General features: G+C 42.3%; 2 protein-coding genes across 5 annotated transcripts; both read left to right on the top strand.

The window, feature by feature from the left end:
- The first annotated feature begins 9,432 nt into the window (after window positions 1-9,432).
- Window positions 9,433-205,662, top strand: EPB41L4B (erythrocyte membrane protein band 4.1 like 4B). Of its 4 annotated transcripts, XM_075744687.1 has the most exons (25): window positions 9,433-10,374; window positions 64,508-64,612; window positions 95,374-95,416; window positions 97,623-97,701; window positions 101,117-101,161; window positions 101,964-102,016; window positions 106,817-106,937; window positions 107,565-107,652; window positions 108,671-108,759; window positions 109,054-109,123; window positions 109,297-109,466; window positions 109,569-109,678; window positions 111,679-111,709; window positions 112,213-112,246; window positions 113,342-113,409; window positions 131,438-131,619; window positions 137,092-137,207; window positions 146,477-146,602; window positions 158,348-158,415; window positions 173,085-173,189; window positions 177,516-177,654; window positions 178,106-178,183; window positions 199,477-199,545; window positions 203,578-203,741; window positions 205,365-205,662. In XM_075744687.1, exons 1-25 carry the CDS (start codon window positions 10,078-10,080, stop codon window positions 205,432-205,434), a joined length of 2,520 nt encoding a protein of 839 aa, XP_075600802.1. In that variant the 5' UTR covers window positions 9,433-10,077; the 3' UTR covers window positions 205,435-205,662. The 4 variants fall into 4 exon arrangements, with proteins under 4 accessions (XP_075600802.1, XP_075600803.1, XP_075600804.1 ...); XM_075744688.1 differs by lacking the exon at window positions 199,477-199,545; XM_075744689.1 differs by lacking the exons at window positions 203,578-203,741; window positions 205,365-205,662 and adding an exon at window positions 201,157-201,251.
- A 29,579-nt stretch (window positions 205,663-235,241) lies between these two features.
- Window positions 235,242-250,731, top strand: FRRS1L (ferric chelate reductase 1 like). The gene is made up of 5 exons (XM_075744692.1): window positions 235,242-235,565; window positions 237,385-237,469; window positions 237,960-238,098; window positions 241,104-241,350; window positions 241,813-250,731. The coding sequence occupies exons 1-5, from the start codon at window positions 235,358-235,360 to the stop codon at window positions 241,983-241,985; spliced, it is 852 nt and encodes a 283-aa protein (XP_075600807.1). The 5' UTR covers window positions 235,242-235,357; the 3' UTR covers window positions 241,986-250,731.
- The last annotated feature ends 3,797 nt before the right edge of the window (window positions 250,732-254,528 follow it).

Below are 254,528 nucleotides of genomic sequence, written 5' to 3' on the forward strand. Positions count from 1 at the left end.
CCTTTTCATACTGTGATGTACCATGTTAGACAACCCTGCTGCTTGATGGGTGGAGAGCCAGGTTTGTGCTGGCAGTGAGGTTCTCATCAGCTGCTGATTGAGATTTGTAAAAATTCTACATTAGCCGATAGCCGAGATCCATAATTGTGCTATTAACTATGCCTGCCAAGGGAGGCAGTAGAAAGATTCAAGCCAGAAAGCCAAATGCAGACGGTCGTTCTTGTTAGTATGATCATTAGCTCCGTCCTGCAGCAGCATTTAGGATCCACTTTACCTGGGACTGGACTTCAAGGCCACCCACAGACACCAGCAACCTGACTACCCGTCTGCATGATGTACTCCCACTGTGGAAAACTCTGCTTTGGTGTCTCACAGGTTGCAGTGTCTGCTCAACCGGTGGTTTTACTCTCTAGTAATGTTATTTTACTCTCTAGTAATGTGGCTACCTCCTTGCTCACCCTTTTCCCCCACCAGAAACAGCCGAGGAGCTCTTTTCACCCCTCCTGACACTTGCTCTGTATCTCAGAGTGGGAGGTATTACCCCTGGACGTCTCCCAGCTCTCCCAGTTGGCCGGGCAGAGCTCCAGTTTGGGAATGCTGCCAGGCTTATCTTATCTGCAGAGTTTTTTTCCCTGAAGCCAGGCCTGAAGGGTTTTCAGTCCTCATGAGCAAGTAGGATGTTTTGGCCTGACTTTTTAGCAGAGGACGCAATATCTCTCCAGGTTCCCTTTCTTGTTTTTATGTAAACAACTCTGTAGTCTGCATAGATGTGCCTCCAGGCGGTATAGGTACACTTTAGGAACTGAATAAATACCTCAGCTACACATTTGATCTTGGCAAGGAGGGAGTTACTTCACCATGCAAGATGGAGACGACCCTTGTTATGTAGGTAGATAGGAGGTAGTTTTCCAGAGCTACATCTCAATTCTAGCTTATACCTGGCAATGTTCCTATCTGAGTTATCTGAAGCCTCTAAAGTAAGATCTTTCTGTTCAACGTGCTTGAAAAATTCAGAGCTTTCATCCTTACGAAAAACTCAAATTTTCATGATTGGGCCAGAGAAAAAATAAAAGGCATGCTTAGTTTCAGTGTTTGAGGGAAGAGTGATGTGCGAGAGGCTGTGGCACAACGTTCAGAGAGAGCACACGGTGACAGAGTGATCCGGGCAGTATGTAAGGCTATGCACAGTCTCATTTCTTCTGTTGCCCTTGGAAAATAAAATGAGATCACCTTTTCTCCCCATGCCTAAGCGTGTTTTTCTCAGACACTGTCTGACTGGCCAAGGGGGCTGGGCGCATTCATTCAAAACAATTTTCTGAGAAGCTGGTCTTTCAAAGAGCTTGTGCATCAACAAGTAAACACTCCTCTCGTTCCTACTTACATTTTTTTTAACCTCAGAGGTGAATCTTCCTCCCACAGTGAAGGAACCCTTGGTAAACTCCTGCTTGGGAGGCCAGCCTCTCCTAATATTAGCTTGCACCATTCTGCAAATGCAGCTCTGGTGTTCACACACTGTGGGGAGGGACTCGATCCCAGCTTCCTACTGCATCCAACGGCTGCCTACAGCCCGTGCTCTGACACCACGGAAGACTGGATCACTGTGATCAGCTTTTGTCTCTACTTCAGTTCTGGGTTTTGCTAGCTTCTGTCACTGGATGGACTTGTTGCAGCTCTCTAAGAGTCTCTCTGCTTCAGTTTTCAAATGCAATAAAACAACATCAGCTGCAAACATTTAAGAGAGATTTTAATCTTAATGCTTTATCTCAATGTCTACATGTAAACCTAATTCACTAACTTTCTGTTTACCTTTTCGAATAACTGTATAAACCTGCTCAGCAGTTTCAAGAGACATTGAAAAACCACAGAATCCTCACTTTTTTCATTTTTTTAATTTAATCTCCCAGCAAACCCTGAGAAGGCATTAGAGCTCCTGACAAAAAGTAAGCAGTCCGTTCCTCCACATTCAAGAGGCATACCAGTAGCACGCTGAAACTCTTTTTCCCTCAGGCCAAATAAAATATATTGGCTCCAGTTCTCCACTAAATAAGATCCCAGTCCGAACACACTGGAGCTTGGACGTTACGGGGTTCCAGGTCGGTAGCCCCTAATGTGTGGCTTGATGGTCCTGCGATAGGTTTTGTACAAGTAGTGCCCTGGCTGAGAAGGTAACATGGTCCTATACCCCTGTGCAGGACCAAGTCTAGCAGAGCTGAGATCTCCCTTTTCTTCCCACCTCTTTTTGAAAGCTCCCCTCACCTCCCCGGAGCACAGGAGGGGAGCAGCCGGTAACCCTTGCTGCTGGCCATAGGGCCAGTTTCAGTGAAGCAGCTGAAAATCTTTCCCACCTCTCACTGACCTTCTGCATTGCTCCATGCAGGGCAACTGCAATGGACAAATGTTTACGCCCAGTCTATTTTCCCATTTCATGTTCCTCATCTATGATGGTGAGAATACTTAAATATCCAAACAGAGAATACTTACGGTTGTCCGCCTGTTAGCACAATTTTTTACGCCTGCCTCCAAAACTGTAAACATGGGAATCAAACATCTGTTGTGCTTTCAGCAGGAGAAGGGATTACAGTGAGGTACAACTACAAGCATTTTCTTTATTTCTGGCTTGGATTATTTTTTTTTTTTAATTGCTAAGTGTTTTAACACAATGATCTTACACACAGTATAAAAGAACTTACATTTAAATAGGCTTACAATTATTTTCACTATATATTAATAATTTGGATAACACATGCCTTACTCTTTCATGAACTGCCAGGGTAAAAAAATCCCGTCTAGCCCAGCAAACTTCTCTCTGCATGGCTTCACACCGGTGAATAAGAAAGGAATGCTCCCTGAATCTCCAAGCTTCACCTAAAGCCACCCAGTGACTTTGCCATGTCTGCAAGTGGTCCCATCAATTAGGGTTTAAGACAGATGTTTTCTGTGCTGCAGCTGTTAGAAGAGTTCAAACTTGTAAAGGAGTCAGGCCACTGCATTTGAAATATATCTGCACCCAGTCAACTGAGTCAGGTGTGGCTGAAAGCATGCCAAGTATTTCGGAGAAAATACCTATGGGGATTATTGTTCTTATAAAAAATGACGGTGTGTAAATGGATTTGTTCATATCAGGCAGAATTCTCTTTATCAGCCATGTCTGGTTTTAGAGTGCCTTAATTTTTAGACAGATTTCTTGTGTGCTGCAACTTGGACTACACTTGAGGGAAATTTAGGTAAGCAAAGAAATAGTTGTTTCTGTCTCTTCAGCAATGTGTTATAATATTGCCAAACCTATCAAGCCTGCTTATGAAAATATCATAAAAACATTTATTTATACTTAAGTATTGGAATACATATAAGGGGTACGCATTACATTAATCATCCTTTTTTTTTTTTTTTTAAACTTGCTGTGATCAAGATGTGATACCCAGCACTTTCTTGTATGTCATTATGCAGCCATGCCTTGTGAGCAGAAGCAATCCTTCATCAAATGCCCTTTGATGTTTTGGGGTTTTTTTAAGAGAAAACATGTCTTTCTGTATCACTGTCTGACTTTAGAAAGATGAGAAAAATAAATTAATTTCTCTGCATGCTTGGGACTCACCACCTTTCCTCCTGATGAAATTCATAGGATGCAGATTTCCTTCCAGTGATGGAAGCATCCTTCTGATCTCTCTGCATGCTCCAGCCAGTCTACATCACTTTATTTTTCATTTTGGGGAAGGGCTTCTGCCAACCTGCCAGAAGTTTTTCGAGGTGACTCCAACTGGTAGATTGCCATAAGCATGGAAATATCTCAAGAGAAAGATGAGGTGAACCCTTTTCTACCCTCAGCAGCATCATGGCCCTTTCTGTGACCTAAATATCTCCTCAACTTATGCTGCCATCATCTGACAGAGGGTCTAGAAAGAATAAAAATACTTTTAAACAGAAATGCATTTATGTGACAAGAGAAAGAAAACAGCTTCAGAAGATCATTAGAGTGTTCTGATACCGTCATTGCAAGACGGCATAGGACAGTGTGCATAGCACGTGCAGGGCAATAAGAAGAGGAAAATGTTGAGCAAGGAGGAATCTCTGTTGACAGTCTATGTACATATTAATATTTGATGGAGGAGCGGAAGGAGAGAAGGATTCAGAAAAGATTTCCTTCCTCTGGTTCTGTACTTCTTGTGAAACAAAACCCCTCACAAACTCAGTAGGAAAGCAGCATGTCAGAAAATTTAAGTGATCAAGTAGCTGTTAAGTCATTTAACATCTTTAAAATATTTTTCCTCTACAGGTCATATATTACACAGAGATACTGCTCTCCAATCCTACCACAGATATTTTTTTTTACTGTAAAATAAACTTAGATTTGTGTCCGACAATCAATCTTGGAAGCTAAAGTCCACATAGACACAAGAGAGGACTGTACACTTCCCCATCGACATGCCATACAACAGCAATGAAAAGCCATGCTGTGGGGTGAATAAGTGATTCAGTCCTCCTTCAATTTTCCTCATTGAACATCAATGCAGGTTCCACTTGTGTGGCAGATTCTTGTTCAGTGGGTAGTAGATGGTATTATTTCATTTTATACTCAGGTTATCAGACACATAGATTATATTTTAATTAATATATATTTTATATTCTAAAATAATCTGTTTGCTGTCTAGGAAAATGCAGTTTCTAAAAAATAACAGTTACAGAACATTTCTATTTTATGAAGCATCTTTGTAATAATTCAACAGTTTGGTTCCACATCCCTCAGGTTTCAGCTAGATAACATAAGTTTACAAATTGGAAGTAGAGATTGTATTCTTTTTTAAAAATTATTTTTATTTAAACAATTGGCCCTGATGGTTCAGTCTTTCAGTCTTCATTTGTTGACTAGTTTGTCTCCAACAAGTTCCTCCTCTTTCAAGTACAGCACCCTGTCCTTCTTCTGTCCCTTGTTCTCGGACTCTGGAACAGCCCAAGAGATGAAGAGTCCAAGTCTCCACGTGAGGAGAGGATCTCCTTTTTGCTGCCGGCTTAACATCCTGGCAGTGGAGTAAAAATTCTCAAGCATCACAGTTAAGCTTCTTTTGATTATCCAAATCTAACGTGATGTTTATTCATTACAACTTTCACCTTTGTTTTGTTTCTAAGCTGATTTTTCAATACATGTTGAAGGTTTCCAGCAGTTTTCACAACCAGTTCATCGCCCACGTACAAGGTACCATCCAGCATTGCTGTGTCAGTCAAAGGGATCTTTGCTGCAAAGCTCAGATTTTATTAATTCCTGCACAGCACAAGAAGCCATGGATATCTCTTTTCAGTGGAGATACAATTAAAGGACACATAATTACTGTAAGAAATATTTCAAGGAAATATTAGTGTGATGTTTGTTTATAGGTAATATGCTGAGCAGTCTTCTAGGCTCCCTTAAGATTAAAATCAAAACAGTGGAAAGATGCCTCAATTTTTCAGCTGAGCATCTGATACCTTTGCAATTTAACACAGCATTGAAAACTCGTTAATGCTTTAAACCTAATCACAGGTTTGAATATAAATAATTTCAATGCATTGAGGTCAGTACAAACCTGATAAAATGCTCACTAAAGGAAACAACATCCAATTAAGTCGCATTAAACCTGCTTATTAGATGGACGGGAAGCACTGCAAAGAAGTGTTCACTCGGAAACATTTTCCTTTGTAGATTTTCTAGTGGAAAGAGTTGTGCTCTTACATCTTTATCAACAAACCTCTCTGGATATACTAGAACACTTCTTCGAGTGGACACACTTATTCTGGAATGAGTTACGTTTTTAATTATTCTGACAGAAAAAAGAAATTTCTTTTCCAGAATATAAGGATTAACGTGAACAGCAATAGCTGCCAGAATTCATGTCTACTGTAACACTGGTATTATTCCAAATGGAGAAGTATTAAATTTCTTTCCTAATGCAGTTCTTTTGTAACACTTGGAGGAGATAGTTGATGTATTATTATAAAGGAAAGCCCCGACTACCTACGATCCTGGGGTACCTTTTGCAGGAACACATCCACCAGCCCCAGCATCATGGCCGCATGATTTGCATAACGACTCTCTGCCTATCCCAATTCAAATTTCCATTACAATTGTGTAAGAGAGAATCGTAGTATTTTTCTCTGCTGTTAAACAGCTGCTGCATTTCAGTGTTGATGAAATAATTCTAGATATAATTTTCTTTTTTTTTTCTTTTTAATGAAAGTGCTTTGGGATCTCTCTAGCTGAAAGATGGCATAGATATGCAAATTATCCTTAGCTGTGTAACTGAAAATTAGCTTTCCATTTTATTCTTGATCTGTATCTGTATATAAAGCAATCCTGAAAAATAGTGACATTAGGCCTGCTCATATAACTGACATGCTTTTGGGCAAAATAAAGATAGGACTGCAAACTGCTACAGGAACATTGTAATCCAATGAATGTTCACGCTGAAAAGTGTCTCCTTTAATGAATTTTTTAATAAAACCATTTAATTTCATTTGTAAGTTTAGAAAACAAACCCCAGCAAATTCATATTTGAAAACCTGAGCAAATGTATGTATGTCATAAATTCAAGTTTTTTTTTTCCCCCTAGTTTTAACACAGACATTTGGGTTCACACCAGTACTAGCTCTTTGAATCCTTTTATAGAAGTTTCCTTTAGTAATGACTGTAAAAACCCATATCCCAGCAGAAGCTTTCAAAATATAAGCCTGTTTAAGTTACTCAGTAAAGATAACATTTCTTCAAAAGTGCAGAAAAAGAAACTCTAGCTGCACACAAATTAAATTTAGATCACTCCTTTGCAGACAGTGAAAGCCTGGCAGGCCAGGAAAAATCCATAAACGTGACTGCAGCAACAGAAAGTAAAACAAGGAAGAGGTCTCTGATGTCCAGGCAGCGTGTGCTAGTACCCAGCGTGGGAGAAATGTCTTTACGGCACTCTCAGTGGTTCGTTCTCCATCCCCATTAGGTGACTGCCTCCATTACGAAGCTTTCAAAAAGCAATCAGAGAAGATTTGAATAAAACCAAAACTCTGAATGAAAGGGCAAGAATAAAATGCTTATCACACTTTTATTTAGTTATTTAGCCATGACCAGCAATAGTGTCTCCAATGGTTACAGATCTCCCATCTTGCTGCTACTGCACAAATCTCAGTAAGGGTTTTGATAAATACCCTCCCATTTACACACCACTTAGCATTATAGCAAAACCACTGATAAAGCTGGTTACTTGCAGGGATTGCTACCAGAACTGTGATATGGGTTAGTACAAATGGTTCACCTAGGTCACCACCTTTCCTGTGGCAGTGATCAAATCATGAGTCCCAGGGGAGACTGGAGTACTCCATGGGAGGTCGATGTTACAGTGGAGGGCTATTTTGATAAAGAGTTAAAAGTAATGCCCTTAACTACAGCACAGATGAGGACTCCAGCAGTTTCTGCTTGTGCCTCTCATTGGAAAGCATGCAAGTAGCAGGCACTCTGAGAAGGGACTGTAAATCAGAGGTACCAGCACACTGAATCACTTTAGGGCTTGCCTACCTGAAAATGAAGAGAGGATGTAGATGGGTGGAATGTAAAAGTACAAACCCAAATGTAAATACTAGTTTAAATACCCCTCATCTGGCAATAAATGTATCATGGCACCCTCAGTACCCATGATTGCTCAAGGCTCTTGTTTCAGGGCTCAAAATAGCTCTGCTGGTAACATGAGACAAAATAATGGTGGAATTGTTTTACTCCAAGAGGGGCTGGGTACCAAGGAACCACCTTTATTTGCTCCCACCAGCAGCTCCTTCCAGAAGATCCTTTACTATGAGCGTTATCTCATATTGCTTAATACGAGATGGAATGGGACCTCAGCATCTCTATGGCGGTTCTGTAAATACAGCACTGCCTCTAGGGTATGGCCACTGGCCTGTATCCTGTTGTGCTGCTAATGCAAGTCAAGCAAGCCTAGGTTTACGTATTTTAAAACATCAGACTCCTGTTTTCATGACAAAAGCTGAAAGAGACAAAGGGCTGAAGTCTCACAGCTGAGTAAAGAAGCTTTTCAGCACTGCAAAAGACTTGCTCGGTTTTATGCCAGGCAAGTCCTGAGTGATGCCAGACCTCCCTTCCACCCTGCTCTCCTCTGCGCCAGAATTTGCTGTAGCTACCTCAAGAGACAACAGATGCAAAAGAGCTTGATGGGACTGTGATATCTTCACACGGTTCAACGCAGTGAAAGAACCCCAAGGTATGCTGCACCATTCAGGATCTGAAAGAAAACTCGAATTCTGCTCCTAATGCAAAAAAAAAATCGGGGAAAAAAAGCACATCTATAATAAATGCTTACTTTTGAACATCAGCAGGCAAAGATTAGCACCTTTCTATTCTGTTTCTATAAAAACTCTTTTATGCAGCTATACAGTGCAGAAGGTTTGTGGACACATCCCTGCCAAAGATCATGCAGTTTAGTGACAGTCTTGGCTGATAAGATGCTTCAAGACTTGATCCAGTGCATTGAAGAAACATGGAAAAGGTTGCAGAAGCAGCAGGCAGTTACCTAATACTATCAAGTCTCAATAAAAAATGAGAAGCTGAGACATTTTGGCAGGCTCTCCGAATACCTAATAGGACAACGCTTGTGTAAACCGGCCTGGAAGCAAGGTTAAGGGAAATAAATCCACAGCAGAAAAAAAATTCAGAAGCAGCAAATTCAGTTCAAAGCCCCTTAGATCACATCTGACCATTGGTGACAGAACTAGTCCCACTGATTGTTTCCACAAGACATGATTCACATCCAGTATTTTATACATGGCAATTGAGCAAAAGTGCTCCCACCTGAGCCAGAATACATAAATATTTAACTTATTGGCACAGTGGCTGTGTGTGAGAGTATTTGTATCTATAGTTTTGCTATGACACTTAAATAAAGCCGTACTCCCCCCTCGCTTACGGCTGCAGAAACGAAAGGGAGCGAAACCCCCGGCAGGTCTGCAGGGTCTGCTTTTTCCACGGGACCACGTTCTCCTATCTCGTTCCTTAAACTACCAGACCACGGCGATCGCAAAGGCAAATGCGGGAGCATTTTCACCCACCGGGCAGACGCGTTTGTGCACAAGGGAGGCAGGAGGCGGCGGGAGAGGCGGTGAGGTGCCCTCCTCCTCGTCCTCCTCCTCCTCTTCCCCGCGGGACGCGCCGCTTCGGCCTCCCTCAGCACAGGCGAGACGCATCCCTCTGGCTGCGCCCGGGCTCGTTAGTTCTCCATCCCCCCCGTTGTTGTTTTTTAATTCGCTATTAACTTCCCCGATCCCCTCTCCCGCCCGTCCGAAGGGGCGGATGCTGCAGACCGGGGGAAGACGCGGGGGGGGGGGGGGGGGGGGGCGGGGGCAAGGCAGCGAGCTCGCCGCGAAGCACGGGCTGCCCCCGGCTCTCGGGTGCGTGGCCAGGCAGCGGGTCCCTGTTAGCCGTCCCCCCGGTGCGGAGCGCGGCGCCCGTAGGCGGCGGGCCCGGCTGCGGGCTGCAGGGCCCGCTGGGGGAGGCCCCCGCAGGTGAGACCGGGAGCGCCCCCGCCCCGCCGCTCCTATCCCCTCCCCGGCCCGGGGGCGGTGGCGAGGGGCAGCCACCGCGCAGACGCCGCCCCAACGGCCGGCGGGAGCGTTCCAACCGTAGTGGAGCCGGGGCACTTGGTGGAAGAGCGGCGCTACTCGGCGCTTCCCCCCGCCGCGCTGCGGGGCCGCGACCGGCGGCGAGCGGGGCTGAAGGGCAGGGAGCCGACGGGCCGGGGCCGAGCACCTCGGCCGCACCACCACCGCGGCCGCCGCCACAGGTCTCCTCCCGTCGCCCACCTCAGCAGCTCCCCCTACCCGCCGCTCGGGTTCCCCCACCTCAGCGGCGGCAGGAGGGGCCGCGGTGCGGCCCGCCCCGCCGGTGGCGGGCGGTGCTGCAGAGGGCGGAGCGGGCGGTAGGGGCGGGCTGGCCGGCACCCGGCGCGGGCTGGCTCCCGGCGGGCGGCGCTGCTGCGTTGCTCTGGGAGGCGCCGTGGGGCCGGGCGCGGAGCTGCGGGCTCGGGGGTGTGAGCGGCCGGGCAGGGCGCCTCCAGGATGCTGCGGTTCCTGCGCAGGACCTTTGGCCGGCGGTCGATGCAGCGCTACGGGCGAGGAGCCGGGCGCGGAGCCGGGCGAGGTGGGCTCGGCGGCGAGGGGGACGAGCGGGACGGGGGTCTGCGAGGAGCCGCCGCCGCCGTCGGCTCGGGAGGCTTCCCCTCCTCACCGCACCCTGGAGGGGTAGTGCACAGCACCGGAGCCCCCGTCCACATCCCGGCGGCCGGCGGCAGTAAGCCGGTGCTGCAGTGCCGCGTTCTCCTCCTGGACGGGACCGAAGTCAACGTAGAGCTGCCGGTGAGTAACGTGCGCTTGCTTCCCCTGCCTGCAAAACAGCGCTTGCATCTGCTCTCTTCCCCTCCTCCGCATCGTCCCCTCCTTCCTGGTAACGGGCACCTGCGTGTGTGTGTCCCCCCCCGGCTGTGCAACATGCGCCGTTCTCCGGGCAAGCTTCGCTAGTTTCTTCCTCCTCTCCGCGGGCGCCCTCGCCGCCGTCCCCGCCTGCATGCACCTGCTGCCAGGTGCGCGGCGTGCCTCCCCGCCATGACCGCCGCTCCGCTAGCCCCCCGCTGCCCGCCTCCTTCCTGCCGGCTGAAGCCGTCTGCGTCCCTCTTCCCTTTCCCCGGAGCGCGCGTGGAGGCGGGGACCTGCTCTTCCCCCCCCCCCCCGCTGCCAAAAAACCAGCCCCCCGCAGCGATGTCTTCAGCAGTGCCTCTCCCAGGAGGGGCCGCCCCTGTGGTGCGGGGCGCTATTCGTGTGTCAGCCCGGCTGGGGAGGGGGGCTGCCCGCTGACCCCGCCCGACGGCACCACCGGCCTTGTGGGGCACCACGACGTGCCGCGCAGCGGGCGGGAGCTGAGCCTCTGCGGGGGAGCGGTGCCTTTGGCTTTGCTGCCCTCCGGCTTGCAGCCGGCCCGGGCTGCCCCTCGCCCCTCAGGCAGCACCTGTGGCGCCGGCGAGGGGGGAACGGGGCGAGGCCGGCCATGAGGCGAGGCCGCGCTGCGCCCCCCGCGGCTGGGGTCTGCGGATACGCCGCCTGTTTATTTATTGTTTTCTGACGCCCCCACCACCCCTCTGCCGACGGGAGGGGAGCGGGGCTGGCTGAAGGGCTGCGGGGGCTTCGCTCCGCCGCGCGACTCGAAGCCGCGCACAGCCGGTGTTGCCCTCCGCCCGGGGATGTCTGAGGCGTTAGCCGCGTCCCGGACAAGTGCCTGCCCCGTGCGGGGAGGGACGCCAGGGTGCAGGGCCGCCGGCCCAGGTAACCCCCCCGCGGTCCCGGGGCACGCCCGGCCCGGCCCCCCATGGTTCCGTCCGCCCTCCAGCCGCGGGCCGTGAGGAGCAGCCGGGCCGTTAGGGACCGTTGGGCCGGCAGCGCTGCAGGCGGCGGCGGGGGACCGAGGTCGCCCCTCGGGCGGGTGCGTGGACGGTGCCGGCGCTGAACTTTCCCTCCTGCCGCCGTGCTGGAGGAATGAGGAAGGGACGGTGCCGGCCTGCGGAGCTCTGTGTGTGTTTGTGTTTGCCTACTTGGTGAAGTTGGGCCGCGTTTGTAGGTGTTTCGGCATCCCCAGAGCCTGCTGTGTGCCCTTTTATCTCTCTTAAAGGAAGTTGCATGGTGTGTATTACTAATTTACAGAGTTTGGGTTTTGCCAGATGTTCATTCCCCGCAGCTGCTAAATGGTCGACACCCATCCTTTTTTGCTGATCTTCTCCCTCCCTCTTGAAAACCGAATTTCCCATGAAATAGTATGAAGTTTATCGTATTTGAAAAACATTTAATCATCTTTCCATTTCAAACCAAATCATCACCAGCTATTAAGCCTGGTCTACAAAAACAGGTGGGGGGACTTACTAATAATTAGTGTAACAGCCTGATAAATTGTGCACTACTTAATCTCCAGTAGTGTAAAAAAGGGAGTGTTTTTTTCAGAGAACCTTTTGAATCTTGTTAGGTGCCTTTCATATTACTAATTGTCTGTATACATTGGCGTTGTTTCACTAAAACATGGAATTTGGCAACCCTATGGTTTCTGCTTAAAAGAAACTGAAGAGATGGAGTAAGACTCTTACAAGTGAATATAGAAGTATGTGAATGGAGCCACCTAGAGATATTTGCTGCAGCATTATCAGGCCTCCTTTGCCTTACAGACTAGACCATGCATTTTTAGATAGTGGAAATGCTAATATGTTTCCTCTCCTCACATCTCCTTCACAACTTGCTGCAGTTCTTCTGACATCTCAGCACAAATCTTTTCTAAAGAAGCCTTGATGAATGTTATCAGCATGCTAAGGATTTACTTATAGAGGTCTGTGTTGATAAGCTCAGTAAATATTTTGCTTAAGGTTATACTCCCTCTGATTCATCAGAGTTCAGCTTTTGCTGTAGAGTCTGCTTAAGACAGTCTGATTTTGAAGCATCAGAAAATGAGGTAATGGCACTCTTCTTAGTCCTTGAGTGTTGAAAGTATATGGAAGTATCTGCTTGGTCTGGTAAAGAAGCTGTGGAGTGCTCTTGCTTGAACTTGACCTCCAAACGAAGCCTAGATTGCCATTGTTTTCAGAACATGAGCTGCACATGTGGTGGTTGTAGTTCATTTGTCCGAAGACAGGGTAAGAAATTGATATTTATTTCCACTGAAATCCCTAGACTGGTGAAGGACTCTGGAGCACATAATAGCTGTCAATGTTTTGAGGATTAAAATGTTCTGTTGAATTACATATCTGCTCATGCTTTTTTCCCTTTCTTTCACAGAAAGTAACACCCACAGATAGAAAAACTGAAAGAGGCGTTGCGCCATTTATAGAAGTTGATCAGTAAAGTTTCTGTGAGCTTTGCAGCTCTAGATTTTATGGGATTAGGGCCTGAAACAGAACATGCTTTAATACTCAGAAGCTGTGGTATGGGACTGATTAAGCTGAATGAATTGAGTAGCATCTCTTCTGTTTAAAAAAAAAAAAAAAAGTGTATCGTGATTTCTCTCCATTTCAGCTCAAATGGTATGAAAAGGGAGGGATTGCGGGCTTCATCACCACTGAGCAGCTTATCCATGAAGTCAAATACGTAGATAATTGCAGAAGACTTTACTGTGCTGCTGATTGTGTTCACAAGCACTTATTTCAGGAGATACTGGCATCTGTAAAATGTGCTCTTTTTACTACTTCCTAACATTACACCCCAGTTGTCTTTCCAGTGGAAAAAGAAACTCGTTGATATTAGGACATGATACTGTTGCAACTATAGCTTTTTAGGCTGCTGTCTGAGACTTAGAAGTAATTGAAAGGTTTATTAGACTTGAAAGGCCACAGGGTCTATTTGTTTGTGTGGAGGAATGACAGAAAAGGCAGGATGGAGGGGGAAATTTTAGCTATATGTGTAGAAAAAAGTTTCAGGGGTTTTTGTTGACTTACTGTTTTGGGGTTTTTCTTGATATTCAAGTAAAGCTAAAACCTTGAAACTTCTGTCCAAGTTAAATGTATCAGTTTCTGCCATAGTGTTTTCTCATATGTGGGAGCTGATGGTGGTGGTGGAGAAGTAAATCCTACATCAGTAGATGGATAACTATCTTTGGCGTTAATGTTCTCCTTTATGTGATAGAAACTGCGCATCGGGTAAGCTCTTGTCATGGTGGTAACAGGAGAGATCTACCCTGATGTGAGAGTCCTTCCTTAGCTTGTCCTCTTCTAGGCTGTACAGCAATACTGTGACCAGAGTCACCATTCTTTTTATCTGCATTTCCACACCCACTTCCTTCTGGGACATTTGCACTTTATTCTTTCTACTGCATGTCCTCTGCCCTCAGACTACCCCATCTGCTAGCCTGCTGTCCTATGGTGCTGTGTAATCTTTCACTTGGAGGTGTTCTCTGGCTTTCCTGAACTTGTTTCCTATCTAGCTGTTGGCATATGAATGTAAATATAAAATTATTCTGAGCACTGTAGATACCCCTGGATAATGGTTTCTATACTCAGTTTCTTGCATGAAATTTGAAGGATTGCTTAATGATGCTGGCTTTTCTGTTCACTCTTAAGGAAGAATCATGTACTTTAAAAGTATTCTTTCTAAATAGAATAATGCACTGGATGGCTTTTTAAACCCTTGAACTCCTTAGGGCCCTGATGCTGTTAAGGTTGGATCTATTGTATAGGAGTGGCAGTCGATCAGTTCTGTTGCTGTGGGGTGATTTCCCATGGGAAGGAGGAGCATAAATGGTGTCATTACTTCTTCTTGACCTGACAACACACGTCTGTACATCTGAAAAATGCGAATTGATGCAAGGAGAAAAATACTTGCATTAGAACCCATCCTTTCCTCCTTCTCACATAGGTATCCGTGTATTTCTCTTTATCATTGAGTACCTGTTTAGTATCTCTTATGTTGCATCTTCGCTTACATTGGAGGCTGTTACTTTAGAGTTTGTAACTCAGCTGTAGGTAAATGGAAGGCCATTTGCTTGCTGCTGTCAAAACAGTCTTGCTTCTGTTTTTCTGGAGGACTCATGACTTCAGTGAAAGAAAAACTGGTTATGGATCATGCTGTATTCTTACTTAAAGAGTGCAGGGAAAGAGCATTGACATTTACGCAGTGGTGAGGATGCCTGCTAGTTAATACGTAAACAGAACAGTCTATACATGGCTCTCAGATGAAACAAAAAAGACAAATTTTTGTTGACTTTTAAGACATGGTTGCTGGCATTCCTAAAAACTGAGTCTCTGATTTTTAATTCAGTGCATCTTAAGAAAGCTTATAAGGAGGATATGAAAGATGGATATTCAGTGGGACTGTCAAGAATAGCAGGAATTACTGTCCCTTTTCTTAATGCTACTGAAAAAGTATTCTGTTATAAGTTGGAGGAGAGCAGGAGGGGAGTGGACACATCTAGGCTGTTCTTGGTTTTGGGTTTTTTTTTGGTCTAAGTGGGATAAAAGAGAACAAATGGTAAGCTTATTTGACTATGGAAGTCCTCATCCTGCAAAGCAGATATAGGATACCTTACATTTTCAGTGACGAGAAGCCACAGCAGTCAATGTGTTGTCTGTCATAAATATTCCTTTCTAAAAATCTCCTTGCTCTAATAAATTTCTGTACTGCTATGAATGTCGTTACGAAGACCTGTGTGATGTATGAGAAGGTAGGCGATGTTTAATGATTAAATTAATGAACAAGTAAAATATAACTCTTCAAATTCTATGAGTTGTTTTCAGATGGATAGCTTTTGTATTATTTCTTTGCCTTCCTTTTGGTGTATCTCTTTTAATAATTGTTTCGGCTGCTATGGAAACACTTCAGGATAGGGATAGTTAATGTTCTTCAATACCCTTTTCTAATCTCTAGTCTTCTATGTGTTGTATCCTTTTCTTGTCAGAGTAACATGAACATAACAAAATTTGCTATCTGGCTTCTATGCTTACACCAAGCGTGAATGTTAAATTAACTCTTGAGTAGTCATCTCAATCTTATAATTATTGGTTAGTGTATTTGACTTTATCAGGTTATAAATATCAGAAGTACAACTCTTGTTTTCTTTCTTGTACATCACACATGATTTCCTAATGACATTTCAGGAACATTAACTCTAGAGAAATGCAATAATATGCATGTAGACACTTATGTTCAAGTCATTCCCCTCACCGAGGAGTTACCGCCCACCCAAATAGTTATATTACATCAGGTAGGGAACAGAATTTTTTATTAATTCTTTAAAGCTTTTATCACTTATGAAATTGATAATATGCCTTCTTTATGCAGCAGTTACCTTTCAACAACATAAAATTAGAGTACTTGCTGGAAAATGTTAAAAGCATATTTGCAGCACAGGAAAGGCCTCTTATGTTTATGAACTCCTGTGGGCACCGGCACCTGTAATCCCCTTCCTAAACTGATCAAGCTCCATTTTTAAAAGGGATTGGTTTTTTTCTTCTGCAGCACATGTTCAGATGCCTCTTAATTACCTTACAGCTCTGATCAAGTAACTGTAGCCAGAGCTCAATGTGTTGTCTTCTGGCAGTAGCCTCTAATTATGTTATGCATGTACCTTATACTTCAGTGCCTTGCTGTGTATACTGAAGATGTGTGAAAAGCATACGTAGTAGAATCACATACTAAAAGGCAGGGACATACGCAGCCCCAGAGAAATAAGAATTGAGATGGGGTATGCATATGTGACTGTAGCTGTGCTTCAGAAATGCACAATGTGTTAGGTTCTTTGAGAGAGAAGAGGCGATTTTAGGCTCTTGACGTGCTCATCAAACATCTCCACTAAATCTACAGCAGGTGAAAGACATTTCAACAGTACACAGTAAAAGAGGGAGACAATGAACAGTGTTTTGTTTTGGCATCTGTTAGATAAATTCTGCTTGTGAGTGCCATCAGTTATTTATGGAAGCCAATACCATTTTTCAATGCAATACATATAGACAGGGTAACAGGATCACTGCTGCAAAGAGCTGACAACCAGTGAGGGGGAGAAAGCCAATGATGAGACTAGTATACTGCAAAGACAAAAGTAGGACCACCTGGTACTAATTCTCTGGAGAGCTTATGTGTTTGAAGAGATGGGGAGAGGATAAGGTGGTCATACACGTTCTTTCAGAATCCTTTTTTCAATGGAATAGAACACAGCTATGCTTAGGAAAGTAACCATGTGAAATGTCTGTGGCTGGGCCTCCTGTTAGCACAAAAATATATTTCAGTAGCAGCTGTTTGCACTGGACTTAACTACGTGATCACGAGCACTGGAGAGACTCTGAAGGCCACCATGGATTTGAATGGAGATGGTCAATAAGAAAGAAATTTTCAGAACAGTTAGAAAAAACATGTTTATTTGTTAACAGTGTACATCTAGTATGTTTGGGGGTTTTTTTGCCCCAGTGGTTGTGTTCCAGACTAGATTGCTGGGTAGCAAACCTGTAGCTTCAGGTACTTAGTAATGGTCCTGAAGAGGAAAAAGAACACCTGGGGTGTAAAAAGTTCTTAGGAGGGAGAAAATAAGAGCAAAGAGACTTGGGAAGAGCAGCCCATATAGAAGAGCAAGCAGAAGACTAGTTTTATTTGGGTTGCAGAAGGTAGTACAGGAAGAGACAGGCTGAACTGGTGAAGAAACTAGAAATGGTATATAAAGTATGGGATGTATTGTCTATCCAGTTATTTCCTGAAACAGAGGGGACAGATATCTCTACCCGTGCTTCTCTGTGCATGCTTTTCTTCCTCATGTGCTTCCTTGTACTTCTACTTGTAGCCCCTCTGAAAATGTCTTTTTTTTCCTGTAACTTTCTCTGAGAGGCCGGCTTCATTTAGTGTCTCCTTCTCCAAGCATAGGTCCATTTTCTTATTCAGGGTTTCTGTTTCTAAATTTCCCACCATTTCTACCCACCCTTCTTCTTTGCAGTCTCTTCCCTGAACAATTCTGTGTACTTTTTCAGTGTGGATATCATGTGTATTTCTAGCATGATACCTACTGAATTTTCTTTTCAATAAGAGCAGACTTCTTTTAGTTGTGGTGGTGGTTTTGTTTTTTTTTTTTTCTTTTTTTTTCCCCCCCAATCTATAAAAGCAGTTTTCTTTGCATCCCAGGAGCAGCTACACAAGCTGTGAAGCAGTTCACCATGGAGGATCTCTTCTGGGAGGCGCTTTAAAGAGCACTAGAGGTCTGCTTCCTCCTGGTTTGGGCCTCGAGTGTAGTTCTCTGTCCCATTTCCTCCTACCAGTTTAGATCGCTTCTGTGGTTCTCTGCAGTTGTCAGAAATTTGAAACACTCCTCAGTCCTGTTCCTTCCCCATGAAAATGCAGTTTCCCAGTTGTGGCCAGGGGTCTGAACCGGAGAAGGTCTGTGGCTGGCTCAGCAGCTCATTCAGCCAACCTGACTAGTAAAGTGCTCTGTCTGTCCAGGGGCAGGGGACCGCTTGTCCTGAGCATTCCCAGTTGCAGAGCAGACATTAGGGGAATGTTGGTGGCAACTGGTGAAATAGTTAATTCAGAGGTTAAACCTCCTCGCTTTACAAATGAATGGTTTCATATGAGACTACAAAAATGGACCTGAAAACTCAAGTGATGTGGGAAGGAGGTTGAGAGAAGAAGGGAGAACATATACGTCATTGAATTTGTAGTCACTTTGCAAAATAAAATAGAAGGATAAGTAATTTCTTTTGTTTTTTGCTGGAATGATGCAGTTGACAGCTGTTAAAGTATTGCTGGGTTAGTATTTTAAATTACTTGAGAAACACATGGGGTTTTTTAGTATTTGTTTTCCAATGCGGACTATGGTAAATGTTCTTTTTTTCTTTCTGCATTAGAAATAAAAGGGTTGGAGGGTAATGAAGTGTTTAGAGTGACCATCTGCTCTTCGTTTGACTTGCTATTTTCATTTATTTCTATGCTTCAGTTTAAAAATGTCCTGGACCATTAGCTATATTGTGATGAGATTATTTTGAAATATTTGTTGAAGTTCCAGATTCAGGCTCCAGCTATAGAGTAAAAAGAATATTAAGAGTTAATTTATATTGGCTGTTTATTTTTTTGATCTATACAGATTTAGATTATTTTCCTTCCTTGTTATGGAACCACAGATAGTTTATCCAAACAAATACCAAATGTCGTCTTTTTTTTTTTTTAGTATACTGACAAATGTATTGAGATGTTACTGTATTTCATGTTTTTAATACATGTGGTATAGTTATATGACGAATAGAGACTGGAAAACCTAAGGAATGATGCAATTTAATGTTTGTGAAATACAGCAAATAACTCTACACAAATGTGTGGAGTCCTTTTTTTTTCTAAAACCTGGACTCATATGAACATACTAGTATCAAATACACAGTTAGAAAAGCATAGTGTTATAACTTAGGGATTGTAACCTGTAATTAAATTATTGTAGGCTGCAACATTATTTTGAAGGATAACTTACCCATTATTTTGTGGCTGTTTGAAAATTATTTTGTGGCTGTTTGAAAATTATTTTGTGGCTGTTTGAAAATAATGCTTTTCACAGTAGTTCTTCATAGTACTAGTAATTGATTGTGTTATTTTTGTTGGTGTGGGGTTTATATGTGTGTGTGTGTATATATATGTATGTAGTGGACTTGAGAGGAATTCTGTAGCTTAGCAGCCTTGGCTGGGAGAACACCTGTTTCTTGTTTCTTTTTCTGCCTAAATTGAGACTAAACAAGGAAACCACTTCCCATTTTTAAGTTTAAAGTTTCTTACTGTGGACATTTCACTATGTGAGGTCTTGTAGGTTATGTATTAGATGATAAGCAATTTCGGTTGGATGTGTTAAGCTTTAATATTATCCTAGACTGTGAACAAATTCTCATTTTAATATTCATGGATAAAATAAACATGCTACCTGCATCACATCTTTTTTGTTGGTGTTAAGTCTGAACAAAATTACTTAATGTCGAAATGTTGCCTACTTTAACTGTGCAAGTGAATGTTTTCCACATTTTCTGAGACAAGGAGCAGTTCTGCTAAGTTTTTCCTTCTTTTCCCTTGTTCCTATCCAGAATTGGTCAAGGCTGTTTTCTGTCACTTAAATAACTCTCTTTCATACCTTGTTAGTGGTTCCCAGAGCTGTGATATGGTGTGATTTTAAATTGAGGCTTGCATTTATGTAAAAAGACCGAACCCAAGAAATTCCATTTTTATGAGGAGATCTGAAAATGCCAGCGCTGTGTACAATCATGTTACAACAAAGATCACTATTCAGTAGAGATGCAAAGCCTCAGTATTAGGTTTTATATTCAGGCTACTTACTGAGTAGAAATTCTTCCTGAATAATGAACCTTCCATGAGTGCTTTGCTTTGAGACATGATGAATGATGAGTCTGTTATCTCTTTGAATTAAGCAAATAAGTGAAGAGTGGTGGTATTCTTCAAAATAGGTCATATCACTACTTTACACTGGAAATGTAAAGTCCAGTGGGCAGTATCCACTTATCTTCTCTCACATTGTGATCTGTGGATGCTGATATATACCTATGTGAATTCAGATGTCCTGCCGTAGCTCTGTGGAGGGAAGAGCTGGTTTAATAGAGCAGCAATATAACGGTTTTTATGCAAAAGGCTGTTTCTTTTCCTTCCTGTCCTTGCTATTTTGTGTATTTGGCTTGATTTAGTTTCTTTCTAATACTTTCCCTGCGGTTCAGCAATGAAGAGAGGGCGGCAGGTTATTTCCTTGTTACTGACATGCCCTTCCTCCGAGGAGGAGCGTTCCCAGTGCTGCTCCTTGACCACTCCTGAGCCCAAGTCTCATCTGTCAAGGCCACGTTGTGAGCTGCAGCTTGGAACACCTTGCAGCTGGGTGGCTCTAAGTGTGCCCAGTGTCTGCCTTGCACAATTAATTCTGCGTGTGGTGCTCAGCAGTGCGCTGGAGTTCTGTTCTTGACTTCCAGTTAATTAGATGATGTTAATTTTGATGGATTTTCTTTTTAATCGGGGGACCTGCTCACTAAGATAGCAGAGATCTCTGATTCCTTTTACAGAGGCCAGTGAAGCCATTAAATGTAGCACTTTTCCTTTTCTCCTTTAAATTGATTGCTTAAGCTATCATCTGCCTGTCTTTCTGCTCTGTCTCCATTCCCTCCCCTCCTCTCATAAAATATTTCACAGTTGGCTTTTCTCTTTTGGATGAACTGTTGCAAAACTTGTAAAATAGGGAATCAAACCCTTGGTTTTAGATGTGAAAGTGGGGGAGTCTTTGGTGCATCAAAACATTTGCCACAGTACTCAAATTGTTTGTTGCAAACAGTAGGCACTTGGAGGGAAAATATTTTTAACTGATGGATTTTGGTAGTTCATGAGAGGTGCTTAATATGTTTTAGGATATCAGTCTATGAGGAAATATCTGCACAACAAATATTTTTATAGTATTCTTAAATTTAGAATTGGAAACAAGCTGAGGTTACTCACCGTCTTCACTTCATTTTCCTCTTGAATCCTGTGAGCCATCCCTTCTTTTGTTGGTATTGTTTACAATTGCTTTTTTCCTGTGTAGCATGTTGATGCACGATTTGCATTATAAATTTATCCTGTAGCAAAGCCTCTCTGATGCGTCATTTCTGGGTTCAAAAAGTAAAGATCTTTGTGAACTACGGGGAAAATGAGGAGAGCGTTCGAGCATTTGTCTGTATATTAGCAAAAATAGACTGAAGTTGATTACTGCATTTCTCAAAGGGGAGTGGGAATAGAAAAATACAGCGCTGTAAAACAAAAACAAGTGGGTTTTGTTTGCTGCTGTTGAAATTTGCCAGCAGCTATTCTCATTTTACAGCTTGGGTGGTTGGATTTTTATGTATTTTCATATTAAACACCCAGCCTATTTTGGTTTATAATTTGATCGTAAAGTGTATTTTAAAAAAAAAATCAGCTGTTTTCAGCAAAGATTTTGCTTTAAGAATATGAATATGGCCAGGAAAGGGGACCTTGATTCCTGCCCCCCACGTGTTATGGTATTCGATACTGATAGAAGAATTTTATCTTACTTTGACAGAGAGAAATGGATCATCTGATAACATTTCCAGCATATACATAATCTGAAAAATTGTCAGACAAAAAAGATGTGGTCTTTCATAAAAAGAAAGTATTGTTAATCAAAAGTTTGTTTCAGAAAGCAGATTTTCCTCTGTTACAGCTGTCAGTTTCTCAGCATTTGTGTAATGCCGGGAGTGGAGAACTTTCCTGGCTGTCTCTGTAAGCTGAGTGCTGGAAGCTTTCTAGTAAGAGAGAATAGTGTGAAGAACCTCTCTGGCTTCACTGTGACTTTCAGTAGCTGTTGAAAGTGGGCGAGCTGAAGTGCAGGTGCTATCTTGAAGGATAGCCCTTCAAAATGAACTTTGTCTCTTTTGCTTTCAGGATTTCCAAGGCATCTTACTGTTTACTGAAATCAAAAGTTATTTCTTAATCTAAGGCAGAGACAGCTTTTAAGTAATACCAAAATCTTCAGCAAGGTGTTCAGAAAAGCTTTTTTTTGCAAGCTATGGGGCAAATGGATGGTTAGGTTGCAAGGAAGATAGGGCAATATTTAAAGAGTACAAATTCTTCTTTATTGCATATGCACTAACCTCATTAACAGGATAGTGCTGCCCTAGTCTTGACAGCCCTAAGTGACGTGTGGGAGCTACCAAATATAGATCCCATGAAAAGTCTCAGGCCCAGGGAGCTCTCCCTACAGAGAGGAGCTCTCCCTACAGTGCCACCTGCTTTCCTGCAGGAGTTTTGAGTCAGATTCCAAGTGCCAGTATGTATCTGGGAAGAAAGTTTTTCTCCCGCTTTTTCTTTTGGGAGTCTTAGAAAACTGCAGACTTTTTGTACTAGTTTGTAAAATGGTGCAATAGTCTGTCTGCATTGCAGAGCTGATACAGGTGAGATGGAGAACCAAGTTCTTTTGTTTCTGTGGTCTCATACATAAAGTGAAAGCACTCACTGGAAATAAACAGCTAGACAGTTGACTGACCCTGTGCAATCCAATAGTAGTTTGTGGTGCTGAAAAAATGTCCTTGAAGGCAAAATATGAATTCAGTTCCAGAGGGCAAGATGTGACCACTTTGTCTACTTCCAAGACTGTCGCCTGCTTTGCTTGAAAAGTATGCTCTGTGAAATTCCAAACTCAGGTAACCTCTGCCTCTGCACAGATGGTAGTAGAAGCTCTTCGAGACATGAACCAGGGAGTGGGAGACTGGGTGCAGGGATGATGAGGAAATGTGTGCTCTGGAGTATACTTCTGTTTCTGTCCTATACGTGGACATAACCTGCAGTGCTAATAAACTTGGAATGGGTTTGTAGCCAAAGGATAGGTTATGAATGCAGACACAGGCACTATAATGCTAGGAGGCAAGCATACAGTTTTGATTTCAGAGCTAAATTAATTTATGGTATTATTCAAAGCAACTTTTGTATCTCAAAAGCCCTTGTGAGACTGCTGGTTGCTGGTGGCAGTAAGGAATGGAATTGATGTTTGAGATAGCTAGGATTTATGCCGCACAGTTTGATTTTTTTGTACTTTTGTGCTTGAGTAGATAGGGAGGGAGACAGTTTTCTGATGGCCTGACTAAATGAATACAAACTTATACATACTAACAAGACTTTCTGTTTTTACAAGCAATTATTTTTCAAAGGGAATTGTTAGAATGAAGGATTTACAGAAAATCACTAACATGAAGATTGTCACCTGTTTGTATCTTTCTTTTTCCCCTCTTTCTGAAGCCCTGGCAGTTTCATCGTCACTTGCAATAGAGCTACCTCATTTGCTAACTAAGAAAATTTGCTTGGGGTAAGTGGCTAGCAGAGGTTCCAGCTGTCTCTGTTCCCATTTGTTCTTCCTTTAAACATCTTTTGTTAAGGCAGTTATGATTATGTTAAATGGAAGTCAAATGACTGTTCTCCCTAGATATCATTTGGACTATCGCTCTTTAAATTATATTGGAGAGTTAGCCATATGGATGGCTTGTAAAGTAATAAGTTCTGAACTGTAAATTTGTTTCAGGTCAGAAAAGGATCATTGTGAACACTTAATCTGTTCTCCTTCCCTGATCTGTCTCTAGAACTTCTTCCAAGAATGTGTTTTAAACCTGTCACACCTTAGCATCAGCTTTCTCCTTCGATCGGATTAGTTTGTCAGCCTTAGAGTCTTTAATGAGAAACAGTTACTTATTCAGGTTGTACGTGGACTCTTCAGAGTAGAGACAGGTCTTTTATTGTATCTGATATTTTTGTGGTCCCTCTTATCCTCTGTCTTGATACCTGAACAGACATACGACAAAAAGTCCTGGGACTATGGGGAAAAATATTCTTGACGTAAAGGTACATGAAATTCGTATGCAAGCCACTTCTTATCTTATCTTTGCTTATCAAAACAGATTAAAAACAAAATTTATTTCCAGTTGCTTTTCAGACTCAGAATTATTCTTTGTAGCTTTTTTCTGACTTTGTACATAACGTGCTAGACCTTTGAGCTGGGCACAGCAATGTTGTTATAATGGTTTGCTGAATATTATGCGAAATGGCATTGCTCCTGACTTAATGTTCCCTTGTTATGCGTTCAAGGCTCACGTTTGCTTTCTTGACCATAGCTTTACACTCAGAGCTCATGGTCAGTTGTTTTTCTGTTGTTACATCTGAGTTACTACAGCGCTGCTGAAATCCAGGGCACTGTCTTTGAGCTAGTGAGTGTGAGTGAAACTTTTGTTCCTGTGTGTGTGACCTGTGGTTTCACTGAATTCACCTACAGTTTGTTGATGCAATTCTGCATCCCCAAGAGAAGCAAATCGGTATGTACAACCACAAGACCCATCATCTCCTGCTACTGTGCCAGTTTTGTGAAATTCAACATGAGTGATTTTATTAGTTCCCTTCAAGGCAAAACTGTCTTGTGGTTGACTGTGAGCAGAACACTTCAGGATTGCACTGAAAGTGCTGCTGGCTGTGTTCCTCCTTTCCCTTCATGATTTTTTTTTTTTAAGATCTGTCTGTTATGGACTATACACATCTATTTTAGGAATGCTTATGGTTGCTTTTGTTGGACTGTCTCATAGGCTGTGTTTTGAGAGTACAGGTGTTTCGTGGTCAATATGAGTTCAAAGAGTTCTTGTCTTCTCCTTCCCATCCTGGTGCTGCAGGCAAATACCTGCCTTTTCATCTGTCTGTGGGGCTGTGCTGAAAGCCAGGTCAGATCCAGGGATGTTTCATGCTAAAAAATGCTTTTGCAGCATTGAATGTCAAAAATTTGTTAAAGGTATGGCATAAGTAAAGGGCCAAGCAGTAGGGAAAAACAGAGGGCACAGGAACTCTTTAAGGCAAAAGTGCTGTAAAAGCCCCTTTGTGGTTGAGCTGGGCCTTGAGGGTATAAATAGTCACTTTAGGAATGGTTTGATTCAGTGTACTGAGTGCTCTCATAGCTTGATCATGTGAATGCTCCTTGTCTGCCCCACTAAAGTCAGGCAGATTAGTATGAAGTGGAGAAGAAATGCTTCAGTGCTGCAGCAATGTGGTTCAATAGCAGAAATTGTGGCAAGTAGCTCAAGCTAGATCTGCAAGAGCTCGTCTGTGCTGAAGTCAGATATCTTGCAGAAACATATTCTAAGGTTCCTTGTTGCAATCAAATACATGTGTAGTCTTATGGAGGAAGAAGTTAGACTTGTTTTATGAGACTTAATTTTCTTGAAATCATGAAGAGTGGTATAAATTATGCTGCTATTTAATTTAGTGCTCACTGAACCCACTTGTCTCTGGTTTTTATTTTCAGAATCTAACAGGGAGTCAGAATTGATAAGAATAACCAAGCTGATACGGAAATTAGAACGATTCTAGGAATTTTAGAGAAGGTCACCTTTTTCTAGGTTCTACCTGTGAAGTTTCAAGTAGAAACAGGGCTGAAAAGATGTTACGATCATTACTTGATGCAGATATCCTGTGATGGAGTACTTCTACACTAGTCAGCCCTTTGAGCCTGGCTGCAAGTGAGGTGAAAGACGACTATGCTGTTGAGGGAAAATGACATTGCATTGAGCAGAGCCTGGATTCCTAACCTGTCAGGGATCCATAAAATTCAAGTAGTCATAGTTTAATTGTAAATCTTTATTTGTAGATATTCCAAATATGAGTCTTGTTAGTATAAATTCAGTAATTCTTGATTCTGAGTAAAATGGAAAGATAAAAAATTCAAACTGAAATTTCTAATTCCTCAATTTTTTTTAGTTTAGTCTCTCACTTGCAAACTGAACTGTGGATGAGTTTCACTTCATGTTGCATTTTCCAAATTAACCTTACTACATTTATGGGAAGAAGCTTTGTTTAAGAACACGATCTAAGCCAACACTTTTTAAAAAGTGAGCGTAAGCTTATTTGTGTCTTGAAAGCACAAATGGACAGTTCTGAATCATGCTGAAAACATTCCAGTGGAAAATATGCTTTTAGCCCCAAATCCACAAGTTACATTAGAAAGACAAGTTTCAACTAGAATGACAACTATTTTAAACATTTGAGTAAACATAGTTGGGTTTGGTTGTTGGGGTTTTTTTGAGGGGAAAACCGGGGAAACAAAGTGTTGCTCCAGGATTTTCTTTCTTATGATCAACTAGTTGTGTTCTTCTGATGGCTTGTGGAATAAATCCAATTTTCAAAATGCCTGAGAAAACAGAGTTCCCAGGCCATCTGATGCTTCTCTGTGTACATGCCTGCCTGCATCCATGTGCAGTCAGGGCGTTGTGCTGCAACTGCAAGGTCAGGGAGATCAACTTGAGTTCCTGGTTTGGGAAACTAAAGAGTGAATGCACGCTGACCAGACAGCTGAGAGGTGTTGGTTTTGATCTTCATGGGTGAAGGTTTTCAATTTAAGATTTGATAATTTTTTATTATTTTTGTTTATTTATTTTAAGCCACAGGCATTTGCTGCTCCTCTTGTGATGCTCCCAAAGCATCTTTGGAGCTGTTTTACTGTCTGGGTAGTAAGGTGACAAAGTCTGTAATCCCCTTCTGGAAGAAAGACTTGAGGCTTTGTTAAACTTCTGCAAAAAAGATTACTGGAGGGTACCTAAGATGTTACTGCCTTCAGCTGTCTTGCTCTGTGACTGAACCAGCAGAAGGATGTGTGTGCCTTGTATCTTAGCCTGTCTGTTGAAAAGCCAGATATGAGATACTGCACTGCAGCGACTGAAATAGAAGTACATGTTTTGTGTTGTGGAGGAAATGGTGATCTCTAGCAGAGTCATGGGAGCATGCGCTTTGTAGAGAGTACTGATCTATGCAACAGCTGCAGCAAGATGGCCAATTTGGGCCTCCATCATAATAGAGAAGTCTACTCTTTTAGTGTGCTTCACCAGCAAAGAGTTAACAAATCCTTTGCTCTTGTTTTACTGTGATCTCGCTGGTTTAGTTCAGCAGCTCTATGCCTGTAATGTGACAGATGTCATGGGAGAGGAGCACTGTTGTGGTCCTCAGAGGAGCTGGAAGCAGCAGTTGCTTGCCCTGTCAGGCTTCTTGATATGATTCTGGACTGCTCTTCTTCAATCCACAGTATTCCCCCATAGGGATTTTTGTCTGGGACACCCCTGGAAACTACTACAAAGGTACTTCTGGAACAAATTTTGAGGGTTTGGGGTTGTTGTTGTGTTGGTTTGGTTTGTTTTTTTTACTGGCCAAAATGGGATCTGAAGCACTGTCTGCAAGAGAAATGGGCTCTTCATTGGACTGGTGAACTATGAAAACATAAGACATACTGTATAGACGCAAAGCCTCTTGACTAGTGTGAGACTGAGAAAGTTAGTTTAGCCTTAGTGCCTTTTTATCTGAACTTTGTTCTAGAAGCAGAATTTCACCTTACACAAATACTGGAAGTTGACTAAAGATATTGCAGTGTTACAGTACAAAGTTCCTTTCGTTTTGACATTCTTTATCGGATTGAAGCAACTGTCTTGCGATAATCTTGTGGGGTGGAAAAGATGAGCTTTCCTTGTGGTACACCCCATAAGCCTAAATTAAAAACTTGAAGCTTTTTATGTGAAGCTGTCCATGAAGAATTTGGTTAATGGTAGTGCTAAAGCACAGACAAAGCTGATAATTTACTAAAATAAGATTCAATCTGTACTACAACTAAACTAGACAGGTTATAGATATTATGTGTTAGTGACTTCTTACACACTTGTAATCACTGAAAACCAAACATTTGTCATGAACTTTTCAAACTGGTGGATAAAATTTGGTTTGCTATTCCCCCAAGCCCAAATACTTTAAGTTAACAGGGTGGAGGGCTGGGCTTGGGGAGGCAATACCAAATTAATGAAGTTAAGCCCTCTGATTGCTTTGAGACTTTTGTTAAACATTTCTGATCATTCTGAGAGGGGGAGGAGAGAAAGTCTTCATCTGAATTTGTGTAAGTTTATGACTTGTCTAAACACACCAATTACTAGTTCATTCTGTCAGTGTAAAATAAATCAAAATAGTCAAAGTTTAAACGCAATACTAGTGTCTTGTACATATGTACATTTAATATACAAAGTATATTAAAGCATTTTAGATGATGCACAGCTTTATCAGTCTCAGTGAAGTAGGTGGGTGCTTGTAAATTGGCAGATTTCTGTCAAATTGGTTTCACTGTAACTGCTAGGTTCAGAGTGTGCAGTCCAGATAAGCTAGTAGCATGAGGGCTGTCTGCAATTGATAGAGTGGATCACTCCACTGTGCTATTTGTGTGTTATGTATGTGCTTTGCTTATATATGTGTGTATATTTGTATAAGCTTGTATATGGTTTGTAATAACCACATGTTTAAGGATAGGGAACTGAGCTAAGTAAATTTCAATGTACTTTTTGGTAGAGCCACATTGGCCTTAAGGACTAAGCTCCTTCCTTTCCTCTAGAAAGAAAAGGAAAGCTTTCTCTACTTACTGCTGATTGCTTATTAAGCTGCTTTTTAAGCTTCTGCATTTAAATACGAAAGTCTATTGCCTTTACTTGGGTGTGCTAGACCCCCAGAGTAAAAGCTTTATAGTACTTCCTGCATTGGGTAACTAGTTATAGAGTAGAAAATGGTAACGTTAGTGTTGCTTCCAGTATTTTAATTTACTGTCTTTACATGCTTTTTCAAGGATAGTCTTGATTTGAGGAGTGCCATTCCTGTAGTGCTGTGGAGTTGAGTGTTGTTAATTGAATCTTATGTCAAGGAATACAAGGAGAAGAACAACCACCTCTTCTTTTCCTTTCTTCTATTCCTCCTCCTGTCTCTAAACTGATCGGCCTTCAAATTCAACCTGGTGTCTTAGTCAAACTAGATATTTTCCTTTTTTTTTTGATACTTTTAGTATGAAGTTGTCACAGTAAATTATAATCAAGATTTCAGCTATCATCTGAGTCTTAAATTTGCTATCAGCGTGACATGTGTAACCTGAATTGTTAGTGGCTTTGTATGTTGGTAACAGGTTGAACAGAACTTAAAGAATGTGCTCAAAAGAAGGAAATCAGATCATGTCCTTTCTCAAAGATACTATTTAAATAGAGCTGATTTCAGGCTGGTCCACCATTTTTATTTTTTTTTTTCTCCTCAGTGGTAAGGATGGGGGAGGGGTATCACCACTTTTTATTTTTCTTAGTGTCATCTCTAGTTTGTTCTTTTTCTGCATGCTCCCAAGCAGTATTTAAGACATCAATGTTCCACTCTTTTGATGTGTAAACCTCTAAGAATCTGCCAAGTGATCACTGCAGCCGCCTTCAAATCTCATGCTGCTGACACAGGAGATAGCTATTTTCCTGTGCTAATCCTTTCCCATCAGATTCAACTGCATTGGCCAATATATTCAAGACTTTGCATTAATATGACTGGTGCTGCAGGTGGATTTTTGTCTTAGTATGCCTCTAACAGAGCTAACCTGTCTTCCCCAGTGATCGTCCTTCTCGCACCAGTTCCACGTGCTTTGTGTTTCATTCTCTGAATCTGTAATACTCCTTGTTCTGGTGGGCCAAACTCATAGCATATTGTTTTCCAGCCGAGTGGACAGAATGTATACTTGCATAAGTACTGTGGGGAATGAGTCAGTCAACTGGTAGTTACCTTCTCCTGTCTCCAGAAGCACATTCTTTTCTCTTGAAGTTTTGCGTTGATCTTTATCTTTTGTTAGAAATGTTTCAAGGCTAGAACTTGTGTGTTTTATTATATCAAGCATGTTTTTGAGACTTGATGACAGTGTGTGGAAGAAGTGTTTACTGCCCATGTCTTAACTTTATCTGGAATCTTGTTTTTGAGGAATCTGGCTCCTTCAAAAACTAAACCTGTGGAGGAAATTTCATTTCTGAGGAAGGCATACCTTATGACTATCATCTATGAAGTGTCATTTAAGAATAACAGCAGGAGAATGATGGTTGGCTGATAATGTAATTTTAAACAATACTTTAAGTGAAGTAGGACTATTGTATTTGTTTTGATTAGATGAGAAGAAATGTTGTCGATTGGCTTCTATGGAGACTTGGCAAATAAAGTATTACTCAGGCAGTCGAGTAGTAGAGACCATTATGATGCTCTGAAGTTTGGTGCTTTGGTGTGCAGTTTGTTTAACTTGGGGGAAAAGATTTGACAAGCTGTTCTGCTTAGGCCTTCTAGTGACTAAGACCATGTCTTGAAGCTCAGTAAAAAAAAAAAAAAAAATAGTTAAAAGGTGGGTTAAACTGGTTTTTATAACCTGAGTGATATTTGGATTTAGTTAAATGGAATGTTAAGCATTAACACATGAAAAGATTAATGGCAAAATACCGAAGTTAGAAACTGAACAGCTTATAGCAATCCATTCGAAGTGCATTTTTCTAAACAAAGATGAACTCCTATATTTTTGTATTAAAGGCAGAGATTACATTAACTCTACCGGAAGCCTGTGTAATTTATCATAATTCGTTTATAATAGTAAGAAAGAATGTTACAAACCATGCAACTCAGCATAGTCATTCTTCTTGTTGACACGTTGAATTTGCATACTTACGTAGCAGTCTTGACAAAAAAATAACGTGTCTTCAATTTGCTTCATGCTTTTAAGGAAAAAAAAATCAACCTGAGATTGTCAAGTGTGTGTGTTTCCCCCACCCTGAAGTATTTGAATGTGTTTGCTAACTCACTTAAAAGTAGGTGCAAATGTGAGATGATGTGAGTTGGGAAAGGTGTTTTTTTTAAAATACATAAACACTTGGTAAATTTGAATAAAATCTACTGCATTCCTGAGTGATCATATGCTCACAGACTGCAGTAACTTGGTGTTTTTATTCTAATAATGCTAAAGTGCACCTGTTGTTCAAATACAACTTCATTATATATGCTTTGTGACTATCTAATAATCTCTGTTCTGAGTTACCATGACTCATTTGTGGATGGGCTGTGATGACAAACCAAACTCATGACACGTAACAATTTTTGGTTTTTACATTCCCTTCCCGAAGCTGTTGTGCTCTTCATATGAATTTTTAATGACTGTTTCCTGACTTTCTATCTTAATTGTATGTTGGTGCATTCCGTGCTTGCTTTGGGCAAAGGAAACTCAGAGTGCAGCTCTGGGACCTAAAGATCTACAGAGTGATAAAAAACTTCTAAATCAGTAGATAAATAAACTGGCACCAGTACTTACCACAGTGTTGGGAAAACTGTCTTTGATGTAAAAGCAAACCTGAACTTGGGAAGATAAACAATGCGTTTATTTAAAAAAAAAATAAATTGTTGCCTTTGTTATTCCACTGTTGAGGATGTACTTGTTTAGTGTGGAGGAAGAACGAAAAGGTTTGTGGTCCAAGCCAGACTTGCATTCCTGAAAGAAAAAGATTCTTTGATAGGGGAAAACTTGACTGCTGTCATCAGATAATCATCTCCTATGGTCACGTAGTAGTCAAATAATTTCTGGTTGCCTTATTACAGGGATTCTGTTATAGACAGCCAGAGGATCTTTTCTTTATATAAGTTAAGTTGAAGTGTCTTGCTTGCATTTTCTAATGTTGGATTTTTTTTCTTAAAAATTTTACACTAACATTAGTTTTTAGAATCAGGGTTGATGTAAGGTTTCTGGAAACTAATGAGACCACAGCCTCTGCTGTGGAAGGTGTGGTGCAAAGGTTGGGAACCTTATGTTAATTTAAATGTCACATGAATAAAAGAGCAGTAGAAGTGAGAGGAAGGGCAAAGGCAGTAAGAATGTGACTTTGGCTGGCTGGCTGCAGCATGTGCGCACCTTTAATGGCTCCAGATCACAAGCTGGCTTTGTTGATAGTCATCACCTCAGTGCACTTCTGCCACTATCATAGAACGAAGCAGGACTTGTGCTTCCTGGCTAGTAGCACTAAATGTTACACTTTGCTAATAACAAATGCAGGCAAGGTACGCACACATACTCCAATCCTGATTCTCCTACCAGCCCCCTCCTGCAGTAATTGTGACATCCAGTAATAAAGGTTTTCACAAGCACTTTGTACAATTTAAAAGTCCAGTAAAGATAAAGTACAGATTATGATACTATTTCGTTGAGGAACTGGGATGACTGTGCCACCTTTCTGCTGAAATGAAGAATTCTGGCAGCCCAAAATGAGCAAAAAGGAAAGTATTTAGTAGGGTGCAATATCTCAATAAGATCATTACTTTAACAAATACAGTTCTCCTAGGGTGATTTGGAAAAGTAGAGGCAGCTTATCCAGAAAATACCGGTCATTAAATGCTGTTATTTATATTGTCCATCTAGCGTGAGTGCCAGTTTTCAGATAAAGGAAGTTGATGGGAACAGATTCAGGTCAACAGAGTTGGGTTTAGTCCTCATGTTTAAGGGATTATGTTCTTTTAGTTAATGTTGTTAGAAGCGTTTTGCCAGGAAAATGCATCAAAGATGAAACGAATCAACAATATGAACTCTATTCAATAGCCAAAACATCCTTCTTGGCTGTAATATTTATGTATTAAAGTTGAATGCTTGTCTACTTTGCACAGGTCTTCCAATCCAAAGTAATTAACGTGTATATATTGTTACATAGTAATTAAAACATCAGCAATTTAAAAGGCTCTATTAAACCTAAAAATGCCAGGCTCAAGGAAGCCATGTGTTTGTGTGGTTGCTGGAGCAATTTGTCATTTGAATTAAGAATGAAGCCCCTGTTGAAAGCAAATGAACTCGTAAAGAACTGATCCATCTGTATTGTAAGTGGACCTTAGAAATGAGTATAAGGATAGTGTTCATTCTTACTGAAAACGTAAAATAGCTGCTTGTGATGCTGGAAGGATGTTTAACTGTTCCATGATGATTTTATTTTCCCAGAGGGTGTGAGGTAAGGAAGTGGGAGGCGAAGGGGGAAAAGACACTTAAGGAAAAGTTGTATTGTGTCCCTTTAAGAGATCTAAGCAAGTTGATCTGGTGGCATACTATGTCTTGATACTAAATATGAGTTGTCTTAGGATTGCTATTTAAATAGGGGCTTGTGGTGCAAGTATGTTATTGCTAATGTCCATGAATTGTAGTAGTTTGTAATTGGGTGTTTTTACCTGCATGGATCTATTTTTTGGATGATGTACACTTTGGGCATACTGAAATTCTGTTCTTTTTGACCAGTAGCATAATGTATATAGTCTATATGCTCTTGCATTCCCCTCCTTGAAATCATCTTTCCGGTCCTGTTTCAATCTAGTTCTTGGTCCCAGAGAGCTGTTTGACTCCACAACGCTGTACTAGAAACTCAGGAAAACACAACTAAAATTTCTGGACAGAACCAGAGTAAGATGAGTATTTCTGAGCTTACTGTGGTGCCAACAAGCTGAGACCTGCTTATTCCAGTGCTCCACCCTTGTCAGGAGGCAAGCAGGCAGTGCAAACAGTAATATCTCAATAGGCCTTTCACCTGCCTAGAACAAACACAAATCTGGTAGACTATCTTGGCAGATGATATGCAGCCAACCGTGATGAATTTCTCTTCAGTAGTTCAGATTTCATGTAGATCTGTTTCTCTGTACAGAAAATATCATGCTTTGTGCTCTGAAGCAGGTGTGTCAACCTTCAGGCTGCCTTTTTTTGTCTCAGTCTCCTCTATGCCTGCTTTTTAAATTTTGTTTGGGGGGTAGGGATTTGAGAAATTTGTGAGTCAGTGCAAGTCTAGCAGTCAACAGCATTTAGATGCCCTTCAGATTCACCATCTTCCATTTTGGAAACTGGTTTGTTAAGAGAATAGACCAAGACTGGTCCACCATGCAATAGAAATGTTTTGCAAGATTGCATTGCTGATAAAAGTAGATGTTTTTCACCTGAACTCATCCCTTACATTTCACTATTTAAAAAATTGTAGGAGGGGTGTGTTAGGCCAGCTCCAGTTCCTGTGTCTTCAGCAATTTTTGTCTTGCCATTATTATAGCCTATATGGTAAGCCATTTTTGAGCCCTTCTAATGTACTGTCTTCGGTTGCTCATGCTTGAAGCTTACTCCCTGAAATCAATTCAGTCTGAAGAGGTAGGTGTAAGCCACTCTCTGCTTTATTTAACTTGGATTAAGGTGCTGCTGTGATCCTTCTGCCTCCTTTTCCTACACTTTCTAGTTGCTTAGCATGTTGGTTTTGTTTCAGTTAAACCAGAATGTTAGTTGTACTTTTAGGTCACTTTTACGCCTGGGAGATCTTCAGGTCCATTAGCTTTGTTGGTAGGGACAAGCATGAGCAAATGAGGACTTTGTTCCTGGTTTGTCCAAGGAGACTGCTAGCTAACAGAGGTGCTCTTTTCCACTTCAAAAAGAAGCCATGGCAGCTTCTGCCTGCATAAAAAAGTGTTTGTGTACTGGATGTCTGCAGGGTTACTGCTTCATCCTGTGTGTTCTTTCCCCAAAATAATTCAGCAGGAGTCCCGTTCTTTTGTTGTTATTTAGGTGGCTAAAGGTAGCTTAGACTCAACCGATTCTTATCTTGCAGACTTTGAGATTTACTATTTGTTGCCACAAGTGGGATGAGAGTAGGCAGAATGTGAGGGAACAGATCTTACACAACCTGTGGTTGGTCGGACTCTGTGTGAGTCTTACTTAGCTTGCATTCCTCCTCTGTCCCCATTTCTTCAGCACAGTTGATGCTGAGATGAGGCATTAGCAAGGGAAGTGGGACAGCAGAGACTAAGCTACGTTTATGTAGAAGCCACACACATCTGGGGTGACTGAGAAGTTGTAGAGTCTATGCTCTGCACAGATGAGCTGTCTCCGTGGACAATGCCAGTTGGATACTGTCTGAAAAGTCTGAGGTGCTCTCCTGGGAAACGTGGAATCCACAGAAACATGTTTTCTTTATAGACACCCAGTTATGGAAGAGAGGTAATGGTGAGAGCTTTCTTCCTGTGTACAAAATGGCACCATATTCTGCTCTTTCCAAGAGTGAGAGAGGGCATAGAAGCTGCTGTGGTGAGCACAGGTTCAGAACAGAGGAATGTTGCTGAGCATTGAAACCAAAATGAGGTTTTGATTCCCTTATCTCCTGTCCACCTTCTGATAAACATGGAAACTGCAGCTAAATTTCACAGTTCTAAGCTTTGGTATATGCCTTTTCATGTCATAATGTAATCTATTGTATGATAATTAGCCATCCAGAACATAACAAAAGTGTATAATGATTTTTATGCTAATTGTGCTGTGGACTTCATTTTATTTCATGGCTAAATGTTTGTGTATGGAGGGGGAAAATAAAATCACAGCACTATCTACACAAAATTGATAGATCAGTTGCAGATAGCTTTATAACCTTGTCTGGTCATCACAAATGGCCTTTGGCAAGAAATTTTTTAATTTGCACAGGTACCATTCTTGCCTGTGGTAAGGAGATGGGGTTTCAGAACCTGCATGTGTACTTACGGTTTCAAGCTAATGCACAGATTTCTAGTGGTGTTCTACTTCTGTTGTACTCTGACAAATCTCCAGCATGTTCACTGTGAGCTTGTGCTATTATCTACTGTAAAGGAGCTAGTAGTACAAACACCTCCATCTCTTTATAATCTCTTGGTGTATAAATAAAATTTTGCTGAAAGCATCCAAAAAGACTTTTATTTTTTTGAGTGCATGCCTCAATCCTGTTATGTAATACAGGTATGTATGACTTGTTGTTCAGTTGCTGAATGAAAAGATAGGAGAATTAACATACCCTTTGAAAGATAATCAGTTTTCTTGGAACAGCTGCTTAAATAGAGATTGTCTCTTCCCCCCTCCTCCCCTCAAAAAAAGGCTGTATTAATGGATGCTTTCATACCAGCCCTTAGGTATTCTGAATCTTAATTTAAACTTGAATGAGGCTGGAATGTTTTTTGTTCTTGTGCGTGTGTGTGCAATTTGAAAAAGACATTTACGCTACAGCTCTTACTAGTGACACCTGTTTTGTTTGATTCCTGATTGTTCTCTTTCTCTACTCCTAAATGACACACATACCAGGAGGGGGGTGCTTAATTTTTATCTAATTTTGAAGCAAACTCATTTTGGTGAGTTTCTTGATGTGCTTACTTTAAGATGTTAAGGAGTTACGTTCTCAGAATAAAGGACCCTTAATCTTATTCCACATAAATATTTACATGTTGGTTTGATTTTTCTAAATACAGTAAGTGTTTTCCTGAAAGCTAATAGCATTTAAGAAAAAAACCAAAAAAACCAAAAACCAAAAACAGTGGTTTGGGTTTTTTTGCTTTCATGTATGAAAACAAATTACTGAGACAATTAGAACCATAGGAACAATGACATAGCTAGCACAGATAAATATATTTTTTCCCAAACAAACCGAAAGGGTATGGAATACTTTCCTGCCAGTAAAGGTGCTAAAATTCCAGATAGCCGAGAGGTTAGAAATTTCAGTCAATTAGAGCATTTTGAGTACGTAGAAACTGGTCTGATTACTTGTAATAAAGCAGCAGTGCTTCAGCTGAAAGCTGAACCCACATTCCAGGATTATCTGATGTGTATTATCAAGAAATGTTCCTCATATGTTGGAGGAAATATAAACTCAGTGCTATTAAATAACTTGGAATAAAGCAGGCTTGTACCAGTCACAGCTTGCTTGTAGTACACCAGAGAAACTAACATAGAAAGAACCATTACAAACCTGAATTTCTCCATCTGAGTTTTGGGTGTTGAAACAACAGTGATAACTGAGAATTTGCTTCCATACTTGGAAGCAGACAGACATGCACAGTGACCCAGAAAAAAGAACACTACTACTAGCAATATTATTGGGAACAAATACAGCTTTTTATAAATTACGTTCCCAATGGAATTTTGTGGACTTTGTGCAAGCTTAATTGAAAGCAATATAGACTTCTGCCTGTGTTCTACATTGTTTACATCTCAGAACTTCACAGACAGCTGTTTAACAAATTAGAAAAATAAGGGACTGAAGAATAGTAAAATCTAGGGTTTAGAATTAGAAGTCTGCCTCCTGGCGCCAAGTTATTTCTGTAGGTTGTTGCCTTGATTTTTTTATGTATTTGTTCTTCATTTGAACCTGAAGTATAGCTGAAGGTTATGTGCCTTGGGGGGGGGTTGGGGGGTGGTGTGTGCCTGGATTTCACTTCATTTCAGTTGGGTGCACACTCCTTTGGGCTGCCTTGTAAATACCAATCTCTGTGTATTTCTTTTTAATCTTGATAGCATTTGTTTTGTTATATTTTATCTTGGCATCCATGTGTATTAGCTCCCTCGTAGAGATGAGTCACGTCTCAGACACTGTACAAGTGCAGTGCTGTTTATAAAGTGGTAATTTCAGACTTCATTTAAATATATTTAATTTAGCTTGAAGGTGTGTGCACATTGAAGAACAGGCCTGACAAGATCTTGAAGTGTAAGTTGTAGCAAGGCACACGTGTAAGGAGTTTATAGCTCTGAAGAGCAGTCTTGAGATTTGTTGAAATGATGTAAAGAAAAGAATAAAGATTTGCTAGAAGATGAAAAATATGGAAGAAAATAGAGAATGGTTAAAGTATGAAATAAGACAGTTGGGAAACAGATTGCTCAAATCAGTCTTGAAAAGAATCTAACTTACAGAAGCAAAGTTCTGATGTTTACTTTAAAGCTAAGCTACTGAAAAGGATGAAAAAGAATAAAAATGTTGAGATAGAAATTAAGAGGAGGAATAAACGAGAAGAAAAGAGTGTTTCAGTCTTTTCTCCTTTTAAAATACGCCTAAATGCTGTGTGGCATTGTCTGTTCTAATGTATGTGTGAGTGAGACTTTAGTGGTTTGAACTGATTGGTCAGGACCTTCTTTGCATTTTATGACTCCTAACTCTTGCACTAAAGCACGGAACAGAGCGCCTGTCCTCTCTCTCAAGTTCTTACAGCAGTGATAGAGAAACAGAATCTAGAAACTGTTTAATCTTTTATCTTTGTTAGGAGTCATAGACTGGCTCATCCTTTTGGTTATTTGGTAGGAAGTCTTACCTCCTTGTTCTGTCCCTTAGCAAAGGCAAGTGCCAAGTCCTGCACCTAGGAAGGACTAACCCCAGGCACCAGTACGTGCTGAGGGATGGCTGGCTGGAAAGCAGCTTTGCAGGAAAGAACCTGGGGGTCCTGGTGGACACCAAGTGGAACATGAGCTGGAAATGTGTCCTTGCTGCAAAAAAGGCTGATGATATCCTAGGCTGTTTTGGGCAAAGCAGGGCCAGCAGGTCAAGGAAGGTGATCCTTCCCCTTTATTCAGCACTGGTGAGGCCACAGCTGGAGTGCTGGGTCTAGTTCTGAACTCCCCAGCACTACAGAGGTACAAAAATACCAGAGAGAGTCAAGTGAAGGGGTGCTGAGATGATTAAAGGACTGGAGTATCTGTCATAGGAGGAAAGGCTGAGAGAGCTGGGAGTGTTTAGCCTAGAGAAGAGAAGGCTCAGGGGGAGATCTTATCAGTGTCAGATACAAGTGATGGTGTTCATTTACCCATGATACTGGGGCAGAATCAAATCTCATTGGACTATTTGTCAGTCTTGTTCTTGCAAATCATCAAAGGCAAAGAGATCCCACATCATCCTTGGGTATCTTATTCCTGTGGTTTAGTGTTCTGTTAAAAAAGTATTATTTTAGTGTTCTAAATATTAAAACTTTATGATCAGCTGCAAGTTTAAACTTTCCTGTTCTATCCAGAACCTCACTGTATTGAAAGAGTATATGTTTAGATTGTTGTGGTTGGGCTGTGGGTTCGTATGTGGTAAGCAGGATAGCCTTTTGCATTTTTGAGACAAATATCCAAGCAACCTTGTTACTTGGTTTTAGCAAATGTGGCTTATAAAGAATATTATCCTTGCAGTCCTCTCTTGGGTGCTTTCTCTTTATCTGTCAGCAGTTTAAACCATGGAGCCCCAAACTGAGTATGGGATTCCAACTGTGACGTATTTTTAGCACCAAGGAACCATAATTGCTTACTCCTCTGCTGTACTGCTTCACTGATTTATCTCCTTTGTATAGTGTTTTATATTTGGTGGGGGGATTTTGTGTCTAAACCTCTTTTGGTTGATACTTTACTAATATCACTTTGACTTTTTAGTGTAATCTTTAAAAAAAAATATTGGTACAGAATTGTTTATTTTGGACACTTTTGCCTAAGTTATTTGAGCTACGGTCTGTCTTGATGCCATCTATAAATGTTTAAAAGCCTACCCATGCTGTCATCTAAACCACTAATTAAACTGTTGGAGAGAATCAGATCTAGAAAATAAATGCCCTTCTGTTGGTTATATAGCTTCTGTCTCGTGAGTGCAGTTGATTAACCAGATGAGTTCCCACATCATTGTGTATTAGATCATATTTCTGTAACTTGTTTATGAGAGTATTTAGGGAAATTTATGTTGGGAGCCTATTAAGATTGAACTATACGTCACCTTTAACTTTCCTTTCAACCTTTGGGTTAATTGCTCTGTTGGAATAGAAAGAACAGGCTTTGAGATAAGGTAACATCCTTCTTAATCGTCCTCTCAGATGTATCTTCTGCGTTGTGGTCATTTGGACTCTTAAGTGGGAGACCTGGATCCCTGTGGAAACCTTGTAAGTAATGTGTCCTGTGGAAATACTTGAAATGCCCTTGTCTGAGGGGAAGAAAAGAAAAGTAACATCTGTTGTGTACTTCTCTTCCTGTGAAGAGAAGCTAAGTATTTTACAGTGAAACCTGAAATACTGAGAAATTGCAGAAATAACCCATTCTAACTACAGAAGGAGGGCAGTCATCTTCTACTCTGATAGAGGCTACAAGCTGGAGAAAGTAGCAGTTGAAGAGTTTTGGCTTTTTATTTAAGTAGCAGGATGGGACAAATAGTATATCATTAGGCTCCTGGCTTGTAAATGCAGTTTTCTTAATACTGTTTGCTATAACATTTCCTAGACAAATCAACCCTCCTCTAAAGTAGATTGAGAATAAATAAATAAATAAATTTAAAAATATTTGTCCAGGATCTTTTTTCTAAGGGAACATAGTACATGATTTGTATATCAGAGGGGTTTTTTTCTTTGTTCTTTTCAGTGTGGATATTGCTTGCTAGTAATGGGTAGGGATAGGATCCAGTAGTGTGGAAGAGCTTACTTAAACTGCCTTCTTGGAGTGGACGATTTTATATTTTGGGAGCTTTTCCCTTTGTATTTATCTCACTGAAGTGCCGCTATGTTGTTATGAGGATTTACTTTAGAAATTGCTGTATTCCTCTTAAGAGGTAACTTTTCTCATAGAAGAATTAGTTATGGAAGCAGCTTTCCTGTTCTGGTATCTTAGGTTGATAAAGGAAAAGAAATAGATGATTTTTTTTCCTTTTTAATAGTAGGAACTCTTGAAAAGTGGCATATGGAAGATTGGTTGGCATTAACAGTGCAAATCTTCTAACTGCTGATTTCGAAGCTATTCAGACACCCATGGACTATCCTCTGCCCCGCTTGATGGTGAGCCTGTGCAGGTGCAGGGTCCTGAAGTACTCTGCATCTCTGGAAGAGGCAAGTCAACAGGTATTTTTGAGGCTCATGTTGCTGAGATATAATTGCATGTGGACCCCCCCTACCCCCCATCTGTAATAGAGCAGAAAGATTTCCTCCTTGGCCCCTTCTGGGCAAAACTATAAACCCAGTAAAGCAGATGCTTCATGGAGTATCTACAAATCAAGAGATACCTCACAGAGTTGTTCATTGTTATTTTGAAATCAGTTATTCCAGCCTTCTGCAGAAAACACTATTTTTTCTTTCCAGCAGAAAATGTCATCTACTGCAGAGATGTCTGAGCATACATTAAGTATTGTTCTGTTGACTGCTGGTCAGCACAGTATTTTTATTGGCCTTTCTACTCTTGTCAAAAAGGATCAGGAATTGAAAGAATGACCCTCCTCTATTGGGGGGGCGCAGGGAATGCTGTGGTGTATGTTCTCAAGTGTCTTATGTTGCAATGCATTGACTGTTGTTTCTGTACTTCTCAATATAGAAGTGCTTTTAAAATATTGGAAGTATCTTCAAGTTCCTCCTTCTATGAGTAGATGGAGATACGCGTTCTGATCTGCTTTTTGTCACAAAATGACCTTGAACTATTTTGATGTAGAGAGGTGTTTTTCCTCTATCTTTTGAATTCAGATTTTTTCTTTGGTGTAATTTAAGTTTAGAGTCCATAATAAAGTGTCATAAGGTGATACTGTATAAGCTACTGAACTGTAAAATCCTGAAGTTGTAAAACCAAATGGCTGCCTCCAGTGGAAGAAAAAAAATGATGTGATATGTAAAGAGGTAAAGTTGCTGTCCAAAACTGTCTCTTCAGAGGAACTTAAACAGGAAAATACTTAGAATATTCTTGTTATCAGAGACCTTTCTAGATGCCTTCAGTTCATAGTGGTGTGGGTTGGAATGATAGTCCAAACTCTTATTCAAAGCAGAGTCAGAACTGAATTTAGACCAGGTTTTTGTTTGAATTCAGATTGAGGGCTTTGTCCTTTCTTGGAAACTTAGAAGGATGGAGATCCTACAACCTCTCTGGGCAGCCTAGTGAGATTTTTTTTTTTTAGTAGTATATCTAGTTGGAACCTCCTATTTCAATTTGTGTCTCATTCTCTTACTGTGCATCTCGGTGAAGAGCCTGACTCTCTCTGTCTTTGCAGTTACTTCTCTTAGATATCACAAGATTGCTCTTCTGTCCTGCAAATCCTCCTTTTCTCTAGGGTAAACAAGCCTAGTTCCTTCAGCCTTTCTTCACAGGGAAAGTGCTGCATTCCCCTTATGGCTGGCGGCCCTTTGCAGAACCTACTCCAGTTATCAATGTCATTCTTGTACTTGTCCCAAAACTGGATGCAGTCTCCCAGATATGATCCAACAAGCACCGAGTAAAGAGAAATAGTTCCCTCAATCTGCCTACTATGGTGATACAGTCAGTTCAGTATGCTTGTTGGCCTTCATTGTTGCCAGGGCACACTTCTGGTTTGGGTTCAGCTTGCTGTCTGCTGGGAGCCTCAGGTCCTTTTCAGTAGAGCTGATCCCCAGCTAATTGGACCCCAGCCTGGTCCACTGCAGAGGGTTAGCCTGTCCCAAGAGCAGAACTTAGTTTGAATTTCATGTGATTCCTCTTGGCCCACTCTGCCAGCCGATCTAGGTGCTTTGAATGGCAGCCCTGCCCTTGAGGATGTTAGCTACACCCCTCCAGCTTGATGTCTTCCAAAAGCTCAATGAGTTGTGGAACTCTACTTGTAACTAGCCTCTAGGAAGAGTGTGAATTGATAACTCCTGCCTTTTGAGCCCGATCATCCAACCTGTGTTTTATCCACTTGGTAGTTAACCCATCTAGACTCTAATATACCAACTGGAAGGATTGGAAAATCAGACCTGTGATTGTGGCTTATCTGAGGATTTGCCAAATTAGAATCCCTAGGGAGATAGTCAATAAGGGGCTTAAAAAGAAAATTTGAAGTTTTGGGGTATTTTTAAAAAAATAAATGCATGGACAGCTCAAGAGCAGACCATCTCATTTTCCAGGAAGATCAGGACTTGGAGCAGAAAACCTACTTGACCAAGCAAGAGGCTTCTTGATGAACAAAACCACAGAAAAAAGCATATAAGAAGTAGAAACATGGACCAGCAACAGGAGAGGAGAATAAAAGCATTACTCAGGTATTTAAGGATGAAAACTGGAAGGCCAAAGCCCAGCCAGAGTTAGGGCTAATGAAGATTAACAAGAAGGGCTTCTACAGGTATGCTAGTAGAAAAACAAAGTACAAGGAGAATGCAGATCCACTGATGGGGTGAGGGAGACAATCTAGTGACAGTGTGAGAAAGATCGGTGTATTCAATGCCTTTCTTACCTTGGTCTTTGCAGGTGAGAGCCAGTTCTCATACCTTTGTGTGTACTGGTACAGACTGGGAAGAAGATGGGCAGATCGCATTAGGGAGCAACAGGGACTATTTAAAGCAATTGGATATACTGACATCCATGGTGCTGGATCAAATTCGCCTTAGGAAGCTGAAAGAATTGATAATGTGACTGCAAGGTGAAAAATCATGGAAGAAAGCTAATGCTACACGCATCTGCAAGCAAGTCAAGAAAAACTTGACAGTCTCATTTCAGTCCCTGGAAGGGATCCATGGCTTGTCTCTGCTTGGGTTCCATTTCCTAATATGTGGTCAAGAAATTAATACTTAATAGCCAATGTGCATTTAACAAGAGTATGCTTATCCAATCTCTTTGCCTTCTGTGGCAAAATGGTTGGCTGTGTGAATGACAGAACAACAGTGATTATATTACTTTCTCAGTTTACTAAGGCTTTGGACACTGTCTGCAACTACATTCTCATTTAGAAGTTGAGGGAAGTATGGGCTGGATGAACAATCTGCTTAATGGGTTGAAAATCAGCTGGACCATTATCAGTAGCTCAACATCCAGCTGGCAGCTGAGTGCAGTATGCAAGGGTTGATTCTGGAGTCCGTATTTTTCAATACCTAGTGATTTGCATGATGACATGTATTTGCAAATGACACTAAATTAGTAGGAGAAGCTGACATGATGTATGGCAAAGCATAAATCCCAAGAGATCTTGAAGGACTTAAGGACCGGGCCATCAGAGGCTTCATGAAGTTGAACATAAACTGCAAAGTTGTGCACCTGAGGCATAACAATACCATGAATCAGTACAGGCTGGGAACTGATGAGCTAAGTGGCAGCTTTGCTCAAAAGAATCTAGGTTGAATATGAACCAGTAGTGAGCTGTCACTGTCAATAAATCACACATTAGGAGTGTGGCCAGCAGATCAAGGGAATTTATTGTTCTTCTGTACTTGTATGGTGGGTTGACCCTGGCTGGCTGCCAGGTGCCCACCAAAGCTGCTCTGTCACTCTCCTCAGCTGGACAGGGGAGACAAAATACACTGAAAGGCTCAGAGGTCGAGATAAGGACAGGGAGAGATCACTCACCAATTACTGTCTCGGGCAAAACAGACTCAGGAAAATTAATATATTATGCATCACATCAGAGTTGAGAAATGAGAAATAAAGCCAAATCTTAAAATCTTCCCCCCACCCCTCCCTTTTTCCTGGGCTCAACTTCATTCCTGATTTCTCTACGTCCTCCCCCCGAACAGTGCAGGGGGACAGGGAATGGGAGTTGTGGTCAGTTCATCACACATTGTCTCTGCTGCTCCTTCCTCCTCAGAGGGAGGACTACTCACACTCTGCCCCTGCTCCAGCATGGGGTCCCTCTCATGGGAGACAGTCCTCCATGAATTTCTCCAACATGAGTCCTTCCCACAGGCTGCAGTTCTTCACGAACTGCTCCAGCGTGGGTCTCTCCTATGGGGTGCAGACCTTCAGAACCAGACTGCTCCAGTGCGGGTACCTCATGGGGTCACAAGTCCTGCCAGCAAATCTGCTCCAGCATTGGCTACTCTCTCCATGGGGCCACAAGTCCTGCCGGGAGCCTGCTCCAGTGTGGGCTTCCCATGGGGTCACAGCCTCCTTCGAGTGCATCGATGTGCTCTACGAGCTGCAGGTGGGTATCTGTTCCACCGTTAACCTCCATGGGCTGCAGGGGGACAGCCTGCCTCACCATGATCTTCTCCACAGGCTTCAGGGGAATCTCTGCTCTGGTGTCTGAAGCACCTCCTCCCCCTCCTTCTTCACTGACCTTGGTGTCTGCAGAATTGTTTATCTCACATATTCTCACTCCTCACTCTGGCTGCAATTGTTCTTGGTGTTTTTTCTCCTTCTCTCTTATCCCAGAGGCGCTACCACCTTTGCTGATGAACTCAGCCTTGGCCAGGAGCGTGTCTGTCTTGGAGCCGGCTGGCATTGGCTCTGTCAGACACAGGGGAAGCTTCTGGCATCTTCTCACAGAAGCCACCCTTGTAGCCCCTCTGCTACCAAAACCTTGCCATGCAAACCCAATACAACTTGGCACTGATGAGTTTCCGCCAGGAACACTCCTTTTGGGCCCACTAGTTTAAAATAAATGTCAAAAAACTGCATATGTTTCAGTGGATGATTACCAGAGTGGTCCATGTGATCTGCAAGGGGAAGCTGAGGGAGTGGGCTTTGTCTGATGTAGAGTAGGCTAAGGGATGATCCAATAACAGCCTGCAACTATTTAGAGGGCAGTTACAAAGATGATGGAGCCAAGCATGTCTTGGTACTGGCAGATTATGTAACAAGACAAAGACTTGTTTTCAGCTTGAGAGATTCACGTTGGACATTATGAAAAATTTCCTCGCTGGGAAGATAGTGTAGCACTGGAGCAGGTTATTCAGAGAAACCATGAGAATCTCTACCCTTAAAGGTTTTCAGGAGTTGGCTGTACTATCTATCCATCCATCCACCCTTATTGTGTCTGGATCTGCAAGACAAAGGATACATTGGAGCCTCCCGTCCTTTGATAATTTTACATTATTTTGTTTGGGTTTTTTTAGTTATTTTGCTTGGGAGCATGTGTGTACAGATGTGAAACCTCTCAGAATTCAGTGGACATGTTTTCACATCCTCTAGCAGCATACTTTGCAGTTAATTACCTCCAGTGTGTAGGGGGAAAGAAAAAAAGACAGTTGTGTCCCTTTGAACAAGAATGCTTTGTTCAGCGTTGGCACCAGTAGTCTTTTGGGCTTTGTCCTAGGGGAGCACAGTAACCTTTCTGGCTTCAGGATTGCAGTCTGGTTTTTCCTATCAAGGGACCGGAGTTGAGGCAGTGTTCTGCCAGGCAGGGGGTTTTTTTTATTATTTTTTTTTAATCTTCCCCATAATGATGAGAAATTTCCTTCTAGTAATGGAATTCTAATGGGGGGGGGGGGGGATCCTTAGTACCCTTGTAGGCTTCACTGCTTCGAATCAGCCTGACTGAAATGGGGCTGAGAGAGTGGGATCTTAAGTGTGCGTAGGTATCTTCACATGTGCACCCATGCACACATTTGACTACTTTGGGGAGCTGGGAATTCCTCAGATGCAGTTTTGTCTTAAAGTCCTTGTATTTCACTAAATCAGCACCTCTGTCACTGATGGATGGCAATTCAAGTTCAGAATATTAGGAAGCAAGAAACTTAAAAGCAGTAGAGACCTCGTGAATTCTTAGAGTATGTTTAGTAATCCCTGTCTGTGGCTTCAAGTGTTCGTATATGACTTCAAGACTATGTATATTCACACCAGAAGACTTGAGTTTATTGTTTGAGGATAAACATTGGCTTGCTGCAGCAGCATAGTCCAAATCTCTGTGCTTACTATGTCTAGTATGAAATAATTCTCTGTTCTGACTAGTACACCACTGATTATCCCCACCTTCATCTTAGTTGCTGCTTAATTATTATCTTTTGGCAGTAGTACGGCATGCCTCTACACCTGCTATTTTTGTCTGGAACTGATAGTCATTTTATTAGTCCAGCTACTCTGTAGTGGACATGTGTTGTGAACCTGAAGCACAAAACCCGAGTTGCTCATGAGTTTGCGTTTGAAAGCCATAGCAGAGGAGTGGGTTTTGAGAGCTGTACTTCCTTTCTCTTTAATTTGAGGCAGTGGCACTTCAGAGTTTGTTGCACAATTTTCTGGAGCTGTTTGGGCAATGTGTTGCTTGGGCAATCCTTTGAGTATGAGCTGTTGATTCAGGGCCTTCTGCCAACTGATTGCCCAATTCATTCCCCTCCTGTACCTTGATTCTTGTCTTCCAATCTGTTCTCTAGTACTATTATTTACACATGCATAATTTGTTAGTTTTGGAAAATTTTTATCAGTTTTAATAAATTTGTCCGTAAATATTGTGTCTACTTTATTTTTTCTAATGCCATCTACTTCCCCCTTCTGGAGCCTCCAGATTTGGCTTTTACATATGTTTTTGTAGTTAAAAAAGTTCTTAAGTAGCTTGAAATAATTGTGTTTAGACAAAAGTTAGAGTATCTCCTCTCAAGTCTTACAGCTGCGCAAGGCCTGTAGTACGAGCATCTAGATCATGCTTAACCAAGCACCATTAAGGCTTAGTGTACTGGGCACTGCAGGATCAGGCAGTGACATAAATTCATGGCGTTAAACAGATCTTGTAAGACTCGGTAAAGGCTGTATACCATCGAACAGAGAAGGGTGTTTGTTGTATTAATACTAGTGATCCCTGTGGGTCCTAGACTAGTAGAAGACGACCGGCTGGTTTCTTGTCTTTCTCCACATTGTCTCTTCCCCAAGTTGTATTCCTCAGTTGTTCCTTGTATATGTCAAAATTTATATCTGCTTCTGTGGTTCCTGTTCCCTTCTCAGTTTTATTGCTCTCTTCTCTTGACTCTTAAATGCTCCACATAGTTGTAGCCTTCACTTCTTTCAGTTAAAGTCTTTCTCTACTTCATAGCAGTGACTTTCTCATTCTTCAGTTTCTGGATCAGTAGGGTATGATATGTTAGAAGCATACTCCTGGTATTGCATATTTTCTTTGCCAGGTAGCTGATCTGCCTACTATGTTTAATACAGGCAAAAATACTCCTTTTGTATTAATACCATAACACTACGTTAACAAAAGATTATTTGGCTTTACTAGCCCCCACCTTGTCTGGGGGCTAACTAAGATTTAATCCATCAAGATGCTGAAAAAAGAATAGGGAATGAAAAGCTGAGCTGCTACAAACTGTAGAAAATACAGATGCCATCTACAGTTGTTGAAGAAAAAAAAAGTGGTTTTAGTGCATGATAAAAATACAGTATGTGATGTCTGCTCCATTACATAGTGTTACATTTGCACCAGCTTGTTCTAACACATAAATAAGGCAGTTCTTATTTCCTTATGAAGCTTTGTAAATAGTGCAGCATACCTGCTGATATCTTCCAAAGTGAGGAAGATGTTTGCAATTTGCATAAATTCTCATCTCTAAGTATGATGTAATCATCACTAGTGAAAAACACCACTGAGTACATAGTACACTCAGTTTTTGTTCGTCTTGATAAGTTAGATTCAGGACTGTTTGTTAGGGATGTCCTTATTTTGAGCAGTGTCTTTGGTATGCCCTTTGAATCCTTTTTAATCTTTGGTGAGCCAGTCTCATTATGCAGTGGGCAATTATATGCATTTAACCTAGTTTATAGTATTTAAGGCTTAATGGCATAAGGAACTTAGCCATAGCAGTTCTAGCAGAGATGTTCTGCTGTGGTTACCTTGCAGACCTCCTATTCTGCCATGCATGCTCAACTTCCTGGGAACTTCCTCTTTCCAAGGTGCAGAAGTTACTCCAGAATAAATCACTTGTAGCATAACCTCTCCATGAGGGAAGTGGAATGTCAGTTATCTTAGAGGGGTGCTTTCCCAGGCTTTTGTGATCCATATCCAAAAGGTAAACAAGCCATAACTCATTCCTTCATCGTGTATCCCTTCCAGGGTCTTGAAGACAACTGGTGGCTCTCCAGAAGATGTTTTAAGCATTGACAGTGTTGGGTTGAAACAAATTGGTTAGACATGCACCTTTCTGAAAATTGTTATTTGATCTTGTGTGTCCTGGGAACCAGAGGTATTACACCAATGGATTTTTTAATTATTTTTTTTAAATGCTTGTTTTTTGTAGTTAGGCTTCCATTTTTTATGCACTTATGCTTGACTAAATAGATGTTTTGGAGTAGAGTAGCAGGGATGATTAAGTTAGAGTTTGATGTCTGCCATTATCCTCGTGTTTCAGCAAATTCCTTCAATTTAATACTCACCCAAGTTTATGGTTAATCCTGAAAATTCAAAGCAACCAGCATCTTTAACAGTGATGAAAGCTAGAACATAACATGGGAAAATGCTTTGTTTCTAAATGTTGCGTTGTAAACAAAACTGCCTTAGTTCAATATGAGCTAACACAAAGTCAGGGAAGGCTTGTTACCAACAAACTGTCAATCTTATGTCTGTTCACTTGCAGGAAGCTTGAATTATGAGGTGAGGGAAAGTGGGAGAGTTTATGACTCTCATGGTTTGGGAGGTAATAAATCTAAACCTACGTTTACATTTAAAGCAACATAAAGCTTTAAAAATGCTTTTGAAGTGTTAAATATTTGTCATATTGTAGTTTGTAAATTTTGTACTTTCATGATTCACTGGGGAAAATGGATTCACAGGGAATGAGAGAATAACGCAGGCTGGGGAAGGACAATTTCAAATACATGAGATTTTGCAGCCCCTGGATGTTGTGAAATGAGGTTGGAAAGCACTTGGGGTTGCTTGCAGGCATGTATGCGCTCCTCACTGATTGTCTGTGCCCCATGGAGTCTTGGTCCTTCACTTTGTGTGGAATCTGAGCAAGGAGGAGGAAGTGCTCTCATATCAGAATAACCTATATTTTGGTGGGTTGATTGTGTCAGTACATATATTAAAAAAAAATTCTCTTTTAATTGAATGCCCACGGTTACAGAATAACAGAGTACAGTTGTTTCCTTCTCTCAGTGTTGGGGGTGGGGATGGAGGATGAGAGACAGACAAAGGAGCCATCCTGTTTCTCAGAAAGTGAAAGTGTTTTTCTCACTTATTTGAGGACATGAGTTCAGCGCTCTGTATTGTGAGTAGGGAGTACTGTCTTTCCGTAACGATGAGTATGGCAGATGTAAGATAACCTTGTCTTCAGCTAGGACAGTAAGAGTGACTACGGTGATTCCCTGCTCTCCACCTTCCCCCTGAACACTGGCTATTTTGAATCTCTTACTGAAGGCCTAGTAATCTGTACGTGATGTATGAGAAGCCTAGACTGTGGAGTCTGCGAGGGAGGGTAGGCATTTGTACTGGGTTTACATGGCAAGGTTTTGGTAGTGGGGGGGCTGCAGGGATGGCTTCTGTGAGGAGATGCCAGAAGCTGTCCCCATGTCAGATGGAGCCAGTTCCAGCTGGCTCCAAGATGGACCCATTGCTGGCCAAAACTGAGCCCATCAGTGACATTTGTAGCACCTCTATGATAACATATTTAAGAAGGCGTAAAAAACCACTGCACAGCAGCTGTGAGAGAGGAGCAAGAAAAGTGTGAAAGAAACAGCCCTGCAGACACCAAGGTCAGTGAAGGAGGAGGGAGAGAAGGAGGGTGCCCAAGCAGAGATTCCCCTGCAGCAGCCTGTGGAGAAGACCATGAAGAGGTAGGCTGTCCCCCTGCAGCCCATGGAGGTTAATGGTGGAGCAGATATCCACCTGCAGCCTGCAGAGGACCCCATGCTGGAGCTGGTGGATGTGCTGTGAAGGAAGCTGCAGCCTGTGGAAAGCCTACATTGGATCAGGCTCCTGGAAGGAGTTGTGGCCTGTGGGGAACACACACTGGAGCAGTCTGTTCCTGAAGGACTGTGCCCCATGGGAAGGACCCACACTGGAGAAATTCCTGAAGGACTGTATCCTGTGGGAGGAATCCCATGCTGGAGCAGGGAGACAGCGTGAGGAGGAAGGAGAAGCAGAAATGAAGTGTTATGAACTGACTGCTACCCCCATTCCCCAGTGCCCCATGGGGAGGAGGAGGTAGAAGAGTCAGGAGTGAAGCTGAGCCTAGGAAGAAGGGGGGAGGGGTGGGGAGGAGGTGATTTTAGTTTTGTTTTTATTTCTCACTATCTTACTCTGTTATTAATTGGCAGTAAATTAATCTTTGCCAAGTCGAGTCTGTTTTGCCTGTCATGGTAGTTGTTAAGTACAGGAAAAACACTCATCTCGACCCATGAGCTTTTCATCTTATTTTCTCCCCCTGTCTTGCTGAGGCAAAGGAGTGAGAGAGTGGCTTGGTAGGCACTTGATGGCTCTGTGATCTGGTTGACCCACCACAGCATCCAAGAATTAGGCACAGAGATGAAGCAGCATGCTTCCAAACCTTGACCCTTGTCAGGGTCAAGCAGTCTGCTTCTTTTCTTCTTGAGCATTAGTTTTAACTCTTGTTACAACAGATGAATTGTTCTTGTTGGGAGTTGAGAATCAAGCCTTGGAGACATTTGTGAAACAATTCAACAGTGGTTTTGTTTGGAATTTAGAAAGATTCATCATGCCCCCCCCCACCCCCCACCTTCAAATGAAAGGATGCAGATTCCAAGCTAGTTCAAAATAGGTAGAAAAGTATTATTTAAAATGTAGGTAGCATTAGAGCATATGTTAGATTTGATATGTCGAATCTATTTGATAAATGCGTACAAGGTGCAAGACTGTTAGAAATTCTAGCATGTTATAGGTAAAACTGAAGGGGAAACTGTAAGGTCAGTCAAATCAGAGTCACAGAATTACGTAGGTTGGCAGGGACCTAAGGAGGCTATCCAGTCCATCCTCCTGCTCAAGGGAGGGCCATCACTGAAGTCAGATATGGTTGTTCAAGGCTTTATCCAGTCAGGTCTTGTAAACCTCCAAGCATGGAGATTACATGGGCAACCTGCTCCAATGTTTAATTATCCTTGTAGTGTAACTTTTTTCCACTTACCAGTTGGAACCTTTGCTATTTCAGTTGATATTCACAGTCGCTTCTCTTCAAGAGCCTGGCTCTGACTTTTCAGTGACAGCACAATAGGTATTGAAAGGCTGTTCTTGGGTATGCTTAGCCTTCTGCCCTACAGACTAAAGTGAGCCCAGTTCCCTGAGCCTCTCCTGGTGGGGCATATAGTCCAGTCGCTGAAGACCACAGCAGCCTTTTGCTGGACTCTAGTTTGTCAGCATCCTTGTGTACTGCCTTCACACAAGTCGACTACACGCCCCAAGTTGGTGTCTTCAAAGAAGTCAATGAAGATATGTTCCATCTCTTCCTCCATATGGTAGATGGTGTTAAACAAGATAGGTTCCTGGATAGATCCCTGAGGAAATCCACTTATAACTGGCTTTCAGGTCGTCCAGTGATCCAGCTGGTTTTCACCCACAGTAATCCACCCATCTAGACTCTAATGTCCCAGTGTGGATGCAAGGACATTGTGGGAAACCATGTTACAAAGCCAACGGTTGAGATAAACAACTTTTGCTGATCTTTCATCCAGGATTTAAAAAGTGGGTATAATTTAAGATCTTAAGTGTGCATGATGGGCGACAGTGATTGAGCACTCAGCTTATCACTCTATTCATCCAAATTGCTTGTTTTCCCCCAACATATGGTATTTTCTATACAGTGAGATGAAAAACTGAGTCTCTCTTAATCTACAGACTCTCTGGCTGTATCAACAGTCATATGAGCTTTGTTGCTCAGTCTGAATAAACTTCATCACATGCTGTCTTTCTGAATCGACGCAGGTGAACACGTGAGGTGACACTTGTCTTTCCTGTGTCATTGGTACAGTGTTGTATTCCATTACAGTTACAGGCTCTGCTCAAAGTCATATGTGTGTATGACTTTGAAGTCAACTGAGTTGTTGGTGTCATTTAAAAGCCATTAGGCAGCAAAATTGTCGCTACAGTCAGAGTTTGGCTGGCATAACTTTGCTCCAACAGAAGAACCAGAGTTTGCACTTGACTGTTGTCCCACTGTGCAAGTCTGGAAATGAGAAACGTTGTTTCTGTTAGTGATAGAGTAGGGAATTAGGACAGCAAAATCTGATCCTCTGGTGATTAGGCGCCTTTCAGATGGTCAGAACACTTGGTATTAAAGCTGGTGGTTTAAGTTTAGTTAAATATTGATTGAATATTTAGTTGAAGTATTGCAAGTTTGTGGGAATTCTCTGCTCCTGTATTCACTGTCATTGTGAAATAAAATTCTTCTGAGACAAAGAGCCCCTTGCTGATTTTGTTTGTCTGATTTATAAACAAAGCAGACAAATGTTAATATTTGTGTGGAGGCTGTCTTGCAACTGCAAAGAACTGGTGGTACAGCCTTGCTGGGGCCATTATAGAGTGATTTCATTTCTAACTAGTTCATTATCCCTCCAACTAAAAGCTAGGCTGTGAAGTGGCTTCATGTTACAGTGGCTTTTGGATAGGAACTTGACTATGCTAGCATGGTTCTGATATATTCATACTGTAAGGAATCAGTGCTTTTCTTGCCATTTGTTTCCCTGAATTAAAAAAAGCCAAACCACAAAAAAACCCCCCAAAACCCAAAACAATATTTGACTGAAAGACCAAGTTACCATTTTAAACTGAGACGGTAGCAGTTCAGCCATGTGTGACCAGCCAGTTCAGGGTGTTTGATCTGATCTGTCTTGAGGTCCAGACTCTGAGAAAAAAATTTTTGCAAAAGTTGTCAAGCACAGAAAACTTCTGTTGAAAGTTAAATGCCTAGGTGGAAGGAGCCAGCCACGAGGAATGCCTCATTAAGCCATCACAGCAAACTGGGAGCATCACTAGCTTAAGTTCTGCTGAATCTCTGGCAATCACTGTGGCAATGGTGAATTTTTCCTATGTTTGTGTAGTGGTCTGAATCAAGAGTGTAAACTCCTGTTAAGGTGTTGTTAATGCCCAGGTAAAAGAAGCAAGCTGAAAAGCTGATACGTTATTTTTTTTAACTCCTTTATGGTGCTTGGGTTTAATTTCCACTGTAGTCTTTTGGATTCTATTTTATTTCATTTGACAGGTAAAGTCAGAATCCATTTCATGGCATGGAGACAAACAGGGCAGCCAAACCTCAAAGTGAGAGACAAGACTCAAACCTTCCTGCAAATTACCAAAAAAGATGCAGCCTGCTGCAAATGGATTTTCAAATCAAACCATATACAGGGTAGCCTTCTAACTATTGCTAATCTATCTGTACTCTCTGGAATGTATGTACATGTAACATGTACCTTTGATCGTGTATTTTCCTTTTCATCTGTTTTTTTGCCTAACCAATTCTGAAGGCAGTCTTTCAAAGTACATCCAAAGGAAGTGCTGGCATATGATATTCCCTCCAAGTAGGCAGCAAAAATTGCAGCTTGCAGGGAACCTGCCAGGGGAAGTCTGACACTTGTGTGGATTTGTGGTTCTGCTTTTCTCTTTTTTGAAAAATGTCACTTTTCTAGATTCCGATCAATACTGTGTTTTTCTGCGTACTAACTATGGGGTCAGAGGTTCTGTTATAATAATCACTACTTTTGTCTTCTAAGCCTCTTAACTTGATTGGATCATCTGTTGGTTGCCATAAAATATAAGAAATCAAATTTTAGCTATAACCTAGTCTTTCTGCTCCTCATGTTGACACTCAGAACTTCTAACTTAAATGTGTTTTTTCTTTAATTAAAAAACCCAGACACATCAGTCTTTGTTCATTCTTCTGAATGAAGATAAGCAGAACCTTGGGCTGCCATGCTTCTTTCAGTGCTGTAAGGTGTCCATTTCTTCTTCAGATCTGAATATTTATAACAGAGCAAGAAGTTAAATTTTTTAGCATGAGGAGAATTTATCTTGCCTCATATAGTTCCTTTGCAGCAATGAGATTAGAGTGCTGGACTTCTTTTCAATACAATAAACCTAAGTCTGGCATTAGTTTTTTTCACTGAGCAGTAGCATCATCTGAGAGATGATTTCTATAAGCTTGAGGTATTCTTTATTCTAACTTTTAAAAAATTATACTAGTGAGGGTTTTTTTTTTTTTAAAAAAAAAAAAAAACACATGCCTGTTCCTATTGCTTCTTTTGTCTTTCTACAAAGAAATGTAATTTGCAGTGATCTTCCTTAATTGCATATCTTGGCTAATTACGTTTGTGTTTAAAAAGAATTATGTCTTCCCGGTTGCCCACTAAATAAAATATTTTTAGTGGCAAACTTCCCTGGTCTTTCTCTCGTTTTTAAACTACTGGTTATAAACCTGCAGTTTAAGAGGTTTTACTGACTTTTCTGAATCTCTGGATTGCTGGTTCTCTTCAGAGAAAAGCAAATAATTGGAGTTGATTCTTTGGATAGCTCCTGTGGCTTAGTGTATGAAAGAACAGAGATAGAAGAGTGCTGAAGTCTGTTGGCTGTCTGAATAAATAGGTAACTTCTAAAACAGTTCGTGTTTTAAATCTGTAGAGTTTCTGAGGAAGGACCACCTTAGAACTTTATCCTCAAGTTCTAAACTCCCTTTGTAGTCACTGCTTCTATGTTTCACAGCTTTGAACTTTGTTTAGGGACTGTAACTATCAGGGTGATCAATAGTTAATATGATTCATGTGGAAGGTTTAGGACATTATAAGACTTTGTGCCAGATAAGGGAATAGGTAATTAATGCTAATGTTAGCATGTATGTGGAATTAATTCTCTGCTAAGTGCCACGAATAGTACGTATTATTTAAGTTAAAAAAATATACATGGAAACAATTGAATGTGAATTATGTAAGCATGAACAGTATGCAATATTTATGCCGTAGGAGAGGAGTGATTCTAAGAAACTTACAGTTTTATCGAGACATAGATAAAAAGTGAATTCCTGCAGCATACGTGAAGTTCTAAAGGAATCTGCACCTTTTTGCTTTTACAGGTCCTGTTCCATACACTAAAAGCAATGATCAGATCTATAAGGCATTGTGTAAGATGTCCGTTCTTAGAGCAGCCCTTCTAGGTTTCGCTCCAAGCCACAACGTGGCTTTGTGGCTTCCTCCTCGCCCCGTTACCCAGCGTGCAAGAAACAGCTTTTGGCATGACAGACCCCATACCAGGCTGTACAGTGTGGCCCCTAAGTGAATGTTTATGTGGCGAGGGGGTTTGAAAGCACTATTAGCTTAAATCAGTAGCGATGGTATACTGATGTAGCTTCCCCCTGTAGGCACTTCTTTACTAGGCACATAGCTATACGGCTGCACTGACAAACCTTTTGGGAAGAGCTGGAAACAGAACCTGTGGCTGGGCTGGCTAGGACAGCAGGAACCCTGCAGGTTTCCTTTATATAAAGTACTTCTGGCTTATATTGTATGTATGCCTGACGGGGCATACCTGCTGGTCTTGGCTGCTTCTATGCCAGAGGAAGGTTGCCAGTAGGGCCTTATCAGTAAACTCTTATTTTAGGCAGTTGTAAGTGTCCTATTAAAAAAAAAAGTTAAAAAAATTGGAAGGAGTTGAGTCAGGCACACATACATGCAAAATGTATATGAAAGACGTGTCCATTTGGAAAATTCTGTTTGTACAATTGCATCTATTGAAAACTGTTTCCACTCATGGAGCATTCTACAAGAAAGTAAAGACGTCTTTTGAAACTTTGGTTCTGCCATTAGCATAAGAAAGCAGAAAGTCTTTGCTAAACTCTCCTGGGATTCTCTTCTAGTAGCCTTTGTCTCTTTCTCCTTGTTCTCTTTTAGGTCGGCTTAGCTTATGCCGGTGTTCTGTGTGTTTTCTCAAATGCAAGTTAAAGTCATTACCTAGAATCTTCTCTAGCTCTCCACCAAAACGGCACCTATATTCCACCGTTATTTGTGTGGGAGGGCAATGAGCAAGTCACGCAAGGGAAGTGTAACGTTATATGTTGTGTGTGATGGTGTCGTCTCTTAGGGGTGGCTGCCACCTCAACACCCATACCTTAGCTTTATCAAGTTCTATCTCTTCCTTCAGGGATGCAGAACTGTAAATTATATCTCGAGTGGAATCATGCAGGTTAAGAAGTCTCAGCGTAAGTTTTTGTTCTCCTCATCGTAGCTACTTTGTGTTTCTTCAGCTGCGTGCTTGAACCTGAGATGCATGTAGTATTTCAAGCAGGTCAGGAGAGGGAGCTGGCAGTCTAGGGGTGAAAAAGAATCTTCCTTCCATATAAATAACTTTTTTTTTTTAATTGTGCTTCTGAGTGTAGAAATGTGATGAGGTAACCTGTCTGCATCTGAAATAACAGGAGTCTGGACCCACTTCTAGAGCATAAAGTTACAAGTAAGGATTTGTTTGCTACTTTGTTCTGTGGCTTATGGTAGTTTTCATCTGTTGCTTGAGGATACCATTTAGAAGTGTTGACAGTGATTTTCTCTTGGAAGAGGTCTGTGTTGCCAGTAGTACATGAAGGTGACAGGGACAGCAAACAGAAACTCTCACTTTCGAGTCCAATAAAATGAAAGTGTCAGTGCTGATATTAATGTTGCCAGTAGTAATTGCGCTTACAGGGCATCCATTGCAGTAGTATCTGGTTGGCCTTCATGTGGCTTTTGGAGAGATTAAAGGCTCTTCAAAGACAGCATGCCCTTCAGATGACCACTGCCTTGATCAAAATGTAAAATTTCCCTACTGCAGTGGGTTAGCCTTAGCCAACAGCCAGGCCCCCACCCAGCCCCTCGTTCAGTTCCCCCATCAGCAGGATGGGGAAAGAAAATATGGAGAAAAAACCAGGAACAAGAAAGCTCATGGGTCAGGATGAAGATAGCTCTTTCCCAGGCGCAAATCCACTCCACTCCTGGCTTTTGGACCCGCTTCCTTGCTACCACTACCAGCAGCCAGTGAGACCTTTGTGGAGATAGCCGGAACCAGCTGTGCCCAGCAGTGGGGCAGCACTGGTCTTCCCTGAAAAAAACTAAGAATGTGGTGAAATTCTGCCTTCCAGATAATGTAGGTCTTGAGATGTGATAGTTTTGAGCTCCTTTTTTCACCAGCAAAATGGGCTTCTGAGGCTTTAGGTATGCTACCTTAATTGGTTTTTGAAGGGATGTACTGTAAAGCTCAGTTAGTGAAAGTGTGTATGTTGAAAAAAACTGTTCAAAACCAGCTTTCAGAAAAAGTTAGCATTGTACAGATCATTTTACAAAGCTGGTCCACTTGTTGTTGTCCTGGCTCACTTGAGGAAGAGGCAGAGTGTTTTTCATGGGTGGGGAAGAACGTGACTGGAAGTAGGGATGGACAAACTGGCAAAGGCAAATGAAACCCTATCCTCACTCCTCAGATCTCTTTCTTGAGCCACAAGAAAGACAAACCTGACTTTCTTGAATCTGTTTCATGCTTTAAGTGTTGCTGTACATGCGACATCTTTCCAACAGGTTACTTGGCATGGTTTTGGGCTCTTTAGTGATTGTTCTGTAAGGTAATTCCCTCTCTGCTATACTTCCTGTATATTCTTTACAATACTGTGCTTCCGTTCCGATCTTTGATTCATCTCAGTTAGTTTGTACTTTATGAATAATTAAAAATCATCTCTTCATTCCTATTGCACAGCTTGAAAATAGCATATTATTATTATTCCCTACCCATAATTCTTTGTGGTTTGGGGGTTTTGGGTTTTGGTTTTTTGGGTTTTGTTTTGTTTTTTGAATTTTTGGGGTTTTAGTCACACAAGTGACAGCCTTTACATAGCAGGTAGAAAGCTTAGGCTGATATGAGAGACTTGACCAATGTCATGCTAGTGTGGTAAAGGCATCATGATGTGACTAGAAGCCCAATACCATTAGGGTTTATGTAGTGCCTTGCCTGGTATACATGTAAAATATGGTGATCTATTTATTTGTTCTTATTCAGGCTTCTCCTCTATATCAGTTCTATAGACTTTTTACCTTTAATCCTTGCTGTCCTGTGGAAAGGAGCAGAGGTGATACTTGTCTTTTGCAGTCATTAATCTCTATTTTCATCTTATTTAGCAGGGAGTGAACACTGATTCTTCTTGCCAATGATTGGTGGAGAGATGAGAGTTTGAGTGATGTTGAGAAATGCTGCTGTGCGGCAATAGTGAGGTTTACTATACCCCCCGTGGGGATTTTTTTTTTCTTACTTCTGTCTGCAAATTCTCATTGGCATCTGAGTCATAGAAACCCAGCTCCCTTGTACTGTTAGTACCAATCTACCAGCAGAGAGAATGTGCTTACATGTTAGGGTGCTGTTTCTTTATTTGAGGTTCCCCCTATCCCCTTGAAGGGATGTGACTTGTGAGAGTCCTAGTTTTATCATAGACTTTGAGAGCAATTTGAAGGAAATGCCTTGGTTTGTTGGTTGGGTTGTTTCATTTTTTTGTTTGGGGTTTTTTGTTAGTTTGGTTTGGTTTTTTGGTTTGCTCATAAGCTTCTTTTGCTCAGGAAATAGCAATTTTAGTTTGGGGTATTGACAAAAGTGACTGGGAGCAAAGTGTCTGTGCTTTCAAGGTTATAATAAATAAATGCCATTCAGGGGATTTTTTTTGTGTCCTGATGAAGGGCTGGGGTTTTGCTGGTGTGTGTGTATGTGTTTATATGTGTTTGATATTTTTTATTGTTTGGGTGTTGTTGGTTTTTTGCAGGGGGATGTTAAGGTGATTTTGGCTATTGTTTTTAGCTTATTTCTCAAAGGGATTAGAATGAATTTTGTTCTCCTTCAGCTAAAAGTTCATCAGTTGCATTTTCTTCTGTGCCTGTTCAGGAATGCTGCTTGTTTCTGTTGTCAGTGCTACATTTAAACATAATTGGCATCCAGTAGCAGGCTCTGAAGCAATGCTGCTGTTACTGCCATGAAGGGGTGAGAGGCTTAATGGTCATTTGAACAGTGGCATAGAAAGAGCTTGAGCAAGTCAGTTCACCCCATTTGAGATATGAAGTGTTAAGAAGTAACTTGCTTTTCTTTTAGTCTTAAGAGTGAATTTATTGTATATTGAAAGAAAGCAATATTTGCATAATTTTAAGCACAAAAATGCAACTCTCCATATTCTTAATGCATCTGTTCATTAGGTCCCCTGGGAGGAGGGTGCGACAGGCACCAAGGTCGTGGCTAATTTGCAGGGAGCAGCATGCCCTCTGTAGTGTGTCATCTCTGGATGGCAGCATGGAAACTGGAACTTGAAAAAGTGACAATAGTTTTTGACTATATTACTGCAGCAGCATTGCTGGGCTGGATAGCAGGGCTTTCAGTGCAACTCTTGCAAGCCCAGCCATGGCCTCAACTGTGGACTTGGCTGAAGCTGTTAGATATCATAGCAATTGTGCTGTATAACATGCAGCTCTTTTTAGTTATGAGCTAACTCTCACATGCCTACAAGAGTCATGATCCAAAGGATGACTTCACTGTAGTCACATACCCCCAGTGACCAGTCTTAGAGGGTGCAGTAAGTGGTGTCTGACTCATGCTCTTCCCGAGGAACCTAATTAACAGATTTATAAGAAAATAGAAAAAGTTGTATTGTTATACTTAAAATTATGCAAATACTACTTTCTTTTAGTACAGGTGAATGGGTTTGAGAAACTGAGGGCTTGACTATCTAGAAGAAAGCAAGTTAAAGGACAGATGATGACGAGCACCAGAAGTCAAGGCTAATTAGAAGCCCAGATCACTTTATGCACATTTAGCCTGCAATATGTCTGAAATGCTGGGAGACAACATTGCCAGTGACTGTTAAAAGGCAAAGCAAGTTCTCACTACTAAGCAGTATGGCCAACAGATACACCTTTAGTTGTAGGTTTGAAAAATGAGTTACAAATCAGGTGTAAGAAGACCAAGCAGAACATACTGAGCTACCCCGTTCCAGGAAATGGCAAGGAGAGGAAATGCTGATGCCGCTGGAATAGAGCAGTATCAGGCCTGCAGAGCAAAGGATTACTAGCTAAAAATGCTCCTTTACTAACTTACTAGAAGCTAAAACCTGGTATCCGTGACCGTGAGATCATGGCAGCCCACTCTGCAAAGATATTTGACTTATTGCAGAAAATGTAATCATGTGCTTTCTTTAGAAAAAAGAAACTAAATGTGCCCTACCCACTTATTTCTGCTACTGCTCAGTATTCAGTTTGGGACACAGTACAGTTAAATGGGTTTGGCTTTTTCTTGGCAGTAATTTATTTTCCTTTTTTTGTTATCATTTTGTCAACTTGCGGGCTACTTCATGTACTCCTGCCCTGTTTGATGGGTTGTTTTCCCAAGTACAACTTCAGCTATTTTTGAAATCTGTTAATAGTTTATTTGTAATGCTGTAATCTGAACTCTCCAGTATGACCAAACCATTCTAATCACTCCACTTTGGGTACCTGTAATGTACTGTGCTTGGTTGCTACATACTGTACTTCACTTTGGGGAAGGTGTGCACAGAAGCTTTCCAGCTTTGCTGGGTGTGCTCTGAGACTGATCAATGGCATTCTTGCACTGTATCTGCACGAAACTGGGACTTTTCTGGCTTCTGTGTCCCCTTTTCATGCCCTTTGGAAGAACCTTTCAAACAATTCTGCAATAGCTAAAATCAACACTGATCAGCCTGTTTGGACAGAGCCAGTTGGTGTAAAATATCCCTGGCTGATGCATTTGCCTTTTCCTTCATGCCCACCAAAAGCATGTTAAAACCTCTTGCCTATTCACATGTCAAGTCTGGAAGAGTTTCTAGTTAGAGAAGTTAATCTTTGTTTTGTCAGGTTTTAGCTGACAAGAATTTCCATAGATTCCCTGAGACTGGAAGTCTTTGGCAGCTAAAAATTTAGCCTACTTGAAATGTGGGTCATGGAGCTGTCGCTGTGTCTCTACGAGGTGCTTTATACCCATGCCAATTTGAGTCCTTGTAGGAGGACCCAGCAATAAGTCCTCATTAAAGGTAAGAATTTTCTTTGATGCCATGATTCATGGTCCCAAAGAAAATATAATGGGGGGATATTTGAGAAAGGCTTCCAGGATACAGAGTGGAAGAAACTGGCACGACTGTCAGGCAGGATGATGCGACTGACATGAGAAACACCTTTTCTTTCCTTTCTCTCAGTAGTTGCTCATTATCATGGACCTTCCCAACCTGCAAGTCTTTCTATTTCTTCAAGAACAAAGAGGCAGAAGGGAACACAAGTGACTGCCTCATGCTAGTTCAGTTTTACCTTGGCTTGTGGCTGTAGCTTTGTTCATAAGCTGGACACCTGAAATGTCCCCCACAGCGTTTGCCTATGAGGTCTCATGGTGCTTACACAAGTTCTGGCACTAGTTTAATTGTTGGGGTTTTAAAACAAAAACAAACAAAAACCCCTCCAAAACCCAAACAGGGTTTTGCAGCTTTCCTTACATCACTGTTTCCAATTATAGTAACTTTCATAACAACAAAGTAGTAACTGTATATAATAGTATGTGTATATTGTTTGTTGCCATATACTATATACTCCCTATATACTAGATACTCCCTTTCAGGAGATGGAAGGTATGCAGGCCTTTTACATCTGACAGTTCTGAACCATCTGTCTAGCAAGGTAGGACTGTAAAATATTCCTAGTTTAAGGTTGCTTTTTTTTTTTTTTACATATATCTTCCAAAAATATACACAAGTTGAGGATATGTAGAGAAAGCGTGATTTGTTAAATTCCAACTCAGATTAGGTCTGACATGAAAAGTTTCTTGTATGAAATCAGTTTCATATTCTTTATGTGGTACTAGGTTTTTATAGAGGAAGCATTTTTTTTAGCTTCTGTGTTATCTAGGAGGGGAGGAGAAAAAGACAGTGAAAATCAGAAGATTCTCATAATGTGGACATTTTTTCCATTAGAGACCACTTTTATGCGTGTAGGCATATGTAATTCCTGAGGAAAACCCCTTCTATTTTGCCTGTACCACCCATTTCATCCAATGCATAGGTACTAGCGTACCAGTCTGCAATCTGACTCCCTAGATTATCAGGCGGGAGAGCAGCCCATCCTTTGCTGTTAGCAGAGGAAAGGAGTAAGTCACTTTTATCTCCCCCTTTCATGTAACATCTCAAAGAAAGGTTTTTTGTCAGTAGTTTGTTGGCTGCAGCAGTTTTATTATCTAAGTGATAGGAGTTGCTGGGAAAGCTCATTTAGTGGCAAGTTAAATGTTATAATCTCCTGTAAACTGTGTATGTAACACTGCATTTTATAGTCCAGCCGTGCAGTGCAGAGCTATTCTCTGTGTAACACATATGTTGAACATTAACTACTATTTGGGTACAGAAGGTGGAGTGTGCTCTCTCTGGTTTCTATTGGGTGTGTGACAGTTGAAGATAAACATGGCATTATGATGCCATAAAACAAGCAACCAGAAATAGAGTGATCATAGGGCATCAAATCAGTTTTTCCTAGTTTTGCGAATTTCTCATGTCTTGCCTTTTTTTTTTTAATTGCTTTAGAGGGGTTTTTCCTCCCTGATTTGAGCAGAATCAGTTTAAATTCTTATGCTTCTTATAACAAATGCTGAATCTACTACATATGAGAAAACATGATCTGGATATATTTTAGCAAAGTTTTTGGTTTATAGCAATTATTGTACATCTAAAGATGATGGTTTCTTAGCAATGTACTGCTCTAAGAAGCTGTTGTATTCTCACCTGCTTTCAACAGCATGTTGAACTTTAAGAATGTCTATTATTCATCTCTTGCCCCCCAAACATAATAAAGCGGTATCTTACAATGATAATTTAATGCTTGTTTTAAGTTTCTATGCAGCTTATTTTAATGGAGCTCCTAATGCTGTTCCTGAAATTTGATAAGATTTGATTTTTGTGCTTCTGCTTTGTTAGTAAAAACCCCAACCAGCCAAAACCAAAAAACTCAAATAAAACTTGCTACCTACACCTAAGCTTGCTTTGACCTTCTTGGAAAAATAGAGATGAAATTCTTCATCTTGTCTTTTGCTGGAGAAGACAGACTTTAGACAGCTTGGAATCCTGGACAGGAGTTCTACTTGTTACAATTGATTCTGATTTTGCACTCAAGGCCAAACTAAAGGAACTGAACGCTGTTTAGCGCTCCTTCAGCTGAAATCAATTAATTGTGCTACATTTTGGGATGAAGTGGGAATGCCTAATGTTAGAGCTTTATAAAATAAAAATTGGGAAAAAAATCCTCAAAGGTGTATGAGGGACAGCAGGCACAAAAATGGTTCCAGATCTGTACTTTCCTGTATAAAATACCACCTGTAGCTTCAGTCTTACTGAGATTTATGATCATCTAATGTATTTTTAGCAAGGGTTTGGGTTTGTTGTTTTGTTGTTGGTTTTTTTTTTTCTGAGGAATTTCAGAACATCCTTCCCTAAATAACACAACAGAGCTTGCATGGAAAAATTGGTTTGTTATTCCCTCCTCCTCCACACCTATAACCTCCAAGCTTTGCTTCTTCTAGTGTTTGAAATTGAAGGACTGGGTATGAAAATTCTTGGTTTAACCTCAGAACAAGTACACAGGCCAATGCAGCCTAGCTTTAAGATCAGCTGACTTTTCTACTAGTACCCGTAGTCCATGATTTGGGTTAGTTTTGTTCCCATGCCTGTGTTTCAGATGGCGTGCCAGGTAAGAATTGTAGCTTTTTTTGTTTCTTTTCTTTTTTTGTTTCTGCATTTAAAGGCTATAAATGTGACTGCAATTAGCAACATTATTGAAAGATTCTTATCAAATCCCATTAATTTTCCTCACAGTTCTCTTCAAGTATTCAAGCTGTCCAGAATTTATTTTGCAGCTGCATGACTGTAGTTGATATGTGGTAACAGCCAGCAGATTTCAGGCAATGTGTCAAGCAAGCTTTTACTGGAGAATTCCTGGGGTTTAAAAGGTTGGCTCTGTGACTTGGGACACTTACAGGACATAAGCTTTTCCTTTCTCTCCTATACTTTGAGTTACAGCAAACTTTGAAAGTTTTCTTCGAGAGCGAAATCTAACGCTGTTGGAATAGCTGCAGACATGGAACAACATGTCACTGTATCTTTCTTGAAGAAAATAAAAAGAAATGTCCATAAAATTCTTTAGAATAAATAGAATTACTATTTAAATATTATATTCCATAGTGCATCTCCTCTCACCCATTTGAACTTAAAAAGAAACCCACCCTAACAAACCCACACTCATCCACCAAAAAAACCCCCACTTTCTTTTCTGTTACAGAAAAATGCAAAGGGACAGGAACTGTTTGACCAGATTGTATATCATTTGGACCTTGTGGAAACTGATTACTTTGGCCTACAATTCATGGATGCTTCCCAGGTTACAGTGAGTATAACTTCAGTTAATTTTTATGTTCTGCAGTAGCTTGGGTTGCCTATTAGAGATGTGTTACTAGTGCAGTTTCACGGAGAGATGTAGACATTAGGGGATATACTGCTGAAACAAGTGATACCATGTTTGGTTCTTGCACATAAAGCCAAATCCTCTAAATGAGTTATGTGTCATTTTATATGATATGCACATGACTTGATCACAGATAAGTGAAAAAGCCATAAATGTGGGTAAAGAAAAATGTGCTTTATGTTTAGTAGGCTCATGGTATTAAAAATGGGTTAAATCTCTTGCAAGCAAGGGTTTCTTGTAACTCCTATCTTTGCTGTTCCATGCACAGATTATGTTGCTCTGTAGACTTAGTTTCATTTGTAATAGAGAAAAATTTTCCTTCGCTATCCAATGACCCCCAGCATCTACAAGCAAAAGAAAAGAAAAGAGGAAAAAAGGAATGTATTTACAAATGCAAGTAGATACGTGTATTAAGAAGATAGGGATAAAAGACTGCAACCTTGTGGTTAAACTGTATTGCTATATATTTAATCTTTTCCTTTGTTCACCTTATGTGCTGAGGTATTGGTATGACAGCAACCTGGGTTGTGGACAGAGAATATACAGACTTGGAAAATAATTGTTTGTTTTTAGGTTATCTGGTCAGCATGTAAATGTTTTTTCCATAAAGCAACAGAAGACAGATGCATTCTGTACTATTAGAATAAAATAATGGGAAAATGTAGCTGCAATATTGGCATCTTGTTGAAAAGTAGGTTTTAACTTTATCGTCTTGGAATTCTCAGCTTTATTCTCTACCAAGCATGGGTCAATGTGATTAGGTCAGATCATTGTTTTACCAGCTGCACTGTGGTCTGTATTTTAGCAATGACTTTAAACAACAAACAGGAAACCTGTGCAGATATTATAACAACTTGATATTGACAAAGGGTATCGTAAAATTTTGGGGGAAAGAATACTTGTATTATCTATTTAAATATTATCCTAATATCCCGGTTAATTTAAGTGTATGCATTTATCACTGGAAAATTATGTTTCAATGAAGTATGTCCATAATGGGTTTGGGGTTTTTATGAAGTTTAGTGTGTGACCCTGATAAAATTTATATTACGTAAATTGTGTGTCCTTTTGTGATGGACCTGACCATAAGGACACAGCTAATAGAGCAGAGACTGGTCATAATAGGAAAACCCGATGATACTGTCACTGATTGTCAAATCACCTAATTGGGAACTTGATAGCTAGGAATAGTTAACTAGCAAGGAGTTTTGTAATGTTTTGAAAGAAGGGAAGCAGGACGGGAGAGCGAAACATCCTTTCCTAGCAAGAAACAGGGCAGATCAGAAGCAGAAGACCTGGCTGAGGAAGCAGAGAATACTCATTTTCTTGTATATTTGCAAAACTGAAGGGCTCTTCTGAATGGTAAGAAAGATGAAGCACAGATGTGAGGCAAGTATGTTTTCCATAGCTAGCTCTGTCCCTGGTGTTCAGAGCAAAATGTGCCTGTATATGCAAGTGGTTTAGTTTGGTTTGTATGCTATTTCTTTCCTCTGTATTGGCAGGGAGTAAATCATGGCATCTACAGTTACAAGAGGGATAAGGGCTATGAACAGCTTCTGGGGGGCCTAAAAAAGCTAACACTGGTTGCAGGGCTTTGGTAGTAGGGTTATGGTTTCTTGGATTAAAGGAGTGTTGAGGGCAAAGTTCTTCACCTTCACGGGAGTGCAAGGCTAAAAGCTCTTACTTGGTTTGGGTTGTTTTTTTGTGTTTTTTTTTGTCTAGCTCAAGCTCGGCAGAGAGTAGAGCTGAGCGAGCTTCGAGGCACAAGCTTTTATCTTCTCCAGCACCCTGCGAAAAAAGGTTCCGTGCTTAAACAGCCTTATTTGGTCTGTTTTGAACTTGTGACCCACTCATTTAATTTGAATAGTAATTAATGCATAGCCTCCTGCTTCTGCTTAGTGCCAGCCCAGCCACACAGGGGCTATTGCGGGATAAAGTTCTGTAAACTCCCTGAGGCTCTAAGCCTTTGTCTTTATTATGTATTGTTAAGTGCTAAATATCTTTAAGCCACCATTACAAATAAGAGAGAACAGACTAGTCTTTGAATAATGGGGATTGCCTCTGTGTGCTCCAAGGCCAGCAGCTTTTGAGTACACTGTGTTTCTGGCAGTCCTGTAACTTTTTGCCTAAGAATCTGGACAAGCAGTGTTGATAACTGTGATTTAGAAAAGAAAATCACGATTAAAGCTTATCTGCTTTGATCAAGAAAAAAACTTTGTTTGAACGGCTTATTACCCCCCCAAAAAATAATTTTTGATACAACCAAAAAGGATAAAGTTGTGAAAGGCAAGATGTCAGCAGTAAGGCAGAAAATACTGTAAAGCCTATTCAGTGAACTCTGCATCAGTTTATATCTTGTGCTCTTTGAAGATATGATATACATATCATCTAGTAGTTTATTCTAAAGCAAAGTTTTGTGTACTGTTGTATTTTAAGTTATCAGGTATTAACTCCAGAACTAGAAATACTGAGGGGGAGAAGGGTTGTTAAATATTGTTAGTGTGTGGAAGAACTTGATCTAGTGGAAAACATTTATTCATAAGTGAGGTTTAAAAAGCAGCAGAGATACACTGCCTGCTGATGTTCAGCACCTTGACTGATTACAATTTATAGGTTATAGTGAGGAATAAAACTACATCTTACTATAGTTGCATTATTATGGCTTTGCACCAACTCTTTTTTCTGCCAGACTCGGTAACAAAACTCCTGAGACTTAGTATTCTGCAGCTGTTCTAGCGGTGGTTCTTTCATTGTTCTCATCCTTTTTTAATTCTATTTTTGTGTATGTTTTATTATGTACATAATATAGTAGTACACTGAGATGTATATAATTTATAAATAAATACGCATATATGGGAGGAGCATGCTCAAAAAGTTCTTCACTTTTTGCACCATCAAAAAAGGTTGGAGACCACTGCTCTAGGACAGCTCTAGTGAGTCTGGGAATATTGTAAGGCCATTCAAATGTTTCCATCGTTTTGTAATGAAAACCTTGCTCTGCTTTTCTGTTCCTCCTGTTTGTGAAAGAGAGGGAAGAAGGAAAGAGAGGGAAAGGAGGAGTGAAGGAAGGAAATGAGAATCAAATAATTTCTTGTTCAGCTAATTGTTACAGGACTTCAACACGGAAGTAGTGCCACTCTTATGTAGGAGGTCTCTGCAATAGGTCAGAGGAAATGTAAAGCTTACTGGGTTTCTAATTACTTTTACTATGATGTATGTGTTCTAGCAAAGCAGGAAGCCTTGAAAGCTGTAGTCGAGGTTCGAAATAGCAATAATAAAATCTTGTGAGACCATACTGTTGAAGTTGAGTTGCCATGAGGAAAGTATTTTATTGATCTTTGCAGAAACTGGTTGTGTGCAAGATATTCTATTGTTGGTTTGAGTACTTGACAGTTATTTTAGGCTGCTGGTAGCTAATGTTTACTCATCTTCTCTTCAGGCTTGTCCTTTTTTTGTCTCTCATTCCACATCATTGTAAGAAAAAGGTCTTCTGTGGTTTACAGCTCCTTATGAGCTGCAACATACTCTAGGATTCTTTCAGGATACAGATCTTGCCATTTCTACACTTGCATTCTTTGTTCCAGTTGTCTGTCCTGTGACAGCAAAACATGGATACCCTTCCAGTCTACTGCTGTTTCACAGAAATTCAAAACAGAAGGATTGCCCATGTTGATTAATTTGGAATTTGCTTCTGTTTCCCTCATGATTTTGTTTCTGATCACAAGAACAATTATAGAGTAAATGAAGGGGAAAAAGATGTAAGATAGATCTTGAAATATTTTTTGTTTGGTTTTGTTTTTTGCAAGTGAGCTGCTATAATCCTTGAAGTATGAAAATTTAGTTGGGAATGCATGGAAGCAAAAGAATTAAAATACCATTTTTCTTACATGTATCTCTTTCAGTGATCCTCTAAGTCCTTTATGTCTGATCTCTAGTGTCACAAAGGCCCCTTGGCTTGAAGAAGGTCCACATGGAACAGCCTTTCCCAACTGAGTAGATATATTGCTCTCCGCAGCCTGATGTATCTGCCACATTGGGAAACACTAGATTTACAGCGTGTATACAGCAAGACTTCTGTGGGAGGACAACCCATGCCTCCTGCAGGTGCCCATGGCTGCGATGGAGACCAGGGTTTCCTGGAGAGATGAGGACTGACCTGTAGTGAATTGTCCCGGCAAGCTGTGTTTTCATCTGAGCTTCTTAATAGTGACTGATTCCTAGCTTGGGTTTTGAATCATTTGCTGTGAGACATGAGAAGACAGTGGAAGGAGGAGATGGAGAAGCGTGTGTTGAAACTAAAACAGGCTTTTGTGAAAGCAGTGTTCCAAGTACACAAATAGAAGGGAAAAAATGAGGCAAGTACTGTGTTGCCCAGACTGGGCCTGAGCAGCAGCAATGTGTCAGGACCCACTGATGGGGACACTGAGATCCTCACCTGATGGAAGGTGGCCTCGTGGCCAGGTTTTTTTGGGAGAATCAGGATCATTAATGCTTCACAGCATAGATTTTCAACAACAATGCAGTGGGGGTGGGGGGGTGAAACAAGCTGGATGACGAAGAATAATACCTGAATGCCTTTGTTTTCTCTACACATCATGAACTAGACTCCTGGATGTTTCAGCAAGTATTGGGTCAGGGCCTTGGAGGGACTTCGTGCTTTGTGATTGCCTCTCCTGCATCTGAATTTTCTTTAAGGGCTCATTGTCATTCACATCAAGAGTTCTTTCTTTCAACTGCTTGCTTTTGATATTACTGCTATGATTTCTTAAGGGTGTGAGGGATGTGGAAAAATGACCAACTCAAACCAGTCAATTAGCCCTCATAGTCTGATATCTGTGAGTCTGTTTCCTTATGTACTGCTTAATACTGTAACAGCAGGTGCTCGTTAGGCAGAACAAAGTAGGGACAAGCCTTATTGTTCAATACATTGAATGTTGGGAGAAAGGGAGACTGGTAAGTATTTTGATAATGCAGGTTTGCTTTTCTGCTTCTGGTAGAAACATCCCATTTCCCCATGAATAAACTGTGAAATTAATCCATGACTGTTTCCTTCCCTGAATCTCTCTTGTTCCTCTGGATGATGAGCTGTTTGGGACTGTGGTTGTTGCAGGATGTGTGTCTGTGGATTGTAGCCCAGAGCAACAACTACCAGTCACAGCTGGAGGGTCCCAAGAGCTGTACAGGTAACCATATCCTGTAGTGCTTCAGTTACTAATAGTGGCAGTGATATGAATGCCAGTTTAGTAACTGGACAACAGCAACCTGGCTGATTCCACAGTGATGCAGAACACCTGACAAAGGACCACTTCCAGCTGCGGCTGACCAAGGCTGTATTGCAGTCTGTGAACACTTGGTGGGGGACTCCAAAACACTAAGAATTCCCAGAGCATCTCCAGTTTTTAGTCTTCCAGTAGCACTTGCTGTTTCCAGGAGGGCTGGACACCATTTCCCTGGCACAGACTTGAGAAGCAGCTGTACAAGGCAGGTGGTTGCAATACTGTCTATCAGTGATGCTTCTCCACCTCTCTTCTAAATGTAGAGAAGTCAAGTCTCCAGTCTTTCTGGGACAGTAAACAGTTTTTGCTGTTTTCTTTTATCTTTGTGCATGGTCAGAGCATAAGCTGAAGTTGTTTCCTTAGTTTTCTTCCACAGATTTAGTCACATTTGTCTCCTATTTGTTACAAATCCTATCAGTTTATTTTTTTGAGTGTTTGAGTACAGGCTTCAGAATTAAAGGTAACTTGCTTTTTATTGCTAGAATTGATCTGGAGTGGAATCCACTTTCATTGTCTGCATAATAAATCTAATGAGAATTACGCTACATGGGGCAAGTTTTTTTATATAATTTTGTGATTTACTCTCACCTCCCTGGAATATGAAGCTTCACTGCCACGCTGCCAACAAGAGAGTAATCTTGTATGTCCTGTTGTTTTGTGTGGTAGTGATTATCTGTGTTCATGTTCAATTACAAGTTCTGTTTCTGTCACCTCAGCTCTGCAAAGCAAAATATTGCTTGGGCTGAAGCAGGTTATCATATGTATATGAATTAAGATGGAATAATGGTCTTGAAGGATGTCCATATAGCTCTCCATTATTCATGTGTAGTCTATCTGACTGCAGATGAACTACATCATGTATCAGGATGCTTCTGAGATGGCTCTGTACAGACTCAGGCTGGGCAAGGCAAGGGTTTCATGAACACCACAGCTTGGTTATGTTGCATTCCAATATGTAGCTTTGTGTCCAGAAATAATACTGTAATTGGGATTTTTCTTTTTCAGGTCTATCTTTCAGTCTTAATATTCATGGTGATAATTAAAACGTTACCATGACAGAATTTGAAATACATGTGATATTAATTTTATGTTTAGTTTCTGTAAAGAGACATGAAAAATATGCCTTAAAGTAATCCATATGCCGTATGACCCTAAATGTATTTTGAGGAGTATCAAATGGGCAGGTGCAAGAGCTGTGTAGCAGCCTTTCCCTGTTGGGAGATTATACAGTTTTCTTTCATTAAAAACTGTTTGTTTAAGCAATTTGGAATAAAAATTACCAGGTATATTCTGAAAACAAGATAAATGTTCTGTGAAATCAAGATCAAAGGGCAGAGCTTGCGATGTTGGCAGAATGGGAAGGAGTTTCTGCAAATAAATTTTCCTGGTTTTTTGAACTGTAGGAGGCAAAACTTTATTCTGGCTAAAACCAGTTTGCTTTAAAAAATCCTTCTAGACTTTGTGGTGTGAAATCCAAATGAAATCATATGCCACAGATACATTTGAAAGAAATATTTGTTAATTAAACAAAACCTCTTTGTTGCAGTTGGAAATACTTGTGGCTCTCTGACCCTAGTAGGAACTGAAGGGGTGTAATCCTGCTGCCTTTCGTGTCACTGAGAGCTTTTTACTTTTGAATTCAGTGTATGTTGTCCTAACAGTTTGTCTCATTGAAATTGGTCATAAGGACACTTACAGTTTAAGACAACACAGGTATATTTCTGTTAGGGATGAACTGAAGTCTTACGCAATGCTACTGACACCTTTATGCTGTAGTCTTAAGTGAGTCCTTTCTGGAAAAAAACTAGCCTCCAATTGCTTGTGTTAGCTTTTTTGCAAATAAAATTTTATTTGCTGCTTCCTGCTAGCCCAAACTGTATTTTAATTCGTGGTCACTGCTGAGGGTGCTCTAGGGGTCAAAGCTTCTCCGAAGGTCAGTGAGTACATAGGGATGCGTTGCTCTCAGAGCCTTGCCAGAGCCTGGAGGTGTGAAGTGTGGCTTGAAGTATTGCAGTTCCACTCAGAAAGCTTGTTCTCAGGAAAATTCCAGTGTACATGGAGACACAAATGGCTTGGCTGGTTTTGAGCACGTCACTTAAAAGCCTTAGACCAGCTTTTGCTCTGCTCTGTACAGTAGTTACAGTTGGCTGAAAAATTAATTTTGTGGTTGAGGCTTAGTTCTTTCACAGAGTGGATGTCATAGAACATTTGTACTCCTTCAAGTATTGAAGGTTAGAAACAGAAGTAAGCGAGGTGAAGAAATGAAGGCATGGGGATCATAAAACTGTGGAGTCCACAAAAAACGGTGGCTGAACGTACCTGTGCTATGGCAAAGATGAGCTGATACTACACTTATTTGTTGGAAAAAGATGAATGCACTTGAGTGGTTTCACAAAAGCATGAAAGGGTCAGCAGAGTGTGTCCAGTAAAGATAAAGTGGGTTTTTCAGAACAGCAGTGTTTGCAACAGAAGAATAACGGACGGCGAGCCTCAGCACAGATGGGATGTTTGATTGATACATTTAGAAGACCCAGGAGAAAAGTACTCCTCCTTTGTTTAGAATGAATCAATTTGCTGGTCTCATCAAGAATTCTGGAAGGGCAGGAGATAAGAATAGCTGAAGCATTTGAGGGACTTTTCATGAAAAGAGGAACCTTTCACTGGAGTGCACACTAGAGCTGAGTCAGTCCAACTGCGGAGGTGAACAAAAAAGGACCTTACTGTCTCCTGCTAACAGTGGTCATGGTGTCTCTAGGGAGACAGGGTGAATTGCGGAGGTGACACAGGACAGCTGAGCACCTAGTACTGCTAGTTCATAGAAGCATATTTGCAATAGTCATGAACATTTTATAACTTGCAGTAGTATGTGTAGGGGTCCTTGATTGCAAAAGGTAGATGTGTGGAAGTGCATACAGTGAGATTTTTACAAGATCCAGCTGAAACTAGTAACTGCATTTAAGAGGTTGCTTACATCATGTAGTGATGGAATCTGGATGCTGCACACCAGACTTCTTGATTGAATGTGTCAGCTTATTTAAAAGAAAAAAACAAACCACAAAACCCAGTGCTGTGACAAGGCCAAAGCTTTTAGGAGCTGTTCTGTATTGAAACTGTGATAAGAGGTACCCTCGGCCACATTCTTTTATGCATTTATTCAGAGGCTGTTTGCATACTAGAAATGGTAAGAACTGGTTTCATGAAGGGTTCATGCAAAATATTGCATTACAAAATGTTCTCTTGCTTTGGAATTATTTCTGGCATCATGGTAATTGCACGTGTGACTCGCCTGTGCTTTTTGTGGTTCCCTCAACTGGCTATTTTGTAGGCCTTGAGCATTTTAACTTGATCTCATCCTGTGCTTTTCCTGTGGCCAGGTAGGGTTCTCTTCCTGGCTGCTTATTGCCTCTAGAAAAGCACCAAGAAAACATTCTGCATCTGGGCCTCAACAGACTGTGATTAGAAGACAAGACTCCTGCAATAGGGACTAATCTGTTGCTCAGGGGGTTTCTTGTGCTCTAAACAGGCATGAAACAGAGACATCTCTGTGGCCTTTGAGATACATGTAATCATTATGACTTTTGAGGTCCTTCCTGATTATTACATACTAGGGTACTTCTTCAGCCTACAGACCACAAGGTACCGTGGTCTGTTTGTAAGGTCTTTACAAAAGTAACCTCAGGAAAAACCAAAGTTACTGTCAGCAGCTTTCAATTTACTGTACACAAGTTTTCAACTCCAATGGAACATTTTTAGGAGCTTGCTTTGTGAAAGATTGAAAATTGCTGGCATACTGCTAGTACTTTTCTTGCATCTCAGGAACAGAACACCTTTTTCTTCCAAATACTGCTTGTGTTTAAATATTTTTCGTAGCGTACATGTGTAACATCAGTACTAGCAGCTGTTGCAGTATTTTGGGGTTTTAATTTCCAGGGAGGTTACCTCTATTCATGATACCAGCCAGATGTTAGTAGTATATTTGGGAACTTCCTACTCTAGGAATGTGACAGAAATTGTTTACAGCTGATGTCATCTTAATTACCTACAATTCTAATGTCATTATTAATGCCAGTAGCAATCCACTAGTGGACCCCAGAAACTTTCTTTCAGTGCAATTACAGATTTCTCCATAGTGAACATACTCCTGTGGAAAAGCCTTGTGTGCGTTTGTCATTTATGGAAACTTAGAAGTAGTTGTCAGATGAGGAAAAAAAAATGCTGTAAAACAAAATAAACTCCTTGTTAGATCATGAGGTTACCAACAATACTGGGAAGTGGGAGTAGTGTGAGTGGAGTAATGTCCTGGTTTTCGGCTAGGCCAGAGTTAATTTTCACAAGAAGCTGGGACGATGGGACAGAGCCAGGACAGGTGACCCAAAGCGGCCAAAGGAGTATTCCATACCATATGACATCATGGTCAGCAAATAAAGGGGGCTGTCCGGGGATGAGCAGCGGCTGGGGGATGGGCTGGGTGTCCGGTCATTGGGTGAGCAAATTGCATGGTGTGTCACCCGCTTTGTATATTCTTTTATAAGCATTCTAGTTGTTCATTTCCTTTTCCTTTGCTGTCCCAGTAAACTGTCCTGGTCCCAACCCACGAGTTCCACCTTTTTCTTCTGGTTCTCCTCCCCATCGCACCGGGCTGGGGCTAAACCAGGGCAGCTGTAAAGGCAGGACAGCTGATGGGGATGTCCCTTGGCATCTGGGGAAGGCAGCAGCTCGATGGAAGCCAGGCCCTCTCCTCTCCTCCCCTCTCCCTCGGGGCTTGGTGCAGAAGAGATGGCAGCTCTTCAGGAGGGGCGGTGGTGGGGGGATGGGGAAAGAAGGGCCCACGCAGCCCTTGACAATCAACAAAAGAACTGTTTATTAGTGGGAGATGTCGCAGGCAAGCCTGCGGGATGTCCGTAGAGTTTGTCTTCTCCCAGCTAACGTTGGGGTGCGGAGGCTGGGCTGTCGGTAGGGAGCCGGCCAGGCGCTCCTGCGTCACCGTTGGTGCGATCCCACGGAAGGAGCCAGGGTGCACTGGTTTAGGGCCAGGTCATCACTGGGCAGGTGGATCCACTTCCATTGGTTTGTCTTGGTCTTGAGGTGGATCCACCTCCATGGGCTCCACGCTGTTGTCTGGCAGATTGGCAGCCACTGTCCTCTTCAGTGGGCTGACATGCCGGGGCCTCCTACCATCCTCTTGCAGGTAGACACGCCTGGACTCCCCGCCGTTCCCTGCTGGGCCTACAGCCACGCGCAGCGTGCCCTTGATCCCAGAAGGAAGGTTGCTTGCGCTCGTGCCAGGAGGGCTGATGTTCCTCCTGGGCCTCCTACCATCCTCTCGCAGGTAGACACGCCTGGACTCCCCGCCGTTCCCTGCTGGGCCTACAGCCACGCGCAGCGTGCCCTTGATCCCAGAAGGAAGGTTGCTCGCGCTCGTGCCAGGAGGGCTGATGTTCCTCCTGGGCCTCCTACCATCCTCTCGCAGGTAGACACGCCTGGACTCCCCGCCGTTCCCTGCTGGGCCTACAGCCACGCGCAGCGTGCCCTTGGTCCCAGAAGGAAGGTTGCTCGCGCTCGTGCCGGGAGGGCTGATGTTCCTCCTCCTCGGCCGCCGCCTCCGCTGATGGCGCTTTCTCCTCCTGGGAGGCGCCTTCGTGGCCTGCGCTTGCAGGAACCGCTTCTGTGGCGTCCCACTGCAAGGTGGGCAGCCGCTCGCCTCGCTGCTCCGGCTCCTCTTCCCACCAAGCATGCTCGGCATCTGGGGGCCTCAAAGCTCAGCGAACTGTGGGCCAGCTGCAGGGGCCCCTGCTTTTATAGGTGGCTGCCACTGTGATGTCGATTGTTTGTGATGGTGGCTGATGCGTGTGGCCAAATATGGCGTTTGGGGGAGGGGGGGGCGCCTGTGGCCTGGAAGATACCCAAACGTAGGAGAAGGCGGAGGGTCGTGAGTGCTGAGGGCCCCTTTCTTGGGGCTGGCTCCCACCTGCCATATTGCTTGCCCAAGAGAAAGGCAGCCCCTTGGGCACAGGGACCGCCCTCCACCTCCCTTTGTGTGCCCGGAGATAGTGCTCTTCAAGGATGTCCACATAACTGTCCGTTATTCATGTGTAGTTTACCTGGAATATATATATGTATATCTCTTTCCATTGGTGTTGAGCAGTGCTTACACAGAGCCAAGGCCTTTCCTGCTTCTCACATCACCCCACCAGTGAGTAGGCCGGGGGTGCACAAGAAGCTGGGAGGGGACACAGGTGATCCACACTAGCCAAAGGGATATTCCATGCATTATGACATCATGGATCTCAGGTCCACTCCAACTGAAAGAGGGATACTGGCAACAGGTGAAGAGGTTCGAGAGAGTTGGTACTGAGGCACAGCTCCTCTTAGCATTCTGACTGCTGGTGCTGGGCTGGATGTTCAAAGGGAGCGTTCCTTCTACACATCATGCAACTGATGCTACGTGGAGTCAGTGGGTTGCACTGATCACACAACGGGCTAGAATAGGAAACCCTAATCACCCAGAAATTCTGGAAGTGGTCACGGTCTGGCCAGAAGGCAAAGATTTTGGGACATTGCCAGAGGAGGAGGTTGACATGTGCTGAAGAGGCCCCACCATGTAATAAACTGCCGGAAAATGAGAAGCCGTAGGCCCTGTTCACTGTCGGGTCCTGTCGCATTGTGTGAAAGCATGGGACGTGGAGTGCTGCTGTGTGGAGTCCTACAGGACGAGTTGCAGAAGCTGCTGAAGGAGAAGGTGAATCCAGCCAGTTTGTGGAAGTGAAAGCCATCCAGCTGGCTCCAGACATTGCTGATTGAGAAAAGTGGCCAATGCTCTACCTCTATACTGACTCATGGTTGGTGGCCAATGTCCTGTGGGGGTGGTTGCAGCAATGGAAGCAGAGCAACCGGCAGCGCAGAGGCAAACCCCTCTGGGCTGCGGAATTATGGGAAGACATTGCTGCCCGGCTAGAGAAGCTGGTTGTAAAAGTGAGTCACGTAGATGCCCACGTACCCCAGGGTCAGGCCATGGAGGAACATCCAAACCACCAGCAGGTGGATCAGGCTGCTCAGATTGAAGTGGCTCAGGTGGATTTGGACTGGCAGCTGAACTGGGTGAATTATTTATGACTGGGTAGGCCCATGACACCTGAAGCCATGAAGGAAGAGGTGCAACATGTAGATGGGCTCGTGATCAAGGGGTGGACTTGACCATGGGCGCGATCTCACAGGTTATTCATGAATGTGAAACATGCGCTGCAAAGCAGCAAGGCAAGTGGTTAAAGCCTCCGTGGTATGGAGGCTGATGGCTGACATATAAATGTGGGGAGGCCTGGCAGATTGATTACATCACACTCCCACAAACCGCCAAGGCAAGCGCTATGTACTTACAATGGTGGAAACAACCACCGGGTGGCTGGAAACGTATCCCGTGCCCCATGCCACTGCCCGGAACACTGTCCTGGGCCTTGAAGAGCAAGTCTTGTGGCAACGCAGCAGCCCAGAAAGAATTGACTCAGACAACGGGACTCATTTCCGAAACAACCTCATAGGCACCCGGGCCAAAGGGCGCGGCATTGAGCGGGTGCATCACATCCCCTGTCACGCACCAGTCTCTGGGAAAATCGAACGATACAACGGACTGTTAAAGACTACTCTGAGAGCAGTGGGTGGTGGGACCTTCAAACATTGCGACACACGTTTAGCAAAGGCCACCTGGTTAGTTAACAGTAGCGGGTCTACCAATCGAGCTGGCCCTGCCCAGTCAAAACTGCCATGTACTGTAGAAGGGGATAAAGTCCCTGTAGTGTGCGCGAAGAACACGTTGGGCAAGACAGTCTGGGTTACTCCTGCTTCAGGCAAAGGCAAACACATCTGTGGGATTGCTTTTGCTCAAGGACCTGGGGGCGCTTGGTGGGTGATGCGGAAGGATGGGGAAGTCCGATGTGTACCTCAAGGGGATTTGATTTTGGGTGAGAATAGCCACCAGTAAATTAAATTGCATGATGTTAAGCGCTGAATAGCCCTGCCATTGTATGTCACCACTACTACAATTGCTGTGTGCTGTATCAAGGGTATCACAGTAAGAATCACCCAGACTAATGAAGGATGAACTTTGATGAAACTGAGCAAAGCGCAGCGATGATGGAACTAGAACTGACTGCAGCAACTGGTGCCCAGCAGCTTCCTTGAAAATCAGCACCTTCAACCTGCAGACCACAAGCCCATACTTGTGCCAGATACACCAGCCGTGAGCCCCGGATGCAGCATGCGACAATCCCACACCACACGCCATTGCTCCTGCCCTGGGAGACTGTCATGACAGATGGAGCCTAATGTCATGGATTAAATGAACTCAATGGACATTGTAGAGGGATGGCCTATAGACTAATGATATCTGTGCACGTATACATAAATATAAAATGATAGGGAAAGTGGTGGTGATTAATTGGAAAGTGTAGGATCTGGGCATGACATAGCTGGTCTACGGTAAGGGGTGGGTAATGTCCTGGTTTTCGGCTGGGCTAGAGTTAATTTTCACAAGAAGCTGGGACGATGGGACAGAGCCAGGACAGGTGACCCAAAGCGGCCAAAGGAGTATTCCATACCATATGACATCATGGTCAGCAAATAAAGGGGGCTGTCCGGGGATGAGCAGCGGCTGGGGGATGGGCTGGGTGTCCGGTCATTGGGTGAGCAAATTGCATGGTGTGTCACCCGCTTTGTATATTCTTTTATAAGCATTCTAGTTGTTCATTTCCTTTTCCTTTGCTGTCCCAGTAAACTGTCCTGGTCCCAACCCACGAGTTCCACCTTTTTCTTCTGGTTCTCCTCCCCATCGCACCGGGCTGGGGCTAAACCAGGGCAGCTGTAAAGGCAGGACAGCTGATGGGGATGTCCCTTGGCATCTGGGGAAGGCAGCAGCTCGATGGAAGCCAGGCCCTCTCCTCTCCTCCCCTCTCCCTCGGGGCTTGGTGCAGAAGAGATGGCAGCTCTTCAGGAGGGGCGGTGGTGGGGGGATGGGGAAAGAAGGGCCCACGCAGCCCTTGACAATCAACAAAAGAACTGTTTATTAGTGGGAGATGTCGCAGGCAAGCCTGCGGGATGTCCGTAGAGTTTGTCTTCTCCCAGCTAACGTTGGGGTGCGGAGGCTGGGCTGTCGGTAGGGAGCCGGCCAGGCGCTCCTGCGTCACCGTTGGTGCGATCCCACGGAAGGAGCCAGGGTGCACTGGTTTAGGGCCAGGTCATCACTGGGCAGGTGGATCCACTTCCATTGGTTTGTCTTGGTCTTGAGGTGGATCCACCTCCATGGGCTCCACGCTGTTGTCTGGCAGATTGGCAGCCACTGTCCTCTTCAGTGGGCTGACATGCCGGGGCCTCCTACCATCCTCTTGCAGGTAGACACGCCTGGACTCCCCGCCGTTCCCTGCTGGGCCTACAGCCACGCGCAGCGTGCCCTTGATCCCAGAAGGAAGGTTGCTTGCGCTCGTGCCAGGAGGGCTGATGTTCCTCCTGGGCCTCCTACCATCCTCTCGCAGGTAGACACGCCTGGACTCCCCGCCGTTCCCTGCTGGGCCTACAGCCACGCGCAGCGTGCCCTTGATCCCAGAAGGAAGGTTGCTCGCGCTCGTGCCAGGAGGGCTGATGTTCCTCCTGGGCCTCCTACCATCCTCTCGCAGGTAGACACGCCTGGACTCCCCGCCGTTCCCTGCTGGGCCTACAGCCACGCGCAGCGTGCCCTTGATCCCAGAAGGAAGGTTGCTCGCGCTCGTGCCGGGAGGGCTGATGTTCCTCCTCCTCGGCCGCCGCCTCCGCTGATGGCGCTTTCTCCTCCTGGGAGGCGCCTTCGTGGCCTGCGCTTGCAGGAACCGCTTCTGTGGCGTCCCACTGCAAGGTGGGCAGCCGCTCGCCTCGCTGCTCCGGCTCCTCTTCCCACCAAGCATGCTCGGCATCTGGGGGCCTCAAAGCTCAGCGAACTGTGGGCCAGCTGCAGGGGCCCCTGCTTTTATAGGTGGCTGCCACTGTGATGTCGATTGTTTGTGATGGTGGCTGATGCGTGTGGCCAAATATGGCGTTTGGGGGAGGGGGGGGCGCCTGTGGCCTGGAAGATACCCAAACGTAGGAGAAGGCGGAGGGTCGTGAGTGCTGAGGGCCCCTTTCTTGGGGCTGGCTCCCACCTGCCATATTGCTTGCCCAAGAGAAAGGCAGCCCCTTGGGCACAGGGACCGCCCTCCACCTCCCTTTGTGTGCCCGGAGATAGTGCTCTTCAAGGATGTCCACATAACTGTCCGTTATTCATGTGTAGTTTACCTGGAATATATATATGTATATCTCTTTCCATTGGTGTTGAGCAGTGCTTACACAGAGCCAAGGCCTTTCCTGCTTCTCACATCACCCCACCAGTGAGTAGGCCGGGGGTGCACAAGAAGCTGGGAGGGGACACAGGTGATCCACACTAGCCAAAGGGATATTCCATGCATTATGACATCATGGATCTCAGGTCCACTCCAACTGAAAGAGGGATACTGGCAACAGGTGAAGAGGTTCGAGAGAGTTGGTACTGAGGCACAGCTCCTCTTAGCATTCTGACTGCTGGTGCTGGGCTGGATGTTCAAAGGGAGCGTTCCTTCTACACATCATGCAACTGATGCTACGTGGAGTCAGTGGGTTGCACTGATCACACAACGGGCTAGAATAGGAAACCCTAATCACCCAGAAATTCTGGAAGTGGTCACGGACTGGCCAGAAGGCAAAGATTTTGGGACATTGCCAGAGGAGGAGGTTGACATGTGCTGAAGAGGCCCCACCATGTAATAAACTGCCGGAAAATGAGAAGCCGTAGGCCCTGTTCACTGTCGGGTCCTGTTGCATTGTGTGAAAGCATGGGACGTGGAGTGCTGCTGTGTGGAGTCCTACAGGACGAGTTGCAGAAGCTGCTGAAGGAGAAGGTGAATCCAGCCAGTTTGTGGAAGTGAAAGCCATCCAGCTGGCTCCAGACATTGCTGATTGAGAAAAGTGGCCAATGCTCTACCTCTATACTGACTCATGGTTGGTGGCCAATGTCCTGTGGGGGTGGTTGCAGCAATGGAAGCAGAGCAACCGGCAGCGCAGAGGCAAACCCCTCTGGGCTGCGGAATTATGGGAAGACATTGCTGCCCGGCTAGAGAAGCTGGTTGTAAAAGTGAGTCACGTAGATGCCCACGTACCCCAGGGTCAGGCCATGGAGGAACATCCAAACCACCAGCAGGTGGATCAGGCTGCTCAGATTGAAGTGGCTCAGGTGGATTTGGACTGGCAGCTGAACTGGGTGAATTATTTATGACTGGGTAGGCCCATGACACCTGAAGCCATGAAGGAAGAGGTGCAACATGTAGATGGGCTCGTGATCAAGGGGTGGACTTGACCATGGGCGCGATCTCACAGGTTATTCATGAATGTGAAACATGCGCTGCAAAGCAGCAAGGCAAGTGGTTAAAGCCTCCGTGGTATGGAGGCTGATGGCTGACATATAAATGTGGGGAGGCCTGGCAGATTGATTACATCACACTCCCACAAACCGCCAAGGCAAGCGCTATGTACTTACAATGGTGGAAACAACCACCGGGTGGCTGGAAACGTATCCCGTGCCCCATGCCACTGCCCGGAACACTGTCCTGGGCCTTGAAGAGCAAGTCTTGTGGCAACGCAGCAGCCCAGAAAGAATTGACTCAGACAACGGGACTCATTTCCGAAACAACCTCATAGGCACCCGGGCCAAAGGGCGCGGCATTGAGCGGGTGCATCACATCCCCTGTCACGCACCAGTCTCTGGGAAAATCGAACGATACAACGGACTGTTAAAGACTACTCTGAGAGCAGTGGGTGGTGGGACCTTCAAACATTGCGACACACGTTTAGCAAAGGCCACCTGGTTAGTTAACAGTAGCGGGTCTACCAATCGAGCTGGCCCTGCCCAGTCAAAACTGCCATGTACTGTAGAAGGGGATAAAGTCCCTGTAGTGTGCGCGAAGAACACGTTGGGCAAGACAGTCTGGGTTACTCCTGCTTCAGGCAAAGGCAAACACATCTGTGGGATTGCTTTTGCTCAAGGACCTGGGGGCGCTTGGTGGGTGATGCGGAAGGATGGGGAAGTCCGATGTGTACCTCAAGGGGATTTGATTTTGGGTGAGAATAGCCACCAGTAAATTAAATTGCATGATGTTAAGCGCTGAATAGCCCTGCCATTGTATGTCACCACTACTACAATTGCTGTGTGCTGTATCAAGGGTATCACAGTAAGAATCACCCAGACTAATGAAGGATGAACTTTGATGAAACTGAGCAAAGCGCAGCGATGATGGAACTAGAACTGACTGCAGCAACTGGTGCCCAGCAGCTTCCTTGAAAATCAGCACCTTCAACCTGCAGACCACAAGCCCATACTTGTGCCAGATACACCAGCCGTGAGCCCCGGATGCAGCATGCGACAATCCCACACCACACGCCATTGCTCCTGCCCTGGGAGACTGTCATGACAGATGGAGCCTAATGTCATGGATTAAATGAACTCAATGGACATTGTAGAGGGATGGCCTATAGACTAATGATATCTGTGCACGTATACATAAATATAAAATGATAGGGAAAGTGGTGGTGATTAATTGGAAAGTGTAGGATCTGGGCATGACATAGCTGGTCTACGGTAAGGGGTGGGTAATGTCCTGGTTTTCGGCTGGGCTAGAGTTAATTTTCACAAGAAGCTGGGACGATGGGACAGAGCCAGGACAGGTGACCCAAAGCGGCCAAAGGAGTATTCCATACCATATGACATCATGGTCAGCAAATAAAGGGGGCTGTCCGGGGATGAGCAGCGGCTGGGGGATGGGCTGGGTGTCCGGTCATTGGGTGAGCAAATTGCATGGTGTGTCACCCGCTTTGTATATTCTTTTATAAGCATTCTAGTTGTTCATTTCCTTTTCCTTTGCTGTCCCAGTAAACTGTCCTGGTCCCAACCCACGAGTTCCACCTTTTTCTTCTGGTTCTCCTCCCCATCGCACCGGGCTGGGGCTAAACCAGGGCAGCTGTAAAGGCAGGACAGCTGATGGGGATGTCCCTTGGCATCTGGGGAAGGCAGCAGCTCGATGGAAGCCAGGCCCTCTCCTCTCCTCCCCTCTCCCTCGGGGCTTGGTGCAGAAGAGATGGCAGCTCTTCAGGAGGGGCGGTGGTGGGGGGATGGGGAAAGAAGGGCCCACGCAGCCCTTGACAATCAACAAAAGAACTGTTTATTAGTGGGAGATGTCGCAGGCAAGCCTGCGGGATGTCCGTAGAGTTTGTCTTCTCCCAGCTAACGTTGGGGTGCGGAGGCTGGGCTGTCGGTAGGGAGCCGGCCAGGCGCTCCTGCGTCACCGTTGGTGCGATCCCACGGAAGGAGCCAGGGTGCACTGGTTTAGGGCCAGGTCATCACTGGGCAGGTGGATCCACTTCCATTGGTTTGTCTTGGTCTTGAGGTGGATCCACCTCCATGGGCTCCACGCTGTTGTCTGGCAGATTGGCAGCCACTGTCCTCTTCAGTGGGCTGACATGCCGGGGCCTCCTACCATCCTCTTGCAGGTAGACACGCCTGGACTCCCCGCCGTTCCCTGCTGGGCCTACAGCCACGCGCAGCGTGCCCTTGATCCCAGAAGGAAGGTTGCTTGCGCTCGTGCCAGGAGGGCTGATGTTCCTCCTGGGCCTCCTACCATCCTCTCGCAGGTAGACACGCCTGGACTCCCCGCCGTTCCCTGCTGGGCCTACAGCCACGCGCAGCGTGCCCTTGGTCCCAGAAGGAAGGTTGCTCGCGCTCGTGCCGGGAGGGCTGATGTTCCTCCTCCTCGGCCGCCGCCTCCGCTGATGGCGCTTTCTCCTCCTGGGAGGCGCCTTCGTGGCCTGCGCTTGCAGGAACCGCTTCTGTGGCGTCCCACTGCAAGGTGGGCAGCCGCTCGCCTCGCTGCTCCGGCTCCTCTTCCCACCAAGCATGCTCGGCATCTGGGGGCCTCAAAGCTCAGCGAACTGTGGGCCAGCTGCAGGGGCCCCTGCTTTTATAGGTGGCTGCCACTGTGATGTCGATTGTTTGTGATGGTGGCTGATGCGTGTGGCCAAATATGGCGTTTGGGGGAGGGGGGGGCGCCTGTGGCCTGGAAGATACCCAAACGTAGGAGAAGGCGGAGGGTCGTGAGTGCTGAGGGCCCCTTTCTTGGGGCTGGCTCCCACCTGCCATATTGCTTGCCCAAGAGAAAGGCAGCCCCTTGGGCACAGGGACCGCCCTCCACCTCCCTTTGTGTGCCCGGAGATAGTGCTCTTCAAGGATGTCCACATAACTGTCCGTTATTCATGTGTAGTTTACCTGGAATATATATATGTATATCTCTTTCCATTGGTGTTGAGCAGTGCTTACACAGAGCCAAGGCCTTTCCTGCTTCTCACATCACCCCACCAGTGAGTAGGCCGGGGGTGCACAAGAAGCTGGGAGGGGACACAGGTGATCCACACTAGCCAAAGGGATATTCCATGCATTATGACATCATGGATCTCAGGTCCACTCCAACTGAAAGAGGGATACTGGCAACAGGTGAAGAGGTTCGAGAGAGTTGGTACTGAGGCACAGCTCCTCTTAGCATTCTGACTGCTGGTGCTGGGCTGGATGTTCAAAGGGAGCGTTCCTTCTACACATCATGCAACTGATGCTACGTGGAGTCAGTGGGTTGCACTGATCACACAACGGGCTAGAATAGGAAACCCTAATCACCCAGAAATTCTGGAAGTGGTCACGGACTGGCCAGAAGGCAAAGATTTTGGGACATTGCCAGAGGAGGAGGTTGACATGTGCTGAAGAGGCCCCACCATGTAATAAACTGCCGGAAAATGAGAAGCCGTAGGCCCTGTTCACTGTCGGGTCCTGTTGCATTGTGTGAAAGCATGGGACGTGGAGTGCTGCTGTGTGGAGTCCTACAGGACGAGTTGCAGAAGCTGCTGAAGGAGAAGGTGAATCCAGCCAGTTTGTGGAAGTGAAAGCCATCCAGCTGGCTCCAGACATTGCTGATTGAGAAAAGTGGCCAATGCTCTACCTCTATACTGACTCATGGTTGGTGGCCAATGTCCTGTGGGGGTGGTTGCAGCAATGGAAGCAGAGCAACCGGCAGCGCAGAGGCAAACCCCTCTGGGCTGCGGAATTATGGGAAGACATTGCTGCCCGGCTAGAGAAGCTGGTTGTAAAAGTGAGTCACGTAGATGCCCACGTACCCCAGGGTCAGGCCATGGAGGAACATCCAAACCACCAGCAGGTGGATCAGGCTGCTCAGATTGAAGTGGCTCAGGTGGATTTGGACTGGCAGCTGAACTGGGTGAATTATTTATGACTGGGTAGGCCCATGACACCTGAAGCCATGAAGGAAGAGGTGCAACATGTAGATGGGCTCGTGATCAAGGGGTGGACTTGACCATGGGCGCGATCTCACAGGTTATTCATGAATGTGAAACATGCGCTGCAAAGCAGCAAGGCAAGTGGTTAAAGCCTCCGTGGTATGGAGGCTGATGGCTGACATATAAATGTGGGGAGGCCTGGCAGATTGATTACATCACACTCCCACAAACCGCCAAGGCAAGCGCTATGTACTTACAATGGTGGAAACAACCACCGGGTGGCTGGAAACGTATCCCGTGCCCCATGCCACTGCCCGGAACACTGTCCTGGGCCTTGAAGAGCAAGTCTTGTGGCAACGCAGCAGCCCAGAAAGAATTGACTCAGACAACGGGACTCATTTCCGAAACAACCTCATAGGCACCCGGGCCAAAGGGCGCGGCATTGAGCGGGTGCATCACATCCCCTGTCACGCACCAGTCTCTGGGAAAATCGAACGATACAACGGACTGTTAAAGACTACTCTGAGAGCAGTGGGTGGTGGGACCTTCAAACATTGCGACACACGTTTAGCAAAGGCCACCTGGTTAGTTAACAGTAGCGGGTCTACCAATCGAGCTGGCCCTGCCCAGTCAAAACTGCCATGTACTGTAGAAGGGGATAAAGTCCCTGTAGTGTGCGCGAAGAACACGTTGGCCAAGACAGTCTGGGTTACTCCTGCTTCAGGCAAAGGCAAACACATCTGTGGGATTGCTTTTGCTCAAGGACCTGGGGGCGCTTGGTGGGTGATGCGGAAGGATGGGGAAGTCCGATGTGTACCTCAAGGGGATTTGATTTTGGGTGAGAATAGCCACCAGTAAATTAAATTGCATGATGTTAAGCGCTGAATAGCCCTGCCATTGTATGTCACCACTACTACAATTGCTGTGTGCTGTATCAAGGGTATCACAGTAAGAATCACCCAGACTAATGAAGGATGAACTTTGATGAAACTGAGCAAAGCGCAGCGATGATGGAACTAGAACTGACTGCAGCAACTGGTGCCCAGCAGCTTCCTTGAAAATCAGCACCTTCAACCTGCAGACCACAAGCCCATACTTGTGCCAGATACACCAGCCGTGAGCCCCGGATGCAGCATGCGACAATCCCACACCACACGCCATTGCTCCTGCCCTGGGAGACTGTCATGACAGATGGAGCCTAATGTCATGGATTAAATGAACTCAATGGACATTGTAGAGGGATGGCCTATAGACTAATGATATCTGTGCACGTATACATAAATATAAAATGATAGGGAAAGTGGTGGTGATTAATTGGAAAGTGTAGGATCTGGGCATGACATAGCTGGTCTACGGTAAGGGGTGGGTAATGTCCTGGTTTTCGGCTGGGCTAGAGTTAATTTTCACAAGAAGCTGGGACGATGGGACAGAGCCAGGACAGGTGACCCAAAGCGGCCAAAGGAGTATTCCATACCATATGACATCATGGTCAGCAAATAAAGGGGGCTGTCCGGGGATGAGCAGCGGCTGGGGGATGGGCTGGGTGTCCGGTCATTGGGTGAGCAAATTGCATGGTGTGTCACCCGCTTTGTATATTCTTTTATAAGCATTCTAGTTGTTCATTTCCTTTTCCTTTGCTGTCCCAGTAAACTGTCCTGGTCCCAACCCACGAGTTCCACCTTTTTCTTCTGGTTCTCCTCCCCATCGCACCGGGCTGGGGCTAAACCAGGGCAGCTGTAAAGGCAGGACAGCTGATGGGGATGTCCCTTGGCATCTGGGGAAGGCAGCAGCTCGATGGAAGCCAGGCCCTCTCCTCTCCTCCCCTCTCCCTCGGGGCTTGGTGCAGAAGAGATGGCAGCTCTTCAGGAGGGGCGGTGGTGGGGGGATGGGGAAAGAAGGGCCCACGCAGCCCTTGACAATCAACAAAAGAACTGTTTATTAGTGGGAGATGTCGCAGGCAAGCCTGCGGGATGTCCGTAGAGTTTGTCTTCTCCCAGCTAACGTTGGGGTGCGGAGGCTGGGCTGTCGGTAGGGAGCCGGCCAGGCGCTCCTGCGTCACCGTTGGTGCGATCCCACGGAAGGAGCCAGGGTGCACTGGTTTAGGGCCAGGTCATCACTGGGCAGGTGGATCCACTTCCATTGGTTTGTCTTGGTCTTGAGGTGGATCCACCTCCATGGGCTCCACGCTGTTGTCTGGCAGATTGGCAGCCACTGTCCTCTTCAGTGGGCTGACATGCCGGGGCCTCCTACCATCCTCTTGCAGGTAGACACGCCTGGACTCCCCGCCGTTCCCTGCTGGGCCTACAGCCACGCGCAGCGTGCCCTTGATCCCAGAAGGAAGGTTGCTTGCGCTCGTGCCAGGAGGGCTGATGTTCCTCCTGGGCCTCCTACCATCCTCTTGCAGGTAGACACGCCTGGACTCCCCGCCGTTCCCTGCTGGGCCTACAGCCACGCGCAGCGTGCCCTTGATCCCAGAAGGAAGGTTGCTCGCGCTCGTGCCAGGAGGGCTGATGTTCCTCCTGGGCCTCCTACCATCCTCTCGCAGGTAGACACGCCTGGACTCCCCGCCGTTCCCTGCTGGGCCTACAGCCACGCGCAGCGTGCCCTTGATCCCAGAAGGAAGGTTGCTCGCGCTCGTGCCGGGAGGGCTGATGTTCCTCCTCCTCGGCCGCCGCCTCCGCTGATGGCGCTTTCTCCTCCTGGGAGGCGCCTTCGTGGCCTGCGCTTGCAGGAACCGCTTCTGTGGCGTCCCACTGCAAGGTGGGCAGCCGCTCGCCTCGCTGCTCCGGCTCCTCTTCCCACCAAGCATGCTCGGCATCTGGGGGCCTCAAAGCTCAGCGAACTGTGGGCCAGCTGCAGGGGCCCCTGCTTTTATAGGTGGCTGCCACTGTGATGTCGATTGTTTGTGATGGTGGCTGATGCGTGTGGCCAAATATGGCGTTTGGGGGAGGGGGGGGCGCCTGTGGCCTGGAAGATACCCAAACGTAGGAGAAGGCGGAGGGTCGTGAGTGCTGAGGGCCCCTTTCTTGGGGCTGGCTCCCACCTGCCATATTGCTTGCCCAAGAGAAAGGCAGCCCCTTGGGCACAGGGACCGCCCTCCACCTCCCTTTGTGTGCCCGGAGATAGTGCTCTTCAAGGATGTCCACATAACTGTCCGTTATTGAGCAGTGCTTACACAGAGCCAAGGCCTTTTCTGCTTCTCACATCACCCCACCAGTGAGTAGGCCGGGGGTGCACAAGAAGCTGGGAGGGGACACAGGTGATCCACACTAGCCAAAGGGATATTCCATGCCTTATGACATCATGGATCTGAGGTCCACTCCACTCCAACTGAAAGAGAGATACTGGCAACAGATGAAGAGGTTCGAGATAGTTGGTACTGAGGCACAGCTCTTCTTAGCATTCTGACTGCTGGTGCTGGGCTGGATGTTCAAAGGGAGTGTTCCTTCTACACATCATGCAACTGATGCACACACCGTGCCTTGGTGGACTGACGCCCATGCGCTTCTTACATCACCCCACCAGCAAGTAGGCTGGTGGTGCGCAAGAAGCTGGGAGGGGACACAGCCAGGAGAGCTGACCCCAGCAGACCAAATGCCATGCCATATGACGTCATTATCAGCACATACAGCTGAGGGAAGAAGAATGAAGGAAGGGATGACGTTTGGAGTGACAGTTTTTGTCTTCCCAAGTAACCGTTATGTATGATTGGGCCCTTCTTTCCTGGAGATGGCTGAACACGTGCCTTCTCATAGGAAGTGTTTAATGAATTCCTTGTCTAGCTTTGCTAGTGCATGCACCTTTTGCTTTTCCTATTAAACTGTCTTTATCTTCAACCCACCTCTTTTCTCATTTTCACTCTTCCAGTTCCCTCCCTCATCCCACCGGGGGGGTCTGAGTGAGTGGCTGCTTGTGGCTCAGCTACTGGCTGGGGTTAAACCACAACTGAGACACAGAATTCCAGATCCAGTCACCAAAGGGCCAAATAAGAGAGGAAGAAAGCATTTTTACTAGGCTTTTTTTGTTAAGTTTATTGGTCCACGTTTTTGTTGTTGTTTATTGCCCACTCTTGAAAAAGACTCCCAATGAAGTAGCTAGAAGGAACCTTAAGTGTGAAATCCAGCACTTCTTCCTGGCAGAACTACTCCAAATGTATTGGGTTTGCTGCAAGGTTTTGATAGCAGTGGGCCTCTAGGAGTTGCTTCTAACAGAAGATGCCAGAAGCTGTGCCAGTGTTGGACAGAGCCAGTTCCAACCAGTTCTAAGACAGTACGTGGAGGACCCCATGCTGGAGCAGGCAGATGTGCCTGAAAGAGGCTGTGACTGTGGAGAACCCACACTGGAGTAAGATCCTCGCAGGACCTGTGACCCCTATGAGGGACCCACACTGGAGCAGTCTGTTCCTGAAGGACTGCACCCCGTGGAAGGGACGCACGCTGGAGCAGTTGTTGAAGAACTGCAGCCCGTGGGAAGGACTCACATTGGAGAAGTTGATGGAGGACTGTCTCCCATGGGAGGAACCCCACGCTGGAGCAGGGACAGAGAGTGAGGAGTCCTCCCTCTGAGGAGGAAGGAGCGGCAGAGACAACGTGTGATCAACTGACCACAACCCCCGTTCCCCATCCCCCTGTGCCGCTCGAGGGGAGGAGGTAGAGAAATCAGGAGTGAAGTTGAGCCCAGGAAGAAGGGTGGGATGGGGGGAGGTTTTTTAAGATTTGTTCTTATTTCTCATTATCCTACTCCAGTTTGATTGGTAGTAACTTAAATTAATTTTCCCAAGTTGAGTCTGTTTTGCCTGAGACAGTAATTGGTGAGTGATCTCTCCCTGTCCTTATCTCGACCCACGAGTCTGTCGCCATATTTACTCCCCCTGTCCATTTGAAGGAGGGGAGTGATAGAGCAGCTTGGTGGGCACCTGACGGACAGCCACGATCAAACCACCACACCAGAGCAAAAGCTGTCTCTCTAACTTCTTTGCTTGATATTTTGCTATTCATTGTCCACTACCGCAGAGGGTCTGGCTTCATCGTCAACCACCCCTTGGGTAGGTGTCTTGTCCTTGCACAGAAAAACTGCCACCTCCAGCCCTCCCCCCCCTCCCCACCCTTGGGGCTCAGCCTGTAATTTGGGAGTGCTCTAATCGTCCGTGTTGATCTTGCAGAATCCTTATTTAAATAATTTACCCAGCCAGTTTAGGAATACCTTTCTGTGTCTCAGCTCTGTCTCTGCAGTTTGCAGTCATTAGTAACCCTGCGGAGGTGCATTATGTCCCATCACCCTGCTTCCTATTGAAAATACTAACCCGTATCACTCCTGGTGTTCATTAAATCTTGAGTTGTATCTGAGCAGTTTATCTAAAAGCAGTTTTTCTCTGCATCTACATTTTCAAGAGGAATATAACTTTCTAGGATGGATCAACTTACAAGAAACTTACATGAGTGTAAATAACAATCTTACCGTTTTAAGCTGTGAACTCTTGGGAGCTTCTGTTGTTTCTAAGTATATGTTTGTGTAGTCCTTGAGTTTCTGCATGACCCCAATTCTCATTTTGTTTTCTGTTACTACCGTAATAATATTTAAAAGCTGACCTTCAGAAGAAAAGAGGAAAGGGCTTTTTCTCTTTTGTTGCTTTTTAACTTTATATAGAGAGAGAAGTCCCTAGACTGTGGTTTGGTGGGTAAGGGTTTAATTGACTTGATTCTGGTGATTCCTTCCTCCAGTTTTTCTCCTCTCTGCTTTAGAAGGCTGTGTGGCTGATGGCAGACAGCTTGGTAGGATTCAGGTGCCTAAGAAATCAGACAGCAAGAAGACAATTGAAGGGATAATTGACTTTCGGGTTTAAAGGTGCCAGCTTTTGTTTAGTACACCTTCTTTTCTTAACCTGAGCATTTGGCACAGTTTTCCCTCCTGTACCTCCAGGTAAGGCTTGAGAAAGCATTTAAGCATTATTTTTTAGAGAGCAAATAAAACTTCTAGTAAGAATGGGCTTTCTCTTGCTGATAGTTAAGTATATAAATAAGCATAAGGGAAAACAGTCTATGCAAGATGTTCTTTATGCATTTTAAACTAGCAAAGCAAGCCAACCAAAAAGAGTCAAATGCATTTTTTTTCCTTTTCAGGTCATATTTGGGGGCTGTATAGATCAAGATAGGGATTTTTCATTCTTTTAGGAAGCAAGTAGAGAGGCAGTGGAATTTGCAGAGTTCAGGTGTGTGATGGGTTTGTGTCAACCTGTGGTATTCTCCCTTTCGGTCTTCCTTTGGCAGTCACTGTGGTCCTAATGTAGACTGCTCCAGTAGCTATAGTTTATCTGCTGTATCTTGACATAAATACATCCTTCCCTTGCTGCATGACTGTTTTGAGCAAATATTGGTTGCTACCACTTATGAAGTGTTGAAGTACTTATTTTTTCCTGTTCGGTTAGATAAAGTGAGTGATCAACACGAGAGCATACTGAGATAAATATGAGTTTCTGGTATTTTAAGAAATCTTTTTAAAAAATGGGGTTTCTTTCATGTAGAATTGATTGGGGTGTGTTTTCAGCACATGAATCCCAATCAGTGACTACTGTTTTATGTCAGTTAATACCATAGAAAACCTTATTCATTTGGCAAAGCAGAGAAATTATACTGGGATTGAACAAGTTAATCCAGCATTTGAACTTCCAGTTTGCCTGACAGAATTAAAGGAGCGACCTCATGGCTCTCTGCAGCTTCCTGAGGAGGGGAAATGGAGAAAGGAGAAGCTGATCTCTTCTGCCTGGGATCCAGTGACAGGATGCGTGGGAATGGTTCAAAGCTGCACCAGGAGAGATTTAGACTGACCTTTAGGAAACATTTCTTTACTGAGAGTGTGGTCAAACAACGGAACAGGGTTCCTAGAGAGGTGGTCCATGCCTGGCCAAGCCTGTCAGTGTTTAAGAGGCATTTGGACAATGTCCTTGATAACATGAAGTGGTCATGCAGTTGGACTAGATGGCCATTGTAGGTCCCTTCCAACTGTTCTGTTCTGTTCTGTTCCATTCCATTCCATTCCATAGTAATCATAGAATCTTGATTACCTGCAGTTTGACCAGATTTGGGTTTTTTTTTTTCCCTTACTGTGGGCAAAGTAGCTTAGACACTGTCTTCCTATCGTAACACAGTCCTAAACTAATTAATCCATTTCCTCCTCTTTGCTCTGCACTGATACTTCTGAGACCAGACCGGATATGGGGGATGTGGCATTATATAGGTGAAATGACAAATGACTGTGGTAAGCCTCAGTCCTACACCGAGAGATCCACGGTTAAATTTCATTGGTGAGGTCAGATCCTGAAATGATGTACAGTTGTTTAGCCAGAGTGCAAGATAGGCAGAGCTACAGTCATAGGTGCTGAAAGAGCAAAAGTCCCCTCTGGTTTTATTCAGCTTCCTAGTGAAACTTCAGTATTCATTGCTTTCACTTTCCTGTTCTTGCATCATCAAGCAGTATGTAGCCAAGCCCAATCATTTTTTTTTTACTTTAGCTAGAATGCTATGAAATCTTCAACTCAGTTTTTGGAGGCTTTCTTCTCGTTCATTGACAAGAGTTTTTGATGTCACTTTCTACACCTTCAAGGTGTTCAAGACTTCAGAGTTCTCACTTGTAGCCTTCATTGCCCCACAAGACAAGACTAGCTTTTCTTGACACAAATGTTGTGTTCCTGCTTACAACAACTGTCTAGACAATTTAGGTGAAAGGGAGGAAGAGGATGGCAAAATGTTTTGAGCTCAGAGGGACATTTGGAAAGCTGGTGTGATTTCCAGTGGGAAGATGCCCTCCAACTTTATCTGAGGCAAAGGAGTGTGGAAATTCAGCCTGATTTTCACAGAAGTTGCACAAAATACCTGACTTTAAGATTGGTGTTTGTTCACAAATCTGCATGAAGACTGCCAGGCCTGGAAACTCTGGGCCAGTAATACTGCCAGTCCATGTACTACCTCTTCATTTTTATTTTGTGATCTGTGTGGCCACATCACACACAGCCATGAGGTGCAATGTGGGATGGAGGTAAAACAGCAGCTCATTCTTGCTTCTGAACAGAGATGAGTTTAATGCTTGCTGTGTTTTATCTCCTGGAGCAGTCTGCCTCTGGCTGCTTGGGTACGGAGAATGAGTGATAGTTTGCTGTCTAGGCCATGTTTAATGTTCTGTGCAAGCAGTTCCTTGTCTTGTTAGTTATTTTTAAACCTTCTTTAAAGTATTTACACTTACAAATAATCACTTTGAAACTCGCTGTTATTTGAGTTTTAATACACCCAGAACACCACATTCCAAGATTGGGACTATCAGCTGTTATTTCATTGGGAATTATTGTAGTTCAGGCTATGCGGTGCTTATTTCTGAACATGATACTAACATGAGCCACAGATGAAAAGTTATTGGAGGATTTTTGCCTGTAGTATAGATATTATTCATGTTTGATTTTATTAACCAGAAGCAAACCTTTTCTTTTAATGGAATCAATATGTTTGTGAGTGGTTTATCTTTAGCCAAAATAAATATTGAGGAGAAAGACATTTTTGTAACTAGGTATTTGAAGCATAAAAAATTAATCTGCCCTGGAGATGTAAAAGTTATAGACTTGTATAATTTCAGTAAAAAAAGAAAAGTTTCGATGTTGATATTTTTTCCATATCAAAAATTTGAAATTTCACAAAGCTTCTGTGAACTGCTGTGGTTTCTGGTGTAATTCTTCATAAGAGAGCAAAGTGGAGACAGAATATATTACTTGCAGCTCTAAGGAATGTACTTATATGAGCTGCTGTAATGTTTTATTTCCACTCTGGTAGCGATTTCTCAGATTGTAAGGGTGGATTCCTTGGCAGCCTCACCTAAGGGAATCTAGCACGTCTCATGCAAATAAAAGCACCTTCAGAATAATTGCTCCATTTCTCTCTCTCCTTTGTTCGTGAGATTTATTTACCTCAAGGGTTGTAAGTTGCCAGACTTTGAATCTATACGCTTCTATACCTGTGATAAATAAATTTTTGCCTTGGCTTAGGACATGCTTAGTAAATAAATACAAGCATTACTATCCAACAAATAATTTTTCACATTTATTTAGTCATGGTAACGCAGTGTTAGTGGAATGATAAGTAGTCATTCCATAAGTAGAGATTCTTCTTTTACTGAAAGCATGAATGCTTTAACAGGGAGGAAGGAAGAGGTTTTTTCTCCTAAGATTTTGTTCCATAGTACCTTGTTTATTATTTTAGAATAAATGTATACATAAAGATAGAAAAACATGTGTTTCAAGGAAGTCCAAATACTGTTTTATTACCTTGTGCAACTGGACCATTTACATGGGGTTGCTTCAAATCAGATTGCAGCCTTGTGTAGGACATTGCACAGAGACAGTCAAAGATTTAAGCTAAATTTACACCAGAGAGTGTTTATTGCTACTCTTCTGTAGGTGCAACTTGCACTGACGAGAGATTGCATAAACTTTGCTGGGAAGCATACTTTTTTGTGATCGTAGTCGCATCTATTCAAGATCTTTTGTCATTAGTTTAAAAAGGGGAGGGGGGCATGCATCAATGTTTCCCAGATGCTTTTGGTGAGCGTTAAGTCTTCATCCTTATCTTGAAAAAACTTGGCTGTGGAGCAATGGAAGGCAGGACAGTACAGGATCTGGAGAGTCTCCATCAAACAGAGGAGTTGAAATGAGAATGAAACCCAGGGGTTTGGCCTGCTTGTCCTCAGGGGCACTTGGGCAAAAGTTAAACCTGGGGACAAAAGGGTGTTTTCCTGACACAACACCGCTTTGTGGCTTTGGATTTTGAGGTTTCCTCTCTGGAAGAGTGAAACTTCCCAGGCAGTACTGATGCATTTATAAGTCAACCTTTCCCCCATGAAAGAAGGTAAGTTGGTAAATGTGCAAATAAACACTTTGGCAAATGTGTAGAAGTTTAGCAAATTAATATGGCAATATTTCCTTTTAAGATATTTTTATCTGTTAAATTTTACTGTCATTTCTTTTTGTGTCAACAAAATCTTGAAATGGAACTGCTTTTCTTTTTTTAGCACTGGTTGGACCATTCGAAATTCATTAAGAAGCAAATAAAAAGTAAGTACCATGTCTCTACCTGTTTATTTACCTGTTACTTCCTTAAGAATTTGAACTTGGAGTATTTGAACGTGAATGTGAATGTTTAAATATGGCCTTTAATGGAATACATATTTCTTAGGAAATAGATTTAATTTAATGGCTAATTGGCTGACTATATCATGTCTAAATGCAGGAGCACTTACAAGCAATACACCAGCCTTCAGTAGCCCTGGTTAAACATGGTTGTTTGGGGCAGAGGAGGTTGCCAGGTAGTTTCAGTCTGATCTGTGAAATCAGGTTGCCTGGACACAGATCGCAGTTTCTGTTGCTGCTCCTGATCTAGAACAGATTTCGTGGTGGGGTTTTGGGGTTAGTTTTTTTTCAGATTTCATTGTGTAATGGTTAACCTCTTTTTTTAATAAATAAAACTAGCAGAAATACCAGCTGGTTTATCAAATGGGAGTTTTGGGTAGAGGGGTTGGGTTTGGCCACTGAGTTTTTTGTGGAAATTGGCTAAGGCAGGCAAGTTGCTCCTGGATGTCCAAGAATCTGGTTGCAGGCTTAGGTACAGTACAGCATTGGCACTAATGTGTTTTGTTAATATACTGCAGTTGGCAACAGCCATAGGCCGACCAATAATACTGCTTCTGTGAGATTAAAATAAAGCATTTTGCAAGGAAATTGTTGACCCCCCCCTTGCAGGACCTCACAGAGATGGCTCTTGATTGCCTCAGTGGTGCTTTGCCTTTATTTCTGATAAGTATCCAAATATCTAGATGATTTTTGTAAATGGTGGAGTCTTCTTCAAAGGCCATTAGGACAGTTTGCTTTCACCCCCACGGAGTGTGGCTGTCAGCCTGCTAGAATAGATAGCTGCTATGGGTAAGGATAGCTGCTAGGTAAAGATAGCTGCTATGGGTAAGGTGTTGGTGGTTGGCTTTCTCTCACCTTTTCATCACATCACATCACATCACAGACTTGTTTTACCTTAAGTGACTAAGTGATTTGCAGGTGTGCTTTCTGTGACCTGTCTTAAAATGTGGAAAATCCATGATTCTGTAACACCTTCAAGCAGTGTAGTTGCACTGTTTTGTCCATGTTTAATCTTTGAAGGGCTTGCTTTAAAAAGAAATTGGCCAAGCCCTGCCCTGAGGAACTCCGAAGAGGGAAGCAATTTGATGAGTGTTGTAAAGGTGTGTCTCACAACAGGATACTTATCTTTACCTTGCATTCAGCAGGTGCTTTGAGAAAAGTTCCTCTTTCATAATGGATGTAGCTCACTGCTCTTTTTTTTTCCCAGCAGTGGGCAGGTAAGAGTCATTATCTCACTGATGCAGACCTTGCCCAACTATAACCTGTCTTCTAGGAGCTATTGCTGGAGACAACGTTAAAGCTCTAATTATTAGAGTTTTGGCTGCATGTCATTTAGTAGATCAGATCATTAATAGACCCAGATATACTGCCTTGATGTGGTGTTAAAGAAGGCCTTAGAATGGTGTGAAAAAGAGTCTTTTTCCAGCACTTAATATACTAGCAGGCTGTTGGTCTGAAAGATGAAGCTTAAGCAGATAAGGATGCATTGGTCAGAGTCTAGTGGTAGCTGGGTAACATTTTATTGTCTGTGTTACATAGAATGTCAGACCTAGCATTCGCCTTCTGGCATTAGAAAACACCAATTCTTGCAACTCCACTGCGTGGAATTTGTTTGCTTTCTGTGTTCAGGGGTGCCTTCCAGAGTCCTCTCCAGCACTTTTCACCTTATATATCTTACCTTGTCTCATTCACGACAAATGAAAACTGATCTGTTGGGTGGGGTTTTTTTGGAGTTGCGTTTGTGCCTGGTAACAAGAAGCATCACCCTCTCCCTCCTCCCTTCCATCTCCCCCTGCACCCAGAAACAGGCAGTGTACCTGGAACTTGCTGTCATTCACAGCATGCTGCGGGGCACACCTCTTGGAATAAAAATGTGCTTGCTAAATGGACTGTTGCTTGATTAGTCTAATGATTAGAGTATCATAAAGTATGGCAATCATGTAATTTATTTTTTTATTGTGTGCAGTTTTAAATTTAAAAACATGAAATATGTGCTGCTTTGAAGAATTCAAAAAAAAATACTTCATTTCGGGTTTCTTGGGTTGTGGGGTGATGGCTGTTGTTCTGCCCTAGCAGAACCACAACTAGTGTAAACTCTTTTTTTCCCCATTTAAAATCTCTGCGTATACAGTTGGACCTCCGTACACGTTGCATTTTCGAATTAAGTACTATTCATCGGAACCGAACAACCTTCATGAGGAGTTTACAAGGTAGGAACTATGCATGGTTAACTAAGTGACTGGCAGAAGGGTAAATAAGACATCTAAGGTACGTGGGGGTACTGTAAGCAGCTGATTTGACCTTACTTACTAAGAGTGGTCCTTTTGTCTGTCTTCTTAGGTGTTTTCCTACTGTCAGAGAAACATCATATTTTTTTATTTTGTGCCAAAAACCATTCATGGGCCTCTTCCAAGTGTTTTAGTCTGTAGGAGATGCTGTGTTCTGGTGCTTTGAAGTTAGCAAAGAAAGGCAGTGTTGGGGGGGAGAGATGCAGCTGGGAGACAGCTGGTCTTGACACCAGTGACACCTGCCACACCTCTGAGAGGTTTTTCCATTGTGTCCTGCTAAAATGCCAGTGCTCTGCTTTGTCCCCCTTGCTCTGAGACTTGAGGGTGATTTCATAATGGTACAAAAGCCACAGAATTGTGGGAATAGACAGCTTGAGTTCTTGGTTAACGGTTGGTTGATTGAATCTCTTCCACTTCCCCACGAGTTCTCTCTGGTACAAAAGGAGTAAAGACTGTGTTGTATAAAGTCACCTTAGACTCCCTGGAGGTCTTCTGTTTCAATATGGGGGGCTGTTTTCTGGGCTGTGAGAACTATACCACGCTAGGTTCGTAGCACCCTGGTGTGATCTAGAGAATATTCCGAAAACTGGGAAAGGAGCAGCTGGAGGGAAAGCATTTACTTACCTTTTATATCTGCCAACTTTGTGTCTTCTTTGTATAGTAATCATGCATCTTAATGTTATTTTATCTTTTTTTTTCTTTGTGCTGTTTCTCACCGTAGGGCACTTTCTGTGTCTTCTAATTTGCTTGGCAATAATCAGTGTACTCCAAATCAGCCTGAGGTGTTTAAAGACTGTTGATTGTTGTAGTTCATGTGCATGTGATGTTTACATTCAACTTATGCCTACAGGCATATGTTTAGTTTCTCCTCTCATATCTGCTGTGTTGACCATGTATTTTTTTTTCACTGCCTGAGACGAGATCAAAGAGCGAATTGTCACCACCTTATGAGTCTGACATGAAGGCTTTAATATCCATTATGAATTTAGTGCAGCAGTGTTAATTTAATAAAAGGACATATTCCTATACAACATGTAATTAACCTGTAGAACTCCCTGCCATTTATGTAATTGAGTATAAGATCTTAGCGAATCCAAAAACCTGGATGATTTTTGGGCATGTCTAATGAGAAAATGCAGTTATATTAATAGGAATAATATATATTTTCTGAAAATTGATGTATCGGGGTTTATGTCTGACAAGTATTACATTTCCCCTGTGGTCAAATTATTCCATTACTGTCTACCAAAATATTTCTTGCTTCATCCTCTGAAGCATATGATCCTAGTCACTGAGAGATGGGTGTTTCTGAGTTATGTGATCATTGCTGTGATCAAGTAAGACATTTCCTCTGAAAGTATTAACCTCTGATGCTTTGTGATCTATTTATCGCTGAAAGGTGGCATTTCAGAAGACTATTTTAATTTGAAAAACACTTTAGTCAGCTAAATATTCAGTGTTATGAACAATTTTTTTTAATTATAAGCTTGACGGAAGAGCACAGTGAAACTGAGGAAGGAAAATGAAAATGAGCTGGAAGTTGATTTTACAGTGAGCAAATAGTTTCTTTTTTCTTTTTTGTTAGGGAAAGTACTTTCGAATGTTGCTGTTTTTTTAAGAAACCTTATGCTGACTGGATCGTATTTTCTGTGTAGCGTGTTGAGTAAAAAGTGAAGTTTAGCCACTATATACTCAGAATTATTCCAAGTGGAAATAGAATGGGAGTAAGACGAGGAAGAAAAATGATCATTAACAGTAACCATGAACTGGCCTGGTGAGGAGACCTGTTTTCTAGTAGACTCCAGTTTCTAGTGAAGCTGTAAACATCACATTCTCGTAATTAACACAGTAATGGAGAAGTGTTGAAACCCTTTACCCACTCTGTCTTTTTCCAATTTAAAAACACGATTGAAATCCAGTGCATTTTGGAAGACATCTGTCAGTTTTATGGGACCTGATTAGTTAGCTTAGTTAGAAAAACAACAGAAGAATTTGTCTGTATATGTGTGTTGTGGAGAATTTTCCACAGTATATTGCTGATTTGGAGAATATCAACAATTGAGATGCCAATGCTTGTCTGCACGCTGAAAAGGAGCAGGAGTGAGCCATGCCAACCAGAGCAGAGCTGCAGTGCTGTACAGGCCAGCTGACACCGATAGAAACACTGCCCGGATTTTTCTTGCAAATTTAGAAGAGTTTATGGGGTTGTGAATCATCAGGGAAAAACAATAAGAGCAGAAAATATACTTGTCTACCCTTAATCTATGTGTGCAGATACCCAGGTTTGATTGGCAAGTCAGGTATTAGCCAAGCATGTGAATCAGAGCTGTGACACAGAGCTAACATGGATATAAATCTGATTCTGCTTTAGCATATCATGAGAAATCTTTCTAATCTCCCTTTTCATTTCTGTTTTCCTGTCTAACTATTCATCCTTCACCACGTTCATTGCACATCCTCTGTGATGAAAAACACTTTGTCTTTCTAACATCCTTTGTAAAGAGAGGAGAGGTTCACGTTCGCGTTTGATGGGTTGTCCCTCAGTAGTGCTTCATGCTTTCTTCTCAAGTCACTCATCATTGCAAGCCTCACCCCGCAGTGTCCGTAGCAGTGCAGAGCCTGCCTGTGCCATCCTGTCCTGTCCAGAGCTCTTGCATGGCCTGGGGCACTTCTGCGTGCCTCAGACCCCAACTCTGAGGGGCTGTAAAGCATGCAGCATGCCTACAACTGAAGATTAGCAAAAGGTTAAAATACTGCTACAGTTTGAAGGCTGTAAATTCCTACTTGGCCTCCTAAATAAATGTGTAGGCTCTATGGAATTCAGGTTTCTTTTATTCAGAACATTTCTGCTATTTTAAGTGAAAATTCAGTCTGAGCTTTTCCTTTTGCACTTTTCTTTGAACTTTTTGTATGTTCTGTATTTCTGTTTGAGAGGGGGCGCTGAAGTCTTCACCCCTTTATCTGTGTTTTGTCCCTAGATCCTATAGTTCAATTCTTGCTTTAATTGAACAAGATCAAGTTCAGAACACTGGAGTGTCAGTAACATTTAGGTTGCTGTGGTGTATGCTCAGAGTAGAGCACGTCCCTAAACAGCAAGGCTTTGGACAATGTCCTGAACACAGCCAGTAGGTGAAAAATGTTCTTTTTGATTTTAGTGAAAGCTATGGGAACTTCGAAGATTGCAGGGTGCATCTGAGTAATCCCAAAGGCCCTTTTTTTAAGACCAAGTTAATGAAAATGTTGTGACTACTCAATGAATTGGAATCTTTTTCCATCCATTGGGGCTGGAAAGATGACATTATATATACTTTTGATTTTCTGAATTTTTATTTGTCAGGTACCTGTTTGTATTACAGCTCCGGCAAGACATTCTTTCAGGGAAGTAAGTATCTCTCTGCTCTTGCAGCTGTAATTTAAAGTATTTATAATAGTTAATCTCTTAGTGATTTAAAATTTTACTTTAAATGCATGATCATTTTAATTCTTTATGGTATTCGTGCACACATTATAAGCATGGTTTACAGTTCCACATGCATTTTTTTTTCCTTTAGAATAGAGATGTATATGGCTTTGTGTACATCACAACTGTATTATTGGCAAATGGAATGGGGAAATACCTTTGATGGATTGAACATGTGATGGAAATGTATAAAGAGAGCAAAGACTGTCCTGATTTTTGTGAATGATTTTGAAAATGTAACATGAACTTGCCATATTTTTCAGTATCATAGGTAAAATAGAGGAGGAAAAGATGAGGAAGTGCAACACTTTCTGTACAGGTCAACCCTGCAAAAATATTTTGTTTATAGTCTTACCCTGGCCAATAATTTCACACCTGCTCTATTTTTTTTTAATTACAAAACCAAAAAGACTCAAAGTCACATGTCCAACAATATAGTGTTGGAGCAAAAATGGTTTCTTAGTTGATTTAATGTTGTCGCTATTAGTTCAAGCTTGCTTTATGGTGGAACATATCATGTGTTTAGTGCTAATTAGAATGTACCAAATTAGGAAATAGTCATATTGAAGTAAAAATTAATTATAGATGTTTCGTATCATTAATAGTTTGTGGAAGTTAATGTTTCCATGTCACATATCAGACTACTTTTTAGCTTTATTGCAAGAGGAACTCACTGAGAAAAAAGACATGATTTTTATACCTTGGGGTTTTTTTTCTTTTTAAGACTGAAATGCCCGTATGAAACTGCTGTTGAACTAGCAGCTCTGTGTCTTCAAGGTATGGAATCTTTTGGAAGTGGTTTGTCTTAATGTATTAAAAAACTCGCCTACTAGTTTCTTTTCACTCTTTGATACTAATGATTTCTCATTGTTCATATGTAAATGGCATTTCTTACCTGAGAAGAATTTTAGGGAAATCACATTCCTGCCTTCCCTCCATTCATAACTTCTGAACTACATTAGCCAATGTGAACACACTTGCCAAGGAGAAGGAGCCTCAAAGGTGTGGATGGAAACCAGGGGCTGACCAGGGAGGAAAGACCCCAGGCAGTTGTTTGCTGAGGGAGATGCTGTTGGTGTGTGCAGTGTTACCTCTTCGGCCTGAAGAGCCAGCTGGCCCTTCAGCACAGGCTTTGTGGCAGGCAGGTCCCTGCGCCTCTAGTTTTGAACGTGGGCTACCTGCTGCCTGGCCAGCGCTTGGGAGAGCAAACCTCCGTGGGCTGTGACACAGGAGGTGGTTACAGGGCAGAAGGGAGGGTATGGCAGGTACTGGGGAGCAGCAAATTACATGGAAAGGTAAGAACTAAGATTACTTCTGTGTCAGGAGCAAGGGTTACCAGATTTTTTTTTAAAAAAAAGGGGGGGAGACAAAACCAGAATACTATGTTTCATTAGGTTATTGTAGGAAAAAATATTTTTTTTATTGCTGCAAACACATTAATACAAATATTCATTCCGTATCAGGCGGTTTGTTTTGCAGATGGGAAGGCAACTTGTGTAATGAAGCTCTAATTAGGTTCATTTTTTTCTAAAAGAAAGTGCAGTGATCTGGACCCTTCTAGCAGCAGAATGAATTGAAATGAAAAATACTCTTCCTGTTCTGCTGGTGCTTGGCAGTGGCACATGGAGTGCTTAGGCAGCATCTCTTAGTTTAATACAGGAACGGAGATAACTCAGTGATTCTAGATGGACTTGACAGTCAAAACCAGGATTTCAGTTCTAAACAGCAACAGGTGTAAATCTTAAGACAGTGAGTTATTTCTCAGTTTCCATATGCACCAGTCTGGCACAGCTCTGATTGTTAGGTGTGCACAGAACTCCTGCAGCCAAACTCTGTTTGTCTTTCTGAGATGGGGAAAATCTGGAGCCCCTATTTGATTCATTACTTCCATTTTCACAGATGAAACACCGATACCCTCACCCCTGGTCTAACCAAGGAGAAGCAAGTAAAGAATAATAGGTTGATGCCTCAACATTTTGGGCAGTAACCGACACCTGTGATTACTATGTAAATGTAATACAGTAGCCATCCATCATGTTTATAACGTCTCCAACTAGGTACCAAAACTAACACTTCTTGACACTGTGGGAACATATTTAAATTGTGGTGGCATTTTTATATTTTTCTGTTGTCTTTTTTTCAGTTTCAGTTTTTCCGCTGTTTTGACATCATCACAATAAGTTTCTTCAAAATTATTTCATTATTGCAACTAATTTATTTATCTCTGCTGGCATATAGTATAAGTAGCATTTTTTATAACATTTCTTACATTTTATTGATATTGGAAGCTTTTAATTAAGCAGAAGAGTTTAAAGAAATGTCAAATTATTATTACCTCCTCAGTAGGTTACATGTTCTCTGTGAAATCCAGTCTTGCTCCTTAGTGTTGCTTTCCTAAGAGTGAGGAAGAAGTTATAAAAGGCTATTTAGGAGTTGATGCTCTAACCCTCTGAAAGGCCTCGTCTCTTTACAGGACAGCTTTAAACGTCATACATTTTCTTTATGAGGGAAGTTGTTCTGTTACAGTAATTCTTTATTTCTTTCAAACATAAATTGTTGAGTTTTTGCCAGTCCCGTGAAGGAACTTCTGTAGCAAATAACATCAATCTGCAGTATGGGGTAACTTGTGAAGCAGATACATAATCACGTGCTTCCCTTAGGGATTATCTGCAGAAAGGTTGTAATCAAACTTGAATTGTCACCATTAGAATAAGTTTTTAACTGCCTCTTTAGTCTTGTGTGGCTTTCGTATTTAACCAGATATACTTCTGAAACTACTAATTAAACTGAAAAGGAAAACTTTTTCTCAAATCTCCAGTTTTCAGTTCTAATCATAAGACATCATCATGGGATAGTGCAAACTTTTTTTTTTCGTTCTGTGTAAAAGAATCAACAACATATTTACAGATAAACATATTTTTACAGTTTTCAAAAACTTTCTAGGAAACTTCCTTTTAAAAATGTCCCCCAGTTTATGCAGTTATTTATTAAACAACACAGATAATGTATATAAATGTGTGTACCCTCCCCCCTCATCCTCCTCCTCTCTTCCCCCAAAAAAAAGACTGGAGGAAGGGCATGTCAAAGCATGATACTTTGTCATAAAACAATAAATGAAGAGATGGGTCCTCTGCTGTGCCCTTGTGTTGAAAAATATTAGTGCTGCTGAGCCATTCAGGGAACATAATTCCACCAGGACAGACACTAGTGAGAGCATCCTCGTATGGAGCACACTCTTTCCCCTTCTTCCACTGCCCCTCTACCCTGTGCAGGGAGCTGATGAGGCTTTTACTGGCTCTTACTCTCAAGACCTATTTCTTAGAGATCAAAATGATGATGTCACTTGTTTGCCTGAAAATGAATAAATAGTGAGTGCAGCTATTCAGAAACAAGGGTGATATTTTTCTTGTAATACTTCTGCCCTCGCTTCTCTGTGTATCTTTTGTCCTACGTGCTCATGATCCTTCTCATCCTTACACATCCTCTTCGCAGCACAGTCATCTTTCATTCCCTGCCTTCGCTAACTAGTAATCTCCCGTGTTTTTCCTAGATGGTTGTCAACACATCAAACTTCAGTTTCTTGCTTTTTTTTCCCAGAAGTCCTCCTTGCTAACGTGTTTGTTGTGACTCCCTCTTATATACTGGAGACTGGACTGCCAGTAATTCTTAGCAACATCTGTGTTAAATAGGCTTCCAGCTTAGATGAAACAGCAGCAGAGTTGAGATATCTCTGTTAAATAAAAAGACATATTGATAAGAATACTGTAACTCACCATGGAAGATTACTGTTGAAGAGAAAAAATGTGTGTGAGACAGTAGTTAGAAATGAACATAGAATCATAGAATCATAGAATAGTTGGGGTTGGAAAGGACATTAAAGATCATCTAGTTCCAACACCCCTGCTGCGGGCAGGGACACCCTCCACTAGACCAGGTTGCCCAAAGCCCCATCCAACCTGGCCTTGAACACTTCCAGGGATGGGGCCTCCACAACCTCTCTGGGCAATCTGTTCCAGTGCCTCACCACCCTCACAGGGAAGAATTTCTTCCTTAAAATCTAATCTAAATTACCATCTTTCAGTTTAAACCCATTACCACTTGTCCTATCACTACACTCCCTGGTAAACAGCCCCTCACCAGCTTTCCTTTAGGCCCCTTCAGGTACTAGAAGGCTGCTAGAAGGTCTCCCCGGAGCCTTCTTTTCTCCAGGCTGAACAACCCCAACTCTCTCAGCCTGCGTTCACAGGAGAGGTGCTCCAGCCCTCTGATCAGCTTCGTGGCCCTCCTCTGGACTCGCTCCAACAGCTCAATGCCTTTCTTGTTCTGGGGACCCCAGAGCTGGATGCAGTACTCCAGGTGGAGTCATCAGTGAAATCAATCTCCTTAATATCCTCAAGAATGCTAAATGTTTGAGTGAAGCTCAAGTGCTCAAAACCACCTAGTACATGTATGAGTCAACAGATTGCATTTTGAATGTAACTTCCTATGTTCTAATGCATCCTGCTGGTATTTTTGAAGACTGAGAGTGAGTTATATTTTTGCAACTGTTATGTGTAAAAATGAAGCAATAAAACTGTTTCCTACAAGGGATTTCATTTCCCTCTTTTTTTTTCTTTTTTTTCTTTTTTGTAGTAGTAGTAATAGTAGTAGTAATAGTAGTAGTAGTCAAGAAACACCGACTGACAAAGACCTGGTTTGGAGTCACATCATGTGTCAAGTAACATGTGATATTGCTGAACGATGTATTTGCCACTGAAGTTTGTCTCACAGTCCCGCAGCAGTGACACTGCAGCCTTTTTGTATAGCTGAGAGGTTCCAGGAGCAAAGCATGTCGCAGGCACAAGAAGGCAGTTAAGGGCATAAGTCACTGAGATGCTCAGCACTTGCATCTCCTGCTGAGCTCGGTAGAGTTTGACAGTGTTCTGCTCCTAGAAAAGAAGATACCAGGCCCTAAGTAACTAAGCAGAAAGTGACACCTCAATTATGTTAATGCTTTGGCATTTCTTTCCTTAAAAATTACTTAATCTGAATATTACATCACCTCTGTGTTTTTAAAAAAAAACAAAACAGCACAACTTTATCACGGGTTTCTTGAGACTAGGTATTATCTTCATATTTCGACACGAACAGTAATATAACAAAGTGTACAATAGAATGGGAAGTGGTTTGGAATGAAAAGTATGACTTCATTGCAACAAGAGGAAGTTTCAAAGAAACCTCTTCTGAAACAGTAGTGCATTGATTTTGGGTTTTAATAGAAACTTTATTTCCTTTAAATGCTTTAAAATCCAGAGAAGCAGCTTTAGTTAAGCCAGTTTAGTTCTAACATTCTTAAATGTCAGAATTCTGTACCATAACCTTACGCTGCTCCTGCAAATGCATTTGACTTTTGCTGTGCAGTTTGGTTTGAGTTTGTGAGGGGGTTTTTTTAACTTAAATTATCAGCACAAGTATATTCTTCTACAACATTCTTAGAAACTTATAAACTATCATTGTCTTTGTGGAGATTATGGAATTAAATGTTTCAGGTCATCCCATGATCTTTATGATTTTAACTTTTCAACTGATTGATTGCAGCTGAACTGGGAGAGTGTGAGCACCCAGAGCACACACCAGAACTCGTGTCTGAATTCAGGTTTGCACCGAACCAAACCGAAGCAATGGAATTTGACATTTTTCAGAAATGGAAAGAGTGCAGGTAGGGTACCTATGTGGGAGTGGTGTCTCTAGCAACAGGTTTTCTTCTCTTCCAAAGTCAAATATGTCCACAAGAACCCCTGCAACAGACGTAAAATGGCGATTGTTTGTCAGTCGGGAAGTATTCTAGATACACTTTGAGCCCTCCCTCTCCTTAGAGATGGCAAGTGGTAATTTAGGGAAGATTGGTGGGGTGAATTTTTCTTTTTGTTTGTTTGTTTTTCCTTAGGTGATTTCATAACAGTTTAAGCAGTCTGATCTGTTTTCTATTTGAGTTGGAAACAATTCTCTTTCGCCCTCTCTCTTTTTGACTCATGCATACATAAAGTTTTGTGTTCGGGGTAGTAGCAAATAGGTTTTCCTGTCTTTTGTTAATAAACATGTTACATTTCAGTGATGCTGTCTTACCTGAACTTTCATCGTTATTGGCAATTTGAGACCTTTTTCAATTTTCATCCCTCTGATTTACTTTCATTTGGAGAGAAGAGGGTAAAAACATAAGCTAAGCTTGAAATAATTTAGCGTCATTAAGATTGAGGGCCCAAAGAAAAAGGGTTAGGGGAATGAATTTAAAACGGACAAAGATTTTGTACCATAAAGTAAGTATAAATAAATTTTATGTTCTCAGGGGAAAAAGCCCAGCGCAGGCCGAATTGTGCTACTTGAACAAAGCTAAATGGCTAGAAATGTATGGTGTAGATATGCATGTAGTTAAGGTAAGATCCATGTTATACTTTATGAATGTGGGGGTCAGAACATTGAATGGAGATGCTGCCTCAGGCAAAACAGTCTCAACTCAGGGAATTTCACTTAATTTAATATACTGCAAATTAACATAAACATTGAATTACTGATTTGGGTACCAACCAAAAAAAAAAGACGACAATAAATCAAACACAGAAACACCTTTCCTCCTCCTTCCCCAGCTCAACTTCAGTCCAACACCTCTCCTCCCTTCTTCCTAGTGTCAGGTCCCCTTGCTTTCCCTGCGGGTTACATTCAGTCCCTCCCAAGGCAGCCCACAAGGTTGGGGTCATCTGCACAACAATTTCCTTGTGCTGCTTCCTGCTTCTCACTCATTTTCCTCTGCTGACCTGCACTGTTTACTGCTCCTCTGCAGCTGCATGGGTCACCCATGGGCCACTGTCCCTCAGGACTGTCCCTGGCCCAGTGTGAGGCACCCGTGGGCCATGGTCCCTCAGGACTGTCCCTGCCCTGGTGTGGGTCAGTCCCTCAGGGGTGTCCCTGTTGTGATGTGGGTTGCCCCTGGGTCATGGTCCCTCAGGAGGACCTCCTCCTGCAGGGAGAGGCTTCTCCCAAGAGTGTGTCTCCAGCCATGTCCCCCACAGTGTCCCTTTCCACATGTCTTTTCCCATGTCCCTCACATTTTCCCTTTTGTGTCTCCTTCTCCTTGCAGCTACTGCTTGCTCTGAAACACATGAGCCGAGGCATGGGCTCCCCTGGCTGCAGTGTTGGTGTGAGGCTGTTTCCGCGGGCATCAGATCTATGTAGGGCAACACACAGCCTCCTCCCACGCAGGGCACCCTGCAGCCCCCCATTGCCAAAACCTGCCACTTTGCACCCAATACAGATGTATGTTCTTCTACTCTGTTGTGTTAAAAAAATACGCAAACCTTATTGTTCAGTTTAAAACCTATGGATTTTGACATACTACTGTAGCAAGATTTACACTACTAATGACATATTAATTATTGATTCTGTACTTGCTTGCAGGGAAGAGATGGTTGTGAATATGCTCTTGGACTGACACCAACAGGCATATTGATCTTTGAAGGAGCCAACAAAATAGGCTTATTCTTTTGGTAATCTGTTTTTGTGTTATATTCCTTTCTGTTAAAATGCTGAAATCTTTCTCCTTTACATAATAGGCTCTTGACTGTATTTGATAATGTAGATGATTGAATCTACAAGGTTAGAAGTACCACTCTCAGATGTGAAATATTTGTTGAAAAATAGTCACGTTTTCAGGAAATCATACTTTTATTATGATTCCTGAAGTGTTCCAGCATTGCAGATCACTCATACATTTTGGAGGATTCTCCTAGATCACAAAATATTATTTTTCCATTAATTTTCTTTTTGCTTCTTGTGTTTAGGCCTAAAATCACAAAAATGGACTTTAAAAAGAGCAAACTAACACTTGTGGTCGTAGAAGATGATGAACAGGTAACTTTCTTCCCTTACTTGGGCCTGATCCAACCAAGTGTGGTGTGTGCTCAGGCTGGTAAGAACACAAGGGAGGCTCAAGCACACTGTTGGCTCAGGCCGCATTTCTCCTACCAAGGACAGTAATTAATATCATGCATGCCAACTTCCAAAGCTTTTGTTTCTGCATTTAGGGCAGAGAGCAAGAGCACACATTTGTTTTCCGGTTAGACAGTGCCAAAACGTGCAAACATTTGTGGAAGTGTGCAGTGGAGCACCATGCTTTCTTCAGATTGCGAGCCCCAGCAAATAGTAAATCTAGTAGATCCGACTTCATAAGGCTGGGATCACGCTTCAGATTCAGGTATTTAGCGAAGTAACAGCAATATATTTGTGTTTATGCAACGGAGGAGGTACAGCATCCAGCAAAAGGCAGTAGTTAACTTTGTTTTTTCTGTATTTTAAGTGGGCGGACAGAGTATCAAGCAACACATGGGACAAGATTACGCAGAACTAGTACATTTGAAAGAAGGCCCAGCAAGCGATATCCTTCGCGAAGGCATTCAACTTTTAAGGGTAAGTGTTTGTACATTTATTCACTGAACCAGTCATGCAGGTGTCCTGTTAACTCATATAAATGATTGATATTACAGCCATAAAGTCTGTACCACAGTATAAAAAGAAGAACATGTCAGACCACCATCAGAATATATGTGGGGGTTTTTTCTCCAAAGTCAGAGTTCATTGTTCATATCTACTGTTTTTAACCTCTGTCTACACTTAATTCTTCCATCCCCCATCTGTGGAGAAGGAGGTACCTATGGTTTCTTTTGTTGTTCTGTTGAGGAGGGAAGAAAAACTGCATCAAACCGAGTGAGGGAAAGCATGTAGCATTTTCTTTGAAAAAGTGCATTTGTCATGTGGAGTGGTGGAGCAGTGTCCAAAAGCCTCACTGACTTGCTTATCTAGCCAGACAGTTTTAGGGTTATTGAGCAGTCTCATTATGCAGTTGTCGCTGCTTTGCTGACTGGAATGGCATGTTATTCACCTATCCAGACTCTGACCTTAACCAACTTTCTCTGGGAGTTGAAATGTGCTGAATTTGAATGGAATGACAAGGAACTGATGTCCCTTGTGGTTTTGTCATTTGTCCTTTAAAACTTAAGCGAAGATTTTTATTCCTTGTAGAAAAACCTAGGAAGGAGCACTGCAAGACAACTCCCTCTAAATTCTGTATTACTTGGGGCTGGAGGTGTAGTTGCTGTGTGGAGCAGGGTGAGCTGACATTCCCTTAGGATGTCTTTGCACTCCTTTGCAAAGGATTTCCTAGAATAAGAACCTCAGTTCCATGAAAAGTCCTTGTGGTATTATGGGGGCACTTTTATTTCTCATGAGGGGAAAAGGGTAGCAAACACACGTGCTTTCTAGAGGTTGTAACACACACCCCCTCCTTAGTACCTGTCAGTTTCTTACTGAAATGCAAATTTATTAAATTTGTGAGATGCTGTTATGTGATACATGAAAGTCAACTATATGGTAAGTGGGGATGATTTTATAAGTGGAAGAATAGATTATTTTATTTTTACAATAACAGCATCTGTCAGACCAGCAGGTTATACCTTGTGTCTCAGCACTTCCATACTTACATCTCTAAGATGCGGGGAGGAGAGAGAAAGTGTGGCTTATGCTCAGCTTAGTTCTCTGTACACAGCAGCCAGGCAGACCTGCTGTCGTACCCAGATGATCTCCCTCTAGAGAGCTCAACAGCATGTTAAGTTAATGCAAAAATTCCCTTTAGATTATTGTCTTTCACACATCTCTTGGCCATTAAGACCTGTACCATGTTGCAGTCCACAAGCATTGGATTCTGTCCTAGCTCAGTCTCTTTGAGACTTCTACAGTGTCTCATTAAGTTTGTCATCCACTTTCTGGGTTCAGCAGAGACTTGAATTTTCAGCCGTATCACTCAGCAGTTTTTCAACACTCTTGAAAAATACACTGTTAGGAAAAAGTAACGATACATCCCAGTTATTCAACTGTCGCCTTCACCGTCCTTTCCAGCCTGTCCAAGTTGCTGTATTCTCAACTGATAGGCTTTTTTGTCTACCATCGTTCACTGTAACAAGACATAGGCCATTACCAACTTCAGGAATAGTCTGGTTTCTGTAAGGTGCAAAATTGCCGTGAGGGGTAGCTTCTGATTTCTGAGGGACTCAATGGTATTGACGTGGTCGCTACAGCAAGGTGAGAAAAGTAGTGCTCTGGTTGTGCAGAACTCACTCTGCCAAAAGTCCTTCTTTTGTGACATTTGGGAAGAACACTCTCGTCTGCTGTCATCTTGGATGGGCTTTGACTCTTGCAGAAACAGAGGGAGGTTTGTGTCTTCCTCAGACTTTGTGTACTCACACAGGAATGCACTTGCGACTCAGACGCATTTGGGCAACTATGTCTGCATGAGGATTCACTTAAGCTGTAGTGTAACATCCCAATCACAAGAGCTGCAAAATGACTGATATTTCATTTCTTAGGTTTTTTTCACCTGTCTTAAGGTTTTTTGTTTGTTTTTTGTTTTTAAGCAAACAATCCTGTGAAAGCAGCACAACTGTGGTAAGTGACTGCCCAAGTTCTCTACCTCTCAGTTGCTATTGTCAGGCAAAAATATTCTAAACATTTCTGTATTAGAGTTTGTCGAAACAAGTTCTCTGGTGTGGGATGAATTGCTTTGGGATCTCTCATTATGCAGCACCAGATTCTTTTTGGGGACTGCCTGTGAGACTTTAAGTGCTTCCATTTTTTAATTTTTTTTTCTTTTTGTGTTTGAGATCAGACTAAAGTAAAGCATACTTCCTTTCTGCTCATTGCTGTTATGCTAACTTATGTAGCATTATTTGTTCCTGTTTCATAAATGTAAAATGAAGAAAAAAAATATTTCACCCCTCTTTCTTGCACCCTAATTGCTGTGGTGTATATCTTGAATAAAATATTAATGTCCTTAAGAATATTAATTTTACTTCACTGTAATACTTCCCTGAAGAGTGGTACCCTGAACTATAGGAAATTGTGACATAGATGTATTGATTACATAAAAGCTAATTTTTTTTCTCCCTTAGTGCTAAAAATACTCCTGAAGTCCATAACTACCAGGTAAGAGCATAACAATTGTAGAGGAGAATATTGTCATTTTCTTGTTTAGTGGTAAATATTTTTGCTTTCTATAATTAGTACAGCTGGTTTGCTCCCCTTTCCTTACTCTGGGGTGAGATTTTCCAAGGTGGTTCAGAAATAAACAGCATCACATTGGGAGTTAAGGGGAAAGTGGAGGGACTCTTCTTTCTTTCTTTCTTTTTCTTTCTTTCTTCCTTCCCTCCTTCCTTCCTTTCTTCCTTTCTTCCTTCCTTTCTTCCTTGCTCTGCAAGCTGAATACACTCCCTTTGCCACCCTCCTTCCCTTCCCTCCCCTCCCCTGAAATCACAGGTTAAAGCCTTTGGGACTGTGGATATGATGGACCCCAGGAGACTGCTCTGTGAGCAGTGCTTTTGTCTAAAGCAGCCTCTCACATTGGATGAACCCTGACAAAAAGTTCAAAGTTGCATCCATCACCCCATCACAGCTATTGCTGGTCAAATGTTTGTTTCTTAGGTTTGTTTTTTTTTTAAACAAGCTCCTTTATACACACACTTCAGGGAAAAACCTTACCCGGTTTTCATCCGTGATACTAGCAGTCAGTGCTACTGAGAAAGCAAGCTGTGCTTTCATCCAAACTGAGTGTGTGCATAAGAACTTAGTCTTAACACTTGTTTTTATTAAAAGCCTCACTTGTGATTTTGTTTCACTGTTTCTCCTCAAGATCTCATGGATATGAAAGCGAAATGCTGTCACCAAAGATAGGTGACCTTCTGAAGACTGCTATTACAATAGTAACCTTTTTCACTCTCCACCTTTGATTAAAGCTGACATTCTTTTGATGTGCTTTCTGTGAGAAGCACTAGATGTGCCAGGTTGTCTCTCAAATAGAAAAGCAATTTTCTCTGCATTTTCCCATGAGTGTGTCCTAACGAGCAAGTTCATCACCAAGAGGTCTCATGTATATGCTAAATGGCATGGGAGAAGGTGTGAAACAGGGGGGTTCCTAGGGCTCATAGGGGGTGTGCTCCTCAAGCCCCAGGAAAATAAAAAGTTGAAGTTAATAAGGAGTTTTTATATGATTTCATTAACCAGGTTCAATGTTTGCACTTCCAGCCACAGTATCATCCTAATATACATCCTGCTCAGCCACACTGGCATCCACATACACCTGTGAATGTAAGGTAAGCAATCTTCACTTTATGAAAAAAACTATTACTTCTTTCTTTATCTTTGGCATGAGGCTTTGGTGGACATATTGGCAATTTTTTGCACATGAAAACCAAACAGAAGTTAGAAATATGTGATGTAGAGGCAATATTAAATAACTTCTATTTAGATTTTGCTTTGGAATGTCCTAATCTCCTTGATGAAATTTTTTTTCAGGTTACTTTTCAATTTAGAATTTGAAATACAACTTTAGTGTATTTCTGTAGGAAGTATGTTGGATGGGATAGCCTCAATAAAACTAATTGTAATTTGATAAGTATTTAATCTCCTAAGACAAAGAAGAAACTCATTTTAGGGTAAGGTTCAGTTATGAGTGAACAGATCCTTGCATTGCAGCACTTCTTCATCTTTTGTAGAAATGTATGTAGAAAAATAGCCTGTATATGGAACAATGTGTCAGGTACTTTACAGATAACTAGTGTTAGTGAATGTTATAGCGTGGAGCTTTTGAGAACCGTTTCACAAAAGTATTCCTGTATGTGCTATTGTGCTATCTTCTCGCATATTTTTTTATTTTGTAACTAGCAATGAGAGAGAAATTGAGTGAAAAGGAATTTTGGAAGAAATTCAGTCCAAGTTAGAACCAGCTTGGTGGAATGCACAGTGGAGGCACACACCTGCTGGTGGATATGTGTCTGTGCATGTACATGTGATAAAAATCAGCTGCTATTTTATCCTAATAAAAAGTAACCTTTTAAGGTTACTCAGGTTTTTTAGACAAATAAATGTTGTCTTGAATGAAAACAACAATACCCTAATCTTCATTCCTATTCATCTTACATTTTTATCTCTATATTCTTACATGAGGATAGGGAAACTTCATTCTTAGTGTAGGCAGGCTCTGGAGATGAGGCTGAGCTTAAAATGGATAAAAAGACAATTTGGTTCAACTTTGAGTGTGAGAATGCAGGAAAAAGGCAAATATGTTATTAGAAATACTTACTAGGCAGAGAAACAAACATACTTATTGTCATCTCAAATTCCTAGTATACAGCAGTAAAGCAGATATTAAATTTATGCTAGAAACAGAAGACTGTTTAAACTGGATAATTAATGTTGCCTGTACTTCATGTTGAAAATTATTCCTGGTTTTAGGGTTTACTTGTCCATTTTTTTGTGTGTGATTTAAAATGTACAATTTCACATTACAAAAGAGTGGTTGCCAAGAGAAGTTAATGATTTTATAACTTGTTTGAGGATTTGCTGAATTTTTTCTAAAGATTTCTTTACTTATGATACTAGTCTGTAACATTTTAAAGCCAAATAGTTCACCCTGGAGCAGACTGATATTGAAATAAGCACAATAATGTATTGTAATGTGTGTAGACAACCTCCCCCTTCAGCCCCTCTGCTGCCTGGGCAAAGATTAAGGTCAGTGAAATATGAACAATGGCTTTTTTTATAGCTAGGCTTGTACATCTTAAAAACATACTTAAAAGCTCAGTCGTGCAAGCTAGGTAGAAAAAGTGCTCAGAATTTTTGTCCCAGTCAGGTAGAATCATTTAAATGTGTAGTTAAAGTGGAAGCTTCAAGTTGTTCTAACTTGGAAGTGGAAGAGGTGGACATTTAACATCTTGGATAACTTGATTTGAGAAAGCTTAAATCTATCCAGCTATGAACTTGAGATCAAACCACAGATGCATGAAATACTTTCTGCTGGGCATACAAGTCTAGAATGGGCCAAGGGCTGAAATGAAACTACCTGTGCAATACATGTTGTATATGTGGGGTTGTTTAATAATTTGTGAAATAATATGTGGAATTGTGTCTCAGTCTCCTTAGGAAAATCCTTTCAGTGAAATTATTTGTCTGCAATTAACATTCGGTCTTCTGAGAAAATTCATTCCAATTAACAGTTGTCATTATATACCTTTAGAATATCTCCAAAAAAATAAAGTGAAATCTAAACCTGCCTGTATTTCTGCTAGCATAAAAAAATTACCAAAATGAAAAGTGCAACTTCAGTTTGGTAATAAGGGAATCTTAAATATTGTCGTTTCCTACATACTGTTCAAAATTTTTATTTATATATTCACCCCCTCCTGCCCTGCAATGATTCAGGAGACAGTGTCGGAGTGGTTGAGTTTAATATCTCTAAGCAGCAATAAGTACTGAACAGAAAAGGAAAAAATATTTTGCCTCTTAGTACTTCTACAAGTTTCACTGCATAGTCACAGAGAAATACTTGTACTAGCTATAGACTGTAGGTGCTCATCTTAACAAAGTGTGACTATGTAACTTACAGGCTGCTTCAGTGTAATTAACAGCACCAGTGCCAAAGGAACAGCAATATTTACAAAAGAGCAGTTTTCATTCTTAATAGGATTGCCTTTCTTAATTTTTCAGACCTTAGAGATGTATTTTCATGAGCTCAACCTTTTGCATGATACAGTTTATTTTACTTGTTTGTTGTACACATTTAGTTTCGCTATAACCTCCTCCGTCCTCCTCATCATCCCTCTGGAATTCAGGAGCATTGATGCCCAACGCTTGTCTCTAGCACTTGAAAACAGAAAGGGTTTTTAATGACTGACCTCTGATTCAAAGCCTTTTGAAATCAGCTAAAAGATTCTCGGTTGCTTCGGTGGCTTCTGCATCAGACCTATAGGTCTGGCACCATTTCCTTCCCTAACTGATAGCTGCCCGTCACACTGTATGCATGCTTAGCACTTGCTGGATGAACTCATGTGACTCTGTAGCTCTCATAAGTTTACTTCCATCTCTCACTAACCAATAACTGTGCAAATGGTACAGGCCACCCTATCATGATGACAGGCCATATTGGAAACCCCCCACAAGTGGAGAGGACAGCAATTTACGATATATCCAGGAGCAGAACCAGAAGAATTTAGGAGGAGTCCAAAGTATGGTGTACCAAGATAAACTCATGACGACCCTCTGAAAAACAGTCATCTTCATTTCACCTGCCATCTTAGACGATCATTGCATTCCATGGTCCTTGTCTGTCTGCAGTATGTTCAAAGTGTATTGTGCATAAAGTGTGTGTCTTTGTATGTACATCCATCCTTGTTTAGTGTTCATGGATGTTCTTGGGAAAAGTATTTTCCGTGTCTTTGTAAAAAATCTTGAAAAACTTTTTGTGAAAGCTGGTAAGAATTTTCAATGCACCGAGACCAGAAATATTTCTGGAGATTTACATTCCATCATACTTTCAAATCCGTGACTCTCTGCCTGCTGTTGAAGATCAGCCATTTGTGCCTTAGTTATTTTTATTCTCTTGTTTCTTTTGAGTCAAATTAATAGATGAAGTTTGAGAAACTTTGTTTTTTAGTTGACATGCAAATAGGAGATTGGAGGGAGGAAGAAAACATAATTCACACTGGCAATCAAAATAGCTTGTGGACCACCAACAAAGGGAGCCTGCTGAGCTAGTCATAGGTTTGGGTGTCTTTTTTTTTTTAATTTTTGTGTTCTGCAGCAAAAATAGAGGTGCTTGCTTAACTTTGAAAACAAGTATAGGGAAAGAACACTATAATAAACTTTGTGGAGTATGTGTATTCCTGTTGTGACTTACTGATTATTATATTGATAGCATCCCTCAAAACCATACCTGCTGCTATAATGGCAAGAATGTTAAAAATTAATCCTTGCTAAAAGGGTGCTGCTGTCTTCTTATCTTTAATGTGATTAATGGAAGTGAACTATACAATCGCATAAAACTACCTACTGATAACTTTTCCCTGAGTGGATTCAAAAACACAGCTCGTGATCGGTACACTATGAGATGAGGACAATCCAGTGAAATAGCTCTATTTTTTTAAGTTAGACATTTGCAGAGTTGAATGTATATTTTACAAACCTAGGTTTTTAAATAGGCTTGGCTGATATTTTGATCACTTGCCGATTTATTTTTTTTAAAACTGGAAATCATAGTGCCATCTTCATTCATGCATTTGTCTTAATTAGGCCTTACATCTGTGGTCTCTCTGAAATTGTTGGAATGAATGAATCTTCATTTGGGATATTTAAAAAATGAAGTAGTTTTTAACTTGATTTTGATAAATATACAGTTATAAATAGCTATAACCATGAATTTTTTCAGAGCAAATTTGATAGTGTATAACTTTTTGTGAAATACATTTGTTTACAAATGCTATCTTTTAATATTTGTTTTGATCTTTCCTGTATGTGCTAAGTACAAATAAAAATTTTCAATCTTCTTATTCTGGTTATGATGCATTATTTATTTTTTAAAGATTGTGGGGGAGGGTGGATAGATAACAATACACCTTGTACTTGTACCTGTTTTGCCCTGGAATCACTAATGCTGTGCTGAATATACGTTTTCACTGCAGTCTGTAAAGGGGGGAAAACAATAAAGCAATTGTGCACTGAGATGTGAAAATGCCAGAGTAAGCCTACGGTGGGTAATCACAGAGGCTGACTTCAGTTTCCCCAGGCCAGTCTTCCTGTGTTTCAGCAGCATTTTATTTGGAAAGAAAGACAGAGAAACTTTGTTGAAGCCATCGAACAAGAGGCTAGCTTAGCTGCTGCTATGAATGTCTCCCGGAGGATGTCTGTTTTTTTGAATACTCACATTAAAGTGGAGCATTGCTGCTTCATGATTCACACACCTACACTCACAATACTCTGTCGTTCTTGTCATATAACTTCATTGGCTTCTGTGTGGTTTGTTGTCAGTGTTCGTCCTCATCATGTGTTGTTATCTATGCTTTGGTTTAATGCTGAAGGTGCACTGAATGAGCGGTCTCCCTGACAAGTCTCAAGAAAAGACAGCACAAGGCCTAACTGGTCCTTAAGTGTAAGAATGCCTTGTGCAGGAGGTCTGCACACAGGTGAAGAACAATCTGTGGGACTTGTGTGCTCTGCAGTTGGTGTGTGTCACCTCAGGGGAAGCACTTGTCGTTCTGCTTCTCTGGAGAAGCAGCTCATGCACTCTGCACTCTCCTTGCACTTTTTCATCCCACATCCTCCTCGCTGTCTGCAGAAATCTGTACCAGCAAAGTCACCGAGCAATCAGATGGGTAAGAAGAGATCAATTTCTCCATCCTTCCTTGCTCTAGTCTTAGTTGGCTTCTTGTAGCAAATGGGCTGGGATGCGGTTGGGAAGAGGGAGAGTTTCTACCTGTATCCTCTCTGCCCCCAGCATTGCTCTGACTGGCCAGTGCAGCTTATGTCACCTCAGCAAAGATGGATACGGGTGCTCAGGCACTGAACTAGGTAGTACAAATAAGTTGCTTTAAATTTAAAAGCATGTTTTGAGGTTTTGGGGTTTGTTACTTACAATGTATTGTTTTTAACAAGTGACTAATACAGGCCTTGTGATGTTAGAAATACAATTTTGTGTTTGAAGCAACACAAAACACTGCAGGTGAAAACCAAGTTATGTGAGGAGAGAGGAGAAAGGTGGAAAATGCTTGGTTAACTCAGCTGTTAAGTGTAATAGCACCTCTTGTTTAAAAATACCGGGAAAGCTCTGGCAATATAAATCTATACTACATCCTAGATTCATGCTGCTACAGCAAGCCACTGGTAGTTTGTAGATGCACAGTCTCAACGCAGGGACTTGATAGCCCTGGTATGTGTGTGTTTGTAAATTGTGTTGAAATATTTTAACTAGGAATTCATGAGGAAATGCCACACAATTTTTACCGAAGAGCATGTTTTACAGTCATTCTAGGTACGGAGAAATCAACACATTTTGAATGTGTTCTAAATATACAGGGAAGTTGTTAAAAAAAAGCCTTGCAAACTGCCTGAAGGAAGTTCCTCCTGAATCCCAATGAAGCACGTTCTCAGGGGTACCTGTTGAACTGTGTGTGCAAACTTTCCCCACCCCGTTCTAAAGTGGATTAATTGTGCAAGTCTAAAATCTTCTTTTTACAAGTCCAGCGTACACTTAGAAACTCTTCTGTAATCTTATTACAGGTGACAAACACTGCCTTCGCTTCCACTTGGGGGGGGACGGAGGGGCAGTGTGAGCGAGTACGGCGCTAGGCATCTGAGAAATGACACTGATCTGAAGTCCTGTGTCTAATCGGCCACGTTCTTCCACAAGCTGGAGAGTTGCTCGATACATCTTGGCTGAGGGGATCTTGTGATTGTCTCTCTGCATACCTTCCTCCAGCATTTAAGAAAGCTGGAAACCAGTTCTTCAGCAGAGCTCAGGCCTGGCTTTCCACTCGCTGTATTCTGATTTACAGTGGGGTTACTTTTGCCCTGTAATAACGCTCTAATCCTGCGTCCTCTCCCCAGGAACTGGTGGGAGACTCAAAAAGCTGGTGATACCTCATCTGTAACTTGGGATGAAATACATCCCTCTTCAGCCCCAACCAGGCCCTGGCATGCAAACTAATGACTAATATTGAATACTGAAATATAATACTGAATTACAATACTGAAAGCGTTGGCACATTTGGTAAATTGTTTTAGTGTGGGCTTTTTATTTAAACTTTTCTTTTCAGCTATTTTTCTCTAGCTGATGTGAGTCACAGGCAAAGTGAACAAAAGGAGCAGGTTTTGTAATGCATTTCCAAAGCTGGCAGTCAGGGGTTTGCACACTTAAGGAAAAGAATCAACAAGTCCTTCCAGACCCTTTTATCAGCAAACCCCTGTGCAGATTGACCAAAAGGAGGATTGCTTTCTCACACTGTGGATGGGAACAAAGCATATATTACAGCCTTGTGATGTAAAATGTTATTTTTTTCCTTCCTTCTGGATGAGTGTTGCAGAAGACGTCTCTTCAGCCTGCAAGAGGAGTGTCAGAGCTTGCATCTGATGTTGAAAATGGAGCTTCAGCTGCTGACAAGGAATACGCTGGGGAGCATCTAAGACAGGGAAAAAATGAGTATATCACTTGCTTCTCAGGGATCAAAGTTGGCTAGATGGAACCCTCTGAGGGGGAGGAGGAAGACAGTTCAGTGCCGCCATCGTCTGTTTTCAGAGAAGGTTTTCCACTAGTCATTCCAGTTTGTGTATCAAGCGGGCAGGCTACTACTACCTAGCTCAAAGGAGAGAAGTTTTAACACACATCCATCTAACCTGACACACCAGGTCTCTGGAAAGACTGTTGGTGATGAGTGGTTTTCCTCTTCTTACTCTGCAAAGGAGAACCAAGGAAAGCAGTCTTGTAGGTGAATGCTGTCATTGCAGCATTGCTAGTGATAGCCAAAGAGACTGTTCGAGCCAGAGCTGCTACAGACCAGCTGGCATTAATAGACATAAAATAGGAACCATACTTTTTGAAATTGATCTCAGATTCTGTGTGTTGTGCTTTGAAAAGGGACAGATCCACCGGGACCCTAGCTTCTTTTGTTAAGATTGCACTAGCCAAGAATCTCCTTTGAGAGCCAGCTTGAACTAGCACTCTGCTGGTCGAGCCTCTACACCCTAACCAAACTCGTGCTACAGTGAGGAGTGAGATTTCAAACTGTTTCAGAATAAATACTTTTTCCTACTTTACATTCAAACTGCAAATGCTTGGAAAAACACAGTGCTGTTAGGTGGGCTCCCAAGTTTTAATGTTGAAGGACCTGCAGGAAGATCAGTCCTTTCTTTTCAGCAGGCAGCAGACACCTAGAAAGATCCAGCTTTTGGATAAAAATAGTAGTATTCAAAGTAAAGAAGAAAAAAATGTAAAGGGACAGACCACACCTTCCTCTCCATCTCTTGCATTGCAAGAGTACATTGCAAAGCAGTGTGTGATAATGGTGAAGACTTTGCTCAGCTTCCCTTATTTTCCACGTACTGTTGTACCTTGAAGTGACTGGCCAAGTCAGCTTCCTTTCCAAGTCTGTGTGCTGTTGCTGTTGTTACCACTGCATCACAAATAACAGATAAAAACTTCATTCAGCTGGAGTTTCTCCCTTGATATGAGTCACTTCCAGTAATAAAGTTTCTGCAGACTAAATGCTGCTCTCAGCTACTTACTAATGACTGCTTCATGACTGTCCTTTAAAGCAAAACAACTTATTTTAAAACAGCTGGTTTCACAAGCAGTAATCTGAATTTAGTTGTAAAGTTCACAGATCAACTGTGCACTGTTGACTGCACTTATTAGTAGGCTGCTGCAGAAAATGCAAGCATGTCTGTAATAACTTGCATATTGCTTTTAATTTCAGCATGTAATAACGTTCAATTCTGAACTGGAGGAAAAGGTCATGTTTAAAAAAAATACAGTATTACCATCCAACTTTCCTAAAGATGGTGATTTTTTTTTCAGATAGAGACTTGGTACAGAGGGAAGACTGGTGGAGATGGGAAGTTCACCAGCTTGATATCTTAGACCCAATGTTACTTCTTTGTTTTGTGTTTCTGGAATAATGGCTTTCTCTTGACTCTGTGGGACTGCTCCTTTTGGTTTGTTGGTGTCTTACCTTCCATGATGTGTTGCACGTATCTTTTCAGAAGAAATCCAGTTCATTTTCTCTCTGGCAGCAGAAGCATTCATGATGACTGCCTTAGTCATCATACCTTCTGACAACTGAGGAATCTTCCAATTTAAAGATGAGATTAATATTGAGCTAAGGCTATTGGGGAAACAGTGGAAATGCCCCTAGGGTTCTGTTTTCAAATTGCCACCACAGCTACATTTCCACTTTTGATTGGGTTTTGTACTTTCTGTCTTCTAAGTCTGTAATGTGCTTGTCTGCTTCGCATTCTCCTTTTCCTTTTTCCTTGCAGTAGTATGACCTTCAGCTTTAAACTATCAAACAGCAAAACCTGCAGCACATCAGATCAAAGATGATGATGTACTGAATTAAGCAAGAACAGATGTTTCAAATAGGAACAGTTTAGAAAATCTGTAGTTCCTAGATTAGCAATGTCATATGTTGAAAGACTACAAAAAACAGTATTTTTTTTTTAAATAAGGCAATGAAAAACATCTTTTACTTCCTCCATCCTGAAGAAAATGAAAGCAGTAGCCACATCTAATTAGTAGTAGGAAGTACTGATCTAATACAATCTAAACTCCAGATTGAAAGCTAATTATTTATAAATTTTTTATCCCCACTAAATGCAAAACAATCTGTGCTGGGATTATAATTGCAATTGTTTACCTGCCATTATCAATTTCTACAATTTTGAGAACCTTAGAGAAGTAGAAGTACAAAACATTACTACATCTCCAGTGCTTTCTAAAATCTGCAGTGACATAGCAATGAACTCAGGAGCTAAACAGATGACAAAGTAGCTGTGTTCCTTTTTGTGTCGAGGTGCCAAGCCCCCGAACTGTGAGGCCTTGTTGGCAGGCAGGAGGGCCGGCATCTTGGTGTACCTGACCTGAGTCCTTCTCATCAGTAGGAGTGTAGGAGTCAGGCAGGAAGGAAGGAAGAGCTCAGGGAAAAAAAATGGGCCAGGGAAACAAAAAGCTCAAGTAGAAGGTTTAGGAGAAGCAGCGTTTTACAGTGGAACATGCAATGGGAGGAACTGGAAAAGGAAGAGCAATGAAGTCTGCTGGAGACTGTGGGAATGGAGAAAAGCATGACTATCTCCTTCTCTGGAAATATTCAAAACCCTCCTGGACATGATTCTATGCAGCATGCTCTAGGTGATCCTGCTCTAACAGGGGGTTTGGACTAGATGATCTCCAGAGGTCCCTTCCAACCCCTACCGCTCTGTGATTCAGTGAAGAGGAATGAAGGAGGCAAGGGCATTTTGAGACTTCAGCGTCTGTGCCTTCAGCACCTGGTGCTCACTGAATCAATAAGCGAGGCTGGTGTGAAGCAAGGCTCTTTAATGTAAAACTGGATGCTGCTTCTGTGTCAAAATTCTGAGCCCAGGAGGGCTCCGTTTGTTACTCATTTTCAGATTCTACTGTTGTATTTAACGTGTCTCTCTCATTCGCAATTTCTGACTTTAAAAAAAAGTCAGAAAATTGCTTTTAAGATAAAATGAATGGTTTCTTGCTGTAACTGAGATGAGTTGCCCAAGTGTTGCAGTGAGAACAGAGATAGGACAGGTTGCAAATTTGTAAATAAGAAAGCCCTTGCTGTGCTGAGTGATTGATTTTGTGTTACATTTACCTGTTAATACTGTCTTCTGAGCAACTAAGTGAAAAATTCTCTCCTGCCTTGATAAGAGGTTTTGCTTGCTGTACACCGTACCTGCTCAGTGGCTTTAGTGGTAATGTGTTAAAAGGGCAAAAATCTATAACCTAAACTGAAGTCATGTGTGTGGCAATGGTGTCAGGTATGTTCACGCTTGACTTCTTTAAAATTACAGCAAATTACTGAAAATTCAGAAGAACGCATATTGCTTTGTAGGGCCTTAGCAACATTCGGAATCTGAATAATTTAGAAGCATGAAACTCCTACAGTTAGATGAATTTTTTTCAAAACGATGCTTTTTCAAGGACTTTCAGCTTTTTTAGGGACAGAGACGAAAAGGAGGTTTTGTAAGATAGGAGCGTATTGTTAAGGGAAGCCAAATCCAGTGGATTAGCTTTAAGGCTAAAGTGATTCCACCTTCCTAATCTGCTCAGTGTGAGGCTGCTGTAGTTCCTGGTTTGAGAGCCCAGCCTGTGGAGATGCTGAGTATGTATTCCAGAGATGTACATACGCACAGAGTATGCATTCAGCCAGCCATGCAGAGCAAAAGAAGAGGAGAGCAGTGCCTTTACCAGCACCCACAAACAGCAGCACACAAACATGAGGCAGCACAGAGAGCTCAATCCTATATGCATACACCCCCACAGAAAACAGGACTACAGTGAAGGAGGATGGCCTAGGCTGCAGTGATCAGGCTTGACCAGCCAAGCATACTGACCAGCAGCTTGCTTACACATGGCTCGTCCCTTTTCTCCCCCTCCTCTCCATTTTCCCACGCTTGTTCTTCCCTCATGCACATGGATTCTCCCGTACCCTTCCCTTGTCTCCTCTCAGTTACCCTTGCTTTTTTTCCCCGCATTGCTCCCAGTTTTCCTAAGTCCGTACTCAAATTTCCCAAGGCTACCTAGGTAGTTTGGACCTTATGTGGTATTACTGATATGGTTTCCTAGGCAGTGCTGGGCTTGCAAGGTTGTTCCCACCAAAATGTCCCTAATACTCCCCTTCAGTGCTCTGTGAAGTTTGGCCATTTCTCATGTAGCTCTTCCATCACTACCTGTGAGATCTGGGAATCCTTCAGGGTACACTCTGTAACATTTGTTAGCTGCTTACGCTTTCATCTGTTACGTCCAGCAATTTCTTCTGTCCCATCCCATGGTTTCTCATGTTCTCCTCTGTTAGCTAAGCCTCAGGCCTGTGCCTGCTTCTCTTGTCTCCATGCTTTGGCAGGTGTGTGATGCTGAGGAAGGGAGAAAGAGAGAGGGATGTGCTTGGCTTTGATGGCCTGAGTTATTTAATGGGTTAAGTGGTGGAAAAGGCTGTAGCATGGTTAGCAACCTGAGATCAGCTGTAGGCTGTCTTGGAGGCCGAAGTTCCTTGCTTGGTTTTGCTTCTATTGTAAACTGAGTTAGCTTGCTTGGATTAGCCACCCAGAGTTTTATTTCCCAAGGACAGGCATAGGTTGTCTGCCTGTGACTGAAAGAGGAATGCAGCACTGACTTGGGGGAGGATGTAATCCGTCTTCTTAGAAAATTTTGTGTCTGCTTTTCAGAGCTTTTCTCATCTGCAAGGACATGTGGGACAATGAATTTTCTTGACAGGTGATTAAATATCATTAGCTATCGTTATCATTAATTAAAACCATTTGTAAATGAAGAAAAGCAAGTTTAGTTCCCTAGTGGGCATATTTTGCATGACAGTTTTGCAAGGCAGTATTTTATTAATGATCATTATGTAGATAAGGTGAAATCTGTGAGGACAAAGGCTTTGTCGAGTCGACATTTGTTTCTCGGTACTTTATTAGAACATGCTTTGCCGCAGGCTCTGTTCTTCTTGTGGAGAATTCCAGATTACTCCTGCTTCAAAACTTAGTTCAGCATCTTCTAATGCAGGAAGATGCTGCACGTACTTTCATCTCCTACAGGAGAAATTTTCCCCGCTCCCATCACCATTTCTGAACAACCACTTCCCCATCACCATTTTCTTCCTTCCTTCCTTCCTTCCTTCCTTCCTTCCTTCCTTCCGAGGTTGGTTTGTCTGTCTCGGAGAAGGCTGCTGGCTGCCCACTCTGCTTTCTGAGGTGTCCCTAGGAATGGATGGGGACTGCTGGTCATCCCTGGCAATGGGAAGAGGAATCTGCAACACATCTTCCCAGGCCTTCCCTAAAGGATGCACATGGGCCAGCTCTCCTGTCATGTGTGAGGGCAGAGCATGGAAACGTAACAGCGCTGTCAACTTTATACATCTCACAGTTTACGAAGCCAGTTCTGGCCAGCAAAGAGGTCTTGGTTACATGGTGCAGGGAAAAAAAAAAACAAGATAGGTTTGGTTTAGTGATCCCAATGCTCCTTTACTTAGGAACACTCATTGCTTTTTTGTGTCCCAGTCCTTGGCTGCAAAAATGAAACTTCATCCTCTCTCTTTTATAAGCAGTCCTGCTGCCATGGTCTGTGTTCCCTTCTTGTGTAATGCTGGGTCCTCTCAAAGTCTTTTGCTTCAACCAGTGGTTCTGGCCAGTAACTGATACTCATGCAGAACACTACCTTATTCCTATCCCCCCATTTCCTCTTCATTCCTCTCCACAGGGAAATTTCAAGAGTATGCAAAATCCGAAGACTCTTTGTGCCACTTTACATACTCTAGCAACACAAGGTGTGTGTGAGATTCTAGACATGATTAAAGCAAGTTTGGCTAAAAATTAAGTTGGGGCTGTTTTAACTTCTTATGAAGCGTGGGCATCCCCTTCCAAAGGGAGAAACTAAGCCCAAAAAATGAATGTTTGACTTAACACAGCTGTTGAGTCTTATCTCCTCAGCTGCCACGCTGAAGCTTCACACACATTCTTCACTTCTGAGAGTCTTTCCTCCATGCATCCACATTAATATACATACATGTCAACATACTCTTTAACAGTTCCACTGGCTGCCATTTGGGAGCACATCTACTGCCCATTTTAATGTTGGAGAAGGTATTGCTACAATATGGTGATGGGTGAAATGTCTCCTATTAGGAATGAAGTGGTTGGGGGAGCTTCCCAACACATTTAGTACAAAGCCTGCAGTGTGGGTTTGAGCTGCTGAAAGCTGCACAAATCTCCATCAGGCTTGCTCTGAGCTGTGGATGGGGGAGGATTGAGAGGAGTTGTGGAGATATTTGTGTAAAGTTTGAGGATTTTTAACTATTAGAAAATTGCGGTGCAGAAGCAGTGTGCAAAGCAAGGGTGGTGATGGGTGTGGTATTTGTTGAAGGTTATTAAAAAAATATCACAACCAGACCTAGAAACCTGGGATTTTTTTAAACCACTGTTGAGCTGTAGCAGGGAGGGTCTAAACTCAATGCAGAGTCATCCAAGAGGCACAATAGTTTGAGCCTGCTTTTTGCTATTGCCCCACCAGCCTCCCCAAGGAGGTGAGAGAAGAGAGCCCTACTGTTTGCTCTCCAAGTGTAACTTCAGACAGGTGGGAGATGCTTACAAGAAGAGTGTGGGAGAAGGGGACGTGGACAGGGTGCAGGAGTAAGCTTGCTCTGGGACACAGGTGAAAGATGTTCATGCAGGTCTGCACAGTTATGTTCTACAGGAGAATCAGGATGGCAGCTGGGGGGATGGCACAGAAAGGCAATTTTATTTTTTTTTTAAATCTCACAGGTCACTCACAGGTTGCACTAAAATGGGAAGTCCTCTCACACCAGGCCTGTCATGGATGAGAGAAAAGTCCTGAATGGGTTATGATCTTAGCACATGAGAAAGTTTAGGATGCAGCTCAGGGGGAATGATAGTGTGTTTGTACTGTTAAGTAGGAGTAACCTGCTTCACAGCTGAGGTTGGTGGGGGGTGGGGACCCAGCCAGTTTGGGAAAGGATCTGGTGTTCTTTAGGATCAGAATCTGAACATGAGTCAGCAACCCCAGGCTATTTAGGAAAAAGCAAATGTCATGTTCCAGAGTATAAACAGGATTAGATCCCATAGGACATGGGAAGCAACCCTTCCTCTTTGTGAAGCATTTGCTAGGCCTCAACTGGAATGGGGTGCCCAGTTCTGAGCACCACATGTCAGAGGCAGAGCAGGGGGAAGCTGGGCAGACAGGGATTGTAAGACGTATCAGAGCTGTAGGAAATGTGTGACGCATGAGGGGCAACTGAAGAATTCTTAGCTCTTAGACTCTGAAGAGAGATGTGAAGAGCCGTTTTCAAAACCACAGGTTTCTGTAGCAAGAAAAAACCTGTTCACTGTGCCTGTGATGGATGGGAGAGGGAAAAGCAGGCTTAAATTGCAGTAAAGGAGAAAGGATAAACAAAGTAAGTGTAGGCCTGGTGAGACACTGAAATCGATTGCACAGGAGGTCATGGAGTCTGCTAGGGAAGGTGTGGAAGATACATTCAGCCAATCGGTTGGGGTAACACTGGCCTGCTTAGTTCAGTTTTGAGGGGAGAGCTGGACAATTCAGTCTTTCACATACCTTTCCGTTGTCCATTTTTCTATGATTTCCTAACACTGTTGTATGTGTGAGTTGTACACTAGAGGAATGGTTTGGTTAGGCAGCAGATGGCTGAGGCACATGAAATATAAGAATGTCAACTGAAAATAGCTTTTAAAGCAAAGGGTGAGGAGTATAAAATTGGGATAGAGGACTAGTAATGTAAATAAAATTTAGAAAATGGAAAAAGTAATCAGAAGATACATGTTATTTGCCCCATTCCTCAATATGCTGCCTTTTTGGTCAGAAGAAACTAAGTATGTGAGTGTGAGACTAAAGGCAATACTTGCAAACTTTGAATGGCTTTTTTTGAAGGTTCAGCCATCGTTAACTGAATCCTCAGGAGTGCTTTGCCTGAGGAGGGACAGAGAAGGATGAAACGTTTTCTTCCTTTACAGAATAGCCTGTAGGGCCTTGCCCTATTTTCCTTGGAGAACAGGAGTTGGTTGTATAGGAAGCAGTTGGAGCTTGTTGAGAAAACTACACAGGTAAATAACAGAGGAAAAAGAGGAAACCTGCAGGACAGCCAATTGACTATTAAAAGGTAAAACAAAGGTGTAACATTAGTATACTAGGAGACCCAAAAGATAAATACAAGAGAAAAGATGAAAACTGATACCCATCCATGTATGCACATAGTCTGAATCATCATTTGATGCCTGGGGAGCAAGTATGAAAGCATGGAGGGCTTAGGATGTAGTCAGAATGTTGGTTCATTGGAAGTAGTGATGTATTTGCATCAGTGGGTTGGGAAGGATGTATGAGCGCATTATCTATTCAGGTAACCTAGACAGAAGCAAGCAACAGAAAGAAAAGTTAATGGCAAAAAGATGCATTGAGGGGAACAGTCTCAGGTCTCTACATTTAAGACAGTGGAAGAACAGAAAAATAAGTGAAAAACAGATGTGATAGATGATAATAGTGATGCCACTGTGTAGAAACTGCACTAAGATGTCCAGTGTGCCCTGAGTTATAGAGAGTACACAGAAAAGGGATTTGGACTACTCATGATATTTTTGTTTGGGTACTGTCAACGCTTCTAGTAGACTGGCTCTGGGGCTGCTGCAAGCCCTGTTTATGATTGTTCAGCAACTCATCAGTCTAGTAGTGAGGGTATGGGTGCAAAAGTCATCCTCACCCCAACCCCATATCCATCAGAAGTGTAAGAGTTGACTGAGCACTGAGATGAGTTTGCCTCAATATCTCTTAGTTGCTATCAGCCCTGGAAGAGTGCAGATGACCACACACTTTTAAATGGGTCAGCAGTTTCAACATGGGATTTCACATCAGAGTGCACTGCCTGGGTATTGGCATCCTGACTGGAGCTTTGTGACATACTGTCTTCAAGGACTTCAGTGCACATCTGAACATCAGCTTTGCTGGGCTTGCTCTTTATTTCTTTGAAGTGATGGTCACCCTGCATTTTACATTGTGTGACCACTCCTCTGGACAGTCAAGAAATGCGTCTAGAAAATTTGGTGCATGTTTGGCATCATGAAAGCTACCTCATGCCCATAGCAATATGAGGAGTCAATGTAAGGATTTGGTGTGATCTCATCCATTTTGAAAAGACCAGTTGAAAATCTGCTAAAATAGCCTGCCAGCAGGTGAAATGAAAGCAACTCCCAAGCACGTGGGGTTTTATGTCTTGAAAAAAAAAAAAAATTGAATCATAGACTAAAAAAAAGGATGTGCTGAGGCTCCAGCTTAAAACTGATCTTATTTCCAATATGAGTTTTAACTGTGTGAACAAAACCAGCTATCCTCTCAGTCCAAAAATGTCACTTCAATCCAAGGTGCTGGAAGAGAGAGCACAGAAGAGCTGTTACAATTAGTGTGCAATCTCATTAGCCTGTACCTTTTTCCCCCAGTAGGCACTTGCTTGATTTGATTACAACAGTGAAGATATAGTGCAGTTTCAAAAGAGAGACCAGTCCTGGATTATCTGAGCTCACCAAAGCTGTCCCCTGTGGATCAGACCCCTGTTTGTATTGTTTCCTTAAGGCAAATAAGGCATCAGAAGTGCCTTTATTGGCAGTTGTTGCTACATGCTGGGAACCTGCCAAGATTAATACACAAAACATTGCCCTCCCCACCTCCTGCTTTCAAAAAATAATCAGCGAAAAAGTGTTATTCAATTACTAGCCAGTCGGAAACCTCATGTTGTCAGAAGTTGTTACTAAGAAGACAGTGGTTATTAATGATGTATGGAGTTGCATGCTTCAGCATATCTTTGGAAGTGATACAGATGTGTTTATTTGCAGATGACTGGTTAATTTTGCTTTGAATTCGTAAGTAATCTGCAGAGAACATATGTAGCAAGTAGCTAGGTATAATTTATTCATTGTTCCTTTAATTACTCTGTTTTTCTTGATTCCATATTGTCAGGTTTTCAGCTGCTGTTAGTAATAAAAGCAAACTGAAAACCCATGCAGCCGAAGATAACATTTCTTTAGCATGTTTCAGATGGGCAGGAGATTCATCTTTTCTTGGAATTAGTTGATTTACTGCAACTGCTGACTAATGCAATACTACAGAATAAGTTAAAACCTTATAAAAATTTTAAGCACTCCTCTGAGGAAAGCACATTCAAGTCATTTGCAGCAACTATGTAAAGTTATCTCAGTCTTACTTGGTTGCTGGCATGGAGAAAAAACATAATTTCTAGAAATTCATGGTCATTTCAAACAATAAACTGAAACAGCATCAGTTAAAACTACCAAAGAAAATCAACAGTGTCATCTGACACCTCTGAGTTAGAGATGATGAATTAAAATTTCAATAGGTTTCCATTTCTCCAAATATTGCAAAATGACAACAGTTAATCCCCTAACTAAACATATGCAAAAAACCCAAACCCAGTTAGTTTACCAGCACAGGTATGATTCCTTTTTGACCAAGTGCTATTTTGTATGTTGTTACCTGTAAAGCCTTTTCTTTCCAGCAGGGGATTGTTCTCCATTTTTTCCCAAGTCACAAATTTTTCATACAGCTATTTGCAGTGTAAATTTGGAGGCCCAAACTTTCTCAGGAATGTAATGTTATTCTGGGACTATTCCTTGGTCTGCTCTTCTGGCAATTTCACTTTAAAGGAGGTATTGTTTGTTGCCTGGCCAGTCTCCTATCCCAGGTGAAGTTGCAAATTCCTGCAGGACAAATTTAGATGGTTTTGAGAATCATATATCCAAAGTCAATCAGAATTTGACTCAGTAGAAGAATCTAACAGAGATAGTGTAGTGTGTAAAATAAAAAATAACTCTGATATTAAAGTCATGCCAAACAAGCAGAGGCATCCTTTTTCCTCACCTTATGAGTCTCCTGTTAACAGAAAACTGTAAAGATTTGGGACATACTTTGTTAAAAATTTTACTTACAAAAAAGCTATGCAATTTTTCCCAAGAAAGTTTGCATTTTGTCTTTTCAAAACTACAATTTGTCCTACTGTTACCACTCTAATTTTAACTGAATTTACTTTGTAGCTATCCCTTGAACAACAGTGATCTGCATCAGTTCAACATTGAGGAGAATGGTGGAGCACCATATACCACAAAAATGCCTGCAAGGCACCACCACCACCACCGTCATCACCACCACCATGCAAATTATGGCGCCCTTGCTCCCGACAGCAAAGACATTGTTTCTGGAGTTCCAAACCCAAACAGTAAGTCCACTGCAGTGAATGTCATTTTGGTAACTGTGCTGCTTTCAGGTTTGTCTCTGGCAAACAGGCAAAGAAAAGGAAAGGAAAGCAACATGCATTTCAGTTTTTCTCCATGAAGAATATGCTTCATGCTATTATTTGCTAGCTTTGTACCATGTGCGAATGAGACAAGATTTGCAATTCCCTGGCTTTGCTGTGGGGTTATGGGATTTCGTGTTAGATTGGTGTTCCACAGCTGAACAAATACACAATTAGTCTCAGATACTGAGTCTCTAGCCACTTAATACAGGCTATTTTTTTGTTGTTACTATTTTATTTGTATAGTTTTCACAAACCTCTCCTCATCTGCCATTGTCTTTTGCTGATCTGCCCAGCTGTCCTTCAGCCTCATTGTTTGGATCTGACTCTTGTTTTCATGTCTGGGCACAAACAGAAATTTTGGAGCATTTGACAAACAGCATCTTGCTCTTAGTTTGGGTAATGGGAACAATTCCTGCTCAGCCCCAGCTACCATGACCTGAGTATGCTTGCTTGCTTGGTGGACAATTCTTGGCATGTAGAAAGCAAAGAGGAGAGAAGCCTATTTGTTCCCGATGCAACCTTGGGGTGTTTGGGCGTAAGTCTCTGCTGCTGAACATGTACAGGCTTTTTTAAGGGTACATAGCTCGGCAAAATGTTTGTAGGTTTACACAGGAACTGGAAAAGAAACATCCCTGCCACTGAGTAATCCTGTTTCTTGCTCTCCAAATTATCACCTCTGCACACGGCAGTGCGTGAGATGCTGAAACTCTGTAAGAATTTCAGAAGATGGGCAAAACAAGGTATGATCTATTATTTTCATTGCCTCAAGGGGACAGTAAGTTCTTCTTTGCCCAGTTTTTGCCTTTATAATTGTAAATCACCCTGAGATAGGCATCCATTATGGAAACTTTCAGCCGAGGCAGTTAATCTGACAGCTTTCAAATTCCTGAAACCAGGATCTTGTAGTGAGTGGTGCCGAGTGACCTTGACTGTAGGCTGTCCCACCTCAGCAGTAATGCACCGGCACCTATCTATGTGCACTGGCACTTTAATGAGATTTTGGTTCAGAAACTCAGAAATATTTTCTTTAATTTTCTTACCCAAGGAGAGGGAGAAAACAGTTTTTAGGAGGGAAACTCAAGAGGTAAACCACAAGGCATTGTAGATGTTTAAGGAAGGAATCCTAAGCAATACAAATTGCTTGCTGGGGCTTTAAGTGAAGCTACTCCCTTAAGAGCATCCTTCAGGAATCGTGCTGTCTTTCAATGATTGTGTGCTCCATGCTGGCATACCTTCGTGCTGCAAAGTGTGTGGGGCTGGCATGGTGTGCTGCCAGTAAGGTCTCCCCCACCTGGTGCTGCCACGGAGGCCCGTGGCGGACCACTGGGCACTCCTGCACCACCGATGTGTGTCCGCATCTTGGTTGTGGTCTGCAGTGACCGGTGCCAGCTGGGAGGGTGACACAGACCACCCGGTTGGGTTACTGCCGAGCGGCTCGCCCTGGCTGTGCACCTGCTGGGCTTCGGCCAGCCGGTCACAGGGCCACCATGAGTGGCAGCTGAGCAATGGCGGCTGAGGGGTGCTGGCGACGCTGAGCTGGAAAGCCTCACCCGGGCTGTCAGCCTGGTGCAGCCGGAGGCGGTGACCTTTCTAGGGGGTGTGCCAGCCCGTATTTTTCTTTCCCAAATTAGAATTGAAGCATGCCAGGAAATTCAGTCAGCGCCAGCTATGCTGCTGCTAAGTGCCCCAGCCCTGAGGGCACTGCAGGGCCCATGTCCCCTCCTGGGGGTCCCCCTGTCATGCCCATGGCCCAGGGCCCCATGTCAGCCCCCCGGGGCCTCAGGCTCTGCACCAGCAATGCTGCAGCAGAGCTCCAGCTCCCCACAGCCCTGCCATGGGCCCTGCCAAGCCAGGCCCACCTGTAGAGCGGCAGGTGATTAAAGAAACAACAGCAAAAAGCACAGTACAGGGTGATTATTCTAGCTCTGTGTCTCCTCTTAGGCCTCAGTGCTTTCCTGTGCCTCCTTGTTGGTGAAATAAGCTTAGAAAATCCTAAGGGCAAACATCAGGAGCAGTTCTGTTTGTGCCCAGTGAGCGTTACCTGCGAATTGATATGTGGGGCCCGGGAGGCCGTGTCCCCCCAGGCATGGGGAGGGCAAGCTCTCTCCCCAAAACCCCGCACCACTTGCAGGGTGCAGCCTCCCCGGCCTGCCCAGCAGCTGCGATGCTCCGAAGGGGCCTTCGACAGCCGAGACATGCACGTAGCACCGATTCCTGGAGATGGATGTACCTTTCTCTTAATTTTGTCTGCTTACAGCTAGTTCATGCTAGCTATTTGATTAGAGAAAAGGGAATCGGTGCTGGTTCCTGACACGGCCTAGTGACAGAAGCACCAAATGCCAATTCCCGGTTTCTCTACGGGAGCAGAAAGGGGCAGGGGCACCTCCGAGGGGAGGCTGTGGTGCAGACCCGCCGGCTGCGTAAACAGAATCAATGATGTTAATCGTTTGCAGTTTGAGGTGACAGGTCTGGGTGCCTTTTCAAGTTCAGTGCTCAGTGGGTTTGCTTTAGTTTCTTTTGTTTTTAATGGATCCTTTTAAACACTGCTCAGGCTGTTTCAGCTCAGAAAGCAGTCTTGTGGAAAAGGCTCATAGTTTATGTGCCGAAACGGTTAGGAGCATGCTGTCTGTCATTGCGGAGTCTGTGGGACAAGAAAAAATCAGTCAGTGAGGAGACACTACCAGGGGTCTGTGTCAGGATCCTGGGGACATGGGGGACCGATGTCTGGCTCCAGGCTGTGTGGAAAGGCCACTGCTGGGAAAGTGTTTCTAGGAAGTAAGCAGTCACTAACCTGGGGACACTCTCAGGGAAGAGAGTGCTTGTGACCAAAATATCTCAAGTGGAAATGCCTAGAGAGTCACAAGGTCTTGTGGGGGGAATATGCTGTCCTAGTTGAAGCTTTCTGGTGAAGCTGACAGAGGTGGGGCTGTGCACACCAGTACTTCAGTTCAGCTACCTTTTGCTTTTCCAAGGGACCATGGGCGTTTTGTGGTAAGTCCAGTTCCTATGGACTTATCTCTGAGCTCTGAGGTTGTTTTAAATTCATCTGAAGTGGAACACGGAGTGACCAACCCTCATGTTCCCAGCATCAGGTCGAGAGGGAGAAAGCGTCTGCCTTTCCTCCACTTACACCTATTCTGATAAGTGCCAAAGTTCCAGCGCAATTCACAGGACATGGGCAGGAGAGAGGGAAACAACAGTACGCCCAGCCAAGGTTCCCTTTAAATACTGGTGCATGTTTCTCAGAAAACACATGGCCTGGGATTTTGTTACAGAAAACAAACCTGGGCCAGACCTGCCTGATTTTTCACATTCCAAGTAATTTGTCTACTTCAATTACTGGAAGCAGTGAAATCTGGTGAAACAAATCTGATGTGTGTTTATGAAGGCAGTTCAGCAGAAGATGTTGTTTTCCTGCTTTTGGCCTGATTATCGTATTTGTGATGCTGCCCTTCACCTCAAAGCTAATGTACACAGATCTTATCTTTTTATGCAGCAGATCTTCCCCCAGTATATTCGCAGAATCCCAGTCCCAGGGACCACTGTATTCAAGAGCAGTTAGCCTGACAGCACCAGCACTGAAGCACAGAGAGGGTGAGCCGCTTGCTAAGCCTAATTGGCATGGCAACATCGTGTATGGATTACCAGGTGCACGTGAGCAGATCCACTGGCAGTGGCTGGGGCTATCACCAAAAGCAGATGCGAACAAGTATGCAATGTACCTTGCAGAATTTTTATGATGAAAAGTGATGAATGAGAAGAGGGGTCCCAGCTTGCTTCTTGAACTCTGGGCTGAGCTTGCAGGTTATCACTTAAAAAAAGGACATCCTTTATTCCTGAACTGCTCACTGCAAAAGTCCTGGTGTTACCCTAAGCAGAGAATGGTGTAATACAGACTGAGTTCCAGGCTGAAAACAGTGCTTTGAAAAACAAAAGTGCTGCCAGATCCTTTCTTGAAATGAAAGCCTGGTTTTGCCAAGACTTAATGCCGACTCAGGAAATGTATGCCTTTTGTAGGACTTAATTTTTTTGCCTTTTTTAAAATCTATTTTCAATTTTGAGCTAAAAGTCTAAACTGGCTAGCTTATTTTCCCAAGCTCTCCTTTCAAAAAAAAAAAAAAAAAAAAGCTTAAAAGTCAGTTTGAAATCACAGCAAACTTGAATAATTTAAAGAAGACATTTTTTCCCCCACTGTGTTCTTTCTCGCCAGGAAAATAGAATGTGTTTCTTAAAAACAAAACAAAACAAAAAACAAAACACCATCATATCTTATCTTGTGGCTGTGGTAATTTATTCCCAGGTATCATCAGGCAGTTTCACAGTCTCATATCCATGGAAGCAGCCATGGTGTGAGAAATGCCAAACTCTGGCATCACTAACTTGTGATGAGAGACCACCAAGGGGAAGTCAATGCTGATATTGTAACCCCTTGTAGGGTATTATTACCTCAGGGTCTGATAATGTTTCACCAATGCCAAAAACAACTTTTTGTTTATATCCCTATAAGCTGGTTTTAGCAGTTTGTCTCTAGTCAACAAAGCCCTTAATGTATATTTAAACAGCTGTAGAACTAGATCTTGAGTGAGTAATATTTAATATTCTTAGGATAGCTTAAGAACCTGATCCAAACAAAACTGCAGTCAGTGCAAGGTTTTTATTGATTTCAGTGGGCTTTGAATCAGACTCCAGAGATTACTGGATTGTTCCCAACTGTTATTACCTAGAATCCATGGCAAAAAAGAAATACAGGAGGGCACAGGGATTTATAAAATCCTCATATGATGAAGCTCATTTTTCTCAGAATACTTGCAAATATACCTATATATGCCATGCCATCACTAAGATGTTGGCAGAGACCCTTCAGGGCTGTTTCAAAAAATATTTTTCATTGTCTTTCTGTGTCAGTGGTTCACTCAAAATCTGTTGACAAAGCACAGCAAATTCCTGACAACAGTCTTAAGAAGGCTGGCAGATAAATAAAGATGTCTGAGAGAAGCCAAAAGCTATACTCTGATCTCTTTACACATCACATGTTCTGAGAGTGGCACCTTAGCTGCATAAATAATCCCTCTGGTGTCAACTGGGTTTTAGAATATAGGGTGGGTAAAAGGGGGGAAGTTAAGGAGAGAAGCATCTAGCCCAAAGCTGGAAAAAGCCCTGCTGAAATGAAAGGATGGGCAAGAAGGAGGAGGAGAAGGAATTGTTCACTAAATAGAAAAAGGAAAAATGACCTGACAGGCATAATTATGAAACATTTGAGATGGTCTTATAGGGAAGATGCTTTGCTGACCCTGTCTCTTCAAATGCAGCTGAGTGTCTTGCTCTGCGGTTCTTCTGTAGCCTTCCTTCAGACTGTGTTTCTTTCTTTCTTTCTTTTGGGCATCTTTTTAGAACTGAGCTCAGGACTTCCCCTTCTTTATGATGAAACTTCTCATCTGAAGAAAATAGAAACGGAGAGTGTGAAGGTAGTTGGACCATGGCCAGCCCTGCACGTCAGCATGAACAAGGTATAGCATATACATATATACTTTTACATATATGTGCCGGAGAGCCCCTTTGTTACTTCATAATCAAAAGCTGCTGCTTTTTCACCTCCAATTCAAATTAACATTCACTGGCTTACTTTTTAATCACCACTCACCATCTCCTTGTGGGCCTGGGTTTTGGGTTTTCGATTTAGCATTTCCTTCAGCTTTGCCTTTTAAGATTTCAGAAGCTGCTGCAACAATGTTATGATGTAGTTTTAGTTTAGTTGTGAAGAGTTAGTCATCTAGGCAGCCCAGAGCTGTAAAAAAATAACAACACTTTAAGTGATAAAAAAAAAAAAAATCTTGTTTTTCTACATGAGGAGTCAGCGTTATGCCTTAAACCCCCTCCAGCATCTGATGTCAGTGGGTGTTTCATGAGTGAGTTTTTGCAGGGGTGGCAAAACAGCCACATCCCGCTGTTTCTGCCAGAGCTCAGAGGCCACCAGGTCAGTGGCTCCTTGTATCCATGTGAGGGAAAATCCACTGTGCCTGCACCGTGAGTGCTTTGAGCTGAGTCTGGATAGAACCACAGAGACCGGGACCTCTGGTTTGCAACCACATCAGTCCTGAGCAGAACCCAGTGAAGTCAATGAGAGCATTGCTGCTGGCTTCAAATCAGGTGGGTCTGGGCCCCCAGCGACCAACCTGTTAAAAGAAATGTGGCATTTTGAGAGTTTTCTGTCACTTCAAGGGAGAAGTCGATTAAATTACTTTACCTTGGTTTTACATACATCCTTTTGTTATTGATGTTATTTCAACAAGTGTTATGGAAATTAAAATCAAAGAGGAGGTGGCAAAGTGTATCAAAAATACAAGAACAAAGGGGCTGCATATCTATATAGCATAATCTTTCTTTTTTCTGGATGAGATAATCCAGGAGATGGAAGTGAAGGCTGAAAATCAGTGTCAGGTGTTTCTAATAAAAAATGAAATCTTGGAATATTTTTCTTTAACATTCTAGTTTATTGAAGTTAATCCATAATGCAGTGGATTTTCTGTCATGAATATTTGCTTGAAGAACCGTGTTCAGGGTGTGTCATGGGGTGGTGGTTAGTTCAGCTAAGGACTGCAGTCCTTATGCCTTATGAATGTGGTCATGAGGCAATGACCTATGTCATCATTTCTGGAGACTTCTAAATGAACAGATGAAGGTGGAATATTTTAGACTTTTTCCCAAATCTGTTTAGTTATCAGCTATGAGGAGCTGTCATTTTGTCTGACTGGTTGGTTTGAGGGGGAGAAAAGTTAAATCACAAAGTAGACAACCTAGGGTGAAGTGGAAAAGAAGTTATCTTTTTCCCATGGACATTTCTCAAGTTCTTCTTCTAGAAGAAGTACTTATGTACAATTATAGTACTATAAGTACAGTTTTTTATAGGCAAAGCTAATTAAGCATTGACATTGTTTGCCAAAGGAAAATTCTTCATCTCACAGATTCATCCAGTGAATACCCCCAGGTGTTGTGAGAGGAGCACTGTAGTTCAGATATATTTAGTGATGCTCTGTCTTAACCCCAGCTAAGAACATTCATTTAGATGCAATGTCCAAACCATGCTTTAAAGGACGGTCCTACACTATTGAGCATATTGATAGCTCAATTTGGCATATATAAAGGGCTTAAGTGAAGAAGTGAGAGGACTCTCTCCATGTTGACCATAGTGCACGAGTGGATAAACCAGTCTAGCCTGTGTTGTGCAAAAGATCTGAACAGATTATCTCAATGGAACCCTTGTGATCTCAAAATGAGTAGATTTATGGTCTTTTTTCTTCCTTTAAATGAAAACTTAAAACACTTTGGTCCTGTATTCCACCGTACTGTACAACTAGTCCCAGTAGAGTCACTGTGAATTCTGCCTGGCAAAGCCTCAGATCCTCTCGCTCTTCTTTCTTCTCTGAAAATCCGTGGAGAGAGAAGTCGACTCTTCCATAATTAATGGTTTTCTTTGGCTTGTTCTGACAGTTCTAGAATCTTCTCCACGGTCAGATGATTTATTTATTTAAGGACTAATTAGCAGAACCCAGTATCACAGCAAGTCAGCGCTTCACAATAAATGCAGCTGCAGAGTAAATGCAGCCTGCTGTGGTAAGACTTCCATCAGTCAATATTTAGGTGATGAAAAAAGTCTTGCAATGAGCACTAGGAGCTCCTAAATGCTTTTGTTTCTGGCAGAAGCTCAGCAGAAGGCAAGGCTAGAGACATGGGCTGTCTAATGAAAACCCTCCTCTGGCAGTCATAGAGGGTTTGGGTTTAAGAGCTGGGCAGCAATCCCATGAGCAGTGGTTACCATGTGAATGCAAAGGAGGCCAGTCCCTCAAAATTTATTAAAATTGCCATTTTGAGCCATCTGAAAATTGTATGATGCTCTTGAAGCAGGCCCAGAGTCACCACTGGAAAGCAATCAAACCCTTACATTAAAGTCTGCGGGTTATGACCAACAAATCATTCTGAAGTTCTTTTGGCCCCTCGCTTATGGTTTCTTCTTCAAGCACCATTTTCTGACCTAGATGCTAGTGAAATGTGTACACAGAGCTCATAAAGCTAAAACAAACAAACTGCAGGTCTTTGAGCTCTGAGAAGAGCCTGGAGTCGCCTCAGCAGATGGCTTCTCCAATGAAAGAGAGGGACATGCTGTAAATGCTGGGCTAACCCTGGGCTGAAATGCTGTGGCAGCGGGACAGGTTAGACAGGATTGAAAATCCTTAAACTGTGGTAAACTTTTTTTTCTGAGAGTGTGGCCTTTAAAGCTCCTTTGGTTATGGTAGATAACCAGCTACCCAGTCCAGTAGCAAACAGATTTTAATGAGTCGTCAGTGTGTCTAGTTTCTGGGAAAAAAATGAAACATTAACAGCTCTCCTGCACCACTCCATTGATTTCTATTCTACTAAGTGCTTTTTATTCCCTAGTTCTGCATCCTCTGAAATATTATGCTTAAACAAAACCAGTGAAGCAGTTATGAAGCTGCTTCATTTACTTTATTTCTGAAAATAAAGCAATGGTTTCCACATCTATTGTGGAATCCCAGCTTTCACTTCCTCTCTTCCTGTTGCTAATTATTATTTTTTTCAAATAAAGTGCTTTGGGGCTGGAATTTGTCAGGCTTAATATTCAACCCATAGAAGAATTAACATGAAATTGGGTAAATTAGATTCAGCAGTTAATTTGATTGTCCACTACAGCAAACTTCGTCTCATGGGAATGATGAATGGATGTGTCCAATCTTTTTTCCAGAGCTGTTTGGTACAGTGGACATGTCTGTCCACCTGCTGAATGATAAAGTCAGTTTCAACATGCGTTTCATGCCTTTTGGTGCCAGTGGACTCCTTAATCTCCAGGAAAGACAAGCCTAAGTGTTGTAGCTGTGAATGTATTTCTGATTTTCTTTCTTGCATGCCTTTCCTTAGAAAAATATATTCTCCCATCCCCCCCTTGCTCCATGTGTGTATGTGTATATATATATAATATAAAGCCAAGAATGTATTTTTAGCATTTCTGAAATCTTGGGAGTTTAGTAATTATTAGTTCAGATTTAATTATTACATAAAAAGAAAGAATACTAATACAGTCCAAATTGTTTTGACCCCTTTTCCTGGTGTTATGCTCACCCTTCCCGTACAACCCTGTCTCCTAAGCTCAGTGACTTCATTCTGGTGGGGGGCAGAGGGGGTGTTATGGAAAGTCCTCCAGGAAGAGGGATATGATGATCATGTTCGTGGTTTCTTCCTTCTCACTCTAGGATCCACTTCAGGTCTTTTTTGTATGTTCACAAACACACTTTTACACCTTGCTCTTTCTTCACTGAGCTGCATCTTCACGCTACACCCAATTTACTATACATGGTGTCTTTTACATATATGTGCTATGTGCTATGTACTATGTGTTTGCTCTCTTCATTGCCCCTAAAATCACTTTTGTCCAGCTCCAGGTCTGCACTTCTTTAACTGACCATTGGTGAGTTGTTTATAAGTGCGGGGCCTCCAGTGCCAGCCTGTGCCCCTTGCATTATCACCTCCACACCTGCGCTCCTCCACACCACCCCGTGTCTCCATTTCTCAAGACCTCTGTTATCATACCAGCCCTGTGTTGCTTTATAGTACATCATTGTGTTAGAGTCATAAATTCTGCAAAGAACAACTGCTTGTGTTACTGTTTTCTATATAAAATTATTGTTGTTACAGCTAAACCTAGTAAGACAAGTAGGTCAAGAAAGGTTCAGACAGAGCAAGCCTGATGAGCCTCAATGGCTTTGCAAACTCTGTTCAAAGGTTATGGCCTTTTGCTAGCATGGCAGTACCATATTACAGGGCTACCCAGTTATGTTACTGACTGCTTGCAAATGATGCCACTAAGAAAAAAGCTATGGAACTACCAGCCCCATGCACAACTGCAAACCCTAAAGTTACTACAGTTCCAAAAATCATTTGTGGTTAAAAAAACCCCACCAAAACCAACCCACTTTGTTGATATATCTGAGACCCTTCTGTGTGATAACCTGATCAGAGGGTGTACCCCAGGAACCATGGCTACCATGACCCAGTAAGGCTATCATGAAGCTTGGCACTGACAAAGGCAGAATCTAATAATATTGAGCAATAGCATTTTATAAAATAAATTTGATACCAGGAACTAAAGAGGTTTGCTCCAAGAATATAAGCAAGACAAGATTTATTGGGAGTTATATCTTTCATTAGACCAACTGATAGTTGACCTGAGGAAGGTCTTGTGTATCTGACAGCTTTATGAGGGTTTTCTTTTGTCTGTTTTTCCAAATGTATCTTTCTAATAAAAGATGCAGCTTCTGCTTGAAAACTTTGCCTCAAATAAGAATAACACATCATCATACAGGTCTTACTATTATGGTGCCTGTTCATAATTGGTGTTAGCTATCACAGGGAAAAAATTCAATAAATCTCCTGGTGGAAAAGGGGCAAAAGAGTCTGTAGATTTTCATGCACATTGGCAGATGTAGTTGAGTCCCAGGAAACCAAAGGGTTTGACCTTACATAGCTGATGTGCATTCAGAACCTCTATATCTGTGTTGGCTTCATTAAAACTTTACCTCCCACTAGTAGTGATGACTAGCAACAAAGAATTGACCTGCGTTCCTAAACAAAATATTCATTCTATTCTTCAGACATCTCCAGCTAAATGCATGTTTTAAACATACTGTTTGGCTAAGAAGGGACTATTGGTAAATTCGCAGAGGCAAAGGTCATGGATCTTGCTCTTGGTACAAAGTTTGATATGGAACAAAGCATAAGCCTTTAAAAGCAGGGAGAATGGAAATGTTAAGTACAGGAGTGGTATTGCTGTATTTCATGCAACTATTTTTATATTCTGTATGTGTACTTAATATTCAGTTAGCTTTGCAAACTAAAGCCAGTGTCATCATTATCTAACACTGTACAAATCTGCCTTCAATTCTAGTATCAGCAAATGTAATTGAATTTAAAGTAAATGTTTGGGAGGAGAAAAGCAAACCTAAGACCTCAATTATAAAAAGAAAAAAAGGCATCTAGTTTTATGTGTGTTTCTATCTGAGCTTGTTTAACCCACTTCTATCAAACCCATTTAAATGCAATTCTCCAATGTTCTTCTGTGGAAAAATAAAGTTCTGCATCAATGGTGAAAGTGATGTGAACACATTGCTATTTTTTAGTACCAGCAGGACTGGAGATGGAAAATTGGAGTGTTATCAGGTATCTTAACTTAATGGATTTTTTCCTTCATTTCTAAATCTTTTAGAATGAGTTTAGATTGTAATTTTAAGCAAGAAGATTTCCTTCAAATGCAAGTTTGACTCTCTGACATTCACTTGAAAAGGGCATCTCAGGTTTTTCAGAATTACATAATAAGAAATGATAAAATTGGAAGTTTCATTAGCATTATGCCATGTTTAGTTTTCTAATTACTTCCACATATAATGCTCTTAGTTTATAAATGAAAATAAAATTTTAATAACTACCAACCTGCTGCAACATTTGAATACCCAACTGCTATCTTTATGCTTCACTCATCACTGAAAGCAAAAAGGATTCTGGAAATGTAAGATCTCTTTATTATACAGCAAAATAAAGTAGATTACAGCTTTCATTCTTGCAGCAATAGTGTATAAGGTTTTAGATCTTTGATTTGTTTATAAACTAAAGAAATGAACCATAGAAGGTACTGTATGGTTTTGTATAGTCCTGAAATGTTGGGGGTTTTTTTCTTTTGCCTTCTTGACGACAATTATACTTTAGGAGTTGGGGGATGAATGGGCTTATGTGTACAGATTAGTGGCATTAAGAAACAATAGGAATTTATATAGATGCTTAGAAGTGCTAATAGTCTGCAGTAAGGAGGTGCTACTTTGTTCTGTGATTTCAGTTCAATTTTAGTCTGGATCTTCAGTGCCATTGCACATATATGTGTAATAGCTAATCAGCTATGCAAGAGCAGAATTCAGTAATGATTCAGGATGTGCTGCACTGGCAGAAAAGTCCATCATTGCCAAGGTAGGCTGGCAAAGAAGTGTTTGCCTTTCACATATGTTCAGAACCTAGAGGAGGTCCTGGTCAGGTCAAGGGCTCCCAAGCCCTATATGGGACTTGTGTGGAATAGCATTACCACTGGGGCAGGGGGAAGCGCCGAGGCCAAGCAGCCGATTGCAGCAATGTCTGTTCCTCGTGTGTGATCAGTCACTAAAGGTGCTGCTGCTCTTAGTAGGGTGCAAGCAAAGCAAATTTTGCTTGTCTGAAGGTTGAAACCCTTATCATCTGACCCAAACAAAGGCAATGCAAAACTGGATGCCCAGGAATGGTTTCCAAGAAGGCCGCAACCTCCAGCAGCAGCAGCAGCTTTCCCTTTTCGGCCACGTCAGTGAGCATCAGCGTTTGGACCTCTCAAGTTATGAGAATCTCAATGAGAGAGTTGCACATCAGACCCCGCACTGGGGACAGTCTCCGTTATGTCTGATCTAATCCTCACTACAGCAGGAGGTTTAGACCTTTTGAGGGTTCTCAGCTAAAGGACAGCTCTGAGGGCTTTTATCCTGCTCTTGGTCAATGTGGGCAAACTGGGAAGGGGAGGAAGAACATAAGGACCAAAAAATATCCATATCCATCTGAACCACAGATGGATAGGACTTTGTAACTTTTCAAGTTACAGAACAAGCTTGTGTCCTAAACAAGCATTAGTTGTCTTGATTTAGCTAGTAAAATACAGTAGCTTAATCTTTCTTCACTGAAATGATATTTAATTATTATCCAGTGTTAAAGGTGGATTTTGCATGGCCTTTAGAAATGCCACTGCTTAGCGCGTTGTTCTTTCTGCTCTTAGAAATCGATACACTTAAAAGTTGACAATAATAGCAGCCTTTTTAAAGTGTGTAGTAGTGTATTGTGGCTAACAAGACTATTGTTCAAGGAAAAGTTGTGCTTTCTTTACAGTTAATTTTATCCTTTTGATAGTCTCCACTTCTCAGCTTCATGAGTATCCCGGAAAATCCACCTATGGTAAATTAATATTTCATGGGTTTTTTTCATGTTTGCCAGAACTGCCATTATATTCAAGACTGAATAGATGACTACAGTTCCATAACCTGCTGCAGCTAGATGCCATCACTTTTCATTTTAAATATTTTCTTTTTCCCTTAGGAGGAAAGTGGGGAGAATAAAAAGTCAAAAAATATCTTCCATTAAAAACAGCAAATGTGGCTAAGCAAATAAACATGGAAGAATTATTAGAAATTTGCCAGAGAAAAAAATTTCATAACGGGCAATCTTGTTCAAAATCATACCTGGCAGCTATGGTGTTTTTGAATGCAGAAATCTGCTGGACCAACTTTGCTTACACATGAGAAAGATCTTGCAGTCTCAGTGGAGTTCTGCAGAGGTCTGGCTCTTTCCCTCCCTAGTGTTTGCAGAAAAGTTTCCTCAGGCAACATAATTGCATTTGTGATTTGCTCCACTTGCAGAAAGTGTCCCCCGAATCTTGATGTTCCCTTTTGTCTGTGATTGCTCGCAGACCTGAGAGAAGAGTCAGTAAGATTGTAGTTACTGTCAGCCAGTGGGATGCCATGGGGGAGGGCAGAAAGAAAAAGGAGACAGGTTTTGAAGTTAAAGGGCTAATCATATGGTAATTTCAGTAGCTAAAAAATGACCAGTTCTGTCTTGAAATACTTTGCCCGAGGTGAACCTCAAGGATGCGCTAGACCTGGTTTACTGATGCCTTCTACCTGTTTTGGCTGAAATCTGAATGACACCACCACATATCTGTTCTGTCCAGGTGTATACAACCACTCACTCTTTGCAGCAATGACAGTGGAAGGTGAATGAATCATCTAGGCTGTTACTAGGTTGTAATTCAAGTCTTATTTCCAGGAAGAACAGGAAAGTTTGCAATGGCTGTTATGCCATTGGCCAATTCTTCTTTAAAAATATATAGGATATTACAGATTGATTGTTTAAGAGTTCACATTTACAATCCTGGTCTCATTTATACCCTGTTTGTTTATACATTAGTATTACACTGTCCTTTTTCTTTTTTTTTCCTATTTTTTTCTTTTCTGCATGGGAAGTTTATTCATGCCGGCATTCTGCTGGATGTAGTTTGTTCAAGGCACAAAACCTTTAGGTCATGTTTGAACAGGTCATTAAACGAGCTGTCCTGAGGCTTTAGATTTCTGATCCAGATCACTGCATAGGTAAGGGATTGACATCAAGTGGAAACAGCAGCAGCAATGCTTAAACTCCCTGGACTTTTCTTTCTGATGAAGGAGATTTTGCTTGGCTTGCAATTACGTGGAGATCCCTTCAAATCCCTCTGGTTAAATTTGCAAAGCCCCTTTACATTCTTAAGGTAGTGTAAGAAACCAGTGTTCATTATAGCTGAGTGTTGTGAACCTTTCCCTCTGCTGCCTGCTGTGGGATATTTTGAGACAATGTTTTGCTTCCTCAGTGCGATCGCAGGTTTGGGCAACCACTCCAGGGCCTGGCTGGGCTTTTTCCATGTTTCTTCACTCCAAATCAGTTTCTTGCTACTATTACTCAGGCTTCCCTGAGGCTCTTCTTGTCTTGCAAATAGTATCAAGTCATTAAATATTTTGAAAACTTTTTATTGTAAGATGTATCTATAAGGGTATGAACATGGAAGTTTTATCCAGCTGCATCCAGCTGTTACAAGAAAAAAATTGACCTTTGACCGTTTTATTAACTTATCTTTCTAATATATGTCACTGTGCTTGTCTTTTATATTATTATATTATAGGGTGAAGACAAGAAAGTACCTGAAAAGACCCTTCATGCCCCTGTGTCACCTTCATCTGTACCTGACCATATGAAGTGCAACATCCTTAAAGCTCAAGTGGAAGCTGCTTTTAGAGTAGGCGCCCAGGTAATCTGTGTTTAATATTTCACCTTTCTAGTTTTGGTATAGCTTACACCAGTTTTCCAAAATCATGTGCTTCCTCAGGAACCACCTTATTTTATCGCAAGTACGCACATTGACCCAGCTTTCTCTAGCTGCTCTACAGTTTCTTCAGGCAAATGAAAATGATTGGTATGATGGAAGTAGGAAATTTGTCATAACAGAAATGGTTTATACAGCTGAGAGAGGCTGAGAAAATAGGAGATAAGGCCCCAGGAAATCTCCATGTTTTGATGTTGCCACTGTAACTTTGATTTACTTTATAGCTGAGAAACAATAACCTCTGGAGTTTTCTGAGGCTACCCACTGCTTATGGAAACTGTGGTTAAGAGTGTTCTAAAGATATTATTTATGTATTTATGTATTATTTATGCAACCTTTATTTTAGGGGATTAACTTTAGATGTCTGAATGAGAAATATTAGCTAGTCTATTGTTTTCTTACTTGTTCATGTGCTTTTAACTAAATTTTAAGCTGCTGTTTTCACTGCTTGGTCAGTGTTTACATCAGATACATCCAGTTCCAAAACCACCACAAGTCTTGTAATGATGTCATGCAGCTGAAAACTGCTGCTAGATGGCATGAATGTAAAAAGTTAATTTCCCAATCAGAGGTAAATCTAAGTGAGACCTAAAATATGTGCTTCTTTCCAAGTGTAATTTGTGGGCAAAAGATAATGCCATTTGTGCCAAAAATAAAGCCAAATAGAATGCTTTAAGAACAAAAGTAGAGGCAGAAATATCCGTATGATTCTTATCCCAAGTTCCTGTGCTATCTCTTTGAATACAAATTATGTTGGTGTTTCCACCGCTTTGTTTCTTTTCACAATAAAACATCAGGTCAACTTGCCCTGCAAAGGATTTTGTTAAAAATCATCTTTGTGTATTTGTTGTTCAGATCTGTCGGCAGATCTTTTATCTGAGAGCTAGATTACATCTGGTCTAGCTAGACCTAAGGAACTATCAAAATTTGGTTATTCTGACTGCCCTAGATTTCAAGAACAGAAACCATAAGTCTGACAACATGTGGGGGAAGGAGGCTGGGTTTTTTTCTTTTAGTTTTTGCTTAAAGCAGTTATCTCACCTCTCTGAACTCTGTGTTGTATCATCAACTGTGTTTTCTGCAGCATGTTTCTTGTTTGATTGCCCCTGGGTTTGCCCTCTGTTTTTACCATGTATCTTTTCTACAGGATGTCATGGTATATTTCTCACATTTGTATTTTCTCCTGAATATTCTTAATGGTCATGTTTGACTGGATAGTTAAAGACTGGAAGCAGTGTGTGCTGCTGCATTCAGAATACAGCATTACTAAGGGAAGACAGGAAATGTGCTTAACATATGCATCTCTCAATTCACCTGCCCTGCCTTAATTTTTCACCCTGAGGCTTTCCAAAGGAGAACATCCTGAGTTGCTTTTTCATGCATGTGATAATTGTATTCTTTAGCTGCTGCTATGTTGTAAATAAGTTTCAGCTGAGCATTCCTTTTTACCTCCTTACCTGTATTGTTTTGCACAAGGCTTTAGCAGTCAGATTGGATTAAGTAGGTGTCTGTAGGCTTGGCCTCAATGAGAAAAGTCTTACGATTTCAGGGGGAAGGAGGGGAAAGAAGACTGTTGCAGGATAGCATGTATTGTGGAAAAATAATGGCATATGGTCAGTTTGAAATCCCTGAAGCTTTCAGTGCTAACAAAGTATGGCTTAAGAGTTATAGCCAGTAAATTAGGATGCCATATTAATCTTGGAAATCCTTGTTCAACTCCTGGCATAGCCACAAAATTGCCTGTGCAACTAGAGATGAGTTCTTCTGCACTTGAACTCCCCTCCTGTCAAGTATGAAAGACTACCCTTCTCAGACACATTGCAAAAATAAGTAGGCAGAGGCTAGGCAATGGTCAGCCATTACAGTAAGAAGCTGTGGCTACACAAGCACTGGGAAGGGTTAGCAAAAGGTTCATGGTGAAGGAATGAGCAGAAACACACCACCTATCACCTAGAAAATGGGAGGAGGGAAGGGGGCTACAGGAGAACCCGATAAACCACTGTACTAGCATGCCATAAAACCAACCAGTTGTCTTCTCTACTCCCCCCCCCCCCCCAACTAACTAGCTGAGTCATAGAATCATAGAATGGTTTGGGTTGGAAGGGACCTTAAAGATCATCTAGTTCCAACCCACCTGCCATGGGCAGGGACACCCTCCACTAGACCAGGTTGCTCAAAGCCTCATCCAACCTGGCCTTGAACACTTCCGGGAATGTGGCATCCACAACTTTTCTGGGCAATCTGTTCCAGTGCCTCACCACCCTCACAGAGAAGGTTTTCTTCTTAAAATCTAATCTAAACCTACTCTCTTTTAGTTTAATGCCATTACCCCTTGTCCTATCACTACTTGCTCTTGTAAACAGTCCCTCTCCATCTTTCCTGTAGGCCCCTTCAGGTACTGGAAGGCTGCTGGAAGGTCTCCCTGGAGCCGCCTTTTCTCCAGGCTGAACAATCCCAACTCTCTCACCCTGTCTTCATAGGAGGGGTGCTCCAGCCCTCTGATCAGCTTCATGGCCCTCCTCTGGACTCGCTCCAACAGGTCCACATCTTTGTTATGTTGGAGGCCCCAGAGCTGAACACAGTACTCCAGGTGGGGTCTCACGAGACCAGAGTAGGGGGGCAGAATCACCTCCCTTGACCTGCTGCTTCTTTTGATGCACGCCAGGATATGGTTGGCTTTCTGGGCTGCAAGCACACATTGCTGGGTGGTGTTGAGCTTCTCGTTCACCAACACCCCCAAGTCCTTCTCCTCAGGGCTGCTGTCAATCCATTCTCTGCCCAGCCTGTAGTTGTGGTTGGGATTGCCCCAACCCACGTGCAGGACCTTGTACTTGGCCTTGTTGAACTTCATGCAGTTCACATAGGCCCACCTCTCCAGCCTGTCAAGGTCTCTCTGGATGGTATCCCTTCCCTATAGCTTGTTGACCACACCACACAGCTTGGTGTCGTCAGCAAACTTGCTGAGGGTGCACTTGATCCCACTGTCCATGTCGCGGACAAAGATGTTAAACAGTGCTAGTCCTAATACCGACCCCTGAGGAACACCACTCATTACTGGTCCCCACTTGGACATTGAGCCAATGACCACAACTCTTTGAGTGTGACCATCCAGCCAATTCCTTATGCACCGAGTGGTCCATCCATCAAATCCCTGTCTCCCCAATTTAGAGACAAGGATGTCGTGCAGGCAGTGTCAAATGCTTTGTACAACTCCAGGTAGATGACATCAGTTGCTCTTTCTTTATCTACCAATGCTGTAACCCTGTTGTAGAAGGTCACCAAATTTGTTAGGCACAATTTGCCCTTAGTGAAGCCATGTTAGCTGTTGCCATTTACCTTCTAATACCAGTAGCTAAGCCATTTCCCAGTGACAGTTCAGTCATCTTCTGGGAACAGTAAGCTCAGATGGCATTACACTGCCCAGAGACACTTACTGCATCCTTTTGAGGAAGCAGATAAGAAATAATTTCTTCATGGAAGACAACCATTTAACTCGATGTATTCCTTCAGGGCTGTGATCCTGCCCCTCTTTGACCCCATCTGACATATCCTGCTGCCCAGTATATCTGGAGGACTAACTGTGTTATCCTCTACCCAATTCTATCTTTTGATACCAGTTCTATATTAAATCCCTGAGAAGTCCTGCCTTCTGGCCTTATTCTTAAAACTCCAATTTCTCATCTCTTGCTTTCTGTACTGTCATATTTCAACTTACAAGGCAGCCAGGGCAAGAAGTATATCTAGATTCTGTAAGGCACAGCCTATACTCCTTGAGCTGTAAAGCAAGACAGGCTGATTTTCCTCATGTACAGCATAGATCTTCCTTTATTTCATGGTATCACAAAAAAGATGAGGATTTGCTCTACTTTGTAAAACGAAGAAGAAAGAACCAGACTCTGTCTTATGCACATGCTATTTGAAAGGAAATGTTCTTTTAAAGCCCCAGATATCTATGGTCTAACTTGTCCTTTATGAAACTTCATGGGGTATCTTCATTATACAGTTAGGTGTAAAAGCATGAGAAAAATATTGGTGCAGTGTAGGATCGGATCCAAAATTAACAAACTGTTGCTTGAAATATTTGTAACAGCTCTCTCTCTAAGCAGTAGGAATAGTTTCGATACCATATGCTACTAACATCAGGATGTGACAAGTTTATGAAGGCACCTCCCGCATGTAGTAGAAGAAGAAGCTGTTCCTTGTTAATTCTGAGAATGGAGAGAATGTTTGCAAGTGGAAAATATAAACTGGGACAGGAAATTTTCTGTAGCTTTCTTTCTTTATGGCAGCTAGACACCAACATGAGAGAGCCTTAGAAATGAATGATTCCAATGCTTATGATTTCAAAAATAAAAAAACAGAGAAAATTATGCAATACATTTGAAAATGTATTCTGGAAGATGGTCTCTGCACTGCTTCATTACAGAATTATGCTGAAGAGCTGTTTATTGCATTCCTAGGAGGCAATACACCATCTCCCATAGCTATAGTCCTGACTAAGAGACTGAAAATTTCTAAGTTTATGGTGCCGATCAGTGAGCCCTGCATGTGGTTTAGAGTTACAGTGCAGAGTGAGTTTGTTTATTTAGTGAAGATGGAAATATTTATGTGCCATTTGGCTAGCTGGAGAATCAAACCACAGTGTGTGTGGGGATGCTGGAAGCTGAATCCAGGAGCACGCTGCCACAGACACCACAGGTGAGAAACGTGAGGAACCCACACACGGCTATGGAAACCTGTGGTTTGTACAGGGCATGCCATACAGTTTCTGTAGGTCTAGAGCAAAAAAGTAGTCTTTCACAACACACCTTTCAAACTGTGCCACAGGGATCTGCCACCTTCTAGCTGGCAGACTAGGTATCACAGTTCCCACATAATTAAGCTCCAGGGGAGCACTAAACACTGTGAAGCAACTGACATCGTTTTTTCTTTTTTTTTCCTTCCTTTTTTTGCATTTATTCCAGGCTCTTCATTTGAGAGGGAGCAGTATAAAGCAGCAGTGAGGAGCTGCCAGAATACAAAAGACCAGCTCTCCCTGGCATTTAAACCCCCTTTACAGCTTGCATGAGTCAGTGCTGATATGCTGTGATTGATCAGACGACTTGTTAGTATCACAAAGAGTCCCTTTTGCCAAACAGTTCGTGGTCCGACTGATGGGGGAAAGATACTAGCAGGTTTCAGTTGCTATTTATATCCACTTTGGCTCCAGGCAAATCCTAATTATCCTTAGAATTAAGCACAGGCTCGTGAGCAAATGCGCAGCTATCTCACCAGGGCTTTTACTTCTGGCGGGCAGCATGTGCTGTGTTCTCGTAGTCTGTCTTCTACAAGCGGTGTTTGTATTCTCCACCTGTTACCCAGGGTTTCCTAATCCTTGGGTTGATGTAAGACTAGCAGGTTAGCACAAGGAAGGAACTGAGATCCTGTTTCTCATAGATATCTACTGCAGCTGATTTTCGCATTACTCGCATCTTTCTCTGAAGACAAGGGAAGGCCAAGCGCACTTTTAAGATATATTTTTGCAGTGTTGTTTATGGAAGACAGACAGAGGAGACCTTACCACTGAGCTGTTCCTCGCTGAGCATTATGGGGGTTTTGTTAAGAAAAAAATAGTGGGAAGAGGTAGTTTGGAGATGGGGAGTTACAAAGAGCATACAAAATCCCATTCACTTCTGCTTTATCAGCCCCAAGGGAAACTCTTGGCTGACACGAGTATCTTCTATCAGCCAAGTTTGGGTTCTTGAGCAATTGATTCCCCTGCCTTGATTCTCAGTAGACAAAGGGACATTTACGCTGAACAAAGGGACGTTCTATCCTCTAGCCCTTTTCGCACACTAACTTTCTTCACAAGCTTATATACATGTAAATTTTTAGGCCAGCGTTGTTAGCCATCTCTCTTTTTCCTCCCTGTCCTATAAACAGGTACAGGCCAATGATCATGTCATTATGCTTTAAGTATTGCAAATATATGATTAAGTGCTGTTTGCTTGTCCTGTCTAGAGTTGCCTCAAGGAAAGGACTGGGTACAGAAAATGTCTCAGGACATGCATGGGTACAGGTGTCATCCTGCAGCCTGTGCTCTCTACATAGATGCAAGCCATGGCTGCAAATGTAAATGAGGCTGGGATCTATGCATTATTTATGGTAGAAAGGGTGCATAAGTGAGGTGACTCACAGTGCTAGTCTTTCTTAGCTACAGTTTTGATGATTCTTGGCCTTTTTCATTGTGCTGTCTCCTTTAAGGAAAGATTCAAGTGTAAGGACTTGTCAGCTTCAAAGTCCACATGCTTTTGCCATGTATTTCTAGAAAAAAATTGCTGTCTTTATGTGAGCTGGGTCTTTGGAGTTTTACTCACTTAAGGGGATCTGGATTCCAATCCTAATCAGGTCATGAATGAAAATAGAGTAGGTGAGGGGAAGACACTTGAGGATTTATAATCTTATGTGATCTTTCTTATAATAGGACTTAAACAAATCCTTCTGGATCCCCAGAGGAGATCTTAGCTTTCACTAGATGTTGACTTAAGTACCTTGAAAGGATCAGCTTTTCCAACATTTTAACCTCTTTCCATCATGAATTAGATGCTGTTTACTTCCCTCTCCTCCTTTCCTCCCTCCCTCCACCCATCCTTATTCACAGCACAGAGCTACTGCACAATTTGACAGTCTTCGCACAGAGATCAGAGCTGGAATTACGTGAGTATAACAGGTCACAGCTGAGGTGTTCAGGCTGTGGGGGAAGCTTGCACAGCTCCTTATGTACACGACGCTTTGCTAAAGCTGTTGCTGTTAGTCACCCACTTGGATGAGCAATAAATTCACCGTTGAATTTCAGGCTATGTAAAAAGAAGCAACTGCACTGGGACTCTTGACTCAAACAGCAGCGAGCATGACATCGCGTCAGTTATAATTGCTCATAACAATGGAATTCAAAAATGGCTCTGCTTCAAATCTTCGGTGTTCAGTTGCTACATTGAAACAAGTCTGCTTAACTTTAAAAGCGAGGCTACAGGAAATGAAGGGTGTCAATGTATAAAAATACAAGATTTTGAATGTGTGTGGGCCAGAGTGATCAATATATGATGCGTGGCAGCTCATTAGAAGTGTGTCAGCAATGATACCTCAAAGTCAGGGAAGGAGCTGAGGAAATGATGTGGCAGCCTTGCTGAGATACAGAAGGGGTGGCAGGATTTAGATAAACAGAATGTGGGAAAAGGGAAATCTTTAATTTATTCCCTGGGATACTGGAGGCAAATGTGGCAGTGGTGTCACAAGACTGTGGCGACGCATTGTGGATATGTCAGCTGTGTCTCCTAGCTGGCATGTCTATAAGTGCTAGTACATGATGGGACAACTACTGTTAATTGCAGTGATACTTAGGAGCCTTGCCATAGCAGACACGTGGGGCCAGGCCTTGTTCAGAGGGAGAAAAACAGAGTAGTCTGTTCCCAAGAGACCTAACCATGATGCTTTTCTGCCTGAAAGGATACATTTGACATATTAAATCACCAAGGTAGGTTTGCCTTGGCAGGATGTTCTTCCCAATGATATGTTGCTTAGCCTGTATTATCTAATGAGACCAGCCAACAGTTGGCGCGGCTGATAAATGACAAAATGTTGATGAAGAGCTGAAAAGCCTGGTATGCTTCTGGCCTCCTTGGCATCATTACAGAGCCAGAAAGAGCCAAGACAGAGAAGTATTTCCGGGCCACTGCAGCGAGAGCCACTGCTTCCTTGTCATTGAAGATCTCCAAACACGTGAAAGCTGTGTTGCTTCCCCTTCCTTTCTGTAACTAGGAACTTTGTGAAATTGCTAAAAAGAGACATCATGTATTTCATTAGAGCCTTCCAGGCCCTTGTCTTTCTCAGATGAGAACTTGACACCCCCCTCAGCTGCAGTGATCAGGTTCTTCATGCAGCTTTTTTGCTGATTCAAGATATTCCTATTGTGGATCAGATGGGATGAGAGCTGCAGCAATGCCCCTTGTAATGGAGGAGAGGCACAGAACACACTAGCTTCCCCAAGGTGCTTGCTTGAGGTTTGAAGAACACAGCCTGTGTTGTCCAGTGCTCTGCTGGAGGCTCACCAGCCCACAGTCCCAGCCAGAATTAGTTGTCTGTGCAGAAGCACAGAAGGCTGCAGCCAAAATTGTGTCTTTCCTGTGTTCTCCCATTTGGTACGTGCCTAGTGCAACCAGTTCCCATTTCAAGGTCCTGTTCTCCATCATCATGGGGCTAGCTCTTCCTTCAGAAGAAAATAGAAGGAGCTGCAGTTCACTAAGCAAATCCAGCCACTGAGGCTTATGAATTCATATGTGGAGTTGCTCCCACTGGCCAGAAAGCATTTCCACTCCTGCTGGAACGCTCAACAGGGTCTGATGAGGCATCCCTGGTACTTCTCTTTCTCTCTCTGCAGTTCCAAAGGACCTGGCTGCCCGGACAGCAGCAGTGGACAAAATTTGGTATTACTTAGATGCTATTCTCCTCTTTTCATCTTTTGGTGAAAGTGGTATTTCTTACCAATCATCTATGAAGAGAGCCTGTACAATGGCATTCCTGTTCAGGCATGTTTCTTGTCTCTAGTATGATAAAGTAATGCTTTACCTTTGTTTCTAACACCATCCAGAAAGTTAATGGCATATGAAATTGGAACCTTAATAATTTTTCTTTTTATCTGGGCCCACTGCAGATAAGAAAAGAGAATGGCATTGTATAGATGGATTATATGGATCAACCTTTAATTGTGTTTGTTTTGCAGTCTGGTAGCCAGAAGAGCCAGGTTGTTTCACTTTGGGTAATTATTAAATGAATCTGCTTCTGTATAAATGAAGTTTCCAGGTCTGCTATGCCCTGAAACCTCCCTCTCTCAGAGCAGCAGCCTCTGGGTGAAGGGAGAATTTGCCTTACTTAAGGAGGTCTGAGCAGCTCTATCCTGCTGCCTCTGTCCTTCTTACACAGCTCGGTGTTGGGCTTTCTGTGGGTGACAGAGCCTCTGCCTGGCTCTCCATATATGTTCCCTACCAGGTAACTCCTGCTAGCCTTGGCTAAACTCCCTTGTTCCACTGATGGAGGGCATCCTGCAGTGGAAACCCAAATCCTGGCCCTAGCACATACACTTGTTTTCAAATGAAGGCAAACCATCTGGGAATTATATTGTGGGAGTTGTGTACAAGTATAACCCTTGTTTTACATTCACATCTTTTCAGTAAGCCTGAGGAAGTCCTTGTGCGGTTAGTGAATATGACTTGCCGAGTTAGGAGGAAAAATAAAAGAAACATGCTGTCCCCTGATGATTTACTAACCTCCTTCTGAAAACAAACAATCAAACCAAAACCCAACAAGCCAACAAGTAAAGCAAGGGTGGTACAGTTCCTGTTGGCTGAAGCCCTTGCAGAAATGTTTGCAGATAGAACATTCTCCTATGTTTGTTCATCCATAGGCAGGGAGGAGAGGCACTGGGCGAGGAGAATTAACCCATCCTTATTAATGTGTACCCAGTGTGCACACCTGCATCACCTGAAGCTGTTCAGGCCTCTCAGTTTCTTTACATGCTCCCTCTCTCCCTCCAGTTCAGAGTGGGATTACTTGCTCACTGGTCTGCAGTACTTACTTGTGGGTACAGGAGTCTTTTCTGTTCTCTAAAGCATGAGTAATAACAGAGAAAATTAATACCAAGGGAACCTCCTCAGAATGCTGATCATGCTGTTTAGGAATACACCACTTTTTGAGACACAAGCTTAGCCTTCCAATGCAGAGAAGGCAAAAGAAAATGGTAATGTGGTCACAGAGCTGAGAAGAAACCAAGGGTTTTACCAAGTAGGTGAAATTTTAAAAATTTCATTCCTGGTCACAGCCCTTGCTTTGCATCCTTGATCTCCATATTCTCTTTTCTATTGTTGTGTTCAAGTGCACCTTAAAATGCAGCTCAATTAATTTGGTGAAAATTGTAATAAAGTAAAATTTATGGTTTTAAAAAGTAGCCAATTTGACACATAATAAGCAGCTAGCTTGTCAGGCTTCATAAAATGTTGTTAAGACATCAGCATGGAAGAAGAGACTGTAAGTTTCTGACAGCTGGATTCATTTTTACAGCTTTCAGAAACCCAACCGCTTTATAAAAAGCATTATAAATTCTGTAGAACAAAGAAATATTACTTCAGTGCTCATCTATGCCAACAAAGAATGATTTTCAATGCTTTCTCTCAGTTCCTTAAAACACATCTTCTTTCCTTTCAAGAAAGCACTAGATTTTGAATAAATATTATGCTAGACAGATCTACTAGAAGACTAGTAAAAAAAAATTTCTAGAGCTGAGCTAAATTTCTTAAAGTTAGGAATTTATTAAAATTTTAAAATTGCATTCCTGGTCCTGAAATTATTCACAGTGTGACGCTAATTCACTGAAAACTTTAGCTGCAAAACTTTTGATGGCTGAGTTACAATGGTGGCAATGGTGTGATTACTTTTATCTGATTCCTTAATGTTTAGAGCATTGAACCTAAAACTATCACAGCTTGGGCAATTTCCCCAAGCACTGAGCATCCCTACTGATATTTTGTAGTTCATTGCTAAGGTATAGAAGAAACTCAGCTTTCATTTTGTTTTTTCTCTTACGAGTACCCTCAAATGGAATACATTAATGTGTTGAATGGAAGGTCTCATGTCAAATTTATAATTTTTACATGCCTGTAAAATCCTTTGATTTGTATTTGATGGATTTGAAGGAGCCTGTCTCATCTTTTTTGAAGAGGATGAGACTGACATGTTTAATTCAATTTGATCTGGACTGATGGCCTCAAATTATTATGGTTCAGATATTGAACACTGAAAAATCACTGTATTGTAGGCCCGTATCAGTTCCCTTCTATCCATTTAGCAGAATGGAAATGTCAGAGCCTGTCAAGTCCATTACTGATTTGGAGATACTCTCGTGTCTTCAGCCAGTATTTTCTGTAGAAGGGTGCAGTGTTGCGCTGACACTGGCATTTACACACGGATTGTGGAACCCTGCATCTCAGTTGAAGAGTGTAATTTACCAACACCTGCCTGAATTGGGTGTTTCCTCAGTAATCAAGCAATTTTCATGTAAGTCATTTTGCAATACTAGTATTTTCAACTCTATAGACAAATGGTATGTGAGAGACAGGACTCTGTAATTTAGCAGAGAGCAGTAGTGGGTGAGATTTTCTGTGAATTGCATGTACAGAGTGATTATACGTAGGGGGATACCATTTTTCAATTAATTTTTCAAAGACTGAATGAAAAATTGGCATCATTATTTTGATTAGGCTACATTAAATATTTATTCTAATCCAATTAAAAGAACAACTCAACTACAGTATGTTTGCCTGGGTTGATTTTTATTATTTCTCCTCAGATGCTTTCAGCAGGAACCATGAATATCAGTGTTCCTTTCTTTGTCCTCCTCTATCCCTATCCAATCTCATATTAATACTATTGCTCTGCACATTGGACATTGTAGCTCATCACAGTGAATCTCAGCTGTAGGAGTTGAAAAAAAATTACTGTGCCTTTTAAATCTGGGCAGAGTAGGCATTCTGGGTATTGCAGCTTTCTGGGGTGCTTACAGGATTATTTTGTTTTAATAAACAGATGTATTATCATAAGTGTATGGATGTTGTACTAAACTTTGGCTTCTTCTTTTAACAGGCTGTGAAAGAAGAGACCTCTTTTGTAAATCCCAGTAAGACCTCCAGCCTGCAGGACCCTAATGTAAGGTCTGTTGCTTCTTGTCCGTAGGGAGAACATCAAATAAATGCATGACATAGTGAGGCATTTTCCAAACATTATCATCTCAAACAGGTGTTACTGGTCAATTTGTTCATCCCCAAGTTGCTATGTAAAGTTCACCAAGCAATGACCTGAGGAGATGGTGTCTGTAAGAAGGGTGCTTATTTTATATGCATATATCAGATATAGTTGAAGAATTAATAAAAGCTCAACTTTAAAAATCAGACTGACTGTATATACTTAAACAATTGATAAAAGCTCAAGGTAAAAAAAATCAAGTCTCGTGACAAACTTAGAAATGCCTATATAAAAATAAGTCAGTTTTCATAACTTTTTTATCAGAAACATGCTAAGTGTCCAAACTGGAATATCCTTGTGTTTGTATTTTTCTGATTTGTGCAAGGTTGGTTTGGGGGGGGTGCGGGGGTGTTCAGAAGAAAAGACATTTGTTGTACAGCCTTCAGAAAAATGGCTCATTTGCAGGCAGTATTGACTACTTTGGATTGCACTTTTATTCTGTTGATGGTGGATAGTAATCTCCCTTTTTTTGGGTCACCATTTTGAAGAGGCATTTTCCCATTTGTTTGTCCAAGAGGCTGCAAAGTCTACTTAATATTTAGAATCACCCACTCTTCTCCTGTGCCACTGCCCTTTTTAGACCTCTATAAAACTCTCTTAGGACTACTGAGAAAATTCATCACATAGTTACACAGCAACCTATTTCTTTGTTTAATAGCAATGGGTTTCATGTATTGTCTTTGCCACAACACCCTTTGTTGGATTGCAGTCACTTCCAGACGCAGTTCAGGAGGACCAGATTTGTAAAGCCTTGTGTAACGTGGCTAAAGACTTGTTTTCCTCACTCACCTTTGCTGAACTTCTGCATAACATCTGTAGAAAAGCCTTTCACATTTTGTAATAGATTCGCTTCTTCTTCATCATGCTGAGGTGTAAATGAGTTGTGTGCTTTGTAAGGGGAAGTACTATTCAGCAGGAGTAAGGATAGCAACCTGGCTGCAAAACTAATTTACTGTTTTCTTTTGCATACATCCAAGCTTATAAACTCGTAAAAGCCACTTTGGAGTTCTTGATATGCAGCAGTCTGGTATATATTTGCCTAATATTTATTTTCATCTGGTTTATGTCAAGCATTGTTTCCTCTACAGTCAGTTGTGCCAAATGAAATGGTATTGTTTTATTGCTTTGTGTCTGTGTCCTGGAGGTATAAATATACAAGTAATCAATGCTCAGGGATAGACCAATTTTAACAGTCTGCATTCAAAACTCAGAGAATAATGCAAAATAAATTCAGTGTCTAACCAATTCTCTTTCTCCTTCAAGTGGCTTGCCTTTCTGCAGGGACATATGCACCTTTGCAGGTGACCTATTTACCAATAACATTCTCCATAACCTCTACTTTGTGGACTTGGATGGACATAAATGAGCCTTTGCTCTGCTATGAATTGCATCTGAGTAGAGCCAAGGGTTAGTTCATACTGGTCAGACAAGTCACCTGAAAGTTTTTCTCTTCTTTAGTTGAGAAATACACAAGTATGCTTTGTGAAAAATCCCTCACCGTGGAATATAATTTTTATTCCTGCAAGAACCCATGCAGACATTCCTGTAGACAAAACCTTTGTGAATGTTTGAAGAATGTTTGCTGAAATATCTTGTCAGTTGAAACCAGTGTCTGCCACAGCTATTTAACAATACTCCACTCTTTTCATTAAAAGGATTTATAGCAGGGACAGCGACTTCATGTATTTGATTACTGATGACTGTACAATGCACTAGCAAAAAAGCACTGTTTTTTCCAAACTTAAGACATTGGGAAATTTGTTCAGGCCAGCTAGTAAGCAAACATATGCAGTTTTGATCATTAACTGAAGCATGAATTGTTCATACAAACAGGGAAAGAGAAGGTGAGGAAGAACGGCAGGAGTGCTTGTTTGATTAAAGAACGGTGCTCTCTTTGCTACCATTTTATCTGTTCGTCCATTGCCACTCTGAAGATTACACTTCTAATGAATTAACTGCTTGGATATGGCCTGTAATCCCCCTGAGCAATTATTTTAGCATCTGCCACAGCAGACTTAATTTGGCTAACAATTGCTATAGCTCTTTGTAGAATTAGTTCTGGTTCAACTAGTAATTACTCATATGTATGTGTGGTATAGCCACTTTTGCTACAAGCAGGTCTCCAGTCATTTTGTTGGGCACGGCCTCGGAATAATGTTGTGGTTATGCAAAGCTGGCATGTTTATTCACCTGTTTTCTGTGTCTGTTGGCAAACTGTGGATCCTTCTACATTTAAGTCATTTTAAATACGGGGAAAAAAAACACCACAGCTGAAGCTGAAATTGCGCTATTTTGTCAGCTTTCAGGAGGGGAGAGCTTGTGAAATTTGCCTTGTCATTTGGTGCACAGGCTGGAAGTGCAAGGTTGTCTCCTGATCTTCCTGTTAATAGCTAACCTGTATACGTCAGATTAAGCTGCAGGAAGATGTGGGAGCACAGAAGAATGCAGTCCTCTATCCTCCCTGCTTTTGGAGAGCAGTGCTGTATGTCTCTATAGCTTTCTCTCCTCTGGATAGGATTTTTTTTTTTCCCCAGACTGTTTCAAGTGCTGGTTCCCACATTCAGAACGGAAAAAGCTGGTGACTCAGCAACCCAAGACGTGCTGCAGTGTCCTAGCTTACACTCTCCTTAATCCTCAATTAAGACTGATACAGTGCACTATGAATTGGGACACAGTCATACATTGCCCTTGCTGACCCTGCTGCTTTGCTGATAACCCCTAGTAGAGCAGCAGATCTGGGCAGTGGCAGCAGGGGAAGTTGTATGGTTACCTCAGCTGGATCCACCTGGGCTGCACATGACAGAGCTCTCAGCTGAACAAAGTCAAATGAGAGCAGCTAATGGGAAGGGAATTTCAAAAGCAGGTTAAATAGGAGAGCCACGAGTTATCTTGATAAGACACAGGAGTTCTGCCAAGAAGAGTTAGATGTGTTTTTATTACAGCTCTGTTGTAACAGACTTGAAAGCACACACATTTTCATCAACACTCAAGTAATGCGTACAGAGAAGTATAGCTCAGCTGTATAGCTGGGGCATAAGCATTCTGGATAAGGCAGAACGTAATGTTGGTTTATGGAAGAAGAAATACCTGAAAAAATGTGTTACTTATGTATTTGCATTATTTTGCTTTTTATACTGCCTATATCAAATCAAGAAGAGATACAGTTAGTTTGCAGTTACCACCTTGTGTGGTGAAGCACGCTTTGTTAAGGCATGTAAAAATGTGTTTGTGTGAACATTGATCTAGTTTGGAATTTGTAATGCCAGTCATTTTGCAATGATTTTTTTAATGGTACTTCTTTTGGCATGTAGGGCCCAAGTCTGCAAAGGAGGCAGTGATCATGTCAGTCCTTTTTATGACCAACAAGAGGAATTCATCTTCTATTAGAGCTAGAACAGCCTTTCTAACAGAACATTATCTTCTTTAGTGTTGTAAGAGAAGGACCTGTCATGGTGCTGAATGGGCCAGAAGGCATTATGAGGAAGTAACAGAGGTATTTCCCTGTCTGGTAGAAACTTCCTTACACCCAGGTATCTGATTTGGTGTACAAATGGAAGTGTTGAGAGAGAAGTGTTCAGGCAGAATTTGCTGATTAGATATCTAATTTAATTCAGGTTTGAGATTACTGCATGTTCTTATGTATAGTTTTGGTAAGGTTCTCATCCCCTGCCTCCCACTGGGATTTTTTTATTTGATTTTTTTAGCTTTGAGAGATCAGGGTTTAGGCTGTCTGGCAGAACATTCGTATAATGAAGGAACTATCAAATATTGTAGGAGATATAAAAATGAAAATTGTAGTCAGTCAGTTTCTTATCATCTCTGGTCACACTCTCCTCTTGATCAGAGGCCCGGCCCATCTAGTGATTAGGGATGTGGAGGTCTCTCTCCTGCAGCATATCAAACAAATGTGAATCACATAGTCACCTCTTCACCTTTTTATAAACCTCACCCATTTCTTAGCAAAGGGATGGGCTGCTAGAAAGATAACGTCTTAATTTTTCTTTCCAGAAATTTACCACCTAACTGCCAGAATGGTTCATTTCTTAAATGTAATAAATATATGGCTAACCACAGAACCCCATTCCTTCCACTATTCCTCTCCTTATTCAAAGCTTTGCCAGACAGAAGCACTATCTGTACAACTTCCCCAGTGCCTATACACGAACTTCTCCCGAAAACTCTTTGAAGTATCTGTTTTCTCTCTGGCTATGACCACCTGGGTAAGCCTATAGCGTGTATATGTGTGTGCATGTGCACACATATTCACACAGAGTTTGACTATATTTAACATAAAGGTCTACACTTTTCTTATTTTGTTCTCTTCTTCAAATATGTCTGAATGTAATCCTCGGTATAACTTTGCTGTACCGGCTTCAGGAATTCCAGTGAGTGAAGAATTAGACCAAAATAGTCCAGATGTCAGGAACTGCTAATACTTTGGAATGAGGCAAAATACTGCCTGTCCTTGGGCATAGCCTGTTCACCAAGCCAGAGTTTCGTCCTGGGACAAGTCAGACAGTGGAAATGTAAGCAAAAATGACTAAAGTTAAACAAAGTTTGGTAAGCAACTCAAGTAAAATATGTAATACAGGAATTATCTGGCAACAGGATTTGCTGATAATGTACTTTTTTCTTCATGGTCACCTGGAGCTCAGGAAAGCTTAGACATGATACATGTCCCACTCAGGTGATCTGGATGAAGGTCTTCAAGAGCTGGTACATGTAAACACTAACACCTTCTTAATCTGCTAAATGTTAGTGTTCATTTTGTGCATAGCTGCTTACTGTTACACACAAGACTACCCAGATGTTAAAATAGATACACTCTTTTGAGGTTATGTTTTGGAAAATTCAAATAGTAATTGACATTGTTTCTGAGAAATTTTAGTTACTTATCATAGAATTATAGAACTGTTGACTGGAAGGGACATCTGGAGGCCATTTAGTCCAGCCTCCTGCTCAAAGCAGGACTGTCACCAACACTAGAACAGGTCAGCCATGGCTTTGTCTAGCTGAATTTTGAAAACCTCCAAGGATGGACATTATACAGCCTCTTATGCAAAATACTGATCAAACGTGTAAATGCAAGTTTCTGCATTTCTGAGGGAGGTGGCCAAGTTTGTCAGTCAAGCATCCTCTTCAGCTGAAGCCCTCAAGTTGGCTGGTCAGTTATTACTGTTCTTGTCACTGTTGCCACTTGCTGTTGTGCACCATGTGGTGCACATTTATGGACTGCAATATTTATTTGCCCTTACAACATGCTTTTGGATTGCTACCAGCTTTGGCATGCTTTACATCCGACATGGTTCAGGATTTGTCTGTGGATTTCTTTCTGTTTAGACCAACTGCTGCATCACCCTTTGTTGATCCTTGTTATCCAAATTATCTCATCTTACATAGGATTGCAAATAGCAATATTCTTCTTATGTGGGAGTAGGTGTAAGCACCAGCTGGTGCTTTGTGCATTCATTTATTGTAATTTTCTTTGTAAATCTTCCCATCCAAAACCAAATTATGCTATTACATTAAGACTAATTACATTAGGAGCTGCTCAACACGTAACATAAAATTAAATGTTATCTCACAGAGCTTGATGATGCTGCACACCAGAAAAGAAGGGTGGAAAATATTAAATTATATCAAGTTATACGGGGTACAGATGAATCAGGAGAAATAATCACAGCCACTCTTCTGAATGCCCAATGCAGAGTAAGCTTTGTTCATGCAGATTGTCAGAATGCGATTCCCCTGCTGTGGCTTGTGGATCGAATGTACAGTAGGCTTTGAGTTTGGCTGCTTTTCAATTTATGTGAATATGTCCTACACCTTTTCTGACCGAAGTGATGATACTTCTTACATATAACATTCGTGTATCATCAAGGGAGAAGTGTGACTCAAAGCAATGTCTGCATTCTTGTGTTTTTCCCTTTCCTTTCTCACCTGCACAAACTATATTAACATTTGAATTATCTGCGCTAACATCCTGCTGACATACCTGGTGCAGTGGCAATCCAAACTAGTTTTTTCAGAGAACTTTGGCTCTCTGCAGGTGCTCTCAGGATATGACCATATAAGCAAGGTGCAAAGCGTACTGATGTTTGCCTAATCTGTACACGTTTTGGATCTGAAACTAACACCTCAGTGTCTGTCTTTATACATACACTTCCAGTGAATATCAGGGTAGCTTTCCAACAGCATGTAGGTATGTGCACTGGCAGTTTGTTCGAGCTTATCCAACAACGTGTACTCTGTGCACTGACTTTTTCTGTCAGTGACACTGACTTAGGAGTCTTTGGAATCATAACTCCTCAAGACAACATTTTTTAAAGAAAAAAAAACAACTTTCCTTTTTTGTAAGGAAAGCCAGGGTTCTGGAGTGGTAGTAGTGTTCTCAGAGAAGTGGAATTTATTGTGCAGCTGCTTAAGACTTCGAGGCACATGAACTGATTTTTTATTTAGAAATTTCAACTGATAGAGACAGCTGTGGCCCACAAAGCTCTGTTGGACACTGTATCTAACAGCTGTTCTTACAAAGACCACAAACCGACACCAGGTCTTCAAGTCTGAGGCCTTAACCGTGGACAGTTTCTAGGCAGGTAGTTTCTAAGCATCACAGGGCTGAAGTTTTGGACCAGCCATCCAGAAAGAGCTGTGGTAGGAGATGTCCACGTTGACATTTGGAGGCTAAGAATAGGCATGTCACCTGGATGATTATGGATAGCTTGTTTCCTCAAGTCAAAGACTTCCAGTTCCCTAGAAAAATAGATGTATAAAAAAGAACTTTTAGGAAGGTCAGAACTGAAGGTCATAAAAAATTATATGCTTGGTTTTACTTGATATGAACCTCAGTGAATCCAAGCAGGTTGTGTTTTCTTACAATCAGAATGGACTTAACTCTATGAGGCAGAGTCATAGAATCATAGAATCAAAGATCATTTAGTTCCAACCTCCCTGCCAGGGGCAGGGACACCCTCCACTACACCAGGTTGCCCAAAGCCACATCCAGTCTGGCCTTGAGTCTGAAACATTTAAATATCGCCTTCCAAATGTATTATGAAATATTCTAGGAAAACTAAACATTATCTCTGTTGACTTCTTCCTAACAAATATTAATTGCTTTTAAAAAGCTGCTTTTTCATTCAATCTTAATCCTAAAAAATAAAAAATACTCATTCTCCAACTGAAAAATTTCAACTAGTGTTTCCAAGAACAAAGCGAATAGCTAAATACACATCAGCCTGGCCTCAATTCAGTGGACAGGTTAATGGATCTGCTACTCTGGCTTTTTACAGGAACCTCAACCAGTAATTTCTGCATCAAAGTATAACTTCAAGCTGAACTCTTGCATACCCTTTGCATGCCAGTCTGCATTAAAGATAGGACACCTAGGTATGTTCTTTGACTTCATTCCAAGTATTAAAGACCTCTTTGACCTGTCACCTGAAGTCAGATGCTGATGAATTGTTTGTAATTGTATTCTTAATCTGAACTACAGAGAAAGTAGCAGTACTCAGACCTTTCAGATGAGGTTAAGTTGATGAAATACCCCACTCGGGTGCATTTCTTTGGCCGTTGCCTTAAACTGCGCCTAGGCTCTTTGGAAACCACAGCATTTATAATGGCAGTCCTGGTTGCTGTATGGAGAGGTGGGATTTGTAGCTCAGTTTGACCTTAGATACTGGGTGTTAGCCTGCAACATTACTCTGAGCTGGGGGAAAAGAACAGTTTCTGTGTCATCATTATCTATTTGTTGAACCGCAGGAGCATCACATTTTTGTCTAGACTGCAGATACATTTTCACTATAAGGACAAGGGAGGGGATGGAATTTTTTTCTTTGAAAAGAAACAGAACTCAAGGGAGGAGGGTAAGGAAAGCCCACAAGCTCTTTTTGGCTTAGGCTGCTGCTCTGTAGCAAGGAACTTTGTCGTATATCTGCAATCTATATTGGGGGTGGGGGGGTGGGGGTGGGTGTAAAAGGTAAAAAGAAGAAAAAACCTTTATTCAGAAAGTTTAATGGTGGCAATAGCTTTCAGATGTCCAAGTAACATTTTGGAGGCCTAACTTGTCTTTTGGGAAAAGCTACCTTATCAGAGAGAAAAAGCACATATTCTTGTTTCTTAACTTCAGATGGCCATAACTTTGGAAAAGAAGTAAGTGTGAAACCCTTAGGTCACAGACTTAGAAGAGATTTGCATGTTTGTGTGTGTTTGCTTGTTAGGCTATGTCTTCGATACTGTGGTGGGTTGACCCTGGCTGGAGGCCAGGTGCCCACCAAAGCTGCTCTATCACTCCCTTCCTCAGCTGGACAGGGGAGAGAAAATACAAGGCTCGGCTCAGGGGTCAAGATAAGGACAGGGAGAGATCACTCACGAATTACTATCACAAACAAAACAGGCTCAACTCAGGAAAATTAATTTAATTTATTACCAATCAAATCAGAGTAATGAGAAATAAACCCAAATCTTTAAAACAACTTCCCCCCACCCCTCCCTTCTTCCTGGGCTCAACTTCAGTCCCAATTTTCTCTACTTACCAGCAGCACAGAGGGACGGGGAATGGGTGTTGTGGTCAGTTGATCACACGTTGTCTCTGCCGCTCCTTCCTCCTCAGGGGGAGGACTCCTCACACTCTGCCCCTGCTCCAGCGTGGGGTCCTTCCCACGGGAGACAGTCCTCCACAGACTTCTCCAACATGGCTCCTTCCCACAGGCTGCAGTTCTTCAACAACTGCTCCAGCATAGGTCCCTTCCATGGGGTGCAGTCTGTCAGGAACAGACTGCTCCAGCGTGGGTTCCCCACGGGGTCACAAGTCCTGCCAGCAAACCTGCTCCAGCCTGGGCTTCTCTCTCCATGGGGCAACAGGTCCTGCCAGGATCCTGCTCCAGTAGGGCTTCCCATGAGGTCACAGCCTCCTTCGGGCATCTACCTGCTCTGGCGTGAGGTCCTCCAGGGGCTGCAGGTGGATACCTGCTCCACCATCATCCTCCAGGGGCTGCAGGGGGACAGCCTGCCTCACCATGATCTTCTCCACAGGCTGCTGCAAGGGAATCTCTGTTCTGGCACCTGAAGTACCTCCTCCCCCTCCTTCTTCACTGACCTTGGTGTCTGCAGAGTTGTTCCTCTCACATATTCTCACTCTTCTTTCTGGCTACAATTGTTCTTGGTGGTTTTTCCCCTTCTGAACTCTGTTATCCCAGAGGCACTACCATTATTGCTGATGGGATTGGCCTTGGCCAGTGGTGGGTCCATTTTGGAGCCGTCTGGCATTGGCTCTATCGGGCATGGGGCAAGCTTATAAAAACTTGTCACAGAAGCCACCTCTGTAGCCTCCCTGCTACCAAAACCTTGCCATGCAAACGCAAACAGACACACAAGAGAATGCATCTATCAAATATTTTTCTTCTTTTCTTCTTTGCTTTTCCTTCTAAACATTTCACTACCATATTGCCACTCAAAGGGAGTTCTGGGAGGATGAGAGGATGGAGGGAGAGCTTGTTCCAGACATCAAAATAGGCACAAATAGAAACAAAGAGGATAAAACCTGCTAAAGACAAACACAGAAAGCGGGTTCCCCAGCAGACTTTGATGGTTTTAAAATTCTGAACTGGATCATCCAGGGAAAGAGAAGTTATTTTATCCCTTTCAGCTTATTAGGTGCACAGTTGTTTGCTCCCACATGGCCCACTTGCCACGTTTCAACCAAATATGTAGGTCTGCCCAGAGCCAGCTTAGCAGCAGAGGAGAAAGGCGTGTCAGTCTGTAGAAGCCACAGTACATAACGGGGCGGTGCAGGAAGCAGCCGTGCCCCAGCCTTGTGAATTAGTCTCCCTATTACAGCTGAGCCAGGGTGGGGTGGGAGCCCCCCGAGTCCTGTGGCACGAGCAGGTACATTCATGACCCTGAGGAAGATTCAACCTAAGTCAGTGGACGTCTGTGGTCACTTGAAATGTTCCACAGCATAGGTTTTTTGTGAGCAGTTTTGGTTTCAGTCATCATGTTGGCTGCTACTCTGAGAACAAAACAAATATCTTGGGTTTGGGGGGATCTCTCTCTAGGACTTGTTTATATTTCTGCACAGGCTTGTAAAATGGGCTGAGGCTGGTTCAGTAGAGCATGCTGGCTGCTGCTCGGGAGCGTGCTGGGGCTCTCAGCGCACGGGCAGCTTCTGATGACCTGCCACTGCATGCTGACATTCATGGTTGTTATTGTCATTCTCACCAGGAAGTGACAGATTTTTATGTAAGGTGCCAAGTCATTAAGTAACTCTGTCTTGGTTCAGTACCTTCATTTTTATGCTGTAGTGGTTGGATACTGTTACAGAAAAAAGGTTTCTTAGGAATTAAGGACATTGAAACAGACCCTTATAAAGGAACTGTAATACATTGCATGTTTTTTCTCTTTGTTTTTTTTTCCTCAGTCCTGCTGATCTTTCAACACTTCAGGTTTTGTTCAAGCTGTACTATAGCTATGTAGTTTATACATCTATGTAGTTTATATAGCTATGTAGTTTATATAGGACTATAAACTACAAATGGTTATACCTGCACATAATAACTCTATTTAAATAGCCAAAATAATGACAAGGCTTTTCTTCAAGAATCGTATATTTCCATATAAGATAATTTATTCTGGCGGTAGAATTCAAAAGGAAACAATAGAAGTTATACTGCTTTATAGTCTTTATAGTTGCTTCTTTTTCAGGAATATCAATGAGATTTTTTTTAAGAGTTTGTGTGATATTAAAAGCCTGCCATTTTTAAAACACAGATCAGGCTCTGAGTTGATCAGGCTGAGCACTTCTTGCGTCCGGTTGCTGATGTGAGAGTAGCAACAGTTTTGAGCATGTTCAGACCGAGGAAGAGCGTTTGGAGATGAAACAGGAGCTGTCACGGATTTTTTAAGCTGGTGTGGAAACAGTTAACCTGGCAAGGTTTTAATGAGGGCAGAAATGCAGCTCTGCAGTTGGTAGGACTAGTCTAGCATTTCATCTCGTGTTTATGGTAGACTGGATTCAGTCAGCCTCTTTGGATGGAGGCATTGCCACTCCTCCTTTTCGTTCAGATATAGCTTCAATTTACACCCTAGCTAACCTGCAGCCTCTTGAAATGTGCAACTCTACTCCGCTCTGGTGAGACCCCACCTGGAGTAGTGCATCCAGCTCTGGGGGCCCCAGTACAGGAGAGACATGGAGCTGTTGGAGCGAGTCCAGAGGAGGGCCATGAAGCTGATGAGAGGGCTGGAGCACCTCTCCTGTGAACGCAGGCTGAGAGAGTTGGGATTGTTCAACCTGGAGAAGAGAAGGCTCCAGGGAGATCTAATTGCGGCCTTCCAGTACCTGAAGGGGCCCACAGGAAAGCTGGTGAGGGGCTGTTTATGGGGGAGTGTAGTGACAGGACAAGGGGTAATGGGTTTAAGCTGAAGGAGGGTCGATTTAGATTAGATGTTAGAAAGAAATTCTTCCCTGTGAGGGTGGTGAGGCACTGGAACAGGTTTCCCAGAGAAGCTGTGGATGCCCCATCCCTGGAAGTGTTTAAGACCAGGTTGGATGGGGCTTTGGGCAATGTGGTCTAGTGGAGGGTGTCCCTCCCCACAGCAGGGGGGGTTGGAACTAGATGATCTTTAAGGTCCCTTCCAACCCAAACCGTTCTATGATTCCACGGTTCTATGAACTAAATGGTGCTTGTGCCTCACCCAGAGGCTGGATAAATATCAGTCAGTGCATCCAGCCTCTAACAAAAATGATGGCAAGATTTTATAATAAGGGAAAGAAGTTTTGCTCTTAAAAACTGTATTGCTTTTGCAAAAGAAGTGAGTGGGATACTTTACTGGCATGATACAAAATACAAGTTTATCTGAGCAGTTACAATCACCACAATAGGAGTAGGTGTGTCTAGTGTTACTGTATCTTGGCTTTTTTTTGTTATTATTCACTTGAAAATTTGCAGCATTCAAAGGAAGATAATACCATTTTCATCTACTTGTTGGATTAGAGAGTAGGTCCTGTTGGTTCTCAAACACTTTTGTTCACAGTGAAGTGAAATTTTTCATGTGAAACTTTTTTCAGTATTAATTCAGACTTAGAACTTTGAAATGTTTCATATATATATAAATCAGTTTCATAACTTGCTTTGAAATCATTCTAAACTGCTTTAGTTACAAAATTGCACAATATATTTTCAAACAAAAATTTGATTTTGGCAATTGAAATAACTGATTTGAAAGTCCAACCTCCTCTCCTTTTATTTAAATTGCAAACCATGAAAATCAAAAGGAGCTATATAGGCTTTGTAAAATGAGACTTTTTAAAGGAACTGAAATTATAATTTCAAAATTTCCTTTGTGTGAAAATATCTGATTTACTTTCATTACAGATTATAATGTTGTCTTGAGAAATTTGAAGTAGCCGTGAACTGGAAATATATTTGTTACCATCTCCACACTCTGCTGTTCCCTGAGCATCTTGATAGTATTAGTGCATCGCTTGTTATTGTTTTGAGGAAACATTTTTCAACTCACATGTTGTTTATACCACTATTTTGGTTTCTGCTTTCACTGGGTTGATGAGAAGGTTTAAAACTTGTAAGTGCCCTCTTATAAAGGTATTTGATAATTGTGAGGACTACTCATTCAGAGCAAGAATTTCAGCTAATGTATTTCAGAAGACTTGAGCTGAAAATAATGGCATTGCACACATTCACAGCCCTTGAGGATTTGACCATCAGATCCAGTTGTTAAACGGGTCTTAACATATTTATCCTGCTTATGTCAGAATTTGAATTGAAAATCACTTTGGGTAAATTGAGCTAGTAGGGTTTTTTCAGTTGTCCAAAGCTACCTTTGGTTGAGCAAAAGTTATCTAAGAAAATAGCTAGAGCTATTCTGAACTCTATGTACTATCCACTCTGAAGCCTGACTTGATCAAAATTACATTGGAGGCTTCCATCATGATGTTGATTCACAGATTTCCAGATCAGATGTACTGACTTCAAGATTAAAACAAGATGGTATAGGCTTTTTTCTTCTCTTATTCTCCCATTATTTGCCAGCCTAACAAACTCAGCAAAAGGTCTGAAAATCTGGCTGGATTTTTCTGCATTAATCTCATTGTGAATCTGCGATATAAATGACTGACCCTGAAACTGGGATTTGGGAAGGGGCAAGATATGAATTTTGCTGTTATCTGTACTGACATCATGAAATTAATGGGATCAAAGAGCAGGAAAAAAAATCAACAAAAGTTGTTTCATAAGAAGTGGAACTAGTAGAGTCAGGTTTATGATTTATGTATGTCATTTGCACTCTTTTACTTCCCATTGCACCAGCTTATGCTCTGTGACTTCCCCAAAGACTAAAAAACACATAGAAAAACTGAAGATATAATCATCTGAAGGCTGTGCCATCCCGGTAGGTTCTGTCATAGCTGGACAGCAGGTTCAGAAGTTAACAGAGTTAATGAAGCTTAAAACCCACAGGGGCATCAGAGGGAATCGCAATTGTGAGGATTAAATATGCTTATCTTATTAGAGCTTTAGACGGCTAATATGATGCAAATAGGCTTAATAAAATCAACCTAAAATTATAATATTAGTGACAATATTGTGCCACTTTGCCAGTTGTGGAATGTACCTCAGTGCATGAGCAGTCCTACCAACAATCAGTAGGGCTGCTTAAGTATTAACTCAGTATCTTACTGAATAGCATTTCACAAATTATTAATCAAGACTTTCAAATTACTCTTTTAATGTTTGGCATATTTATTATGTTTATAGCATTTGTAATACACATATGGTACATTTAATCATAATGTGTTGCTTCAGATAAAAGTAGTATTTAGGATGATTCATGTGTCTTCATGCTACTCAAGCTCACAGTTGAAATGGTTTCCTCCCAAGGTCGTGAAGATCTTGGGAGTTTAGTATTTATGTTATTTGTATTCAAGCCTTAGTTAAATCTACTGATAAATGGTTAAGGAGAAGATCCTTTTGTGTGGGTCTCCTCATTCCCATTTCTATCCTTTGCTGGAGCTCTGCAGATGTATTTCACATTCATAAGCATCTGAAACATGTCTGATTTTTGCTTTTTTTCTAGCAAGTATCCTTTTCTTGGATCAAATTCATTAGTTCATTTCCCTTGAGCTGCTCTTTCAAATGCAGAGGGATAATGTTTAATTTCAGGTAAAAACTATTTTAAGCAGAACAGGTTTCACAATTCATGAAATAATAGTTTTTGTTAAAGATGTTTTTTGTAAAAATGTTTCTGACACAATTGGTGGACTGTTATTAAAATGTTGTATTTTGGAAACAGTGACGTTTCCACATGATCTCTTACATAGGCTCTGGATTTGTAATCAGTTGCTGCTTTTATAAATGGTATGCAATGCACAGAAGGGTGAGTTCGCACATCCTTTTCTGTTCATGCACACTGGCCTGTGAACTATAAATGGAACAAAAGGCTGAACTTCAATGGACACTTGCCACTTTGCAAGATAAATATGTGTTGATGAGTTAGAACTTTGTTGATGTGACTGAAGTAGTTTAAATAAAGACTGCACCACATATATTTTTCTTGTTATTTATAGAAGTCCAGCTCCAGTGCGACCTGAAACTACGCCATCAACTGGCCCTACAGAAAAGCAGGAGATCAAAGTTTCTCGTGTGAGGAAGTTAACGAGGCAGTACAGTTTGTGAGTAACTAGCACTATCTTTATGTTTTTGCCTACTACAGCTGAAAATGAAGGGGGATGCTAATTATTGCTCTAGCTGTGCCTTCTGAAAGGCATGAGTGCAATTACATGATAATGATCTTATACTGATACCGTTCCTTTCATCACTGAGAATCTCCAAGCTTTTAATACAAAATGAATTTGCTGTCCTTATGCAGCAGAATTGCAGACCCTCTGCCTTTTTCTGAGCTTATTGGTTAGGAATTAAAAACCTCTTTTCCACATGAAATGTCAAAGACCTAGTGTGAGCTGGAGCAAGCTGCTCTGTCTGCTTCATTACAACACCATTTGCAAAATGAGGAAAATAGTCCTTAGTTGTTGGGTGGTCAAGCTGTGCTGTCAGCCATTCCCTCTCAGAAACTGCACCCTCTCTCTTTCCCTCTCTCTGATTTTGTCACATGCAGAAATTGCTGAGCCCACTACAGCCAGCAAAGTTAAGTCTCTTAGTCGTGGCAACAGTAATCTGTGCCTATAAGGGCTTCGGCATCCCATTTACACATAACTCATCCGATTTGAGAGTCTCTAGAGAGGTACCAAAGAGATGTGGAAATCAGTTTGTTGATTTGTCCTTCATATGAAAGGACAGACAAGGCCACCACAAACTAGGGAAAAAAAAGGATGTCAGCATATAAAGTTAGTACAAGAACACCAATGCCATAATAAAGAAAAATATATGTATGCTTTCTACGTGGAATGGCAACTGTTAGTGCCTCCAGCAATTTAACATTCTAGTGTTACTAAATATATTAGCAACATAATATATTAGCAACCTAAACATTAGCAAAAGTTTTCCTTCTCTCCAAAAGGATTCTAATAAATTTCAATATGTAGTTCTTTTCTGTCTCACTATTAAGAACACTGGCTTTTGTTATGGAAAAAAAAAGTAACAATCTACATCAAAACTGAAAAATTATTTAGGACAAGAAACAGAGGAATGAATCAAATTGAAACTAGGAGGAAAAAGAGCAATTAGCCGAATTGGTATTTGTCCAAAAGACCAAGGCTGACATATGGGAACACACAGCCACAGCTTGGTCAGCAGGCCGTATAACATGCTCTCTTTTACTATGATATATCAACCAGTATGGTTTGAAAATGAGATAGATGGGAATTGGCAACTCAAGCTGGGAAGAGAACCCAGCTTCCCTTACTGCTTGCTAATCCTGAAGGTAATGTGTGACAGGGAACTTGGCAGTGGTTGGTAGGAGCGGTTTCCCAAGACCTGAATGAAGCCTGGTCAGTCACTCTGCCCAGCACAGCTCAGGCAGCAGTGTGCTTTTCTTCAACAAGACACCACTTCTACTACCTCTTTTTCTACAAGCCAGGGGAGGGAAATCTCCTACGTATTTCAAGATACATCTGGTTTTTTCAGATTTTTATATAATGCAGGGACTGGTAGATAGCAGTCAGCAAAGGAAAAGGCTGTGACACTGAGAGGGCAAATTATTTGATGCTCTTCATATGGCAGGTAATGAACAGGGTGTGGTGGCTGATCCTATTCTTTGAGCATAGGTATAAGGACAGGCAAGAAATTCATGTTCTATTGCAGGTATAGTCACAGGTTTTGTACACACACTTGGACGTTTTTGATTTAAGTTTTAACCTAAGCAGGGTGTTAAACTTGCTCCTCAAATACTGCTACACTGCAAAGAGAACAGGTTCATGCTGTGTAGACAGTTTTGATGTAAAGGATCCCTTGGTGATGTTATGTATGCAGAAGCAGAAAATTTCCCATGGGACCATCAAAGTAAGGTAGTAGAACAAATTGGTCTTGAAGGTAGCAAGGATAGTGAGAAAACAGTTTTTAAGAATCTGGGTGAAAAAAATTGCTCTGAGTAGGTTAGAGCTGGAGAGGATGTGTTTACCAAACACCTTTGGTAACAACCAAGGAGAGGTATAGGTAATAGGACATAGAATAATGAAAATAGGTACCTCAAGGGGTCATCCCTGAAGCAGAATCAGCTAATACTGGATCTTCTCTGAGAAAGTGTTTTAGCCAACCTGTTCTTAACAGGCAAAAAGAAAATCTTTGGGCCAGAGACCGAGCACTTTCCTTTTCTGTATGTGAACAGTCAGCTGGTCCCCCAGAGCTGCTGAGCACCTGCAGAACGCGTGGCTTCAGACCTGAGAATGGCACTGAGTAAAGGAAAATGAGCAAGAGGTTGTCCTAGAGAGAAGGGAAAGGATGCCAGGGGGCATTGGGAGTAACCGTACTGCAGAGAATTCAGTAGTGTCTGGGAAGAACTTGGGAAGGCAAGAGCTGAAGTGACAAGTGGTGCGATGGGAGGCAAGTGGAATGGAAAGGAGACCAGAGGCAGGATCATGCAGTGGAAAAGGCAATGGTGTTATTACACACATAGAAATAAGCAAAATTTAAACAGTATATTTTTCTAAAAAAAATATTTATATATTCAGGAGTGAATTCTTAGTTTTTGATTCGTGAGTTTTTGAGGAACCAGTTTTGAGCATGTCTTGCCCCCATGTGAATTTTCAGTTGTCCAGTGTTAGGCATGAGGTACAGCACATAAACACATCTCACCACAGGTGTCACCTATGCTACGGCTGTGTGTAGGGCCGAAGAGTCCCTAGTAAAAAACACAGGCTGTGATATTTATTTATTTATTTATTTATTGTAGAGCCAATTTCTATTCAGTTTAAATTATCTTGTGTCTGGAATGCAAATGCGGGAAATGCAAAGCAATAGTGAAAGAGTATTGCGAAAGGAATACAGTGAAGAAGACCAATTCTCAGTCTTATAGCTAGCATGCTAATAGCTTGATGACTGATATAAGTGGACCCGAATCCTAAGCTTTGGTTCGCAGACACTAAGAAGCCTTTCTGAACTGTCAAGTTCTCAACAATTTTCCACTTCCTTGTATGCAACAGAGCAGCTCTACCCAGCAAGGATGGGGAGGGTGCCAGTGTATTCCTGCTGAGAGTGGGGAGCAAGGACTGAGAAAATGTCAGCTACATATTTCTGAAAGAGAGATTAACTAGGTCAACAACTAAACTTTGGCTTGTTGCATTAATAAAACATCTATTGAACAGGTCCAAAAGATTTTGCATTTTCTTTCTAGCATAAAAAAAGTGTATTGTGCATGTTCTAGTACTGAATTCTGTCTTTACCCACATGAAATAAAAAATGAAGCATGGAAAAGATAACATTAATCACCATAGCTTTATATCATAAAAAAAACCCATTGCTATCACCCAAACAACCCACCATAAGGCCATGTACCCTGTATTATGTCATGTTTTGAAATACCATGTTGCCCAGGCATGCTGCCTTCAAGTACCACTAGACCAAGTACAGTTCTGTTCTGGAAATGTCAAACTGGCATGGCAGGCTTCTGTGCACTGTAACTAACTAATTGGTAGTTAAAATTGGTGCCATTTTATGAGCAGAAATAATATTTCTCATCATTTTTCCGCATGCTTTAAACTGTCAAGCTGTAGTCTTTCCTTTTCACACATCATTCTCAGTAATAAAGGTTCTGTAGGCCAGATTGTGACTATTTACCTCCATGAAATTGCAATCAGCAATTGGAAACATCCTGACTCAAGGCTGACTGATCTCAATGATTTGTAGTCAATGGGGCTCTATAAAAGTAAACAAAGGTATAATATTCTCTACTGGCTTTCATTTAGTGGTGACAGTAGGTGAGATGAAAGGAGCTCAGCATGATGGCCTAGAGCCCAAAGGAAGCATGCAACTTGGTTTTAAATAAAATGTTTTCTCTGTAAATGGAATAAAGGGGACAGGAAAAAGATAGTCTCACAAGAATGTTTATAAAGAGCTCCTTTTTGGAGTCAAAGTCCTTTTAAAACAGTTTGAAAACAATAGCTAACTGCATAATGGGTGTCACATTTCCTGTTGGTCTAAAGCCAATGAAGCAGTCAGTCCCATGGATGGATATAAACAGACCTGTTCTTATCAATACTGCCAGCCTCTGTAGAAAAGAATAAACATTAAAGTAGAGTAATATCAAATAAGTTAATTTATTCATATATACATACTCCATAGAACATTACTTGCACATCATACCAATAAGATCTCCATTTGCAGGTGAGTGTTACCTAGCCAATCCACTTCTCAGGAATCTTTAAGCTTAAAAAATCTAATTTACTTGAAAAGTTAGCTGCGTTACAGATGGAAGAGTAAACAGAACTTCACTCCAAAGCACTAAAGCTGACATACAGGTTACCAGTGTCTCCCCCAGCGCAAGCAGGGTCAAAGTCTGGTGATATTTTGTAATGAGAAGATTTGTCTGCTTTTATCAACTGCAGTGATGAAGATGACCTTCCTCCAGCACTGGCAGCAGCAGCAGCGGCATCAACACCTGTGTCTTCAGCATCTCCTGGGTCACAGAAAACGTGTACACCACAGATATCAGAAGGACAAACACAGGTTTCGCCTGGTGGCAAGGTAATATGCAAAGAGATGGGGTTATGTCAGTTGGAGAGTATTCAGGAAGAGTGGGAGGGAGTTGCACATAACATGTTTTCCTTGGATGGTGTAATTCTACATTTAGGAGTAGGTTTTAATGCAGATTTGTAGTAATATGTTTAACCTGTTGTGTAAGGAAATATTTAAAGCCTGGTCCAAGACCCAACTAAAATCAATAATAGTTTTTCATCAGCATTAGGGGAGGGAAGTGGATCAGGATTAAATTAATAATTACCTTGATTTCAAAGGTGCATAATTTTGTTGTCTGTCTTTCCTGACTAGCCATACTTAAAAAAACGTGGTGTGAAATTTGAAATCCATTTGGCAGTCTATGCTTTAAGGAACTGAAAAAAACCCCAACCAAAAACACCCAATAGAAATACAGAAATGAAATGTTTTTTTCAATGCTGGGTTTCTTCTTTGCCTTTAGAGTTCTACAGATGCTGGAAGTACATTTGCTTTGGAGCCAGGTGACCTCCTGATGGATTTCACAGAGGCTACACCTATGGTAAATAGTTTCAGTTTGCAACCAGGAAAATGTAAAAGTTATTAATAATTTGTCTGCAGCTAAAATGAATGGGATACTATGCAGTGTGTTGGATAGTACACAGGAATAAAGTTTTCTTGATATTCAGTGATCCTGAGCATCCATCAAACTCAGCTCAGCATCTCTGAAAATCAGTCCACATCAACAAATATTATGGCTGATCTTCTGAATGTGATTTTTTATTGTTGGATGACTTCTTGTTTCTTTCTCCTACCTGGGTATCTTTATACCTTGCTGCACTGGTTTCATGAGTTTCTATGTCCCTTTAACGTAGATTCCTAATGTAATCATAGATTTGCTTTGGGGAGTTGTCTGAAAAGTCCCTTCTCCCCGCAAGTTTTGTTCAGACCTTACCCAATAGCCAATCCAAAGATGTGTACGTACACTTTCATGTTTCATTAGCAGAGTGCTTTGCCACCTTAAGGCAGTTATAGTCTATAACATTTTGATTATTAACTTCTTTTTTTAGAGGTATGTGATTTGTATTTTTGCTTAAAAACTGAGGAGAGATGCTGGTCCCACTGAAGTATTTTGACTTCTCAGGCTTTCATCTCAGATTCCCAGCAGATTACTTGAAGGGTCACAGTATGATCCTTAACTTTCTCCAATCATCCTGCATTGCAAATAATTCTAATGCCAGATAGCTCCTCTGCTGTCCAAAGCCATTTTTGCTGTGTTCTAGAAACCATGTTTAAAGCATGTAAACAGCACGACAGGGACAGCACTACTTTTTTGGCATAAACATTTTTGTATTAAGGTACTTCTGTCCTGGGCATTGCTTTTGCTACATGGTTAGGTCCTAGTTTACAGTATTGGAAAGGCGCTGTGAAAATGTGCATTTTGCTTCAGAGACAGTACAGTACCTGTCTGTACATAACTGCTTGTGTCCTCTTACCACTGAATGAGAGATGTGGCTTCCCCTGTAAGTCTGGTAAGTGAAGGCTTATCCCTCCTAGGCCTTTCCCTGCTTGCAAAAGGGATGTGAATATTCAGCCGTGGCTTTTTGGCTTCAGAGGCATGTTGAGGTGGGCACGGGGTGCACTATGCCTAGAGACTTGCTGTGGATGGGAAGGCAGATTTGATGGTGCAGGGGACTGGGCAAGAACTAGGAAGCAGCTGAGACTGTCACTGGTATGCTGCAGCTTGGGAATGGATGCCAGCCCTGGAAAGATAGAGATCTGCAAAGCTGTTGTCTCTTATGCAGTCTCGAGCCTGTACAATTATTTCTTCACAAAGACCTTGATGTCACTTGATGGTTGCTCTATAACTTCAGGGCTTCAATAAGCACATTCTTCACCTTCCATCAAAGTGCTATTGGCACCCACCCTGTCCCTGCTGACCTCATTCTTATCTTTGCCCTTCAGCCTGGTCAGCTGAACAGTCTTTGTGCCCCAAGACTTTTACAGTGCAGATGTTGAATCTCTGAACTGCAGCAAATTGAAATTTAAGTGGCCCTCTAGCTCCTTAAGCCCCTGGGTCTCCCTGGTGGGAGGACTGTTCCAGCACTGGCAGCTGCAATGAGAACACAGTGCTTACTGCTCTTACATCCACCATATAGGAGGGACCTGCTTTTTGCACCTGAAAATGCCATTGCAGGCTGAGGAGCATCTACGGAAATGAGAAGGTTTACCTGGAGCTTCCTTGAAGTGCTCGATGATGAAACTATCACATTCCAGAAAGTGACAGGAAGAGATGTATTTAAGTTGAACAACCTCCCTCTCTGTACATTTCTGGGGGAGGGGAAAATTAAAAGGGAGAAAAGTGAAGGGAGAAAGAGGTACAGCATTCTGCAGCCTTTGTCTGTAGTTTGGGTTGAAAAGACACAGACAGAGTGAAACTAAAACTACCTGAAAGGAGGTTTTAGTGAGGTAGATATTGGTCTCTTCCCAAGTAATAAGTGATAGGATGAGAGGAAACAGCCTCAAGTTGCACCAGGGGAGGTTTAGATTGGATATTAGGAAAAATTTCTTCACTGAAAGGGTTGTCAGGCACTGGAACAGGCTGCCCCGGGAAGTGGTTGAGTCACCATCCCTGGAGGTGTTTAAAACACACATAGATGTGGTGCTTAGGGACATGGTTCGGTGGTGGACTTGGCAGTGCTAGGTTAACGATTGGACTCAATGATCTTAAGAGTCTTTTCCAACCTAAATTATTCTATGATTCTATATAGGTTAGATTGTCCTTCTCTATTAATAACATGTTTGTGGCTAAACTGTAAGTAATTATCCATTGGAGTTTACTAATGGATTTCTTGTTGTAAAAAGCATTATACCATATCTTACTGTATTAATCAGAATTTTTAAAAATGAGTCATGGAGACTTTAACAACTGACCTGCTCTAGATTACATAGGTTTGGGTTTCGTTTCCATTTAATAGAAGTCAGCATTACACAATTCCTTTTCCAGCTGAGAATACAGGCTTTTTTCCCTAAATATTTTACCCAATCATGCTTGCTTCTTTCCTATCCCACCATCCACTGACATAATTTATCACACTGTATGTTCATAGACTAATCTTCAAGGACTTTCTTGGTTTTAATATTTCAGAGAGCATGTACTGCGCAGCATCAATCAACCCTTTTTGTTTTGTTTAATGTCTATAAAGGTCAGCTTGTTCTCTACAGAGCTGTTATTGTTTACAGACCTTTCTCTGCAGTTTCACTGGCTACAGACTGCACTGGACTGAAGTTTGAATGGAAAGTTTACTTTTCAGGGGGAGAGCCTCCAAACAAAAGCAAGCTAAGGGGAAATGCATAACTTTGAGCCAGTCTGATTATTTAATAATTCTGTTGTGATAACATGTGTTGTCATTTGAGGGTCAAGATCATGTACAGCTTAGCTTCCTATTACTATCAAGTCAGTGGTAGTGTGCTGGTTTTGCATGCTATGACCTGGCCCTTGGGAAATTGCTTGTTAATTGCACCCATTTGTTTCACATTCAGTGACAGGTACAATATCTAAAGGGGTCATTCATACTGCTTAATTTGGGGTATTTGCCTGAGGTGATAGGGTTGGAGGTTCAGGCTCCTACATAGGGAGTTTCCTGCAGTGGGGTATTCAAACAGCTGTCTTTGTCGTCTGGACTAGGGAGACTAAGGCACCTAAATTGGACACCTAAAATCAACTTTTTTTATTTTGGTCATGATATATGCTGCCAAACTTCCCCAGTTCACTGGAGAGCTGTTGATTTGAAACAGTTTCAGACATCCTCCCTTCTCTTCTGTAACATTACTGGCAGAGAGTGATTAATAGTCATTGACTCAGCTGCATGATCTTCATTGTTCAGTGTCTAATCATTGATGCTTCTTGATGGCCTTGGATTTTATCCATGTTTTGCTGCTGTCGCCCATAAAGTGGAAGCTTTAATACATGCTGAGAGTTACAGTTAGAAGTGGATCTCACAAAACCAAATTAACTTATAAAAGTGGGAGGATTAGTGAATGGATTGGATTAATAGAATTCATTCAGGCTGCCATGCAGGGATCAGAGCAGTCGAATTTGTCTACTCGGTCAGCCTGGAGGAGCTACTGTGATATATACAAGAACCAGCTGAGCTCTAATGCTCACTTAGTCATCAATACATAGTCTGCCAGTAACAGCAGGGCAACTGCGAGGCAGACTGATTTCAGGAGGTCATTTTGCAGGAGAAATAATACACATTTGCTAATGCGGATTGCCTAGAAGGAAAGGTATCCTTTTGTGCTCTGCACCCTTCAAACCATGTGATTTATGAACGCTTCTATTCATTTGTCAAGTAAATCCTACAATTAATTGACTACAACACATTACATGCTGTCCTTAAAATCATTTTATCATGTGCAGAGGAAAATCCCTATCTTTTTATACCACTTCATTGTGTCTTTAAGCACCGTACCTGGCTTGTATGTAAACAGCATTCAATTCTTCCTTTTTCTATGTTTCAGAGAAGAGCTGGATTTTTTTAAAAAATACAGCATTATATATGAAGAATTGTAGTATCACGGTATGAACATCCTTACTGTGTTTTTTTAAAATTAGTTTCATCACAGTAGCAGGCTCTTTTTGCCAATAGGCTCGCTCTCTCTTTCTCTTTCTTGTTTCTAGCTTTTACGGAACTGGAAATCAAAACCTGATCTTCAAGCTATTCTGTCCCAGCTTACAATCAATACGATTTCTGACTTGGCTATGGATGCAGAGCTTTCTTGTTTCATTACAGAGAGCTCAGTGCTAAGACCCTGAATGAATGTAACAGCTGCTATGCCATGCTGACAAATACCTTCCCAACCAAGAGAGAAAGGCAATGTGCACAAATTTCAGTTTGACCTAATGGAGTAGGACAAAATAAATAAGAATTAACAGTCTTACACACAAAATGTAGGTATTCCTAAACTTGGACAAAGGTTTATAATGCAAGGTGGATGGGCTGGAACTAATTCATGATCACATCTAAGAGATACCAGAGAGCACTGAATTACAGCTGGGAAGTACAAACTATATGCTCTTATTTCCTGCCGTATCAAGTGAATAAATTTCTAGGGCTTCACCTGCCATCTATTGGTGGAAAACAGTAAGTAGAAAACTATTTTCCTTTTCAGAACTTGAGATACATTTAAAAGGTATAAACTATCAGTACGATAGTTTAAAAATTAAAAATAAATGGCCTTCAGTGTAAAACTAGGTATTTTTATTTAGAATGAGTTGGAAACAAGTATTTTTATTTCAGTTATAGCATTACTGGTGTAAGCAATCCTATTCATTCAAAGTGATCTCACTGAGTCTCACTGAGGGGTAGTGAATAGAGGAGAATGAGTAAAGAATCTTCTCATTCCGTTCCCATTTAATATTTGTTATATTGATAAAGAAGAGTTGATTGGATTTTTAGTTGCTAAATTTTTATGACAATTTTGCAAGTTTGCTATAAGCCAAATAACAGAGTAGGAAATGAGTTCAGTATTTCTTGCCTTCATTTTGAAGATCTTTTCACGTACTGTGCAAAGTAATTTTTCAGTGGAAAACAGGCAAACATATCAAACTCTAATAGCTCCATAGTGAGTCCATTTGGCATTGAATTCTAAACAAAAGCAGCTATAATGTAATTCAATACTAATTTTTGGTAAGAGCATTAGATAGTGTGTATCTACCATCTAACCTGCTGAAAGTATAGATCAACTATCTCTGCATGGCCTGAAGGTCTTTAAAACATCTTAGTCAGAGACAAATTTATAAATGCTTTATTTACAGCGAACTACATACTGAAGATAAAAATAGGTCCTCTCAAAAAACTTAGGAAGGCTGTGTGATATATTTCAGAATTAGAAGCTTCCTACTTTTACATCTTCATAACAAAACAAAAAAAAATTCTTAGTACAAGAAGAATTGGAAGCAATAAATATTACCTGGATTCAAAGGAGAATGTTCAAAAATTCTGTTTTCTAAGATGGTCTCTCAATTAAGAGTATTTGCATATTGAAGCTTACATGCAATGGGCAATTATGAGCAAAAGAATTTGCATAAAGAAGCAGTCTGTTATATAGAATCATAGAATCGTTTTGGTTGGAAAAGAGCTTTAAGATTATCAGGTCCAACTGTTAACCTAGCACTGCCAAGTCCAACCACTAAACCTGATCCTGGTATGTACAGTTATACGTACAGATAAGAACTCAAAGCAGTAAGGAACATGTTAAATGTACATTTATTCCCAGTTTCAAGTTCATGCCCTTTAACTCCATATTAAACTAAGAAAAAGCAACGAGCAGCAATTGCTAAAGCAAACAACTTCAATACAAAAGAACTTGTAACAACAGGCAATAAATCTAGTTCCATAGGAACTCAAGGAGTACTTTAAATTTACTGATATTGCAAAGGACGTTTTTCCTGCTGCAAGAAAAGGGCATCAACTAGATAAGAACACAAGCCAAAGGGGTGCACTGTAATTAATGCCCAGCCAAATGGAGTATGAGACATTTGACTGGGAGGTTGCAAAAAGTGCTCAGTGCTGCATGCAGTGCAAGGCTCCCGGGAGCACACAGGCAAGCAAATCAAGAAAATGCAAATTACCTGGGCATCATGTAAGTTATATAAAACATACTAATTACTGGACAGGGGACTTAGCACATTTTAAAAAACAATCATGCCACTTGGGTGGCCAGAATAATGGGTAAATACATTTTGAAATGGCCTTTCACACTCCCTAATAGCTGATTCTTACAGTCTGCACACGTAAAGCATTATAAATAGGACTTGCAACTAATATGTAGCTCTGCATGTTCAAGCATGGAGCTTTACTGGTGGATGCCAGTCTCATAAGCAGTCTATTGAATTACTAACATGCAAGATAACTGAGTGTCTGGGAATGCAGTCAGGCTCAGAGACTGCCTGTTGGATCTTAGTTTAAGATTCACTAAAAAAATGTAAAACTCTTTGACTGCTACCCAACTATATTTAGATTTGCTCCCATTCACCCATTATAGAAAGACACACAGAGTCACTGAAGAAACAAAATGAGAGAATACAAAAAGATGAACTGTAAACATTTAGATTTACTTTTTATTTCGCCTCTACTTTAAGGGATTTAAATTCATTGGTTCAATGAATGTTTTTTCCCCCATTATGTGTATGCTGAGCAAAACAACAACTCGGTGTGCTTTGTAAATGTATGACAGATGATTCAACACTTCCCTGTTTCTTTAACTAATTGAAAGTGAATTCTGCAAGAAATAAAAAGATCCACAACGTGAAATATATTGCTGACTTTGCACCAGTGGACACTGATAAATTGGATACAATGTATACAAGAGCAAGAAAAAGTACCAAAATAAGGGGAAGGTGTTAAGTGGAAAAAAGTGCAGGTGTGATGCTGCACTGTGCCTACTTTGTATGTTCTAATTCACTGCTTTAAAATACTGAATGACCCACTGGCTAACTTTTTATAAAAACTTGAGAGGAAGGTGAATGTGGAATGTTAGAAGGTAGTTTGGATCAAAAGGGTACCTGGAGAAGTGACAAAATCTGCCACATACAGTTACTTTTAGTCATCTCTGTACATGTTAAGATGCTGTCTTAATCGTCCTCTGGCATTTCATGTGCCAGCCCCATGCCTGTAGAAATGATAAAATAAGCAAAGGCTTATCCATAAATCTGGTTTCTGCCAGATCATGCAAGCAGAGCTGGTCCTGGAACTTAACACTTTGGCTGGACTCCATAGCAGGCCTGCCACATAGTGGGAGCCTATTTAAGAAGAAATTTGCACCAGCAGACTGGTGGGTCTTCTACCACCTGTGTGCCGGCAGGGAGGTACAGTCAGGAAAATAGCTTAGAGAACCTCTAGTGCTCTGTAACTAAAATCCTGTGTGAGGATGTTTGTTGTGCCTATATGGTGGGTGGTTTGATGGCCATTTACAGACTTGTCTATGAAGCTGGAGGACTGAGGTTGTGGTGTCACAACTGTAGATGCAGGTCTTTCTGTAGACGGGTGCTGGATGGTTTCATCTGTCCCAGCTTCCTTAGTGGGGCTGTGACAGGAGCTGGATCAGGTCATTGATCCACCTGAACACTAACGCCACAAACAAAATGATTTAGCTTTAGGTCAAATCATCTGTTTCACAGAGACTTCTCCTGAGGACTGTGGGAGTGATAAAATACATTTGCAAGCAGTGTAGTTTCTGGAGTAGTACTCCAAATGGGACTGCTATAGCTGCTGAAGTAATTTTAAAATGAAGCTTGATCAATTTATGAGAGAGAGTCTAGTGGAGGGTGTCCCTGTCCATGGCAGGGGGTTGGAACTAGATGATCTTTAAGGTCCTTTCCAACCCAAACCATTCTATGATTCTATGTGCCTGACTGAAACAACAGTGACTTGAGGCCAATTGACAGGCGAGATCCTAGGGAGACTGCTCCCTAACGATGCAGAGCATCTGAAACTGCCAAACACCATAGGCAGGTGATGGTGTGCGCTTCTCTTTTTGTGTAATTAGTGCAATAACCATTTTTAGTCCAAAGCTTTTCTAAGTGCCTCTGAAGTGATACAGGTTTCCACCACATCAGCAATGGTTAGGAAAGTCAGAAAATTTGAGGATCATAAATGTTCTTGTAGCTTAAAAAAAAGAAGAAAACCCTACCAGCAATCCCTTTCTCCTGCCTCCCCATCAAAAACATGATCATTCCATGACAGTAACAGCTTTCTCTTTGGCTTGAAATCAAAATCAGAATAAATGAAGGGGATCAAGTAAATGCAAGCAAAGAGATTTTAAACTGCTGATATCTACCTTCTGCTGCAAGCTGAGTAGGCAAATCTTTAGCAAATCTTTTAGAAGCTGCATATTGTTGTAAATCAGGTCTGATATCTTCAATCATACTTTTGCTCAATATCTTTTTTTTTTATTATTTCAGATTATTGCTTTACTTTTCAGGTGAATGTCCTTAGCACTCAGTAAGCAGGTGTAACATCTGCTTAAGAAAAATAAAACTGAAAAATAGATAGACAGGGCTTTTCAGACATAGAGCATCAACTTTTGGATGTACTGGCCGAGTCTCCTTCTCCACTCTACAGTAATCCGTGTAATAGAAAAGTGTTCACCTTCTGTGCAAAAGCCTACTTGAAAGTAGGTATACCTTTTTATGTTTACTCTCAATAAGACAAGTATAGTGATGAAGCTATTATGCCTCAAAGTCTTTTGATAAAGGCATATTATTCACCTTTCCTTTTGCCTGAGAAGTACATAATTCCTTTTGTCTCAGCAGCTGTGAAGTTCATAATCTCTCTTCCTCACTGTGATTAATGACAATTGCATTTAGACTTCAGTGAGTAACTATTATGTGTTTGTTTTCTTTCCAACCCATTAATGAATTGATATATGTGTAATTCTAATTCACATTTTTCCAGTGTGATAGCAAGTGTGATGCTAACTGCTTGGCTGTTCTGTGGAATTTCAATTGAATGCCTCCAAGCTCCCACAGAAAATGGAAACATCTGCTTTCCGAGCTGTTCTTTGACTGGCTGGGTGACTCAATTTGCAAAACCAGCAAAAAGAGCAAATAAAGTTTCTTATTGTTTGCCACTCAATTGAATAATTGGAACTGATAGGAAATCTTTTTTTTTTTCTTTGATTGAAGTAAAATCTAGTTTTCTTTCAAAAGCCTGCATTTTGGAAAACATCCTGAACCAAATGTCAGACAGTGGTAAGAAGAGTAGAAAGAAGGATCAGGCCAGTTTGAAATGTTTTTGTTTTAGCAGTTGTGAAGTGTTTCAGTTTCAAGTAATGTTTGTTGATTAATTTCAATGAACTCACATTTCCAACCAAAACGCCATTTCTAAGCTAGGCACTAAAACCTCCTCTGACAAAATGCTGAGATAAAACCATTTTTAATTGTTTTTTTTTTTAAGTATAGAAAAAAATCTAATCAGCACCAATCCTTTCATAGCACGTTCAGTTTGAATGAAGATGTGGTTTTGGATGAGAATTCCTAAGCAGTTCCAATAGCAGTCTCTTCTGATGAACCACTAGCACTACCTAAGTGACCATGAATTTTCTCTTGTGGCCTGTCTACTGATTTGACCTCTGCTTTTTACTGTTATTCACAACAGTAGGAAAATCCCCTCCTGAGGCATATTATCTATTTAACTTGTTGCAGTCTGTCTACTACCAAGCAAAAAAAACCCAACATAACAAAACAGAGACCGGGTCATTGGCTTGTGAGATTTACATCAGGGCAGATATTTTGCTTTGACTTTGTACAGAGCCTAATACAAGTCTTATAACTCAGAGGAGTGGCAATAGTAGAAATAACTAGTAAGTTGAACTGATAAATTGAAGTTTGCGTAAATCTCAGCATGTCTGTGGCAATTCCACTGTTTCTGTGCCGTGTCCCAAATATTATATATCATAAAGGAGAATTGTAATTTAATCATGGAAGGAAGAAAACAGGAGTTGCTTAATTGCAGCTGATCAACTATCATGGTAACTGGATTAAAACCCACTGAACTGAGTAGAAAGGATCCTCTTCTGTTCCTTACCCCTTGTATCACCCTCTGAAAACCAAAATGCTAAACTGTTTTGGGCTGAGGAAGAATTTGTATGTCCTATTTAAACCTGATGACTAGAAAACAGTTCTTGCATACTCCTTAGAGTTATTCCTTGGATCTTGGCCACAAAAGCGTCGCTATGGAAGAACTGTGGGTTTATGGCTTGCTTTATGGTATGACATTCATTTCATGTTCAACAGCCCAAAACTGAACACTCCTTCTTGGATGAACACCCAGTGAGGTCAGGAAAGGGAACCTCTACAAAACTCATTTAGCAAGTTAATGTCATTTATTGTTCCTCTGCCAAAAAAAATGGCTAGAGTCTTGCAAGTGCTCAAATACTGTGGAACGTCACCTGGCTACTTTGGGCAAAGTGCCAGATATTACCAAGATGGGTTTGGATGAAGGAGCTGCCCATGCTATCTGGCACGCACACCAAGACATGTGCACATGCTCTGCTGAGAACCCTGTTGGCAGTGCTGGAGATGGGAAATCACGTGCCAAGTACAGTGGGCTTCTGACCACCTGAATTTGTGCACAATTTGGCACTTATCTCATGCTGCATCTGAGTTGAGCACTGTCAAAATCAATAACCATGAAGCTCAAGTGCTCGCATCCAGATAGAGCCCATGTGTTCGCGTCAGTGACTGAGCTGCCCAGACATCAGACAAAGCTTGCTCTCTTCAAAATGTCTGTGGTCCCAGACCATGTTTGTGTATGCCTCTAAAATGATTTTATCCTTCAGATCTCTCCTGTCTTGCTGCTAGAAGTTTGGGAAAAGAGTTGAAGAAACTGTGCTTTCTCCTTTCTCCCTCACCACGAACAGGGTCACTGAGGCAGTGTGAGTAAAGGCTTTTCTTCACATCTGCAGTGTGGCTGAAGTGGGCATATTCCTGCACCAAGAACAGTTAGTTCCCAAGCTCATAGGGAACACACTGTAAAAGCAGCAGGCACAGGATTACAAAAAAAAAGCACCAAACCCAAAAACCAACAACAAATCTGAATGGCATCCCCCTAAAAAACAGGGCATCTCAGGTCTTAGACTTCAGCTATCCCAGAGCACTTGGGGAGAAAGTTAAAACTAATCGCTGTAAGCCCCCTCATTGTTCCCCAGTTATAAAGTTGACAGGACCAGTTTCTGCTCCTCTTACATTTTAGAAAGACTTCAGGGTTTTTCTGAATCAAATGAGTTAATTATAATCTTCCCAGGGACCATAACATCAGCAGAAGTTGCCAGACGACAGTGTGTTTTGGCCTCCTCCATCACCACGCGGTGCTGGGAAGGGGCTTTGGAGGCAGTGGTGCTGGAAAGATGCCTCGCAGGAAATCCCCTGCTCCCAGTTTGGCTCCTCTGCGAGCTCCTGCCGGCATGGGCAGGAAGTCACTGACTGGGCACCAGGATCTGCCTGTGACATTTTATTTACAGTATATTTCTTCGCCTGAAGAAGTGCCACAAGCAGACCTCCAGGGAGAGGACTGACATTGTTTGGCTTCTCTTCCATTTCCCTTTTCTTTTCCCATTCACTGCAGCATTATAATCTTCTTCAGTTACTTTCACAGAGATGTGTTTAATAATGGATCCCTGGATCCTTTGCCCAATAAACAAATTATGGGGAAGCGGAGCTCTGCTCAAATGGTAGACAAGCCTTCTGGCATTGAAACAGCTGTCATTCCTGGGCCAAGCAGAAGAGTTCTGTACTTTTCCTCTCGGTCCAAAGGAGAAATTTCTGCTGTAATTAAGGATGGGCAAAAGTGAGCTATGTGCTAATAGCCCTAATCGATTGGGATTATCCCTTGGCTGGGACTAATCTCTTTAGCTATGGAACATGCCTGAGTACAGTGTCTCAGACTGGGAGACTGGGTCTTAAGGTAGCATCCCAATTTGTTCTTGAAAAAATGGAACTAAGCTGAGAAAAGGAGCAATACATTTACTTTGATGCTGGATTGCTTTAATGAGGCACGTGACAGACACAGAGGCATCTCATGTGTTTCATGGCACTGAACTGGCAAAGTATTACGATGCAAGTGTTTGAATTCTGTAAATGTATATGCCTAATGAGTTCTTGTGTTCAAACGCAACAAAAATTTACTTGCAGTCAGGACAGAAATTTTATGTTTTTTCAATGCTTGGTGGCTGGCAATATGAATGATTCCATAGCCAAGGGTGTGAGGTTATGAATCTTAGAATCATAGAATCATAGAATGGTTTGGGTTGGAAGGGACCTTAAAGATCATCTAGTTCCAAGCCCCCCTTCTCTGGGCAGGGACACCCTCCACTAGACCACGTTGCCCAAAGCCCCATTCAACCTGGTCTCAAACACTACCAGGGATGGGGCATCCACAACCTCTCTGGGCAACCTGTTCCAGTACCTCACCACCCTCACAGGGAAGAATTTCTTCCTTATATCTAATCTAAATCTACCGTCTTTCAGTTTAAACCCATTACCCCTTGTCCTATCACTACACTCCCTCATAAACAGTCCCCCTCCATCTTTCCTGTAGGCCCCTTCAGGTACTGGAAGGCCGCAATTAGATCTCCCTGGAGCCGCCTTTTCTCCAGGCTGAACAATCCCAACTCTCTCAGCCTGTCCTCACAGGAGAGGTGCTCCAGCCCTCTGATCAGCTTCGTAGCCCTCCTCTGGACTCGCTCCAACAGCTCCATGTCTCTCCTGTACGGGGCCCCCAGAGCTGGACACAGTACTCCAGGTGGGGTCTCACAAGAGCGGAGTAGAGGGGCAGGATCATCTCCCTCAACCTGCTGGTCACACCTCTTTTGATGCAGCCCAGGACACGGTTGGCTTTCTGGGCTGCAAGCGCACACTGCTGGCTCATGTTGAGCTTCTCATCCACCAACACCCCCAAGTCCTTCTCCTCAGGGCTGCTCTCAATCCATTCCTCGCCCAGCCTGTAGTCGTGCTTGGGATTGCAACGACCCATGTGCAGGACCTTGCACTTGGCCTTGTTGAACTTCATGCGGTTCACACAGGCCCACCTCTCCAGCCTGTCAAGGTCCCTCTGGATGGCAATGAATAAATAGGGTTTCATACATAGCGTTTATCACAAAAGATTTAATAGATGTGGGACTGGATTTGTTCATGCACAAATCTTTCTTAAACTAAGCAAAACATTGTTCCTTATAGACTTTTAGCTTCTATTCAAGTTGGTCTTATTGATAGGATCAGATAATTTCATATCCACTACATTTAAAGCAGCAATGCTCTGTTTCCATGACACATGTTGGAAAGGGTGGCATATTATGATGGGAAAGGATTATTGTCATATAGAAGCTTAATTCAGAGCAGACTTTTAGAGTAGTGAGACTGGCAAACTGCAGCACAGCACAGCAGTCAGCACTCCTATGTGTATTTGAGTAGATCCTAATCCATGAGATTAGGCACACGCACAGACTAAGGCTGCAGTAGTCACTGGGACTAGTCTCATGCTGAAGTTGAAAATATGCTCAAGTGTCCTTCTGGATAGATATAGAAAAGTAGTGCATCAGTCTGTCATTTTAACACTTTTCTGCAGCTCCACTGACTTTAATCTACCTGTGCTATTCTTTTCCTTTAAAATAATGAACTGTATAAACTCCTGGGGATTTTAGCAGAGCTCAGTAGCCCAGAAAAATAGGACAGAAAATTAATGCAAAGTATTTCTTACTATTCTGACATTCAAGGAAACTGTGATTGGTTGAGTTTCTGGACACTTAAGGACTTTCAGCCAGCTTTTCCTTTTACACAAGTAGAGATTGATTACAGTAGAAAGCCAAATTATTTGTTTGTGTTAGACAAGGGTCAGGTAGTGCACTGTTTGCGTCAATCTATCATAACTTTTCAATAGAGGAATGTGATCCTGATGCTTTTGAAAAAGTGCACGTGTGTTACATGTTTTTAATCAGCCTTTGTTGAAATGTCCCTGGGTTTGATGTCTCCATGTTAATAAGACATGGTGAACCAACAGTTATTAGATGATGAGCTGTCAGTGTCTATGCTTAGAAATAGTCAGGTGTGGCTAACGGTGAGTCTCCATCTGGTACAAAATGCATGTACAGTCTGCTTGCTGGCAGTGAAATCGGGAAATATATGGCTTCCCTGGGGCACTCTCAACTGACAGGAATCACAGTACTCATTTCCTCCTCTTCGTGTTATCCATCTTTAGTGACTTTCTTCTGTGAGAACAGCCTCCATCTGCAGAAGATGCCACTTGATTTTGTTGGCTGTGTGCGCGATCTAGGCACCTGGCATTGGATCATCAATAAAGATCAAGGGGCAAAAAAGGTATCATCTGCATTAGCTGTCCTAGCAATGCAACTAACTTACTCTGCAGCAATGTTGGAGAGCAACCATATTCAGCGAGTGTACCTACTGCTTTTTGTTTCCTTCATTTCTGTGTTTTAAACAAAGACCGAGCAAATGCTGCAATCTTTAGTCCGCATTTTAGCCAACGCATCAAGACTGTGACATCATTTTGCCTTGCCACATTTTCCTCAGGGGATGGTGACTGGGCTGGCAGCCCTTGCTGAGGTTATGTTCTGCTTAAGCTTGCTCAACTTCGCATCATCAGCAAGAGCACTGAAAATCCTGAAGACTTGTAAGAGCATGGACAATGTCTTGGTTTTGTCACATCTGAATTGTCCTTATTCTGTATGCTTTAGAAGAACGTCTTCTCGAAAATAGTTTCAAGGCAAAGGTAAATTGTGAAAATGTCCAAGACATTCGTTCACTTCCAATGTGCTGTAGAGATGCTGGGCTGACTTAATAACATTATTACCGTTGTCTCCCTGTCCCCTCCCAATACCTCTGAAATCGCTTTGCTAGCAACCCAGAATTACAATCCTTAGAGCGAAGTTCGACAGAGCACTCCATCTTTAAAGACAGCAAAAGAGGGATTACTAGCACCAACGTGATTTGCAGGGCTGCCCTTGCAAATTAGTATAAAAGTTGGCATGAAGATTCAGGATTTTATCCAAAGCATCTTTACTGTGTTTTAGGTAGACCTGCTTGTAAATAGTGTATAGCTTGTACTGTAGCTACAAACTGCTATGCGTTATCTGTGAAATGCTATAGCTGCAGCAAAGCCAAACTTCAGTAGAGGCTGAACATTGTACATCACTCCCATGAACTCCCTTGAGCATCTGTTTGGGAGCCAGAAGTCACTGGAGCACAGCCAAGGAGCCACACAGCCACCTCCTGACAACGCCTCTGTGTTAGCAAGGGTTGCGCAAAGTCACTCTAAGAAGGACAAAAGTATCTGATGGAGAGGAAAGTCTTAGCCCTATTGTATAAGGACTCAGTGAGACATCAAGAACATAGTGTATGCTGCCAGGCACGTTCCAGGACAGGTGGGCTCAGCCTGCAGCAAGATCCAGAGAAGGGCTGGTGTATGGCAGTGAGCAGAGGAATGGCAAGCTCACCGTTTGAGGGGATCCCAAGACAGCTTGGCACACCAAGGACACCGTGGAATGAATGTGCCTTTCAAGGTGGCGTTTTCTCAGTTTACCAAAAGGAGTTAAGTGGTACCTGTGGGGAGGGGGACTCTCTACTGCAGTCCTGCAGTCCTGTGGAAACTTACACCAAGCAGATCAGTCAGATGAGTCAAACAGTTGGATTCACTTATGTTGGTTTTAAGGTGTCAGTGTTGAATGTTGTTCAAAGCATTTCCTTGAACTCCAGTCTCCACCAGTTATTTGCAAGATGAACAAGGGAGAGACCCAAAGACCAAATGGAGCTAGGAAGAAGATTTCACAGTGTTGTCTCCCCAGAGGGAAGCAACAGTAGGCAGGGATCCTGAACACATAGTGTTTCCCTGGCTTGATGGTTGGCACAGAAACCCATCCTCTTCAGAAACTTCACATTTGGTGCCTTAGAGTGTTTTCAATGGTACATTTCTGCAAAACTTGCCGCTTCATTGTGTGTGAATGAAATCCATCTGCTGACACTGACACCTGGATATTGTTTCAACAAACTGGAAGAATCCTCCCTCCTGTGAAAAGAAGGTGGCCTGGGATGCAGTGCAGGTGGGATTCGTGCCAAGCGTGATCCATGATTTACTTCACACAGCCTTTTCCAAGACTGATTAGCCAATGGTATTGCTGATTTACATCTCCATCCTGTTACAGGTTTATTGGACTGCACTGGTTTGGTCTGATTTTTGCCTTATGCATCCAGGCAGTGATTACACCTGCCTAGCTATCATGCCATTTTTATTGCCATGTGCAAAGGCAGTGAACTGGGGTTGACATTACCTGACTGATCACTGGAGCCAGGAACTGCTCCCGCTCAATAGAATTGGTTTGGCCTTGGGAGTAGTACATGGTGAAAAATAACAGAAACACTTTGTTTTCCACCTCATTATTAATTTCAGCCACTTAAATGGTATGACAGCAGACAAGGAGCTTTACTGAACAACTGCAGAGTCCAGAATCATATCACTGGTTTTACAAACTGGGTCTAATGGGTAACTGGTGTTTTTTAAATCAGATCACACATCAGGACTGGGAAATGCTAACACAATGTACTCCGGTGGTTTCATCTGCTTATCTTTTCTAATTTGATGGGTAGAAACAAAGCTCTGCTGTATGAATATGATGGTATTGAACCTATAGCATGTATTTTTAAATAAAGCACTACAGAATATTCCTCTGGCTGTATGTGTATATTGAGAGCTGTGTTTATGACACTGCTTGAGGTGTTAGCAGCTCTGCTTCTGCTGCGATGCACAGGAATCTAGTAAAGTGTTTGGCCTAAAGTTTGTCTTCCATCTGGCCAGTATACAAAGTGACAGTGCAAACCCACTGAGATCACACATTTTCTCCAGCATATTATAAAGGTCTCCAGTCAAGGTGCAGGGGATGGGAGTGAAGCAGTGTCAACAGCAGAAAATGTTACCAGACCTTTGTAGAAGGCAAGAAAGTTGTGGCAGGGCAGTGAATATACTGACTACCCGAAATGTAAGAGAACATATCCAAATTAAGCCCACTTCTACCAAAAGTGGTATTTTTTTGTCACAGTAAGGATATTTCTAATATTTCCCTCTGGTAGAAATACCTTAATTCTTCCTTGCAGTATAAGTATCAAGGAATATTAGTGCTGTTAATTCTTTCTGGCTGTGGCAGAAACCTCCAAAATATGTCACCCCAATGGACAGCTAATAATGCAACAAGAATCTTTGAGTACTAGCAGAAAATTATCCAAGGAGGAATAAAATTTCACTCATTTTCTCACAAAATCAATGTGACTGTCATATTGACTAGTTTTCAGATTTTTCTTCCTAAAGATTACTCAACCACTGGACTTTCCCTGAGTCTGTGTTGTATTATTCTTTTCTCTTTTTTTCTTTCTTTTTGTTAAGAGTCAACTGTTCTTTTAAGCTTAGTAAATTCTCAGCTTGCCAAAGTAAATATTCTAGACAGGAAGATACTTGTCCAAAGTAGTTCTGCTATGGTAATGCACCCTGACCTTTCAAGCAAGGGGCATTTGAGGTTGTGAAACAAGCCCTTAGCATGCGAGATGCCGCTGGGACACAGAACACCTTCAGTCCCCTTTCGTGACATGCCCCTGTGACGTGACAGTTACTTATGGGAATTACTTTAAAGGTTGTTTTGTGGTTGTGACTTTGGCTGCAAGACTGTTTGCGCTCCTGCAGAGAGAGCAGGTGTGTTTGAAATCAAGTTTTATACTTAAAAGTCAGTCTATGCTGTTATCTAGAGCACTGCTCTGCCCTCTTGTTGCTCATGATATTTCTGTAGCCCCTGTGACACCAGTTAATCCGTCTTGCTCCTGTGGAAGAGCTTGGCTGTGTCAGAAGGTGCTCATCCAAGCAGCTCTGCAATGTGGGCATGATTGCTCCTCCACCTACGACCACAGGAATTTTTGTGTTCAGCTGTAAACTTCAAACTATTTCTCTTGTTTTGTCTTACACCAAAGTAGACAGAATACCTCAGCACCTTGTCTATAGGCAATCGAGGTGCTAGCAGCTACTGTGTTTTGCTGGTCTCAGCAGCTACAGCTCATCTTCACAAGACAGTCCTGCATACAGAGCTGCCCATCTCCTCTTCCCTCTCCCTTTGCCCCTCATGTTAGCAATCCCAGGTGAAGCCTGGAAGCTGCTAAAGGTCTCCAGAGGCTGGAGGAACTGCAGTTTGCAGTAGGTGGTGGAGATGGCTCTGCTCTTCTTCCTTTCTCAGTCCCCAGGTGGCATCTTTCAGCAGATGCTGCTGCAGCAGGGAGAAGAAAGTACCCAGGAAAAGTTTAGGGACTGCTTCTGCCACGTGAGGCAGGAGACGTTTAAAGCTATGGTATGTCATTCTCCTAGGGCAGGGATAGAGGCTATACACTGTGTGGGGAATGCATGACATTTAGGTCTTCGCCTCCTGTTCTTGTCAGGGAGTTGTTTTGCTTTCTGAGCTACTCTGAGAGCTTTGACTCCATGTAATAAACTCATCTCCAAGGCAAGGGTCAGGAAGAGACTGAGACATGATGCTGCTTTCCTTGTGTGGTGGGGTGGGAACACAGGGTTTTCTTCCTCCTCCCAGGTGCTGGCAACTGCTGCTGTCGTCAGCACACTGCTGGCTGTGGTGCACATGCAGGACAGGCGGGCCAAAGTATATTCCTGGGTGAAAAGACCTTTCAAATTTCCAAATGCAGTTTCACATAAACCAGTTGCTCAACTGATACTTTCCACAGTACTGTCTCCCCATCCTGCACGTCCTCAATCCGACAAGTGCTCTCAAATATACAGAATTTTTCTGCCATTGTGTGAATGAGGACATTGTACCTACTTCCTACTCAAAAGAGCCTTATCTGCTCCTGAGTAGATAAGAACCTCTTGCCAGTGCTGAGGAGACAACAACAATGTTGTCTTTGCTTTGCCTGTGGGAGCTGGCAGCAGCGTTCCTATCAAGGCCTCGGGCCAAACCAATAAACTCTGCTGTGCCATTTGAGTAACAGTGGTGTCTTCTCAGGAGGAAAAGAGATGAGAGAAAGAAAGAGTAAATCCTAAGGGCTGGGCAAGATGATTTCTGTTTGTCACTTTTAAATTGAACACAAGTATGTTTTTTTCCTTCTGTTCCTTAATTTCTGTTACGGTTTCTTTTAAATGCTGGAAATCGGTGGGTTTAGAACCTAGAGAGCCTTTCATTTGTCGAGATTGGCTTATTCCTGAGATTAAATAAGCACAACTCCCAGAGAGAGGAACTCACGCTAATAACTAAGCCAGATTAACCATTTTTTGCCCTCTGTGATACGTAGGCTAGCCTCAGGCACGTCCATCGCAGTACTGATTTTGCAAGAGAGCGTTCTGCATGGCTGTGTGCTGCAGCGTGAAATCAGGGCTGACTCCTCTTATGTGCCTCTGGTCCCAAATCCCAGTGGGCTCTTGAATATTGTTCTGTCTCATTTTTCTTTTCTATATTCGGTAACGGTGCTTTGTTTCCTTAATGAGACTAACCTACAAAATTAGAGACTTTGGCTGTAGCATATCAAACTCATACTGTATATGAGCAACCAGCTTCCCATCCCTGTTCGCCTTTGGCTCAAAGGTTGTATTTGTAATGGACTACACTTGTACTATTTTGTACTGTAGCATCATACTGTAAACCCTTCATAACCTGAGAATGACATCTTGGGCTCATGGGTATTTGTGGTCTCTCAGAAGAGCGAGACATGCTACAGCTGTCCATGTTTTGCCTTGACAGACTTGGCTCTGGGGATGACGTAATGTAACAAACTTGCAAGGAGCTATTGCTTCAATCTAATGAGTAGGTTCAATCAGCAATGTAGTATGCATACACTTTGCTAACAGACATGAATATAGGACTATAAAAGGAGTGTGAAATTTTCTTTAATATGTTTGCATAGAAAATTGTGATTGAAAATAATTTCGCCCTTGCACAATTGTTTATTAATTTGCGCCTGTGTAATTGACTTATAAACACCTCTATTCTGTTAAAAAGGTATTTACATGCTTAACTATATCTTTGCCACCCATACTCCTCATGTGTAAGAAGCCTGACAATTAATGCCAAGATTAATTCCACATGTTTGCAGAAGTGGGCCCACAGATGGCTGTTAATTTCCCTTGGCATCCTTATAAGCCAGTATGTTTCTGTTATTTTATTTACAAAATAAACACTATACATTTACTTAATTATATTCAACATCATAATTTCAGGTTTTGCTTTGGTCTACAGGGGCTCAGGGCCCTTGGGGTAGCTTTTCTCTTTATTAAACAACAGTTATATAGCTGTAGTTAGTGAATTATGCTTGAAGACATGCATAACAAACAAATGCACAGCAGTTTCTATAACAAAGTGAAAAACACACCTTTACAGTGAAAAAAAAAGTGTTTTTCCAAATGGAAAGCATGATGTGCAGACCTTTATTTGATATTTTGTCCTCTCTTTGAATGAATGAATGAATGAAATCTGGATTCTAGAGAGGAAAATCATGGGAAACAACATTCACAATGAAGTGGGACAGAAATTGTTGCTGCTTTTAATATTTCTTTAATTTCAGTTCATGTTTGAAATTATTTTAAGGGCAGAAGTGACTTCCAGCAGGGCCTGGTCACACCAGTGACCGATGCTCATGGAGCGAGCCCTGGGAGCTCTCAGGCTTCTCGGCACATGGACATGTTGGTCTCTCACCTCTGCGTCTCCAGACACCTTTGAAGGTGCCCTCCTAAAGGCACCCTTTATCCACAGCTCTCCTCTTGACACAGGACCTCGTAGCTGCCTAAAACAGTTGTCCCTGGTGCTTTTTTTACATATGGTTTTCTTTTGATCCCACTTTATGTGATTGTTTGTCTTTGGCAGCAACTGCGTAGCTGAAAATTTGGAACTCTAAAATATGTAAAGCACAAGTTCTTTAGCCAAAGTTCCTGGACTGCAGAATTTGCTCCTGCACTTCATATTACATATTTTAAAATGTAGCCTGGCTGAAGAAAGCAGGTAATGATCCAATGAGTGTTGACAGAATTGGAAGATGCATTGTATGCAATCAGCTCCGTATTTGCATGACAGATTTAATTACATGGTAAAATTAATCTATCAAGTTTTTGTATTTATGCTTTTACTATTCATCATCAGGTTTCTGTATGCATTTTTGGAGGGGTCTTTTTTGGTCTGGTCCAAGCACTGCTGAACTGCTCTAATTTGTTGGATATGTCACTGTAGTTGCAATGCTTTGCTGCTTTTTTTTTTCTTTTGCATTTTTATGCTCTGAAAATAACATCTTTTTCTTTATCTTTTTTAAAGATAAAGACATTCCCTGCTGATACATCTAATCCTTTTTTCGATCCTTTTACAACAGTACCACAGTTTTCTGTAAGTAAAACGTGCAACTAAAAAACTGTGTATTTAACACATTTCCAACTTATTTTTTAACAGTGTTAGAAACTTAAGCACTAAGCAGTCCTCAAAAAAAAAAAAAAAAAAAGATAAATTCCAAGTAGAAATTAGAGTGCAAATCAGTCAAATATTCCCATTATACAAATAATTAACGTGCCTGCAATCAGACATTGATGCTTACTAGACAGAGGACTAAGAGTTAAAGGTCAAGGCTCACCACTAATGGAGTCAGTTCCAAAATGATTTTAAGCTTAGGACTGTAGAGGACATTTGTGAAGCTCCATAGCATCTTTCCAGGGAGTAGTAAGGGAGTGGGAAGACTTAGTCCTCTATCTAGCAATTGCACGACCTCCTGCCTGAAACTGCCTACTGTGCTGTCACAAGAAGAGACCTGATTTTCATTGAATTTACATCTAAATTTTAAGGCAGAATTATACTTAGTGTGTTGATGACTACAATGGTATCCTTATATAAACTCCCATGTTTACTTAATAACTTGATTCAAGTATTGAACTTAATTCTTGTTAAACTTTCACAGAAGTGGGGATTTAGGGGTTTTGGTAAGATAAACTACATACAAACAGGAAACAATTATTTGACAATTTCAACAATAAGTCTAATCTAAGTCCTACTTTCAGGGTAGAGCCATTATGTAACAAGTATGACAAAATTATCTACTCAGGCAATTCAGACCATTTTAAAAGATTTTTGGAGGACTTGATATAACTGAATATATCACGTGGGACTGATTATAACCGTTGCTGTCCTTTCCAGTGTCAGAAGTGATTCTGATCTATAAGAAACACTCTGATTATAATTATAAACCACAGTAACTGACTTACGGTTTTTAAATTACATTCAGAAATTAAGCATTTCAGACTTTAACCTTAACTTTTACTGGTAGCAGCAATCTGTATCTGCCATATAATCAGAGATAAGTAACTTCAGTCACTGTTGGGCCATGTGCAGTAACTGTCTGCACTTAATGATTTTTTTAAAAAAGAGGCTTTTCTTTCACAATAAACCCAATAATGAGATTTGATCTAAGTGTTGTTTTTATCCAAATAGGTGTTTTAAAACTAGAGTTAGTTAGGCTCCCCAAGCTGTGTCACTGCCACTGTTGAGCTCTAATTAAAGGTATCTGAAAATACACAGGAATATGTCACAGCAACTTTTCACTAGGTTAGCCACGTCTGGATAGTACAATTGTGGTAAAAGCTACACTAAAGTTACAGTGTTTGTGTCTTTCATAGTACTCCTTTATATAAGCAAAAAGATACACCCAGAATAGGTTTCCCACTAATTAGTAATGATTGTCAGGAAATTATTTTTCTGCCTAAGACAGTTATGATGCAAGCAAAATTTAGGAGGGCTATATAAAATATTTTTTCATCATTGGGGTGATAGAACTTTAAAATATAAACAGAAGCTACCCTGGTAGACTTTCCCACAGAAATTTCCATCTTGCAGAAAATGGCTGTTTCATGGCAAATTCAAATATTGACAGTTTTGTTATGCTCTGTCAGGATAGAAGAAGCAAAGTAAAGTTCAAACTAATCTTTCTGAAACTCCCTCCTCTCTTCATAGAGTCCCGTTTCCCTGGGCAGGGTGGAGGGCAGAATCCGTATCACAAAGATTTAAAATACCATTACAATAAAAATCAAGTAGTGTGTGATCCCTCATACGTTCTTTTACGTGAATTATGTACAAATAATCTGTGGTAAACTAGCAGCTACCTAGATGACTGCATAAAGATGGGAAAACAACTAGGAAAGTTAATTACACTTGGGTCCTGTGTTCCATGGTCCTCCATCCCAGCCCAAGGAGACGTGCTTCTCTCCAGCAGCGTTTCAGTTCATCCTGATGCACAAGCGCTGCGAGGGCTTGAGGACAGCTGCACCCCAAGTGCAAGCTGTAAGGGAAGGGTCTAGATCAGTGCTAGGACTTGCAGGCAGGTCTAATTCGGAATATTTTCCGGTCCCACGCAGTCCCAGATGGGACTTGGTTTCTTTCTTTTTTTTTTCTTTTGCTTTTTCTTGCTTCCCCTTCACATTCCTTTTTTTTTTTTTTTTTTTTTTTTTTTTTTTGCCTGTAACAAAACATTGAAATGTTATTGAGTGAAAAAAAAATTATGAACGGTCACATTTGGAAGACTTTACTGTTTGGGTAGGGCTTCTAATTTGGTGGCGTATACATAATTTTGTTGATTTTATCAGAGGAAAAGTTCGAGAACCCGGTTGCCTGGCATGTTTAAAAACAAGGTTCATGCCAGGAACCCCTCCGAATTTCAGAGATTTCCATAGAGAAATGGCAGGCTTGATGACCATATTCTCAGGCTGGTATGAGTCACATACAGACTTAAGTTAATGAAATTATATCTGTTTAAACCAGTTAAATATTTGGCTCAAACATACTGTCCAAGCAGAAATATATAAAAAGATGCTTTGGATATATACAGTAAAACCATTATCCAGAGCAAACACACTTTAGGACTCAGGGCAAATCTTCAGCAAGTGTAATTTGTCATTGCTCTGCTGATTTCAGTAAGGCTGGGAGAATTTACATCAGCTTCACAGCATGGTGCCTCTTTCTCATGCGGTGAAGTAAGATCTGGCAGTCCTCGGAGGATGGGGCTCCTATATGAGCAACACCAAATTTGATATCCCTGTAGCCTGTAAGGATGAGTTTTAAAAGCTGAATGACAGAGAAGTTTGAAGAGGTTGTATTAGTCTGTATTTACACACATAATTGTCCTGGGTTGGAGGGAGAGTTTCTTTAGTTGGTTTTACATTTTCCATTTTACTAATTAATGGAATTCCTTCTGCTTCAAAGGTTGTTTTGGAGCATATCAGATGCTTTTAGCTGAAACATGAACAGAAACATGTTAAAAAATGGCAATAAGCAAGCAAATCTAATACAATCAATCTTTCCTGGGCTCAAATAATTGTCCCAGTGATTAAACTGATCAGGTTTTGTGTTTAGCATTAGCCTGATGTGGCTAGCAGAATTTGAGAAATAATTTAGACAAAGAAAAAGTAGTTGCTATTCAAATAGCTGGATAAATATCATATGCTCCCTTATGATGGTCACTTTTCTTCCTCCCTGCTTCAAAATCTGAACCCAGTTTAGAAGAAAAAATCGTCAAGAAAGAAATGCAGCTGATACCAGGAGGAGCATAATTCTAATGGTCCCGACGCACTGACAAACTGCAGTTGCTCTGTGCTCTTCCCAGGTCAGGGTCACACACGCACCACATGCTCTGTGCCATGGTTTGGCATGAGAAATAGTTCAAAAAGCAAGACAGGGCTGTTTTATTTTTAGGGATCACGCCCCTCCAGTTGTACAGGCTGGCCCAGTCTTTGCTGTAGTACTGCAGCACTAATATGCCTCACCTGAAAGACAGGAGATGGTTGCTTGCTGTTGGTTTTAAACCAGCACTTCCAATATTGCTTGCATGTTGCCTGTCACTAGATACTGCAGATTATTTCTCTTGAAGCACATTACAGTTAGCAAACGTGGGAAAGAGATGGAGACTTTGAAACCCAGAGTCCTACAGGCCCAGAAGTCCTGGCTGTCACAAAACACAGAGTAGTCAGAGGACCCACCAGCAAATTGTATAGGATTTCTGAAGAACAGTCCACAAATCTCACATGGTCAGTGTTCTGCATTATTTTTAGGGAAAACGCAATAATGATAAGCAGCCTTCTGTAAACTGGTTATGACTTTTATCCAAATGCTGCCAGTCCCATACATGGAGTTTCATCTCACGTAGCGCATGTCGCCATCAGGCTTGTCCCTCGGGCATAGCTCTGAAAGAGCCATCAAAAGAGGTGGCTGTTCAGCATCCTCAGAGGTTGCACTGAGCAACTGTAGCTCCAGCCTCCCGTTTGTTCTCGTTATTAGTTGTTACTGAGTATTTGGCAGTGAATTGGATGGTAAAAGTTAGCAAGAGCAGTAGAAGCTAATCTACACTTCTTTTCTTTCTGTGTCTGTATACATTTTTTGTAGGCAGAATTTACAGACAGCAAATTACAATGCTGTGCGGTGCAGTCCTCTCCTAAGATAACGCCGGTAACTCCATCGCCTGTGCTGAGATCTTTGGCAGAGACTATACCAACTCCAACGGTCCAGACAATATATACGTCACATAAACCAATTTCGCTGGCAGACAGGTACTGTGCAGTTCTTTCACAGAAATACTATGATGCTGTCTGCATTAAAGGAATCAACTTGATTTCTCTTTTTCTATCATAATTACCATAAAGTGCCATTTCCCCTGATATCAAAAGATTTCCAGTTGTTGCTTGACACCTACTTCAGAATAGGTGAGTTATGTAAAGAAATACCTATAACTCATATCTACTCTGAGAAAAAAAACTACCTTAATTAACTGCTGCAGACAGCAGCCTACCATTTCTATGGCCAAGGGCCTGGAGAGAAAGGGTTGTGCAGATTTTCCTCAGGCAAGTAATTTTGTCTGAACCACAAAGGTTTTCTTTTAATAATTGCTGTTGCAATTTTTTTTTTGAAATTAAATGTCCATGGGGGAAAGCTGAGTTTGAGAAATGTCTGCTCTTCTAAATGAACAACAGGCACTGGTTTTCTTTCTTTTTCCTGTTTTCTTTTTTTTTTAGTAATGTCAAGCTACAGTGATCTTTCTTGTAGTTTCTCGGAGAAACAACAAGCCATCCCACCTTTCCACAAGCAGCCTGCTTTCACTTTTCTATTCTTCCATCCTACTGGTTTTGCATGCTTGCTTCTTATTCTAGAATTTAATCAAAGCTGAATTTCCCAAGCTGATAATTTACTGAATACAAATGTAGGAGTAGATATACTTAATGCTTCTGGAGCACAAAAAGTCCTAGGCTTACGTTGAAGAGAAAAGTATTTCTTTGGCATCATAATAAATTAGCCTTTTTTACTTTTGGATTCACAGTCAATTTCCAATTTCATTTGTTAATTTTTTTTTTTGCAGATGTTGGTATAATTGCACCTGCACACTTGCTCAGCATTGCTAACTCATCTGAAAATTTATCATTCCAGTGAAAATGTAATTCTGGAGCTGTAGTGCTGAACTCAGCTTCTGTAGGATGCCTCGAGCACAAGTGGGTGGTTCCACCCCTCCTTGTCCATGAATGGGCTGCAAGGTTTCTGCACTGCAGTTTAAATCTCCAAACTGCTTTACAAGCATTAGATGCTTAACTCTCAGAACAGCACAGTAAATAGTTTGGGGTTTTTTTTCCCTACACTATTTATTAAGAAATGAGATCACTAACCCAAGGCATTCCCAGTGTTGCAGAGCCTGTGTGTTCTGGAGTGGTGAGGTGTGTGAGACCGAGGACTTCAGGCTCTGCTTCCTATATCCTGTTGTGTGCATGTGAAGAAGGACTGTAGTAAATTCAGAGTATACGGATGGCCCCCAATATCAAACCACGCTGAGGAGCAGAAGTCTGTAATACCAATCTTTTGCGATGGCATCTACTGTAGCTGTTTCATTTTTAAAGTCCTAGTCTAGCTTCCTTAGAAATAGGTAGCCTTTAATGGGGGCGAGATTAAGTCATAAACTGTTTTGCCATGTGGGTCTTTTTATGTCCTTTTTCTTGCTTCTGTTTGCTCTTCAGAAATATCGAGCGGTACTTGGTTTTGAATCAGCCATCAGTTATCAGCCTTTTCACTGAATTGAGTCTGACCTTTTTTCCTCTCCTTTGGTATTTTGAAAATGTTAATTATTTTAAATTGAAATCTGAGACTTATTGTTGTTCCCATAATTGGCTGTTTGTGCATTAATTACACAGCGCTGAGACTCTGAGGCGTGAACTTGAGAGAGAGAAAATGATGAAAAGACTCTTGATGACAGAATTATGAAATTCGCACTTCCGTCAGATGGAGAATGGATTGGGGCCTTTCATGTGCCTTCTGTCTGTTTACATTCCTCTGCTTCTGTGTACTCAACATAATGCATCGGGAAAATGTGTGATATTCCTGGCTCGCCTGGATTCACCACGGTTGGTTAAAATTGAGTCTTGGCTAGACTTTAACTTGAAGGAGTTCCTTTATTCATTTGCTGCTGGGAAATAAACCTTCAATCCTTTATCTCTCTTGAGATTTTATACTATTAACAAAATTAATTTCAGGTTTGGTTTTGGTAAATCTAGGTTAAAAAGGATCAGCAAGGAGCATACTGATTTCTATTGGGAAACACTGTTCTGTACATATGTTAATAAGTGCACAGAAATTAATGTTATGCAGAATATTTTGATAGTAACATAGAAAATATGTCATTTTGTACAACTGAAAATTGCAATGAGCTACTGCTATTTGTTAAAGAACCATTTTTAAAGCAGAAGAATGATTATTACATCCTAACCCCAGGACTGTTAGTCTCCACAGAAAAATAAACAGCTGTCTTATTAAATTCCTAACCTTAACCTTTACTCAGAGATATAAATAGCTGCAAGGGGTAAAGACACCCCACCATACAGGTATACGCACCCAACACTCCCTATAGTTTGTCATCTTGAACTAAACTTTCAACTAAATCTTACCGTACTTCCATTAATGAAAAAAATCAGTTGTTTAAAGTAATTTGCTACTGACTTTCTAGCTTGATACTGACTTTTTTTAACTAAGTGAGAAGTTTTACCTTCTCCAAGTTGCCTAAGCATTAGGGCTCGCCCACACTCGGACAGGTTCTGCCCCAGCATTGAAGGTTGCAGAGTCTCAGCAGTGTGGACTTAGCTCACGCAGGGAGGATTTTTTCCTTCCTGGGTAGATAAACCACCTTCCTGACTGACATAAATTGATCGATCACTTTAAAGAATAATAACAATGATAGTTTATGGCATAGCTGTGTCTATACCCATCTTTTCACTCTACTAATCAGCACGTGTGTACTAGCAAACCTGTGGAGGGTACGCCTGGCTATACGTCCCACTCACCTCCGGCATGCCAGCAGCCTCTACGTTCAGCGGCGCTATCTCAGGCATCAGGTGGGGTGGGTGGTCCAGCACGAGCAGAACCGCAGCCCCAGGAAGGGTGTTTATGGTATACAGGTAACACTACCAACTATTTCCTAGGAAAAAAAAAAAAAAAAAAAAAAAAGAAGAAAGAACTTCTCCATTTCCCCCTGTTCAGTAGTGCAGGGTCATCTAGAAAGCTACCAACAACTGACTGTCAGCTACAAGGTACTCTTCCAACAGGAAAGCTTTTGTGCGTTTTGTATGGCTGAAGATGTATGTTTTTCTGTTACTCTATACACTATGTTCTCTTGTTTGTATTAAGATAAAACGTTGCCCTTAATTTGATACTGATTATGATGGCTTTATCTCAGCTTAAGCAGTTTGTTTGTGTGGAGGCTGGGAAATGATTGCTGCGAGACTGGGTTTCTTTCAGAGTTAGCTTGTGCTCTTTCTCTGAAATTAGAAGTCTTGAGAGCATTGTAGGAGTGTGTATTGTAATGTGGAGGTATCAAATGACTTGTCTATTTTATATTTACTGGGACAAGAAATTAGCATTAGGCTCCCCAGTTAAATCCATCAACCCAAACCTTTCTGGTTGCCATAAAATGGTGCAAAATAAATAGCGTGAGTGGTAGTTAGAAACTCAAAATACAAAATGTAATGAAGTAGCTCAACATGAGCAACAGGCACAAGGAGCCATAAAAACACACCTGAATTGCAGATTTCAGAGGGCTCCGGTGACTTTGCTGGGTAATCAGATACGACATGTACACTGTCCCCCTTCTAGTTACAGTGCTAAGACACTTCTGTTCCTTCTGTTTTAATGTACCGCTCCAGCAATCCAAGGTTATTAAAAATGGATTAGAAATATTAAATCCCTGTGAAGAAATCAGAAAGGAGAGGAAAATGCAACAGACACAAAAGGCTGCATCTTCCATGTCCCGTTACTCTTTTCTCACCCCTTCCCAGAAGGTTCTGGCAGAGGGAGAAGCGGCAGCACGTTTTGTCTGCGCGCAAGTAGAAGTGAGCATTGCGAAGAGCAAATAAAGGAAAATTGTAATTAGAGGTGCTGTTTTGGGAGAGGAAAGCAAAGTAACACTGAGAATGGCACAGCACTGACTCCAGCTGAATCAGGTCTGCTGCCTGCTGTTAGGCAACACCCAGTTGTGTGTGAACTGGCGGCAGTTTCACAAAGTCATTGTTGAGGAAAAACAGAAAAAACCCAGATCTGAACACACACTGTAGTCATACTGATTGCCATGCAGTGGACTTTGGGAACCCTGCAATACGCCTTCAGGTTTGGGGGCAAACAGATCCAGTTACTCACATTAGGGCAGTCTGGTCATATAAGCAAAAGCCTTGCGCAAAACTGAATGCCTGACTCGGACCAGCCCATCAGACTTTCTGTCTCGTAAACAAGCAGTTAGTTTATTATTTTAAATGCAACGTTTTGCTTCTGTTGTATAAAAATTCTCCAGCTGAAATATTCAGAACTGGAAAACAAGAAACATGAACCAAGGTTACTTTACAGTGGCCAGGTCTTTACAGCTGAGGCGTGCTCTGGCGTAGCTGAGAAAGAGCAGAGACTCCTCCCTCCTTGGTTCCCACCAGGAGAAGAGGGAAAAGGCTCGCGTGGCTGCTTAGTTCCTGTGGATGTTTTCCACAGAACAATCCCAAGTACGTTGCCTTGTCTTGTTTTAGTGTCTTATCCACTGGCTGCCACCGTTTCCTATTCTGCAGTCTAATGGAGCTTTATTAAAACTGTTTTACTGATACCGAACTAAACTTTTAACTGCGAAATGTCATCACCTTGTTCTTTCTTACTAAGTACCTTCTTCAGCCACGTTTAAGTGTCTCGGTTTTCACATCCCTTGAATAAACACTCCTGCCTCACCTCTGGTTGGGAATTACAGTATTAGGACACCTGTTACCCAAACCCACTGTAAACAAGACAATGTCAACGTGAACATTTGCTGAGGGGCAGTCAGTCTAGATTTGTCCCTAGACTTTAACTTTACAGGTGTTAAAGGATACTCTGCCCGAGGGTATGTCTATATAATAGTGCAGAAGTATCTGAGCTAGCTTTAATGAGCTTGCATATGTAGTTGTGGCAGCATGAAGCCCAGCACAGGCTATCATTATCATGTACACTGACACATGTAAAGATAACACATTTGAACAGCAGCCTTCTGAAGCATGGTCTCCAGAGCTGGTGACAACAAAGGGTGGCTGAAAGGAGTTCGTCTCTTCAGCCCTCCTGGGAAAGGGTTCATCTCACCTAACGTTAATATGCCCAGCTCTCGCCTGATGAGAAATCAAAGGAACTGCCTTCCGGAGGTGCCTCTGACTTAAATGTCTACCTTTATATTGCTTAAAAGTTAAGTGAGATGAACCCTGATCTCCGTCCCTCTGGTTAGATCTACATTGCAAACCCTTGCTGACATGGCTACACCATCCAGGGGTGCTTTGAGGTATGACTTGTGATTGACGTAGCTCTGCCAGCAAAAGCCTTGCGCGTTAGGTGTAAATATACTACCAGAAACGCCCTGTTGTCAGAACAGCTTTTATCCCTTAGGGGAAAAACAGAGAGCTGGGGCAGCTTACAGTGGCATAAGCACGGAGGCATCGTTACCGTTGTGCCCAGTCTGGGAGTAGCTGGTTGATGAAACCTCCTGCTATAACCACGCTGGCGCAGCCTTCCAGGGGTGGCCCTGGCTTTTAACAGTGCCCCGAGTGATGCTCTGATCCGGTCAGCAGTTCCCAGCTTTCCAACGTGAAGTCTCTAAGTGGCAGAATGCAATGTTGTCATGTTTGGGTGATTCCAGCAAAATTTATTGGCCATTTAAATAGCTATGCAAGGAGTTAAATATTTTCTCATATTGCAGTCTCTTATGGAAGCCAATCAATTGTGCTTTGTTTTCGTGTGGTTCAGCTGTTTTCACTATTTTGTTTTAAACCGGGTTTTCTTTAGAAATGTTGTTTGAGATCCCACATCTCTATCAGATCCCACAGTGTGTGCAGATTTTTCACGTTTCAAACATACTTAGACCCTGAAAGTGCAATGTTTGAAAATTAACTCCTCCAAAGTTTCAGTTTGTGGCTTCACAACTCTCTTGCAACAGGATGCCTACGTGCCCATTTGAAACAGAGCTGGCAATGCAGTGAAATGTTTCATTGGAGGCAGCATCATGTTTTGTTTGAACTGTTTACAAATATCCTTTGTTTTGCTTTCTTTTTATTTTTCTTTTTTTTTTTCCTGAATACATTTCTGGTTCACTGGCTACAAAAACCTACTCGTAATTATGCAATGGGATATTGTTTTTTAGTTTTTTCCTTTTTTTTTTTTTAATGTCCTAATGTTCAAAGAGTTTGCAATAAATATACTGAGGCTGATCTGTAATTGCATGTAAGATTAGCCTCACAACTGTGTTTTGTAAAATTAAATGCCGTAAAAGGACCTGTAAATGACATGGGGAAGGAGGGAAGGGAGAGAGTAAGTGGAGGAGAAGGCTTCTTCCGCAGCTGCAGCTTTGACTGGTGGGTAGCAGCTTTAAAGTAAGATTGCTCACACCATTTTGTTTCATCTGAGTAGCAGCGTGTATCATCAGACAGTGTATGATGCCATTTTGTTGAAAACGTGCCTAGAGAGAAACTTTTACGGCTCAGCTGTTTACCTGTTCCTGTATTCATGCCTGCAATAAATGAGATGAAAAATAAATCACAGAGTCTGAGCAATTTGTAGTCAAATCAGTCATTTAGGAGGCATGGGGCAGTATGCTAGTTAAAGGAAACATTTGGTTGCTAATAAAGTGGATCCACCTTCATAAAAAAAAAAAATCCTAAGGAAAAAACCAGAGATTTCTTCAAAAAGCCCAGAGGGTTTTCTCTAGCTTAAAGTTTCAGGCCAGCGTTGTAGGGTGCCAGTCATCTGCTGGGTCATTAGCTGGGCCATGCTTTGCTGAATACCAGAGCTGGAAAAACACCGGCAGGATCGAGGTAGAGAAACACGAAACATGGCATGTTGCTGCTTTTTCAGCTGCGGCTCAAAAAAGTGGCGAAAAGCACTACTGGAGTGGGGGCGTGGGGAGAAATCTTCCTTTTCACACAGCACTGAGAGACCCCAAGTTATTAAACTGCTCCATGAAGGAAAATTTAAAAAAACAAAAACAAAACAACCAAAACCCACAACCACCCACACCCACAAAAAAAAACCCCAACAACAAACAAAGCCTGTTCATTCTTAATAATTTTTGTTTTAACACAATTAAAACATTTCACACAGATTTTTGCCCTTGATTTTGCCATTCTTTAAATGTCAAAATGAAAAGTTGCTTCAGAATGAAACCTTTCTATTTTCTTTTGTTCAAAGATCTCTAAATCAGGACGTTTTGACATTAACTTTCCCAGTGCACTTATTAAATTAAATCCCAGTAATGTTCACCCCATTTTCTGAGGTTGCCAAAACTCTATATTCGGAAGGAATATGATCCCATCCCAATTTCTCCAGCTGGGCATTCATCTATTTTTAATCTCCATGCAGGGAAAGCAGGGGGAGCAACAGATCAACGTTCTTCCATCAGTACTCAATTTATACCAAGAAAATTGATTATCCAGTCAGAAAACCTAGTTAATTAATTCCCCTTAATACATGTCTTTGCTAAAGAAATAGTGTTCTGGGGTGTTGGGGAATGAGAAGCTGTGCGCTAAAAGGTCGGCAAAGACTCTCGTGTAACTTGGCAGCAACCAAGAAGCGTGAGGACTTCAGAGATGTAAATCTGAATAATTTTTTTGGTTTATTATCAGATGACTGATCTATGGGACTGGGCACGAGGTCATTGAGATAAATCCTGTTTCTCAGGGGACATGCTTTCTAGAGCAGAAAACACTTTGTGTGCAGAGACTATTAACTCGGGGCAGGGGAGGAAGATGAGGCAAGAGTTACCAGCCCGGCTGTGTCGCGCAAATCCTGCTGCAGCAACGGGGCGGGAAGGCGCCTGTACGGGTGCAGACGCAGGTTGATGGAACAAACCCCAGCCCTCGCGAAAGGCGATGTCCGTGCTCTCACCAGCCACAGTGAAGCCTTTGGGGCTGGCAGGCGTTGGGATCCCTGTGCCCAACCAGAACTTGCCCTAAAGGGCAACCCTGCAGCAAGGCCAGGGTCAGGGCCGGACTTGCTGGAGGAGATGCCGGGGAATGGGGGAAATAAAAGAAGAACCACTGCCCTCCCCCAGCCGCCCCACGGCAGGTTCACAGAGCACCCCTAACTCCAGGTGTGAGATGAGGAACGCGGGCTTGCCCTTTTTGTGAGAAGCTGGGCATGGGATCAGCTTAGCTGTGGCATCAGATGCATTTGCAAACCCTGACCATTGCAGCTATGTCTTCTGTCCTGCCAGTAGCACACGTGGTTTGTGTGGTGTCTTCTCTTTCCGGGCTTCAGGGTCTGCGATGGTCAGGGTTGAAGGGAGGAAGACAACAGGGAGACAGAGAGCAGCAAACAACCCACACCATCACCTGCTGGGTGGCCTGACAGAAAAGCGCTGCCTAAAACAATGTTTGCCTTTTTAGTTTATTTTAAAACTACAGATATAACATTGCATTGTTACATAGGTAATGTGCAATTGATACTAATTATATAATTTATTTTAATGAATATTTCTACAGCATGTATAGTATACAATGCCAAGGATCACACAGCTCTGCCATCGGAGTATCTGGCACAGCAGTGAAGCGTAAAAGCCACATGGATCTTTACCGTTTCACGCACTGATTATTCAGCTCTTCAAGCAGAGAGCCACTTACCCTCCTGCATCATTCTTTTTCTGCCTTTCATTACCAAACTCTTTTGGAAATCCAAAGAAAACACAGCACAAGTTCTTTTCTTTAAAGATATTTAGTCAGTGATGCTTAGCATCACAGGGGCCCAGTGATGTGAAGCACTGAAGTATTATTTCTTTAAAAATTATTTGCCTTGCTGCTTTTGAAAACAACAGCAACAAGAAGTGATTTCTGTGCTAACTGCCTGCCACTCGGCTCTGGCTGCTGGTCCCCTCCAGCAGTGCCAGGCTTGGCAAGGGCACGGGGTGGCTTGGCAGGAGGGGACAAGGGTTGGTTTATTTGGGCGGGGGGATGGACTGCTAATACCTCCAGCTCTTCCTTCCCTCCTGTGGTACGCTTCTTGCTGTGGCTGACACAACTGCTGCATCCTCTGAGGTGGGACCTGCCCTGCCCTGCCCTGCTGGGAGGTGGGAAGATGTTTGCAGCTCCAGGGTCACCCAGGGAGGGTTTGGAGCTGGGGGGGGGGCTGAGAGATGCGGTGCTTGTGTATGTAAGAGGCACACGTAAGAGATGGGGCTCTGGAGATTTTTGAGGCTGCATTGCTCCTGGGGTGTGTGGGTGTGAGTAAATGCATGAGGCTCCAGCAGGGGAGGTCAGTGGGAGCTGCCCTCTACCTGGGTATGTGAAATTAAGGATTTGATGGCAGGGGCATCACTGTGAGACTGGTTACTCCTCCCTCCTGCAAAGGAGTGTTGTACCTGTGCCCTCCACAGCTGACTAAGCCCCACGGGTCCGATCTTTGCTCTAGGAACAGAGCAACGTCTGCAGCAGGGCTGTGGTCAGTGCCTTCAGCAGTACTGAACAAGACGAGCAGCACCCTCGTCGCACTGGCTCACGGCTCTTTTGAGGCAACACGGGGACAACAGCCCCCAAGAAGCACCTCTGCCAAGACTGCAAGCGTATGAAGACAGGGAGGGAGAGTCCTGGAGCCAACTTAGCTTTGTAGCCAAAGAGCGCTCTCATTTTCCATTTCCAGCCTGACAAGCCAAGGCTCAGTGTGGGTTTTGGCCAGCTCAACAACTTGTCCTGGTTATTGCAAGCCATCAGGAGCAGAAGGTATCTCCTCAAACCACCTGCTCCTCAGCTCCATCTTGTCTCTCCATGCCGTCCTGCTAATCCTCCTCCCTCCTCTGCTTGGCACTCACCCGCTGACTGGTTCACAGGCATTTGCTTCCTTCACCCCCATAAGCATCCCTCCTCTCCCACACAAACACCTTTGGATTTGTGCACGTTCCAGATGAAAATCCTTTGCATTTCCGAAGCCCCTTGCCAGCCCTCAATTTCCCTGACCCTCAGTAGGTGCTCCTCCATCCACACTTGTCTTCTACCTTTCCCCTATCTCACTCATTTCTCCATCTCCGCTCCACCTGTCCCACCTCTGGCCAGCTCTGCCCACATCACGGTTGCCTCCCTCTCCCCAGACGGCTCATCTCACTGCCTCCTCATCACTGTCAGGACTCCAGACTTCCCTGACAGGCATTACAGCACAACAGATTTTCTTGTCAGCCAGAAAACCCCCATGAGATGACCTTTCATTAGGGACCAGCTGCCTGGCGAGGGTCTGCCATCAGCCACAGCTGCCAGGGGCTTTCCTTGGGTCCAGCCTAAAGATTTGTGGGTGCAGCGCCCAGCCTTGGCGATGCTCCTACCTATTCCAGGACACCATAGGTGGGAAGGGCATGGATGAGTATTTTTAAAGAGGGTGGAATAGCATTTGCTCTACCCTTAAAATGAGTGGGTTTACTCTCACACTTTGGAGGGTTAGGCTCCATTTTAACACAAGGAATAAGTGAATGGAGACACCCTGAAGAAACATGACCAAAGACGCTCGCTTGCTTCTTTCTTTCTTTCTTTCTTTCTTTCTCTCTTTCTCTCTTTCCAGCAACCTCCCGCTCCTCCCCATACTCCTGCAGGGTAGCCATGGCCATCCCTTTATCCCCTACAGTTAGACAAGGTCCTCAGCTATGCTGCTTCATATTGCTGTGCCAAACTTTGAACCACTGGAAAGAGACAGGGGACGGGGTGGAAGAGGGAGAGATCTCATCTCTTTGTAAAGCCAAACTGCCAACTCATTAATGCCCTTCAGGTGCTCTAACATAAGTGCTCTCTTCCCAAAGCAACACAGCTGGAATTAATCTTGCTACACTTTATGTGGTAATAAATCACAAGGGCAGCCCAAGCCAGGTTCTTTTCTTTCTTCTTTTTTCTTTTCTTTTCTTTTCTTTTCTTTTCTTTTCTTTTCTTTTCTTTTCTTTTCTTTTCTTTTCTTTTCTTTTCTTTTCTTTTCTTTTCTTTTCTTTTCTTTTCTTTTCGTACAACCTCACCTGCCAAACCCAAACTACTACTCTGGCAATAAAATCAATAATAAACTTCTGGGTTTGCCCACCTGGTCTCACAGGAGAAACATACCATTAAGTCTCAGTGAAACTGGTTTAATTGCTTTTTTTCCTTGGTGTGTGTGTGTTGAGATAAACAAAACAAAACAAAACCACAAGCCTGATGATAGAGCAGCATCTGACAAACCAGAATAGTTAAATACCTTCCTGGAGGGGGAAAAGACTTCTGACAGCCAGAAGGATGTTTCCCAGCAACATAGACTCTTTCTCCACTTGTGGGATTTCCATCTCCCATCCTCCCCCAGCAACACGGTCTTGGTTCCCTCTCTGGAAAAGCTGCATTAGCGCAGTGACTTGGACCGCTGCACTGCTGGTCCTGTGTCCCACAGACAGTGGCTTGAAACATTTCCCCACACAAGAGCTGTCCCCCCAGCTGCTGCTTCATCACCTGCCCAGTTCAGCAGACCCAAACACTGGAAGGTGCAGATAAGCTGCTGCCTTCACTGCATCTGATGGGTCCCATCATAAGACCCTGAGGAGCTCAGCATGAATTCAGCAGAGAAGAGCATGCCTTGGTAGGTCTCAGACACCTCCTAGCTGTGTGCATTACCTATGAATTGAGTGGCAAAGCTCCAGGCTCCACTTTCTAGGGACACCCTAGTCCTGAAAGACATCTTTCTGCAACACTAAGATGGCTCGTTTGATCTCCAAGGGCCACCTCTGCCAACCCCGAGCCACTGTCCCCACCGGCCTGGTCACGCCTCTTTGCAGAGCGCTAGCAGCATGGCGGTCTCTGCCTGAACAGTGCTCTTGCAGGACAGCTGTGCTTGCTTGAAAACCTTTTCAAACTTTTCCAGAGAAGCTTTAGGACATGCAGGACTTATCTCCTGCAACTATGGGCCCGCTCAGGGCAGCTCCTATCTCCCAAGGCGCTCTTGGGCATCCTGTTCTGGCACTGCGCTCTCCGGCAGGGAGAGCCTGGCACAGCTCTGGGTCTCCTTTGGCAGGTCTAGTCCTAAAGTCCAATTAATGTTGTTTATGCTCATATTGTAACTGAAAGGAAAAAGAAAAAGTGATGCTTCAGTAGGTCAAAGAGTATGAAGAGATAAATGTAATTACAATAAATGGAATATATTGGAAGAAACTAATGTTTAATTAAGAGTATATGAATTATGCATGTATCTCTTACCTAGCTTGTAACGGTGTGGGCTCGAGCAGTAACTGAGTACATTCAGCTCTAGCTATTGCGTGAAACCCATGGCTGCTTAATTTCTCACTCGCACACCTAACCCCGCCAGCTGAATTTTTGCTAGGAGTAAACAAGAACATACACAGGGTTTGCTTGGAGTTACCTTTACTTTTCCGTGCTCTCAGGACCTGACAAGGGATGCAAATCTCATCCCACCAGTGTCCCTCCAGGAGGATGGAAACTGCCCTCCAGGCAACTTCTACAATGTCAGACTTAAAAAATCACACTATTTGGGGGCACAGAGTTGCTGGGAAGGAAAGAAGTGGTGTGGGCTACCAATACCTGCCCCCATGGGGCTGTGCAGGCGGTAGCATCATGCAGTTTTGGGGTGTAAAGCCTTACGTGGGGCCCACGGGCTGGCTGAGAACTGCAGCAGCGCGGCAGGGACGGTACAGGAGGACAGGGCTTGGTGGTGGGAACATCCCAGCACCTGCAGCTCCCCAGAGCATCCCAGGGCTGGCACTGCCACCCCCACCCCGAGGTGCCTAATGTCACCATCAGACACCTGGGGCTCAGCTCAGCTTTCAGCAAACTTACTGCAAGCTGTTTCATTAATATGGAGCAGTGCCTTTTTATAAATGCTTTGCTGTCCTTCAGGGTAAACAGAAAATCTTCCCCGTCAAGGCAGACGGTTGCTCTTTGCGGCGTTGCTGAGCCCATCCCAGCAGATTGTGCCCAGGGCTGCGCCATCAATCTTCTGCTAAAGGCTGCTTCCTTCTCATATCTTCGTTTACCAAATGTGGTGAAGCAAACCCCCACGAGAGAAAACAGATCCCATTAGTGTTTGTAGAAAATTGAAACTGTCCATTATAAAATTAAAACAGGAAACTAAATGTTGGGGGGGGGGGGCGGGGGGGGAAGGAGCCTCCTTTCCCTAATCACTTAATAGAGGCCCATACATCTCGTTAGAGCTTGCAATAAATCACGCCTTGTTATTGGCCAGATGTGCAAGCTTATGAAATCTGAATCCAAATATTCATCTCTAGCTAATTTACTGTTGATTTGTTCCTCATTTCCATGCCTTACGGAAAAGAGAATGGACAAGATTTCTTCCTTTTTTGTGCTTACACAAACTCTGCCTTTTTTTCTTCTAGGGAAACTTTGGCCTGGGTTCAGCAAGGCACTTATACACATGCCCAGCTTCAGGGTGGGACTGGTCTCCCCAGCCTCCCTCCAAAATAGATGGGGGTAATTCAAACAGTCGCAGTGAAAGTGCTCGCCTGTGCTGTGCCAAGGCTTTAAATCACGAGATTTTTCTTACCAGGCACATTTGGTAAGTTACGCTCGGCTGTTTTCCTGCATGCTTTTTTGCTGATGACAAGAATAATACATAACGACAGCAAGGAGCCGCAGCCTGCACTGAGAAAGATAAAGGAGTTATTTTCCTCTCTGTACCCAGCGTGGTCGGGCTTGGAGCAACCCTCAGGGCTGAGCCTCACCTGTTCGGCTTGCACCCACTCAGGACGTGCACGGACCTCAGCTGCTGCACGAGGGAGGAGGCTACAGGGATGCTGGGGCAGAAGCCCTGGGGAGGAGGGTTAGTCGGGCACCACGCGGAGGGACAGCTCAGCTAGGAAATTACAGGAAAGGAGTCTGGTGCTGTGGACAGGCCTAGGGATGGAGGGTTGGCCAGGGGAGTTGGGTGTCTCCAGGGATCAGGGTTCAGGAGAAGGAAGAGCCAAAGGCAGCTAAAGCCCAGAAGGGAGGTTTTTTTCACTTTGATCTTTTGCTAGGGTGTGCTATGGGTTGTGCACCCCTTCTCTGCATCCTAAAGGCAGAAGAAGCTGCAGAAAGGCAGAGGAGAACTGGAAGCTGTGATGTGAGCTACTGTTGCTTATTTGGTGGTGTCCGTCTCCTGGTTATGGCTGTGTCACATGTGCCAGTGCCAGCCTGGGTTCACTGTGAGCCTTGGCAACCCTGCCAGGTGTGAGGCTGCCTGCAGGTTGCATCTGGCCCTGGCTACGTGGTGAGAGGCTTTTAAGGATGCTCTGGATTATCTTTTTTTTGAACACGAGATAGATAACCAAGGTTAAGACTTGAGCATGAAGCTTGAGTGAGAAAGACGGGACGTGGAGAGAAGTCTGAGGATGGGATGTGTTCCACAAACTGAGTCTGTGGGAGCTTCTCAAATGTGGGCCACATAAAAATGTCTCTGTGACCCTTGGCTTGCAGAGCCCAGGATGATCTGGCTGTTTTCCTTCCCTTTCCTCCTTGGGGCAGGGACCATACCTGCTGCCATAGCAGCCACGGCTGCTTTCCAGCAAGGCAGAGGTGGGGAATGGTTGAGAGCTCTCATAATATGTCTTGTAGAGACCTGACCCACTAAAGTTCAAATGCAGAAAGAGAAGCTCACCCTTCTCTGTTTTGTGAGCACTTCAAAGAGGCAGTAAGAGCCCAAACACAAAGCAAAAGCCTCAGGAATGGCTGAGCAAAAGCCTGGTAGGGGCTGAACCACCCGAGCGGGGAGAAAGCACTTCTTCAAGTCACCAACTGTCTTTTTAGAGGATGTTCCTCAAAACGGTTTGGCTGAACCCCCAGTCAGAGCAGAGGAGATGTTCTCCTTGGCCAGCAGAGAAACAGGCAGTGGTACAAGTGGTCCATATCCCTCCCGTGAGTGCTGCGGAGCACAGCACACGCGGTGCAGGGGCTTTGTGGCTGCTGGAAAAAGTTATCGGGAAAGCACGGTGGAGGTCTTACCAGTCTCCTGTTTTTCTGAACTAGGGGAGAGGAAGGGGGCGGGAAAGAGAGTTGCACCAAAGTTTGCATGGGCAGTGGAAAACTCTGTTTGCTTTGTTGGTGATCTTTATATATTAGTACAAATAGATGAGCCCAGCATGCTGCATTAACTTGTGGGGTTCTTTCTTTTTATTATTTCTTAATACAATAAAGTGTGTGTTGGCAAGTGGAAATGGACTTGAGAGACAGGAGAAATACTTCTCCATGCCTTTTTCTGCTTTGAAAGCAATAAGAGATAGCTTTTGTCTTGCAGAGTTACTCTGCCATACTTGACTTATTTTTGTGTTCCTGGGTTTCTCTTGTTTGTATGTACATGGTTGCAACAGAAATTAAACTTTAAACAATGGGATTTCTAAAGCATCTACATCAAAATGGAGACCACTTCAGAAAGACAAGAAATGGACATATAAATGTCAACTGGATACTGAACCCAAAGAAGTGTAAGGTCTCAAAAAAAGAAGGGGTGTAGAGAAATCTAAAGAAAATCCTGGTACTGGCATTCCTTCAGTGGAAAGACATTGGGAAAATGCAGCACCAGCCTGACAACAGCACAGTTGTGACCCAGTCTGGAGTAATTGGGCTGCCACCACAGAGGATGATGTCCAAACAGCTAACCTTTAAAATTTCTGGTTTCCCAGCACCATGAATTTGTCTTGAAGATGTGAAAATGTGAAAACTGCAGTTGATTAACAGACTTTCTATTCGGTAAAATACCAGCGAGATAGATATGAAGAACAGCATGCTCGTTCAGCTCTTGTCTGGAGATAGCTCAGCTACAGAGACCCCAGACGTAGCCCCGGCAAGGGATGCATAAGCAGGGTACATTGGCATTGAGGTGCTGGGGAACCTTCCAAAGGCAAAGGCTGGTGATGAACATGGGATCAGTCACAAACCAGGCTGAAACCCACAGTCAGGGCAGCCCTACTGAAGGGGCTTTCCTTGCCTTTGGGCTCTGGAGAGGCAGGGAGAGGGCTTACCACTGAGAAACACTCTAAAATGGACAGAAATTTTTGGTAGCATGGGTAACCGCATAGGTACCCGCAATCTGTGTGGGGGCGAGGAGGTTACGTCCTGGGAGAACTTCCTCAGCTGAACGGCTCTGGGGGATGGAGACCGATGTAAATCCCTTTCCTGTGAGCACAAGATAGACCCTGCAGTCGTCGGGCTTGTTCAGGAGCTGAGGAATGTAGTGTTGCCTCTGCTCTAAAGAAACCCCGGCATTCAAAACTGAAAGAGCTTTCACTTCTTGTGAGAAAGAAGACTTGAGGGTTGGCACTAGTCAGGGGAGGTCATACCACAGCACAACCACTGTGTTTCAGAAATGCTTAAAGAGGGAAATCAGTAGAAAAACTAAAACCCTAGGAAATAAAAGGGAAGAGTTAGGATAACTCTCCACACATGAATAAACACTTATGTCCACACCTGGGAAGAAACCTATACAATACCAATGAGGAATAAATTACTGGGTGTATTTGCTTTGGTGGCTTTCCAAACTCACTGGAAAAGGCTTTAACCATAATCATATTTGTATTCTGTAATCTATGGACTTCCTTTCTGCCTGGAGGGTTTATCCTTAGCCTGCTCTGCTCTGTACTTCACAGAGGTAGCAGGCAACAGTGCACTGGCATTTTTAAACTTCACTGAAGTTTTCTGCACAACATCAGTGTCTCATGCAGGGTAAAAAAAACCACAGGAGAATAAAGCCCTTTTGCAGGCAGAGCTATCTGCTCCATGTGAAATCTGGCAAGGTGCAGCTGCTCACCAATCCTGCTGAGGAGGGTTTACAGTTTGCTTTTCTCCAGAGCTGCCACGGTCTGTAAGTGCAAAGGCAAAGCAGAAACGAAACAGGAGAAAAGGCAGCCAGGAGACCTCAGGCACAAACAGTGATAACTTCTCACCTGAATTCAGGCTCAGGGAAAGAGTTTTGGGGGCCTTTGAGGATGGAAAAGGATTTAGAAGAAACTGTCTTCCCCTTTGACTTGTACTGTGACCATGGAGACAAGACTTTGCATACTGGGAGGGAGAGAGAGAGAGAAACCGTGAGAATGTCTGCTACTACTTAGCTTAGAAAAAAACACATAACCATAATTTGTAAATGTACAATGCTCCTGTGTGGGTTGGAATTCAAACCTTTCAAAAGATAAGTAAGACTTCAAAAATATTCAGGTGAGTAAAAGTGCATTTGCTGGGCTTTACTGCACTGCTCTGAACCGTTGAACAAAATACAGTGGGAACACCAAGGCCGAGACCAGAGTTGGTGAGAAGGTGGTAAGGTCTTGCTGGAGCTTGAGCAGAGCTTCCTTACTCTGTGAAGACTGCAGAGTGGTGGGATTTTTTTTTATCTTCAAATCCACTCTAATTCAAAAGTGGGGATTTCAGGAAAGGTGTTTCCTGATGTTATCCAGGCCTCTGCTTTTGCATTGGTTTGTGTGCCCAGCCAGATCACAGGTTAGAGGAGAAGGAATGACTGCCAGCTGGATCTCATTGCTCTACTGCTAGAGCACTTCTTTCACCACCACCTTTAACAAAAAAATGGAGCCAAGTAAATCTGCTCTTTTCAAACCATCAAAAAAAGCTATCCATCCTGTTTGCTTTTGTGAAAAAGAAAGTGATGCCTAGAAGTATTCAGTGTCTCTAAAACATGTGCTTAGAGAAAGGGAAGAAATATGCTAGTGAAATGGTTGTCCCACTGTGACCTGCGACAGTTTTGGGCAGCCTGGAGAACTGGTGAATTAAGCCAAGCACATCCCGCGGGCTGTCCTGGCCAGCAGACAGAGAAAACGAGGAAAAATGAGGCTGCTTCTACATGCTGGATGACCTCTGCCTGCCTTTGTACTGTCTAATTCCAACAAGATCAAAAATATGGGTGATGGTAAGATTAAAGGCACTGGCATGAGGTTGAAGGGCAGAGCTACAGCTGGACGGTAGCCACAGTCCACCGTAGGTCACCAAGATGAACAGGCATCTTGGACACACAGACAGTCAAGCTCTTCTCACCAAGGAAGGTGTTTTTCATCTTGTCTTCTCAATGCTCTTGGAAAGGACTGCAACAAATGAAACATGGGACCAGGAAAGGAGGAAGGAAGGAAGGAAGGAAGGAAGGAAGGAAGGAAGGAAGGAAGGAAGGAAGGAAGGAAGGAAGGAAGGAAGGAAGGAAGGAAGGAAGGAAGGAAGGAAGGAAAGCAACTTAGAAGAAATAATCTTTTCTTAGGGTGTTTAGACATGGCCAAGCAATCCAAAGTGCCTGCACCCAAAGGATTTAATACTGTTTTTCTCAGCATCTTCTGATCAGGTCATGTGCAGCATTTCAATTTGCACTGGTAAAAGAAACACAGATTCTGGGAAGCTCTTACTTCATTATCAAAACCAACACCACAAGCAGCTCTAGGTTTCTAGTGCTGGCCCTTTCGAGTCCATTATAACCACGACAAATGGGGCAAAGTCATTTGTGTGCAGCCTGACAGGGGAGGGAGTGAGTCATGGCAATTGTACGCCATAATGCCATATCACAGCAACAAAATTGGATGAGTAATCTTGGAGCTTGCCTTCAGGCAGCTGTCTGGCTGATCTCACAGATTTCACTGCAACAAAAATGTCAATGTTTTAATACCTTTGACATTTCTTTAGCTTCGAGAAGCAATAATGAATCTTTCTTGGCTACTTATTAAGTATCAGAAAAAACAGCTAATTCTTCTTATCTGAAGAGACAATGCTGGAAATAATCTTTTTTTCATTGAATTTAAGAGGAACAAGCATCAAATAAAAGCCTGGTTAATTAACTAAAGTCATCGAACAACCCTCGAATGGATTTATTTTCAAGTAGCAACCAGATAGATTTAATGCCTAGGAACCATCCAAACACCTCAGGTGGATCCTGCCTTTTCTGTTCCTCCAGAAATGTATGGTCAAGAAAAGACTGTCTGGAATGCACAAAGCAGAACAAGGCATAGTAAGCAAGGCTTAGTAAGCAAATCTCACCACAGCTCAGAAGAGGGTACGGGCCAGATGCCTGCTGCTGTAAGCTGGCACAGCTCTATTCAGCTCGTGGCCTGCACAAATACCTTCTAAGATATGGGAGCAAATAGATTCTGGTGAAAATTAGCATATTTCATCAAGTTCCTGAAGGGCTAAGACAGAGGACTAAGCTGCCAAGTAAAGGAAAATGATGCCTGTGATTTAGACCTGCTTTTAAAAGGTTACATTAAGTTTGTAGATAGCTACGGTGATGCAGATGCTCCTTTCCTGTAAAAAGGTAGATGCTACTCTGTATCCATACAGATCTGTAGGACAAGATATACAGATATAATATTTTTAGTGAGATCCAGGGAGCAATCTTACTCTTCGAAGGGCTCTGGCAGGCAGCAACCTCAGAACACAATGGCGGCTGATAATACAGATTGTCCCACCCAAACAGGGCAGCTACACCAGAATAAAGTTAATGTGACTATTGCAAGGCAACGAAGATGAAGCTAGCCTTGTAAAGTGTGGTAGGGCTGAGGAGGATGCAGAAGAACCTGGCTGTACGGATGGGTGGTTGCGTGGGTCTATTCCTCATCAAGCAGATGCTTGGTTACACTGCAGCTCCAATGCTGCTCAGTTCAGGTAAGGGGATGTTTGATCACTTTGAGCACCATGAGAAGGTAAGATGCCCCTTGCCACAGCACTGTTCAAGACATCATGGAGAACATGAGGCACTTCCAAAGCTATTTGTAGGTTTTTTTGCAATATGACCAAAGGTTTTTTGCAGAAGCTGACCGACCAAGTCCCAGGGTCAAAGCAACGTAGCTGAGTTAGCACATGGCTGTGCTATAAACCAGATGTGGCACTGCACCGATGTATCTGATACATTCCCAGATACACTCCTTCTTCAGGATCTGCCAGTTTAGTCAGTATCAACTTGGGAAGGAAGCTTGTTTCACAGCAGAGATGTTACCTAAATGTCCGAGGAGTGCAAAGCAATAGGAGCTTGAAAAGCAAATGACCTTGCAACCTCTTCAGGACTAGTAGCACCAACAGGACATGTCCTCTGCTTCACCACAGCTGTCCCACTGAACCGCTTCTCAGCTTGTGACAAACGCTGTTTCACACTGGCAAAGCTCTGTCAGATGGTGATATTTTCCCTGCCCAGGGCTAGGTTTCTTAGCTGGCAGGCTTAGCACCGTGTGGGAGGTTCAGTGAGGTTTCACGGATGTCCCATATGCTGCTCTTCCTCTGTAAACAAGTCTGCAAATCTGGCTGACAATAAAGTGAACAGCAACCCTTGTCCTGCTGAGGACTGCCTGTTTCCATTCAGATGCCACGTTCCCATGTGAAGCATCCCCGCTGCAGCCATTCTGTAAGGGCTTCTATGGTCCTATTCATTTTTCTCTTGTTCTTCATCATTGTGAGCTAAATAGTTGCTAGCTATTTTGGAGGGAAGAGGGGAGTCCGGTGACAGGCAGGACTTTGAGGCCCTAACTGAGGAAAGGAGGAAGGTGCGTTGGTAGTCCTCTCTGGCTCCTGAATGTCATCTTCCCTTTTTGGTGCTCACTTGAAGGCTTTGCTGAATACAAGTGCATGGTAATATTCTGGCTGGTCTACCTTCTGTGGAATGGATAGGCTCCTTTTCATGTGGTTTGCTTCCAAAAGCACACAAAAAAAGAAAAAAAAGGAAAAAAAAGTGTGCTTCATATGTGGGTTAGCATTGTTTTCTACAGCTTCTTTTGAGATGGCAGGAAATTTGTGAGAAGAAAAATTTTCCTTTTAGGTTGTCTCACTATTGCTTATGGTCAGAAAAGTAAACATTTGGGAAGACAAAAATCAGGCTTTCTACCTTTTTCATTGAAATATGAGCACAACAGTTCACTCCAAGTTAAAATGTGAGCAATGGAATAGATTAAGTGAATCTTCTCTCCAAGATAACTTTTAATGATGACATGATTTTCTGCAAGGAAAAATGTTTTTACTGTTCTTTTTAAAAAAAAAAAATCAAATAGAAAAATAAATTACATTTTGTATCGCTTTCTCTTTAATGTGATTGAAGAGGGGGATGTTTTTAATTAAGACAAAAATCTCCATGTTAATAGTCTTGATTAAAGGGGCTTTTAAATAGTTTATCTGCCTGGCTACATTCCATCCTAAAGCTCTGCAGAGGAAGATGTCTTTCATGTTGAATTTAAATGCTTATTATCCCTTTGAACTCTGCCAGTCCACTTATTTGAAATACTATTCTTTCCTTCTAGCCTATGGAGTCAGCTCACCAAGAGATTTTGGTAATGTCACTCTCTGGGGAACTCCACTGGCTTATTTGAACCTCGAGCTAGCAGCTGGGGGTAGTATTTCAAAGCTCGCTGTGATCTGCTGCCTCATTTCAGTGCCAGCCCTACTGCAGGGACCCGTGACATCCGTGTGGTTGCATCACCTGGAACAATGAAGGCTTGATCTCATCTGTGGGCCTCATATGACAATAACTGCTGATAGCTTATAAATAGTGATCTCGTTTCAAAATCATGTTACCCCGGTGGTACCTACTGAGCAGAAATCTGGGGGAGGGGAAAGGGATGGGCAGGCTCCTGAAAAACTGCTGTTAGATGTGAATGTGAATAATAACTGAAAAGGGGTTTGTTGTTGGTTTGTTTTTTTTTTTAATAAAGCCTCCTAGTTTTTTCCATTGATGGCTACCGTAAATGTCTTAGCTTCACCGTCTACTTTCTTGTATCACATGCAGAAGCAAGGCAGTGCACAACTGGTATCACTCTATATACAATTGCATCCAGGAGAGCTTTCCTTCTTATTCAGCTGCAATACAATTCAGGGATGTGACAATGTCAGGTTAGGTGAGCAGCTCACCTGAAGGATACACAGCTGTGCAAACACAGACCGTGGGTGCTTGCACATGTTAGGAAAGTAGCCAGCTTGCTCACCCATCAGGCCAGAGAAAGCGATGAACCTGGTCAGGGCTAATGAATGATACTGTCCTCTGCAACTGAACTGCTCCTCTACCGCCCAGACACGGAGCTTTGCGAGACTGATCTGTAAACAGGGGTTGACATGAGCAAATGGGAATTGTTATTCCAGAGCAGACAAAGCCAAAGGTTCATTCCCCTGCACACCCCCTGACTGGTCATCGTATCCTCTCCTCCTGGAAAGTGGAGAAGAGAAAGCACTCAACAAATGGATCGAAATGCTCACTCTCTCTCCTTTATGCAAGCGTTGCAGAGCAGAGGTTTCACTGCATATCTCTTGTGCTAGAAGGGTAAATGCTCTGCACACCTGATGAGCCAGAGCAGGCAGCCGGGTGAGCTGCTGCCTGTCACGGTCGCGCGCAGCCAGATGAAGAAGGTTTCCTGCCTGCAGTAACTGAGCAGCGGGAGGGGGGGCAGGTGGGCGTGCAGGGGACGAACAGCCAGGACTGAAGAGGAAATTTTGGGGTAAGAGAAAATCCTGAGGGTTTACAGAGAGCACTCAACATCCGTTCAGGCCCTCTGCCAGCCCCCCTTTGGGGTCAGGTACCTGTCAAACCCTCCCGGTATGGGAATGGTTAGAATGAAAGCAACACAAGCAGATGAGACTTCTGATGACAAAGGACAACCGGTGAAGAAAAGGGGAAGTGATGTGGGGATCAATTGTTCAAATAAGGATCAAGGAAGCACCAGAAATGTTTATCTTTGTGGTCCTGCCTCCACACTTGTTAAGCTAGCAGTGTTCACACAGCCTGTGTTGTCCGTCTGAATGTCCCTTGGGCCCATGGCCAGCTGTCCAGCTAAATGTTTTATGCATGTGCAATACCTGTAGCAGTGTTCCTCTGCGAAACGGGGCAGGATTACACTCTCTGTTAAAACTATGGTGCTGCAGAAGAGCTGGAAGAGCTCCCTCCCTTCTCCTCCCAAAGCTGAAATACCAATACGGCCTCTCAAGCCTACACAGGTCTCCCAGTTCCCTTATGAGAAATACAAAATGCTACTAGGTCCCTTCTTTAACATAATCAGAAAAGTAAAGCAAAATATTTTTCTACTAAGAAATTGTGGGTTTACTCAGCTGCAATTCAGAAGGTCAATTTCATAAGCGTGGGGCCATGGCTGGAAGGATGCGTGCAAGTTTTTAAAAGTAAGTGGTTAAATATGCTTTTGACAGTTGCCCCCAAAGTAGAGCTCAAATAGAAAAGAGAAGATAAAAATAAACATTGCTCAACCCTTTCATTCATTGCAAGCTGTCAAATGGGACAGGTGCTGTGGAAAAACTCATGTATGATTGTGTCATTAGAAGTTGAATCATCGTGCGAGGGAAGAGAGGCGAGTGGAGGGGCTGGGAGGACTGCTGGCAACCTTAACTTCAGCACAGGCTGATGTTCAGAGAAGAAATGGTCAGAAGCAAGAGTGTCTTATGCTTTGAGAACTTCCTTCAAACTGGGAATGAAAAGCCAAAATTTTCCATTGATAAAAGTAAAAGTGGAGTATCCAAACTCGGTTTTCTGATGCTGCTAAACTGGATAATGGCAAACAAAATAAATATTAATATCATAAGAACAGTATTATGTCATGAGTTTGAGCAAAATGCTAGAATCAAACAAGAACTCTGATTCTCTGAAGAAAATAAGAAAACCAAAACCCTTTTCTTGATGTTCAATTTAAAAATATTATCCATATTGATACTTCCCTACACATGAGAATTTTGATGAGTTTGAAGGGGTTTTTTGCTTTATGTTGTTTTGGCAAATGTGACGCTTGTAAAAATACACCCAACTAAATGCTAAAACATTTCATGAGAAGAAGCATTGTTTACTATGGATGGCAAAAGCTGTGCTGCTTCACAAGCACTCGTGCCACACAACTTTAACTCCATCCTTGAGGGGCTGCCTGGAGCTGGGACTGTGGCAGCATCCAGTCCCTGCCTAACAGTTACCATTTCGCCTGGAGCCGGCGCAATGAAATCACGGCACGCCTCAGCCAGTGGTACAGCACTACCCACCCGGGGTGCCTCTTTTCGGCATGTGGCCAGGCGACAAAAGGGCTAAAGGGAGTGGACAAACTAACCAACCTCTCTTGGGGATGTCCAGAGGAAAACTCAGATGCCAGATTTAAAGTGTCTGCGTCACGCAGCAAACACCAGCTTAATGGCTTTTTTTAGGGTTTGTGCACGTCTACGTGTATGCAGAAAAAAGACCTCACCCCAGGGTGGCCTGGGCTTGGTAAAGCTCTGCGGTGCCAGCACTGTGGTAACAGTAACACCACGACTGCCTGTGACAAGTGGGGAGAAAGCCTCAGCGTAGTGCTTTTTTGCTATCCGCTGCTACATTTTGGGGGTCTTGACATACATGAATATTTTACAAGGGCAGGGAGAGGACTCTGTGCACACATGGGAGAACCGGACATCAGAACAGGGGAGTTTGGATTTCTCTCCAAGTACCAGATTGATATCAGGATGGTTTCCCCCCGTTTTCCTTTTTCCCCAGTGACAAGCACTGTTTGCAGTAATGCTGTAAAGACTGTTTTCCTGTCTCAAACTGGCATAGCAACAGCATCAGAACAAAACTCAGAAGCACCGACTTAACGACATACTGAAATGGCTTCAGAATTCATAATACGCTCTCATTTATTTGAAGCATAAGGGAAGGGGTTATTGCACAGCATACACCTTAGGCTGTTGGAAACCTTTCCTCCGTGCACATGTTGACTGTCAAATGAAGATAAGCCAGTTAAATACCTGTTTTTTAATTAGGTTTATCCTTGTAAACATCTGTATGAAAAACATTGAAGTAACCTTAGGATATATTACGTAGCTGCACAGTAGAAACAAGAAAACATAAGTTTAGTATTATTTATTGCTGGTGTCACATGAAGATCTTAACAAGAAAATCCCGACCATTTATCAATGCTACAATCTTTTTGGTTAGTAGAAACAAGAGACATAGCTGTGGTTAGAGCTCCTCTCTGAAGGAGGCAACTTCTCTCCTAACAACCCTCAGATATGATGTTTTTACCCACACGCCGACTGGCATACGTGTTTCTAAATCCTGCACATTGCACAATGTGTTCAATAACACTGTATTTTAGAAAACATTCCTGTATTCTAGTATCTGTGAATAAATAAACCATGTTGAACTCTGACTTCATTGGCATTGTGAGAAGCACAACCTAACTTCATTAATTTAAATATTAGTAACAACTTAAGTAAATGAAAATATTAAAAAGTCTCTTTTTTAATTTAGTTTACAAGGATTTCAAAACAATATATATCCAAGCTCTCCAAAGTAGCTTGCTGCTATTATGCCATTAGCAGCCCTATGGGATCTTTTCTACAGCAGGGTAGATTGTTTTACGCTTAGTTCACCCGCATCCAGGGTTCAAAGACTCTTATGCACCTCGTGGACATCAACAAAGCCTGCAGTGAAGATTTTGAGAGGCTTAACTCTATTTCTGTACCTCTTTGGTACACCAAAGCCTTCAGTATAACTGACTTTCACTTGTTTTAAACGTGAACAAGAGAACAGATTATTTCAAAGTCAGTGAAGCCGCTTGTGCGCCTGACTCTGCTGTCCAAATAGGTGCAGATAACAAACAGGGATGTACCTTTAGACGACGACATGCAAAGAGAGAAGCTTGAGGCAAAAGCCAGATTTTGCGCTGTAATTTCCCTTCAGTGCTGTGTAACTCGCCCCACTGCCTGAGAAGCCTTTACCTCACTGCTGCTTAAATACAGAGCAGCCTGATTCTTGCACTCCCACAAATGTTTTTCAGTCATTTGTGCGTGCGTCCTGCTCGGTCCGTTCCTCTAACGGCTTTCACAACTCAGTTTGCGTGCGTGCGGTGACCCTAAGAGGCAGGGATGCACTGGGGCGACTCCGGCTGCCTCAAGTTCCCCCAGACTCGCTGTAAAGGGTCATTTTTCGGGCTTCGGGCTCACCGTGTGTCCCTGGGCAGTGTCCCCTCGGTCCCCCCCTCCTGCCGGCAGGCCTGGAAAAGCCCCATTTCTCCTCTTCCAGCCTGGGTGGACAGGAGTTTTTGCGGAGACCTCGCTGTCCTTCGGTGCCTTGGTGCCCCTCGGCGGCGGGCGGGCGCTATTGCCGAAGCCGCCGCTCCCCGGCATCGGCCGGGACACCACGGCCGGGACCCGCCGGGGGAGCCGCGCCGCGGGTGTACGGCGGCACCGGGGGTGATGCCTCGGGCAGCGGAGGACAAGGAGGGCGGTCCCGGGCAGCGGCTGACACCACTTCCCCCGCCTGCATCGTCCTCCACGTAGGCACGGGTACGGGATGCGTCCTGGGGAAACTCGCCTCTTTCTCCTGGATTTCTTCCCTCTCCTCCCCTGCTCTCCTTCCCCCTTCCTCAAAATAAAAAAGCTGTACTGTAGCTGTAACGTAATGCGTTACCTCATTTGCGGATGAGAGAGCCTGTCTTGCAAGCCGGGCTCAAAAATGTGCGGAGGAGGCACTGGGTGTATCCGGGCAGGGGCCCAGCAGCGCCGGGGGCCGGCGAGGGAGGGACCGGGGTGCTCCAGCCCAAAGCCAGACCTGGATCGTCTTCCCGGAGCCCGAGGTCTGGGGGCTGCCCTTTGCCTGGGAGAAAGAACAAACTCCCCTAACCCAGGAGTTTTTCCCCGGGCTGTTTGAAGCAAAACATCCCGTCCTGTAGCTTTTACCCAGGAGGGGACCAGGTGTGACCTATGGTCCCCCGATTCCTTGGCAGGAGCTGCCTCAGTTAGGATGCAGAGAAAGCAAGTTCACTGCAGAGGAGCAAGCCAGAAGGAGCTTCTCTGCTGATTTCTCCCACCTGCTTACATTAACCTGGAAGTTAAGGGCATTATTATTATTATTATTATTATTATTATTATTATTATTATTATTATTCAGAGCTGCCTAAGGCTGGGTTGGGGAAAGGCTATTTTAAATGACTGCTTTCCAACAGGCAGAACTTACAGAACTTTTTTCATAACTCTTCAGATGGAGTCTCATGAGGGAACAGGGTTTTATCTTTTTTTTTTTTTTCTTCTTACTTCTGAGTTCTTAACTAATTAGGATGAAATGACATTGTCACACGTGGAATTAATTGAATTCTGCCAGCACTACTTAAACTCTTTAAAACATTCCTACCTCAATGAGCTCTTTGCTAATACAAGCTGAATTTTTCAGCTCTCAGGGCCAATTTTTGCACAATAAGTAAATGGTATTTATGCACGGGGAGGCCTCAATGTAATGCCCTCTATTGCAAGTTCTAATAAAAGGCTGCTCTGTTTTGGCTCCTTATTAGAATAACACTATAAATAGCCTCTTTGTAACAAGGACTTTTTTAAAAATGTGAAAAGTTTTGTTCCAAAACCTCCTGGTGCACATTGTGCCACCATCTGGCAGATCTGGCTTTCAGGGTAGATTTACCTCCTAGCACTGCATTCAAGCTGAGGTAGCAAAGAGTGCCAGAGAGGTAAAAAAAAAAATATATAAATGCAATCTTGGGAGAAAAGACATAAGCTGCCTGATGTAAACCAACACACACAAAAAAAGCTACAGAGTTTGAATATACCTTGGGAAGGGTCCGTAGTGCTTACTGAAGCAGGACTCACGCTGATTTAGTGTCTGAGACTGCTAGATTTAGTCTTTAAATTGGTGTATGTTATGCTTTTGGGAAAGAACTTGGAGACATTGCCTTTTTTCCTACATTAGATTAATTTTATAGAAAGAGTGCTGTTGTGAGCAGTATTGGCTGCAGAGGCACGATTGCCCTTCGAGCAAGACCAGATACATAACTCAGTGGAGGCAGAAAAAGAAAGATTTACCAGTGCTGAGCAAAAGATGATTTCATGTTCTAATGCATTTTTTTATTTGGATGATAACATATTTAAAGCTTATATTTTCCTGCCTTTCTCTAGAAGACCCGAAGCAGTACCATGCCTCCAAAAAGCTCACTCATCTCTTTGTTTAGTAGCTTTCAGAAATAGCACACATCTTTTTCCTCCACTGTGTTTTTGGGATTTTTAAGGTGATCACTTAGTTTTTACTTTTCTCATAAGAGATATTCTTAATGAATTGGCATTTGACTTTTTTTTCCTTCATCAGTTGGTTTTGTACATCATGAAAAAGCTCTGCTTGCAAGAAATTCCTAGCGCGTTTTCACCCATATCTTAGGCTAAGTAACTAACACAGCAAGCATGTTTCTGTAGAGTCACGGGTAGTTAACTAGAGCACAGGATACATGACTATTAATGACATCAAGGGGATTTCTCAATTTCTAAAATTTTTATTGTTGTTAAATAAAGGAAAGTACGGGATAAATTACTAGTAGAGTAGATACATTCACTATATTGAATAAGGTTGTGGTAAGGGTTTGAAAAAAACGTGTATAAATTACAAATTCTGGTTCAGGTTATTGTAAGAAAACGGCTGCCATAGGAGCTGGTTTTTTGGTCGGCACTGGTGGATACATACTGATTTTTCAAAATAATGTCAATTTGATGGAAATAACCAGGAGCATTAAACTCGAAGGAGCTGTTCCTGAGGCGTGGATATGCTGAGGAAGGAGCAGGGAAGAGACATGGCAGTATGAACTTGACCAGCTTTGGCTCTTGGGTGTGAATTGAGATGAGCATTAAGAGCTGAGTAAGGAAGTTGAGCCTTCTATAAGAGGACTCTATAAATGGAGAAACCCCACTAGATCATGCACAGAAGCAGAAAAGCAACTGGATCAGGCAGGATCCAGCCTAACTGGCCACAGCAGCAGCGGGGTGGGGGGGGAAGGGAGGATGGCACTTGTTTGACATGAGTGGTCCCAAATGCAGAGTGAGCACAAAGGATGCTGTATTAGGGGTTTCTGTAGCCTAATGGTCTGCCAGCATCTCTAGCCTTTCCATCACTCCTCTCTTCATTAGTCAGGTCACGCTCTCACATGACTAGTGGGGTTTTACCCTCCTCCCCCTGCCCCAGTACGGGAGCTGCAGCCAACCCTGTGTAAACCAGTTAGAGACCCTCAGACAAGATTTTTTTCCTGAGTGTCTGTTATGTAAACTATGACTTATTCCTGAAGCTTTAATTTCTAGTCCAAATAACCACCAAACATGGGAGCCTCCAGGAGAAAGGTGTACATTGGGTGACAAACAGAGCCAAGAGAGGAGGCAAGATGGGCCTCAAGGGATGGCTGGGGATAATCCTGGTCTCCAGCTCTGGGAGGACACCACTAGACTGAGGACTAGCACCAGAGAATTGCCCAAGCTAGGGAAACTGCTTTAATTGTGCAAGGAATGTGACTGCTGGATTCCCCTAAGACAGAAGTTGATGGCACAAGAAGTGGTGGAAATGACCATGTCTCTAATTCACCAAAAGCAAGAGGACTCCTGCCGTCAGAGGACGGCGATGCCTTCCAACACGCGGTTCATACACGAGGCGGCATGTGTATGTTCCGTTTAAGAAAGGCGTTACCAGCATGTGCACGCTGCGAAATACGGCATTCAGAAAGTATAGGTGTTCGAGGATTAAGGCTGCTCATGCAACTGCGTTTTGGACTCCTTCTGCTAATACTGTTTTTGATGGCAGCCTTAATTACTTGATCAGATAAGGATCTTCCCCGCAGAACTGCTGCCGCACGGGCAGTGCTATTAGTTGCAGTGTAGACCTTTCTGTCTGCTGAAAATTGACAGTCCTCATTAGTGCTCCAGCAGTCTCAGTATGACATTGCTTCCTATAAGCAGCCCATTTTTGCAACAGGGACAACCTTCAGGCAAACACCAGAGGTTTTAGGGGGACAAAAAGTGTCTAGATTTATTTTAATTTTAATTTTTAAGGACTTACTAGGAGGGAGGCACATACAATAGGGTCAGTCTCTCAGCCATATCTTCACTTTAGAAAATCAGTGCAGCTCCACTGTAATCACAGTTATCTTATCTGTCAGATTTAAAATGATAGGTGTCATGTAGGTACAAGCAATACATGATAAATATCCTAAGTGTTTATTATTGCTGTGAAGCATTGCCTGTATCACAGTGCGCTAAAGCCTGTTTCCAGGGAGGAAAAACCAGCGTGCAGCTGACAGCTGTTCCCTTGCTGAGCAAATGCTTCTTCACAGGCATCACAACCCTCGGCTAGCTATTTCAAAAAGGAGACGGGGTGCCTTCATCAGAGTTGATTATTGCCAGAAAGAATAAGCTGCAGCCTTATTTTCCTGTTAGCCTGATTTATAAGGGTCTTTCTATTGCCATTTGTTTGCTTGTTTTCCACTGGCCCGGTAAAGTTTGCCAAGCTCAGTGAGGTGGGAAGAAGGGACTCATTATTTTGCATTTGAGCTTGGTGTTGCTCTCCCATAGCTTTTTCCATACTCTACTATGGATAATGTTGAATTTACATGCAATCAAAATTGCTTTTGCAACTTTTTTTTTTTTTACCTCTGTGTGGCCGTTCCTCTATTTGGAGTGAGAGATAGCACGCTACTCCACCGGACTGAAGCATGGAGACGTGAATTAACGTCCTCCACTCAATGCAGCTGAGCGCACTCTGGAATTACAAGCAACTGCTCATCCCAAGGGAATGAACTTATCCCTAACGCAGCCTAGGTCTCGGGCAGTCTCAGTGCCCCATCAAAAAGTAACTCAGTTCAGTCAGTGATACTAAAAAAGAAAAGATTTAAACTGAGGACTATGTTAATTTTCAGAATATTGCCGATTGTTGCGTCTTCTTCTGTCTCCCTCCCTCCTCCCGAATGTTTTGCTGAATTTTCTTCCAAACTCTCAGAGGAGGGAGTGTCATCATGCATAACAATATAAAAAAAGAAATTACAGTTATAACCAGAAGACGGCAATCCAAAACCGAGAAAAAAGCCACTTCAGCAAACACGGGGGACGAAAGGTCATTGTTCCTCCATCAACCCACAGATACCACGGCGCAGTGAGAACGGAAACATATCCTTAGTGCCTGGCTGCAAGCCTAGCGTCAGTTAAGAGTCCAAGCAATCTTTGGGGGCACGAGCTGGGCTTGCTTTCAGTTCTGCCAGGTTTTCAGCATATTTGTATCGCTGCAGTTACATTGCATAAAACAGAAAGCAAGAGCACGCATCAGATAGCGAACGCTCACTAGCATTGGGTTTTACCTGAAATGAATGTTATGTCGCGCTGTGCCTTCAGTCCCATGTCAGAAGTCATTAAAAATAAGAGAAGAGGTAAGTTCGCCCAGCAACTACGGAGCAGGATTTATCACATCCTCTTGAAGCACATGCTGAGAGGTTTTGGTGAATCGAGGCCACGGGGGCAGCTGGGGACGGCCTGGTGCTGCCCCCCAAGAACTGTGCCGCGGCCTTGGGAGAAGGTGTCCCAGCGGCGGGTGGGCTCTGGGGTGCTCCGGCGTGCGGCTGGGGGGCTGTGGGAAGCGGCGAGCGGGGAAGGCCACCCTGCACCCCTTCGACGGTGGTCCCAGCGGGAGGGCTCAGGGCTGCCAGGGCTTTGCCTGGGACGGGGCTGGGGGCGACACGCACCGCCCACGCACACAGCTCCCACGCACACCCCCACGCACACGCCGCCCCTACACCTTTTCCCCCAAACACCCTCCCACACCGTCCCCTCACCCAGCCCCACAGTCCCTCCGGCACCGCCCGTCCCCGGGGCCGGGCCCACCCCGCCGCCTCCCCCGCTCCGCCGGCGGCGGCGGCGCAGGAGCCCGCGGGCGGCCGCGGAGGAGGCGCGCTCGGCCGCCGCCGCCTTCTCGCCCCGCCGCCGCCGCCGCCATGGCGGTGCGGAGCCGCGGCGTTTGGCGGCGGCTGCTGCTGCTGCTGCTCCTGGCCGGCTCCGCCGCCAGCCCGGCGGAGGAGGGCGGCGGGCGGCGGGAGGCGGGCGGTGGGGAGCACGGCGAGGAGGCGGCGCGGCCTCACCACGACTCCTCGTACGGCACCTTCGCCAGCGAGTTCTACGACCTGCGCTACCTCTCCGAGGAGGGTGCGGCGGCCGGGGGCAGGCGGCGGGGGCCGGGCGGGGCACGGCGGCCGGCGGGGCGAGCCCGTCGCGGGGGAGGGAGGGCCGGGCCGGGCGGTTGGTGGCGGCCCGGCGGCGGGCGGGCGAGCGAGCGGCGGCGGCGTTCAGCACGAAGGCCAGCGCCCGCCGCCATCTTCCGCCCGCCGCCGGCCGGGCGGCCTCCAGCCCTGCCACTCGGGGGCCGGGACCGCGGGAGCCCCGGGTGCCCTGCCCGACGGCCGGGCCCTCCGCACGGCTGGCGCCTCGCTCTCCGCCGGGCTGCGGCGCGGCGGCTTCCCTGGGCCTGGGCATCTCCCTCAGACGAGGGCCGGGGCAGCTCACGCCGGGCGGCAGAGCCGGGGGCCGCGGTGCCGCGGCAGGAGCCAGGGAGGGGGCCGGGGGCCCGGGGTCTGTCCCCGTCCCGCTGAGCGGGGCCGGCCGGTGGTGGCTCGCCTTCCAAGGTGCAAACCCTCTGGTGAAAAGCTTGTCGGGCCGCTAACTTCGAAGGAGTGCTGGGGTTTGTGGGTTTCAAAATGCTTTGTGATGTCTTGTGTAAGAAATATAGGAGAGGCGTCTGGGTTTTGTGGCTTTTTTATTTTAAGTTGCAAATGGCAGAATGTTAAAATTCCAATTTTGTGGCTAGGCTGCATTGAAAACCGGTTATTTGATACATTCGAGGAAAAAAAAAAAAAAAGGAAGAAGTGAGAAGATAGGATGTCCTGTGATCAGTCTTATGGTGATGCCCCGCTACAGGCTGCGGTGATATTTTGCCAACTTTATATGTTTATGCTGGGTAATTTACCCAGGCCCCTAATAACATTGATGGAGGCTGTAATTTGCAGTTTACAGCATACTTTCTCCATTGGCATTGCCAGAATCTAGGAAAGCGAATCAGGGCTCCCAAATGCCTGAAGTTGTGTAGGCTAAATGTTTGTTTGCAGATGCTGTAACTAACAACTGCAGTGTTTATTTCCTATTCAATGAAACACTTTCAGAGAACTTTCTAGTTTCACAACTGGCACTTTAGTTTTCAGTTGGCTAAATGGAAGAATGTCCTATCAAAATATCTTATGTTCATGCAATGGACACAAACTTCTACAAGCCAAGACAGAAAAGATCTGTTTGCAAATGTTGACAGTATCGTAGAGTAGACAGGGGATCAGGGGATTGCTTGGGGTCATAACTCTCACTGTCCAGCTCTTCTGGGTCTTACTTCACATATGATTGCAGGTCATCACTGCAGGCAATTCCCCATTTTGATACACTCTTACCTTTTAACTCAATGCATGTTTTATTTTACTTCTTAATGGAGGGTGTATTGTAAGGTCCTTTCAGTATCCATTCCTGTAGCTCTGAATCTGGTTCCCTCCATTTATACTTAATACCGTCATTTATAGCTAAGGAGTCAGATTTTGTTCCCTTACAGATTTCCTGAGGGGACTAAGAGTGCACAAAGAGATACCTGAGTGGAGATCTTTAATTGTTAGCTGACTCTGCTACGTCATGTTCCTGCTCCCTTAAGTTAACTTTTGCCCTCAGTGTAGCAAAGCCATGCTCCAGCATCCTTCTCCCTTCTTGACGAATGTAGGAAACCTAAGAAAATTTTTGTTTTCAGTTATGAGTGTTACTTTGGTACCTGGATCCAGTACCATCTGAGCAAGGGATTACGTATGTGACAAAGTAGTCCCTCATCTGAACAGCTCAGTTATTAGCAAATGAAGTAAATGCTATTGGAACCCTTTTTAGTGTTATTGCTTTTTATTCCTTGTGTTTTACTTAGTAATGATTTATTCTCATTATACAGGTTACCCTTTCCCTACTGCTCCTCCTGTGGATCCATTTGCAAAAATCAGAGTGGATGACTGTGGAAAAACCAAGGGATGCTTCAGGTCAGTCTGAGATAAGAGTGCAGATACCTTTATGTTTGCAAACGCTGACTGATTGCATTGGAGACTTTGGTAAATGTTCCCTATTCATTTTAAGAAAAGATTGTTATTTAAGAACATACTTTGTAGCTATGGACTATATTATTTGAAGAAACTAGATTATTTAAGTACATACGTCATAGTTATGGACCTACAGTTATTTCATGTTTCTTGTATTTTCACGAAGCACTTACAAAACCCGAGCTAGGAAGATCAACAGAGTAATACTGCGTGTAATTAATTGCTTGCTGTACTGTTTAAATACTACACATTCTTACACTAAAAGAGTAGTAATTGCAAACAATTAATGGTGCTTTGTGTATAGCATGATATAACATGTTTTACTGCCATTATACCAAAATGCGTTCTTTTAGTTTTTTCTTGCAGAAACACAATTAAGTTCCATAGCAGGAAATTGCAAGGAAAAGTTACATGTATTTCCAATTCCATTTAGGTACGGTAAACCTGGGTGCAACGCAGAGACTTGTGACTACTTTCTAAGTTACCGTAGAATAGGAGCTGATGTTGAATTTGAATTGAGTGCCGATACTGACGGCTGGGTGGCAGTGGGATTTTCCTCAGACAAGAAAATGGTAAGACGTGTACAGTTCTTCACGTTGCTGGTGTGCACACTTTTACATGCTAGGATAGAAATGATTTGTATTTGATCTTTCACAAACAGAGCATACAAGGAAAAAACTGACTTGCTGAAAACAGAGCACCATTCGGTAGCCAGCCTGGGAGCGGAAGCCAGGCCTACTGCCTCCCAGAAAACTGCTTCATCCTTCCTAACACAGCCTTTCCCTTCTTCCCTGAGAATTGCAACAGTATTTCAGTTCGGGTGTGAATGTCTGAATGTTACTAGCTTTTTGCCTTTTTATTAGAAAAGCCCTCAGGGGTAAGCCAATTCTCGTGGAAATGTCCTATCACGCTTTATGTCAGTGTTACTTGAGCAAAAGGCACATCAGAAGCTAAATAGCAAATAATTGTGATCTTCAGTAAATCAGCTGACTTTCAGTGATATAAATACAGCTTTCACTGTTTAACTTTGGAAATCTTTTTGTTTCTTTGATACCTGTGTGTTGTTCCAGGGAAGCCACAAATGGGTGACAAAATGACTCCTGCTAATTGAAACATACATACTCTGGAAAGCAGTCTTGTTAAAATTTCTTCTTCTATCTTTTCTGGATTTTATTTGGTTTGGTTTTATGCTCGTTCCTGTACTTACTTTTTCATTCAAAAGCTTCACTTTTCATTGTGTTTCAATGAGCAAAACAGGAGCAAGTACTGTGTGAACTTTAAAAAACCTGAGCCACAGACAGCTTATGCAAAGATGTGATCCTTGGTAAAATGTTTAGGATTAAAATGCACTTCATAATGTAGGTGTTCATATACAGAAACATGCCTAAGCATATAAAACAATACTGAGCCTACGTCCTAAATCAGGAGTCAGAGGAGAGGACTGTTTCTTGTAGAGTTGTAAGCAGTAGTCTGAAAAAATACAGAATTATTTTAACATGACTCTGTAAATAAACACAATAAAGACAGAAGTCTTTTGTGTCATAAAGAACAGTTCACGTCACAAGAAACAGCTCATGTTTTTAATGTTGTGAGGAACAGTCTTACAGCCAAATTTTGGGAAGAGTTTAGATGCCTGGAAATGCAAGTACTCAACAGGGTTTTCAAAGCAGCTCAGCGCATTTAAGTATTTGGCCCAAAGCTATCAGAAATCCTGTTGCCAGTGTGTAACTCTGATATACCTGCAGTAGACCTGCACCTCATCAGCCCCTTGGAAAGCCGGCGTTACCTTTCATCCCAGGCGCACCAAGAAGCATGTTAGTTCTCAGCTTCTGGTAAGAAGAATAAAGTAAGTGTAAAGTAAAAGGGTTTGCTTCCAGATTTGCTGTGTACGTGATGCCTATCAGTCAGCTGGACTAAACCAGCTAGCATCTGTCTTTCTCTCTTGTTCCCCTGCTGACTTCATCCTTTTTCATAACTTCCAGGATGTTTTAGTGTCCTGGGATACGGAGGCTGTAATGGTAAAATGACTCTGGGTCAAAACAGCGTGGCTGTGAGAAGTGGGCCGTGCCTTGGAGGGCCTCATCAAAATGGTGTGGCCTGGATAGCTACAGAAGTTCAGGGGAAAAACCTATTTTTTGTCCTCAATAGTTCTGGGGGTTTTTTAAAGTCCTGTGACCTATTTCTTTGTCTCATATAACACTACACTTTTCCGCTTGCAGGCTTTTGTGCCTAGGCAGGATTTTATAATGTCATTCTATTAATTGGTATTCAGAATGCTTTTTCCTTTCCTTTTTAGTTTTCTGTGTGAAAACAGCTTTATTTTTGCCTCTTTGTACTAAAGAACGAGGGATTTGCGCTCAGATGTATAAAAATTAAACTTGGCAAATAAGTTACAGAGACAAGGATAGGCTCAAGACAGAAGCTGGAAAGGTTGCCTGCAGCAGCACCGAGGTGCAGAAACTGTTTAAGCATGTTGTTTTACCCAGTCGTCCCCTTTTCCCCTCACTTTCTGCACATCTTTTACAAATCCATGTAGCAATATTCCCAGAGAGCTGAACTGCACCTTTTTGTCTCCTTTCCCTATAACAAAGAACTCGGAGACGATCACGTTAGCAAGCATCGTGTCTATCATCATGACATATCAGAACGATTAGTGTTGGACCTGTATTTAATATGGCACCCATACCTGTGGCAGTGGTGTTCAGTAAAATGCCACTCGTTCGACTTGGACAGTGTTTTAATGGTTCTAGATACTAAGACTTCTATGAGATAGTACTCCTAAACTTAACGCTAATCCCTGAGTGCCTTGCTTCTCGCAACTTGTTGAATATTTCTATGAATGACCTCTACAAACAATTGTCTCGCACTTCCTTCTGCCTGTTGTTTCTCTGCTTAATTGTAATGCCTGGTGGCTGTTTATACTATGTGGCAAAGCACATATTGATTACGCTTTTCTCGTATCTTACGGTGTTCTGTTGCTGCCTGCTGAACATTTTTCATTTTCTCTTAAGAGCTATAAGAGGTGATCCTCCCTTAAGCAAACATGAGAAGAGATTAGAAAAGCAGACTGCAATTTATGCTATCATTTGACCAGATTTAGTAGATTTGTCTCCTCTATTTTACCAAATTTTATTGTATTTCTGTCCATGATTTGATGCAGTGGATTTTGCACACATCAAGGATTCAAGATATCCAGTTTTTATGAAGCAGGTTCCAAGAACTTCACAAATTGCAAAAGAAAACAGCCTTCCACTGATTAGTTAATTTTGTGATGTCAGGGTGATATAATGTTTTACAAATATGTTATATATGTTAGGTAAAATAACTCTGAGAGAGATCCAAAAAAGAATTCAGAGACAGTAAGGGTAAGTAAATATTACTGTCCACTTTGTGCTTTTCAATCTGACTGAAGACAGTGGTTAGGGAAACAAATGTTTGCGTATGTGTAACTTTTAGAAAGAAAGAATAAGCGCCCCAGGTCTTGATTAATTTTTAATAATTAAAATTACATACATAAATGAGGAAATGCTTTGTGACACTTTTGTTTTCTTTCTACTAATATGTTTTGACCGTGTAGGGAGGAGATGATGTCATGGCTTGTGTTCACGATGATAATGGAAGAGTCCGAATACAGCACTTCTATAATGTTGGTCAGTGGGCTAAAGAAATCCAGAGAAATCCTGCTAGAGATGAAGAAGGGGTTTTTGAAAACAATCGTGTAACGTGTCGATTCAAGCGTCCTGTATATGTTCCACGAGAGGAAACCATCGTAGATCTGCACCTGAGTTGGTACTATCTGTTTGCTTGGGGTCCAGCAATTCAGGGTAAGTTGATTTCCATGCTTCTGGCAGAACTGGGGTGCCAAAATTGATAAATGCCTTTCAATTAGAATATTCTTACTAGATTCCCTTTTTTTTAAAATGAACTAAAATTCTGGCAGCATGAGGCTTAAAACAGGTAAAAAGGAAGGCAAAATAAATAGTCCTACCTGTCATGTTTTCTTCACTATCTAGTTATCCCCACTCCCGGAAGATAAATGGAGGTAAGGATAATTCATAACTAGATGTTCTGATTTCCTTTGAAGGATGTTTATTGTTTACTTGAATTTCATTTCTTTTATTCAGAAGTTTAATTTCAGAAAGGAGAGAAATGACCCTACTCACTGCCAGTGTAGTATCGCATGCTCCTGTAGGTTTGAAAATTACTTGGCTTTCTACCTGTTTCTTTGGTAGAGTTATAGAAAAAATGCATCTGATGTTATTTCTTTCTGCGCTTACCTACTAAAGGTTCTATAACTCGTCATGATATAGACTCACCACCTGTATCAGAGCGTGTTGTCAGTATTTACAAGTATGAAGATATTTTCATGCCATCAGCTGCCTATCAGACCTTCTCTTCTCCATTCTGCTTGCTCCTCATTGTTGCACTGACCTTCTATTTATTGATGGGAACCCCATGACCGATGGAAAATAGCAAGAGTTTGTCAGTGGAAGTTTCTCAGGATGGACGGCTATGTGGATGGACGATGCATTTTTCTATTGGAATTTATATCACACCACCATTATCATCTAGCTGCTTTTGAACATAGTTAGCTTCTCAGAAGAATGAAATAACCGTCTCCTTTGAGTGGCAGAGTGGTGACAAATCATTTAAGAATAATCAGCGAACACATAGGAGAATATTTTCAGTGTTGTGACTACTTGCTTAAAGAAAAGGAGACTTTTGTAAAATCAATGTGTGTGTGCGTGTGTATGTGTGTTTGGGAGGGGCGTCTGTATGTGTGTTTAGGCAAATTTAGTGATGGACATCTTATCAAATAACAAAATTGCCTTCCAAATTGCTCCCAGAAAGCAAATTTGGAAAAAAATTATAATGCTGTTTGGTACTTCTGGAGCAGAGAGCACAACTCCAAGTGCAGTTTCTGAACTTAAGATCAGAAATATACTGACACAGCAGTATAAAACCTGCCCTTCAGCAAAGGACAGTTCTCTCTTCTTTTTTTTTTTTAAATATTTATGGAGGTTTACTTGGTCTAGTACTTTCCAAAACTAAACCTGCATAATCAAGCATTAACATGACTTTTTTTTTTTTTTCAATTGAAAAGAGGTGATGAATGTCTTTATAATAATAATGTTTCAACAGCTTTCTTGAAAGAAATGGCTACTTCTTTTATGAGTGAGATACAAAGTTATGTAAACAAGGGGAAGGGAGAATATAGTAATGTAAATTCTCCATACATAGGAAAAACAGATGTAAAACATAGAGAATATAGACGTTCCCAACAAGCCATAGGTTGTCCTCCCAATAGATTAAATCAATTTTTCCCTTTTTGTGAAAAAAACAAAAAGCAACAAACACCCAGTAATATTGCTGACATGTAAATATGTTTTTAAGCAGTTGTGCAGTAGTACAAAGTAATCTGTTTTTCTGTGTTGTATGCCTGTATATCCCGTTCATGTTAAAGATGAATATGGGCAGCTGGTGTTAACTTACAAAGAAATGGAAATATATTTGAGATTATTTGTAAGGAAATATAGGGATTAAGAAGAGCAGCAATATCTTTAGTTTCATCAAACCATTGCTAAAATGTAGTTACTGTGGAAAAAGATGAGATGGAGAAATACATTAGATTTTTTTTTATCACCAATGAATATTACAAACATAAGCGCTAAATATTACCGAAATTGAAAGCGTCAAAAGGTATTTATGAGCCACAGAATATTATGAAAAACTTGGATTTCTTGTGGAGAATTTCTGTTCTTCACATAATAGGAAGTGTATGACATGTATACATGTAGTAGTTGAATGTGCTTAGATAAGGTTGCTCTTTCACTTCCCAACTTGCATTAAAATTCTATTTAAATAGAATTAAAATTTGAATTGTGCCAAAGTTCTATCTAATGTGGTACGCTTGAGGACTCTGTAACATAGGATCTAGTAAAGCATGCGATGGACCTAATTTCTATTTTCATTACTGCTTAGAGTAAAAAGATTAACCAGCCTTGCTGGGTTTGCATCATTATTCATAGACTGAAATTCGTAGACTAATTTTTTAGGCTCAGGATTCTTCAAATCTATGCTTAAAGTATATAAATTAGGTTTTAAGAGGAATTTATATCTCCATCACAAACACTTTATCCCTATTTCAAAAGAAAGATTGCTTAGTAATATATATTTTCATTGATTTCTTTAAGAATTTGTTCACTTAAAATTGTGGGACTAGAGTTCAGAAGGGGAAAGAGAAATTTGGAATGAAGTGAACTTTAAAAGTGCATATAATACCTTTATTTAGTATAAATTACTTCTTTCAAGTTGGACAACCCACTCATCACTGACAAAATACATTGTGGAGACCTCATAATAAGGAAGGTCTGCTTTGGTCCATGATAGCTGTAAAATTTAGTCTTAAGATTGTCTGAAGCAGAGAGCTGAAGCCTTGGATAATGAGTTTAATATTCAGCAACCGGGTGAAGTGAAGATATCATTAAGGGAAATTCTTTCTCCTTTGTGCTAATTCGTAGGCAGCTGAGATAGTGCAGTTCCTTCTCAGAGATCACAGCTATTTAAAGTAGCCTCAGGGCTGCTGTAGTTTATGGCCTTGTATTTACTGTTTTGGTTTCAGGTATTTACCTGATTATCCACTAAAGGGCTAATCTAATAATTGAAAAGTACTGAAGTAGGATAGAAACCCATTTCAGCTCCTCATTTCTTTTTTAATACAGTGCTAGATTTAGGATAGTCTGGCTGGATCCAGGCACAGAGGTATAATAAAGATGACAATAATAATACCGAGGTAAATGTGCAACACCTGTAGAGCTGCTTTCCACCTATATGGAGTCAGAGGTGTTTAAAGTTCAGGCTCTAAAGCAACACTAAATTCAGAGCAGAGGTGCTTAAGGATATGTCCACTGCGAAGTATGAACTGCTTCAGGCTTCAGCTTTACCCCTGTTCTTGATTATGGTAAAAAATACAGGGGTTTTCCCCATTTTTTTAGGTTACTTCTAAGTGTGCTGTCTGGTGGTTTTGTCATATTTTTCTCTTGTTGAAGTATTAGCAGAAATGTTCACTTCTGTAAAAGTTTTCGCCCAAGCTTCAAAGTACTTAATTAGCACTAATTGAGCATTTCTAATCAAATGAGAGGAAATAAAAGTCCACAACAAGCAGCAAAACAATCTGGGGTTTCAACTGATGGTTGAGTTTAGCTGTATTATTATCCACAAGTAAATTGTTCCAAAATTTTGCATACTACTTCCCAGATATTACTAAAGACATAATTTCTGCTCTAAACACTTTGCAGGTGGAAGAGGTAAAATGGAGGAAAGTTTAAGAAGAGCTGAAAATAACTGTGGCAGATTAGAAGCAGGAGTTGGGGTAATTTTCTTTCAGTGAAAGAAGTTTGCTGTCTTGTGGCATTTTGTCTGAGAGTTGCTCTTCAGAGTGGGGAAAGCAGGAATAGGAAATTCATGCTGACAAAGAAAGAAGGTGTGAGTGCTAGAAATTAGTAGTTGGGGAGAAATATGAGACCAAAAAGGCATAAGAGAAATGAAAGGGCTTTAATTCAGTGGTACTTTGATACTTGGTAAGTCTTAACATTTGAGTCGGCATAGTAACTTGTCATGGAAGGTTGTTTTGTTTTTTTTTTCTTTTTAATACTGAAAAGCAGAACTGATCCCTGTTATACAAAGTTACTACAAAGTACCTTTCTTCAAAGTAATTTTTAAGGGATTAGGGCATTTCAAATAGTTTTTTCAGATTTTTCTAATTAACAGGAACCAACACTAACTAAAGGAAAAGGTCTCCTTTGAAAAGGAGGTAGACATTTCCTTCTCCAAATCAAATCATTTTTCGTTTCCTTATGGTGACTACTACTAGCAAGCAGCTGTTAAAGAACACATTTCCAAAGTGCTTTTATTTTTAGAATTACTTGCTGCAGGGTGACCTAAAACAGAGGCATAGAAAGTGCATGTTTAAGAGTATGGTGTCCTCTGGAAATTTATTATTAATTAGAAAGATAGTACTGGCAAAGACCATAAGGCATTAATAAATGTCCTTGAATGTGTTCCTTCCATGCAGAACAAAATTCAGTTGTTACCATTGCCTGTTACATTAATCATATATCACCCTTTCCTCACCCTGTCCATCTTACCTAGAATGCTTTATACTTAAAGTTTGTAAATTAGTTGGAAATCGGCTGCTTATATTTGTGACAGTGCCTATCACAAAGGGACCTTGTTTTGTGACACTGGTGTTTGACTGGTCCCCACTACAAATCATAAGCTAGGCCTGAAATTATATTAAAAATAAGTAGGACAGGACAGAGAGAAAAATAAGTGGAGAGGACAGACTTTCAGAAAGCAGGTGTTTTTCTTTGCTGGAATAAAATAATTGTGTATATTTTTATGTATAGGTGAGATACTTGATGCTAATTGATTCCCCCCCCCCAAAAAAAAAGCTGGTTTGATAATGTTATTGGATATTGGACGATGCTTTCTTCGAAATTCTATTACTATAAGGGAAATACTCTGAGTTTGAAAGAGAATATATTGACGAGAAAAGTTTGAAATCCCTCTGTGGCCTTCTTGTCCTGCTTGACTGGTTTTGCAATACTTGGATAGCAAGAAAATAAACACTTGTGATCTCCCTAATCTGAGGAACCCCTCAGATTGGGTTAAAAGTTGTCAAAGTTAGGTTTGGCACTGACTTTTCCAGTATTCAACATAGGGATTAGAGAACAACTGGAGCATGGTGTACATCAGCAAGCCACCAGGCAGCGGTTTTGAAGCTCACCTGGGGAACCATATCCTGGGTCTGAACTGAGAAGAGCAGCCTTGCAACTGCTTCCATGTACTCAAATGGCTACTGCGAAATGGAAATAACAACCAGCATGGCCCATCCTACACCAAATCCCTTAAATATGTGTATCTTCTCTTGCCAAACTGTGGATGGTGTTCTTACTGTGAGCGTTCACGTCTAGTCTTCCTTGGAAAAGTACTGTGCTCCTTGTCACTAGCCTATGTCCTGTCCCCATTCCCACAGATGCCTTATGCTATTTAGGGAGATGATGCTGAGAAGTCTTAGCCCAGCTGTGAAGAGGAGTTAGTGGGTAAGGAGGACTGACACACAGCTGTCTTCATGGTTATCTAGGTCACAATTAGAAATCTGTGTCATTGGTGATATTCCAGTTATCTGTAAGTAAATGTCTGCTATAAGTCTAAAGGAAGATGCAGGTCTTCCTGGTTTTTGTCTGTCTTCTCCTTGGTTTCCCAGCCATCCTGTGCACCAGACATTTATAAAGCAGCAAGTTATTCTCCTTTTAGAGAACAGAGCCTCTGTCTGGTCTTTCTGATCTCTTCTGGGTCCGCTGGAAGTTTGCAGCATGCCATACTCTAGAGGCAGAATTCAAGCTTATATATAAATGTCATAACTTCTATCAGCATTTACATTGCATTTTGTGACTCTCTGGTTTCCTTGGTTTGACACACTAATGTGTAGCAGGTGTACTTCCCCGCCCCCACACACACACACTTTTTTTTTTAACATCTCCAAATAGATTCCTCAAAGAAAAGTATTTGGTAATAGCTTTAGGAGAAGGAAACATGTATTTCACACAATTACAAAAGGTCTAATACCACTTATTTTCAGAGATACCTATCGTGAGAGTGTTAGTATTTTATACAAAGTATAACTTCGTATAGAGCCTTACATTTATGATAGAAGTGGAAAAACATTTAGTTATTACAGGGTTTTTTGGTGCGTCATGGAGCTGTGTACGCACGTAACTTGCATGAATCGGCAACCTTTGTTTCCACCCTGAGTCCACAGCATGTAATGAACGGGCGAAGCAGTCTGCTTGAATGCTATACCGTGAGGCATAGGTGACCTCAAATAGTTTGGGACAGAAGAGTGGAGAGACTGGCGGTAAGGCTGAATGACAAGGAAGGGCTAATGGCTTTGGCATACTTCCTATTTTTGCATGAGTTTACGTATGGCAGAGTGTGTCTGGCACTTTTAATCACAAGCAAATGTTACTTGATGTGAATAGAAGGAACAGAGTCGGACTTTAATGAGAATTTAGCTTTTATGCAGGTCTTAGCTGTGTGAGGGCTGATGTGGGCACAAGGTCAGACTATCCCTCAAGACGTACTCCGGTGAAACTCCAAGGTAAGAGCTAGAGGCTTGATCTTGCCTTCAGAGGTATGAAAACCCATCAAGACCCTGTAGACAGTAGTGACAGTTGACTGCTGCATATGTACCTGCTCCCTGGCCATTTTACAAACTAGTGCTGCAGCAGCTGAAGTATCAAAAGATGGAGGCTCTACATCGTTTCTCAACAGCTTTCATTGTACGTTGTCTATTTCCCTAATTATAATTTCATTATTGGTATTTCTGTAGCAGTGTATGAGGGCCTAATGCAGCTCTCCCATAGCCTGCCCAGCACAGATATGGATCTGACTGGAAGGTATTCAAGAAAATTTCAATTTCCCAAGAACAAAAATTAATCAAACCAAAATAATTTATATTTTTTGACCATATGTCAACTTTTCCCCACATCTTTTTTTATATCAAGTTATTTCTATGCAATTTATATGTTGAGATGTCTGCGTTTTGCAGATACAGAGTAAGATCTAGGTAAAGCTCCCTTTGTAAACCTGTTGTATTAGTATGAAATAATCACTTGAGTGATTTTTTTACCGTGAGTTTGGTGAAATTATGTATGGTTGAACTTGATTTTTTAACTTATCTAATTCGGGCTTAGATAGGCAAAAACAGTGTAATTTTGAAATGTCAAGGAGGACATGTGCAGCTTGTGGAGCTGATGGGTGTGAAAAAGCAGTCTGAAAAGACATTACCTTCTTTGAAAATCTGTGATTTGAATTGGCAATAGCAACGAACTTGCCGTAAGGAAAGGGGCAGGTTTGGTTGGGCGTTTTGGGGGTTTTTTTTTGATTGCTAAGTAGTTTGAATTGCAGTCATAGACTATCTATCTCAAGTTGGAAGGGATCCATGAGGATCATTGAGTCCAACTCCCTGCTCCTTGCAGGACGACCTAGAACTAAGCCATATGACTAAGAGTGTTGTCCAGATTCTCCTTGAACTCTGCCAGGCTTGGTGCCATGACCGCTTCCCTGGGGACCCTGCTCCAGTGACCGACCACCCTCTCAGTGAAAAATCTTTTCCTAATGTCCAGCCTGAACTTCCCCTGACACAGCTCCATAGTCATTCACAACTGTTGCTTTTGCCCTACTTCTGTGTTTCTTACTGAAGTAGGAACGTTCTTTCAAACCGACATGAGGTTGGAATACATGCAGGACTTCACAGCCCCTGTTTTAGAACAGCCGCTGCTCTGTATAGGCTGGTTTTAGGCAATTAAAGGCTATTTAGGAACGTCCTTACAAGGTGAACTTTCACACGGCACTCATAAGAAACTGTCTGTAAAGGTAATGAGCTCTTCATAGAATATGGCGTTACAGAATTACCTGGTGGCAGTACTTTTCTGAGCTGTTTCTAATTGATACTTACTCAAATTCATGTTTACATGTTTAAAGAAGTAATTGGATTTTTCAAAAGTGCCAAGCAAATCTTTTATGGCTCCAATGCCTACTCAGGGCAGTGAACATTTTATGGTAACTAGTGATTGCAATGTATTGCCTAATTTAGTTTCACATCTCTCTCTTAAGCCTGACATCATTCAATTCAATTTCATAAGATGGTATTAGTAGAAGACTAAATAAAGGAACAATTCACTTAGGTTGTGTGCCAAGGAATAAAAATATTCTTGCTGATTTTTCACAACAGTGATCTGCAAAGTTTAGATTAATGATAAATATTCTTCCCGGAATTAATATTTAGGCAATGTAAATTTGCTGAAGGTATTTTTGTGTGTAAGTCTGAGAATGATACATGAGGGTTAAAAACAAAAGGGTAGACTCTGCTTTGGAGGTAAAAGAAGACAAACCACAGAATCCTACATGTTGCCTGAATCCTAGCTGATTTTTGGGGGGCAGGGTGATCCAGAAGAATATATAGAAACCTGAGATGTTACCTGCTATGGTATTATGTTTGCAGTTTTAACAGACTAACATTTTGTCACCTTCTTCAGTGCAAAAATTAGCCTCACATTAGTGTTTTTACATATTTTTTTCCAAACAAGATGAAACGAGGATAAGTTCAGTAAGTCAAGAAAATATTGTTATATAGAGTATTAGGATAATAAGAAAGGAAGCATGGATGCCATATTTAAATCTAGGAGGAAAAAGTATTATTTAAGTACAAAATATGACATCTGCTTCTGAAATACTGGACTGCTAACATATAAAACAATGTTTTCTTTTCCAGTTTTTCACAGTTGGTGATACGAAATAAGGGATAAAAAATTGAAATAGAAAAAAATACCACAATGGATTTTCTCTAAAGCTGGAAGTATCATTCAAGTCTTGACACAGATAGTCGAAGACGAAATTCGAAACCTATTAACTAATTAGAAAAAAAGAAATAGTGGGACCTTGATATTTGTGTGTGATATCCCCAGCCTTTATTTAGGCAGATGTGTTTTGTTAGCATATTTGAAGCTTCACAAGTACTGTTTAGGTTAAAGCAGATGCCTGGTATGTTTTGGTATTTCTGATTAATATATCCTGAGGTCTGGTTTGCTTTAACCACTTTGCAAGTAAGCAGGCTGTTGTAACTATGTTAACTCTTGCCACTTTCTTTTGTATTACATTGAGGTGTAATGGTTGAACTTGAAATGTTATCTCTACCTTTTGACTTTGTTCAGCATTCTCAAGACTAATACATAGATAAAACATACAAATAAGCAACTTGTAACTATAGTGCTAAGTGGTGTTCTGCATTCTTCATGCTAGGTTCTGTTCTGTATGCCAGTACCCAGCACCCATGTGAAGTTGATGAGCATTTGGTCGGGTAGGAGTGCAGAACTGGGGTTTTGTAGTCCAGAAGTAATCATCAAACTTCTTTGTATTTATGCACTAGTCTTTTCAGAAAAATAACACTGAATGAGTACATAATGAAATTATGGTGACCTACGGGACTACTTTACAATCAGTGCATGCCCTAAAACATTGCTTTGTAACATCTGTTTTATACTAAATGTTGGTGTTCAAGTGAGCCTTGTTAGCTATTTGACAGTGACAGACAACAATATTTATAAACCTGTTATAATAAATGCCTTTTTAGTCTAAGAAAATGTGTGGTATGGCATTTATAAAAGGGGAGGAGGGAGGGAGGTCTCTGTGAGGCTAAAGAAGTCTCTGCTGCTGCCTTGTGTTAACAATTCCTTCCTATGCCATGGCCTTGAATTTATTACCCTGACTAATTCTGTTTAAGTCAGTGAGGCTGGTCAAAGTAGCAAATTAACAGATGTGGGGGACTACATTTTTCTCTTTCTCACCATCAAAATCACAGTGAAGCTGTAAATAAATGTAATCATCTGTATTTTAACAAAGTACTAACTCAATTGTCACTTACTATAAGTAAGTAGAATGTAGAGATTCCTGTGGTGGCCTCTACGCTGTGTTTTTGTAACCAATTTGGAGCAACTATAATCAAGTTGCCAGTATTACCAGTTTGGGTGTTCTTTATCTATTGCCATCACTGCCGCGCTGCTTGGCCAGATGCAGCTCCTGAAGCAGTCAGAACAGGCTTTTGCAGAAAAGAAGAAGATGCGATTATAGTAGAGGTTGGCAACAGAGAGGAGGAACTCCCATAATACTCAGCAGGCAAAAGCTGCTGTAGAAGTCTCTCAAACAGGGATGCCTCAATTTCTGAGATTGCTCAGGTTTGAGCAGGTGTTTTATTTCCTTGCTGGTGGACTGAGAAGAGTTAGCTCAAGGCACCAAGAAATGTGGTGCTTTAGCAATGCGTGCTCTTTCTTGTGTTTGTAGTGTTGCTGCCCTGTAGTTGCAGGCTCCAAGAATAGGTCTCATGAGTGTCAGCTACTTGTGCACTATCCAAGTGATCATGATCAAGAGGCCTTAAATATACTCAATAATCATAATATACTCTTTAATCATATTCTGTTTGTCTTGTGCTATGTAACATTTGATGGATTGATAAAGCATTTTGTCGCAAACCTGAGGAGGCCAAAATATTCTGTTACTCAGATGTCCGTATATCCAACTCTTGCTCCGTGTACACAGCTACCGCGCAGGCTAACCCTGCAAGATAGTGCTCTGCATTTTGTCCACCCCAAGGTCTTACTGGTGCTGTGTTTTGCATGCTGGTCCACTGAGTGAACTTCTCCGTATTGCTGCTATTGACTGCTCTGCCTTACTACCATGCATTTCATTCCTCCTGTTAACTGAACAAGATTCTTAGTCTTCTATGTGAATCATTCAAGTATAACACTGCTGATAATACTGTACACTTTGAGATACCGAACAAAGTTGTTTCTGCAATGAAGTCAGTCACTGCTGTAATCACTGGGTACAACCAGAGCCGGTGCTCCCAAAAGCTGTTTTTCATTTTCTTTTTACCACTATTTTGTAAAAGATGTTTAATTGGGAGTCATCTCATCTTAGCAGTTGATCTGCATAAAAGATTGATTTTTTACTTTAGTCCAGAATACAAAGGTGTGTTGATGACCTAAAGATACAAAGTTTATATCTCAACAATGAACTTTAAAGATTACTTTTTTTTTTAGTCCTGCTACTATTGAAACTGTAATCATTTATGTTGAGTATTTTTCATTCATCTGAAGAGGATATTACTTTGTCATTAAACTGAAGTGAATTACTGAAGTGAGATTAGCCAAAACTGAAAGTTCACAAATGCTCAGTAACATAGGTTAAAAAAAAAAAAAACAAAACAAAAAGTCTCTCAAGCAGGGATAGAGTTATTTTCTAAATACTCAGGCCAGTGCTGACACCTTGTGGCTTTGTTACTGAGTTATTTCATAATTTCATGTGGTTATTTCAGGTATAAATCGTGGTTAACTCGCTGTTGCCAGCATTGTCTGTCTCCTTGGCTTCATGGCCACCTCAGTACTCAGTATTTTGGTAGCATGTGTAAAATGGCTTGTAACTTCGAGTGAATGGCTGTGCACATCGAGTGAATAAGAACTACGGGTGACTGGGATATCTTGAAGCGGACTCAAAAAGCTTCAGTTTGGTGCACAAACTCATGGGTGCTAGTGCAACGGCAGACAGAAGATTACAAACGTCTCTCTTACTAGTTAATACCTCATTTTATATCTCCCTCTTCATAGGAGAGCATCAAGGACTATCAGTACTTAGCACATGTGTACTTTTAGGTACATACGTGTTCTCTACAGTGACACAAAAGCATTCCCGTGCTGCCCTCTTCACCATTGAAGAATCCCTAATAGTAAAAATACATCCAAAGGAACTGTTGGCAAATTTCTGGTAGTATAGAACCCTGAGGTGCACTACTCTATAGCCATAAAAATGCCTAAACCACACTGTATCAGTGCAATTTATACCTAAATTGGCATCTAATCTAAAATCACATAACACTTCAAATCTTAAACACAAGCAGCTGTAAAGGCTGCAGTCACTGTTTGAAATCTGTTGTGGAATTACGGGTTCAGGACTTGAGGTGTGTCTTGTGAAGATCATGCCTCCCTCAGCTGTCACCTCAGAGACTGTTTTCTGGCGTTTATGCTCAGGTCTGTGTTCTTAAGTGTTTATGTTGTGAAAATACATGAGTTAGAAATCTTTATTTTATTTCATCGTAGGTTTGTTGTTGAGGTGTTTTTAAAATTTTATTTCTGACATGGTTAGTTATTTATAATGAATAGTGAAACACAGAATTGGAAAGGAAAGGTTTTCTACAGTAGGGACCAAATCCTCAGCTTATGTAAATCAATATTTATAGCTTCATTCAAGTCAAAGAGGTGATATGAATTTTTATTCCTGAAGAACATGACAGCCTGAGTCTGTTAAGAAAAATCAAAGGAATAAGGATGTGCCTATGAAGATTTGACTTGCTGGCATCTCTGTTTATCTAACAGAAGGATTTGTACTCTCAACTCCCCCCCCTTCCCCCCCATGTAAATCTTAATTGACACTTGCTAATTGAACTTTAATGTAATAAATGTATTATAATGAGCCATCAGAGTCTCTTTTTGGCATGCTTCCTCCGCTCTGCGGGAACTGAGGAGAAAAGGTTCAGGTAGCAATGCATGCTTGTTAGCTATTTCAACACGCTGCCAGGAGGCAGATCTGTCTGATCAAAGAGCACTGAGTGACAGTATCATTTTAAGATGCAATAAAAGCTTCTCATATGGACAACTGCTTGTAATGCCTCATCGCCTTCAGGATCAAATGAGGTACCTGTAGGTCTATAAATGCCTCCACTGCATGAAATTAAAGCACTATGTTGAACCTACACGTGATCTGTTCAGCAAGGGAAAACAAGGAGCAGGAGCCAAGAAGGACCTCTACAAGCACGAATGTGTGTGTAACCGGCAGGAAAGGCTTTGCAGCATGGAAAAGTCGGGATGGTAATGCAAAAACTGTAGGAAACTGGCTGGGCCTAGCCCCACCTACAGCTGTAGGATGCAACATGGCTACAGGAAGTAAACGTCTGCCTTTTCTCCTTCAGATGATGATAGGGATAGGTCTCCCCCATAGTCTCTTGTCTTTATATTGGTCTGCATTTAAAAGCTGGGCTATGAATGGTCAGATTGCTGTTTTACAAGTTAAAAACAATCGTGCTTAGAGTAATTTCAGCTTTTAGGCATCTGTATCATGCAAGAAATGCTCCACCAAAGTCCTGGTGGACACAAATCTACCATGAAGTTATATAATGTTAAACTGGCACGTAAATCTTAAAAAAAGAGAAAAAAAATCAAATTCCTATATCTAGGCACTTTTCACATGTTCAGAGGTATACAACCTCTGTAATATGTTGTACAGGATATGCTGCATCTCTCATTCAGAATAAAGAGGAAGATCCCTTGAGGGGGTTTATGGCAGGGTTACCAACAGCTTTAGTACTTGATGAAAGCTTGTGTTAAGCTGC

This window comes from Balearica regulorum, chromosome 2 (assembly GCF_011004875.1).
Source record: "Balearica regulorum gibbericeps isolate bBalReg1 chromosome 2, bBalReg1.pri, whole genome shotgun sequence".
Lineage (NCBI taxonomy): Eukaryota > Metazoa > Chordata > Aves > Gruiformes > Gruidae > Balearica > Balearica regulorum.

Excerpts from the sequence above, each read along its gene's own strand:
- EPB41L4B (XM_075744687.1), top strand. The coding sequence starts at position 10,078 with ATGCTGCGGTTCCTGCGCAGGACCTTTGGCCGGCGGTCGATGCAGCGC. Across the intron at positions 102,017-106,816 it reads AGCAGCTCTGTGTCTTCAAG|CTGAACTGGGAGAGTGTGAG; the intron begins GTATGGAATCTT and ends GATTGATTGCAG. Across the intron at positions 107,653-108,670 it reads TAGATATGCATGTAGTTAAG|GGAAGAGATGGTTGTGAATA; the intron begins GTAAGATCCATG and ends ACTTGCTTGCAG.
- FRRS1L (XM_075744692.1), top strand. The coding sequence starts at position 235,358 with ATGGCGGTGCGGAGCCGCGGCGTTTGGCGGCGGCTGCTGCTGCTGCTG. Across the intron at positions 235,566-237,384 it reads GCGCTACCTCTCCGAGGAGG|GTTACCCTTTCCCTACTGCT; the intron begins GTGCGGCGGCCG and ends CTCATTATACAG. Across the intron at positions 241,351-241,812 it reads TTGGGGTCCAGCAATTCAGG|GTTCTATAACTCGTCATGAT; the intron begins GTAAGTTGATTT and ends TACCTACTAAAG.